This window comes from Eleutherodactylus coqui, chromosome 3, assembly GCF_035609145.1.
Source record: "Eleutherodactylus coqui strain aEleCoq1 chromosome 3, aEleCoq1.hap1, whole genome shotgun sequence".
Classification (NCBI taxonomy): Eukaryota; Metazoa; Chordata; class Amphibia; order Anura; family Eleutherodactylidae; genus Eleutherodactylus; species Eleutherodactylus coqui.
The window spans coordinates 114,489,978-114,778,335 of NC_089839.1; the positions used below are offsets into that span (position 1 = coordinate 114,489,978).

The 288,358-nt window shown below is 43.4% G+C and overlaps 2 protein-coding genes across 2 annotated transcripts; both read right to left on the reverse strand.

Annotated features, from left to right (window-relative positions):
- Nucleotides 1-40,395: 40,395 nt before the first annotated feature.
- VTA1 (vesicle trafficking 1) lies at nt 40,396-233,176 on the reverse strand. Its single transcript, XM_066595977.1, has 8 exons — nt 232,996-233,176; nt 186,868-186,962; nt 120,126-120,253; nt 103,741-103,816; nt 97,473-97,584; nt 70,800-70,964; nt 64,462-64,545; nt 40,396-41,965 (listed from the first exon to the last, which is right to left on the reverse strand). The coding sequence occupies exons 1-8, from the start codon at nt 233,099-233,101 to the stop codon at nt 41,820-41,822; spliced, it is 912 nt and encodes a 303-aa protein (XP_066452074.1). The 5' UTR covers nt 233,102-233,176; the 3' UTR covers nt 40,396-41,819.
- Nucleotides 233,177-257,125: 23,949 nt separating this feature from the next.
- On the reverse strand, nt 257,126-286,573 carry GJE1 (gap junction protein epsilon 1). The gene is made up of 3 exons (XM_066594555.1): nt 286,535-286,573; nt 285,625-285,807; nt 257,126-257,521 (listed from the first exon to the last, which is right to left on the reverse strand). Exons 1-3 carry the CDS (start codon nt 286,571-286,573, stop codon nt 257,126-257,128), a joined length of 618 nt encoding a protein of 205 aa, XP_066450652.1.
- Between the last annotated feature and the right edge of the window lie 1,785 nt (nt 286,574-288,358).

The following is a 288,358-nucleotide window of genomic DNA, read 5'->3' on the forward strand; positions in this document are numbered from 1 at the left end:
ACATGTTCATTGTAGGCACTTTCAGCAGTAAAGTATTAACTTTGTCTGCAGTTTGAGTATAGTAGCTTTTTTGTGGAATTGGAACTCTTCCTTAGGCCTTAGTCAGACTGGCATTTTTTGCCGCGATTTGCGCATGCGCATGCGTCCGGCGATTTTATAAAACCATTGCTTTGCAATGGTATCGGACACATGAGCGCTTTTTATGCGCTCGTCCGATAAATTATAGAACAGAAATCGCAGATCGTACCTATCTGCGATCTGCGATTCCTGTTCTCTTCTCTATATGCGCTCAATGGGGCCGGCGGCAGCAGCGCCGACCCCATTGAGAACACATAGAAGACAAATCATTCTTCTCTGCCACAGCTGTAACAGCTGTGACAGAGAAGAACGATGTTTGCCCATTGAATTCAATGGAGCCGGCAATACAGCCGCTCCATTGAAAGCAATGGGCTGCCGGCGTGCGCGGGGTGAATTGTCGGGAAGGGCTTAAATATATAAGCCCTTCCCTGCAATTCATCCTAAAATGTGTTAAAATAAAAAAAAATTGTATACTCACCTTTCCGCTGCAGCCGGAGTCCAGCCGCGGCCGCTGTCAGTTCTCCTGAACTGCTTCTCGGCACTATTCAGCCGGCGGGGCTTTAAAATCCCCGCCTGCTGAATGATCTGCCTCTGATTGGTCACAGCCCTGACCAATCAGAGGCAGGTTTCACTCACACACCCATTCATGAATTCATGAATGGGTGAGTGACTGCTGCCTCTCAGCGCTGAGCCAATCAGGGGCAGGTCTGACTCACATCCATTCATGAATTCATGAATGGGTGTGAGTGAGACATGCCTCTGATTGGCTCAGCGCTGAGCCAATCAGGGGGCAGGTCTGACTCACACCCCCTTCACACCCACTGCAGGACGGCCGCGTGGAGCTCCGGCTGCCGGGAGAAGGTGAGTAAATATATATTTTTTATTTTTACACATTTTAGGATGAATTGCAGGGAAGGGCTTATATATTTAAGCCCTTCCCGACAATTCATCCCGGGCTCGCCCGCAGCGCATTGCTTTAAATGGAGCTGGCTCTATTGCCGTCTCCATTGAATGCAATGCGCTGGACAGCTCCAGCCCGTTTCTAATGAAACGCGGCTAGGAGCAGATTTTCGGGCGATTTGCGGGCGACTTGCGCGCACCGGTCACACGATTTGCGGATGCGCATCCGTCATGCGATCCGCAAATCGCGTGAAAAAACGCCCGTGTGACTAAGGCCTTAACCTGTATGTCTTTGATTTCTACCTTTTGTCCTAGTACCCTACTATGACATTTTTACATAAACGATTTGTCATTTTTTCAAAAACAGCACCATAATGGTCTCTGATGTTGTAGCTCATGTTGTAGGGCACCTGTTTGTCTGGCATGCACACGGATGGATTTGAATCAGCAGCATTCCACATCCATTAGCAGGAATAGAACATTCACATATCAGCTCACACAAATGGACAGCAATTGTGATTTCCTCTCGCAGAAACAAAATTGCAGCATGTTCTATTTTTTGCGCAGATTCCGCGCAGACAGCTACCATTGAAGTCAATGGAAACCATCTGACCCGCAGCCCTTTCGCAATTGACATTGTGGAAAGGTTGTGGATTCCACATCATTGCCTAGCGACAGCGCAGGAAAAGCAGGGATTTGAAAAAAAGAAACTGTACTGTGCAGGTTCGATGGCAAGCCATCTGGACCATCAGCAATACAGAGAAATACAGTTATAAGTGGACGCCGGCTGGGCACAGGGTCCGATTCTGCTGTGGGCTCCTGCATACGGAATCCAACCCATTTGTGTGCAGCCAGCCTAATACTTCACTTCATGATGATACTGCAGGGTAATTGATCACCCGCTGCCAGATTTTCTTGCTGATCACAGCAGATTACTGCAGATAATAATAATAATAAACTTTGTATAGCGCCAATATATTCCGCAGCGCTTAGATTTCAGCAGTATGATATTCTGTGATCAGCTAGTTATCCTAAGAGATTTTCCAGAGCAGACAACCTAAAGCATATACAGGTGGTGGACAAAAATATGGAAACACTGTACGAAATGCATGCCTTAAATTACATGGGATTATAAATCATATTTCACAATACAACTTGAAAATTTCTAACTATATCAAAAGGGCAACTCAGTGCTAATGAATAAAATCTCATGTGGATCCCTCCTAATGGTCCGGGATCCATACATGTGTACTGCAGCGGAGTTAGGCCTTAGTCAGACGGGCGTTTTTTCGCGTGATTTGCGCATGCGTATGCGATTCGCGCATATATAGAACCAATGGTTCGCTATGGTATCGGTCACCTATCCGCTTTTTATGCGGATATGCGATAAATTATAGGACACGACGATTCGCAGATCGCGCCTATCTGCGTTCGGCGTTTTATGTGCGCACCAAAATCATTTTTTTCGCCGGCCAGTCTAAGTTTCATGCGCATTTTGATGCGCACGGCGATTTTTCTCCGGTCAGACGGGCGTTTTGCTGCGACGATTAACGCGGCTAGGTGCAGATTTTTCCCGCGATTTTTCGCCCCCGGTCATGCGATTTGCGCATGCGCATCCGACATGCGATCCGCAAATCGCGCGAAAAAACGCCCGTCTGACTAAGGCCTTAATAGGTGGTGCTGTAGCTGTTGCATGATACAATGATCTGTATTACAGTGCTAACACATGGTAAGCATCATTTGTCTTCGAGACAGCGTACTGCGCAGTTGTGAGGCAATCATAGCAGAGCTGACGGAATTCCAACATGGTCAAATTGTTGGGGCCCTCTGTAACAAAGAAAGAGGAAGTATTTGCTGTATCATGAGGCACAATATCCAAAGTATGACCTCATACAGTAAGACTGGAAAAGATGTATCTGACAAACACCAGTGTGGACGGAAATGTGTGTTGTGTGACAGAGATACTTGAACATTGCATAGGGTTGTGACAAAAAAGAAGTAGACTACATTTTTGGTGTTTGCTGTTTCCATATTTTTGTCCACCCCTGTACACGTAGCATGGTTTAAACTAAAGAGCAATACCATACTCTAACAAACTTCTAGTAGATTTTACAGTATGATGTCTCACTTATAGGATCACTCGGGATTAAAGTTAGTAACAAATTAAAAAAAAAATCAAACACTGATAATTTTGTGATGATGATATAGTTCTCTAGGTCGGCACAAAATACGATAGTTTTCTCTTCACCTGTTGACAAAGTGTTAATGGAAATTGCTTTCTAATAGCGATATATACTAACAATATATAATATACATAGGCATTTTCTGAGGTTGATCACAGAATGCCGAATTCTAATTTTACATGTGCTGACTGAACTATGGCTATCTTTCCATCTATTTAGCACCTTCTTTGTCTGGCTGAGCACACAATGTGCTCAATAGGTGCTGCAACACTTTAGATATCCGTGACCTACATACTTCACACTTTACAAATGTGGATATCAGTTCCCTAAATGATCAGTTCTGTCACTTTGATACATGAATGGAATGATAAAGCATACTTTACCCCGTACCAAAGTCAATGGATTCTGCACATGGCTTACAATATAGGATTTTGAATCTGGGTTTCTAAATTTAACAATGCCAATGTCAATGTTATGTTTGTGCAGGCCGTGGGAATAATGACCTATGCGGACGCAACCTAAATAGAAAGCTGGATGGAAAGGATAGAAGCTCACACAAACTGATCCCCTACACACCAAACACAGAACTGAACATGCAAACTAGAACAACATAGACAATGCCAACAGGCGGTCACCTTGACACTCACCAGGTGGCAAAATACTTACCAAATGTACCAACACAACAAGCAGATGTGAATATAAATAAGTATGAAGTACTAGTCAGTATTTTGGCCAAAGTACCTAAGCTCACAAACTCACGTTAAGAGTCCTCATTGTCTTGCGAGTCTCTATTTTAACAAGGCGACAAAGACCTCTGTCCACATGCGAATTTTCACTGCATTCCCCACAGCGATAATCTGGCCACAGGGAATGCAGTGAATGCTTTCCATAGCAGCCCCCCCTGTCCACGAGCGGAGAAGCACAGCGATTCTCCGCTCGTGGCCGGCAATTCGCAGCATGCTACGAATTGCCACGATTCTCCACAGTGAGCCTATCTCACCGCGGAGATCCATCTGCTGGCTCCTGCTCCCTGACGGAGGCTCACACGGCGGAGATTCGTTGTGGGATTTCGCAACGCCCGTGGACAGGCAGCCTAAACCACAAAAAGGGAACCCTGCTTACAAGCAGGCGATCATCCCGATAAGAATGTTCCCACACAGGAATCTAGAGAATACCTGTTTTGCCCTAGATCAGTGGTGGCGAACCCATGGCACGCGTGTCAGAGGCGGCATGCATAGCCCTCCCTAATGGCACGTGCTGCCATTGCTGCTCACCACTAGTGAGTCGTGGCTCCCCTGCCGGTATTCACTAACAGCGCTGCTAGTGGCGCTGATCCCGGAGCACACTGTGACGTCAGTCTGCAGCCGGGATCCTCCTCCTCCCTGATGTCTCCTCTTAGGTTCAGCGACAGCAGGGGGAGGAGGCATCCGGCAGCACACTGATGTTACAGTGTGTGCCAAGATCATTGCCAAGCAGAAGAAGAGCGGAGCTTCCAGGAGGAGGAGCAGGGGGTAAGTATGTGGGTCTCGGGGGGGAAGCGCTGGGGGCCGCTCTGGAGTGTCACTTATATACTGGGGGCTGCTGTGGGGTGTCACTATTATACTGGGGGCCGCTGTGGAGTGTCGCTATTATACTGGGGTTGTGTCACTATTATCGCTAGGGGCGGTGGGGGGGTCACTATTACCGCTGTGGTATGTTTTCATGTAGTGGAAATGGGCAGGACTGTTTCAAAATGTGTGACAGTGTGCAGATTTTGACTTCTTTTTAGATGTGGAAATGCTGTAGAATTTTCCACAGAAATTTCCGCTGAGGACATTCTGCAGCATTTCCGCATCCAAAAGCAGTCAAAATCTGCACGCTGTCTATTTTGAAGCATCCCTGTCCTTTTTAGAACGACTGGGGTAAAATCATATGTCGTGATAAGCCCCGCCCGCAACATGTTGGCATTTTGCAATAAATAAGTGGGTTTTGGGTTGCAGTTTGGGCACTCGGTCTCTAAAAGGTTCGCTATCACTGCAGGAACACCAGACAAGGTCATAACAGGCATCTGCTCTTCTACAGACACAGGTGAACACCAATATAGGACATAATACACAACAGGCATCTGCTCACGAACAGGCACAGGGAGCACCACATAGAAAATCAAATATTGCATACAGGGACTGAACAAGTCATTCTTCACAACAGGTGTCTGCACACCTACAGACATACACTGAACAAGACATTGTTGACACCAGGTGTCTGCACCCAAAGAGACAGCAACTGAACAAGACAAGGTTTCCACCAGACACCTGCACAGCAACAGACAGACACTAAGCAAGACAAGGCTCACACCTTGTGTCTGCACACCTACAGACACAGGGGAATCCCATACATACACCAACACAGTACATGCATGACACCAAATACAAGTGTTCTGAAAGGGAAATATAAAATGACCAGCACCCTCTAACAAGAGGTGCTGGTACTCATATACACAAAAGCATGGTGATTGGCTGGCTGGAAAAATCAACCACACCTGCAGCTAGCTGTGTGCTCCTGGAAGAAAATAGAGCTACAGGCCCCAGGAGCACAAAGTGACAGTCAAAGACTGCAAAATGTCCCTCCTCATTATACCTTATTAGCTAACTATCTGCATGTAGTACAACATGTTTTTAAGGCCCCATTCAGACGAGCGCTGTTTTAGCACTTGAGAGGTGTGCACAGAAAGTGCTTCCATAGGAACCAATGAGTTTCTATAAAACATTCACGATTGTTATGTGCACAAGGGATAAGGCCGACCATCAATATTAGATGCTCGAGATCTATGATACATCAATATATTAAAAGGAGACATGGTTCTGTAATGCAAATCACCACATGGGCTCAGGAATTCTCCAGAAATCATTGTCTGTGAACACAGTTTGTAATTCTCAAATGAAAGTAAAAACTATATTATGCAAAGAAGAAGTTGTATATCAACACAATCCAGAAATGCTTCCCTAAGCCAAAGCTAATTTAAAATAGACTGAGGCAAAATGGAAAATTGTTTTGTGGTCAGATGAATCAAAGTTTGAAATTCCTTTTGGAAATTTTGAACGTTGTGCCTGCGGACTCAAGAGAGGAGGGACCATCCAGCTTGTTATCATGAATTTCTCTTGATTCTCTGAATCTGATGATGATTTTATGTAATGTAGATGGTGGGATATTCAAAGTGTTCGCAATTTTACATTGAAGAACATTTTTCTGAAATTGTTTCACAATTTTTAGGTGCGGGTTTTCATAGATTGGTGAATCTCTGAGCATCTTTGTCTCTGGGAGACTCTGCGTCCCTAACATGTTCTTTTTATTTGCAGTCATGTGACTTAGTAGAAAATTGACCCTTCAACTGATTTTCCTTATTGTGCACTTCTTCAGCCTTTTGTTACTCCTTTCCCAACTTTTTTGAGATGTGTTGCTGCCATCAACTTCTTAATGAGGTATTTTAAATAAAATGGAAAAATGTCTCACTTTCCCCTTCTGATAATGTGTTCTATTGTGAATAAAAGATGGTTAGACGAGACTTCCAAATTATTGCATCCTTTTTTTTACATTTATTTATGTTTTACACAAAGTCTCAACTTTTTTGGAATTGGGGTTGCATAAAATTACCTTTCTCATCATCTTTGCTTCCCTCTGTCCTCCTTGGCACTGCTGCTAATCTGTGCATTTGGTAGCGGGCTCTAAGCAGAGTACCCTTCCTTTCTTCCATTTCAGTAGGTGAACAGAGGATCACTACGCAGAGACTTGAGTGTCTGGAGAGTGACTGTGCATGTATATTTAGTAGCATTCAGCTCACTAGGTGGATGTGCTCAATGCATTAAAAGCAGGAAAAATGGCCAAACAAGTCAGAACCTCACTAAAACGTCAGGTTTTATTGGATGCTCCTGCTATGCAGTGGTTGCTACCTACCAAATTGGGACAACTGGCATCCAAGGCTCATTGTTATATGTGAGGAATGAAGGCTACAACACCTGGCCCAATCCAACAGAAGAGTTACTGTAGAACAAATTGCTAAAAATGTTAATGCTGGCTATGATAGAAAGATGTCATTAATATAACAAACAACGTAATAAAGATTTTATATCACAAATTCCTGCACTTTTGCTTTTTATTATCTGCAAATAAATAAAAATAACCTAGAGACACAGGATGCAGACTGCAGATAACATTTTTGGAGCAACATGTTATTTTACATTTGCTGCTGTGAATATAATGAGTTCCCTGAGAAATAACAAGTGATGTTATGTCTCAATAGCTCAGCATACAAAGTGCGCTCTGTAGCTTGATACTTGAGCTTCAACAAATTATAAAACTGCTCAGAAGAGGAGGCCAAGCCGAGAGCTAAACTGTCTAATACTGAAAAAGAAATCTAATGGCAGAAATATGAACACAAAATATCCTTAACTTGTCACATGAAAAAAACTGCAGAAATAGTGATGATCAAATGTAGATCTTGTGAAATCAAGTCCACATGCTGTATCAAGGCTCAGTCAGATGAGTGGGTTTTTTTGTGCACCTATGTGCGCAAAAAAAAAAAGCGCTCCATGCATGTTCAAGATACACATGACTGTAGCTCCATGCCCATTGCTTTCAATGGGGCTGGCGCTACTGCTGCCAGCCCAATTGAAAGCAATGAGAAACAGGCAGCCTCCGCAGTGATTTTAGAGAAGGGCTTTAAATATAAGCCTTCCCTAAAAATCACCCCTAGCTGCTGTAAAAAAGCAAAAAAAAAAAACCTCACCTCTCCACCACTGTCTGGGCTCTGGCGCATCTTCTCACTGGCATCCTAGCACTCAGCTAAAGCACTTTCTCCTGGTCAGAGATTTAAAAATCCCTGCCTCTTGAAAGTGCTTGGTCTGTTTGGCTGAGCCCTCAGCCAATCACAGGCAGCGCTCAGCCATTCATTGAATGACAGCTGAGCACTGCCTGTGATTGGTCACAGTGCTCAGCCAATCAGAGGCAGCACTCAGCCATTCATTGAATTCAATTCAGAGAGAAGAAGCACCGGAGCGCCAACAGTGCTGCTAGGGGAGTTAATGTTTAGGTTTTTTTCTATACAGCTAGAGATAATTTTCAGAGAAGGGCTTATATTAAAAAACCCTTCCTCGAAAATCACTGGCGGGGGTTGCCTGCATCCCATTGCTATCAAAGGGGGGGGGGCGGCAGCAGCACTGGCTGCATTTAAAGCAATGGGAGAATATTGCACTCCTTTGTGACAGCTGTGGCAGGAGATTACGTCATCCTCGCAGGGAGTCCATTGTCACAGTGTTCAATGATGAGGGGACTCCCCGCAGGGAATGTTTACGTGCAGCACACACCTTCCTGGCACATGGATGTCCTATCTTTTGCAGGTGCAAGGATTTTGCGGCTGTAAAAGACGGACATATGAACACATCATAGGCAACCAATGGTTCTATCAGAAGCGCTTTTTTTTTGCGCATATAGGTGTGCGCAAAAAAACTCTAGTCTGACTTCACTCTTAGGTACAGAAATAGAGAAATAAAGGAAAAGGAACTCTAACACCTGTGAAATATTCAAACTTTATTTAGAATTCACAATAAAGTTATAGTGAATGTGCATCCATAAAACCTGCTTACGTGTTTCAGGTCTAGCAAGACCCTTATTCATACCATAGTAAGGAACATTATTGCCTAATTGATGGGATTACATAAACTGCATTTAGATTGTCCATACTTTTACATTTTAACCAGTTGGAGTCAGTGCACATGGTGTTAATAAATAAATAGGGGGAAAATACATTTCCAAGGGTATGGGATTTTCTAGCAACAAACCTAACCTCAGAATTTAATATGGTATGCTGTGATTAATCTTTGGAATGATGAATGCTTCCTTCCAATAGGTGGCGCTGTAGAGGCATTGTTCCATCTTCCAATTTGCATACTTCCCAGAGGAGCATGGATGGCCTTATCAGTCTCCTTTCAGGTGCTCTCCTTAAGGAGAAAAAATACACTTCCTGTAGAGGGATGTTTTTCTGTATAATATGAAGTATGTCAAAAAAATTAGTGCTGTGTGGAGTAGAGAAGGTAAGCATATATTCATAGGATTTATTCTTTATGACATAAGAAAGATAATGTTGCCTACAAATGTAGTGAAGTTTAAACCAATGCTAATAACTTGCAAGAAGTTATCTTATCTTAAGGGTACTTTTAAACAACACGACTATCAGGTGCTTGAGCATCCAACAGTCGTCCCAACGATTAAGTTTCTGTGCTTTTACAAAAGAATAATGATCACTCAGTAATGGAGGCGGAACACGCTGGACATCTCTTCCGACCACCCGCCTCAAGTCAGAATAAACAGGCAGTCATTCAAATAAGCAACTGCCTATTTGCTTGTTTTTTGGGAAGCTTAAAATCAAGCAACTCCAACAAATGAGCAATTCTCACTCACTTGCTGACTCAGCTCACTAGTCGTACTGTATTTACTCAGGCTGAGAGCTGCCCATAATCAATCTTTTTGTTTACTTGGGTGACTGTTGACCGATGTAAAAGTACCCTAACACAACAAAAGACACTGAAAAGCTATTGAAAATGCAAGAAATGGTTCTGTGCTACAATTTATTTAGTGCATTAAGTGTCAAGTAAAACTTTCCTACATCTGTAGGTGTTCAATCAATAATTGCTTTAGCTCTATGTATTAAATTTCTGCATAACCTCAAATGTACAATCTAGTTGTTATAATGTCATATTTATCAGAACCAAGAGAGCAGGCACACGTAGCCTGAATGAATTCCCTAATGGGGAGATTTTTGATTATATGGGTCAGATAGCAACTATTCATGTATTACCAGAAGAGGGGTTTCTGTATAATTCTGAATATATTTTACAAGTTAAGGGATTTCCAGTAAGAAATACATGCATGAAAGAAATATTAATGGAATCTTCTGCAGTAAATCAAAGATTGTCACCATTGTCAGTTATATATTTAATAAAATCACTCATATGCATGGGTGCTGCTTGTCATATGAGGAGAAGGTCATCTACGGTTCCACTTGATGTGATTATGATGTGGATTATTGGTAGTATATAGATGACATTCTTCCCACCAGGTCATAATCTGTAAATAGTTTTTATTATTGAACACAAATAAAACTTATGTGTAAGTAAAAAAGCGCCTGTTAGATATATTACTGAGGAATATTACTGCATCCACACTGAATAACATTACAAATAAGAGCTCTCGTCACCCTCAGGATATATTAAGATTCACCCACCCAATAAGAAGTGGAGGGACTTGTTATTTGTATAGCACTTTCGGGTAGTTTTTTTCTTTATTACGCCCCAGCAAGCTCATTTTACCTACCTTAGAAGGATGGAAGGCTGAGTCAACCTTGAGCTGGCTACCTGAACCATGCACGGATTGAAGTCGGAACCTTCAGGTCGTGAGCAAGAGCTTAGGGCTGAATTCTGCTGCCTTAACACTCTGTGCCACACAAGGCCCAAGTGGCGACTGGTTTTGTAAAATTCTATCAAAAGAGGCTTTTTGCATTTTAACATTTAATACCAGATCAACTGCAGGTCTTAACTATCACACAGACCTCGTGTACAATATTGCTTATATATTCATTTGATTGCGATTACCGTTTTTGAATTTGCTCTCTTTCATTTGTATAATGCAAATGCAATAAATTACATAGGAGTTAACCTCATGCCATATCCTTCCATATGATGCTGTCATTTATTTTCTCTAGTATGCCATGAATAAGGGTCTTCCTAGATTTGAAACTCATTATTGATGCACATTTATTATGGTTGGATCATGAAGTCTAAAGAAAAGTTTGAAGATTTTACAGATGTTGGAGTTCCTTTTCCTATATTTGTCTCTGGCCTTTTTTTACACAGATCGGTATCGATCAAAAAATTACTGGCTTGTGCAAATTTGAATCATTCAGTGTAAACAGGGCAATGATTGAACAACAAACGAGAATTATTTTGCTTCTCATTTGATGTTAATTTCATACAGGCATAAAAATAATAATTTGCTCGTTTGCATGTTGTTGCATATGAACAATAATCATTAAGTTGTTCATATTCACTGGTACAGCGAATATAAATGACTGTGTAATATGGAAAAACAATTGTGAACGCATTTGTGAACAATTTATCTGCCTGAATAAATAGGCTGCACGAGCATGCAAGTGAATTCTGTCATTGTTCACTTTGTGTAAAAGGACCTAGGATCCAACCTGGCATTCCTTCTCCATGTACCACACATCATTTACTGGAGGATCACCTACATGTTATCACTCTCTATGGACTTGTCAGTGAGCTGTTTCCGTTTATTCCACATTCAAGAGAAAATAGAATGGCAAGATAAATATTAAAACTTAAAGGGGTTTTCCAGGCAGCACTGGCTGTCAATGTTGGGATGCACCAAGGTCAGAGCGGAACCTGCTGCACCAACCCCCTGTGTAGTGGCCATTGCTTATAATTGCAGGTGCAATACCCACTGATTTCAGTGAGAGTTGCAACCACAATTACAAGTGCTGGCCACTACACAGGGGTCAGAGCAGCTGCTGCTGCTCAAACCCCGCTGAAATCCGGCATTGACAGCCAGCGCTGCCTGGAAAACCTCTTTAACCTATAACTGATATATGTGTTAAAAAGGAGCCCTGCAACATAGGGCTGCAAATGCATAATTTATTACTATAAGCTGGTCAACCAAGGATATTGATTAGAGATGAGCGAGCATACTCGTCCGAGCTTGATACTCGTTAGAGTATTAGGGTGTTCGAGATGCTCGTTACTCGAGACGAGTACCACGTGATGTTCGAGTCACTTTCATTTTCTTCCCTGAGAAATTTGCGCGCTTTTCTGGCCAATAGAAAGACAGGGAAGGCATTACAACTTCCCCCTGCGACGTTCAAGCCCTATACCACCCCCCTGCAGTGAGTGGCTGGCGAGATCAGGTGTCACCCGAGTATTAAAATCTGCCCGCCCGCGGCTCGCCACAGATGCATTCTGACATAGTTCAGGGAAAGTGCTGTTGATGCCGGAGCTGCTATAGGGAGAGCGTTAGGAGTGATTTTAGGCTTCAAGAACCCCAACGGTCCTTCTTAGGCCATAGAAATCGCAGATCGCACATTCCTGTTCTCTTCTCTATATGCGCTCAATGGGGCCGGCGGCAGCAGCGCCGACCCCATTGAGAACATATAGAAGACAAATCATTCTTCTCTGCCACAGCTGTAACAGCTGTGGAAGAGAAGAACGATGTTTGCCCATTGAATTCAATGGAGCCGACAATACAACAGGTTCCACTGAAAGCAATGGGCTGCCGGCGATCGCGGGATGAATTGTCGGGAAGGGCTTAAATATATAAGCCCTTCCCTGCAATTCATCCAGACATGTGTTACAATAAAAATATATACCGTATATACCGGCGTATAAGGCGACGGGGCGTATAAGACGACCCCCCAACTGTCATCTTATACGCCGGGAATACAGCGGATCAAAGAATAAAAATCATTACTCACCTCCCCCGGCGTTCTGCGGCGCTGCTGCAGGATGTCGCTCCCTCCTGGTCCCTGGCAGAGCATTGCTTTCTGGACGCAGGGCTTGAAATCCCCGCCTCCAGAAAGCTACTGTGATTAGCTAACACACGCCGTCAGCCACTCACAGCCATTCAATGACATCATTGTCATTGGCTGAAGGCACGTGTGTTTTCTGGAGGCGGGGATTTCCAGCCCTGCGTCCAGAAAGCAATGCTCTGCCGGGGACCAGGAGGGAGGGACAGCCTGCAGCAGCGCCGCAGAACGCCGGGGGAAGTGAGTAATGATTTTTATTCTTTGCTCCGCTGTATTCCCGGCGTATAAGGTGACAGTTGGGGGGTCGTCTTATACGCCCCGTCGCCTTATACGCCGGTATATACGGTATATATTTTTATTTTTACACATTTCTGGATGAATTGCAGGGAAGGGCTTATATATTTAAGCCCTTCCCGACAATTCATCCCGCGCACGCCAGCAGCCCATTGCTTTCAGTGGAACCTGCTGTATTGCCGGCTCCATTGAATTCAATGGGCTAACATCGTTCTTCTCTGCCAGAGCTGTTACAGCTATGGCAGAGGAGAACGATCTTTATGCTGACAGTGCGGGGGGGGGCCCACTCTTGCCGCTATTGTGGCTTAATAGTGGGACCTGGGAACTTGAGATGCAGCCCAACATGTAGCCCCTCGCCTGTCCTATCCGTTGCTGTGTCGTTCCCATCACTTTCTTGAATTGCCCCGATTTTCACAAATGAAAACCTTAGTGAGCATCGGCGATATACGAAAATGCTCGGGTCGCCCATTGACTTCAATGGGGTTCGTTACTCGAAACGAACCCTCGAGCATCGCGAAAATTTCGTCCCGAGTAACGAGCACCCAAGCATTTAGGTGCTCGCTCATCTCTAATATTGATTAAAGGGGTTGTCCCAGAACTAAATATTACATTTCTATGTTGGGTCACACAATAACATTTTTTTAATTGGGATCATGTAAGAGAATTTCTTCTATCTCTAGATATTGCTGTTTTATACTTGATATGGCAACCACTGGGATCTTTGGATCCCTTTCTCAGAACACCTAGCAAATGTGTTCAGTGCCAGTGAGAAGAAGTTTTGTCTAGTACACCATTTCTCATTGGTTGGCGTACACAATAGTAAGAATTACTCTACCAGCTGTGAAGAAGAATCTTCTTTGAACAATAGATGGATGATCTAAGAGGGAATCAAAGTACATTAGGGGAAGTCATCACAGGCACCTAACAGCAATATCTAGACACAGAAGCCCGAAAATGACAAGAAATTCCTCAAGTTTAGATTTCTTGCAATTATTTGGTAGCACCAACTTGCAACCACATTCACTTACTTTAGGATGCAATGTAACAGGACTATAGGGAGTTCTTTAGCCACGCAATATATTTCCCAGCCAAAGTTGTCATGTGGCCTGGCAATGTCTCTTGTCCATCACAGAGTTGCAGGTGGTAAGACACAAAAGATTGGTGATCTCTGCTCTAAGGCTGTGTTCAAAAAATGCATTCTCACATATCTTGTGCTAAAATCCACCCATAACCATTTCCCAGTGATTTCAGTGGGAAATCAGCATTGCTTCAACAGCTCAGAATTTTCCACACAAATTTGAAATCCGAGACATATAAGTTTTCATGGCACAGAAATAAGTGACAAATTACTGATTTGATGTGGATTCCAGGGGATTTCAAAAACAAGCATGTTAAAAACTGAAATCTACAGCCAAAATCCATCTGTAAACACATTTGTGAATTTTTCTTGAAATAATCATTTTTCCAAATAAAGAATCTGTTGTCGCATGGACTGAAGGACATTACATGACGGGCTATTGTGTTATTGAGAAATATATAATGCTTCATTGCCTCTCTGGTGCTGCATGAAAATGGATCACTTTCTGACAGGTTCCTGACAGCCATTTAACCCCTTGGGTGGCGGGTTTCTTACCCCCCTGTCGTGCCCACCAGGGCAGGTTTTTTAAATCGTCTAATCATGTCATTTCAACTAATTTTGCAGTCGCGTTCCAAGAGCCATAACTTTTTCATTTTTCCATTGACACGGCCATATGAGGGCTTGTTTTTTGCGGGACAAGTTGTACTTTTTGATGGCATCATTTTTGGGTATTAATAATATATTGCATAACTTTTGTAAAAGAAAATTGTAGGGAGATTGGGGGAAAAAAATTCTGCCATTTGTTTTTTGGATTTCATTTTTACGGTATTCAGCGTGCAGAATAAATAATGTGATATCATTATTCTCTGAGTCAGCATGATTCTGGCGATACCAAGTTTATACAGTTTTTTTGTGTTTTGCTATTTTTGTACATTTAAAACATTTTTTTTTCTTAAAGGTTTGCTTTTGTGTCGCCACATTCTACGAGCCGTATTAATTTTATTTTCCCATTGCCAGAGCTCTAGAAGGGCTTGTTTTTTGCAGGATGAACTCTAGTATTTATTTATCTAATTTTTTGGAACATGTAAAATTTTTATCGCTTTTTATTCCATTTTTTCTAGTGGCAAGATTAACAAAATCTGTAATTCTGGCATGTTTTTTATTTTTATTTTTCACTGCATTCTCTCAACAGTATAAATAATGTATTAAAGTAATTCTACAGGCCAGTACGATTATACCAATACCAAATTGTAATAGTTTTTTTTTCTTTTTCACGACTTTTTCACACTTTAAAAAAAAAGTAATAAGAGTTTAAATCACCCTCCTTTTGCCATATCTATAATAAAAAAATCTAAATCATAAAAGAAAAATACATATTTGGTATCGCCATGTACATAAAAGTCCGATCTATCAAAGTAGTGCATTATTAACCCTGCATGATAAACGTAGTCCGGAAAAAAAATAAAGAACCCCACAAATGCACTTTTTCAGTCACCCTGTTTCCCTGAAAAAATGCAATAAAAAACAAACAAAAAGTCGTATGTATTCTGGATTGGTACTATCGTGAACTACAGGACATCTTGCAAAAAATGAGCCCTTGCTCAAGTACGTCAATGGAAAAATAAAAAAGTTATTGCGCACAGAAGATGCATCAGAGAATAACACAGGTCTGCAAAAAAAACTTTTAAAAAAATTATTTTGATTTTGTTAAATCATCTTTATGTAGTTTTTTGCACAGATTTCAAAAATTACATGGGTTTTTTCTATCACGTAAGGCTTGCCCACAAAATAAAGTTGAAGTATTTGGAAAAAATACAAAAAACGGAAAAATTTTTATTTGTTTTTATTATTTTAACATGAAGTAAAAGCAAAAAAAACAACAATACCTAGCTAAAATAAGCATAATAGTGATACAGATGTGTTGCAAAGTTATTTATAAGTCTTTGTAAAAACGTTTTCTTTTTCCATCAAGCTTCTTTTGGTACTTTTTCGGCTGTGTTCTTGTGAATTTTCCCTTTTTAACATCCAACAGTAGTCTGCCATCATATTGACATTCCATCGACCTTGGTATCTGCGCTCCATTTCTTTTAGATCTTGATGGAAACGTTCTCCTTGTTCCTCACTTACAGCCCCAAGATTTTCTGGAAAGGAGTCCAGATATGAGTAAAGGAAATGGACTTTGACACTCATGTTGCAGCCCAAGATTTTGTAGTTTTGTAACAATTCAGCAACCAAAGTTTTGTAGTTTGGGTCTTTTTTATTTCCAAGAAAGCCTGTTACAAGAAGTTTAAATGAATTCCAGGTCTTTTTTTTCTTCCATTTCCATTTTAGTGACAAAGATTTCATCTTTTAAAAGTTTTCTTATGTCAGGCCCAACAAAGACTCCCTCTTTCAGCTTAGCATCTGATAGACCAGGAAACTGTTCAAACTCTCCTTCTTTGTGTAATGCTTTCACAAACTGTTTCATTAGTCCCAATTTGATATAAAGTGGTGGAAGTAAGATCTTTTTAGGATCCACTAAACTTTGTCTTTTTTAACATTTTTAACTCCAGGAATAAGAGCCTTTCTGATTGGCCAGGTCTGCTTGACATAGTGTTGTTTCCTGTCACGGCTATCCCATTCACAGAGGAAACATGGAAACTTTGTGTAACCACTTTGTTGACCTAGTAACATGGAAATAACTTTCAAATCCCCACAAATGGTCCATTTATGCTCAGAGTAGCTGAGCTTATTAAGAACAAACCCAAGATTTTCGTAGCATTCTTTCAAATGGACTGAGTGTCCAACAGGCACAGAAGCATATTGGTTACTATTGTGAAGAAGTACGGCTTTCAAACTCCTTTTTGACGAATCTATGAAAAGTCTCCATTCCTCTGGGTCATACGTTATGTTGAACATTTCCATGATTCCAGGTACATTATTGCAGAAAACTAGTTCACCCTCTTGTGTAAAAAAAAGGGACAAATTCCTTTTCTCTAAGTCGGTACCATGAAAATGAAACACCGGAGGCTAACATATGTCTTTCTTTAAGTCTAGACCCTAACACTTCCGCTGAATCCTTTGGTAGGCCCAGATCTCGTACTAAATCGTTCAAGTCTGATTGAGAGAAAAGTTCAGGGTCATTGGTACCTGGATCATAGCTGTCATCATTATCGCTGCTACTATGTGATATTTGGTCTAAATCGTCTAAAATATTGTCCAGGGTATCCGGAGGTGAAGGAATAGGCAAGTCAGGTCCATGAGGAACAGGGCGAATAGCCGAACGTATGTTGGTTGGGTATAAAATGTCCTTCCTGTTTTTTAAATTGAAACCTTGCACTGAACAAGAACAAAAATAACAGTCATCACTGTGATTTTTAGGCTCTCTCCAAACCATGGGTACTCCAAAACGAAATGATTTCTTACCTTGAAACCATTGTCTCAGTTCTTCAACACACACAGAACACACTATATGGGGAGCCGAAGATTTATCTTGGTCCCCTAATTTCATACCAAAGTATGCAAAATACAGCTTCTGAACAAAATTAGAAATGTTCCTTTGTTGCTTCTTGACGGTGTAAGACCCACAAATATAACAAACAGTTAGGAGAGTTGACACATCTTCTAGTAGCCATTTCTTCTAAATATCATATCACAAAACTGTTTGATGCGTACACCACAGTGGCTGGCTCCACACTGAGTCACTGACTGCAGTCAAGGTCACACCTAGCAGACAGTTTAGATTCGTTGTCGTACGCGTACCGAACCTGAAAAACCCTGAAAATAAGAAAATTTCAGGTGAAATTTGTGACTTATCTAGGGGTGATGGAATTTTTTCACTATTTTTACCGTAATCAGCACAAAAAATACCGTTAAACCCACTAATTAAATATGCTACAATTTTTTCATCGCAGACCTGTGTAATTTTTGAAAAATTAAATGTCTTTGAAAAAAAATACAAGTACTACAGCAAAAAAAAACACTATACAAGTTTGGTATCGTAGTAATCGCACTGACCCGGGGAAGTTATCATGTCATTTTTGTTGCAGTTTGTGTGCCGTAGAAACAAAATGCACTGAAAGAAGGCGGAATGTCATTTTTTTTTGCATCTTACTCCACTTAGAATTTTGTAAAAGTTTTTCAGTACATTATATGGTAAATTAAATAGCACCATTGAAAAATACAACTCATCCCACAAAAAACAAGCCCTTATACAGGAACGGCGATGGATAAATAAAGGAGTTATGATTTTTTTAAAGGAGGGGAGGAAAAAAAGATATGGGGGAAAAAAGAAAAAAAGGGGCCGTGTCATTAAGGGGTTAAATAATGTACTAAATTCCTCCTCTGGGTCATTACGACACAGGGATACCACCTGTGTAATTTTATTTCTACCTTTTTTTACAAAGTAAAGGGAGACAAGTGTTTTTATTTTTTTAATAATTTTTTAACTTTTTTTTAAACTTTTTTTTTTTGTCCCTTTAGGGGACTTTCACAGAGACCCATCAAGACCCCTGATCACATTCTGGGGGTCAGATGGTGACAGCCCTTTACATGCTGCAGTCACATAGACTGCAGCATGTAAAAGGTTAACACAGCAGAGATCAGAGGTTTTCTCTGATCTCTGCTGTAAGAGCTGATGCCTGGCTATCCTCTGACAGCCAAGCAGCAGCTCTCCCTGCCACAGAGACCATTGGCTTGCTTCTGACAAGTCGCTGGTCTCTATGGCAACCTATAAACAAAGCAGTGGAGGGACTTTTGAATTCAGAAGCGGGAAATTGCCAGCAGTATCTCCTAGCTTCAGTTTTTCAAAGTCTTGAGCTGTTTTATGAGGGACTGTGCAGGCAGAGCATACTGCCACAGCTTGTGGCATTGTGCTCTGCAGCTCCCATAGTAATACATAGCCCGGAAATCTTCCGGGCTATATCGCTATGGGCAGTGGAGCTCGTCCTGGAAAATTTCCGGGCGTGCCACTCAAGGGGTTAAAGAGAAAAGAAAGCACTTTTTGGCACCTCACATTCCTTCCTCTGGATCAACATGGGGGGTAACAGGCTGAACTGGATGGACATATGTCTTTTTTCAGCCTTATATACTATGTTACTATGTATGTTACCAACATTCTGTTTTCCATTCTTAAACTGAGAGCATAGTAATTACTTTGAGAGATGATAATCAGGCTTTCACACAATATGGCCAGTCCAGCATAGTTGATGGCGAAGGATCATCGCCTCAATGCTAGTGGTCTTTGCTTCTTCCAGGACGCTGACATTTGTCCGCCTGTCTTCCAAACAGATTTGCAGGATATTTTGAAGGCAATGCTGCAAAAATAGCAGAACTTTGGATGCACCTGGATGACATAGAAAATAGACAACAGAGAAATAATCTCACTTTTTGTTCCTAAAATGTGAGGGGACAAAATAGGCCAGCGAAAAGAAGTAAAATTCCGTACCATCTCCACAAAAAATTATGGTGGCTATGCTGCAAGAGACACACTTCAAAGTCTCATGTGTACCTAAATGTACATCAAAATATTATACGTCCTGGTACCATTGTCCACACTCTGATAAAAAAGTATCAATAGCAAAACATAAATAATTTTTTATAGCCTCTTCTGGAGTTGTTATCAATGGTACATACTCTGATTGGGTCTCCGTTATTAGTGGGATACTAGAGGAGGCAGTATTGGTCCAGTTCGCAGATGGCTCAGAAATAATCTTGGGGGTGACTTCAATCCCATTTTCGATTGAGCTGTGGACTCTTCTGCCGTAAGAGCCTCCATTTCCTTCACAGATATACGTAAACTAAGGAAAAACCTTTTGCCCAAAAATCTAATAGATTTTTGGAGGATTCCTCACCCTTACTTAAAAGATTTTAATTACCACTCTATAACTCATAACTCTTTTAACCGTTTAGATTTTTTATGGTCGGACCATTCCGCACTTTGTGGAACCATTCGAGCCTCTAGAAAAGAGAAAACGATATACTCGATGAGTGGAGACTAAATTATAATCTGTTTAATAACGCAGTTTGTATACAGACAATCTGCTCAGCCATTAAAGAATTTACAAACACCCATGAGTCTGACAATACCAGTGCTCCTATACAGTGGGAAACACTAAAATGTGTTTAATGTGGAATTTTTATATTCCATGGCACTAGAGCAAAAAAAGAAAGCCCGTACAAACTTAACGAACTGCTAGACATGCTGGAATTTTTCGATAAAGCTTCCCCTCTGATCCCCTTGGAGCAGAGATTTCCACCATACAGTCACTGGTTCTCTCCATTTTTGACTAAAGGGCCTTATGTTATCAAGACAGGTTGCGTAAGGGGTATCACGAATCTGGAGACAAACATGGCATCTTGCGGTCCAGAGCTATCAACCCCTCACTCATATCTCTTCTCCATTAACTCCCCTAAAAGAAGTATTGTCCATGCAACATCTGATATTCTAAAAGATATTAGAGGAAAAAATTCACACACTTTCCCCTGATGCAGATTACTTAGCTAACAACACTCCCTTCTCAGTACCAAGTGATGCTTCACTAGCTCTAGATCAGTATATAATGGACAATGAAATAACCAAGGTGATAAAGGATCTTAACCCTTTCCAATCCACTGTCTGAAGTCTTCCTACATTCTAATTAAAGCTTGTACAGCTCCAATGTCAGAAGACATCCGACAGGGTATTCTTATCGTCTATTGCCTGCTACTCCGCTGTCGGAGCCTCTCTGGTGCGCACACAAACTGGCTTTAGCTGGCAGATGTCACCATTGTATAACAGCAAAAAGAGAAACCTTGAATCCAAAATTGGATTGGAAACGGTTAAAGTGGGAAGAGCCCAGCGTTGGGTGGCAAGATTTTATAAGATTTGCGATGACCTATTAACTCCCCTATTGCTTCACACCCTTAACTTTATTTCTTCGAGTCGATCATCTCCATGGCAGGCTCTCCAGGCCATTGTTACAGTACTCCTCAAACCTGGGAAGGACCCTTCATCATGTGGTAACTTCAGACACATATCCCTCATTAATATAGACATGAAAGTATATGTGAAAATCCTGGCCCTGCATTTGCAGCCCAACATCCTGTTATTAATTCATAGGGAACAAGTTGGTTTTCTATCAAGGCTGCAAGGCTAGAGATAACACTATTAAAAGTCTGTCTTTCATCTCCAGGGCTCACAACACTGTGGATCATTTGTGTATCTTATCAATCGATGCTGAAAAGGTGTTTGATAGGGTTCACTGGGGGTTCCTAAAGGCGACCCTAAGGAAAATAGGATTGGGGAATAGAATGCGAAGCTGGATAATGGCTCTTTACCAATGTCAATGTCTCCCTTTCTGCCCCTTTTCAGATCCAGAAAGGAACACAACAGGGATGCTCTTTGTCTCACTTTTTTATATTGTAATTATTAACTCCTTGGCAAATGCCCTCTGACAAAACTCTACGCTGAGGGGGGTGGAGATTGGCAATGTGCAACACAAGCTCTCGCTTTTTGCAAATAAACTGTTGATTTATATGATATCACCTAGAATAAGCCTTCCAGTACATTTACAAGCCTTCAAACAATTTGGGGTGTTAGCAACTTCAAGATCAACTTGCAAAAATCAGAGATTCTTAACATAACCCTTTTTGCCACAGAGGTTCTTTATCTCAAGTCAGAGTTTCCTTCCGTTGGCAGGAGACCACAGTTGAATACTTGGGAACTCATCTCGACAGATCTCACCAACCTGTTCAATTTAAACTACAAATGTTTACTTGACAAACTTGCAGCTTACCTCCAACACTGGCTCCCTCTCTTCCCTTCTCTTGGTTTGGCAAGATAAGTGTCTTAAAAATGGACATTTTGCCAAGGCTCCTATATCTTTTTAAAACCCTGCCACTTAGGCTGCCCAGAACATATTTGTCCCATATTCATATACTAGCCTTGGTCTTTTTATGAGGGAGTTCCAGATCCCACTTGAGACATAGTTTCCTGATTCAACCTAAAAGAGAAGGAGGCACAGTGGATGGGGTGCTGCCCCTTTGGGAAATGCTAGGTGATGGACATCTGCTGGCCGGGGGATGGTTCCAATACCTACAAATTTGCAACTATATAAATTTCCTAGGACCTATTACTGAGCTTCAATCTTCACTTTCAATTTTGAATGGCTGTGTGTAGCTTCTCCAGCCCTCACTTCCCATGAGATTCTCTTAAAGGGGTTGTCTCGAGGCAAGAGTGGAATTTTTTTATTGCCCAGTCCCCCTTTTTAAGCATACATAACTATGCACACGTGTAAATGGGTTTTAAAGCTGGATTCTACTCACAGTTCTTGTCTTTCAGCAACTTATATCACGTTTCCCAAAGATGGCCGCCGGTTCTTTTCCCAAGGTGCACCGCACTTGCTGTAGCCCGACGTGCGCGCTCCCGAGACGCTACCAGCTGTGTCTCCCTGACAACCAGACGCCCCGCAGCCGCCGACCGGACCCCGGGATTGAACGCGGCTGACCACGGCACACAGTCACCCACCGCCAGGCAGCAGGTAACCAGCGCTAGGCCCCGGCTCCCCCGCGCTAGGCCCCGGCTCCCCCGCGCTAGGCCCCTGACAACAGACGAAGGCTCCGGGGCCCAGCGGCAGTCCCCTCAAGACAGGTGAAGGTCCCGGGCCACAGCGGTAGGCCCCGGAGCCCAGCGCTAGGCTCCGGGGCCCTGCGGTAGGCCCCGGGGCCCAGCGGCAGTCCCCTCAAGACAGGTGAAGGTCCCGGGCCACAGCGGTAGGCCCCGGAGCCCAGCACTAGGCTCTGGGGCCCAGCGCTAGGCTCCGGGGCCCAGCGCTAGGACACCCGGAGGGGCCCACGCCTGTTAGTGACACATCACCCCCGACCCATCACTTACCTGGGCGGCTGGGCGGCAGGGCGGCTGGGCAGCTGGGCGGCTTCTCGGGACAGCTGGGCGGATCCTCGGGACAGCTGGGCAGCTCAAGTTTCTGCACCTTTCTCTAAGAGAGGAAGGTACAGAATGGCCGCTCCAGCGCGCTCCCGAGAATTTACAGCTCGTCTGCGCATGCGCAGAAGAGCTGTAGCGGCGAGCACGCTGAAGTGGCTCGTGCTCAGAGCAGAAGAACGGACTGCGCAAGCCCGTCTAAAAAAGCAAGCCGCCGGCGAAATTAGACAGAACCATGGAGACATGGACGCTAGCAATGGAGCAGGTAAGTGAATAACTTCTGTATGGCTCATATTTAATGCACGATGTACATTACAAAGTGCATTAATATGGCCATACAGAAGTGTATAACCCCACTTGCTGCGGCGAGACAACCCCTTTAATTTACAATATGCTGCTCACAGTGGGGAAGAAAGACACTTGCTTGGGCTTCCAGAGGGGTTAGGAGAGGGAACTGGATAGAGCTCTACCCATAGAGAAATGGGCAAAATCTTTTGCACTTATTCATAGGTTATCAGTTTCATGTAGGTTACAGAAACTTTACTACGAGTTACTCAGGCAGCGGTACAAGACTCCCACACAACTAGCAAAAATGTATCGCCACCACTCAGATCTCTATTGGAGGCAAAGAGAAGTAGAGCAAGCAGCACACGGGAATCCTCCTTAATTAGGAAATTACATCCTCTGATGTGTCTTTATTATATCCATTTAAAAGAGATGTTTCGGCCCCTTAAAGGCCTTTTTCAACCTTGAAAAAGGCCTGCAAGGGGCCGAAACATCTCTTTTAAATGGATACAATAAAGACACATCAGAGGATGTAATTTCTTAATCAAGGAGGATTCCCGTGTGCTGCTTGCTCTACTTCTCTTTGCCTATGGTTACTTTGGATCCTTGTTGGAGTCAGGATTCTGATGGCAAGTGGGCACCCCAGTTCACTTCCCTGCATAGCATGATATGGTGGTTGTGCTGCTGGAACCCCTATGTTCTTGTGGCCAGATCTCTATTGGAGGTGCTCAATGGCACCAGGTATGTTCCTTCATATTTGGTGGAAATGCCCCCAACCTGACCTATTATGGAAAGACATTTCCTCCTTATATAATAGCTTAAAAGGGGGGGGGTCTACTTTAGAGATGAGCGAGCATACTCGCTAAGGACTAATACTGGAATGAGTATTGTCCTTTTCGAGTACCTGCCAGCTCGTGAGAAAAGATTCGGGTGCCGGCGGGGGTGAACGGGGGGAAGATCTTTCTCTCTCTCCCCCTCTCCCACCCTGCTCCCTCCTGCTCACTGCCACAACACACCGCTCACCCCTGCCGGCACCCAAATCTTTTCTCATGAGCGAGCAGGTACTTGAAAAGGACAATACACGCTCGAGTATTTGTCCTTAGCGAGTATGCTCGCTCATCTCTAGTCTACTTCTTTTCTTTATCTTGGCCATGCGCCAGATCATTCTGAGACTGTGGAAATCGTCCTCTTCCCCTTAACAGAGACATAGATGAAGGGCTTGAATTCCCTACAGCATTTGGAAATCAGATCATAGGACAGCTCATATGATAATTTGTATTCCATATAGAATCCATGGCTCTTGTTTCATGCCTCCACGAATGTTAATAATAATAATAATCTTTATTTGTATAGCGCCAACAAATTCCGCAGCGCTTACATAGACAGGGGGGATACAGAAAGACAATACAAACATTACAGAACCACGGTTACATAGTAATCAGTTGATGGAAACAATAGGGGTGTGGGTCCTGCTCCAACGAGCTTTCATACTATGAATAGTGGGGTGATACAGAAGGTAAAGGGGCTGGAGATGTGCACGGTATGGCGAGGTGGAGAGTGAGCGATGTTATACACATAGACAATGGTCAGACATTTAGTCGTGTGACGGCAGAAACAGTATGACTGCAGGAGCGGTTTATGATGGCTAGCAGGCATTGCAGTCAATAGGTCAGGGAGCATGTTATCAGGTGGAGTACAGAGGGGTTTGCTTAGGGAATGTGGTATGTCTCCCTGAAGAGGTGCGTTTTTAGAGCACGTCTGAAGTTCTGCAAGTCCTGGATTGCTCGGGTAGCCTTTGGTAGTGCGTTCCAGAGGACCGGTGCTGCTCTGGAGAAGTCTTGGAGGTGGGAATGAGAAGTTCGAATTAAAGGGTCGCTCAGTCTGGTTTCGTTAGCAGAGCGGAGAGCCAGGGCTGGGTGATGGATTGAGATGAGGGAGGCAATATAGGGGGGCGCTGCGCTGTGGAGGGCTTTGTGGATGAAGGTAGCGAGTTTAAATTGAATTCTGTATTTAACAGGCAGCCAGTGCAGTGAGTGGCACAGGGCAGAGGCGTCCGAGTAGCGGCTGGACAGGAAGATGAGCCTGGCTGCCGCATTCAGGATGGATTGGAGAGGGTAGAGTGTGGTGCAGGGCAGGCCAATCAGCAACAAATTGCAATAATCAAGCTGGGAGTGGATGAGGGCAACAGTAAGCGTTTTTAACGTGTCCACAGTGAGAAAAGAGCGGATTCTTGCAATGTTCTTGAGGTGCAGCTGACATGTTCGGGGAAGAGATTGGATGTAGGGGGTAAAAGAGAGATCAGAATTGAATATGACCCCAAGACAGCGGGCATGTTGTCTAGGAGTTATGGTGGCGCCACACACTGAGATGGAGATGTCAGGATGAGGTCGGTTAGTGGAGGGTGGAAATACCAGTAAGTCAGTTTTAGAGAGGTTTAGTTTTAGGTAGAGAGAGGACATGGTGTTAGAAGCGGAGGGGAGGTAGAGCCAGCAAAGGAGACACTGAAAGAGCGGTCAGATAGGTAGAAGGAGAACTAGGAGAGAACAGTGTCCTTTAGGCCAATGGAGCGTAGCATACTGAGGAGGAGTTTGTGGTCAACAGTGTCAAATGCTGCGGAAAGGTCGAGGAGGATTAGTAGGGAGTAATCGCCCCTCGATTTGGCTGTCAGTAGGTCATTGGATACCCTTGTAAGGGCAGCTTCTGTCGAGTGTTGAGGTCGGAATGTTAGTGTCTGTCTAAGCAGTGGAGCTGTGCTACACTGATTTTCAGCTCAGCCTGTGAACATACATAAACAATGTATACATGTATGTACATGCACATGGGATGCTTGTGGTCAGATAATGCTACCTCTTTTTTTCCTTCCTTTCTTTCCTCTTCCTGATCTTCTCTACTCCCCTTCTTTCTCTCTTCTTGCTCTCTTTTTTCCTCCTTATCCTTTCTACTCTTTTCCCTTCTTACATCTATAGCTTTCCTTTTTTTCTCTATGTCCCCCTCTCTCTTTTCTCTCTCTCTTTTTGTCCTTCTTTCCCTATCTCCTAACTCTTTCCTTCCTCCTCCCTCTTCTTCCCATCTCTATCTTCACCTCTTTTTTTATACCACTCCCTAATCTTCCCTCCCCTCTTTTACTCTCTTACATGCTCTATTTTGTTGTTTTGGTAATAATTCAATTTGATGTTATATTGGAAATTACATGAAAGCTAATTACTGGAAGACTTTACAAAAGGTGAATAAAGAGTGTAATTTAAACTGTCTATTGTAATTGTCACCAACTCACGAACTCAGATATTGCTATTGATTCTAATAAAAATAATTTGAACCATAAAACAGATATAAGTTACTGTCATATGAGCCCAGCTGGTGCTTGTGATTGTCCAAGAGGGCTAATTTTCAAACAAAGAAGATAAAATAGACCCATGAACTGTTTGTCGTCAACCCCCCCCCTGTTAAGAACCACAGAATTCAACTTGGTTGGGTACCGAATGAGCCTGTTCAGAGATAGATGACCTTTAATATTTCCTCTACTGCCATAAAAAATTATCTCTGATATAAATGAACCTTTACAGTCCAGAGGCAATAGTCTAGAGCACATTTGTCAAACTCAACACTTGCAGGCTGGATCCAGCCTACCACATCTTTTTATGTGGTCTGTAATGAGGTTCAGACGCAGAAGGATCAGCTCTGCACTTTCCCCGTAGGATGCGGCCAGTGCTTGGCAGGGGGGGCGGTGCCAGCACAGGGAGTGGGTATCAACTTCAATTTCTTAGCTCGACTCTGTTTAGCAACTCAAAAGTGGCCGCACAAGTCTAACAGCCCTACCAAGGCATTCTAGCCACCCTCCAAGGTATGAAGCTCAGTGCTAAAGAGGGGGAAGGGGAGATATATGATCATAGTGCGGAGAATAGTTACATTTAGGGTTCATTCACAAGGCTGTATGTAGTTTTGGTCCATGATATATACACCGCTTTTACGGACTGAAACTGAGTATTCCCTGCATACAAAGTTGCAAGAAGGTCCCATAGATTTACAATTCCATGAATACACATGTATCATGTGTATTGACTGCGTATTTACGTATTCCCGTTGACTTTAATGCGAAATTTTGGTACATAATACAGACCAAACTAGGATATGCTGTGATTTTTACACTCCTGAAAAATGCAAATCAATGGGAATTTAGCTGCCCGTTTTACACATGTAAAAATATGCACATATGAATAAGCCCTTATCAATGTATATTTGAAGGCAATCATAATGCTGATGTGGCGTTTGTTGAAAATGAGTTTGTGACGCCCCTGATCTAGAGAGTTCTCAATGAAAATCTACAATACTGTTATAGGAACCAGAAAACTATCCCGAATTGATAGGGATAATTCCAAGGTTCCAATTACATAGATACATGTTTAGTGGGTTAGAAAATGACACATGTCTATCACAGTCAACCTTTTATATTAACAGACCTCAGATGATCCAAAGGCAAAAACCACCTTTGAAAAAACAAAAGCCAATTTCCTATAAAGTGAAAAAAATATTTCTAATCCCTACTGACAATCAACAGTTCCATAGATCAGAATTATGCATTAATAATAGCAATAATGTACATTGCATTTTGTTTTTCAAGAAACATATCTAACCCTTTCAAATAGCTATCCACACTTTCAGCCATTGGCAAGACTGTAGTATGTCTCAGAACTTGAAGGGCAAAGTAACAATTCTGTATCTTATGATCAAATTTCACTTTCTTTAGAGCAGAAGATCAATGCCGTATGAAGAAAGAAAAAGTGCTTCATAGGCAGGATTGCATTTGCGAAGAAAAATACACAGAATTTCTGGTGCCAACGCACTCTCCTGATGTGGTTACGTTAGATGAAGGCACAACACTTTTCAGCATTTATCAGATGTTGGATTGCATATCTTCCCCGGTGGGCTTAAGCTGGGAGCGGTGTCAGTGAATCAGTCACACATTATAGCACATTTAATCTTTAGTGACGCTGTTATCAAAGGTTTCTTCAGAATATTTTTCTTGAAGCAAAGTTCAACTCTAATCTATTTATATACCATATCCAGAAAACTTCACGCTTTCTGAAAACTTTAAATGTATTCTACACAAAAGGGAGAGAGATAGTCAATCGGAATAATGATCCTTGCTCTATTATGCTTATAGGCACAGGGTCTGGGTACACTATATTTAAAGGGGTTGTCCCGCGAAAGCAAGTGGGGGTATACACTTCTGTATGGCCATATTAATGCACTTTGTAATATACATCGTGCATTAATTATGAGCCATACAGAAGTTATTCACTTACCTGTTCCGTTGCTAGCGTCCTCGTCTCCATGGTGCCGTCTAATTTTCAGCGTCTAATCTCCCGATTAGACGCGCTTGCGCAGTCCGGTCTTCTCTGTGTTGAATGGGGCGCTCGTGCTGGAGAGCTGCTCCTCGTAGCTCCGCCCCGTCACGTGTGCCGATTCCAGCCAATCAGGAGGCTGGAATCGGCAATGGAACGCACAGAAGACCTGCGGTCCACCGTGGGTGAAGATCCCGGCGGCCATCTTCGCAAGGTAAGTAAGAAGTCACCCGAGCGCGGAGATTCGGGTAAGTACTACCCGTTTGTTTTTTTTTTATCCCTGCATCGGGTTTGTCTCGCGCCGAACGGGGGGGCTATTGAAAAAAAAAAACCCCGTTTCGGCGCGGGACAACCCCTTTAAGGAATAGAAAGCTTATATTATAACAATACTTCTTGATTCTACAGTGTAGCATCTGCATGGTTCTTCCCACGTATTGGAGTTCACAGCTGAAACTATTTTTGACAATTTAGTAGTATTTTATTTCTAATATTTCTCCCTTTTTCTTTTGGCCTTCAATGAGGTGGCCCGGTGTTGAACCATTTGGCTGCAGAGGCATCTGGGTTGTTTACACTCAAAGTTGCCATTTGGTAGATTTTTTTTAGAATGTGTTATATTGTGTTATTTAAGAATACTTGCTGTCAAGATGTTCTTAGGCGTAGAAGCTCCACAGTACGTTATAGACAGAAGTATCCTTTTGAGTAAATGCTAGTTCTACAAGGTATTGCTTTTCTAGTATTGTGAGAAGCATTTTAAGCTGTAATAAAACAAGTCCAATGTTTATGTTGTTGCCTTTGATTCTTACAAGATGCCTTTAGGCATCTGTCTTGGCATAGATTTTTGGTGCTTTTGTAGGCATTCTTTTGGATATATTTTTCATGGAATTTATTCCTGAGAATCACCACTTGTTTTTTTATGTGATAAAAACATGGTATGCAGGGGTTTGGAATAAGAAGAAAACCTTTCCGTCCTTTTGGTAGGATCTTTTAGGTTTTATAAGCATTGTTCCATATTAGGTAATGAACCAGTATCCATACTGCAATAATAAGTGGCATTAGAAAATAAATTAAAAGCTTCCTTTTGATAGTCATCATAGTCTTGCATGACTGCTTCGCTATTCCTATCTGCTGTTTGGAAAACAGTCCTCATTTTTAAGTACCAGTTGTTCATAAAGATACTTCTTTTTCTCTTTTGTTCCTTATAAGATGTTACATTCTGCTGCCACTGATCCACAGCCCCTTGGATAAAATGTAGTTGGTGGTTTTACCTCCTTGTGTTTTGCTGTAGGAGCTGGATACATGTATAGTTTTTCTCCTTTATAGCCATAATGGAAAAGTGTCTGTGCATGTTAGTTTATGATTAAACCAATGCATATCCAGAAATAAATCATACTACTCACTCTGCTTGAGGGTCAGGATATAACCCATTTTCTGGGAACAAGACTTCATGAACCACAGTTACATTGTGAGGCACAAAGATCAGTATTACTTTGGAGGCAAACAGAGGGACTACCATTACTTTGAGGAGACACAGAGGGACCACCATTACTTGGGGGAGCAGCATTACGTTTTAAGGGGCACAAAGCAGGCTTATTACTTTGGTGAACAACATATTTATTATTATTGTGTGAGGGCACAAAGGCAGAATTTATACTGTGTATGCGCACAAAGGTGCAGCTATCACTTTGTGAGGACACAAAGAGGGCAATATTTTATTGTGAGACACAAAGATGATATTATTTTGTGCTGGGAACAATGGTGGAATTATTACTTTGTGGATATCAAAGCTGAGCTTTGGAATCTAAGCCTGTCATGTTATAACAGCTATGGTATCTTATATGGATGCTGACTACGATGTATTCAGTTTTTTAGGGCTGCCGCCGTGCACGATGAGGTGCAGTTGCAAACTTTTGCACCACGGCCCATTAGTCTTTAGCTACACCCCAGTTTTATGATACACCTATGACTATCTTATTTGCTTGTTTTCATAACCTAATACAAATTAGAAAAACAGAGAAATGGTTATGCACACAATTAAGTAAATATAAAACAAAAGGTATATATCTAGTAAAATGCTATTGGTGAAAGTACGAAGTTAGAACATATGCGCGGATCCAAGAAAGGAGTAATGAATTTCCAAAAGTAAAAGTGACAAGCCAAGGAAAACACAAGAGCAGTACACAGAATCACAACTGCTCCCTCAAGATAAGAGAACACTCTGCTCTACATAAAGTCCTCCTTGGGAGTCTCAGTGGTCACGAATATAGCGTATTTTCATAACAAATTTGAAGCGTTAAGTAATCTTTTTTTCCACTGTAAAGATTAACTCAGTTTTTACTCTTGAGAGGATTTTATCTTCTAATGAACGAATGTGAAAGAAGCATGAGTTAAAGGTAATGAGTAAGAGTTGTTCTCATCTTCCCAGGAACAACCTACATATAGTTAAAACATTTTTTCCTAAAATGTAAACTAGTTACAAAATGCATAGTTTTTGAATAAAACATATTTTCTACATTACTTGGATAATGTTTAATCAATCAGTGGTCTTACAAAAAATGGTTCTTGGGGTGTTCTAACAAATCCTTTGACTTCTCTCTCTATTCTATTTTCCTTCTGCATCCCAACTCCACCCCTCATCCTTTTCGCTCTCCCTTTTCTTCTTTTCCTCTTGTGTGTTGTTGTTCTCTGTTGTTTGGAACTCTGTGTGTATTGTTCCACTACAACTTATGTTTTCTCCACAACTCTAGTTGCTTTCCATTAAGCACATAGGTACCTTTTGTGAACATTGGCAAAATAAAGTTACTGCATATAAGTGCCAATAAGATTTGATTGAACTATAAAAGGTTACTTTGTGTACAGTGCAAGAAAAAATGTTAATCTTTTAATAAGCTTCAATTTTTATATATATATCAATCATTGTTATTTTTTGACACAATGGCATATTGTGTATGCAGGTAATTAGTTTCACAGTTATGTGAGAGGGAAATGTTAGCCCAAACACTCAATATACAAACCTATTAACTGTTTAACATGCAAGAATGACATAGCAATTAGAGATGAGCGAGCACGCAAATGCTCCAGTCTGCGTTATTCGAGTCAAGCTTTTCGTAAAATTCGAGAGCTCTACTTGAGTAACAAACCCCATTGACTACAATGGGAGACGCGAGCATTTTTGTATGTGGGACGCCGGGTGCAGAGTTGTTTTTTTTTCTCTAGGTTCGTTCATTTCTCTCTCTCTCGCCAGCCAAAAAATTTGCCAATGACGCGCGCTGTGTCACGGCAGGGAGGGGCCACAACAGGCATGTCACAGTGGGGAGGAGCCAAAAACTGGGGTGGGGTTGAACACGGCTTGATGCTCGTTCGAATAACGAGCACCATCGAGTACACTAATGCTCGAACGAGCATCAAGCTCGGCAGAGTATGTTCGCTCAACTCTAATAGCAATGCAACTAACTTTAGTGTTAAATTGGATATGGTACTTTATAACATCAAGTAATGGTGTTCAATGTTTGAATTTGGAATTTCATCATAGATCACACGTTTGTCCGGATCTTGAGAGTGTAGCAATAGCAGACAGTATGATGTAGCATTGCATGAGGAGCAATGAAGTACAGTGGTTAGTCTGTACATCTATGGTATTTTTATTAGTGACTGTTCTCTAATCTAGAAACTTTCAATTTTTTAAAAAAAAGTTAAAGTACAGTATATTTCAGTTGGCAAGGGAGATATTAGGCTGCTTCCACAGCTGCATTAGGGTCAGTTCAGAGTTTTTGTCTCTGTTTCGTTTTTGGAGGAGAGAAACCGAAATAAAACAAAACCAAAAAAAGATTCGTTTTTTCCCATTTTATTCCAGTTTCTTTCATCTAAAAACTAAGCAGAGAGATGAAAATCCTGAAGTGACCCTAACACAGATGTGAAAGCAACATGAGGTTCACATCTGCGGCGGGGGTTTTGCTTTCTTGCTCCATTTGGTGAGCAGGAAAGGGGGATCCCCTGGCTGAACAGAACCGTATTATGATGGAACTGAACAGAGCCGTACAAACCCCATTGACTTCAATGGCGTTCGTTTGGTTTACACTCAGCTGCCTGGCAGTATAGAAAGGGTGACTATCATAAGGGTCCACTTTACCTGATTGCCCATGACCTGAGTGTGTAGTTTATTCAGTTTCTGCCAGGAGGCGGCAATAATTTTGCAATCCCCCCAAATTTGTAAAAGTGTGTCAACTTCATTCCTACATCTCCTGCAGAACTTAGAACATGTGGGCTATATCACATGTAAGTGTGCTGGTGTTTGGCACCTCTGATATAATTTGTAAATCTCCCCTTAACGTCACTCAGTAGGAGGACAAACATTGTACAGATTAACCTTCTACAAAATATGTAATCTGGGCATCCATGAGCAGAGGATAACTAGTAGAGATGAGCGAACGTACTCGTCCGAGCTTGATGCTCGGGCGAATATTAGGGTGTTCGGGATGTTCGTTATTCGTAACGAACACCACACGATGTTCGGATGTTCGTCTATATGCGCTCAATGGGGCCGGCGGCAGCAGCGCCAACCCCATTGAGAACATATAGAAGACAAATCCTTCTTCTCTGCCACAGCTGGAACAGCTGTGACAGAGAAGAACGATGTTTGCCCATTGAATTCAATGGAACCGGCAATACAGCCGACTCCACTGAATGCAATGGGCTGCCGGCGATCGCGGGATGAATTGTCGGAAAGGGGTTAAATATATAAGCCCTTTCCTGCAATTCATCCAGAAATGTGTAAAAATAAAAAAAATATATATACTCACCTGGTGCCGGCAGATGGAGTTCAGCGCGGCAGGCTGCAGTTCTCCTGAACTGCTCTGAACAGCTGTGAGTAGTATTCAGCAGCCGGGGATTTAAAATCCCCGCCTGCTGAATAAGATGCCTCTGAATGGTCACAGCCTGACCAATCAGAGGCCAGCCCTCACTCACACCCATTCATGAATTCATGAATGGGTGAGTGAGGGCTGCCTCTGATTGGCTCAGGGGCAGGAGAGCTGCCCCTGAGCCAATCAGAGGCAGCCCTCACTCACCCATTCATGAATTCATGAATGGGTGTGAGTGAGGGCTGGCCTCTGATTGGTCAGGCTGTGACCATTCAGAGGCATCTTATTCAGCAGGCGGGGATTTTAAATCCCCGGCTGCTGAATACTACTCACAGCTGTTCAGAGCAGTTCAGGAGAACTGCAGCCTGCCGCGCTGAACTCCATCTGCCGGCACCAGGTGAGTATATATATATTTTTTATTTTTACACATTTCTGGATGAATTGCAGGAAAGGGCTTATATATTTAACCCCTTTCCGACAATTCATCCCGCGATCGCCGGCAGCCCATTGCATTCAGTGGAGTCGGCTGTATTGACGGCTCCATTGAATTCAATGGGCTAACATCGTTCTTCTCTGGCACAGCTGTTACAGCTGTGGCAGAGGAGAACTTGCTGTGTCGTTCCCATCATTTTCTTGAATTGCCAAGATTTTCACACATGAAAACCTTAGCGAGCATCGGCGAAATACAAAAATGTTCCGGTCGCCCATTGACTTCAATGGGGTTCGTTATTCGAAACGAACACTCGAACATCGCGGGAAGTTCGTTTCGAATAACGCGAACCCGAACATTTTGGTGTTCGCTCATCTTTAATAACTAGTAATGCCCATTTTTATAGATGGGTTGTTAAAAATAGGAGTTAAGAAGAGTAATTTGGAGAAACCTAATTTGGTTACCGGTTTATCCCAGAAGCTAAAGACCTGAAAATTGATAAATAAGGTAGACAGTATTTTAGATGTATAAGGGGGAGCAACCACAAGTTTATGCTCAAAAGGATTTTATTTACTTTCATAGAGAAATTAAAATCTGAATTGAGGTATATGACATTGAATTAAACAGTGTCAAGTAACAGAAGAACATTTTCTAGTCATATATAACATTACTGGATTCGTTGTCTTCTTCCTCTGCAGCAAATGTTTCACTTTCCTGTATATGTATATATAAAAATGAACAATAAACATTTCACCACTTCTTTATGCTGTGCCCAATGAGCAACCGCCCAGCCAGCCGTAACCACAGGTTTAAAAGGAGCCCTGAAAATTCTGCTTACATTTTCAGCTTTTCACTCCCATGGGGGAACCATTGGAGGTTAATATGAAAGACTTGCTGCATTACGATATGTAAATAAGTCGGGGAACCTTGTGCTCCCTGGAAACTCGACTTAATAACGTGTTGGTAATTCTGATCAGGCATTGAAGGTTTCCTGCCCAGACTAGATCTAACAATAGAGACTTAACGGTAACCTGTCAGGCCCTATGAGCATCATGGTCTAAGTTTATGGGCTAATAAGACAGCAGCCCCTTTTTATACTTAAAAAGATAATAATGATTCTTACAGCTTTTGCTGACAACCAATTGGCAGTATCTGTCTTTCTTATAACATGTACAATATATGTCATTTCTGTTTTAGGCCGTACTCATATGGGCGTATTGTCATTGCGCGTCACTCGTGCAATTTTTTCCCCCCACACAACACGCGATGTCAATAGCCCATTGATTTGCATTGGGCCACTCACACCAGCGTTTTTTTCACATGCGTAATACTTGCACAAAAAAAAAATCACAGCATGGTCTATATTGGCGCATATGACGCATACATACACACCAACATAGTGCATGGGGATTGACGGAACGCATCAAGTACGCATGTCAATGTGTACTTGCTGCGTGACAGTGCTCAAGACTCTGAGTCGTGTGAGCCCGGCCTTACTTGCAGTAAAAAAATGTTTTATGCAGCCTTAATATAAACAAATTGTATTGGGACTGTAAAAACCTTGAAAAATACTTTTTTTCTTCTTATGTGCATGACTCGTGGTTTTCTAGCTAGCATATAATGTGAATCAGACAACTCTAGCCAAAACAATGTAATGTTTCAAAGAAATGTGTTAATTATATCAACTTATCAATGACAGTTCTGTAACAAGCCAATAGCATATAAGGTAGTTTGTGTTATCAGTTGGCCAGAACCCTGCTTTATGACCCCCTTTCTCTTGCTACCTCTTGGCAAGCTCGTATTTTCTTACTACTTCTATTCCTCTCTAATACTGTAGTTTTAACGCTTATTCTAAAAACATTTTAGTGTCTTAATTCTTCTCCGTGAGACAAGAGCGTTTGCTAGAAGTCCTTGTGAGATTTGCTTATCAGTATTAGTCGAGAATGCAGGCTTGACTAGTGGCAACTCCTAGTCCCCTATGGAAGCAAACCTTCTCTCTGATCTCCAATCAGAGAGGGTTGTCTGAAACTTCGGGTTGGAGGCATGCTAGCAGAAGTCTTTGTTTATCTATTTGGATGCTATAACGCATAATGTAGCAGGTTTCAAAATGAAGGATGATTGATTTATATATACAATGCCAGTCAATTAAACTACTTATTGTCAATTATGTCTGACATGTCTAAAGTTTAATGGAAAAATCGAACACCCCAGAAGTATTTGTCACAAGCGCTGTGTCCATTCTGAAAGGTACAGATTTACTAATTCATTTTTCTACAACCAAGTGTGAACTGTATGAATGTGTGCATTGTGCGTGTGAACGTCTCTCCGGATGGCTAGAGCCGCAGCCAATTCCAGAGTTAACAGATCGGACACACATTTAATAACCGGACTCGTGGCAGCAGTTTTCACACAGCTTTTTTTTTTGTTTTTATATAAAATGTTTATAAATTTTCTTTTGTAAAATATAATTGCTGAGGTTTGAGGATAAATTCGGTTAACGATAGACTAAAAGTTTGAGCCTGGCACTAACATTTATGAATAAAGTACACTTCGTGAACCCCTGGACTTTTGACTACGTAGCACAGCTGCGTTATATACTAGCTGAATTGCTTGACTTCCAGGCCCGGATTCAGTATATCTACAACACTTTCTATGTGCTAGCAACTGATGTTGCAAAAATGTTCTGCCCCCTCTCTGCCTGGAAAGACTCTTATGCCATGACTAAGAGCACCTGCTCAAAACATGTAGGCATCTAAAATACCCAGACTGTTTTTTCCAGCCATGTTTTCACCAAAATATGGAAATAAATTAATCAGTCTATACTGCCCAAGTTACTGGAAAAACTTCCACTTTTTTCTTCTAGGTCTATCAGCAGTGGCTTTAAGCTTCTGTGCACTCGGTGAAGTGGAATAGCTATAGGGTAGACCTACTGGCTATGCAAGGGTGTGAATGATGTATGTGACATATTATATGTGTGTGTGTGTGTATCCCGGGTACCAGATACAGAACACGTGCAATACAAAACATGACATTTTGAGAGAGAAGAGATGATATCAGAACATATGCATAAATATGTCAGACACCTATGCTGATTAATGCTATGCTAGTGTATTAACTTAAAATAAATAGACAAATTCAATGATCCTTGCATTGATTCTCAAGTTGGACGTTTGTTTGCTCTGGCGTCTCAGCTAGTCAAGTGGCAGTTTGTCGAGTGCATTGATTCTCGAGTCGGCCGTTAGTTAACTCTGGTGCTGCAGCTACTCGAGCAGCTGCTATTTTAAGTGCAGCTGTTGTCCTTCTGCCCAAACAGGTCCTTCGCTTGCTTGACATCCAATATCTAAAACACAAAATCTGTTTGTCTCGTATATCAATCCCCAGTTCTGGTCTGATTTGAGTATAATTTGGCATTTTTTATTGCCAATAGCAACCAATCCTAGCTAAGCTTTCATCTGTTATTCTGCTGAGGTAAAATAAAAGCTGTGCTGTGATTGGTTGCTATAGGCTACAGCCTTTAATCCTCTTATTGCTGAGGTAAAATGAAACCTGTGCTGTGATTGGTTGCTATGAGCACCAAAAACTGTATTTTACTGTTTGTTGATTTCCTGTAAGACAGTTTTGATAAATTAGGGCCGGTGTTCATAAATTTGCTCCATGTATTCCTGTCTGTGAACATATCATTTTTGCAAACTGTTATCCACACGGACATCCAAAGAGGAAATAGGAAGAACAAAATGGGCAAATGATTAGCGGCTCCACCAGGGTTAGACTGGGGCTAAAAGGCAGTCCTGAAACACAAATTTTCAACGCTCAGTATGACTCTTCTAGTGGGAATTACTTGTTGGAAATAACCAGGAATACTAAAACAAGTACGTAGAAGTACGCAGAAAGCAAATTTAGGGGTTGCTGCTTAAAAATTCAAGCAAAGGCAAAAAAATGCAAATAAGGTTGCCAAGACAACAACATTTCAGAATTTTTTTTAGCCTATAACTTTCTCTGGGTCGAGATTATACTATGTAGAAATTACATGTCAATCGGTCTTACAGTTTGTGCGTGATGCACCAACAAACAAACTGACAAATATATAGAAAACATGGGCAAATCCAGCAGGGATACATGGGCCGCTGACAATGTGGGAAATTTAATCAAGTGCAGGTAGGCTCAGAGGTCCCGGGATTGGTACAACTAGTCATAAAATGATTTAAAGTGGTCTAATACAGCTACAAGGTTTGAGAGTATGGAGTTCTCATGAGAGTGAATACGCAATACTAGAGGAGGGGCAGAGCTCTGACATACCATATGTGCTAGGAGTTTAATGCACCGCTATCAAACTTAAGAAAAATCTCTGTTTAGTAAATAAAAGTTTGTACAGGTCTTTCCCTTTTAGGAATTGAAGGTATTCCATCCCTGTCATCTGGCCCTATTAGTCTCAGAAGGGTCCACAATATACAATTTCTCAAGTTCAATGCATAAGGCTTGTAATTCCCTCTCTTGAAGTCCTGTTCTGGCCAGAGGCTCTGACACAGATGTGAAACCACCCTACTATCAATACTCTCTTAATGACGCGCCCTTTTTTCCCCCCACATTTTCGTTTTTTTCTCCCCCCTTTTAAAAAAAACCTAACTCCTTTATTAATCCATCAAAGTAGCTGTATGAGGGCTCGTTTTTTGTGGGATGAGTTGTGTTCTTCAATGGTGCTATTTAAGGTACCATATAAGGCACTGAAAAATGTTTTAAAAATGCTTAGTGGAGTAAAATGGAAAAAAAAAAATGAACTTCCGCCATCTTTCGGTGCGTCTTGTTTCTACGGCGCACAAACTGCAACAGAAATTACATGATAACTTTATTCTACTATTCTATCGTAGTACGATTACTATGATACCAAACATAAGTTTTTTTTTTGCTGTACTAATTTAATTTTTCAGACATTTATTTTTTATTTTCTGCTCCCATCTACTGCACAATAACTTTATTTTTCTGTCGACATAGTTGTGCGAGGGCTCATTTTTTGCAGGATGTCCTGTAGTTTGCGTTGGTACCATTTTAGAATACATGCGACTTTTAATCGCTTTTTATTGCATTTTTTCATGGAGAAAGGGTGACCAAAATTGGCGTTTTTTTTCTGGCGACGTTTATCGTGCAGAGTAAATAATGCGTAACTTTCATAAATCGGACTTTACGGATGCAGTGATACCAGATACATATTTTTGTTTTATAATTTAGATTTGTTTTTGTAAATATGGTAAAAGGGTTTTTTTAAAAAACTTTTATTACTTTTTTCTTCAACAATCAGTAAAACTTTAATGTTTTAATTTTTACTTTTTCTTTTGTTTAGTCCCCAGGGGGAACAACAACTTACGATGCTTTGATTTAAATGGCATGTGCTGTATGAAGGGAGGTCGCCCTGCGATCTTCCTTTATATATACCCCAAACCCGCAGGATGTAACTGTATGTCCTAGAGCAGGAAGGGGTTAAGTTAAACATAGTGTACAGTATTTTGAAGAATGGGGTACTGCTAGGGAAAAGTGATATGGAGAAAGACCTGGGGGTACTAGTGGATTGTAGACTTAAGTGGAGTAACCAATGCCAGTCAGCTGCTGCAAAAGCTAATAAAGTCTTGGGGTGCATTAAAAGAGGTATAGGGGCGAAGGACGAGAACATTATTCTTCCACTATACAAGGCACTTGTCAGGCCTCACATGGAATACTGCGCACAGTTCTGGTCACCGGTGCTCAGGAAAGATGTTACAGTGCTGGAGGGGGTTCAAAGAAGGGCAACTAAACTAATACATGGAATGAAGGGACCAGAATACCCAGAGAGGCTGTCCAAACTGGGATTATTTACTCTAGAAAAACGACGGCTAAGGGGTGATCAAATAACTATGTATAAATACATGAGGGGACGATACAAGGTTCTCTCCCATGATCTGTTTATACCCAGGACTGCGACGGTAACGAGAGGGCATCAGCTACGTCTAGAGGAAAGCAGGTTTCATCACCAACACAGAAAAGGGTTCTTTACTGTAAGAGCAGTTAGACTGTGGAACTCTCTGCCTGAGGATGTGGTGATGGCAAAATCTATAGAGGAGTTTAAAAGGGGACTTGATGTCTTTCTGGAGAGGAAGGATATTACAGGATATAAATCTTAGGTTAATTGTTAATCCGGGTATACAGGCAGGTAGGAACTATTAGGGGTTGATCCAGGGATTAGTCTGATTGCCATTAGGGAGTCAGGAAGGAATTTTCCCCCCAAAAGGGCTAATTGGCTCCTGCTCTTGGGGTTTTTTGCCTTCCTCTGGATCAACAACACAGGAGGATAAACAGGCTGGACTAGACGGACATTGTCTTCATTCGTCCTTACAAACTATGTTACATGGATGAACACAAGACAATTTTTAAAAAGTCATCTGTAGTATTATGTCTACTAGCCAGGCTAATGCAGAGTCATTAAAATAGGGGGAATACAAACAGACATTAACAAGGTATTTATTTCATATCAATTTATTCTAAATCAGATCTAACAGATACATGCATTTAAAGTTCATGCACTTGTAATTTCAATTTCAGAAACCATTTGCCTCAAAAAGATTAAAATGGTACAACCACCTCTGCCGCCAAGAGAGGTATAGGAAATTTTTGTGAAGGCCTCAAATACAAAAAAGGTTCAGTTGAAGTAAAAGATAAAACATTAACACTTCCATTATATAAATTCCTGGTGTCATGTTAGAAGGAAGGACAACCAACCACCAAAAGCGATATATGCCAGCTCAACTGTTCCAGATCTTTACACCATTTCTCAAAGCATGTAATATCATACAAAGAAAACTAATAGGACCTGATATGAGAAATTTTTATGAATACTGTACTTCCCCCAAACTAATAAAGGTTTTTAACTTATTTAATGAAGCAAAAGCAAAAATCTGTTATTCTTCTCTGAAACGACCCCTTTAAATTAAACCATATTTTAAGCATACTCATTTGCTATTTAGTGCTATAGTTTCTTTTACAAGTCTTTGAAAATTGTTAGGATAAATTGGAAGTTGTCACTTAAAAGGGTCGTCCAGTTATGAGCTACTGATGGCCTATCCCTAAGGTATGACATCTTTAGCAGATACGATGGGAGTCTGTCGCTGGGAACCCCAATAAACAGCTGTTTGCTAGGCTACTGCACTTGGGCATGGAGCTAATGTTTAGCAGAAGTGGACAGCTCTGTTACCACTGCAGTGGCCCGGCTTGGTATTGCAGGTTAAGTTATTATTCAGTTTAAAAAATCAGCTCTGTTCCAAAGTGCAGTAGCCCGGCAAACAGCTGATTGCCAGGGATCCCTAATGTTGGACCACTGCCAATCTGCTATTAATAACCTATTTAGGAAAAACACAAGCAAAAAAAAGATAGTGCCCTTATAAGAGTTGAGGGGAGATCTTTCCCAAGCAAGTATACATTTTTTAGACTTTTAGAATGTCTCAGTATATCATCATAATTTAATTGAATATAGACTAGATGCTGCGTGGGTGGAAAAGACTAACATTTCTAATGTTGCCCATACTAGTATTACATCAATTTACAGTTAGCGTCTTGTTCATCTTTAGAAAGATACGAAACATCAATATTGTGTAGACGCTGTACAATGGTGTGCTTACAGGGAGTGACTTCATTATGCTTAGCAGTTGAATGAGATTCCACATTGCACCACTGAGCCTTTAAAGAAATATCAAGCTGTTATGTAAACATTTTAACACATGGGCATCAGGGTTGTGACTAAATAGAAAAAAAGAAAACATTTTAAGTAACGCTCTCAGAGATTTCAAATTGAAGTCATCATTGGTGTGTTTTCCACAAGATGAGGACATGTGGAATCACTGGATAGAGCTCCGTTCACAAGAGCCCAGGGAGGTATAACATGGCATCATCATTCTCTGCCAGTGCTCAGCAGTTTCAAGGCTTTCTGGAGGTTTTCTACGGCAGTGTTCACATCTTCATACTGTAAAGCACTGCCAGCATATTTGCAGTATTTCTGGGCCCTGGCAAAGTCTTCAGGAGTCAGTCTAGCCCCACCTAGAAGCAGATAGAACATATATTAATACAAATATTCTCATGTATGCCGTGTGACCTAGAAGTAGACAGTCAATGAAACATTCAATGTAAGGTGCATTATTATTGCTATAAGCGAATATCCACCTTTAAAATGCCATTCTGTTTTTAAATCCTAATTGGTCAATAGTTCAGACAGAGCTCCAAATTCTGTGCATAGCCATAGTGTTAAATGATGAATTGCTGCCACTATTAGAAGCCTATTCTACACTGTTTATTCAGTAAATAGGCTTAAAAAACTATTGATGACTGATCCTGATGATAGATCATCAATATCTGAACGGCGCGGATCCGGCACCTAGAAACCCCCATAGACGAGATACTATATAATGAGCTGCTGTGCACTGAAACACAGCGGCCCGGATTTGATACTGCAAAGTCAGTCCCATTCACTCGATACAAGACCAAGCTTTCAGTGCCATACCAGGCTGCTGACAAAGTCAAAATAAAAAAATGGCACACAGTGTACTTTTTGAATTTACTAGTGCTTCAATAATTACTCATGAGGTGTTTGGGCGACCACCCTACATGGGGTCCTGCCACAACACCTAAAGTTCCTCGTAGGACTTACAAAAAAAAAAAAATCACATGAGGACATCCACTTAGGAGAGGACTGATAATGCCTGCAGAACTGGGACAGTCTCCGAGAAATGAACAATAAGTGACAGCTGCTTTGAAGTAAGCGATACCTGGCTACACAGACTACAATCCCTGCTGCTGGCATTTCTTGTTTTATAACTTATTCCAGGCCACTGCAGCTAGTTCTGACACACAGCAACTTGGAAAAACAGCTGATCATTGAGGGGTGCCAAGTGTCAAACCACAGTCGATCAGATATTAATGACTTATCTTAATAGGTCATCAATAATTAAGTCCTTGAAAATCCCTTTAAATTAAACACTGTACGGCAGAAATGCATGCAGGAAATTTTGCATTCTGTATGAAAAAAATAAAGCTCTGACTGCCATACAGATATATGAAGAGAACACAAAATATAGTTACTACAATACTCTACACTAACCTCACTATAGGCGAAATTGGTACGGGCTTGCTTGTGTTATGCCAATAGATATCAGGCACAAAAAACATTATCCGCATGCTTTGCGATAATCACAAAGACATCCTGCATTTCTTTCCGCACACGGCCCACAGGACACAAAGGGAAAGACCAGAAAGTTCACTGCAGTTACTACCCTCGATAAAAATACACTTGATTAAACATTAACACCCCAAATATCAGCAGTTTCTGAAAATTACCAAAAAATGGAAAAAAAAAGTGTTTAATTACGGTAAGAGGCAATCATGCAATTAAAATGCATGATAAACAGTTAGCAAGTTTCTCCTTCTGTTAGGGTATGGTTGCACAGTGTGTCCGAAGTGCCACCCACCTGCTGCAGTCATTGGCCACGGATTTTGCCTATATTGCTGCCCTCTTATGGGCAAATCTTCCACCCATTGGCCGTCATGGGTGGACGGGACTTTGGTTACCACACTGTGGCCAATAATCCTATAACGGCCAATAATCATGCGTGTATCTTCATTAAATCTTTTGAGATTTAAATTGTTGTCACGCTATAAACGCCTTGTGATCAAGCAATGTTTCAGCCATAAAGATACTTGAATCATAAAAATCAGTGATTTTATAAAAATGTGTTTATGGTATACATGTCAGGCAGTTGTGAAGGGTGTATGGAGAGGGCTTGGGATCAGAATCTGCTTCACACCCAGCACCTATCAGCTGACTCTGACAGCCGTCAATAACTACTGCAATAAGTTAACTCTTTAGATGGCATCATCTAAACAGTCAGTGGGAGACCCCTTCCTGCACCCCATCGGTCCCCCACAATGCAACCAGGGGACACCAGTGGGCTAGCATGATAGCTCAGAACCTACTGTAGGCTCCCAGGGCTGCCATGCACAGATGCCTATCAAGCCCTGCCTCTGGGTCTCAGAATATGGTGACAAAGCAATTTTTGCTTAACAAATAATTTTATTCACTTTATAGAAAATAGAAACACATTGAAATGTAAACGCTGTAACAACTACTTTTCAGTACATTATATGGCATTATTACAAATAATACATGAAATGTAAAAAAAAAAAAAAAGCCAAGCCCTCCTGCAGCCATATCAATGGAAAGATTAAAACGTTATGGCTCTGGGAAGGCGGAGGCAAAACCCCCCCCCCCCCCCCCCCCAAAACTCTGGTCCTGAAGCGGTTAATCGTTCAGGAGATTACTGCTCATTTTTACTTTGTTTAGCAATGTATAATCATATGTTCTTCATTACCATGATGACTGCAAGTAGTTTCCTGATTTAGTCCAAAGCTGACATTTTTGCAGATCCCATTTAACCAATTTTGCAGGGTAGGTCACCGTATGGTTGAGTACTGATTAAGTGCAATAGATATTGCTTGCTTAGATCAACGTTCAATGTAGGTATGTGATCTTTGCTATCATCACCTAGGTAAGATCACTTTGTCTCGGTGCCACTCTCCAGTTACAGAATGACTTTTAACACATAGATGCTCATATTGTCTACTTTTCTTTTAAAATGAGAAAGCCAATACCTTTGAGAAAGGCTTGTCCTTCAGGTGTGACAGATGAAGGAACCTTTTATTCTCTAGTAAATGTAACAGTGCGGGAAGCTCTGCCATGAGCTCAAGACGTAAATTAGGCCCTACAGCAGGTTTCCCATACACGTTCTGTCTGGGTTTGTTCTTGTAAAGAAGTATGAATGGGATGTGAACTAAACCCAATGCAAAGTAGAATATAAACCGGATACTGTAAAATGCTCTATGCCCACAGCTACAATGTCCATGACATGCAAGGATATGATTGACTGCTTGGAATATTTGCAATGAAGAGGCCTTTGTGCATCGACGGAAAGTGCTCGAGGCTTCGTACCATTCTTGTTTTTACTAAATGGTATTCCATACAATGTACCTCCCCGTTTCCACAGCAAATCTTCAATTGCTTGTGATGTTTGTTGTGTTCTCCGATTCATCATTCTATAAATTTGACAAAGGTTACTATTAAAGAATCACTAGGGCCCCCTCACTCCCCCACCTAGTTGATTAATAGGATTATTAGCCTAAACCACAACTATTGCAAATACCTTATGAATATGTAACAGAGCGTGCAGAGCTGATTGACTGGTGCAGACTCTACCACCATCTTTTTGCACCCCTTTCTCAGGGCAGCAGAAGGTAGGAGGCAGTCACACTGAGTACAGTGATATGTCTGCTGTGTGGATCTGTGCAGTGAGATTTGGAGAAACTCACATTTCATCAGTACCACCACATGCATAGAGGACTACAGGCAGTAGTCCTGGATATTCATAAGCTGCAGGTTAGCTACACCCACCCTGCCCTTAAGACAAGGATTGACTGCTGTCTGCCTATTACTGTGCATAGAGGGAGAACTGCCAATCATTCGCTGGAGGGTGGGATGGGTGTGGCTAGGCTGCAGCTCATGAATATGCAGGACTAGTTCTGGGTCTGGGAGCTACTAATAAAATGCAAGTTTCTCCAAAACTACTGCACAGATCTACAGAGCAGACATATAACTACTTTCGGTGTGGCAGGCTCTACCTTATGGTTTTCTCAGTGAGGGCTGCAAAAACATGGTGATAGTCTCTTTAAAGTGTCTGTAGTAAACAGATTACAAAAACAGATTTATATGCAGTTTAATTATATTCATATAGTAAATCTTTACACACAGATTCTGGAAACATAGTTGGAAATGTTTTGGATGAAAGGTTTTAACAAAATACTAATAAATGCACAAATAGCATGTGTGTTATGGTCTTAGTTGAAGGGGTTATCCTCAGATTGACTTTTAGGTATCATTTGGATTGGTGATACAAGTCTGATCGATAGAGGACTGCCGAGAACCTCACTGATGCTGACAACAGGTTCTCATGTACCCCTCTCCTCCTCATTCTTGGCTCACTGCACCCCCCTGTAGTGAGGATGAGCTGATTATCTGCTCTATTCATTTTCAATGGCAACGCTGGAGACAGCCGAGTACAAGCGCTTAGCCATTTCCGTTTACACCATTGAAATTAATAGAGCAGCACGCACATGCTCGGCTGCCGATCCATCCCAGCTCTTTTGCACTATGGAGGGGGCAGTAAGTTTGCGGAGAGGAGGAGACATGGGAAGCCCATTCTTGGGTTCAGCGAGGGTCTCAGCAGTGAGACCCATATCAATCAGGCTTTTTTCTTTCCTGTAGTGGTAAAAGTCGATCCTTCTTTCAGAGAGTTGTACCAGAATTACAAGTTATCCTCCATTTAAAAGACAACTTGCTCTTGTGTGAAGCCGCCCTTACAGGAGAATTGACAATCTCAAAAAACAGACCACTAGTGCTTGGCAAGGGGTTTTATACTCTTACATTATAGTCCCCTGGAAAACATATCATGATCAAACCGTTAATTTAGGAAAAAATAGAGTTGTTTTTACTGGCTTCAGTTATGGTGCTTACATTTTACTGTTAATCATGCTAGCAATAATATAAGGAAATGTGTGCAAATGGTCTACTTTAAACAGGGAGCGCTGCATAGGCACATCTACAGATCATCACGTGCCAAGGCCTGTTCTCATATACCTTATCATAGTCTTCCAAACAAACTTTCTCGTTGACTGGAACCTAACTAGAAGTAAGAGGCATTTGTGAAAACAAAACAGCAATTCAGAGCTCGTACTGCAAAAATAAGATTAGTTGCTTCCAGTAAGAGTTGAGCTGGAACCCTGCTTGTTTTTCAGAGAATCGTTTTTTCTATTGTCCTGGCTGTTGAGCTTCCAGCAGGTAGAGGAATACAGAGGCGGCCCTGTTTTAGATGCTTAAAGGGAACCCTTCACGTCCCCTCACAGCACTATAAACCATATTATGGCGCTGTTAGGGGAGAATTCAGCTGCGTCCCTTAAAGCTATTGCGCAGCATGAAAATCTAACTTTTTTTTTAAAAGGAGTTTAATGCGCACAAGTGTTACCATGCGGCGGTTGCTGGTCCTCCAGGGGCGGTTGTGTGCGGGGTCCCGCGGTCAGGGCGCGTCCCCCCGGCTTGCTGTCTGGCTGCTGGGGGCGCGGGTGCATGGCCGGCCGGCGTGGGCGGCATGAGTGCAGCTGCCGTGCACGAGCTCCCTTTTATTATGTTCTGTTGGGAGTTGGCTGTCTCCCTCTCTCCACCGCTGGGCGGAGGCTTTTGTTTAAAGGTGGGGCAGAGAGTGACAATCACTGCCAGTTATTGGTTTCCCTCAGTGTGCAAGCTAGTTTGCCTCGGTTGATCTCCTGGTTCTGTCATCTTGTCTGCTATACTTTGCTATTATCCGCCAGGTTTTTCCATCTTCCTCAGTTCTGCTTAGTATTGTTCGTGTTGGTTATTTATATCTGCCTCTTCTGTCAGTATTCTACCCTTTCCATCCAGGTACACCAGCATCCCTTTTTCGCTCCCTAGTGAGAGTAGGGATCGCTACCCAGCTGCCCACCTTGGGTTAGCCAGGAGTGGAGGCAAGTAGGCAGGGACAGGGGTTGTGGGTGAGATCTAGGGCACCCGGGCTGGCGTATCAAGGGTAGCATACTGTAACATAATAACTGGCCCTTAAAATTGCTCTCCAATGGAGGCCATTGAGTACCCTTGCAAGTCAGTTGAAGGATTTAGTAGTTGTGATCCAAGACCTATCCGGTCATATGATGCCCCAGGAGCAGCGGGAGTTAGTGTATGTTTCTACCGCCCCTTCTATTTCTGAGCCCAAGTGTCCGCTTCCTAAAGTATTTTCAGAGGAGAGGAGCAAGTTTTTTGTTTTTGAGCAGGCATGTAGATTGTACTTTCGGATGCGGCCCCGCTCCTCCGGTACAGAATCCCAGAAAGTTCGATTGATTATGTCCTTACTTCGGGGTCCACCCCAGACATGGGCCTACTCCTTACCCGAGAGTTCGGCTTGCCTGCAGTCAGTTGATTTGTTTTTTCGGGAACTTGGAGGTATTTTTGATGAGCCAGACTGTGCGGGGTTGGCAGTATCTCATCTCATGTCTCTATGTGAGGGGCAGCAGTGGGTAGAGGACTATTGCTCTAAATTTAGACTGTATGCAGGTGAAACCTCTTGGAACGATAGCGCCCTTAAAGATGTGTTTTTGCTGGGTCTTTCTGACGCGGTTAAGGATCTACTCATTTCTCATCCTGCTCCCGATACACTCAATGATGGGATGGAATTGGCAGTCAAAGCGGACAGCAAGCCGAGATCTAGAAAAGAGGAACGTCAGGCCCGTAAGGCTGGGGAATCCGGCAGACCCGCTCCCACTTCTCCCATGCCAACTTCTGGTGTCAAGCCTATGGAAGTGGATAACCTAAGTCCCGAGGAACGGCGATGGTTCCGGATGAATCATCGCCTCTGCCTCTATTGTGGGAAAGCCGGACATCGTATAGCGACCTGTCCTCAGAAGCGTCTACAACATCAGTCTGAACCGGCGAAAAACTTCAGATCCTAGGCGATTTTTGGGAGGATCGCCTAGGATCACAGGTACTCCCTAAGTTGTTGGTGCCTTGTCAGATTGGCTTCCGGAATTTCACTCGGTCCAGTCAAGCTTTTATTGATTCAGGGGCTGCTGCCAATTTCATTAGTTTAAAGGGGTTGTCCCGCGCCGAAACGGGGTTTTTTTTTTTTCAACCCCCCCCCCCGTTCGGCGCGAGACAACCCCGATGCAGGGACGTACAGACAGCTTACCGGAGCGCTTACCTTGATCCCCGCGCTCCGGTGACTTCTATACTTACCTGTGAAGATGGCCGCCGGGAACCTCTTGCTTCGTGGACCGCAGCTCTTCTGTGCGGTCCACTGCCGATTCCAGCCTCCTGATTGGCTGGAATCGGCACGTGACGGGGCGGAGCTACACGGAGCCGCTCTCTGTCACGAGCGGCTCCATAGAAGAACACAGAAGACCCGGACTGCGCAAGCGCGGCTAATTTGGCCATCGGAGGCCAAAAATTAGTCGGCTCCATGGAGACGAGGACGCTAACAACGGAGCAGGTAAGTAAAAAACTTTTTATAACTTCTGTATGGCTCATAATTAATGCACAATGTATATTACAAAGTGCATTATTATGGCCATACAGAAGTGTATAGACCCACTTGCTGCCTCGGGACAACCCCTTTAAGTTTTGTCAGACCTCTGATGACTGAATTCTCGGCGTTAAAGATTCCCATACGCTTCACTAGTATTGATTCTACCCCTCTGTCTGCAGGGGTTATACAATGAAGGACTCCCATGTTACAGTTCACTGTGGGTGTTCTCCATTCTGAGAATCTGTCGTTCTTGGTAATGGAAAGGATGTCTGTTGATGTAGTGCTTGGTATGCCCTGGTTGGCACTGCACAATCCCCAATTTGATTGGTCCACTCGAGAACTGACACATTGGGGGTTGTCCTGTCATAGTCACTTAGCTACTATATCCATGTGTTCAGCAGATACCATACTTATTCCTGAGTATTTGTCTGATTTTCTTGATGTATTTTCTAAGAAACTGTCTGAGACTTTGCCTCCCCATAGGGAGTGGGACTGTGGTATTGATTTGATCTCCGACAGTCCCATCCCTAAGGGAGCCATTTTCAATTTGTCTGGGCATGAGCAGTCTCTGGCCAAACGACATATCAGGCCATCCAGTTCCTCTGCCGGGCAGGTCTCTTCTTTGTGGAGAAGGATGGGACATTGAAGCCTTGTGTGGATTAATTGGCCTTTGAATAAAATTACAGTGAAGAACCAGTGCTCCTTGCCCCTGATTTATTGAATCAGGTGGTAGGGGCCCACTGGTTTTCCAAATTGGACTTAGGGGGGCTTACAATTTAATTCGCAACCGAAAGGGAGATGAGTGAAAGACAGTGTTCAACACCTCATTCGGCATGAATGTCTAGTCATGCCCTTTGGACTTTGTAATGCCCCCGCTGTGTTCCAGGGATTTATGAACGCGGTGTTCCATGACTTCCTGGGGGTATTTTTGGTCATATATCTCAATGACATTGTGGAGTATTCCCCAAACTGGGATTCACATGTGCGGCACCTGAGGCTGGTTCTGACCAGTTTGCGTGAGTACCAACTTTGTCAAGTTGGAGAAATGCAGTTTTGGTACTAAACAAGTATCTTTCCTTGGTTATGTGATTTCACCCACGGAGATTCAAATTGAGTCTGATAAAGTGGCAGCAATCCCCCAATGGGTCAGACCAGATAAACTGAAAGCTCTCCAGCGGTTTTTAGGTTTTACAAATTTCTACCGTAGATTCATTAAGAATTATTCTGTTATTGCTCAACCCCTGACCGATCTTACCAAGAAGGGTGTCAACTTGGTAAGATGGTCGCCGGAGGCCCTAGAGGCTTTTAGTCGTCTCAAAAGGGCGTTTACTGCTGCCCCGATGCTAGTACAGCCTGACGCGCGGCGACTGTTCTTCATGGAGGTCAATGCATCTGAGGTGGGGACGGGGCTGTATTGTCTCAGGAAGTCAGCAGGAGACCTGGGTATAGTCCATGTGCGTTCTTCTCGCGGAAGTTCAGTTCAGCGGAATGTAACTACGACGTGGGTAATCGTGAGTTATTGGCGATTAAGTGGTCTCTAGAAGTGTGGCGTCGCCATCTTGAGGGGGTAAGGCATCCCATTACCGTATATACTGATCATAAAAACTTGGTATATCTCGCCAATGCTAAGAGACTCACAGTTCGACAGGGCAGGTGGGCGTTGTTTTTCGCCGGGTTTAACCTCCTCGTTATATATATTTCAGGGGAGAAGAACGTGAAGACAGACGCCCTCTCATGGAGTTTCGGTTCGCCGAAAAGTGAGACAGTGGCTCCCAAGAATATCTTGACACCTGGGGTGGTGATGGCAGCTGTAGAATCTGATCTCGTTCCTCATCTACAAAATTGTCAGCAGGACGCTCCCTCGGGGGCGCCGGAGGGCAGATGGTTTGTGCCAGAGACCTTGCATCTCAGAGTCATTGAAGAGTCTCACTCATCTGTTCTCGCAGGCCATCCGGGGGTTCAGGGGACTCTGGATCTTTGTACTAGACACTACTGGTGCCCAGGCATGTCTCGGGAGATCCGCGACTTTGTAAAGGTATGCTCTGTGTGTGCACGCAGTAAAAGTCGGTGGCAGCGTCCGGAGGGGCCTCTGAGACCGTTACTGGTGCTTTTTCGTCCGTGGTCGCATTTATCGGTAGATTTTATCACCGATCTACCTGAGTCTCAGAAGTTCACCACTATCCTAGTTGTTGTAGATTGTTTCTCAAAGATGGCACATTTCGTGGCGTTAAAGAAGCTACCTTCTGCAATAGAATTTTCCAAGATTTTTGTAAAAGAAATCATTTGTCTACATGGGGTTCCCGAAAACATTGTATCTGATCGCGGTGTTCGGTTTGTTGCGCAATTTTGGCGAGCCTTCTGTAGAGCCTTCTCGTCAGCATTCCACCCGCAAACTAATGGTCAGACTGAGCAGAAGAACCAGGATTTAGTGCAATATTTACAGTTGTTTGCTAGCGAAAAGGCTCATCAGTGGACAGAATTCCTGCTGTTGGCAGAGTTTGCGCTAAACAGCTGTACTTGTTCTTCCACTGGGGTATCTCCATTCTTTTGCATATATGGTCAGCATCCTTGCTCCCTTACACCTATTTCTACTCAGTCTGCCTGTCCTGCAGCTGATGTCGCCACAGATGCGCTGCAGGGGGTATGGAAAGAAGTACAGAAGAACCTGGAAGCAACGGGGGCTCGTATGCAGTTGCGTAGTGGGAGGAGTTTGTCAGTATCAGAACCTTACAGGATAGGACAGAAGGTATATTTGTCTTCTAGAAATTTCAAATTGTTGGTTCCATCTTTGAAACTGGCGCCGCGTTACGTGGGTTCCCTTGGTCATCACGCGGGTAGTAAATCCGCTTGCTTATGAACTTGATTTGCCAGCTACATGGAGGGTTCATAGGGTTTTACATAAGTCTTTATTGAAACCTTTTGTCACTTCGGTGATACATCCCTTAGTACCCAGTCACATCCGCTAAAAGTACCAGAACTTAGTTTATAAAGCTGTGGGGACGTGACCAATTCCCTTTAATTGTACAATTTCACATTTGTCAGGAAACAACTCTGGGGCAGATTTACTATTCAAAATCTAAACGTTTTCTGGCACAGAGAGAACTAGAAAACTGTCCGATATGCTTTGCTTCACATTTACTATGTGTTTTTAGACAGTTTTAGAAAGCTTTTCCGACTTGTCCGAAAAAGCAGCTTGACCTAAAATGTGTCAAAATTTTGGCATAACAGTAAGCCAACTGATAGGTGGTATAACTTTAGACTAGACAGTCCTAAACTTTGACAGACTTACCATCCAGCTGTGGTGAATATGCACATTTTAAGACTGTCTCTCTTAGTTTGCACTGTCGAACATAGAAAGTAATAGTAAATGTGCCCATTCGTCTCTAGGAACATAGTAGAACTTAGAGGTCACTTCTTGTGCTTTAGCAAGCAGTTACAAAAAGTATATACAGTAGATATATTAACCCCTCAGTGACCACCGTATGCCTTTTTGCGGTGGTCACCAACGTGCCTTATTCTGATGTATACGTGTTTTTACAGTACTGCATCAGAATACCAACATGGGCCTATAGGGCTGGTAGAAGCAGGGGCTCGGCTGTCTGATGACATCTCCATGGTAGCCGATGAGGCTCATCCTCTGGTTGCACTTCATAGACCAATATAATACACTGTAATACTGAAGTAACAAAAAAAAAGAAAAAAAAAAAAGAGCACTTCAGAATTGAAAATGGTTAAACTTGCCCCTATAAAAAAACAGGAATAAAAAGTGATTAAAATGTTAGATGTTCCCAAAAATGGGAAAAATGAATGCTAGAGCTCATCCCACAAAAAACTAGCCATCATATAGAGCTTCACCATGCAACAAAAAAATGTTGGGACTCTTGAAATGCAAAAAAAAAAAAATACAAAAAAAGCTAATCAGTACAAAGTGTTTTTAGTGTACAAAAATAGGAAAAAAATCCTTGCAAACTTTGTAACGCCAGAATTGTGCTCACCCAGAGAAAAACGATATCACTTTATTTATTCCACATTCCACTGTAAAAATGAATAAAAAAAAAAAAAAACAATGCCGACATTTTTTCCCCTAATCCCCTCTCTCATGAAAAAAAATTAATAGAGGTTACATATTATCAGTACCCAGAGTATGCTAATAAAAAATTCCATTTAACCTGCAAAAATAAAACCTCATATGGCTATGTCGATGGAAAAATGACAAGGTTATGGCTCTAGGAAAGCAGCAACGAAAAAAAAGAACAATTGCTTGGTAATTAAAGCCTAAAACAGGCCCGTCATTAAGGAGTTAACCCTGTACAGCCATACAATATATAGCATAGAAATAAAATGTTCCCCTCTTCACAATAGGCTTGTGTAGAACAAAATGATGTTCTAAACAGGATAGCTGGAATGGTCATGACTGAATGAGGAAAACTAGTAATTCCTTCAATAAATATGAACGATGCCTAATTTCAGATGACTGCAGTGAGTAGTTTTTTTTAATTAAAACTCATGTTACATTATGGTGCGGAATGGCTAGCTACACAATTCCCTATTCTCATTAATGTGGCTCCAAACCAGAACTTCACTTTTAATTTCAGAGCCTGGAAACCAGTTCAGCAGCATCTCCAGCATCTTCTAAGTGGGTAACACTTCATTTAGACGGGCATTTTTCAATGCAAAAACAGAACCTTTAAGGATAGTTTTCATATGACTTTATATATAGCTCCTAAGTTACACGATATCTGAGACTTGTGCTGCTAGACTGTAGCGCTGGTAACACTTCATCTCACAACAAGGAAGGGAAATACCTTGCATAGTGACCTGACTGCGATGAAGTAGGAACTTCGTTTTCAACTAAGTATACAAAAGCATTAGAAAAGTCACAGCTCCCGAATATAGTTGTGCTCACAGGATTCTGCACTATTCAGAAACTTTTCTCTAGCTAGTCAGTTTTATTGCGTATTTTTTTCTTTTAGAAGAGCTGTGCTAAAAATCAATTTTATTAAACCCTCATTCATCAATAAGATTAGAAAACACTATTTACAATGGCCATTTACAAAGGCCATTTATTAGTTGCCTCAGTTCACTTCAAGAATTGCACCATTATAGCACAATTTAGTTCACACCCTTTTTTTTGGATAAGTTGGAAAAACTGTCCTAAAAACACCGTAAATATAGTGCAAAACATGTAAGACAGTCGTCTGGCACAATTAACTCCAGAATACAGTATTTTAAATAGTAAGGCCGTTTTCACATCTACGTTGGAACATCCGTCCGGAGCTTCAGTCATGGATGTGGCTCAGATTATAGTCAATGGGGTCTGCCCAGCACTGTCTAGTTCTTCCAGAGACTGACTCATTCAGCCATGAGGATTCCTTTTTCATGCTTCCCGAACGGAGCAGGAAAGCGGAATCTCCAACGCAGATGTGAGACCACCCTAAGGGCTCCTTCACACTGGCGATCAGGCATTTTTTCCTGCGATTTTTTTTGTGTGATTTTGCCGTGATTTTTTTAGCGCGAATGTCAAAAAGGAGGCTCCACAGTGAAACATGGGAGATAAAAAAAACTAAACGCAGGATAGGACATGCCGCAATTTTCTTTTTTTTTCACGCAACATGGCATGAGTGAAAATATTGCAAATGTGAAGGAAACCATTGAAAATCATTGGTTTCATAATTCTGTGTTTTTACTCACGGGAAAATTGTGCACTTTTATCGCAAGTGTGAAGGCACCCTAAATCTGCCTCATTATCCTTGGAATGGCCAAACTTGAGAAGCAGGTAAACAACCTGCGAGCTCATACATCATGTGACTACACTGGTACAGACACGCCGGCCTCCCCCAGCATTTTACGAGAGGCGTTCATTAAAGATTTCCCCTGACCCACTTCCTGTGGACTGAGAGCAACAAAACTTGGCATAGTTTTTAGACCTTCCACACATAGCTGCCACCTAGGGACACACACTTCTCCCACCTCTTTATGCAACTATAAACATCTCGCTTGTAGAGGTCGACAGGTGGCTCTGAAAGCCACATTGTGACTTCAGAAATCAGAGTCTCATCATCTAGAAAATGTTTGCTCCTCAAAAGTGACTTAAATCTTGGAAAGAGGTGGAAGTGCAATGGTGCGAGGTCGGGTGAGTAAGGGGGATGCGGTAGAATTTCATACCCACAGCAGCGTGCTTCCATCTGGGCAACCTGTGAGTTGTGAACTGGGGCATTGTCTTGCAGAAGGCAGACACCTTTGGTGACAATGCCAGGTCTCTTGGTTTTGAGGGCCTCCCGCAATTTCTGCACCAGTGAAGCATAGTATGCCCCAGTAATCTTGGCAGCATTTGCTAGGAAGTCCATAGAGACTACTCTGTGCTGGTCCCAAGAGACTGAGCATGACTTGCCTGCCGAGGGTTGGGCATGTGCCTTCTTTTGGAGACCGTGAGTCCAGATGTTTCCATTACATAGACTGGACTTTAGTCTCCGAATCATAGTAATGGACCCAGCTTTTATCCCGTGTGATCATTCTGTTGAAAAAAGTCCACCTGGTTTACATGGCACATCGTCAAAAGAGCCTGGGAGAATTCAAATCGTTCCAGCTTCTGGAAAGGTGTGAGCAGCCGGGAAACCCAGCGAGTGGATACCGTATGCATACGAAGATGGTCTTGGATGATTTTTTCCACGAGCCCCACACGAATCCTGACATTTTGGGCTAGGTCGCAAATTGTTATGCGGCGATTTTCTAAAATGGCAGCCTCCACTTGCTGGATGGTGTGCATCGACAGTGGAGTGGGATCACCCTGGAATTGGAGCAGTTTCTACATTTGAATGGACAATGCCAGTTCTTGACTGCTTCATATATTGGGGAATCTTTCCCATAAACCTTTCATCTCATTGAACGTCTCCCTTGGTGTGCGGCCTTTCAAGAAAAGGAACTTGATGGCTGCTCTGTATTCCACTGGGTCCATTATCAGACCTCACACCATTTCACCACCTAAAAAAGAAACACTTACCAGTCTTACACATGTATCATTGCACATGTGCAGTTTCAGCAACCTGCGATGAATAGAAGTGGGTCAGGGGAGATCTTTAATGAATGCCCCTCGTAATGCCAAACTGCTTGCTACAAAAATTCAGATAAATTCTAATAAATATTAAGTAATGGTTAATATTTTGCCTAAAATCTGCAAGTTCACAACGCACGTCACAGGTCTTCATTATCTTGTGAGTCCCTACAGTAACCTTAAAAACAAACCACAGAAAAAGGGAGCCAGTAATATAGTACAACATTCATCCATGCGATGGATAATCTGGGGAAGCAAGCAACAACTCTGGGAGAAATAATCAATCCCATTATAAAAGATCTATTCAATGTATTATATTCACATGAAATACACATCCGATATTAAACACTTTAGGACCATCGGCAGTAAATATACGTCCAGAGCCGTGCGGCATTTGGCAGAACTGATGTACATTTACATCAATGTTTCTGCTGCTGATCGTGACCCCCACAACAACCCCAACTCCCAGACCCCAGTCTTGCCAACAACCTCCGGTTCTGGTGCCATTGTTGCGACCTCATCAGTTTGGATCTCACTACTGTGATCACCATGGTAATCAATCTTGAAATGTGCAGGAAAAGATTGTAGCCATTCATTTCATGAAATTTTAATGAAATCTATAGTTAGCCCCTTTCTGCCTGCTTTACATGAATGAATAGGCTAATGGCACAGTCCTCACTATTTTAAAGTGACCCTCCGGACCTGGAGAAACAAAGATGGCCGAACCGCATTGTGCATAGCATGCATTGGTAGTCTAAGACACTACATGCTTATTTGACTGGCCAGCACTGCTCATGTGGACTGGGGTGATAAGTCTAAGAAGGTGTGGTGTCTTACAGGCCATTTACGTGGGACGATTATCGCTCAAAATTTCTTCAAACAAATTTGTGTGATAATCGTGCAATGTAAATGCACAAAAATAGCTCACTATTTGTTCACAGGTTGCTAAGCTGAATTTTCAGTTTGTCATTCTGTCTAAACTATCCCCGTTCAGCGCTTCACTTAGTAGGTGAAGCGCTGAGTGTGTGTTTTTCGGAGGTTCTGGGATCACTTTCTTTCTAAATGATCTAGTACAGGTTTTGTATGTGTTTATCTTTTGGCTCTGGTGGGCGTGGTATTAGGTGAGACATGATTAGCCTCCCCTGTGGGTAATTGGTCAGGACTATTTAGTCTGGCCTTGTACTTGGTTTTAGTGCGGTTTAGTCTCAGTCTTCCTCTAGCTTTGAGTCTTCTCTAAGCAAATACGGCGGTTATTATCTTTTACAGCTTGTGTGCAGTGGTTTTCTCCTATCCCACGTAGGGCTAGCTAGTGGCCTGGGTACGTGGTCAGGTTTGCCCTTCTCAGGGTGGGTTAGCTGCATATAGGCAGGTCCTTTCCCTGGGTTAGGTTGCTTAGGAACACTGCTTTCCTTTGTGTTTCGGTTGTTTGTATTATTTACCACTGTTTGGTGTGCAGTTGCATTTGTACTTCAGGTTACAGATCCAGCGTGTCTGATCAGGACACGACAGTGAGAAGCCGACGAGAAGCTCACAATCTAGTGGAGAAGGCTGCCTGTGTAAACGCTCTGCACAAGCGCCGACGACCTTAGCGGCGACATTAGCACTCATGAAGTCGTTTATCTGACTCCTGGCCAGTGTAAAAGGGCCATTGCACTAATGATGTATACTCACACACAGTCTACGTCGAGCAGTCAGAGAAGCTGGTGTGGCTATTGTTGTTTCCCCAAGCCCAGAGGGGCCGCTCTAGGGACACTATTTGATAACACAACTGAGTACCATGGGCTGATTCAGGAAGTCATGGCAAACCAACCCCGTACCAACACTGTGAAGGAAAATATAAGTCTATGTTCTTGCAGCGCTATAGTGGCCTCATACATTACATAACGTACACATATTTGGGATAATAGCACACAGTAGAATTAGGAAATCCATTTTTGTAGTAAATATTATAAGCTACTACTTTAGAAATCTACATGAAAATATTGATAAAAAGTGTATTTCTGCACGCTTCTAGCCAGTTATGCAAGAGCCTTAAAAATAAAATAGATATCCACTGCAATTTGGAAGAATTAGAAGGTGCTGTGTGTCCTTCAAAAATAATATATACAAATATTTGGGCAGAATAAAACAAAATTGAAAATTCCATACAAAATTCAGCATTTCAGTATGTGAAATTCTGCCTTGGTCATCAAATCACCCCTTGGCATGAAAGAGTTAAGACCACTTCCAGACGGCAGTATTCTGGTCAGTATTTGCAGCCAAAGCCAGGAATGCAACCTACACAGAAAACTAGTTTAATGGAGAGATTTGCACCTCTTCTGAGTTTTGGACCCACTCCTGGTTTTGACTTACAAATATTGAAGCAAAATGCTGCCCAGAGTACTGGTGAGGTAACGTGGCCAAAAGTGAGCATCTTTAGATTGCTTGCTCTATTCTAATTCTATGCTTTTTAAACAATGAAACTTAAAGGCTCATTCCCATCTGCATTAGGGCTTTTCGTCTTGCTGTTCCATTTTTGGAGCAGAAAAATGTAATTACAACAAAATTAAATGTTTCCTTATTTTTCCCCATTGATTTGAATGCGTTTAAAAAAAAAAAAAAAGGATGTTTTCAGTTTATTTCCACACCGTTCTGCTCGCCTTTCACAGAACAAATAGTGCCGCAGACTGTAATGTGTGTAAATAATAAAAAAAACAGTCCTGCAGTTTGGAGTGCTTCTTTTTATTAGGGTTGTTGTACATGTTTTTAGTGACAGTTTTTTAATGTTACGCTAAACTTCCTATAGTCAAAACAGCAAAAAGGCTAAAGAAAAAACCTCCATACCATCAGCATGTTACTAATCACAAGAAAAAAACGAAATATTTTGCTATGGACTCAATGCACAACTTGGATGCAACATTTTTCTCCTGGAAACATATCTGGCATCACACATTTTACCTACTGAGAAAACATTACAGAAGATTGATAGAACCTACGTAGCTGCAGAGGAAGTAATGGAGTTAACTTTGGTATTACACAGTATATGAAGCTGCTGCTTTGTCCTTCCAAAGGGCATTTGAAAAATGAGATCTGGTGTCTTCAAGTCTACTATGTTTTATAGTCTGTGCAGAAGAAAGCCGTGACTAATTAATGCACAATTGCTGGATCATTCTACGTTTTTTGCATGTGGTTTTGATTTCTATACCAGAATACACATGTCACATCTGCTGAAATAAGTGCTTTGATGAAAGCTGAAATGGGATGAGAGAATGAAGCAATGGCGCATACAAGACGATATTTGTATTAATCGGAGTTGTGCGTCACGTTTCATCTGCACTACATGCCTAACAAAGCTTTCCGTACATATTGTAGATAGGGCCATTCCAATAACTCCTACATATTGTATAGAAAAACAATTATAATATGGTTGCTTAAAGGAGTCATCTAACTTTCGGCGGAGGGGGGGTGGGGGGATGGCACCTTGCTGTGGAAGCCCTTCTGATCAGCTTATATCAGCTCTGTAACACTGCTATCTTGGCGCTGAGCCTGATCAGACAATGCCCCTTCATTAGCTCAACATGCCCTAGCAGTTCCTTTAAGTAAACAATCCCCTTTAAATTATAAAAGCTTCACTTGAGAAATGGTTTTAGGATTTCTAGTGTTGTTGATGTCTGAACATATCTGGGGAACATCAGTGACCACTCGGCCTACTTTACAGTCAACAAGCCAACAGCTTCTACTATCTTCTTCTAGTATTTACATATAATCATCTGGACATTTGGTATCTTGACATGAGAGAGAAAAATGAATGCCAGTTTCGACCAGTTAATATTTTCAGCAGAATTCGAGAAAGGTCACTTATGTTTTGCTACTGAGAAATTGAACTAAAATGAATGAGCGAAGTGAAAAAGAAAGGTGTAGCAGATGTATTAACTACACATAGGATAGAAAGTTTCTCCTCTGAATGGCCAATCCTAGGGATCATGGCTCATGCTACACAAGGCGTTTGGACCCTTGAAAAATTAGCAGTGATGTAATTTGCACAATGCACAACATACTATGGAGCAACAGTTAAACGTTGTCCATAAATCATATGGATCTTTTGATTTTAGTAAGGTACAAGAGAAGCAAAACATAATCAATGTATGACTATTCACAGTAAAAATGCCGGATAGGTGCAGGAACCAAATTGACCCCAATATAGTTAACGGGGTCCGTTCGGCACAGTTCGCTTCCATTACGAGACAGATTTGCTCATCCAGGGATTCTGTTTTCCTGGACCAGTAACAGAGCAGGAAACCGGAATCCCTGGTGCAGATGTGAATTTAGCCTTAGAGAAATATCATCATCATCATAAAAGCAATTGGAGCTTTTTTTATAGCATGATCATCAGACCCAAACATTCTCCCAAGCAATCAATCGTCTGGACTGTGGTAAAAGGGACAATGACCAGCCAATGAAGGAGTGAGAACTAGATAGTTAGTGGATTGTGCCTTTTTAGCAAGCATACAAATGCTCGCCGGTCACCTCCACATCTTCCTGTGTGAACTGGGAGATGTACAGCTGGCTCCGTGGGTAAGTTCAGTTGTAATGGTGATTGTTCGTACCCAAATCATCGTTTTTCTGACCAAGTATAAAAATGTAAATGAGTGCCAATTGACTGCTTTGTTGATTGGCGTTAGTTATATCTGGTCAAGAATCGACTTGGGTAAAAGGTCCTTAAAGGGGTTGTCCCGCGCCGAAACGGGTTTTTTGTTTTTTTCAATAGCCCCCCCGTTCGGCGCGAGACAAACCCGATGCAGGGGTTAAAAAAGAAAACCGGAGAGTGCTTACCTGAATCCCTGCGCTCCGGTGACTTCTTACTTACCTGGTGAAGATGGCCGCCGGGATCTTCACCCTCGGTGGACCGCAGGGCTTCTGTGCGGTCCATTGCCGATTCCAGCCTCCTGATTGGCTGGAATCGGCACGTGACGGGGCGGAGCTACAAGGAGCCGCTCTCCGGCACGAGCGGCCCCATTCAGAAAAGAAGAAGACCGGACTGCGCAAGCGTGTCTAATCCGGCGATTAGACGCTGAAAATTAGACGGCACCATGGAGACGAGGACGCTAGCAACGGAACAGGTAAGTGAATAACTTCTGTATGGCTCATAATTAATGCACAATGTACATTACAAAGTGCATTAATATGGCCATACAGAAGTGTATACCCCCACTTGCTTTCGCGGGACAACCCCTTTAAGGACTGTTGGGCTTCTCCAGGCAAACAGACAATTTGAATCAAAGATTAGCAGATCACAGTCTCTCAACCTACTGTATAATGCTATACATTGTAATATAAGGGGATGGATAAAAGGTAGCTTAACAAAGTTAAAGGAACAGCACACCTAAGAAAAAATAAATCAAGAGGAAAACCTTGTCAACAGTGTTTGATTTGGAAGCTTGCAGAGATGTTGTAGAGAACATGGGTGCAAATTTCCTTCTAATCCTTTCCAATATAGTAGACATATTGAAAAACAGTTAAGTAGAAGATAATTTTTTATAGGGGAAAATTAAAAGCCTAACTAGTTTTTCTTTAAGTCTTTTTGGAGGGTTGTGCTACAATCCAGTAGTTCTATCTACATCTCTATTAGTTTAAAGCCCTGTCCATACAGACACAACTGTAGTTGGCGGCACCTCCACACGAATCTCTGGATGTAGCTCCTCATTGAGACCCTGCTTGCGGTGACAATATCTAGTCTATATAGTCTAAATAAGGAGGTTTTTCCACCTCCTTATTTACTGCAGTATGCCAATATGGCTGACAAACAGGGGAACACTGCTGGCCAATCAGAGCAATGTGTAGTGTCAACTATTGATAGACTACCAAAGCACAGCTTGCATCAGGTAGTCAGAGAGCCGATATGGCCATCTTGGTTTATCTGGGACTGGAGGGTCACTTTAAGAGCTCTGCTGGTTGAAACCTTTCTGTAGTACAGTTCGAAAAGACCAAGCAAGGATTTATGAAGTATTTGAGCTCAAAAGCCTACAACGGTAAATGCATGGGCTACATGTATTATTCTTGAGTTGTATGCAGTTTTACACAAGATAAAACAATGAATTAATAATGATATTCAAACCTTTACATTTTTTACAATTTGTAAAAGTTTGGTCAAATGTGAACCTATTCTTTAAATAAACTGAATCTTGCATAAAGGAAAATATGCTGCACATTTTTTGCAGCAACGGAGTATTTAAATACAATAGCACGTGTAAATCTTTTACCAGAGAGTTCTAAAACATCATGACAATCTGCGGTGATTTCAGAGAACACGGATTACTTCCCTCCAGAAATGGCCCAAATCCAGGATCTGAGATCATACATAGACATTGCTTCGAAGACCCTTAGTCATGGCTGGAAAATCATCCCACGAAGTTCAACGGTGAAGGTAAGTGGTTCATGTTTAGAAAGCCACCTACTACTACTACTTTTTTAATCTAATATTTATTCTATTAACACCCTAAGCGTAAAAGGATGCAGGAAATATTCATTATAATTGATTCTGGACATATTTAAATGTGGCTCACCAAACCGATATCCAGTAAAAGCAAATATGTAGTTGAGGTCCTGTAAGCTCATCTCATACAGTAATGTGAACAAATGAAAATCCATCATGCAATAACTAATAAGCAAATGTAACAGCTTGTAGGAAAAGCTCATTAAAGATTAGGGCGTCTGAAGATACAGATGCAAAACCATTCATTTTTATGTTAATTTTCACTTATGATTATGCTACCTGATGCTGAAAGAAATCAGACACAGTGGTAGATTTATTAATATTGTCTAATACCGCCTATTGTGGGTAAATATTTGAAGGGTTTCTAAGAATTTCTATCCTGGAGTACCTCAAGGTTAATAGCTGTATACCTCCGTATCAGCAGGGGTTTATGAGGGGTCACTCCTGTCAAACCAACATGATCAGCTTCTAGGAGGAGGTAAGTGCTAGACTGGACCGGGAAGAGTCACTGGATCTTGTGTATCTGGACTTTACCTAAAGCGTTTGATACTGTGCCGCATAAAAGGCTGGTATATGAAATGAGAATGCAAATGTGTGTAAGCGGGTAAGTAACGGGCTCAGTGATAGAAAGCAGAGGCTTGTTGCTAATGGTACATACTCTGATTGGTCATTGTTACTTGTGGGGTACCACAGGGGGGCAGTATTTGGCTCTATTCTTTTAAATATATTTGTTAACAACATTGTAGAAGGATTGCAAACGGATGAGGAAACGTTTGGGGGCTTGGGCAGAAAAGGACTTCTGAGAACATATAAATATTCGGCACAAAGCTTTTGAGTTGTAAGTCACAGTAGAATGGGCTTTAAACTATTCCTGTGAGTACAGTGATGCCAGGAATACAATGGGCCTGTGAGCAGAGCTCGCACAGAATTGTGCACCTACACTGCTAGCAGGCACAGTTTCTTTTTTAACCCCTTAAGGACCAGGATGTTTTGCATCCATAGGAGCCCCAGTTACAGGGGAAAACATACCCTGTGGTGATATTAGTTAGTGGCAGAGCTGGTCAGGGTCTAGTATGACCCTGCAGCTCTGCTATAGCAGGGAATCCTGGAGATCACATGACCCCCAAGCTCCCATAGTGGAAGTTACACTTCCACTTTTGGAGTACACAGTGCTCTTCGAGCACTGTGTACTCGGGGAAGGAAAAGGCAGAAAGGGTTAAAAGACCCTTCTGCCCTCTCCTCCGGGTTATCAGCTGTTACTAACAGCTGACAACCCGTCCTGCCTCGAATTGATTGGAGAGGGCAGGAGGCTTAAAGCCCCGCCGTAATTTTACATAGGCTGGGCTTTAAGCCCAGGACCAGGCGTCGTAAACTTATTGTGCCTGGTCCTAAACGGTTTAAGGCCCATTTACATGGGACGATTATCCTTCAAATTCTCGTGCTCCTGTGGGATTCTGAATGATAATCGTCTCATGTAAACGCATGCAGAAAGCTGAATGACATGCCTTTCCTTGTAAACAGCAGTGTCTACTGTGAAAGGAGGCGGGCTGGGGGAGAACACCCCCAGTCTGCTCCGCCTCCATTACGGTAGTGCTCTGAGTGATACTCGCTACCAGTGTAACAGTACAGGAGCGAGCATCACTGGGACAAGCTGCCGAATATTGCTTGCTCCACAGCTCATACCATGTAAATGGGACATTGGAGTTTTTGGCAAGACATCCAGATTGATTTGTGCATATATCAGATCTCAGCATTGGTTTATCTGACCTCTTTGTGCAACAGACGATCAGCTTTTATGCCGTATCAATTTCCTTATTGTAATACACAGATATATTTCATAACCAAAAAAATGTAAGAGTTTTTCTGTTTTGCTCCATACCTTGTGGTTGTGCGTTGTATAATGATGGGTCTACAGAGGGTATATTTTGTGGAGATGGATGAGCAACAGCGTTACTTGCTTCACCTACAAAAAAACAATAATGAAATAATTAAATGAAAAGAACCATATTCAAACTGAAAAGGTCGTTTTATGCACTGAATCCATATTAGATGTGAAGCACCCTATCAATTTGGAGACACCATAGAAGGGAGTCTGTCATCATACTTATATTGCCCTAACTGGGGAGTATAAACGAGTGACAGAGACTCAACGTATAGGAAGAAAGTAGTCAAATATCCACAAGGAGGATGGAGCAGCCCGAGCTCATGCTGCGGGACAGAAACTCTGATTTTAGGAACTGTATAACTACTACCAACAGTAGTGCCCCCTGCTGCACTCGGGACCTCATCACTAGTTTACATTGGTGCACCTCTGCTCCATGGGCAGCAAGAGATAAGGTTGCTTTATGCAAGTGGTGCACATAGGAAAGCAAACAAGTTTAAGTTATATGGCACCTACCACGATGCGCTCTACCTTGTATTATTTATACTGGTACCATCATTAGGTAAAAGGCATTCAAATTTGTTGAAAAAAAAATCTAAACTCTTATTAAATTATTATTAAAATGTAGACCTCATAATGACCCATCGCACCATTTGTCCCTGAGCTGTATAAGGGATATTATTATTGGCCACTGAGATACTACAGTCATATCAATTTTGGGTCATACATTGAAAATGGGTGTTCCAGGTCACACCTACTACCACAGCCAGGCTACACTGGGGTTGTAGTGCAAACCGCTGCTTTGACCCCTGTGTAGCGGTCAGCGCTCAGAATTGTAGGCACATCTCTCCCTTAAATAAATAGGACCCCAGCTTGAAATTACAAGTGCAGTTTCCATTGATTTCAACGAGTGCTCCACCAGCAATTACAAGTGTTGGCCACTGCACAGGGGTTGGAGCAGCTGCTTCCACTATGAACTGGGTGAATTGCGGCACTGACAGCTAGTGCTGCCTAGAAAAGCCCTTTAACACTTTTTTTCCCCAATCTAAACTATCCAGACAGAATGGGTGACATTCACAGCAAAATCTGTGGCTAAAGCCACATGCAGATTTCACGATGGATTCACTGCTTAAATTAAATAGGTTTTCTGACTCTTAGAAATGATGTGCAAATGGTTTACATGCAGCAAGATGTCACTAATATACTTCTATAAGCCTAGCTCACAGACACATGACCATGCTCCTGGGGTTCACCTCCTGCTTATGTAATGCCCGGAACACTGCAATACTCCCCCTCTTCCCTTTATAGGACATCACAGGTTAGGGTCCTTTTACATGGGGCAATCTGTTGGGCACAGATGCCCTATAGGTTGTCCCAGCGATAATTGTTCCTATGCTTTTACATAAGAAAAAGCATCACTGGTGAATGGAAGCGGAGTGGCAGGGGATTTTTCCAGCGCACCTCAATTCATAGTAAGCAGGCAGTCATTCAAATGTGACTAGTATTAGGAAATTATAGTTCCAGTATTTTTTTGGTGATGCAATGAGCTCTGCTACATGCACGTCACACATACACACCTCTGCTACGTTGCTTTCGCTTATGAGCTGCATGTGTTTTACAAACTTCAGCAGCTCACTGAGGAGATATGTTAGCTTGTAGCTTTCCCACATCTGCTGCACGAGATTTACAAACTTCAGCTGGTGGCTGAGGTGAAATCATGGCTTGTCGCTGTGTCATGTAAGCTGCATTAGCTTCACATTGGTGTTGAACCCTCTGTGCTGACATGTTTGCACGACAGCAACTGTCTGCTTGCACACTGGGCAATGGTTGATGATTAGATGAAGGCTGGACTGGTGTTGGCAGCATTAGCACTTGATAATATCACGTTCAGGAGATGTGAAGATAGTGGCAAAGGACTATGCTTCAATGTTGTTGGTTAATATGCACTGCCAGCTATGTATGTGGACATTTGTGAGGTGTCATTTATTGGAGTCTCCACACAGGTGTCCAGCTACAAACTGCCAGACTGAGTACTGCTGTATCCATAGCAACTGAGGCCATGGGGGTTTGTGGGGGATGTAGTCCGCCCATAATCCCTCACTCAGTTCAGAGACCATGTGACTGATCACATGACTGTGACATCATCACAGATCCTGTGAGCACTCGAGCTATGTACTGTATGTGTACATTTGTGAGGTGTCATTTATTGGAGTCTCCACACAGGTGTCCAGCTGTCTCACAGCAGACTACAAACTGCCAGACTGAGTACTGCTGTATCCATAGCAACTGAGGCCGCAGGGGCTTGCGGGGGATGTAGTCCGCCCATAATTCCTCATTCAGTGCACAAGGATAAAGGACCTGTGATGATGTCACAGTCATGTGATTAGAGGGGGGAGCTAAGAGCCGGTAAATTCACAGGTGTTATCAGGCTCTGCATTTAACTCACAAGCCACACATAGAAAGACGGACAAGTGGTCGTTAGCACTTTGATACTGCCTGTTTACACTGACCGATCCGTCAATTCAGATCTCTGCATGCAGGAACAGAACGATAAATGAGAAGCAAACAAAACCTTTTTTTAACAGCTCATTAAATCAATTTCACTGTGGAAAGTTTCTTCTGCATGTGACTGTAGCCTTACAATTCAGGGGGGATCGCAGGATTAAGGTTGGAGACCCCTGCTTTACAGCAACAGGTATAATGAATGGTTATCACTTAGGAAGGTCTTTGTGACAAAAAACAGGTTACATAAATCTAGTTTCTTATCTATACTACCAATTTATTGTTCTTAAAAATTACACTGAAATGAACTCGAACATGTTTGTCTACCAGCCGTGGGTCACATGGAAGCCCGGTTATAATTTACCAGTTATGTAGCCAATAAAAGTACGTGCACGATAAAAGACACCCTCGGGCGGCACCTCTAATTAACAATAGAAGTGAAATAAATATGACCTGAACTGGTACATGAAGTATTCTTTGTAGATATCAGAAGGATTTCCCTCAGATAAAGACATTTAGTATTGTAGTAGGGATCATATCAATGTGTGCAAATGATTTAAAGCATAAACACTGGACGAGAAAAGGAAACACCTTGCTCATTTATAAGCAAAATAAAACCGATCATTAAAATGAAAAAGCGACTGCCCTCCAATACATTCTGGCTTTAGTGAACGCATTCCAGGCCATTCAGCATGTAAAACTCGCCTGTTCCCTTAAAGAGGATCTGTCACCGCTCAGACGTGCCTGTTGTAGTAAATACCTGTATTCCGTATTCCCCATAAAACAGGAATTCTGAAGCATCTTTTCTGGGAACACTACATTCCTTGGTTATTACTCTTGGGGCTCCTTCACACTGGCGATCGCGACAAAATCACAATTTTGCTCATGATAGGTCTGTGCGTCAGTGATGCTTTTTCTTACCAAAACATCACTGCTGCTTGAGATTTTCTTGCGAATTTTGCTCACGATAGACAATAGGAGTTTCTAATGTTAAAAACTCATTGCATGAAAATCGCAAGTTGGTGCTTTGCGATGCACTAAAAAGGAGGCTTTATAGGGAAACATGGGAGATTTAAAAAAAAAAGCAAAATCGCAGAAAGAAAAAAAAATCGTGGCATGTTCTTCTTTAACACAACATCGCATGAGTGAAAAAATCACAAATGGGAAGAAACCATTGAAAATCATTGGTTTCATAATTCTGAATTTTTCACTGACTCTCACATCGCACAATTTTATGAATAAGCTGACAACTGGATGTCACCAACACCCGTTGACAAAGGGGTGTGTCCCTACACGGTCTGAAATGGTCTTCACTGACTGGACTGTGAGTTTACTAGGACACGCCCCCAACTGGTAACACCCTGCTGACAGTTTACTCATTCATTTCTAGGCAGATTAATGGTAGAGTTAAGTATATAGCCTATTTTGGTCATAATGATGCATATTTACTTTTCAAAAGCCATAACTATTAGAGATAAGCGTGCACGCTCGGATGAGTCAGTTACTCGAGCATTGCATCGCTCTTCTCGAGTAACTGCATTCTTGTCCGAGCAGGCTCGGGGTGGGGGGGGGGGGGGGTAGGGAGCGGGGGAGAGAGTGAGAGAGAGATCTCTCTCTCCCCTGTTACTCGAGTAACTGACTTATGTGAGCGTGCTCGCTCATCTCTAATAACTATATTTTTCTGTTGACATGCCTGTATGAGGGCTTGTTTTTTTGGCGAACTGTAGTTTTAATTTGCACCTTTGCGGAAGACATAATGTATTGTAAAACATTTTTACAGTGCTAATCATACAGCATAAATGATGGGATCATTTTTCATACATGTTGATACAATAATGATCATCCCAAAAAGTATATATATCGTTTACAGATTTTTCCACTTTTGCACACTAAATTTAATTTCTTATTTATTTTTCTTTTGCATTACTGCATTCAAAGTCTGATAACTTTTTTAGCTTTCCATCGACAGAGCTCTGGGAGGGCTTATGTTTTGCATAACAGGCTCTAGTTTTTATTGGTACCCTTTTTGAGTACGCACGGCTTTTTTGATCACTTTGATTGCACTTTTTTGAAAGATGTAATTAATTTAAAAAATGTGCATTTTTTAAAGTATTTTTCATTTTTTGGGTCTCTGTGGAGGACTTGAACCAGAAAAGTTATAACTGATATGATAATGCACTGCAGTGGTTCTCACAGTAGCGATCATAGGCCATGGCAGGCCTGGACACCATTGTCTGGTACCCGGTTGCCATGGCAGACCATAGGCCCTCCGCGGTCACATAGCGACATTACAGAAGTAGTGCACTCCCTCTGTGAACCCTTTATTTGCCATGATCTATAGTGATCGCGGCATGTAAGGGGCTAACAGCGGGGACCGTCGTCTTCATCAATCTCCGCTGTTGCGGTGGGAGGCCGTCTGTCAGTCCCAGCAGTCTCCCGTTGCGGAATGGCTCAGGCTCACTTCTGAGCCTGTGCCATCCATAGGATATAAGTTTATGTCCTGTTGCTTTAAGTTCCACCTAACCAGGACACAAACTTACATCCTGTGTTATTAGGGGGTTAAGATGCATAACTAGCTGTGGATATAGAACAGTTGTGAAAGGAAGGAGATGGCCGTTTTTCTCCATATGTGATCCATGAAGAACTACTAGACACTCTAATAGAACAGTTATTAAAATTACAGCTTTGTCAACTCCTTTCGGCCTTTATCAGATCCCAATCGTATAATGGTCTATTCATGTAGTACATATACCAGTTATTGTAAGATGCCACGAAGTCGTTAGGAATTCCGGATGACCATATGAAGAATATTGCTCTAGAATGGTCTTTTAGACTTTGTGCTTGTGATATGGCGGAATCCATTTTGTTGGCTATATTGTTTTATATTAGTAAAGGCGGTTCTCCATGTAAGCTACTACATTATCCCTACATACAGCAGAGGACAGCAGTTATTTTGTATATATATTGTTGTAGAACTAGAGCATAGCCCATAACAGAAGGAGCTGCGGACATCCAATGAGATTTTGTGAACATACTAACCACCTCCACAAAAATGACATGGATTTCAGTTTGGCTGAAAGCTTAACCCACTAAGGACGCAACACTTTTTTTTTCATTTTCCTCCCAACTCTCAAAAAATCCTAACATTTTTTTAGCCACTGGTGTAGCTGTCTGTTGATTGTTTTTGCAGGAGTTGTATTTTTAAGTGCTACTGTTTAATGTACCATATAATGTACTAAAAACCTTTACAAATTTTTAAGTGGAGTGAAATATGGATTGGGGGTGGTGGTGAAGGGGGGGGGGGGGGATTCTGCCATCTTTGGGGAGGAAGGGAGACAAAATAAATTAATTTTCTGCCGCCTGCCATCCTCTGACAGCCATAACTATCTTTCCGTCAATATATTTGTGCGAGGGCTTCTTTTTTTTGAAGGACATCCTGTAGTTTCTATTACTAGGATGTTGGAATGCATATGACTTTTTGTTAGCTTTTTATTACATTTTTTCTTGGAGGGGGAGTGACCAAAAAAACCAAAGCGCAATTTGAGCGTTTTATATTTTTTTCCAAACAACTAAAAGAAACAGTGCAAAACCAAAAAACATGGAGGGAGCTTGTCTTAAGGGGTGGCGAAGGTCATGAACAACTAACAATTTTTTTTTCAAATTAATTTTTTAGACAAATGAATACATTACAATAAAACAAACAAGGAAAATAGATCATTTTGCAGTTTCAGTTTGGCAGTAGAGAAGTAAGGATTTCACCTTTGTGTTTTGACTAAAGACTTACAACTCAATAACTGTGATTGACTACAACCGGTATATAAAAACTGTCTTACCAGTACTGTGAGGAACTTCTGCCGGTGTGTTGGCTGGAGCATGTGCCCCAGGAGGAATCTGGATACTAGTGTAGTTAGAAGTTGGCATGTTTCCTGGTTGGTATGTGGATGATGACCTTTCAGGGGGTTCAATGCTTGCACATGATGGGCCTTCATCATCTTCATCTATAGAAAGATTTACATGTCTAGTAAGTGATCAATAAAGACTAAAAATTGAAATATTACAACATTTTATGAGCACAGCATTTGGCAGAATCCAAATGTACAATCAAGAAATCAATGAGGACAGCAAAGCTATATTTCTTAGATAGAAGGGCTACCAAGGAAATATTCTTTTCCCAACCAAAAACAAATACCGGTACATAAAACTCTAGTAATACATCAACATTAAATGGGAACACGCAAATATAAAATGACCTTTTGTATAAATCAAGTGTTTATGTTAATCCTCCAGTTTTCACCCTGATTGAAACTAATAATAATAGATAAGTAATTATGGCCGCTGGCAGTGATTTTTTTAATTGATATACCCTCTTTCTGTCATTCATTTGTGTGGGCAAACAGGAGACTGGTTCTTCCATCATAACAACACACCTGCCCACACACCGCTGAGTGGGATGCAAACGTTTGAAGAAAAACAGCTTGACACCCTTTCCACCCCCTCCATATTCACCCGATCTTGGTCCATGGGACTTTTTCTTTTTTTTAATGAGTGCTTTGAGCAGTGGAAAAGGATAAAACGTTTTGAACAGAGCCTTCCCCAACAATGTTGGCTGGCGTACACCTCAAAAAAGGGTCCCGCAGACATTCACCTCGCCACAGAAGCCTTTACTAGTACATCATGCTCACCAGAAGATTCCTGTTTTTTTTGGGTAACCCCACAGTATACAAATACTTCATGTTCAGTAAAAAATAAATAAAAAAAAACCTTTTACAGCAGTCATATCATAACAGGCAGCATTACAATGAAAGGTAACAACTGTATATAGGTATATAATTTAGACATAATGACTATCACTCAATCCATTTAAACGAACAAATTTAAGCGATAATCGTGCATTGTAACAGCACAAAAATCGCTCACTTACCGTTCTAAGCTGACTTTTCTTCAGGTTAGCTTAAAAAACCTTGTTGGCTCACTGGCTTCTTGGGCTGTGTAAACGCTCCCTGCTCAGTGCTTCCCAAAGGAGGTGACACGCTGAGCGAGAAGCGGAGGAGAAGCCCACGAGCCGGCGGCAAGTCTTTCAGTTTAAATGCTCTGCAGGAGCGCCAACGACCTTAGTGGTAACGTCAGCGCTTCTGCAGTCCTTTGAACGACTGTCAGCCTGTGTAAAAGGCCCATGAGGTAGGATCCACAATTCACAATGGGTGATGATCGCAGTTTATCGACTCTCCTCCCTGCACATTGACCTGCAAAACTCTGTCATAGAAAGCAATGGGACCCCTCCTGCCCATCGTATGAGGGGCCCATGATTACTGCTGTAAAGGATCTCTCTAAAAGCTGTTAACTGCAGCAAAGGCAAGATTGCCGTCCCATAATTAGGTACACACAATCTAAAAAATCTACATTAGGAAATTAATAAATGCAAATGTGTGTAACTATCTGGTTTTAATTAGTAAACATTACAGGTGATTAACTCCCTTTAAAAGGAAAAAAAAATAAAGCATGATGTGGTTCTTTTACGTCTCCTTGTGGATAAAGCTAAACATTGACAGAGGATCTTACGTATAGCTCTAGCATCTCTGCACATAAGACTAACGAACATTTTAAAACATAATTTAGTTATACAGAAATTAACAAGTGTTTCCAAGGATATCTAGCGCTATTATGTTCTTGAAGCAATCAAGGTTAACAAATCCGAGGAGGTCAACATAACATATAGCTGAGGCAGTTCATTACTCTCAGCCCGGTTAAGTCAAGGGGAAGACAAATGTAATTATGACCTTTATGTTTTCTTTTTAGACACATCTCGGTCTGTGGCCAAAGTTTGTCCTTTTGTATTGTTCACTAAAACATTTTTTGGAGTAAGCAGAAGGAAACAAAAAAAAAAAAAATTTACAGATCTGATTTAGAGGCACAGACTTTAAAAAAAGTCCATTGGTCAGAAAGGAGCTGGAGCTGCATGGCGGTGTTTGGCAGAGCTCGGAGGATAGCGGCGTTGTAGTGTGGTATGCATCTGGCATTTCTGGAGCGATACTTTTTGCTGCCCTGGGATAATTGTGGTTTCTGGAGTGACATTTGCGCTCAACTGTGGTATCTGGCGCTGCTAGGGTGAGATTTTATGCTGATTGTGGCATTTGGCGGTGCTAGGACAATTTTGTACTGCAATATTGTATTTGTTTGGTACTGCTAGGACAATTTTGTGCCGCATTGTGGTATCGGACACAGCTAGGAGATAGTATGTGATTTGCATGGTGACACTTGTTTAGCTCTGCAAGGAATAATATGGGCACCCTATGGTGATATTTGCCACTGTATGGCAGTATGTGTTAGTTGGTGATGCCCCGTCATCACCATAAATTGGCTGGCAAGACCTACAAGGAAAAAGTTTGAGAAGCCCATATCTATGGGATTAAACCAACAGATGACAACTAATAATACTAAATAGCCTTCTGAGCTCCTAGACTAAACTCAATTTCAGAGGAGCACATTGCAGATGCATTTACGCACCCATACTATGGATGATTGTACCAGTTGGACTGCACGTCTACTGATCCATATGACGCTCTCAGTTCGGGCCAGTAGGCTTGCTGGTGGGTTGTGATACTCGTCCATATTATGAGCAACACCCTCATTTGAAACTGGATTAAGCCCAATTTGAAGCAGCACTATCATTCTGCAATATAGATAGGGCATATTGTATGTGGGCTGGTGGGCCTTGTGTGCCAGGGCTGCTTTTTAATCCCAGTCTGGCCTTGGTGGAGGGCATGGTGATGAGGTATTCTGACTTTTATATATTACTGTGTCTGTGTTATACAACCCCAATTCCAAAAAAAGTTCGTCCGTTGTGTAAAATATAAATAAATGTAAAGAATGTAATATTTTTGAAATCTCATATCACCATATTTTACTTACAGTAGAACACAGAGCACATATCAGACGTTGAAAGTTGAGAGGGTTTTCCATTGCATTTTTAAAAATCAACAAATTTAGAAATTGATGGCAGCAACACATCTCCCAAAAATTGGGACAGGGCCATGTCTACTATTGTGTAGCATCCCATCTGGGAAGTGAGGAGACCAATTGCTGGAGTTCTGGGTGAGGAATGTTGTCCCACTCTTGTCTAATGTAGCATTCTAGCTGCTCATCAGTCCTGGGTTGTCTTTGTCAAATTTTTAGTTTCATGTTGTGCCAAATGTTTTTTCTATTGGCAAATGGTCTGGACTGCAGGCGGCAAGTTCAGCACCTGGACTCTTCTTCCGAGAAGCCATGCTGTTGTGATGGATGCAGTATCTGGCTTTTTAATGGTGCTGATGGGAAGCTGGATGGTCCCTCTCCTTATCAATCCACAGGACACAGTGTCCATGCTTTCCAATGAGAGCTTCAAACTTTGATTAAACTGACGACAGAACAGTTTTCCATTTTGCCTCAGTGCATTTTAAATGTGCTTTGGCCCAGAGAAGAGGCCAGCATTACCTTGCATTTGTGGATTGCACTGCAAACTATGTTCACAATGATTTCTGGAAGTATTCCTGAGCCCATGCAGTGATTACTATTACAGAATCACTCCATTTTTTAACACAGTGCTGCCTGGGGGCCCCATAGATCTCGAGCATCTAATATTAATTGTTGGCCTTGTCTCTTGTGCACATGAATTTCTCCTGATTCTCTGAACCTTTTGATATTATGTACTGTAGATGGTGGGATATTCAAAGTGTTTGGGGTTGTATTAACAGAGTATTAGGATGTATACAGTAAAGGTACCGGTATTTTCTTTTTTTATGCCCTTAATTATGGATGCATCCTATGGTCCAAAATATACAGTATAACACAGGGTTATTCAAAAAGGAGCAGATTTGGGGATTTAGGTACAAATAAACTACAAAAGGCAGGTACAGAATCCACACATAACTAAAAGGAGGGGGGTTTGGAGGTTTTTATGAAATACCACAAACTTTTATTTTATGCCAGTTTTATGGTCCCTGAGGTGCGTGAGGTTACTTATTCAACATGGGCACAATGTGTCACATGACAAACATCAAACCGGTTGTCCATTTGCCACACATGAATCACCTGGTCCTTAGTTATTAACCCTTTCCAATCCAATTTGTATCTTGGTTTTCCTAGGGGGCTTACTCTTTTTCTGTCATTATACAACGGCGCTATATGCTGGCTAAAGCCAGTACTGCATGAGGTGACACGTTGGATAGGTTCCAACAGCAGAGAGGCTGACAATATACAGTAAGAGAACCCTGATGGATGTCTTCCAACATCAGAGCTGTACAGACTTAAATCATAATGTCTTTAGAGGTCAGACAGTGGATTGGAAAGGGTTAAATTCACAGTTTCAACAATTTGCTGTCTGCGATCTTGAAGAGTAGCAGGCATAGATGGGACAAAAACTCTATTCCTTATGTACTCCTACAGAGAAAAATCACACAGGTAAGTTTAGGTGAACTGGGAGGCTATCATTGAACAAGATAATGTTGTCCCCTTCTTCCAATCCAAGGTGTCATTCTGATAACGCTGGACCTCTAAGTGAAAATGAGGCGAGGCACCGTCCTGCATGAAAATTAGGTTTTCAGAATCTTCTTCAAGTTGGGGAAACAGCCAGTTTTTGGCCCATAAACTTGCAGAAATAGCGCAAACCACATCCACCTTTGGTGATTCTCTCGCTTTCAACCAATACACAAGAATTTTCAGTTCCCCAAATTCTAATATTGTAGCGATTTACCTTACCAGAAAGATGAAACGTTGATTCAAAAAAAAATTAAGTGGTGCATAGTAGTTGTCCTAATCCATATCCTGCAGAACTGCAGCACAAAATTCATACATTTTGTTATGGCCATCTGGATGCTATGCCTTTAATAACTGTACGTCTTAATGTGCAGACGCTTTTTCAGAACAGGCCATACAGTTGATTGAAGAATACTAAGTTCAAGGCTTACGGTTGTGTCTTGGGCTCCATTCGAAAGCATCTCTAATAGGTTCACACTTAGCACACTCAAACCGACTAAACATTTTCTCCTGTGGTGCTGCCATTAGCCTATAAACTATAAACAGCAAAAAACGGCGCTGCAGCAGGAAATGGAACTTACTTGAATCCCTTTCCTCTTTTCAGTAATGTGTGGATGGTGTACCTGTCTTTCATAGTTTGTTTGCAATTTAATACCCTGTATATACTTAATTTCTCTATACACTGTAAGACACAGTTATTAAATGCAAGCTTGCACCCCCAATTCTACAGTAAAGGCTGGACAATTATCTGTCAGGGATGATTTAGTGAATCCTGCACTGAGCAGGACATTGGACCTGATGACTCTGGAGGGCCCTTCCAACTCTACCATTCTATGATCATATGACTCTGGACTTGTTGATATATTAACTACACAATGCAATCAGAAATCTGTAGAAAAACTGTACCGCAGAAACACCTATTAATCGCTTTTGAAAAATTTCAACTATATGAGATGTGGAATTTAGTGGATACCTGTAACATGAGCAGTAACAGCTGGGACTTACAATTGTTCTGTAATGTTAAACATGCTTCTGTCATTTTTAATGGCACTAAATGGAAAAATAGGCCTGTGTTTTAATGTGAAACATTGACTCCTCAGATGGTAATATTTATTTCTAAATATTACGATCCAGAACAGAAGGGCCAAGAGCCTACAGGACTCTGTTGTGCAGGAGAGCACCCGTAAGTCAGGGATATAATGCATCCATCACAAATATATTCTTCTAAAGTGAAGTTTTTGAGGGTACATGAAAACATGGCTTTAGTCCTTTCGGGACACCCTTTTGAGCTCCTATAATTTTAATGGAAATCTAAGACAAATTAATGATTTTGTAGAATTAAACAAAACAAAAAAAACAAAACAAATTTATTTCTCACATGTGAATGGCATTTTGTGAAACCGCACTCTGAAAACTGCACTGCAATCTTATGAAATGTCAGTGCACAGTGTTCGCCAAGTCTGCTATGGCTGAACGTGGCTCCATCTGGACAGAAGAAATAAAAAGGGAAGCGGCCACTTTTTTTCCTCCCCAGACAGTTTCAAATGGCAATGTGCGGTAATTGGGTGGGATGATGAGCTTAGCTCCACTCATCTTTTGAGTAGCGGCATGAATTTATTTTAACTACAGAAATTTGATACACATCCTAAATTAGACTGGCTGAGTCATATATTTTTTGGTGGCAAAACTAAAATTATTCAGCCTGTTTTATTTTTGTTTAATAAGTAGAGATGAGCGAACCTACTCGGCCACGCCCCTTTTTCGCCCGAGCACCGTGATTTTCGAGTACTTCCGTACTCGGGCGAAAAGATTCGGGGGGCGCCGTGGGTGAGTGGGGGGTTGCAGCGCGGAGTGGGGGGGGGGAGAGAGAGAGAGAGAGGGCTCCCCCCAGTTCCCCGCTGCTACCCCCCGCTCCGCCTCCCCCCGTCCCCCCCGAAACTTTTCACCCGAGTACGGAAGTACTCGAAAATCGCGGCGCTCGATCGAGTAATTACTCGAAACGAGTACGTTCGCTCATCTCTATTAATAAGTAAACATAATATTATGTTCATTATTTCCCCATTTGTTTTTTCTATCTCCAAAACACAAATTGGTTAAAATTCATTTCTTTATTATTAACAACTCGTTAAAATTGCAGGGCACTAATAGAGTCCTCGAACCTCCTGTTTAAAGGAATGGGACCCAACACATACACTCAAGCAGTTATAGAACAGAAAAAGGAGAAAAAGCTTACTCTTATCCAAGATAAGGGTATCACCCGCATAGAGTGGCTGGTATAATTGATGATTCCTATATAGTTTAGAGTAGAATATTCCCATGATTAGGGTTTGGTTCCAAACCCTAATCATATGAATATTCTATTCTAAACTATATAGGAAACGGTGGATACCATCCACAGATACCTCACACTTCCCTATAGTTTTCAAGGAAGCAGACCTGAGGGATACTGCTACTACTGTGACATCTAAATCATCAATTATACCAGTCACTCTATCCGGGTGATTTTTCTGTTCTGTAACTGTTTGAGTCTAAGTGTATGTGTTGGGTCCCGTTGCTTTAAACAGGAGGGTCGAGGACCCTATTAGTTGTTAGTAATAAAGAAATGAATTTTAATTGATGTCTACACTGTGAAAGGGCATAATTGGAAACAGTAGATATTTTTGCCTCAGTGAAATTTTTCAAAAACACAAATTGGTCAACTAAAAAGCCTTCACAAAAAGGAATTCTCCAATTTCCATACATCTGAGTGAACTTAGACATACTTATGTTTGAATAGTAATTAATTCCGAAAGGTAATTATCCCCAAATCATTTATAGCCATCTGGGACATTTTACTGATATCCAAATGAATAATGGAAACATGCATGTGTATAGTATTACTCAGTGTCCATGTCCTTATCGAATATCCCAATACTAAAGTGCTCAAAATTACACTTAACCCATTGTCATCCACTGATCTCATCCCCGAAGTGCCTTTAGGGAGAAGGAGTGGGCCCTCTCCAAACCCTCTAGACCCTGCTGTCTGTTTGGCTGTAACAATTCTTTCAGAAGCATGACCACTTTATATATTTTTACCATTGAAATGATGTGCATGATCCATTAGGATTTAGTATTCAGTCAAACCTCTAATTTCTTTGGTAATCCGTCCGAAAACAAATCGGCCAAACCTGAAACCAACGAAACTCGAGGCAATTATTTCCATAGGAATCAATGTAAATCCAATTAATTTGGTCTAGACAAAAAACACACCAAACCATATTTAATAGAGCATAAATATGGTTTTTAATACCCAAAACAACCACATAAATATTTATTATTCATTTATATACTACTGTAAGAATTAATATATGTTCATTTATAGTACAGTAAAGAATAAATGAACATTTAACATGTTATTGAACATGTTACTGTGTTTTATCTGTGCTGTTGCGAAATTCTTGCTAGAGATATCCCATTTTGAATCATTAAAGGGGTTGTCCCGCGGCAGCAAGTGGGTCTATACACTTCTGTATGGCCATATTAATGCACTTTGTAAGGTACATTGTGCATTAATTATGAGCCATACAGAAGTTATCAGAAGTTTTTCACTTACCTGTTCCGTTGCTAGCGTCCTTGTTTCCATGGAGCCGTCTAATTTTCAGCGTCAAATCGCCGGATTAGACGCGCTTGCGCAGTCCGGTCTTCTTGTTTTCTGAATGGGGCCGCTCGTGCCTGAGACCGGCTCCTGGTAGCTCCGCCCCGTCACGTGCCGATTCCAGCCAATCAGGAGGCTGGAATCGGCAATGGACCGCACAGAAGCCCTGCGGTCCACCGAGGGAGAAGATCCCGGCGGCCATCTTCAGCAGGTAAGTAAGAAGTCACCGGAGCGCGGGGATTCAGGTAAGCGCTGTGCGGTGTTCTTTTTTAACCCCTGCATCGGGGTTGTCTCGCGCCGAACCGGGGGGGGGGGGGGGGGGTTTTGAAAAAAAAAAACCCCGTTTCGGCGCGGGACAACCCCTTTAATTACTGGTATTCTATTTATTCATTATATCTTTGAGGCGCTGTGTAAGGGTACCTTCACACTGGAAATAAAATCGCACGATTTCCCAGCGCTGCGAGAAATCGCTAAATTATAAAGCCAATGGGTCCCTTCACATGTGAGATGTTTTAAGGCTTGCGATGCAACGTGAAAACAAAATCGCAGCATGTCCTATCTTTCTGCGATTTCGCCCATTGTTTCCAATTGGGCCAGAGGCAGCAGCACCAGCTTCATTGAAAGCAATAGGAGATAATCGCGATCCTCTGCCACTGCTGTGACAATCAGAGGCCACACTCAGCCATCTTAATGAATGGCAGAGCGCTGCCTCTGATTGGTCACAATTGGTCAGCCAATAAGAGGCAGCGCTTTTAGGAGCCAGGGATTTTTCAATCCCCGGCCAGAAGAGATACTGAAAAAGAGTTCCGGAGGTGACAGCGCTTCTAAGGTGATGTACTATTAAATTTTTTTTTCCTGCAGCTAGGAATTATTCTCGGGGCAGGGCTTATATTTCAAGCCCCCCCACCCCCGAAATTCCTCACCACGGGGAGTCCGATCATCAATGAACACTGACAGTGCTGTCACAGTGTTCACTGATGAAGGGACTTCCCGCAGGGATGAAGGAATCCCCTTCCAGTGGCAGAGGATTGCGATCTTCTCCCATTGATTTCAATAGGGCCGGGGCCGAAGCTGCTGCCCCCGGCCCCATTGAGGACAATGGGGGAATATCACGATGTCACAGCTGCAGCAGGGGATTTCTTAAGCGATCTTATCCCATTGATTTTAATGTGGCTGGTGCTGCTGCCGGTGGCCCCATTGAAATCAATGGGAAATGATCGCTATCTCCTGCTGTGGCTGTGACAGCTATGGCAGGAGATTCCTTTAGCACTGCTGTGATGCAGGGTTGTTTCTCTGCGAAAACACATCGCATTCAGGGCTTTTCAGAAGGATTGGGAGAGCGATATTGGGCCATCAATATCGCTCTCGCCAGTTTGCAGGAGGCCTTAGGATCCCTGCATATTGTGTGGAAGCATTTGTTTTGTTTTTAATTCAGGTATTTTTTGGGTGTTCCTGTGCTTACTAATAAATATTTCAGAATTGTTATTTTTGGATGGGTGTACACTTTGTTTGAATATATTTCAGCTTCTCTTTTGCACTACCCTTTATTTAACCCCTTAGTGAACAAGCCTGTTTGCGCCTTAATGTACATGTCAAATTTTAGAAATCTGACCTGTCACACTTTAACATAGAATAACTCTGTAAAAGTTTTGCATATCCAAGTAATTCTGATACAGTTTCTTCGCCACATGTTGTACTTCATTTAGGTGGTAAAAATAGGCTGATATAATTTGTGCGTATTTATTAAAAACGCCAAAACTGGGAAACCATTTTTTTGCACAACGGGGCCCAAACCAAAAGGAACAGTCAGTGGCTTTCAGAACAGGCATGTTGCTTGAAGGTGTTTTAGGCCCATAGCACACTTGTAGAGCCCCATGAGCAGCGAAAATGCGGGAGAACCCCCACAAATGACCACATTTTGAAAACTAGACCCCTTAACGCATTCATGTAGGGGTGTACTGCGTATTTTGATCCCACAATTTTTGTAGGAGTCTGAGCAAAGCAGAAGGAAAAAAAATGCAATTTTTATTATTTTGGCAATTGTGTCATTTTAAAAACAGTTTTTCTTGTATAGCAGTAAGAAACGCTATCTTTCTCCTTAGGGAGAGCACCTAGACTATGGGTGGGGAGACTCAAATGGCGATGCATGCTCCTCTGGCTAATATGCAAATAAGGGAGATAGACTAAAACCTCCACAGTGTCACCTACTGGAAGGCAGCATTCCTTCAAGCCAAAGTCAGACTTTTTTTTTTTACAAGCCTCGTAACAATGACCGGGAATTAAAAGCAAAGCCAGACTCCATGTACAGACAGCTATTTCAGGGTGTTTGCCCTTCATCAGTGTACAGTAGGAGTCTGGCCTTGCTAGTGAGAGGCCTGGGATGGGGGTCAGAAACGCTATCTTTTCTCCTTAGGGAGAGCACCTAGACGGTGAGTGAGGAGACTCAAATGGCCATGCACGCTCCTCTGGGTAATTTGGAAATAAGGGAGATGGAATAAAACCTCCGCATTGCCACCTATTTGCATATTACCCAGAGAAGCGTGCATGGGGAAGATGAAACAAACTTTTTTTTTTTTTTTTAACTTTTACATGATTGCTATTATCCATTGGATAACAGCGATCATGTGACCAGGAACGGCATACAGCACTTCCTGATGACAGCTCCCTGCTCTCGGGTACTCATACTAGCTGGGATCAGAGAGCTTTTAAATTTCCCAGGCCTCCCGGCCTGATGCGTGTGGTGTATGGACCTCTGGCACACAAGCACAGACGACAACATCAGGTTATGGAGACCACAACTCCGCGGGATGGAGGACGGGGGTGAGTACACTCGGCTCCCCTCACGGATCCGATCTGTGAGGTGAGCTGAAACTTAAACTTTTTTAAACTTTGTATTCACTTTAAATCGCAGGTACCCAGGGAATACTGGCAATCACATGATCGGAGGGGGCTTCATGCGGCCCCCCATAACAGCTCAAAGTTGTCAGCGACCTCAGGTAGTCAGCAGTACGTAGCTGTTACGTTCTCAGCTCACAGGGCTTTAATCCTCAGAGGAAGCGTGTTTTTATGGCCCTGGGGATTAACCCCTTGAGTGGCGGGTTTCCTACCACCCTGTCGTGCCCACCAGGGCAGGTTTTTTAAAAATGGTCTAATCATTGAATTTCAACTAATTTTGCAGTTGCGTCTCAAGAGCCATAACTTTTTCATTTTTCCATTGACATGGCCATTAGAGATGAGCGAGCATACTCGTCCGAGCTTGATGCTCGTTCGAGTATTAGGGTGCTCGAGATGCTCGTTACTCGAGACGAGCACCACGCGGTACTTGTCTCGATTACACGAGCACTGACCATTGAATTCAATGGAGCCGGCAATACAGCCGGCTCTATTGAAAGCAATGGGCTGCCAGCGTGTGCGGGATGAATTGTCGGGAAGAGCTTAAATATATAAGCCCTTCCCTGCAATTCATCCAGAAATTTGTAAAAATAAAAAATATATATATACTTACCTGGTCCCGGCAGAACGATGTTAGCCCATTGAATTCAATGGAGCCGGCAATACAGCCGACTCCATTGAAAGCAATGGGCTGCCGGCGATCGCGGGATGAATTGTCGGGAAGGGGTTAAATATATAAGCCCTTCCCTGCAATTCATCCAGAAATGTGTAAAAATAAAAAATATATATATACTTACCTGGTCCCGGCAGAACGATGTTAGCCCATTGAATTCAATGGAGCCGGCAATACAGCCGACTCCATTGAAAGCAATGGGCTGCCGGCGATCGCGGGATGAATTGTCGGGAAGGGGTTAAATATATAAGCCCTTCCCTGCAATTCATCCAGAAATGTGTAAAAATAAAAAATATATATATACTTACCTGGTCCCGGCAGACGGAGTTCAGCGCGGCAGGCTGCAGTTCTCCTGAACTGCTCTGAACAGCTGTGAGTAGTATTCAGCAGCCGGTGATTTAAAATCCCCGCCTGCTGAATGAGAGGCCTCTGATTGGTCACAGCCTGACCAATCAGAGGCATCCCTCACTCACACCCATTCATGAATTCATGAATGGGTGAGTGAGGGCTGCCTCTGATTGGCTCAGCTGCCCCTGAGGAGAACGATCTTTACGCTGACAGTGGGGGGGGGGGGGGGGGGGTCTCACTCTTGCCGCTATTGTGGCTTAATAGTGGGACCTGGGAACTTGAGATACAGCCCAAAATGTAGCTCCTCGCCTGCCCTATTCGTTTCTGTGTCGTTTCCATCACTTTCTTGTGTTTTGCAGATTTTCACAAATGAAAACCTTAGCGAGCATCGGCGATATACAAAAATGCTCGAGTCACCCATTGACTTCAATGGGGTTCGTTACTCGAAACGAACTCTCGAGCATCACTGAAAGTTCGACTCGAGTAACGAGCACCCGAGCATTTTGGTGCTCGCTCATCTCTAATGGCCATATAAGGGCTTGTTTTTTGCGGGACAAGTTGTGATTTTTTAAACAGGGGGGAGGAAAAAAATGGGCCATGTCATTAAGGGGTTAAATAATGTATTAACTTCCTTCTCTGGGTCATTATGACGCATGGATACCACATGTGTGATTGTATTTTTGATTTTTTACAAAGTAATGGGAGACAAGTGTTTTTATAATTTTTTTACTTTTTTTTATTTTTGTCCCTTTAGGGGACTTCCACAGGGAGCCATCAGGACCCCCTGATCACATTCCGGGGGTCCGATGGTGACAGCCCTTTACATGCTGCAGTGACAGCCCTTTACATGCTGCAGTCACATAGACTGCCGCATGTAAAGGGTTAACAGCAGAGATCGGAGGTTTTCTCTGATCTCTGCTGTAAGAGCTAGTACCTAGCTGTCCTCTGACAGCCAAGCACCAAGCTCTCCCTGCCACAGAGACCATCAGCTTGCTTCTGACAAGCCGATGGGTCTCTATGGCAACCTGTAAACAAAGCGGGAGATTGCCGGCATATCGACAATATCTTCTGCTGGTTTTTCAAAGCCCTTGCTTTGTTCTCTGTGGGTCTGTGCAGGCAGAGCACACTGTCACAGCTTGTGGCATTGTGCTCTGCAGCTCCCATAGTGATACATAGCCCGGAAATCTTCCGGGCTATGTCGCTGTGAGCAGTGAAGCTCGTCCCGGAAAATTTCCGGGCGTGCCACTCAAGGGGTTAAAGCCCATCAAACCAAGACGTAAAAATACTAAGGGGTGGTCACTAGGGGGTTAATAACAACTAGGTTGATCTGAAGAGGAAAGTCCTGCACAAATTCTTGCCATCCGAAAGATTTGAAGAACCAGCGGCATGGGCTTGACGCTAGTTGAGTAGAGCCAAATGAACAGGTATAGAGCTGGTACGTGATTTTTTTTTGGATCAATGAAAGAAAAGAAGAATTGATTTTAAATTTATGCTTTACATCATTTAAGTCAGTATACAGAAAATAGAAAGTTCTATAACTTAAGCCAGTATAAAAAAAGTTATTCAACAATTATGTGTAGCAAACAACATTTATTCAAGCCAAAATGTTTGCCCCGTATTAATAGTTATAACGAGTATAGATGGAAAAAGCATATAATTCTCTTTTTTTACAAAGCAGGTAGCCAATAGCCACCTGGCAGATGTTTCAGAATGTCAACAATGGTTTACATCAAGACCAGGCAAAAAGCAAAAAAAATATTTGACCAGGACTCGGGCAGACTTTTTATGTCAGCGAGGCCATTAAAGAGGGTGTTTTTGTGCTCTTTCATTAAACAGCTTCAATTCTTCATGGAATGTTAAGAAAAAATATAAAGAAAATGTAAACTGGTTCATAAGAACAATATGTCCTCGTGCCATAAAAAAAAATCTATGTTTGTGTCATTTTACAGCAAGTACTCGGATTTGTGGAGAGCTGACCGAGGTACACCTGAAGCTGACCTCTGAGAATGATTAAGCTGTACCATTCTGTTTGGTTTTCCATGGATTAGTGGTGTTCTGACGACATGAGCCTCCTCTCTAAACCAGGGCAGGACCACGCTCACACAGAGAGCACCTTTGTAGCTATGAAAACACTGGCTGCAGCAGGAGTGTGGTTTCGAGAAGCACATGGGAAATAGTATTTTTGATGGTAAAAAAGGGAGCAGTAAGTTTAGTATATTTAAACATGGGCTCTTCATTGCTTTTCCCTGGTTTGCTTATTTTCATCCTTTGCTTACATACGGAAATAACTTGCAGATTAGGATGAATGTAGTACAATGCCAACACTGTTTCAACATAAAATAATTCTGAACGCAAGGTACCCATCATATTCTGCTACACACGGCTCCTAAAACTGCCACACAATGTAAACCGACTAAAGAGGCCACTGCATCCACCCAAGCAGCAGATGGCAATCATTTTTCCACTTGCCCCATATTCCTGCCAGTCCGTCTATCTCATTTTATTCTATTAAATATATATCCGCCCCGAGAATATCTTTATAAGATCACATCCTGTCAAACATCCTGCAACTCATATTACCTCTGAATTCTTACATTTTTCCCCCACCTCTTCTTTCTCTCTTGATTGCAGATTTTACATGAAATTCGGCCATGTTAGACACCTTCATTTATACCTTCCACTATTTTTTTCTTTATAGTGCAAACATTTTGGGTAATTTTTTTGTCTTCTTGACCTTTTTAATGCGTAATTTTATTTCTGTGGTGTTCCTTTAACACCTTCTTGTTTTATTTTATGTGGTTCTTTCTTATCTACACATCACTGCTAGTCTAATCAGCTTTATCGGATGTCATATTGCAATTTGACTTTCATACTGTCTTTGGAGACGGGTTTATAGATTGTACTGCAATTTTATCTTCTACATGCCTTTTTTTCTAGTAAACTTTTTACTATTTCCATTATTTGATTTAGCAATGGTAATTTTACATTTCTGTTTTGGTACCTCACACGTCTGTTTAATATATTTACCTTTTCTAATCCTTTTTCTTTTTTACTTTAACCTTACTCTTAACCCATTAGTGGCAGCTCTATTGCCTTTTTACGTCCTGGTTTGCTGGTCTTTAATCCTCAGGCCCGTAAAAAAAACGCTCGCTCTGAGGATGCGGACTGTGGACGTGACAGCTCCTTGCTGACAGCTATCGGCGATCGCATTAAAGTGAATTTAAAGAAAGAGAAAGTTGAAGTTTCAGCTCCGTGAAGGGAGCTGAGAGTTCCCACCCCCGTCCTACAATGGATAACAGTGATCATGTAAAGTAAAAAAAAAAAATTATTTACATTTCCTCTCCTCCCCTCATGGATCATATCCGTGAAGGGAGATGAAATTATGTACCTAAGGCCAAAATGGCATGGCGGACGCATGCGCAGAAGCCGCGGATTGCTGGAGTAATTTAAAATCTCTCTGCTCCAGGCTACAAACCGTAGCTGACAGCCAGGAGATTTCCCGAGGAGTCGCAGTACGCGGTCCTTGGTCACGTGATCACTGTTATCTAAGGTTAAGAAAAGTTTCACCTCTTGTCACTGATCTGATCCGTGAGGGGAGGTAAAATTACTTACCTAAGACCTCCAGTGATGTTCCCCGACGGGTACTCTATCCGCGGACCTTTTCCCAACTTCAGTGCATGTGTACGTCACCAAAATGGCAGACGCATGCGCAGAAGCTGGGAAGAGCCAGGGAGATTTAAAATCTCATTGCTCCTGACTACTAAAGGTAGCCAAGAGCCTGGAGCAGTGACCGAGTGTCGGGGGGAGCAGTCACCGGTCAGGTGATCACCGTTCTCCAATGGATAATGTAGATCACGTAAAAGTTAACAGTTGAACTTCAATGCTCCTTTCGGTTTGGGCCCCGTTGTGCATACGGACATAAGATTGGGGTCACAATGGGTATGTTTCTGAACACGGTACAAACAGAGGTATCCATTTTGGGGTGCAAGTCTTCATTCATATGTGTGCTGTACAAAAAAATGTTTTTAAAATGACACAATTGCCAAAAAATGAAAATCGTAATTTTTTCCTTCTGCTTCGCTTAGGTTAAGTCAAAAATTGTAGGGTCTAAATATGCAGTACACCTCTACACGAATTTGCTAAGGGGTCTAGTTTTCAAAATGGGGTCATTTGTGGGGCTTCTCTGTCTCTTAGGCCGCTCAAGGGCTCTACAAGTGTGCTATGGAGCCTGAAGCACCTTCAAGCAAAATGTCTGTTCTGAAAACCACTTGCTGCTCTTTTCCGTTTGGGCCATGTTATGCATACAGATATAATATTAGGGCCAGAATGGCTATGTTTCTGAACACAGGACAAACAGGTATCCATTCTGGCATGTAAATCCTCATTTTCATGTTCGCTATAGAAAAAAAAATATGTTCTTAAAATGCCATATTAGAAAATATCAAGTTTTTATTTTTTTCTCCTCTAAATAGCATTAACTCCTAAAAAAAACTTTGTGGTCAAATTACTAATGACCCCCATCAGTGAATACATTAAGGCGTCTAGTTTTTAAAATGGGGTCATTTGTGGGGGTATCTATCATTCTGACACCTATGAGACATTGCAATCTTGGCTTGGTGCCGGAAAAGAAAGTGTTCCTGAAAATGTTGATAAGTAATGTTAAATTTGTACGTCTCCGAAACGGGTAAACAAAAACTAAAGTTTTTCAAATGTGTGTCCAGAATAAAGTAAACAGTTGGAAATATATCTTATCGCACATTTGTACAGTATGTTTGCACATGTTTAAGATGTATTATAGTTGAAAATATGAAAAAAAGACAATTTTATTAAAACGCTCCCAACTTTGGCACTTTTAATAAATATACACAAATTCTAATTGGTCTATTTTTACCAACTAAATGAAGTACAATATGTGGCGAAGAAACAATGTCAGAATAACTTGGATATGCAAAACCTTTATGGAGTTATTTTATGTTAAAGTGACACATGGCAACTTTCCAAAATTTGTCTGTCACTAAGGCGCAAACAGGCTTAGTCACTAAGGGATTGATCTAGCATTGCCTATTTTTAGAATGTAATCCAATTGAACTGATGAAGTGATTTCACCGCAAAACATTTTCCAATGCTGTTTTGATTATAGAGAAGTTTGAACTCAATCATTCTAAGAATTTGATCGCTCATGGAACATTGCAGCAAACCACCAGTTCACCCATGCCCACTTAGGCCCCCTGCACAGGGGCGGAAATTCCGCAGCGGGATTTCCGACCGTGCCCGCTGTCATAGGATTGCATGCATGCACGCAATCCTATGCACACAGCCGCGATTTGTCCTTGTGAAAACACAGACAAATCGTAGAAGGCCCGCACAGAAATGTCAGTAGAAACTGGTCGGCTCCGCTCTGCGCATGCGCCAGCTGGGCAGCAGCCAGCACATCACAGAGAAGAGGAGATGCCAAGAGTGGGTGAGCCGCAGGTCTCTGCAGGGGCACGGCTCCGCATCCCGCTGCGAGAATTCTAGCAGCGGGATCTGACCCGGCCTTAGGTGGAGCAGTATCTGGTTAGCAGCACCTCTAGATCTTGTACACTGTTAATCCATATTCCCCTTGCCTCTTCCTTAAGCCACTTATACTACGCAGGCTTTGCTCCATCCTTTTATTCTATTCTGCATCTACATCTCTTCAGTCCCTACCTTGCTCGCAGGGTACCGGCTAGACCAAAGTTCTGGGTTGTCACTTACAGAAGGTCTATAGTGATGTTTGAGCCAATGACATGGATTAGTGCACCAATAGGATACAGAAAATAGACCATCTCCTAGACCTCTACATGAGGAGAATCTTGCATCTGACAAAGGACGTATCCAACCAACCTACTCCAGTAGCCACTGAACCCAAGGCCCTCCCCAAACTTTTTCTGGACTTTGAGAACTTACTGAAAGAGGAAGCTCAACACCATCTAGATTCCAAGTTCCTCAAAATTTACTTGGAAGAAAGTATCCTGAAAGGTTTGAGCCCCATGCCTCTTTGCCACGTTCAACGACGAATCCCTTTTCGAAAGACTTGCTTTGTCTACTCAGTAGAAAACATGAAAGTTTAAGTTGTGCCTTGAATGACTTCATAGTGCTTATCTGGGAACAGATCAGCACCTTCGAATCACACCCAAAATTTCTTTGGTACGACAGAATCCTAACATGTAGGAGGTTATCGTAAAAGAGTTCTTGAAAAGAAACTTTTATAAAAACTTCAAAAAGGGATTGTGAGTAATACAGAACTAAGTATATATATAAAAAAAAAGACAATGAACCAACATTCATCCTCCGACACAAATAAAACTGACAATAGAAATATACAGGCCTGACCGCTAAAGCCTCATAGTGAAAACCAGTTCAGCAATTCCTTGTTTAGGATATTACCTAATAGATTGCAAGAAAACTCGATCCCCCCCACTTATGGGCCTTAATGTTGCATGTCCTGAACAGGTCTATACACTCCCCTAGGAGCCCATCCGAAGGACCTTAAAAACATAACTCAGAATGACAATCCACAACTACAACCTTCCTACCCAGTAAATGTGGACATCACACTCCAGCATCTCACCCCTGATTGTGCAGATGCGTCATTCCCTAAGACCACAGATCCCATCATAGAGAAATCCACTACACCTATTTTACCTTCGACTTTGGAAGATTCGTTAGCCATACTATGACCCCACCAGGTCTGACTTCAACATAGCACAAACCACAGTAGAAAGACCAAAGTATACCTTTAGTAGTCCCTTACCCTCCATGCAACTTAATCATTCCTAGCCTTTTTATTAGACCTACCCAACTCTTTAATTTCTATTTCATCTACCATATTCGGCAGAGTCCAAAAACAACCTGAACCGCCAATTATTTCAATAACCAGTGACAGAAAAGGAAGCTAGAAGTAAAAAGAAAAGAAAAACAGAAAAGTAAAGACAGGTCCCAGTAAAACTAAACAAACCCAACTCAAAAAAGAACAATTTGCACTTTAAAAATCTATAATTTATCCCACCATACCCTCCCTCAGACAGAAGACCAACTCCTCAGCAGAGGCCTCTCTTTCTGCCCAAGTATGAAGTTCAGTAAATGTGATTTATTGATATTAACACATTCATTAGAAATCTGACCCTAACTAGACATTTTTCATCCTACATACATCTGAGAATGACCCCATTACCCATGACCCCTTAACCCTGATACAAGCCAAACAGATGTCTCTCCATTTACCTAACTGGAGCCCTTAAAAAAAAACACATCACAGAGGCAATTTTATTGACATTTTTGACTCCCGGGTATCAGAATTTAGGGACAGTAACAACACATGCACAATCAGAAACAACCTCAGTAAGGCCGCCTACAGACGGCCAGGTCGGATCCCGCTGCGAGAATTCTCGCAGCGGAACCCGACCCGAGCCCCTGCAGGGACCAGTGCGGCACTCACCTCTCCCACGGCTCTTTGATGTGCCAGCTGCCGGACAGCCGGCGCATGCACAGAGCGGAGCAGGGGCACCGGGAGAGCCATTTCTGTGCGGGCCTCTGCGAGTCTGGTTGACACAGCTTTTCTGAAAGCTATGGATCATCCACCCAACAATAATAATGGAACACGTACCAATGAGCTTATTAATTATAACCACAATTTCATTACTACTTATAACCTCTGCAACAACAGGATACAAACAACTCTAGAAAAACATTGGCCTATTCTGTTACGTCGCTTGTATCGTTTCAAAAAAAGTCAACCTAAACAACGGATGCCATTAGAAGGGCATGCACATTAAAAACCTTCTCAGCCCCGGCAATTTAAAAGCTGTCAAATCGCACCTGACACGGAACCACCAACATTTCCCAAGTTGGTTGGCTGCTTCCAACATGGAAAGAACAACTGTAAATGTTTTAGTAGCATTTGCCACAATGCACAAAATTTTTCCAACTGTATGAGTAAAGAAAACTTTCTAAATCAGATCTTTTGTGATTTGCTCCTCCATGTTTGCAATTTACTTATTAGAATGTCTCTGCATCCTCCAATATGTCTTGTGTACTGCTCAGAATTTGAGATGCTGAATTAATAAACATAAATTTCCCCCCCAATAATGGTTTCTTAAATCATAGCTTCTCTAAACATCCTTGTGTTTTTCACAATAGTGACTTCAAGGCTTTCTCTACCACTGTCTTAGAACAAATTTAAGCCCATACAGCAAATAAACTTGAATCAGTAAGAAAAAGAGAAATGTATTGGATATTCAAGCTTAACACACTAGTACCAATTGGTGCACGGGGATGGCTTGATAGGCAGTCTCCCAAGGCAGCCCTGAGGCCTTTCAGAAGGCCCCCGGCAGCCATGATACCTGCACGGCTCCCCCGAATTGGCCGATTGCGGCTATTGCCCGCGGGTGTCAGCTGTACTAAACAGCTGATACCCACGCTGTATGCAGAGAGGTCGCCCCGCGACCTCTCTGCATACATACCCCGATGCTCCAGGACGTAAATGTACGTCCTGGAGCAGGAAGGGGTTAAACTTTTATAACTTTTTTTTTTTCCATTTACACTTTTTTCTTAAGTCCCCCTGGTGGGACCACAACATGCGATGCTTTGATCGCTCCTGCAGTATGATATGATGCTATAGCATTACGCTTTACTCCATCTTGACAGGCAGTCTATCAAGCCACCTCACGGGTATGGCTTGATAGGCAGTCTGCTAAGGCAGCCCTGGGGCCTTTCAGAAGGCCCCTGGCTGCCATGACACCTGCACGGCTCCCCCGATCTCACTGCAGGGAAAGGGGGGGGGGGGGGCGTACAGGACCCCCAATATGGTTTGTGAGATTTAAATGCCACTGTCAGAATTGACAGCGGCGTTTTAAGGGTTAATAGCCGAGATCGGTCGCACGGCCAATTGCAGCTATTGCCTGCGGGTGTCAGCTGTAATAAACAACTGACGCCCGCGCTCTATGAATACATACATACCCCGACGCTCCAGGACGTACCCTCGGGTCCGTGGTCGTGAAGGGGTTAATGTAAATTGTTAAGCACGTACCATCTGATGGTATTTGGCGAAAAGTAATCTCTATCAAAATTTATGGTATTCCACTTGATTAACTATATTATTTTAATTACACAAATTACTTTGTGTGGGTTTCACAGATTTCTTTGTAAAAACCTCTGGTTGTACTTTAGTTAGTCTACATGTTTAAAACATCTGAAAAGTGGAATAAGGCTGCTTGTCCATGGGCGGGTTTTCATTGCGTTCCCCGTGGGGAGCGCAGTGAAAGCTCTCCATAGCATTGCTATGGAGAGCGCTTCCCCCCTGTCCACGAGCGGAGAATCATTGCGATTCTCCGCTCGCGGCTGGTAAATTGCAGGTAGGCTGACAGCGGAGATCCATCTGCCGACTGCTGCTCCCGCGGTGGAGATCCGCTGCAGGATACGGCAACGCTCGTAGACAGGCAGCCTTAGGCAGCCAAATGGTGCAAACACACACCCAGCAGATGTTTCACTCTGTTTAATAAATTAGCTTAATTATATTAAAAAAAAAGAAAAGAAATATGATGTGTGCATACCCAATGCCACGTTCCCAGTACTTACTACTGTAGACAAGGATAACAAAGATGTACTGTATTTGGAATTCAACACAGCTATACAGTATGTATACAATTATTGAGTATACAGCTATGTGTGTATACTCAATAACAAGCCTGTTTGCAGTGATATGAAAGATTTCTGATTCTACCTACTGCTAAAAAGATAAAATTTCAGTTCCCAATACACAAAGGGAATGAAATTTCCAAATCAACTTTTAATTAAATGAATGACTAATGCGTGCTTAAAAGTTCACTCAGTCAGTACATACAAACGGCCCGAGAAATTGGTTACATAGTATGTCTCTGTAAAAGTTGCTTTTTTTTTCTCCTTTAGAAATCGTCTAAGCCTTTTTTTAAGCTACCAACTTTTACTGCTAAGACCTGCTCCCCAAGTAGGATATTCCACAGATTTAGTAATGGTAAAGAAAGTTTTGATGCCTTTGGAGAACTTTTTTTCTTCAGATGGAGAGAGTGGACCCTTGTCTTCTGAGCGGATTTTACAAACTGTAATTTTACACAATATCCATTACACAATATCCCATAAGTGACAGGCCACTGAAATCAACAGGACTGTCGCTATTTTTATGCTGGCCTAACATGAAAGATTCCCATTCATCTACCCATTAGCTGTTCATTATGGGCTATGTAAAGTGCCGTGCAAAGCCCAAAAATACTATATCCACAGTTGCTCCACTGTCCAGACGGCTTCTGGTCTCTTAAAAAAAGAAATCAGGTTGGTTTGACAACTTCTGTCCCTAGTAAAGCCAAGCTGGCTATCATTTATATTATTTTTTATCATATACTCCTATATATATATAGCCTCTCAAAAATTTAGATGGATGTTAAGCTTACTGGTCTATAATTACCCGGGGAAGACTGTTTGAAAATGAAACGGCACATTTGCCTTGTGACCGTCCCATGGCACTTTACCAATCACTACAGAACCCCATAATGACCAGCCTGTTTGCGCCTTAATGACCAGGCCAAATTTTGAAAATAACATGTGTCACTTTAACATAGAATAACTCCATAAAGGTTTTTGCATATCCAAGTAATTGGTATTAGGCCTCCCTCACACAGGGCGTTTTCAGCCCTGTACAAGGCTCCCATTCATTTCAATAGGGCTGCTCACACAAGGCTGAAAACGCTGCGTTTTGAAAGCGCTGCATGTTCTATCTTTGGGCATTTTCAGCTGAGCCTCCCATTGAAATGAATGGGCAGCGTTTTCAGCTGTGCTGAAAAGGCAGCTGAATAGGCAGCTGAATAGACAGCTAAAAAGGCAGCTGAAAAGGCAGCGTTTTGCAAACGCCCTGTGTGAGGGAGGCCTTAGTGTATCTTGACACCACCAGGAAGTCCTGGTGGAGTCAAGATTGACAGGGGGTTGACGCCCCCTGTACCTGATTGGTTGGACAGCTGCCAAGTCAGTAGGTCCTGGAGGCCGATAAAAGTTGTGCAAAAGCCATAGAGTGGTGGACGCTGCTGGCGCTACAAAGCAGTGAGGCTACGCGGCGGCAGTAGGAGGCACTGTCAGACCCGGTCGGATGGAAGTGTGCTGCGGCAGCAAAGCAGGATCGTGGGCGACGGCACAGGCAGATTCTCCCTGTGGTTGACTTATCCTGCAGCCGAGTAGCAGAGCGCAGCATGTTAAGGAGTGATGACAGGCGCAGCACAGACGGCCCCACAGTCGTGGAAAGCCACTGTGACAGCCGGGCGCAGTGCTCCAGTACAGCGGGTATCCGAGTGCGCCAAGGTACCGCAGCAGGATGGTCAGCAATAGCCAGTAGGTCTGCGCGGGGGGAGTGGCCTTAAGGGAGCACACAGGGACCAGGATCTTGGCAAGAGCTAGCTCCCCGCCGGAAGCGAAGAAACAGCCGGCGTTAGCCAAGCAGTCCTCATTCTCCCTGCGGCCGGGAGCCATCACAGAGAAGCAGCGGTTAGTAAGACGTGCCCCTCTACACTGCTTTTTGCCAGGCCTGCTAGCTTACAGTGAGGGGAACTTTTTATTTTGCACATGCTACAGTAAGCCTACATGGAAAAGTAACCCTCACCCTAAGCCACCACTGCCGGCAAAAAGCAATGCACACTGTACTGATAAGCACCTTCGTCTCTTCACCCTATCACGAGCTAGGGGTGTGACAGGGGCGTTCCTCCTGTAAAAACCCTAGCTTGCGGTGGCGTCAAGATACACTAATACCCAAGTGATTTTGACATTGTTTTTTTGCTTTATATTGTTCTTCATTTAGGTGGTAAAAATAGTCATTTCTTCACTTTTTCAACTACAATATGTCAAATATGCGCAAACATACTGTATACATTTTTGATAAGATATATATTTCCATCTGTTTTCTCTATTCTCATGCACATTGGAAATTTTTTTTTTTAAACATTTAGAAGATTTACAAATTTTACATTGATTATTTATTTAATAGGTGGTAAAAATAGACCGATAGAATTTGTGCATATTGATTAAAAGCGCCAAAATTGGGAAAATTTAAAAAAAAACAAATATTCACATTTTCAACTGCAATCTCTCAAATATGTGCAACCATACTGTACACATTTTGATGAGGTATATATTTTCAACTGTTTACTTTACTCTGGACACACATTTGAAAAGCTTTTGTTTTTTTAACCATTTAGATTAAATTTAACATTAATCAACATTTTGAGGAACACTTTGTTTTTCTGCACCAAGCCAAGATTGCAACGGCTCATAGGTGTCAGAATGATAGATACTCCCACAAATGATCCCATTTTAAAAAATACACATTTGAATGTAATCACTGAGGGGGTGTCATTAATATCTTGACCTCACAGGTTTTTTTCAAGAATTAATGCAATTTAGAGGAGAAAAAAATCAAATTTCATATTTTTGCAAATATGTTATTAAAAAGACAGGATTTTTTTTCTGTAGTGTACATGATATTGAGGACTTGCACCCAAAATGGATACCCCTATTCGTCCTGTGTTCAGAGACATACCCATTGTGGCCCTAATCTTATGTCCGTATGCACAACGCGGCCCAAACCGAAAAGAGCAGCCAGTGGTTTTTGGAACAGACATTTTGCTCGAAGGTGATTTAGGCCCCATTGCCCACTTGTAGAGCCCTTGAGTAGCCAAAACTATGGATACCCCCACAAATGACCCCATTTTGAAAACTAGATCCCTTAACACATTCATCTAGGGGTATACTGCATATTTTTACCCCACAATTTTTTAATGAATCTGAGCAAAGCAAAAGAAATAAATGATGATTTTAATTTTTTTGGCAATTGTATCATTTTAAAAACAGTTTTTCTTGTTCAGCACACATATGAATGATTACTTCCACCCTTTGTCCCGTGTTCAGAAAAATACCCATTGTGGCCCTAATATTATGTTCGTATGCACAACGGGGCTCAAATGGGCGCATGGCGGGGGACATGGCCGTAAACCTTCAGTAAGTAATTTCACCTCTCCTCACGGATCGAATCAGTGATGGGAGGTAAAACTAACTTTTTTTTTACGTTATCGCCGTTTTCTATTGGAAAATAGCAATCACATGATTAGGGACCGCATACCACGACCCCCGTGAAATCTTGGCTACGTTTAAATTACTCTGGCAATCCGTGGCTTTTGCACATGCGTCAGCCATTTTGGCGGTGGGCGTGTGCGCAAAAGCCGTGGTGAGGCCTGTGGATAAATCTGGGGGCCTTAGGTTTGTAATTTCATCTCCTCTCATGGATATGATCCATGAGGGGAGATGAAACAAACTTTACATGATCGCTGTTCTCCTTTGGATAGTAGCGATCATGTGACCGGGAACCACATACAGCGTCTCCCGGTGACATCCCTTTGCTCTGGGCTACACAGGTTAGCTGGAAGCCAGAGAGATTTTAAATTTCCCGGGCCACGCACCCTTCTGTGCACGCGCCCAACGTATGATGCGCCATCGGGACCGGGAGAACAGAACGCCGAAGGACATCGGAGAGGACGGGGGTGACTACTTTCAGCTGTCCTGATGAATCTGATCCATCAGGGAAGCTGAATCATTAACTTTTATTTACTTTTTATGAAGTTTCATATGTTCACTGGCATTTATCAACATGTGACCGGGGGAAGGTCCTGCGGCTCGGGATGACAGCTACCTCCGGGAGTCGGCAGCATGGAACTGTCACGTCTACAGGTTGCAGGGTTTTAATCTCCGCAGGGAGCATGTTTTTACGTCTCTGGGGATTAAAGACAAAATGCTTGTCACATAGGATGAGAGGGTACGGGAATATGGTTTTCAGACGTTCATTCTTGTGTAGGGTATGGTGGAGTTGCTCTTCGATTTTCCTTAGTACCTCTAGCTGTGAATTGTAGGTCACTACTAGAGGTACACAATTGTTTCTTTCCTTTTCTGTGTATCGGAGTAGTTGATTCCTGGGTATCCTGGTGGCTCTGGTGATTTGGTCATCAACTGAGGTGGGATGGTAGCCCTGCTTTAAAAAGGTCCTTTTAAGATGGTATGGATGTTCCGCTCTGTTGGGTTGGAGCAGATCCAGATGTATCTGATGGCCTGGCTGTAGACAATGGACTTTTTGATGTTTTTAGGGTGGAAGCTAACCACTAAATTGATGACATCATAATCATCTGGACCAACATAGAACAATAATAAAATTCCATGAAAGATTCAATGCATTCCGCCCCACCATAAACCTGACATTAGGCTACTTGTATACCAAAATCCACTTGTTGGACACCACCATAAAAATTTCTAACAACTCAATGCAGACATCCCCATACTGCAAACTAATTGATCGGTCCACATACCTCAGATGGGACATAGCTGGTGGATAAATAATGGTTACTGTTAATATTAAAACTAACTTACAGTAGTCTTCGCCTTCAAATCCAACGGGCCCAGACTGAGGAGTCTCCCCATTCTTTAAACAGTTGTGGATGTATGTGGCCTTCCATCTGGCATATTTTCTGTGCTGAATGTTCTAAAAATAAAAAATAAAAAAAATTGTAAATTCAAACAAATCAGATTTTCGATAAAACAAAAAAAAGTGAAACAGCTAATTGACTATTATGTGCAGGGCTACGATTTTTCCTAATCCATTGGTTACATCAACATAACCCCTTGAGGGAGTGGCCATTTATTAAAAAAATAATAATTGTTTTCTTCTCCCCACCTTCAAAACATCTTAACTTTTAATTTTCCATTGACGTAGCTGTTTGAAGGATTGATTATTGTGGGACAAGTTGTATTTTTCAGTGAAACTATTTAAACCTGCAACTCCTAAGGTTTTTGACTCACATGGAACCATTTAAATCTTCCGTTGCTCATTATGGCACAGAAAATTGGTGGACCCTATTTTTTGCTCCACAACATACAGATATTTGAGATATTGCTTTTTGCAGTGATCAGTAGTCCAACCAAAGCTTCAATTTCTACTAAATCGCATTTTTGCCACATGAAAGATGAATTTTCTTTCTTTTCTCTCTGCTTCCAAATTGGTGTGCTCGACAAGCTTTTCATAAGCACTCACTGGACACTACAATATCTTCAAAGGTGGCAGCATTACCACGTTTGTCTGTGACCTGATAATATTGGGACTTCTCAGTTTGCATGGCGCTGGTGGATTTTCGCTCCAAACAAAGCAGTATTTCCATACATAGCAGGAAAGCAAGTGCAATCACGAACAACCTGTAAAGGGAGGATCTCAGTCTAGACCAGCCAGTTACCATCATAATTAACTATCACACTGAAAACTGGCTTTATGCTTTCCTGGTACAACCTTCAGTTTCTGTATCTATTTCTACGCTGCACAACTGTTCAACAAATTGCATGTGTTTTTGCACTGGGTGCTGCCATCTTGTTTTTCTGCCTTCAACCCTGTTTTTGGACAGAACACAGCCAGCACATTCCAATATGCTTTGCGGGAAGTTCCCCAGTAATAATAAACAGCTGGCGAACGTGCTCAAGAGATGGTCCTGGCATTGATCAAGAGCTCAAAATGTAAAAATGAATAAGCCCATTGTCATCGCATGCACAGAGGCTGATCCGATTGCTTTGGCTATCACTTGGCAGATCTCCAAGCAGCTGAGTGCAACAGGAACCTGATCTTGAGTCTGCTTTCTGCAGTACTGTATCCAAGATGAGTAAAGGACTATAGATTCATGTCCTAACTGCATGGGGCATCAGTGCCTGGTTCGTGAATCTACAGAGCGCCGGGAAAAGATTAAACCAAACGACTTCATAACAGAAATTTTTATAAGAGAATTAGATTAGATTTCTATATATAAAACTCATTTAATTAGGAAATATTTAATTTGTGGTTTAATGACATTTCAAAATGCACTATTTAACTTCATTATTTAAATAGAGACCCATGTATTCCTTCATAAAACTCAGTCTTCCCATACTTCTTTCATTTTAGTTCTCTTATTTATGTGGTAACCTTGCATTTAGATCTCCATAATATTATGCTGGGACAGCCACAAAATATTACCTAGTGTTAAAAGCTGTGGCCGGCGGTTGTAATAAGGTACAAGGGGGGGGGGGGGGGGGGGGGGAAGTCATCTGGGGTCATCGTTTCTCAGACATGTCGTAATGCTCGTTCAAGTAAAACGTCGGTTAGGTTTACATTTCACTGAATTTTCTTGCAACAACAATATATCAAAGTCTCTAGGTCTTATTAATATATATTGGATGCAACTTCATAAATAAATCATAATAATGGCCATTCATAGACCAAGACGAGAAGGTTAGTAATAAGTGTTACTGCACTGGTATGTAATTTGGTAGAGGCCAACAAAGACGCATTTGTACTTGGTTATTTTCTAACATAGAAATATGTTTAAATACTTTATTAGAAAGTTGTTTGTAATAGAACTGCAATTTGTTGAAGGTACTTTTAAAATAGTTAATACACTTCAAAAGGTTAAACATCTTATGAATAAAATAGAAACTATATAATTCTCTAGTCTAGGAAAACACCCAGTGGTTGCTGTGCTGTTAGGCTGCCTGTCAATGGCCATCATCGCTAGTGATATTCCACCGTGGGGAAGCAGTTGGGGGGAAAACTGAAAGGTTTCTGCGGTGAGCCTATCTAATAGAAAATCGCAGCGTGCAGCGATTTGAATCCCGCAAGCAAAGAATCACTATGATTCTCCGCTCGTGGACGTCAGGCTGCGCGCTTTACACAGTTCTCCTATGGAAAGTGTTCACTGCATTACCCGCGGCCAGATTATCGCCCCGGATAACGCAATGACAACTTGCCCGTGGACAGGCAGCCTTCGTGTCACAGAATAAAGGTTATTAAGCTTTTTATAGAAAAATTTCCCTAGGTTTGCCATAGATGCACAGTTGCAAAAAAAAGCCAGTGAACCCCAAGGCTGGGTTCACACACTCCAGAATCCCGGCGGAAATCTCGCGGTTTGGCTGCAGCGAAAAATCGTGAGATTTCCACCGGGAGAAGCGCTGCTTCAAAACCCGCAGCACCTAGTTGCGGGTATTGAAGCAGCCTTGCCACTCGCTCTTCCGCTGCAGCCGGCGCTCCCATGGAGGAGAGCGCGGGCGCAGCGGAAGAAAAAAGTGAACATGCTGCGGCCGGCGAATCCGCGTTGCAGCGCCGGCTTCTGGCGACTTTGCCGCGGCAGATTCGCTGTCCCGTGTGGACGAGATTTCTGAGAAATCTTGTCCACATGGCTGGCTAACCCCGGTATTAGCGGCCGCAGGTGAATTTGCCGCGGCGAAATTCCGGACGCAAATCTGCCCAGTGTGAACCCAGCCTTAGGTATTACCTAGATTTCTACATTGATTACTAATTAAATAAGCTTGGTCACCTTGATGTTGGTATCGGGCCAATGTAATTTGATCAAATTATATACCAAGAACCTTGCATTATTTAATGTGGTTAGAGTATTGATTATAGGTATGTATACCTCAGATAGTAAATTTATTTTGCGTGCGGTTGCCATTTTTGGTTTCTGTTTCTATTGTATGTTGCATGTTTAACGTGCACCTATACATTTCTATTGAGATATTTCTATTGGGTAGTGCTGACCTATTTTATTCTTTTTTGTACTAATAAAATGTAGTCTGATTGTTATTTATTCACAATTCTAGACAAATACAATCTAACTAAAAGGTACCTTTACAGGGGGGCGATTATCACTTGGCGTTTAACGCACCTATAAACCTAGCAACTGTCGGGCCATGTAAACTGTAGTCACTCAATCAACCTGGAAGTGAATAGAGGCGGGCAGGCAGGAGTGATCTCTGGCCCGCTCCACCTACATTCATAGAAGGATTATCACACCTGGGTAAAAGCACAAGAGCAAGTGTCGCTGGGACGGTGTCAGGCGCTAAAACACCCAACAGTCTTCCCTTAAACGAATAATGCACAGCCAGTTGTACTGGTCATTACTTACGGAGCACATTAAAGCATTCAACCACAGTGCAGTGAGAAAAAGTAAGTGAAGCTTTGAATTTAATAGTTATAGATGTCCCTTTAGCAGAAATCACCTCTACCAAACGTTTTCCGTAGCAGCAAGTCAGATTTGCACAACATTGACAAATTTTGGACCCTTTTGGACCATTTCTTCAAAACATAGTGTTGTACATTTGTGTTACAAAGCTCCAATTGTGTCTCATTTTTCGATGGAACATTTTCCCAGAAGCACCGTGGATCATCCAGGATAGTAGCTTCCGTTTTCATTGTGTTTGCCCATGACCACCAATCGTTAAGTGTTTTTCTAATAGTGGATACATGAACAGGGGTTTTATGCACTTTGAAGAATCCTCTTTTACAGTCACGCTTGGTTTCTTTCTCAGCTGTTTCAGGATTGCCCATTGTGCTCTTGGAGTAAGCTTAACACAATGCACACGCCGAGAGAATGTAGCAATAGTCTTGATTTTTCGCCAATTGTATATCCTCGAGTATAAGAGTTTTTCAGCACAAAAAATGTGCTGAAAAAGCCCCCCTCGGCTTATACTAGAGTGAGGTAAAAAAACAAAACAAACTGCAATGACCACTGTCATCTCCCTGGCATCAGTGATTCACTGAATGGCTGCAATTGGTTTATCAAGCGCCAGCTGTGATTGGCCAGCGCCCGATCCAACCACAGCGCTTCCTCACACAGCGCTGACGGCGGGGTATTTCAAAACCAGGCCAGGGAGATGACAGCGGGGAAAAGACTGAGGCAGCTTGCCGCACCGCCGGGGAGAGCATCGCGCTGGGGACACAGACGCCGGCTGAGAGGCGAGTATTGCGTTTATTTTTTTTTACCTACTATATACTGGAGTATAGATAGGCTTATACTCGAGTCAATAAGATTTACCATTTTTTTGTGGTAAACCGTATTGATTCGGCTTATACTTGGGTCGGCTAATACTCGAGTATATACGGTAACTATAATTTGTCTAACCATGGACTGATGTACACTGAGGTCTTTAGACATGATTTAGCATCTTTTCCAGCTTTATTTATATGTATAACATGTCTTCTGAGATATTTTGAACGTTGTTTGCATCGAGGTGTGGTTCACACTAACCAATCTTTCTTGAGAAAAACAGATTTGTCAGCAACCAGGCTTAAAGGGGTTGTCCCGCGAAAGCAAGTGGGTCTATACACTTCTGTATGGCCATATTAATGCACTTTGTAATGTACATTGTGCATTAATTATGAGCCATACAGAAGTTATAAGAAGTTATTCACTTACCTGCTCCGTTGCTAGCGTCCTCGTTTCCATGGAGCCGCCTAATTTTCAGCGTCTAATGGCCAAATTAGACGCGCTTGCGCAGTCCGGGTCTTCTTCTTTTCTCAATGGGGCCGCTCGTGCTGGATGCCGGCTCCGTGTAGCTCCGCCGCGTCACGTGCCGATTCCAGCCAATCAGGAGGCTGGAATCGGCAATGGACCGCACAGAAGAGCTGCGGTCCACCGAGGGAGAAGATCCCGGCGGCCATCTTCAACCGGTAAGTAAGAAGTCACCGGGGGGCGGGGATTCAGGTAAGCGCTGTGCGGATTTTTTTTTAGGTCCCTGCATCGGGTTTGTCTCGCGCCGAACGGGGGGGCTGTTGAAAAAAAAAAAACCCGTTTCGGCGCGGGACAACCCCTTTAATATTTTCTTTATTTAATAGGCAGAACATTTGTGAAACTAACAATCTTCTAATTAATTGAAACACCTTGTGCTTTTGAAAGAGTCATTAATACAAAACTCCGCTTACTTTTTCTCTCTGCACTGTGGATGATTACTCAATTTGCTCAAAAAGGTACAACTGTCCTCTGTGTTATTAGGTTAGATTATGTTTGTCAGTTGATAGAAATAAGACCACATTATTTATCAATGCGGACTTCCAAGTTATTCTATAAGGTTCACTAACTTTATCTTGCAACTATATATGTTCATTAACTTGCATTGTTAGAAGTACATATGCCACATGATTTTTTGGTAGCAGGAATTCGCATATCGCAAGGAATCGCATATTCCAGCTTCACTCCTGAGTATATCTGCTACTAGTCTAAAGAACCCTGTAACTTATTAGCAGATCCTGACTACAAATTCAACTTCAGTCAGCTTCTATCAAAAGAAGCTACTATTCGGATCCCCAACACACTGACTGTTCTCTCTAGTGATTGATCCTACAGCAGCTGCCTCTCTCAAATATCACACAGCAGGCTCCAGTGATTTAGAAGAACCATCTCAGGTGAGACAGGGAGAAGGCATCCTACAGCAGGTGACTTTGCAGCCCGTAGCGGTGAAAGGTGGGAGGATGCATTAGAAGGGGAGAATTATCTCATACAGCAGGGATGGGGGGGGGGTTGTAATTCGCATCATCAGAGGAAAATAACAGAGACTGGGCTTTATTTTTTTCTTATTTCATGCCACCCTTTAAAGCAAGCCATCAATGCACTGAAGCTACCAAAAGAACTTGTGCATGAACTGCTAAAATTACAAAATGGATTAGCATAAGTGGAATTCTGCACTATGGTCCATAGGCTTTAAAAGGATTATACGTATAGGTATATATTGCATCAACAGACCTTTACAGTGGAAGTTGCTGCTGGTTGTTAACATATTTTTTCCTATAAACAGAATGAGCAAAAAACATAAAAGTTGTAAGGTAAAGGACCTTGAAGTTATAGCTTACCTCCTCAGTGAGTTCACCGAATACAGTTAACGTATCAAGCAGAAGACTAGCTGTGTAGAAAGACTTTATCATGTTCCTAAAAGAAGAAAAGAACAGATAATACTTTATTTGGAATCAAACAAAATGAGATATATAGTCATTTGAAGAGACTTTTAGACCTGTCAGCTAAGCTTATGGGCTGAAAGTAGGTGACCAGTGGAGTCTGGTTATGTGTTATACTTACCTGTCCCGTTGTTTCCCCGGTGTGAGTGCTGAAAGCCACAGCAGAATGCATTGAGCAGCGCTGCAAAGTTGCTCGCCCATTATAAAATTAGAAAGAGCGGAATACTTAGCAGCGCTGCTCAATGTATTGAGTGGCGGCTTTCAGCTGTGACACCAGGAGAGGCAAGTATAACACATCCCTGGACTCAGTGGGTTATCAACTTTCAGTCCATAAGCTTAGTTTACAAGGGTAAAAGCGACAGATTCCCTTTAAATATAATCCTGTACAGCAAGTATTATATTCCAAGATGGATAATGTACTTGTGCCGTGTGCTTTATATTATGTAGCCTTCTTTTACTGTATAGAAAATAAATATTTTATGCCTGTGCCCTACTTTATTGGCAGTTTTAAAAGAAAATTACAGTGATCCTCCGGGACAGTTATGGTAAAACTTATCAGATTTATCAAGGTCTCCTGGGATAGGGGATCGGGGAAGGGATGTTTCAAGCTATCATATGCTTTTCATCAGGCTAGTAAGTGAGATTGGCAAGGTCATAAGGAACAGACAGCTGTGCAACCCGATTTGTGGGGAGAAAAAGAGCAATATGTCACTTCTGCACAATGATTCTGAGAATTTGCATCAGGATTTCTGCATGTCCATTAGCCCCATTGATCTGTGGCTTCTGCAAATATGAGTCTATGTCAGAAATCAGAGCCTCAGCTTCAGGTGGATTAGCCCGTGGGAACTGTAGAAGGAGCAACCTTTGCTATTAACTAATGTAATAATTTGATAAAACCCTGCAAAGACAAGTTGCCGACAAAGATTGTACAGATTAAATGCATCCAATTGTGAAGGTCTCATAAAGGAAAAGCCAGATGGAACACTTACGGAGCCAGTCCACAAAAACCTCCCATACACATCAATGGGAATACAAACAACAGACATTTGTGGGACTACAGTAAATTTCATGACACGTTGCCTACCCAGATTTGAAGATTTGCCCCACTGAATAATATGAAATGAATCATTTCTAAGAGCAGCTGGACAACTTTACATGGTACATTTGACAGAGTGAGGCTCTTCCAATTGTTGTTTTGTAGCTTTTTATTATTTGTACGAGCATTAAACAAAATATGCTGCCAACAATTCTAATCTCTTACAGCCTTTGGTCACATCAACTGCACTCAACTGAGGTCACTTATGAAAACTAATGCGAGGTAAGCAGCTGCGCTGTAAACAGCAACCGGAGAAGCTTCACTCAGGGGTTTTCAGATGCAGGTCACAAAACAAAAGCAAAGATGTTGAGACCCATTTGTGGATATGACAAAGCGAAACCTTTTCCATAACTATGAAAACCTAAAGGATGGCATCACAACTGCGGCTGGAGCTTCCGTCAAAGATGTGGCTGAAAATACTGGAAGAGTAAAGTTCTGCATGCAGTGCTTTTTCTTCAGTCCAAAAGCCGGGTACCTGGGTGGAAAGCGGGTGGACCCCATTATAGTCAATAGGATCTGCCCCGTGTGGTTCTATTCCGACCAGAGTCGCAGCCGTTTGGCTCCGGGGATTCCCTCCCTTTACTGCTCCCTACATGAAGCAGGAAAGTGGAATCCCCAATGCAGGTGTGAAAGAACCCCAAGCTGTTATGTTCAGCAGCAATTTATTTTTCACTAGTGGGTGCGGCTGAATCAGAGCAGGCAGGGAAAATAGAGCAATAAAAAGCAATATATCGTTTGTTTTGCAAAAAAAAAAAAGGCACAAAAGCAAAAAAACCAGCAAAACAGACTACAGCTGTTAAAAGCTGAAAGTATCCAAATTTTCTCTCTTACATATTGGAGCATTTTATACTATACAAATGTTGCACTGGTTGACTGTGTCATGTAATCCTCGGCTCAATTTCAAAAACTCAGCAATGGCTCTCCAACAGTGAGTGCTGCGTGTGCCCTGCTTTATGAAAAGAGTCCAACTGACTGACCGTGCGTTGACTGACAGGGTGTTGGCTAAGTATTAAAAGGGGAAAAAAAGCATTCCCACCTCCCTATTCCCTGTCCTATAAGCACGATTAGTTTATGGCACTGATAGGAAGTGATAGATTCCCTTTAACCCCTTTAGTGGCACGCCCAGAAAATCTTCACTAATAATAAACCTACAGAAAAAACTATAGACCTGCGCTACTTGAAATATCGAATAAATTATGCATGTCTCAATAATCAGTGTTTCCAATAGAGACAAACAAAAACACTGTTTTTATTGTAAGCAAACAAATAAAAGAAAAGAGGTAGCAACCTCTTCAATTAAATATATAAAAATACTTGCGGGATCCTTATACATGCAACGCGTTTCGGCGCAATATACGCCTTTCTCAAGCATGCTTGAGAAAGGCGTATATTGCGCCGAAACGCGTTGCATGTATAAGGATCCCGCAAGTATTTTTATATATTTAATTGAAGAGGTTGCTACCTCTTTTCTTTTATTTGTTTGCTTACAATAAAAACAGTGTTTTTGTTTGTCTCTATTGGAAACACTGATTATTGAGACATGCATAATTTATTCGATATTTCAAGTAGCGCAGGTCTATAGTTTTTTCTGTAGTTTCTTTTGACTTATCCGACCTCTTAGGAGGAACGGAGTTATACTGTGACCCGCAGCTCTCCAGAAAGTTTTGGATCGTTCTTCTTATTTAATCTGTTTTTTGGTACACCCTGGATAAAATAATTCTTACGAGCACACCAGGATGTTAGGTGCAGGCATAACCACCTGAGGGTGATATGCCTTGCACCAGGTGAGTTACCACACGAGCACCATTGTGGTATTATACATAGCTGTTGGCGCTCTCCGTGACCCCTATTCTCTTCTAATAATAAACCTGCCACTGAAGGGGTTAAAGGAGTTGCCCAAAATAGAATGTTATTTTACAAATGGGTCCACCACAGTTGAAAATAAGCCTCCACTCACATCTCTCCCGGCTCTCCGCATGTCCTGTGCCAAACGCTCCGAGTCTCCCCTGTGATGTACTGCTTACAGGCTGCAGCAGCCCGCTTATGGGATATCACTAGCTCTTGCATTCAATCACAGAGCTCAGCAATCCATCACTGAGCTCTGGGATTGGCTACAACAACCTGTAAACACAGCATAACAGGGGAGACCCAGAGCTGTCGGCATGAGACACGGGGGAGCTGGGAGAGTATGAGCTTGTTTATTCATTTCTGCCATTGGAGACAAATTTTAAACCCCTTTAGTGACAAGTTTAGGTAGTCTTCAGCACATTTCAACATTGATTTTTAAGAGATTTTCCGGGCGTGCCACTAAAGGGGTTAATGGTAGAAAGTAAATCTGTGCTTTCAACTAAGCTGAAAAAGCACTCATTATTCAGTCTACATATGCTAAAAACCTAAAAGACAGGAAAGAAAAAACCCAAACTCCCAGACAGTCAGATTTTTTCAAGGTCACTTCATATTTTAGTGTTATGTGCCTACACAAATAGGAGACCACATTGGTGTTAATAGATGGCTATTTATACAGAATGAGCTTCATACACCATTTCCTCCCCTGCTTCAATCAGCAGTTCCAGATGTGTGACCTACAAACAACATCATATGAAAGAGTGGTGCTTAATCGCAGAGACTTCATTATCCCATGCAAGACCACAAACCAGGACACAAATAGCCAGTGCTCAGGGGAGTAATAAGCAGCAACCGACAAGCTGTGTTCAAGGGATGTTGTGCCGCAGGTTTAGATACATTAATGAAAGGGGGAGTGAAAATATTTCAACTTATGTGACCATTTCCTTTTTATTTTTTATAGAAAATGTTGGAATATCCCACTTATAGATGGCTAAAAATTGAAGATGAAAAACTTCCTTCCGCGCTCGTGTTGTCGGCGTTAAACAATCTTATATTGGAGAAAATCCCATGGGATCCAAATTCCAAATAGTAGTTTATTCGATATTACTTTATATTGTCATCAATGACAAATGACATAACAAAAGCAGTCTAAAGTGCAACACGTTTCGGCGTTCAAATGACGCCCTTCTAAAGCATATATAAAACAACAATGTCCTTATATATACAGCATACCTCATGAGATACTGTGGAGCAGATGGCTGTTGGTGTGGCGCCAAGCGTCTGTTGGCAATTCGTTAATGTCAAAGTGCGGCTAATTCTGACCCCACAGTGACCTAGACCATGCAGCGCATGCGTTCCACTGGTACAGCGCACGCGCTTTCACCTCACATACTCCTGTAGTGTGGATATTGAAAATAACTCCACGAATGTGTGGTAGAATCCGAAACGCTCTGCGTTGATTCCTTATCACAGCGCATGCATGGTTATATTAAAAACGTTCCATTGAGCTCCATATCGAAGGAAGCTTCCCATATCGGGCGGCTACACTCATTATTGGTGCTTATTACAGCCACATCTCATATTAAATTTATGTATTGTTTTTTACTCCCCAAAAGAATAAAGAATATTGGATAGCAATCATGAATAAATAGTAATATATATATATATATATATATATATATATATCACATATTCAGAGAAATAGGCCATCATGGACTACAGCTTAAATATATAATACCCAATCTTTGATTTTAAAAGAAAAAAAGGCTAAGTTTGATAGCGTCAGCTTATAATAGGGCTCTTAATGAACCAAGCCATAACAGTAACGAGCCACACATGGATCATAAAAATAAATTAAAAAGCATTATTAAGAGAGATGAGCGAGCACCAAAATGCTCGGGTGCTCGTTACTCGGGATGAAATTTTCGCAATGCTCGAGGGTTCGTTTCGAGTAACGAACCCTATTGAAGTCAATGGGCAACTCGAGCATTTTTGTATATCGCCGATGCTCGCTAAGGATTCCATTTGTGAAAATCGGGGCAATTCAAGAAAGTGATAGGAACGACACAGCAACGGATAGGGCAGGCGAGGAGCTACATGTTGGGCTGCATCTCAAGTTCACAGGTCCCACTATTAAGCCACAATAGCGGCAAGAGTGCCCCCCCCCCCAACAACTTTTACTTCTGAAAAGCCCTCATTAGCAATGCATACCTTAGCTAAGCACCACACTACCTCCAACAAAGCACAATCACTGCCTGCATGACACTCCGCTGCCACTTCTTCTGGGTAACATGCTGCCCAACACCCCCCCCCCCCCCCCGCACGACGCAGTGTCCACAGCGCGCACCAAAGTGTCCCTGCGCAGCCTTCAGCTGCACTCATGCCACACGACCCTCATGTCTATTTATAAGTGCATCTGCCATGAGGAGGAATCGCAGGCACACACTGCAGAGGGTTGGCACGGCTAGGCAGCGACCCTCTATAAAAGGGGCGGGGCGATAGCCCACAATGCTGTACAGAAGCAATGAGAAATATAATCCTGTGCCACCGCCATCAGGAGCTGCACACGTGGGCATAGCAATGGGGAACCTATGTGCCACACACTATTCATTCTGTCAAGGTGTCTGCATGCCCCAGTCAGAAAGCGGTTTTTTATAAATAGTCACAGGCAGGTACAACTCCGCAATGGGAATTCCGTGTGCACCCACAGCATGGGTGGCTCCCTGGAACCCACCGGCTGTACATAAATGTATCCCATTGCAGTGCCCATCACAGCTGAGGTAACATCCGATTAAATGCAGGTGGGCTTCGGCCCACACTGCATGCCCCAGTCAGACTGGGGTTCTTTAGAAGTAGACATATGCAGTTACAACTCCCTGTGGACCCACAGCATGGGTGGGTGCCAGGAAGCCACCGGCGGTACATAAATATATCCCATTGCATATCACAGCTGATGTAACGTCAGCTTTAATGCAGGTGGGCAAAAAATTAATTGGATTACACTGTAGGCGAGGGCCCCAAAAAATTGGTGTACCAACAGTACTAATGTACGTCAGAAATATTGTCCATGCCCAACCAAGAGGGCAGGTGAAGCCCATTAATCGCTTTGGTTAATGTGGCTTAATTGGTAACTAGGCCTGGAGGCAGTCCAGTTAAAATAAAAATTGGTTCAGGTGGAAGTTTCAACACTTTAATGAGCATTGAAAGGTATAAAAATTGTTTACAAAAATTATATGACTGAGCCTTGTGGGCCTAAGAAAAATTGCCCGTTCGGCGTGATTACGTGAGGTTTCAGGAGGAGGAGCAGGAGGAGGAGGATGAATAGAATACACAGATTGATGAAGCAAAAAGGTCCCCGTTTTTGATGGTGATAGAGAACGATGCTTCCATCCGCGGGTGCAGCCTACGTATTGCTTAGGTATCGCTGCTGTCCGCTGGTGGAGAAGAGAAGTCTGGGGAAATCCAGGCTTTGTTCATCTTGATGAGTGTAAGCCTGTCGGCACTGTCGGTTGACAGGCAAGTACGCTTATCTGTGATGATTCCCCCAGCCGCACTAAACACCCTCTCTGACAAGACGCTAGCCGCAGGACAAGCAAGCACCTCCAGGGCATACAGTGCGAGTTCAGGCCACGTGTCCAGCTTCGACACCCAGTAGTTGTAGGGGGCAGAGGCATCACCGAGAACGGTCGTGCGATCGGCTACGTACTCCCTCACCATCCTTTTACAGTGCTCCCGCCAACTCAGCCTTGACTGGGGAGCGGTGACAGAGTCTTGCTGGGGAGCCATAAAGCTGGCAAAGGCCTTGGAGAATGTTCCCCTGCCTGCGCTGTACATGCTGCCTGATCTCTGCACCTCCCCTGCTACCTGGCCCTCGGAACTGCACCTTCTGCCACTAGCGCTGTCGGATGGGACTGTTACCATCAGTTTGTCCGCCAGGGTCCTGTGGTATAGCATCACTCTCGAACCCCTTTCCTCTTCGGGTATGAGAGTGGAAAGGTTCTCCTTATACCGTGGGTCGAGCAGTGTGTACACCCAGTAATCCGTAGTGGCCAGAATGCGTGTAACGCGAGGGTCTCGAGAAAGACATCCTAACATGAAGTCAGCCATGTGTGCCAGGGTACCTGTACGCAACACATGGCTGTCCTCACTAGGAAGATCACTTTCAGGATCCTCCTCCTCCTCCGGCCATACACGCTGAAAGGATGACAGGCAAGCAGCATGGGTACCCTCAGCAGTGGGCCAAGCTGTCTCTTCCCCCTCCTCCTCATGATCCTCCCCCTCCTCCTCAGCGCACTGAGATATAGACATGAGGGTGCTCTGACTATCCAGCGACATACTGTCTTCCCCCGCCTCCGTTTCCAAGCGCAAAGCGTCTGCCTTTATGCTTTGCAGGGAACTTCTCAAGAGGCATAGCAGAGGAATGGTGACGCTAATGATTGCAGCATCCCCGCTCACCATCTGGGTAGACTCCTCAAAGTTTCCAAGGACCTGGCAGATGGCTGCCAACCAGGCCCACTCTTCTGTAAAGAATTGAGGAGGCTGACTCCCACTACGCCGCCCATGTTGGAGTTGGTATTCCACTACAGCTCTACGCTGCTCATAGAGCCTGGCCAACATGTGGAGCGTAGAGTTCCACCGTGTGGGCACGCCGCACAGCAGTCGGTGCACTGGCAGATTAAACCGATGTTGCAGGGTCCGCAGGGTGGCAGCGTCCGTCTTGGACTTGCGGAAATGTGCGATGACCCGGCGCACCTTTCTGAGCAGGTATGACAAGTGTGGGTAGCTTTTCAGAAAGCGCTGAACCACCAAATTAAAGACATGGGCCAGGCATGGCACGTGCGTGAGGCTGCCGAGCTGCAGAGCCGCCACCAGGTTACGGCCGTTGTCACACACGACCATGCCCGGTTGGAGGCTCAGCGGCGAAAGCCAGCGGTCGGTCTGCTCTGTCAGACCCTGCAGCAGTTCGCGGGCCGTGTGCCTCTTCTCTCCTAAGCTGAGTAGTTTCAGCACGGCCTGCTGACGCTTGCCCACCGCTGTGCTGCCACGCCGCGCGACACCGACTGCTGGCGACGTGCTGCTGCTGACACATCTTGATTGCGAGACAGAGGTTGCGTTGGAGGAGGAGGAGGAGGAGGAGGAGGAGGAGGAGGAGGGTGGTTTAGTGGAGGAAGCATACACGGTCGCAGATACCAGCACCGAGCTGGGGCCTGCAATTCTGGGGGTGGGTAGGACGTGAGTGGTCCCAGGCTCTGACTCTGTCCCAGCCTCCACTAAATTCACCCAATGTGCCGTCAGGGAGATATAGTGGCCCTGCCCGCCTGTGCTTGTCCACGTGTCCGTTGTTAGGTGGACCTTGGCAGTAACCGCGTTGGTGAGGGCGCGTACAATGTTGCGGGAGACGTGGTCGTGCAGGGCTGGGACGGCACATCGGGAAAAGTAGTGGCAACTGGGAACCGAGTAGCGCGGGGCCGCCGCCATCATGCTTTTGAAAGCCTCCGTTTCCACAAGCCTATACGGCAGCATCTCCAGGCTGATCAATTTGGCTATGTGCACGTTTAACGCTTGAGCGTGCGGGTGTGTGGCGGCGTACTTGCGCTTGCGCTCAAACAGTTGCGCTAGTGACGTCTGGACGCTGCGCTGAGAGACATTGCTGGATGGGGCCGAGGACAGCGGAGGTGAGGGTGTGGGTGCAGGCCGGTAGGCACTCGTGCCTGTGTCCTCAGAGGGGGGTTGGATCTCAGTGGCAGGTTGGGGCACAGGGGGAGAGGCAGTGGTGCAAACCGGAGGCAGTGAACGGCCTTCGTCCCACCTTGTGGGGTGCTTGGCCATCATATGCCTGCGCATGCTGGTGGTGGTGGCTCCCCAGCTGATCTTGGCGCAAAAAAGGTTGCACACCACTGTTCGTCGGTCGTCAGGCGTCTCTGTGAAAAACTGCCACACCTTAGAGCACCTTGGCCTCTGCAGGGTGGCATGGCGCGAGGGGGCGCTTTGGGAAACAGTTAATGGATTATTCGGTCTGGCCCTGCCTCTACCCCTGGCCACCGCACTGGCTCGGCCTGTGCCCACACCCTGACTTGGGCCTCCGCGTCCTCGCCCGCGTCCATGTCCTCTAGGCCTACCCCTACCCCTCAGCATGCTGTATTACCAGTAGTGCAGAAACAGAACGCTGTAATTAAATGTGCCGCTTATTGGCCTGTGGTTGGAGACTGACTTCCCTTACGGAACGCACAGCAGAGGCAGGAAAGAATTTTGCGCAAGCCTGCTGTAACACTTAGCTGGCTGTGTATGAATTAGGACAACTACCCCCAGCAGAGACCCAGTACACTTGTGGACAGTATTACAGCGGTGATGTAAGAGGCAACACAGAGGCAGGAAAGAATTTTGCGCAAGCCTGCTGTAACACTTAGCTGGCTGCGTATGAATTAGGACAACTACCCCCAGCAGAGACCCAGTACACTTGTGGACAGGAATACAGCGGTGATGTAAGAGGCAACACAGAGGAAGGAAAGAATTTTGCGCAAGCCTGCTGTAACACTTAGCTGGCTGCGCATGAATTAGGACAACTACCCCCAGCAGAGACCCAGTACACTGAGGATGGTCACAGGCAGCCCAAATAGATTTTTTTTTCCCAAATGTTTTTGGAAAGGCCCACTGCCTATATACACTAAATATGTCTTCTGTCCCTGCCTCACCACTACTGGCCCTGGACAATGTAAAGTTACTGCAGGACGCAATGCTCTGCACGGCCGATATACAAAAAAAAAAATGTGCAACACTGCAAAAAGCAGCCTCCACACTACTGCACACGGTTAGATGTGGCCCTAAGAAGGACCGTTGGGGTTCTTGAAGCCTAAAATAACTCCTAACGCTCTCCCTATAGCAGCTCCAGCATCAGCAGCACTTTCCCTGAGCTATGTCAGATTGCATCTGTGGCGAGCCGCGGGAGGGGCCGATTTATATACTCGGGTGACACCGGATCTCACCAGCCACTCACTGCAGGGGGGTGGTATAGGGCTTGAACGTCGCAGGGGGAAGTTGTAATGCCTTCCCTGTCTTTCTATTGGCCACAAAAGCGCGCTAACGTCTCAGAGATTAAAGTGAAAGTAACTCGAACATTGCGTGGTACTCGTCTTGAGTAACGAGCATCTCGAACACGCTAATACTCGAACGAGTATCAAGCTCGGACGAGTACGTTCGCTCATCTCTAATTATTAATGATTTTAATAAAAATATCCTTTTTATTACTAAATATAACTCTCAATTCAGTCAAATTGAGAGTATTTTAAAGAATTAGGATATTCTTTAAAAAGATCCATTTTTACAAAAGGAAATTCAGGAAAAAACAAAAATTATCTATCGCCGGAATAAAACTTTACAAAATACCCTTGCCCCCTTTAACCCTATTAAAAAATTTCAAGAACCTTTGGGAAAAAAATTGACAGTGGGTGTTTATCGTTGTGGCGGAAAACACTGCAAGTGCTGCTCCGCAATCACACAGAGAAGAGAAATTTACAGCAAACAAGAATCAAAAAACAGTCAAAATCAATCAATTTTTGAATTGTAGTTCTCGATTTGTAATTTATTTGATAGAATGCCCCTGTGGGTTGCAATACATTGGGCGCACGACCAAAACCCTGAGTTCCCGCTTGAATCAACATAGATTAAACATCTCCACGGGATTTATGAAGCATACTGTCTCACGCCATTTTTCAGAGGAACACAATAGAGATTTAAAATGACCCCTTTAGAATACATTGCTTCACGTTCTCTCTCTAAATTACGTGCTAGAGAGAGGTTTTGGATCTACAGAATGAACACTTTGGTACCTTGTGGTCTCAACGAAAGTTTAGAAAAAGTATATTGAAGTGCATTTAGGAATATATTGGTATTGTCATTCAATATGGCTGATCACGTTTTATAAGGGGACTGGGTGGTTTTATAAGAGGTTTTAGACATATAATGAATTTCCATGTAAAATTCACATTACAATTTATTTTATAATTATATCTTTATATGGTGTAATATATTTACATGATACATGTGATGTATACATTTAAGCTGTAGTCCATGATAGTCTTTTTTTTTTTTTTTACATATTCAGAAAAACAAAGGATATGACAGTACTACCCAATGGAAATATATCCCAATAGAAATATATAGGTGCACATTAAACCATGGCTGCATCATACAATCGAAGCAGAAACCAATAAATGGCAACAGCACACAAAATACATTTACTATCAGAGGTATACATACCTATAATCAATACTCTAACCACATTAAATAATGCAAGATTCTTGGTATATAATTTGATCAAATTACATTAGTCCATCTACCAACATCCAGGTGACCAAACTCTCAGATGGCTCCCATCTTTCTAATATATGTGTGTATATTATATTTATATTTTCACTATCCACTCTATAGGAGTATGTGAGGTGAATGGTGCATGCGCTTTACAGGTGGAACTCACGGCTTTCCACCTGTCAGGACGCATGGGCAGCATGGTCTAGGTCCCTGCAGGGTCAGAACAAGGCTGCCTGACCACGGGCGAATGTTCATTGCATTACCCGCGGCGATAGTCTGGCTGCTGGTAACACAGTGAACGCTTTCCATAGCGCTGCTATGGAAAGCGCAGCCACGGCGTCCACGAGGGGAGACTCATAGCGATTCTCCACTCATAGGAGTTCTGTTAGATAGGCTCACCGCAGAGAACGGACAGCTTTCCCCCCTGCTCCCCCGGAGCGGAATATCGCTAGCGATATTCTACAACGGCCGTGGACAGGGTGCCTTAGCCACACTTAGATGACGTCAACGAAATGCCGACAGACACTCGGCGCCACAGCAACAGCCATCTGCTCCACAGTATCTCATGAGTTATGCTGTATATATAAGGACATTGCTGTTTTTAGATATATATGCTTGAGAAGGGCGTCATTTGAACGCCGAAACGTGTTGCACTTTAGACTGTTTTTGTTATGTCATTTGTCATTGATGACAATATAGAGTAATATCAAATAAACTACTATTTGGAATTTGGATCCCAAGAGATTTTCTCCAATAAAAGGTTGTTTAAGTTTTTCATCTTCACTTTTTGGCACATTTTCCCCAGTCATCCATTTTGGGGTACCCTTATCTGCTGGTCTCCTGCCTGTGAAGGATCTTTGGAGGACCTAAGCACATATTACAAGCTTGCTGTTCCCTGAGGGGTCCCACTTTGCACCCGGTGAGTCCATTCATTTGTGTATAGTCCATATTTGGAGGCGCAGACGGCTCTACTCTACTTAGAGATTGCTGCATTATCTTGGTCTAAAAGACGTTGGATCGCCAATTAAGACATCAAGATCAATAGTGCTTCCACCCCAGTAAAAGCATGCAGCCTGTTATGGTACTGTAGAAAGCAAACTATTTCTACAATAGACAATATAATTACCAGCAGTAAATAGTGCTGCTTCAATGGCTTCAATTTTGAACACATAACATGTATGTCGGTTGAACCCACTGATTTCCGCAGGACTAGCTGACTGTCTAATGTGTGTGTTCCAGCCTTCTCACAATGGCAGATGCCTGGTCTTTAAAGTTCCTGAGCCAGGAGAAACCAAGTGGCATAGCTGTCAGCTGAATGAGCATGTAATGGAAGGTCTAAAATACCTACAAATGTAACAAAAATGGTCAAAACAAAATCTCGCCCCTGGTAAGAGTTATCATTTTGCTACAAAACTCAGCATGCAGTTCCATCTCAGGCAGATATACAAATGATTATAGTTGTGGTGTGATTAGATGAATGGTCTTGTAAGAGTGGCTCTACCCTTGGCCTATAAAAGGCTCTCAGAGGCTCCCTGTACGTAGTGACCACCTCTTCCACTTGTGTAGAGCTTGTTGACCACTAGACGCCTCTACGACGGATAGAAGAGATATCACCCCGTTACCACAGTGTGAGGGGGAAGCGCATTATAGGGATGTGGGAAGCTGGATGGTCGTATCAACAAACTGTCAACCAGTTCTGACCAGGTGTTGTTGAGACTAGTATTCAAGAGGGTACACAACCTGTTCGGGCTTAAGACACCCTCGACAGACCACCTGTAGAGAGGATTATCTGATTATCCAACAAATGCAAGCAGCTCCAACTGTTTCTTTGTTCGTCATCTAGAGATAGGTGGCGCCATCATTACAGGCCTCGTGTCTGTCGGAACCATTTCCAGGTGCCTGCCTGAAGGACATTTGGCCTAACAGCACCCATTATGTGTATGACTTTTGACACCTACCATTTGCAGTGCTTTTGTGAACTGGAAGTTGAACACTATCGAGTAGAACAGAGCTGATTTCAAAGATGAATCCAGGTTTAATTTGGGCAGTGACCATGGCCGTGTTAGTGTCCGGATACCTCGGGGTGAGCGCCTCAATCCTGCCTTTGCTGTGAAGCGGCACACTGCTCCCCCTGTTGGTGTGATGGTCTGCGTGCCCACTGCATATGTCAGTAGGCCACCCCTTGTAGTGGTACAAGGAACAATAACAGCTCAGTGATATTTTCAGGACATCCTGCAATCACTTGTGTTCTTCTCATGGCGGTTTCAAAGAGGCATTTTCCAGCAGGATAATGTTTGGCCGCACACACAAGGATGTCACAGGAATGTCCCCACAACATTGTCACACTTCTGTGGCTGCCCGGTCACCAGGTTTATCCCTAATAGAACATGTATGGAACCCATGTGGGACATCAACTTCACAGCATACGAGTTTGCACAATCTCGAGGCCCAATTACAACAAATGTGGAATTATATGCTGCAGGATACCATACGGAACATGTATGCCTCCATGCCTGCCCGTATCCAAAGTACAGTTGGCCCACATCACATCTTGCATCCAAGTTAGAGGTGATATAACAGGGTACTAAAGCCTCTATGCTCTCCCGTATCACATCTTGTATCTAAGCTAGAGGCGGCCCAACCGGATACTAGAGCTTCTATGCTTGCCTGTATTACATCTTGTATCCAAGCTAGAGGCGGCATAACAGGGTACTAAGGCCTCTATGCTTGCCCATATTACATCTTGTATACAAGCTAGCGGCGGTACAACAGGGTACTAGGGCCTCCTATCAAATGTTAGTGCTCTACAATAAATTCTCCTTTTGCTCTAATATTATAATCACTTATATCAACATTACAATCACATACAGAAAGTTTCATTCCATCCGACGACTCATACGCTTGAATTTGTTTTTTTGACAATGAGTATTTGCTGCAGATTTTCATGCACAAAAAAAATTCACAGCAGAATCAAGTAGCAGCAAAGTGGATGCAAAAACTTTCCGTTCAAGGACTGATCTGCAGTGTTCATTTTGACATGTACAATCTTTCTGCAGATTTTTCCCCACCATTTGCAATGATTAGGGTGAAGTTGGAAACAAATCTTCCACGAAATCTGCATGCAACACATGCAAGGTTTGTGGCGAAATCTCCTGGCAATTTCGCAGCAGAAACATCCACTGTGCGTGTCAATAGTTGTCAATAGTTCTGCAATATATATATTTTTTAAATATGCAACATACTGGGACTGCTGAAAGGGGTTTTCTGCCCTTTAATAATTGATGACCTATCCTCTGAACAGGTTATCAGTAGTTGATAGACGGGGGTCCACTACTTGGGATCTCTGTCCATCATCTGATCATCCTGCCTGCTATCCAGGGCAGCGGGCTGATTGTAGCCGTCATCAGCGGACAAGGGAGGAAAGCGGGAGCGCCGGCTTCACCCTCACTGAAATCAATGGGAGCGCCATACTGCTCTTCAACTTCCTGTTCCTCTCCTAGTCAGTATGTCACATCCAGTGAAGCAGGAAGAGGAATAGCAGGACGGCGCTCCCGTTGATTTCAATGGGAGTTAAGCCAGTGCTCCCTCTTACCTTGCTGTCCACTAATGATGTCCAGCCCGATGCCCTGACAGTGGGCTGGCTGGGCAGCTGATAGATGGAGATTCCGAGTGGCAGACCCCCGTCCATCAACTACTAATGACTAGAGATGAGCGAACGTGTCCGTTACGGACACATCCGCACCCGGACACCGGCTTTAGCGAACACTGCAGTGTTCGCGCGTAAGTGTCCGGGTGCCGCCGGGGGGCGGGGAGATGCGCGGCGGCGCGGGCGGCAGTAGCGGGGAACAGGGGGGAGCCCTCTCTCTCTCCCTCTCCCCCCCACTCCCCGCCGCACCCCCCCGCGCTGCCACGGCGGCCCCCGAACTTTTTCGCCCGAACACCGAGGTGTTCGCAAAGTTCGGTGTTCGGGCGAAAAAGGGCCGGGGCCGAACGTGTTCGCTCATCTCTACTAATGACCTATCTGGAGTATAGGTCATCAATTGAAAATAGGGCAGACAACCCATTTAACATAGCTCATTTGCCAGCATGTAGTTAAAGAATTACCGTGAGCTGCAAAGCTAAACAATTTAATCAATATGCCATATTTCTAGATAAATTAAAGAATCCTAGTTTCTTTGTAATGCACTTAATATATTTTTGTTTGTAGTATAAAATTCTAAGAGAAAATCAGATTGAATAAAATGTTCTTTGTTTTCATTGTTCTCTTTATTCTACTTACAGTGTTCAGCGCTGACCTTCTCTAGTTGTTTACTTTAATTTGGTTTCACCAAGTTGTGTGGATGTGACAACTATTGGCACTTGAACCCATAGCTTCTCCTTCATTCGAATTAGAAAATAGAACTGGTGTTGTGCCGTATAAAATTGGCATGTCTTATTAAAAAAAAAAAAAATACGGAATTGGTGGACATGTGGGCACCTTTCCATTGTGAGATTTAAACTGGCATGGGTTGAGGGCACCTGCTGTATGACCCCCTGTATGGGAACCCATGGGTACGGCTGAGCTTCGCCACCAAGCTGCCCAATTCATTACAACGGCTGATGCTCTCACTCTCAGAAGACACAATGCAGATATTGTAGCGATCATCTGAGAAGTTGGCCTAAGGAGGACAGTGTGCCTAGTGAAGTATGAAGAACCACTAAAGGCTCTACATTATTTTATAGGTGGATATAAAATTCTACATCTAAATGTAAACAAACTTGATAAAATAAGTAAATTACTGCACCTATGAAAGTACTGCTGGACCTTAAAGGAGAACAGCCTGTGACTTTTATTGTGTGACAGTCCTTCGTCCATCACTCTGCACAACTTAATCCAATAATCTGTCAGATCAGTCCCTAGAATGCTGGATTATCAAATTTTACTTAGGCCTAATTACTATTATAGCCAAGAGATTACTACAGCAATAAATCCCGAAATCTGTAGTGAGTAGGTAGGATAAAGCAGTAATGGTGTATAGATATGTCTAGGTCTTACTTGTGGAATCTCCCAGCTCGGTCCTCGTTGTCCGCATACAGGAACATTTTCAGTGCATAATTCTCCACATGGGCGCTGCCAACAATCTCCTGAGTAATGGAGTCACAATCCCCGAGCTGCTTCTTTAGCTGCATGAAATTATGGAACAAAGTTGTTTTAATGGCAACCTATTAATGTTTCTATTAAACACAACAAAGCAGAAAGTAGCAAAATAGCACAGAGTAAAAGAAAAATATTTTTTACATTTTTTTTTTTTTAAAGATAAACCTATAACATCACAACACATTTGCGTTCTTAGGGCTCACTCGCACCTGCATTTGCCATTTCAATTTTAATTCCATCTGGCAGTTCTGCTTCAATTTTTCCCCTTATTGAATTAAATGGCTCTCCAAAAAAACGATACACTTTCGATTTGGTTCCATTATGATTTTGTTTTATAAATGGAACAAATAGCGCCACAGACTGTGCCATTTGTTCCATTTAAAAAAACAGAACCCTAACTAATAATAATAGTTGTGTGCAAAAGGCCCTAAGTTTTATTTAGGCTGGGGTCACATGGGACGGAATTTCAGCGGAATTCTCACGGAATAGCTACACAGAGAAACCGCGAGAATTCCACAGGTAAAGCGCAGCTTCAAAACCTTTAGCCACGGATTTTGTAGCGGTTTCGCTGTCTGCATTCCGCTGCGGCTTTCTCTCCTCATCGAGAGGAGAGAAGCCGCTGCAGAAAAGAGAAAAGAATTGACATGCTGCGGATTCCGTGCGGCAGGTCAGTTTTCATGCGGCTTGGCAGCAGCTGATTGGCTGCAGCGTGTGGACGAGATTTTTGCAAAATCTCGTCCACTTTGCTGGCTAATTTTGGGATTAGGAATTACCGTGCGGACTTTCCACGTGGAAATTCCGTGGCAATTCCGCTCCGTGTGAACCCAGCCTTAAGTAGCCTTGCACACGGTAAATATTACCCTGATTTGGCAGAGAATGATTATTTGCCACTTTGCACAAACACAGTTTTTAACCCCCTTTTTTTTCCTTTTCATTTGTCCTTCTTTGGTCAGTTTAGCAGAACATGTTGGTAGTTAGATGGTTTGCATGAACAGCCCATCAGACGATCTAAGCTTTGTGTGTACGAGTGGCTTTAGTAGTACAAATTCATGATACATTTAACCCCTTAGTGACCAAGCCTGTTTGCGCCTTAATGACCAGGCCAAATTTTGCAAATTTGACATGTGTCACTTTAACATGGAAAAACACCAGAAAGGTTTTGCATATCCAAGCGATTCTGACATTGTTTTTTCGCCACATGTTGTGCTTCATTTAGGCGGAAAAAATAGACCGATAGAAATTGTGTTTATTTATTAAAAGCGCCAAAATTGGGAAAATTTTGAAAAAAATCGTCATTTTTTCACATTTCCAACTGCAATATCTTAAATATGTGCAAACATAATATAGAAATTTTTGCTAAGATTTATATTTCCACCCGTTTACTTTATTTTGGGCGCACATTGGAAAAACTTTCGTTTTTTTTTTAACTATTTAGGAGACGTACAAATTTAACATTACTTTTTAGCATTTTGAGGAACACTTTGTTTTCCTATACCAAGCTGAGATTGGAAAGGCTCATGAGTGTCAGAATAATAGATACCCGCCCAAATGACCTCATTTTAAAAACTACACCCCTTAGTGTATTCACTGAGGGGTGTCATGAGTATTTTGACTCCACAGTTTTTTTTCAGGAATTAATTCAATTTAGAGGAGAAAAAGTAAAATTTCATATTTTTGCAAATCTGTCATTTTAAAGACATATTTTTTTCCTATAGTTTACATGAAAATCAGGATTTACACCCCAAAATGGATACCCCTATTTCTCCTGTGTTCAGAAATATACCCATTGTGGCCCTATTGTTATATCTGAGTCCACAACGGGGCCCAAAATGAAAGGAGTAGTCAGTGTCTTTCAAAACAGAAATTTTGCTTGAAGTCCTTTTAGGCCCCATAGCACACATGTAGAGTTCTTGAGCGCCCAAAACCATAGAAAACCCCCACAAATGACCCCATTTTGAAAACTAGACCCCTTAAGGAATTTATCTAGGGGTGTACTGCATATTTTGACCCCACAGTTTTTGAATGAATTCAAACCAAGCAAAAGGAAAAAATTGTGATTTTCGTTTTTTAGGCAATTCTGTCATTTTAAAAACAGCTTTTTTTGTACAGCACACATATGAAGGAAGACTTGCACCCAAAAATGGATACCCCTGTTTGTCCCGTGTTCAGAGACATACCCATTGTGGCCCTAATCTTATGTCTGGATACACAACGGAGCCCAAAATGAAAGGAGCGACCGGTGGCTTTCGGAACACAAATTTTGCTTGAAGTCCTTTTAGGCCCCATTGCCCACTTGTAGAGTTCTTGAGCGCCCAAAACCATAGACAACCCCCACAAATGACCCCATTTTGAAAACTAGACTCCTTAACGAATTTATCTAGGGGTGTACTGCGTATTTTGACCCCACAGTTTTTGAATAAATTCAAGCAAAGCAAAAGGAAAAAATTTGGATTTTTGTTTTTTTGGCAATTCTGTCATTTTAAAAACAGCTTTTTTTGTACAGCACACATATGAAGGAAGACTTACACCCCAAAATGGATACCCCTGTTTGTGCTGTTTTCAGAAATATACCCATTGTGGCCCTAATCTTATGTCCGCATGCACAACGGGGCCCAAAATAAAAGGAGTAATCGGTGGCTTTCAGAACATAGATTTTGCTTGAAGTCCTTTTAGGCCCCATTGCCCACTTGTAGAGTTCTTGAGCGCCCAAAACCATATAGAACCCCCACAAATGACCCCATTTTGAAAACTAGACCCCTTAACGAATTTATCTAGGGATGTACTGCATATTTTGACCCCACAGTTTTTGAATAAATTCAAGCAAAGCAAAAGGAAAAAAATAATATTGTGTCAATTTAAAAACAGTTTTTTTTGTACAGTGTACATAGGAATGAAGACTTTCACCCCAAAATGGATACCCCCATTTGTCCCGTGTTCAAAAACATGCCCATTGTGGCCCTAATAGACTTACAGGACCCATGGCTAGGCCTACAATGAAAGGAATACCCGTTGGATTTCAGGGTACTACTGAATAAATTTCAGGCCCCATTGCCCACTTATAGAGCCATTGAGCGGCCAAAACTATAAAGAACCCCCTCAAATGACCCCATTTTGAAAACTAGACCCCTTAACGAATTCATCTAGGGGTGTACTGCGTATTTTGACCCCACAGTATTTGAATGAATCTAAGCAAAGCAGAAGGAAAAAGTAACGATTTTCAATTTTTTTGGCAATTTTTTCAATTTAAAAACAGTTTTTTTGTACAGTGCACATAGGAATGAAGACGTTCACCCCAAAATGGATACCCCCGTTTGTCCCGAGTTTAGAAACATACCCATTGTGGCCCTAATCTACTTACAGGACGCATGGCAAGGCCTATAAAGGACGGAACACCTGTTGGATTTTAGGGCACAACTGAATAAATTCCAGGCCCCATTGCTTATTTGTACAGAATAAAGATTGACTCCCTAAAAATTCCCCCCCTCCGCGCCGTTTTTGGCGTTCGCAAATCTTAGATAAAAGTAAAAATGTGAACTGTGTAGTATTTCCGAAGACAGGGGTAATTACGGAGGCTGGTTGGAATGGGCCCATGGGGCAATAAAACCGGGTATCCCCCCTCCTCCTCTCATGCTTTTTGGGGGTATTTCATGACCTCAGTGACGGGTATGGGGTGTAAAAAGTGGGGTTCCGTGAGTCTCCGTAAGCTTGATGAGGTGCGACGGTCTCACACAGAAGGCGCTCAACAAGGTGCTCCTGGAACTGCAGGAAGGCGAGCGTTCCCGGGGCTTCTTGTAAAATACGTATCACAGGTAGCGGTCTGAATAACACCGGGCTCACGCGGGTGCAGGCGGAATCCGCTTGCGGAGGCCCACAGCGGATCCCATCTGGGATCCCGGCTGTGACCCTGCGTACGGCTGCGTAATGTACTGCGCATAACTGCCTACTCACACAGGCGGTCATGCACAGTACACCTTTGTTTGTATTTCCCGCACCATCGCTTAGCGATGACGCGGGCACCCGCAGCCCGTATACAATGTAGTTGCGTATGGGCAGCGGGTATATCCACGACCATGGAGCACAATAGGCTCTATGTTGCCGATATCCGCAGTAAAATAGAACCTGCTGCGTTCTCTTTTCTGCGAGTGGATTACGCAATTCCGACCCGCTAATGTGAGCGAATTGTGTAATCCAATGCGATTGATCTGCGTAATACCGTGGATCAGAAGCATGCAGAATCCGTAATTCCTATCCGGTCATGTGAGACCGGCCTAAGGTAGATCGCTACCTTTTTATCACGTGACCGGGGACCGCTCAACGAGGCCACCCGTCACTGCTCCAGGCTCTCTGTGACCGTTGGTCGCTGGGAGCAAGAAGATTTTAAATTTCCTGGGCTCCCTGACTCCTGCGCATGTGTCCGGCTTTTTGCCGGCAATCGCATGTGCAGAATCCTGGAAGGTCCACGGAGGAAGATCGCGTCGGGATTCAAATACGCAGGCCTCCGGTAAAAAGTTTTATCTCCTCTCACCGATCGCATCAGTGAGGGGAGATGAAACTTCAAATTTTTTTTTTTACTTTTACGTGATCGGCATTATTGGATAATGGCGAACACGTGACCAGGAACCGCTCACCGCGGACCCCCATTAAATCTCCATGCTCTTGGCTACGTTTTGTAGCCAGGAGTAGGGAGAATTTAAATTATCCTGGCAATCCACAGCTTTTGCGCATGCGCCCGCCATTTTGGCGACGGGCGCGTGTGCAGAAGCTGTGGTAAGGTCCGCGGATAAATCTGGGGGCCTTAGGTACGTACTTTCATCCTCCCTCACGGATATGATCCATGAGGGGAGATGAAACGTACGCTTTTTAAACTTTTAAAAACTTTTTTTTACTTTTTTTTTTACTTTATTACACTTTTTTTTTCACTTTACATGATCACTGTCATCCATTGGATGACAGTGATCATGTCCCCGGTATAATCTCTCTGCTCCTAGCTACACATGGCAGCCAGGAGCAGAGGGATTTTAAATTCCCCGGGGCTCGAGCCCGTCTGTGCAGGCGCCCGATGTCAATCATCGGGCGCGCATGCGCAGACGGGGATTCGGGTCCCGGGACATCGGGACACCGCTGAGGACTGGGGGTGAGTATTTTCACCTCCCCTCATGGATCCGATCCATGAGGGGAGGTGAAACTGACTTTTTAAAAACTTTTTTTTAACTTTTTCGCGATCGCCGCTAACCATTGGATAACGGCGATCGCGGTACCGGGGACCGCTCACCGCAGTCCCCGCTGACATCTCCTGCCTCCCGGCTACCTACAGGAGCCGGGAGCCAGGAGATTTTAAATCTCCCGCGCCGCCGGGCCTTCTGCGCATGCGGTGACGTAATGCCGCCTGGCGCGCATGCGCAGAAGACCGGCTTCGGGCCCCGGAGCGGCAGGAGAGCGGGGAGCAGCGTGCCGGACCTGGGTGAGTAATTTCAGCTGCTCCGATGGATCCGATCCATCAGAGCAGCTGAATCTTTAACTTTTGTGTACTTTTATTTACTTTTTTTGCGATCGGCGCTATCCATTGCATAGCGCCGATCGCAATGCCGGGGGGGTGTCCGAACAGCCCGGGATGACAGCTCCATGCTGTCAGCTACCTGCGGACACCGACAGCATGGAGCTGTCACGTCCACAGCCCGAGGGGCATTATTCTCTGCAGGAAGCATGTTTTTACGTCCTCAGAGAATAGAGCCCACTTCGGGAGGACGTAAAAACACTATGGGCTGGTCGTTAAGGGGTTAAACATCCAAATAATCTGAATAGCATACCGGTATGAATACCTAAATATATATACAAAAACGTACAACATAAAATCACAGGACAAATCCATCTACAGCAACTTGTTGATGGTTTCCAACTCCATCCTGAGTTGTTCCAACACTAGTAAAACAAAAAAGTAACAAAGGTACAAACAGCTAGACTGTAGTATTTAACTAGATAGCAAATGCAAACTGCAAGTGGAGTTTCAATTTGCCTAAAAAGTTTTGAGAACACCCAGAGGCATCAAGTCTTCTGAACTCAAGAGTTATGCAACAAGTGATGGTATAATTCCTCCGCTGGTCAACCTACTGGAAGGCAGCTTGCCTACGAGTCAGTATCTGACTTTTTAAAAGACCTTGCAACGTCACTAGCAATGTACCGTTAGGCCAGATTCACATGATCATATTCGCGCACGTATTTGCTCACCAAAAATTTGCGTAAGCAATACGCAGAAAATCGAACCAATTGATTTCAGTGGGTTCATTCACATGTGCCTATTTGGGGTGTGCAATTCTGTTGCACAAAAAAACATTGCTCTATTTTATGCTCAAAAAGTACAGTAAAAAACGAAACAAAAAAAAATGCAGTTGCATGCAGAAATTTGCGATGCCCAAATTTGCAAAAACACAGCGCAAATGCACTCGCAACTATGCACACACTCATGTGAATCAAGTCTAAGACAAACCAGAATTACTCAAGTACAGCCGTTTTGGGTGTTCTTCCCCCTTAATCAGTGTACATTAGTGTTCTGGTTGACAAGGTGAAAGGCCATCAATATGAGTCCAAGACGATAAGGCAACATTCCCCCGAACTCAAATCAGATTCCCTTTAGACCATGACGTCACCATATTTTTGCACCCCTCTCTGAGGGTACCATAAAGTAGTGCCTGTCATAAGGATTACAGTGATATTCTTGCTGTGTGGATCTGTGCAGTATTTTGGAAAAACTTACATTTTATTAGTAGGCGCCAGACCAGAACTAGTCCTGCATATTCATGAGCTGCAGCCTAGCCACACCCACCCTGCCCTCCAGCCAATGATTGGCATCTTTCTCTCTATGAACAGTAATAGGCTGGCAGCTGTCAATCATTGGCTGGAGGGCAGGGTGGGTGCAGCGCATGAATATCCAAGACTACTTTTAAGTAGTCCTCCATGTGTTGCTATTGATGCAAGTTTCTCCAAAACTTCTGCACAGATCCACACAGCAGACCTATCATGGTAATCAGTGTGACTGCCACTACCTCGTGCTGCCCTCAGAGAGGGGGGCAAAAAGAAGGTGACAGGGTCTCTTTAAACATACAACCACCAGTTAGCATTGTAGATAGCACCTTCATACATTTGTCCCCAATTGATTTAGATGAGTAGCAAGACCAGTATCACATTCACAAATTAGTACCATATAATAACATCGTGTGTTACTCAGTGTTAAACAGAAGCTTATTCCCTACAGTAGCCTTTGGGATAAAAGTGGGTGAACTGCCCTGACCGGTTTCGTAACCCAAAGATTAAATAGACTGCTGTTTCAGTAATTGAAAGACTTCTTTAGAAAGATGCGGTCTCAGAATACAAGAGGCCTTGGATTTCCTAATAAAATAAAAAAAAGGGCAAATAACAGCAGCACAGTTACAACAGGTGGACTTAGAGCTCATAAATGGCCTTACTGTTCACCGCAGAGGAAATCTCCAGTTATTCCACAGAAAACAAAAAACAGGATTATCGCACATCACACTGGCCTTCAGTTTCTACACTGCCAAAAGACTGTAAAAAGGGGCTTTCAGTAATGGACGGCTCATGTTTTTCTATTCAGTTTACATGAGCAAAAATTAATCTTGCAGACTAGACATTTACTATATTAAAACCTTTGGCACCTTTTTCTACAAAACACATAGCTGCATGGCCAAACTGATGACTACTCAGTACTTCAGAGCAAATTACCCACACAGTATGGCCACTTCCTATTTGCAATGTTTATAAGACAACCATGCGTTAAGGCCCATTTACACGCGACAATTATTGCTCAGAATTCTTTCAAGTGAACAAATTTGCACGATAATCGTTATGTGTAACGTGCTTTAAGTAGAATTCCCTCAGTCTCTGAACATATTTAGGGGAGGGGTGATTGCTTACCTTTCTAAAACACAGTGACTGCTTGTCTAATCATGAGGCTTAAAGGGGTTGTCTCGCGGCAGCAAGTGGGGTTATACACTTCTGTATGGCCATATTAATGCACTTTGTAATATACATCGTGCATTAAATATGAGCCATACAGAAGTTATTCACTTACCTGCTCCGTTGCTGGCGTCCCCGTCGCCATGCCTCCGTCTAATTTCGCTGGCTTCTTGCTTTTTTAGACGCGCTTGCGCTGTGCGGTCTTCTGCCTGGTGAATGGGGCCGCTCGTGCCGGAGAGCTGGTCACCGCGTCGTCATCGTAGCTCCGCCCCGTCACGCGTGCCGATTCCAGCCAATCAGGAGGCTGGAATCGGCAATGGAACGCAAGGAAGGAGAAGATTAAGAAGCTGCAGATGCTGATGCAGGTAAGTGCAATGTGCTTTTTAAAAACTAACAAATGCTTTCTTTTTCACAGGGCATAATGCAGGGGTCCATTAAAAAAAAAAAAAAACGCTTTCGCCGCGAGACAACCCCTTTAAGAAAACCCTGCTGGCCAAAGATTCCTCACATAAACACATGTCCACCTGAGCAAACAAAATATACAGAAATTACTTTAGCTAATGAGGGAAATGGACAGGATTTAAAACGATTATCTGAACATTTAAATGCTCAGCATTTCAATGCAAAAAAGTCATAAATTCGTTCAGTCATTCGTTCGTTCAAATGATAATCGTTGTGTGTAAATGGGGCTTTAAACATGGTTCATAGGGTGGCTAAGCAACTATACGATTGTTCAAAAAGAAGCTCTTTAACCCCTTGAGTGGCACGCCCGGAAATTTTTCGGGACGAGCTCCACTGCCCATAGCGATATAGCCCGGAAGATTTCCGGGCTATGTTTCACTATGGTAGCTGCAGAGCACAATGCCATAAGCTGTGGCAGTGTGCTCTGCCTGCACAGACCCACACAGAGCAGTTCAGGACTTTGAAAAACAGAAGCACGAAGATATTGAGGATCTGCCGGCAATCTCCGGCTTCTAAATTCAAAGTCCTGCACTGCATTGTTTACAGGTTGCCATAGAGACCTTCGGCTTGTCAGAAGCAAGCCGATGGTCTCTGTGGCAGGGAGAGCTGATGCTTGGCTGTCAGAGGACAGTCAGGTACCAGCTCTTACAGCAGAGATCAGAGAAAACCTCCGATCTCTGCTGTATTAACCCTTTAAATGCTGCAGTCTATGTGACTGCAGCATGTAAAGGGCTGTCGGCATCGGACCTCCGGAATGTAATCAGGGGGTCCTGATGGGTCTCTGTGGAAGTCCCCTAAAGGGACAAAAAATTTTTAAAAAAGTTAAAAAATTATACAAAAAATTAAAAACGCTTGTCTCCCTTTACTTTGTAAAAAATTAAAAATAAAATTACACATGTGGTATCCCTGCGTCGTAATGACCCAGAGAAGGAAGTTAGTACATTATTTAATCCCTTAATGACACGGACCCTTTTTTCTTCCCCCCCCCCCCCATTTCTTTTTTTCCTCCCTCCATTTAAAAAATCATAACTCCTTCATTTATTCATCGACGTCGCTTGTACTGGAAAACTTTTACAAAATTCTAAGTGGAGTAAAATTAAAAAAAAAAAAAAGAGATTCCTCCATCTTTCAGTGCGTTTTATTTCTACAGCGCACAAACTGCAACAAAAATGACAGATGGCAAGGGGCAGGGAGGAGGGAAGGGGGTGACAGTTTAGCAAACACGCTGCTAAATACAGTATGGGCCACCAAACAGCTGAGCTTAAAAGCTGCATCTCCTCTTCTCCCCTGTATAGTGTATCTTCAAGAGGGGCTGAGAAGACTGAGTAGTTCTTGGTCTGTGGTATATAGTAGATCACGATAGGTTGCTACTCTGGGACTACAAAGATAGTGAATGATAACACTGCAGATACCAATAGCTGTGTCTATCCACGTGAAGGACTCAAATACCAAGGTTATAATTACTCTTCATCCCAAAGATTAGCTGTCATCTCCTAAAGCCCTCCATGCAGCTTGAGAGCTCCATCCTAGAAGGCAACTAGGTTAAATACATTGCTAGTCCAGAAGAGGAAAGGGCGGAGCCTAACGCTACGCTGCTCGTTCATGATAGGCTTACTATTCAGCCTGCCAGGAACTGAAGAGGGTGGTATTAGGATCCGGCTCTCTCAACTATGCTCCCTCTGGTCCAAAAGATGCATTCCGCCCATTATAGTTACATTTTAGGATGGGTTTCTCACGCTGCATGGACAGCAGCCATGTTTCCTCAATTCCTGTACAACCTGTTTAAGATCTGTTTTCTATTACCATTACTTCTGGAAAATCAATTAAATTCAGTCTCTGTAATCAGAGAGCTCGAGTACTTGTTTCAGATGAAGAATATTACCAAGCAATTCCCTTACTATGATTTTTGCCTGATCCCTCTTTAGAAGGCAAGAGTCATCAAGCTATATAAAAGAACTGGATTTCATAAATCTTGTGCATCCCATCCAGGCAAAAATTCAAGCAGAGATTAATTAAAGCACATTTAAGACATAACTCTTTCCACTAAGCCACTCCATTTCCCTATAAGCCATACTCCCCTTGTCTAGTGCGGCGCAAAAAGTGTCTAAAAACTCAACACAGCATTTTTGTTTATTGCAAATAGAGCCAGAATACTGCTGCATTCTGCTTAATAAATCTCACTATTGTTCACATAGTAAAAGCTCTGGAGAGAAGAGATGAAGTGGAAGAGAATACTCATAATTACAGAAAAAAAATAGGATAAGGCTGACTGCACACGAACACAATTCGCTGGGTAACACCAACATGTGACAGTTGACAATTGTGTACTTGCTGTGGGCCGCCAATTGCCATGAACTATATTGGCATTTATACGCACCAAGACAGAACATGCTGAAATCTTTATTGCGTGCAATATGTGTGATTGGCAGAACAGGAGCCTATGGCAGATTGGTACAGCCACGCGTGGAAAACGCTGTAACAAAACGATCGTGTGAAGGAGCCCTAATGGAGAACATTTGTTATGCCTTTGGATTACAATACCATAATATTATAAAGGAATAAGGAGGATATCATTGGTAGATGGGGATAGTAGATTCTGCATTTGTCATATATTTAATCTTCTTTTCAGAAGAACGGGTTCATATGAGTTCAAAATGTAAAAGTACCCCTTTTTACAAATCTCTGTTCAAAATAAGGAACACACCAAATGCCCTGTGAAATGTTGGTGGTATATTACATAAAAACTGCATAAACCGTTCAGTAGCTAGTGTGACATACTAACTTCTCAGCCAAACCAATACATGATTGACAGGCTAAAAACATTATCTTGTGACAATGGCATCTGTCAAGAGGTGTGATATATATTAGGGCGTTATTACACAAGCCCTAATTTAGCATTTTCCTGACAACTGCCAGGCGTCAGCTGTGAGTGCAGGTGCTACCCAGCAATTAGCGCAATTAACCTGTACCAGCGTTAATTGCTGGGCATCACCTACGCTCACAGGTGCCACCCAGCAATTGTCGGGAAAACGTGAGGCCAAGTCTACCGCTAACACTCGTATAATTAATTGCTGAAGTTGATGTACTGGAAGCAGGAAAAATGGGCAAGTGTAGGGATCTCGGCAACTTTGACAAGGGCTAACTTGAGATGGGTAGGTGACTGGGTGAGAACATATTCAAAACTGCATGTCTTGTTGGGTGTTCCTGGAAGTCAGTAAGTAACAAATTCAGTGGAAAGAAAGTGTAATCACTGAGGAAGGTATTATGTGCTTGTTACATTAGGATACATTTATACATAAAGGACACCATGATGTTTTGAAACATTTTATAGGAACATGTTAATCCAGCCTAGTACCGTAGAACTGCAGAACTTGATTTGATTGTCATCTAGTTACAGAAAAGCTTGTCATGCATTTGTATCTTTTAAGTTAGTGTTTTCATATCAGTTGATAGATGTATTGCATCCTGGATCGCAGTGCTAAAAATTCCACCCCTAGAAGTTGTCGGCATTTTGTTAGAAAACCGGCATGCAGTTCCCGCTAAGACAGATCTGAAAATTATGAGAGTTGTGGAGTGATTAGATTAATACTCGTGTCACCTGAGGCCCTAAAAGCGGTTTCCCGCCTTGGCCTATAAAAGGCTCTAAGAGGCTCCTTGTGTGCAGTGACCTCTTCTTCCGCTTGTGTAGAGCTTGTTGACCACTAGACGCCTCTGCCATGAAATCCAAATTGCCACCCCACCTGGGCCGCTCTGACCTGACTGTTAGGAGGTGTTGGGACCAGTAGATGTGTGAGGGCACACAAGGTTACTGGGCTCAAGACACCCTCGAGAGACCACCAGTAGAGAACCATTTCCAGGAGCTTGGCTGAAGGACATTTGGTCTCATGGCAGCCATTATTTCTACTGCCTTTGACACCTACCCACCATCATTGCCTACATTTGCAATGGTGTCGTGAATGATAAAACTGAACTGGTACCGAGTGGAACTGGCTTGTCTTCAGCGATGAATCCACGTTTAGTTTGGGCACGGACGACAGCCATGTTTGTGTTTGAACAACTCGGAGTGAGCGCCTCAACCCCGCCTTTGCTGTGGAGCGGCACAATGCCCCCACTGCTGCTGTGATGGTCTGGGAGGCATCACATGACAGTCGGTCACCCCTAGTAGTCGTACAAGTGACAATGACAGCTCAGCGATATGTTCAGGACATCCGATAGTCACGTGTTCCTCTCATGGCGGCTTTCAAGAGGCATTTTCCAGCATTTTCCCGACCTCACACAGCAAGGGAATGGCTTCACAACATCGTCACACTTCCGTGGCCTGCCCAGTCCTCATATTTATCACTAATAGAACATGTATGGGATCTTCTGGGCAGCCAAATTCAACAGCGAGCGGTTTTGCACCATCTAGAGGCTCAGTTACAGCAAATGTGGAGCAATATGGTGTGGGATACAATACGGAACCTGTATGCCTCTATGCTTACCTGTATCACATCTTGTATCCAGGCTAGACAGGAGCCAGGAGCTTGACAAAGGCCAACATGGCCGAAACGTTGCCTGTTTTTCTGTGATGGGGGAATAAAATTTTGGATATCAATTTGCACCCTGGATGCTGCCAAAGTCTTTTTTTTCATTGTATCCAGGCTAGAGGTGGTAAAACAGGGTACTAGAGCCTCCATGTCCGCCTGTATCACATCTTGTATCCAGGCTAGAGGTGGTACAACAGAGTACTAAAGCCTCCATGCCCACCTGTATCGCATCTTGTATCCAGGCTGGAGGCGGTACAACAAGGTACTAGAGTCTCCATGCCAATCTGAATCACATCTTGTATCCAGGCTAGAGGCAGTACAACAGGGTACTAGAGCCTCCATGCCTATCTGCATCACATCTTTTATCCAGGCTAGAGGCGGTACAACAGGGTACTAGAGCCTCTCTTCAAGTGGTCAGTTTTCCGCAATAACTGAATCTTTTGGTCCAATATTGTAATGCATAGAAAATTTTGTTAGATTCCGACAGCTCCTTCTAGGGGAGGGATATTTTTTTGACAATAAGTCCATTTTATATATTTGCTATACATTGCCAGGCACTGATCTGTAAGACCATTTCATATGCAAAATCATCTACACCTGCATGCATGAGGAAAGGAGTGTGGCTTCCTGAAACAGCATGTGATACATGTTCTCAGAGAGAGAGGGCACGCTGTTTGTTCTCTGGCTGTGAAATGAAATTTAAATAAAGAATGCCTGATGTCCATACGAAAACTGGTAAAACAACGAGCACTTAGCATTTCTCCTTTTACTACTAAACCAGTTATTCCCTATTAAAAGTGGGCCATTACGTGTCCAGCGACAGGGTCATGGGCACTCAAGACTAAATGATGTGAATGGAGAATAGACTAGCAGGATCCCAGAGTACAAATTGCTGAAAAAGTACCAAGGCAGTGTGCATTTCCGCTTCGTAGCTGCAGACTGCTAAAAGTGACCATGCTGACCCCTGTCCATTACCAAAAGTGCCCAAAGGCATAACTGAGCTATGGAGCAGTGGAAGAAGGTGTTTAGCACCAAAGCCACTACATAATTTTATGTATAGAAGACTATAGAAAGGCGAAAGCTCTCACGGATTGACTTGCTGACTAACTGGCCACTAATTATTTAATTTCCCAGTGTCCAAGTGTGAAATTTAGCACGACCATTCTTTAAATCCTGAAGAGGAAAAGTAAAGGGGTCACAACTTGATTATTCAATGCTAATTGCAAAAGCAAGTGCAGCCCTATGTAATGCACCTAATCTAATTCTCTAAATTCCCGGTGTCGTACAAATGTAATATTTGGTACGACCATTCTTTAGGTCCTAAATAGGAAAAGTGAAGGGGTCACAACTTGATTATTCAATGGTAAGTGCAAAAGAAATTGCACCTCTGTGTAATGTACCTAATATAATTCTCCAATTTTCTAGTGTTGTACAAACATGTAATTTGGCAGGACCATTCCTTAGGTCCTAAATAGTAAACGTAAAGGGGTCACAAGCTAATTGTTCGATGCAGTGCAAAAGTGCACCCCTATGTTATGTAACTTCCCAGTGTCGTACAAACTTGAAATTTGCCTCGACCATTCTTGATATCCCAATAGGAAAAGTAAAGGGGTTGCAATTTCAATATTTAATTCTAAGCGTGAAAGACAGTGAAAATCTGCGATCCATGACATAGTTCTTTTTTCAGAAACCATAAAACCTAGGGAAATGATTTGTATACTGAGGAGAATCTACCTCACCTCTATGTGTATATACTTAGGAGAATATGTCTGACCTCTGTGCATATACTAAAAGGCTGTAAAGTACATAAGGAAGTGGCCATGGACTGCAGGGATGGAGCGTGCCTTTAAGGCTAAGAAGGGGCTGCATCCTCCAGTCTGGGATTAAATTTAAATAAAAAGGGGCGATACCTTTAAGGGTAAAAAGTGAGGATAGTGGGAGGGGTGGCACATTCTGCAGAGGGAGATCAGTGCATGCAGCCTGAGGGGAATCTAACGCTCTTTGTGTGTATACATATTTTATTCCTTGGTTCCTCTGAAGTAACCACAACGCCATAAAATTTTCCCTGTGAACAACAGGTAAACATCTGTACCAAATTACCTCAGGCGAAGCCGGGTAAATCAGCTAGTAAAACTATATAGCTAGAGTAAACAAACGAAGGCAAGCTGTGGAGAGGCCACTGCGGGGAAAGGAGGCAAGCAGTGGAGAGGCCCCTGCGGGGAAAGGAGGCACGCTGTGGAGAGGCCCCTGCGGGGAAAGGAGGCACGCTGTGGAGAGGCCCCTGCGGGGAAAGGAGGCAAGCTGTGGAGAGGCCCCTGCGGGGAAAGGAGGCAAGCTGTGGAGAGGCCCCTGCGGGGAAAGGAGGCAAGCTGTGGAGAGGCCCCTGCGGGGAAAGGAGGCAAGCTGTGGAGCGGCCACTGCGGGGAAAGGAGGCAAGCTGTGGAGCGGCCACTGCGGGGAAAGGAGGCAAGCAGTGGAGAGGCCACTGCGGGGAAAGGAGGCAAGCAGTGGAGAGGCCACTGCGGGGAAAGGAGGCAAGCAGTGGAGAGGCCACTGCGGGGAAAGGAGGCAAGCAGTGGAGAGGCCACTGCGGGGAAAGGAGGCAAGCAGTGGAGAGGCCACTGCGGGGAAAGGAGGCAAGCAGTGGAGAGGCCACTGCGGGGAAAGGAGGCAAGCAGTGGAGAGGCCACTGCGGGGAGAGGAGGCAAGCCGTGGAGAGGCCACTGCGGGGAGAGGAGGCAAGCCGTGGAGAGGCCACTGCGGGGAGAGGAGGCAAGCCGTGGAGAGGCCACTGCGGGGAGAGGAGGCAAGCCGTGGATAGGCCACTGCGGGGAGAGGAGGCAAGCCGTGGAGAGGCCACTGCGGGGAGAGGAGGCAAGCCGTGGAGAGGCCACTGCGGGGAGAGGAGGCAAGCCGTGGAGAGGCCACTGCGGGGAGAGGAGGCAAGCCGTGGAGAGGCCACTGCGGGGAGAGGAGGCAAGCCGTGGAGAGGCCACTGCGGGGAGAGGAGGCAAGCCGTGGAGAGGCCACTGCGGGGAGAGGAGGCAAGCCGTGGAGAGGCCACTGTGGGGAAAGGAGGCAAGCCGTGGAGAGGCCACTGCGGGGAAAGGAGGCAAGCCGTGGAGAGGCCACTGCGGGGAAGGCCACTGCGGGGAAAGGAGGCAAGCTGTGGAGAGGCCACTGCGGGGAAGGGAGGCAAGCTGTGGAGAGGCCACTGCGGGGAAAGGAGGCAAGCCGTGGAGAGGCCACTGCGGGGAAAGGAGGCAAGCCGTGGAGAGGCCACTGCGGGGAAAGGAGGCAAGCCGTGGAGAGGCCACTGCGGGGAAAGGAGGCAAGCCGTGGAGAGGCCACTGCGGGGAAAGGAGGCAAGCCGTGGAGAGGCCACTGCGGGGAAAGGAGGCAAGCCGTGGAGAGGCCACTGCGGGGAAAGGAGGCAAGCCGTGGAGAGGCCACTGCGGGGAAAGGAGGCAAGCCGTGGAGAGGCCACTGCGGGGAAAGGAGGCAAGCCGTGGAGAGGCCACTGCGGGGAAAGGAGGCAAGCCGTGGAGAGGCCACTGCGGGGAAAGGAGGCAAGCCGTGGAGAGGCCACTGCGGGCAAAGGAGGCAAGCCGTGGAGAGGCCACTGCGGGCAAAGGAGGCAAGCCGTGGAGAGGCCACTGCGGGGAAGGCCACTGCGGGGAAAGGAGGCAAGCTGTGGAGAGGCCACTGCGGGGAAGGGAGGCAAGCTGTGGAGAGGCCACTGCGGGGAAGGGAGGCAAGCTGTGGAGAGGCCACTGCGGGGAAGGGAGGCAAGCTGTGGAGAGGCCACTGCGGGGAAGGGAGGCAAGCTGTGGAGAGGCCACTGCGGGGAAGGGAGGCAAGCTGTGGAGAGGCCACTGCGGGGAAGGGAGGCAAGCTGTGGAGAGGCCACTGCGGGGAAGGGAGGCAAGCTGTGGAGAGGCCACTGCGGGGAAAGGAGGCAAGCTGTGGAGAGGCCACTGCGGGGAAAGGAGGCAAGCTGTGGAGAGGCCACTGCGGGGAAAGGAGGCAAGCTGTGGAGAGGCCACTGCGGGGAAAGGAGGCAAGCTGTGGAGAGGCCACTGCGGGGAGAGAAGGCAAGCTGTGGAGAGGCCACTGCGGGGAAAGGAGGCAAGCTGTGGAGAGGCCACTGCGGGGAAAGGAGGCAAGCTGTGGAGAGGCCACTGCGGGGAGAGAAGGCAAGCTGTGGAGATGCCACTGCGGGGAGAGAAGGCAAGCTGTGGAGATGCCACTCCGGGGAGAGGAGGCAAGCTGTGGAGATGCCACTCCGGGGAGAGGAGGCAAGCTGTGGAGAGGCCACTGCGGGGAAAGGAGGCAAACTGTGGAGAGGCCACTGCGGGGAAAGAAGGCAAACTGTGGAGAGGCCACTGCAGGGAAAGAAGGCAAACTGTGGAGAGGCCACTGCAGGGAAAGAAGGCAAGCTGTAGAAAGGACACTGCGGGGTTGCAAAAAAAATTGAGGCAAAGACACTACAGGAGGATGCATTATATGTAAATTAATGGAGAGGAGTCCAGGATTTCCATCTGGCAGCTTTGTATGCACATGTGCTTGATGCCTGTGGAGAGTTCTGGACTCTATGGTAACTAAGAACTCTTATTGCTAGATAATGCCAAGACGGCCACTGGTCATATCAGTTGTATCCCTTTAAAACATAACACTTATACTGTATGTTAAAAGCACCATCAGAAAATAAAGAGTATGTAAAATTACAGGACTTGTGCACAGCAAAATGAAAGAGGTGTGAAACACGGACTAATTACTGGTTATATGTCACTTGAAACCAAGTCTATTCTACAGTTCCCTTTGGTGTCAAGAATTATTTATGAGACAAGCTCATAAATCATGGAGCTTTATTGTCTATTTCAGATTTTACAATCTGTATGAAACTTGCTACTTGTATTTCCTTCTATGAATTAAAGGAGATGTCCCGAGGCAGCAAGTGGGGTTATACACTTCTGTATGGCCATAATAATGCACTTTGTAATATACATTGTGCATTAATTATGAGCCATACAGAAGTTATAAAAAGTTTTTTACTTACCTGCTCCGTTGCTAGCGTCCTGGTCTCCATGGTGCCGACTAATTTTTGGCCTCCGATGGCCAAATTAGCCGCGCTTGCGCAGTCCGGGTCTTCTGCTGTTCTCTATGGGGCTCCGTGTAGCTCCGTGTAGCTCCGCCCCGTCACGTGCCGATTCCAGCCAATCAGGAGGCTGGAATCGGCAGTGGACCGCACAGAAGAGCTGCGGTCCACGGAGGAAGAGGCCATCTTCAGCGGTGAGTAGAGAAGTCACCGGAGCGCCGGGATTCAGGTAAGCGCTGTGCGGGTGGTTTTTTTAACCCCTGCATCGGGGTTGTCTCGCGCCGAACGGGGGGGGGGTTTAAAAAAAAAAAAACCCGTTTCGGCGCGGGACATCTCCTTTAAGTAGCCATCGAAATCCATCAATTTAATGCTCATAATCTTTGTAGATCCTAACAATATAAAATTACTTACTGCATTAATATACTTCTGACAAATGATTAACAATGCAAATTCTTGCAAATGTTAGACCACAACAACATTCTTCGTGGTTTGATATCTTGTGATTTTAGGTAAAGAACACAGTGTACCATAGTTGAGGAAATGATACATGTAATTACAGTCATGATTAATAAAGCTAATTATCCTGTGTCATTTTATTCACCGATGAGTAATTTTTACTACTCACTAGAAATTACAAAAAATTTTCTACACTTTGTTTTCAGTCCATCACATATAGTTTATATATGATATATACACACAAATACACACATCCTTTGTAAAAAAAATAAATAAATTCCAGTCCCTAGAAATACTTCACGTTTTGCTGCAAAACTTGTCATGCAGTCAAATATGCAAACGATGAGAGTTGTAGCGTGATTAGATGAACGGTCTTACCACCTGAGGTCCTAAAAGTGGGATCCTCCCTTGGCCTATAAAAAAGCTCTCAGAGGCTCCTGTGTTGTGGACCTCATTTTCTTTTGTTGACCACTAGACTCCTCTATGACGCAGAGAAGAGATTTCACCCAGTTACCAGAGTTTGAGAGGGAGCAAATTAAACATTATTGGAATGCAAGAAGCTGAATGGTCGTATCAACGAATTGTCCTCCACTTGGGCCGTTTTAACCAGACTGTAAGGAGATGTTGGGACCAGTGGATGCATGAGGGCATACAATTCGACTGGGCTCATGACTCTCTCGACAGACCATGAGTAGAAAGGATCGTTTGATCATCCAACAAGTACTAGCATCTTCAACTATTTTGTTGTTTGCCAACTAGAGACAGGTGACTACATCATTACACACCACTGTGTCTGTCTGAACCATTTCCAGGTGGTTGGCTGAAGGACATCTGCCGACCCTCATTACACGTACACCATCACCTCTGTTTGCAGTGGTGTTGTGAATGACAAAACTGGACTGCTACAGACTAGAATAGGGTTGTCTTCAGGGATGAATCCAGGTTTAGTTTGAGCAGTGACAAATCTGGAGACCTTGGGGTAAACGCTGCAATCCTGCCTTTAGTGTGGACCAGCACACAGCCTCTGCTGCTGGTGTTATGGTCTGGGGGGCCATCGCATACAATAGTCAGTCACACCCAGTAGTGGTACGTGAGACAATGACAGCTCAGCTATATGTTCAGGACATCCTGCAGCCACATGTTGTCTCTCATGTCAGAGCTTCTAAGAAGCATTGTCTAGCAGGATAATATGTATGTATGGGGCCATCTGGGATGCCAACATTGATGGCCTTTTAGTTTGCATGATTTAGAGGCTTAGTTAAAGCAAATGTTGACCTAGGTGCCTCAGGATGCCAAACAGAACCTGTATGCCTCCATGCCTGCTAGCATCACATCTTGCATCGATGCTAGGGGTGGACCAACAGGGTACTAGAGCCTCCATGTCCACCTATATCACATCTTGTTTCAGAGCTAGAGGTGGTACAACAGGGTACTAGAGCCTCCATGCCCACCTGTATCACATCTTGTATAAGAGCTAGAGGCGGTACAACAGGGTACTAGAGCCTCCATGCCCACCTGTATCACATCTTGTATAAGAGCTAGAGGCGGTACAACAGGGTACTAGAGCCTCCCTTCAAGAGGTCAGTTCTCCATAATAAAAGATTATTTTGCTCTGATATTGTAATCACTAATTTATATCAATGTTACAATCACACACTCGATTCCAACAACCTCTAGGGGAGGGATTGTTTGAACAATGAGTGTGTATAAACAAAACTTACAGTCTGAAGTTAAAGATGCACTAAATTTGAGCAAACACAAAACAAATCCTCAAGAATAGACAAATATAATGAAATACTGAGCTGGTTACTAGACAGACTACTCATTAGTTTAGAACATTCATATCTCAAGGTAACTCCTCACAATTTATTTTTAGAGCAACAGCTTATAACATCTCAAGCCTACTGTAAAAGTCACAGTCCTTGCAGCGGTCGTGTTCCAGGAACAATCCTTCCAAGTTCTTATGAACTGCAACTGCAAGATCTTGCGGAACTCTTCGTGACCAAGCCAGTTTGTGCCTTAACCACCGGGCCAAATTTTGGAAATCTGACATGTGTGGAAATTACCAATAGAATAACTACGTAAAGGTTTTGCATATCCAAATAATTCTGACATTGTTTTTTTGCCACATATACTTCATTTAGGTAGTGAAAATAGAACAATAGAATGTGTGTATTAGAAGCGCCCAAATTGGGAAAATTTGAAAAAAATTGTCATTTTTCACATTTTTAACTACAATATCTCAACTATGTGCAAGCATACTGTAAATTCTTTTAATTATATATTTTTCCATCTGTTTACTTTATTCAGAAAGCATATTTGAAAAACTTTGGATTTTTTCAACCATTTAGGAGACATACAAATTTAACACTATTAAAACTTTGCAAAACATTTTCTTTTCCTACACCAAGCAAGACTGCAAAGGCTCATAGGTGTCAGAATGATAGATACTCCCACAAATGACCCCATTTAAAAAGTACACCCTTCATGTGGTCACTAAGGGGTTTTATGACCCCATAGTTTTTTTAAGGAGTTAATTAAAATTTAGAGGAGAAAAAAAATAAAATTTCAGATTTTTGAAAATATGTCATTTTAAAAGACAGGATTTTTTTTCTTTAGTGCACATGAAAATGAGGATTTGCACCCCAAAATGGATATTCTGGTTGTCCTGCATTTAGTAACATACCCATTGTAACCCTAATTATATGTCTGTACGCACAACGGCGCCAAAAATGAGAGGAGCAGCCGGTGGCTTTCGGAACGGTACTGCTTAAAGGTGTTTTAGGCCCCATTGCACACAAGTAGAGCCCTTGAGCATCGAAAATGATGGAGAACTCCCACAAGTCACCCCATTTTGTAAACTAGACCCCTTAACGAATTTATATAGGGGTGTACTGAGTATTTCGACTCCGCAGTTTTTGAATGAATCTAAGCAAAGCAGAATGCAAAAAAAATTAAGATTTTCATTTTTTTGGTAATTGTGTCATTTTAAAGTCAGTTTTTTTTTGTACAGTACACATATAAATGAAGACTTGCACCCCAAAATGGATACCTCTGTTTGTCCTGTGTTCAGAAACATACCCATTGTAACCCCAATCTGCTTGCAGGACACATGGCTAGCCCTATAATAGAGGGAACACCCTGCGGCTTTCAGGGCACAACTGAATAAATTCTAGTTCCCATTGGTCACTTATAGAGCCATCAAGCTGCCAAAACGACAAAACGTCCCCTACAAGTGACTGCATTTTGAAATCTAGACCCTGTAGTCTATTTGTCTAGGTGTGTACGAGCATTCTGACCACAAAGTTTTTTGTAAAATTATAAAGCATGTGAAAATTAAATAAAATTCTTTTTTTTTTTTTTTTTTTCATAAAGCTCAGTTTTATGAGAGTTTCCTTTGTTTGAAGCAGGGAAAACTGGGGAGACGCACCTCAAATTTTATAACACTAGTTTTGTGTTCAGCAATACCCCTAATCTACTTGCAGGACACATGGCTCGGCCTGTAATGGAGGGAACACCCAATGGATTTCAGGGCACAACTAAATTAATTCCAGGCCCCATTTGTGCAAAAAAAAAAACAATGGACTCCCTAAAAAGAATCTTACTCTCTCTCCTTTTATCATAACCTAAATCTTAGATAAAAGTAATAACGCAAAACTGTGTGGCATGTCTCAAAATAGGGGTAACTACGGAGGCTGGTTGGGATGGGCACATGGAGCAATAAAATCGGGTATCCCTTCTCCTCCCATGCTTGCTGCAAAACCAACACTTTTTGGGGGGTATTTCTTGACCTCGGTGGCAGGGATGGGGTGTAAAAAATGGCACTCTGTGAACCTTCGCACCTCCTCAGACTCAAAAGCTTGCTGCAGAGCGTCAGTCTCACACAGAAGGCGCTCAACAAGCTGCTCTAGGAACTGCAGGAAGGTGAGCGTTCCCGGAGACTTCTTGTAAAAGTATGTAGGTATTATACAGGTAGTGATCTGAATAACACCGGACTCCCATGGCCATACGTGGAATCTGCTTGTGGAGGCCCACAGTGGATCCCAGCTGTGAGCGCAGCCGTGGCCCTGCGTATGGCCGCGTACTGTACTGCACATAACTTATACTTACACAGACAGTCAGGCGCAGTACACTTTTTTTGTAGGTTTGTATTGCCGGTGCCTAGCGATACCGCAGGTACCCGCACCCCATACACAATGTAATTACGTATGGGCTGTGGGTATACCCGCGACCTTAGGGCACAGTCTGTTATATTCTCCTCAGTATTTACACAGAGAGGTGGGATAGATACTGTTCAGAGGTCCGGTAGATTCTCCACAGTATATAGAGGTACGGTAGATTCTCCTTAGTATATACACATAGAGGTCAGTTATATTCTCCTAAGCATACGCACACAGAGGTCAGTTAGATTCTCCACAGTACATAGCGGTACGGTAGATTCTCCTCAGTATATACACAGAGGTCAGTTAGATTCTCCTCAGTATACACACACACACACACACACACAGGTCCTTTCTCCACAGTATATAGAGGTTAGGTAGATTTTCCTCAGTATACAAATCATTTCCTTAGGCTTTATGGTTTCTAAAAAAATAACTTGTGTATCGTGGATTTTCACAGTTTTTCACACATAGAACTGAATATTAACTTTGTGACCCTTTTACTGATCCTATTTTGGGCACAATCATCACTTTTCTTTGCTTCCTCTTATCTCTATTATTAGATGCACTTGACAACAGGCAGGGGACAGCAAATTGGAAGGAAGGGTGACCTCTTAGTGGCCAGCTCTTTAGAGGGATTTTAAGCACAAAAATATAAAATTTAGCTTAAGCCATTTGCACTTTCGCTAGTTATCACATAAGCAAAATTTTGTTGAAAAGTGACCATTGAAGTCCAGCCCCTTTTGTTAAACGCCACTCCAGTGTTGGTCACCAGTCAAAAATTGAACATATCAGCAGATTAACTCCAGTGTTTTCTAATGGCTTCCTACATGATCGTTGAGACAGACGATCATTGCGTAGGATTGTGATGAAAGCATTGGCGTTTCCATATTTTTGTTCACCCCCTGTATACATCATGCAATATCACCAGGCTGCAAATGTATTCTGCAGCAGGACAATGACCCCAAACTTCCAGCTAATGTCATTAAGAACTATAGTGTAAAGAATAACATGGGGTCCTGGAAGTGATAATATGGCCCCCAAAGAACCCTGATCGCAACATCAAAAGATGTCAACAAGCCGACATCCACAAAAGTTCTGTGGTTACTTCTCCAAGATGTTTGGAACAACAATAAAATTGCGCGATTTTTGTATGATGCGCGTAAAGATGCAGAATTATGAAACATAGGATTTGCAATGGTTTCCTTCACATTTACGGTGCTTTCACTCATGCAATGTTGCGGCAAAGAACCACCACAGCATGCCCTATCTTTCTGCAATAGGCAAATTTTTTTTAATCGCCCAGGTTTCCCTATAGAGCCTCCTTTTATCGCATTGCAACACACAAATTAGCGTTTTTTGTGCGAAGCAATGTGTTTTTAACATTAAAAGGTCCTATTGACTTTCTCGCTAAAAAAGCATGGCAAAATTGTATGAGAAAATCGCAAGCTGAGGCAATGTTTTTGTCAGAAAAAGCAGGGCAGACGCTCAAACATTGCAGGAACAAAGACGCAATTTTGCCACGATTTTCTTGCGGCGATATCACAATTGTCTGTGTGAAACTACCCTAAGATGTCTCTTCTGCTCATTCACTTTGTATTTTCTTAGCTGACAAAAATAAACTATGAACACTGCTATTTTGGAAAGGATTCTAAGGGCCCCTGTCGGCGGCCGTGACAAAATATCGCAAGTGATATTCCGCCGCAGGGGAGGAGGAGGGGCGAGATAGGCTCCCTGTGGGGAATCACAGCATGCTGCAATTTGAATCCCGCGAGTGCTTCTCCGCTCGTAGACACATAGCAACGTTATGGAAAGCATTCAATGTGTTACCCGCGGCCGGACTATCGCTGCAGGTAACGCAATGAACTATCGCCTGTGGACAGGCAGAATTACTTTGTAGCTTTTCTTCCACACCTGCATAAAACTTTCACAGTACTGTACATATGTACACTATAGCAATACTATATGTATGCAGTGCTCTATGTTACATTTTATGGATAAAGGGGAGAATAGTAGTTTAGTTCTAGGTGTACATACGTGTGTGGGGAGACCAACACTGAATAATAGAATGATGGTGCAAACTCATCTAGACATAGACTCTTCACTCAGGCTTGCAATAACTCAAGCTCTATAGTGTAGCTTCATCTTTCCGTACGAAAGGGGGAAAAAAAACTAAATAGAAATATAGGTCGGAGGTTAAAATTCAATTGAAATGGAAAACTGTACCCTCCAAATGGAACTTTTACCCATTGGGTCAGGTTTCCTTGTTGCTATAATAATATTATGGGCAAAATCATAGGCTCGCCATTGGGATCAGCAGCCGCGTCTGAAGACAACACCGAGGTAATTGTGTGATTAGTAATTCAGCAATAAATTCCTTAATGCTGTTGGAATTCTTGGTGCTTGTGGAGGACTTGCTGCAGTCTCCAACAACGAAGAAGTCGTAAACCCACGCCATGACTGTCTCACTAAAATGACTGGCTGATGTAATAAAACACTTGACTTCTAACTGCAAATAACTTCATTGGGATCATCAGACGCTTGTGTACCTGTATTTATGGTGCAATGCTAAATGATGGCACATCAGGAAAGAACTCATGACTGCCCGTTTTCCAAATTCTGGTGGTTTGGGAGTAACAGCTCTGAATATTTAGCCCTAAATGATATAAAATAGTGAGTCCATGACCTGCTCTAGGTTTGGTCACATCTGTGTAGTGGCTTTTATTCATGAGGGAACTCATTAACTTTATAATTAGTGCCATTGTTTTGACTGGAAAAATAGCACTATTCTTCCTCTTTTCCCATTTGCATTTGAGTCTTTGTGCCAATTTTGATCAGATTTCAGAGTCTAAAGCCCCATTTAGACAGGACGACTGACAGGTAAACGATGCCCGACACTCGTCTCCGCATGTACTAGCTGAAGTGCTTTTGCACAGTAGGTTCGTTGGCTGGCAGCGGGGCCACTGCAGAAGATTTCTCTCCTCGCTCTCCCCCTTCCCTCTCCATTCACTTAACATAGCGGCTGTTCAGTACTGAACAGCTGCTATTTACACTGAACACTGATCGTCCATTGTTTAAGCTGCATAAAATCCCGAATGCTGATTGTCCAGCGTAAACAGCAGACGTTCAGTACTAAACTGCCGCTGTGTTAAGTGAATGGAGAGGGGCGGGGGAGAGCAAGGAGAGAAGTCTCCTTCAGCCGCCCTGTTGTTAGCCAATGATACTCGCTCTTGTGCTAAAATACGTGAGCTAAGGCCCTTTTAGACAATGATTTTCACTCAAAGCCATCTTTTGAGCAATAATCGTTGTGTCTAACTGCACTGACATCGTGCAGTTTTTGTTAAGCGATCACTGATCTTTCAGCATGCTAAACCATAAAACAAAAATACATATTTGGTATTGCAGTGTCTTTAAAATTCCGATCTATCAAAGTAGTGCATTATTTACCCCGCACGGTGAATGCTGTCCAAAAAAATAAAGAAAGAACGCCAAAAATGCACTTTCAGTCACCCTGTCTCCCAGAAAAAAATGCAATAAAAAGCAATCAAAAAGGTCGTATGTATTCCGAAATGGTGCCAACTTAACCTACAGGACATCCCGCAAAAAATGAGCCCTCGCACAACAACGTAGGTGGTAAAATAAAAAAAAGGGTATTGCACGCAGAAGATGGCCGCAGAAAATAATTTTAAAAATTTTAATGTCTTTGAAAAAAATAAGAAAAACAAGTTTGGCATCGTAGTAACTGTACTGACCCATAGAATAAAGTTATCATGTCATTTGTGCTGCAGTTTGTGCGTCATAGAAACAAGATGCACTGAAAGATGGCGGAATGTTTTCTTTTTTTTTTCCTTTTTACTCAACCTTGAATTTTTTAAATACTTTTCAGTACATTGTATGGTACATTAAATAGCACCATTGAAAAATACAACTCGTCACGCAAAAAACAAGCCCTTATACAGCGACGTCGATGGATAAATAAAGGAGTTATGATTTAAAAGGAAGGGGGGAATGAAAATGGGTAAAAAAAGGGCCTGGTCATTAAGGGGCTAATATTACACAGACGACCTCCTCCTTATATACCAATATATTACACGGACGACCTCCTCCTCATGAACCAATATATTACACAGACGACCTCCTCCTCCTCATCTTCGGAATTCAAGTTCATTCATAATTTCAATTTTAAATGTATTTCAGGTTTTCCGTTTACTCTTCTAAACAGAGTAAACATGCCTTCAAGGAAACGTAAGGCGATTGGCCAAGTGCAATCAAAGGCTGAAAAAAAAAATAAAACCACAATGTAGACAAGAAATTCCCAGGGAGAGGAATAGAAGACTTGCAACACTGTGCTAAAGAGCTACTGCATCTAGAGCTTCAGAGACAGAACAACAGCGTGAGGCCCGACTGCAGGAAATTAGAGCCAGCCAATTATCAGCAACATTTTGGCCTAGCATTGGAAGGATTTCACCATGATCCACATAAAGGCTACTCGTGTGTGTGCGCGTGTGCCACCATAACTCATGAACGCCTGGAGCAATTTCAACCAAACATGGTACATATATAACTCATCCCATGGGGACAAATTAGGTGGGGGGGGGGGGGGGGGGGGGGGGAGTGTGTGTGTGTGTGTGTGTGTGTGTACATACAAACCCATACATACATAAGCATGCTACACGAGTAACGCCGGGTAATCAACTAGTGTTTAAACAGAATCTCCCCGCAGACTTAAAATAAAATTAAAAAACACATAAAATTATCTGCTTCTTCGGCACACCACCCTGCTAGCCCATATAAAAACAGACACACAAAAAAACAAAGTCTGTTCAGATGGCTTGATGTGAGAAAATAGTTTATGACAATTCGTATTTAATTTTAACCGTTCCCTAATAATTCAACCTCTTCAGATTTTGGTGGGACAGTTTCTATTTGAGGGAGCAATGTTAAGTTATTGACTACCTTGGCACTCAGGTCCATTAGCACAGTGCAAGACAGCATGTTCTGCCCAAAATATACCAATACTTCATAGCTGCTGACACATTGCCAAAACGGACAGTTGATTTTAACACCTTGGACGTGTATATATTTCACAAGCTGCGCACACAGCAATGTCTGTGCCACACCGTCAAGCAAATAAAACCTGAGACACAACATAAATAGAAGATTATTTGCTCTTAATTAGCTGGCTTAGGACATGCTGCTAATAAAGATGTAATAACGTGAAATAAAGGATTATATAGAATTCTAGTAGTGAAATGGAATATATACCAGTAAAGCCGGCTGCACACAAACGGGTTGGAAATTCGGATGAGGTATCCTGCAGTGGAGTCAGACTCTGTGCCTGGCCACCGTCCGCGCGTGCCTGCCTCTTTATGTCCCTGTACTGCGGATGGTCTGCACGCCTCGCTGTCAAACATGCGCAGTACAGTTTGAGGTTTTTTTTAATCCCTGCTTTTTGTAATTGCGGTAGGGCCGTGGCTCAGATGGCTTCCACTGAGTTCAATGGAAGCTATCCACGTGGAAGCCACACAAAAATTCAGCATGCTGCGATTTTTCCTCCGCGAGCGGAAAATTGCAATTGGTTTACGCTTATGTGCACAAAAAAAGCGCTTTTGCATAGCCTGCTATGGCTGGTATTTGCTGCAGAACCCAAACGCGTACACTGGCTCTGGATTCCACAATGCAAATTCGTCCGTGTGCAGCTGGCCTTAACATGCAATGCAAAAGTTAACTTCATTAAAACTGATATGGCCAAGAGGCAACCTAGCCCCGTCAGGGGATAAGCATAGCATATAGATCTTCTAGTTCTGTGTTCACCATATTTCAAGAGCTTGACAAAATGATCTGCACCTTCTCGAACACAGCTAAGAGAAAATTAGACAAGTGACCCCAAAGGGCAGCATAAAATCAAGTGAGCAAGTTTTCTAGGACAGCCAAGATCCAAGTTCGCTCCAATCGTGGCTGCTGTGCAGTGTATGGAGCATGCTCAGCTCCGAAACTATACAAACGCCGCACACAGGTGTACATGTATGTCAGATGTTGCCAAGCGGTTAAATAATGGTTTTGCAAAATACTTGAGAGGTCAACAGTTATTTTTCCAGACTTCCTCATAAACATGCACACTCGGCCAAATATGCATGTTTATTTCAGTGGAGGGGTACGAATAAGCAGCCAGCGGCACCTCCAGCAGTGTCTAAACTAAAGATCAGACATGCTGAAATCCAACCAGCCCAATCTTTTTTCCACTCTGCTTTCGGGGGTGGGGGGGCTAGATAGTTACTCTCTTACATTAGATCTCCATCCAATCCCACCAAGATAAGAGGGTTCAGTGAGTGCTGTATAATGTGTGTGGCCACCTTTTATGTAATTCACCATAGGGAGCAGTCATCAAAATTTAGCTCTGACTGCCTGTTAACAGCCCACGTTGCACAATACATTTCAACTTATTCAAGGGTCATTTTGTTGATTTAAAGTGAGCATTATATGCTTCATAAGGCGATAATGTAATTTTGCAACATAATTGGTATAACTTGTTTTACACAGCTGCAGGTTACGGTTACCTGCGGTTTCCTCCCTTTTCAGTTCTCCATTGGTATCCAGTGGTTACATCCTGTACACTCCACTGTTTTACTGGTCAGGCATGCTCAGTGCCTTCACATTCTGTAATGACGACACATTTGCACAGCTGTCAATGCGCACTCATAAGTATCTGGCAACAGGGCATTGTGGGAGATGTAGTGTTTGCATTTTAAGTAACGTGAAAACGTGAAGCTGGCTGGAAAGCGGGTCGGCAAAAAAGGTACTGGGGTTCAGTTTGAGGAATCAGATGGCCGTTTAAAATAGTGGCAATAAGTGAAAAGTTTAGGGAAATTAGAAAAAATTTGCCCAGTCTCCAGAATACCCCTTTAAGGCGTTTTCACTACTACCTCTCGTGTATTGTTTAAAACCTGCCGTTTTCCCTGGATCTCATCTGTCGTTGCTCAGCATTTCTTTTCTATAAAATAGCGCAGAGAACAGCTGGCGAGCGTCTTTTTTTTAAAAGCAAACAGCTAAGTGGCAATTAGAAGCCTCTCGCCGTTTTCTTTCTGGTATATGAACACACAGGAGTAGTCAGTAGGTCTTCAAAGCAACCTAGACAACTGGCTTTCTAGATTTTCTTAGCACTTCTACAGGAGCAAGTAGTTTCTCTGCATCCTATGAAAATCAGTCATGCATAACTCCCAGGTACCGAATAGTTCTGGTTCAACAGGTCATGTACAACTTTATAGCAAAGTACTGTGAGGGCACTGTCACACTGGCGTTTTTCTCGTGCAGGTTTTTTTTTTTTTTTTTTCTTAACGCAAATCTCAATATAACTTTCTAATGTTAAAAACGCATTGTGATTTTTGAGCGACACGTTTTTAACATTAAAAAGTTCTATTGATTTTTGTGTTAGAAAAACGCAGCAAAATCACGTGAAAAAAAGCCCGCCAGTGTGAAGGTGCCCTAAGGCTGCCTTCACATCTGCGCTGGAACCTCCGTTTAAAGATTCTGTTGCAGTTCCGGCACAAAATACTAGAAGGAATAGTGTTTCTTCTGGCAAAATGAAGGAAATACAAGGAAAGACTAGAAGCAATGGGATGAAACTGAAAGGGAGGAGACACAGATTACATATTAGACAGGGAGGGGGATCAATGAGTGCAACAGGTTACCATGGGAGGTGGTGAGTTCTCCTTCAGTGGAAGTCTTCAAACATAGGCTGGACAGACATCTGTCTGTGATAATTAAGTGCACTGAGCAGGGGGTTGGACCCGATGCACCTGGAGGTCCCTTCCAACTCTACCATTCTTTGATTCTACCTCCTATGGGAAGCACTGAGCAGGGAGCATTTACACAAGACGAGAAGCCAGCAAGCTAACGAGGTTTTTAAGCTGACTGAAAAGTCAGCTTAACCAACTGCGGACGGCAAGTGAGCGATTTTATCACATTCACATGAACAAATTTTGAGTAATTATCATTACGTGTAAATGGGCCTTTAGGCTCTCTGCAATATAGATGGAAAAAGAAAAGGCAAAGATATACTCAGAGCAGATTTCAAATGTCTTAATTATTTTAAGGGTGACATAAAATCTGCTCTATGAGTTTTAATGTCCCCTCTCTTTCTGTAGCATTGACAGAACCATTCATGCCCTTTTCCCACTTGTGGGGTCTAAACGAAATATTTTTCTAATTAATAAGATATGATGAAGAGCAAGCGAACAGGACGTGCTGTACAGTTTGTTTAGACATTAAGTAACATTAATTTTACTGCAATGACTAAAAAGTTGAAGAACAGAGGATAGTTTTTTTTTCCATAGAGATATTCCAGTGACCACACTGGAGTCGCGGGGAAAAGCTTGGGTGTCGTTAATAATGTCCAAGTGGTAAATAGAATCTGTCTGCTCTACGGGCTTTCAGAATTCTGTTACCGTTATTTATGGGCTGTTGAATAGTTTATAATCTCAACAGTTACCAGCTTCATTGTGTAAAATACTGAAATGTCATTATGTCCCATAGATGTCATACAGTAACTCAAGCAAGACACCGATTTATTGCAGTAATAACAACTTACGAAATGCCGGCAGTCTGTGGACACGAAATAGAAAATGCCTTGTTCTGCAAACACAGCTTCCACCAAATGCACCATTTCAGTTTTTGTTAGATGTTCATATATTTGGCTCCCATGCAGGTTATTCTATCATTTACGTTCTGATCTTCCTTATTAATGTATTCCACTGACCTCCCTCATCCAGAGGGTAGGGGGCCAGCAAATGACAACAGTGACAATAGTGGCTAGACCACAAGAATGTCAATCCTAGAACAACCCAAGAAGTTAGGTACTGGCTGCACAGTTCTAGGCACACCGGCTCCCGGTAATTGTTCAGCCATGTGGTAGCGTACCAGAAAACCAGAACAAAATATAACTAGCACTTCAAAAATAAAAAACACAGTTTCAAAGCATTAGAGTGTCGTTTCAACAAACTTTAAATAAATCAATAGTACAAGTACGGCCTCAGTACCGCCATGTGCAATGTGTTGTGAATGGACAGCGTTGGCATATACAATGTATATGCAAAAGTATAAGGCTCACGCTGCGTAGGACGATGAGAAATAGAGCATGCTACAATGTATTTTTCGCACATATCTACACGCTCATGGGCATGGATTAATGAAAGTCCATTGGCTTTCAATGACTCCAATCTAAAACCATCAGCAGACATGAGCCCTAAGGGTGGTTTCACATCTGCGTTAGAACCTCCGGCCGGATGTTCCGTCACAGATCCAACTGAAAATACCAGAAGACAAAAGCTCTTCATGCAGCACTATTCTTCTGTCCAAAATTCAGGCAGCTGAGTAGAAACCGAGCGGCCCCAATTATAGTCATTATAGTCCAGAGACGAAACCGTTCGGTCACAGGGATTCCCCTTTCCTGCTCTCTGAACGGAGCAGAATAGCAAAATCCCCAGCGCAAGTGTGAGAGCACCGTACATGCAGGAAACCTTGTAATATATCTTATTAGATAAACAAAGATCCTGTCTCCCCTTATCAGCCACCTTTACTCCTTCCCTTGCACCAATCATTCACTCTAAGGCCAGGTTCATAGGAGCGTAGTCACAATTGCGCGTATCTTAGCGCAACTTTTTGCGCTATGAATGAGGCTGTGTGTGTGCACTTTCTCTATACACAGGTGTTTTTTGCACACAAGACAAATACCGATTGAAATGGCTAATTCATCGAATGAGTTCCAGATGTGTTTTTTCTCCAGCAGAACGACACAATATTTCACGCATGTGCATTTGTGCACCCTTCCCATTGACTTCTATGGGGACCTTTGATATGCAAATCCATAGAGAGAGAGAACATGGTTTTTATCTTTTTTAGTGCCAAAATATGGAAATGTGAACAAATTCAATAACACCAACAGGTTCTATTCTCTGCGTATTGTGCGCACAAGTATGTCCGTGTGAAGCCGGCCTTAAAACACTACCCGATTGACCTCACGGACTTAAATTAGGGTCCGTCAATTCTATTATGGTGTGACTTTTTACAGAGAAATATTTGTATTTGGCAGACCCGATGGCTCATGTATGCTGCGATCCTGTGAATAGCTTTTTATAGTTGAAGGGATGCTGGGGAGCAACACGTAGAATGGTGGGGATTTCATTCCAAGTAATGGGAACACCCATGCACTAAAACTAGGCTAATGTGAGCAGCAGAGAACAGAGCAACAGTAATCTGCAGACTGGTAAGCTTGGGGGACTTTCAAATGAGATGGAATTAGCCCGCGAGGACATTTCGGAGTCACAATATTATCCCTATGGAGTTTGAAATCCACGCGTCTTTACTTCAAAACCGCAAGATTAAATCCAGCAACAGAAACGTTTTCCGCTGTGGAATTAAGTACGCCTTGCGGAATTATTGTTGCCTATTTCTAAACATACAGGTGATGTAATTCTGCAATTAAAGTCTGCGGGAAAAAAGCAAGAAATTCCACAGAACACATTCACAGTTATGAATGCAACAAAATCTGCATTTGCACAGCGTCCTGCGGCTCATTCCATCCCGTGTGAATGCATGCTTCCCCTGTGGGACTCACTCAAATAGACTGGGCAAGAGGTCTAAAAGGAAACCCATTCCAATCAGTATGAGGGTCCATTTATTTTTCAGGGTTTGAGGAATACTATGCTTAGAATAGTTTAGCATTTTTGACTGGATGTTGAATTGAACAATCATTTTTGCGCCCCTTTACAGAAGGCTGTACGACTATCTACCTGTTCCTTTCATATGCCTGAGTCTTGCCGTCCCATTCTGTCTGCATGCTCAAGGAAAAAAATATCACTCATGTTGGTTTCTCCAACAGTTTTTTTTTTGGCTCTTTTAACCATTAAATTTGATCTAAAATTAATCCAGAAGCAAGAACCCAATTTCACAGTTAGAATAAATAAATAGAGGCAACATTTTAGAACGGCCGGCTATTAACGGAGCCTCCCTCCTCCACGGCCGCTGCACAAAGGGCTACTCAGAAGGCTAACAATTCTCTATATGTTCCTATACCTCAAAAGCATTAAAGCTCTAAACATAACCAACTATTTCTGGATCATGTAGAAGGTTCTACCAGGTCAAAAAAACATCCTCATTTTTTTTTCTTAAAAAAAATAAATAAATAAAAAGGTCAAAAATATATATTTGTATAAAAAAAATATTCTAAGCTTAAAGGTACGTGAACACCTTTTTTTCAAGGAGTTTCTGGTTTGGCTGACATGAGCTATTCGTCAGCTACTATGTACCGTGTGGTTATAAAAGTATTGTTTATATATGAGGGAACGCAGATAAGAGAATTTCCTACTATAACTCCTCTGTTATCAGAACTGCCAGCTTTACTAACGGGAATGTTCTGGTAATGCAGCAAAGAAAATCTAATTTCCATCAATAAAGCAGATACAAGTTGATGTAGGAAATCTAATTTCCAGCTGTCTTGTCAAGTCATTGTCACTCATAAAAGTGCTAGACTGGAGGACCTGCTATCCATCCCAGATGTCCGCCTGCAGGTATTAATGTCATTTACCTGGTCTGCTTCAAGGGCATAAGAAGCATTTTCCCGTTATGATCACACACTTGACAGCTCCTTAAAGAAGTGCTTCAGAAATGTTTTTGCCTATATAGCACACTGAAGGTCACATCAGCATTCTGGTTGCCTTCACAGGGCGGTTGATAAGGGCTCATTCACATGGGTGTATTTGCACTCAGTATTACAGCATAATACAGCTTTAATAATGTTCATTTGCATCGGGATATTCAGGCGGACATGTTTTATGTGTGTATTTTACCTGTGTGAAAAAAACCCGTAGAATGTCCTATTTCTGTCCATACTACGAACCGAAATTCCCCTTTTAAATCAATGGGATTGCATAGATATGCATGAAACGTGTATTCACTGCGTATTTATACATGAAAGCATGAGAAATCTGTATGACCTTCTTGCGTTTTTTTGCATATTTAAAAAACGCAGTGAATATGCGTGCAAAATACACATTGAACACGCATTTCGCAAGCAGAAACTGCACACACATGTGAAGGAGTCCTACATGTAACTACTCCATAACACCGCTATGGAGCTCAATGCACTATGATGGGGTTTCTCCCCTTCCACCTCTTTAGCACCGAGCTTCCTACCTTGGAGGGTGGCTAGGGTGCCCGGGTAGTGCTGTCAGAGCTGTGCCACCACCTGTTTACTGCTGGACATAGGGATGTGAAGGTGCGAGCCAAGGCTCAAAATCCAAGATGGCACCCGTTCCCTGTGCTGGTACTGCTCCCTCTGCCAAGTGTTGGCCACATTCTCGGAGGAAAGTTGAGAGTCGGTCCTTCTATGTCCAGAACTGGTTGCGGGCCATATAAAATGACATGGTGGGTCGGATTCGTTCCGTGGCCCTTGAGTTTGACATATGTGATCTAGAGGATCTTGTGTATGATTGTGTATTCATGTTTTATGGAATGGCTTCTCTGCCACCTTTGATTCCTTCTGCCCTCTGAATGTTTCCTCTTACATAACCTACATTTCTCATCTTGCCTCCATTTTTTCAGAGACAGAGGTGGGTAGAGTCATCACACCGCACTTGCTCTGCGTCTATCCAAGTGCAGCAAGTGACAGCTCAGTGCATGGAGCTTCTGTCCTATACCTCACACAGCGGAGCCCCAGTGTATTCCTATGCGATGCGGCTTCACCCTGCTCCTCAGGTTCCTTCCAGGGAGAGCAGTGTGAAGCTGACACTTATAGGAATACCCTGTAGATTATGCATATGTAAACTGTAGACAGAGCCAGCTTAACCCAGGCTTGGAAAAAATAGCTTAGTTTAAAAAAGCCGTGTTAACACATTTCTGCATCCTTACTTGTAACAGAGGGCTGAGGACATCACACCATATTTAAAAGGGAACAACATGTCTAACTCATGTGATATAACAACAAATACGTCTCCATGCAATCAAGGATTTCAACAGAAGAAAATGGTCAATCATAATGCCAAATAGCAACAACAAACAACAAATGTCGCCACATATTGATACGTATAATTAGACAAGATAGAACGTTATCCCCTATCTACAGGATAACCACTGATCCCAGGTGCAGGGGTCCCAAAATGTTCCCACATCAATAGAGTGATGATCACACATGCTTGCTCCATTTCAATGCCAGCGGCAGACATTGCTGAAAACACTTGTACTCTGCTTGCTCCGGCCCTCCCACTGAAATGAATGGAGCTGCAGTGTACACATATGGCTGCTGCTCCATTCATGCTGGGGCCTTTGGAACCCCTGTTCCTGGAATTGGTGGAGTTCCCAGCTCTTAGACCCCCACCGATCAGAAAATTGTCGGTCTTGCTCTCCATCTTGGCACAATGCCTTTAACGATCGATAAAATTACTCCTCCTGTAAATTTATAGTTTCTAATAATTTTTCTAACTTTGCCCCTTTTACAGCTTTTTCCCTGTGTTTTAATTCCAACAATTTCTTTGTAACAAATATTTTTTCTCTACATTTCTTCACTGAACAGTAAGCAGAATTTCATAAATCCATAATCTGATTGCAATTAGCAGTGCTGCAAAAACTATATATCATAGTCTTCCCCCCTTCTCCTTGCACTTTGTAAATAAATTTGCTGCGTGGTCCTTGGCGATGTATGCAATTTTATTAATTATATTTCCATTAATCCAAAAATTTCACAACAGCCTTTTTGTAATCTTCTACCAATTCCACCACGTGTACTGCGTCTGCTTCTTCTTGTCGACATCCCTTACAACTGACCCTCCCATTTTTTTCTGGAGATTAGTATAGACTGTATACAGGAAAGAGCCGTGTAACCTTATGTGGAGAAAACCCTCCTGCATTCAAAAAGTCTTCCATGATTCAATCACCCTTTCCCATCTTGTGGGTTATTAAAGCGGATTTTTCAGACTAAGCTATTGATGAGCTATCCTTAGGATAGGTCATCAGTATCAGATCTTTGGGGGTCTACCGCTCGTGACCCTCACTGATCAACTGATTGAGGTGGCTTTTCCGCTGGGCGAGTGCAGCCTTCACTGTATGCCAGGCACTGTGCTGTACATTTCAAGCTGATGGTGTCACAATTTTTCCCCCCCTCCTAGTGGCATAGCAACCAGCATAAAAACATAGTATTACGCGTGCAATTGTGCATTTACTGCGTTTATTTATATGCACACCGTTCATTTCAATGGACGATTTATGTACGAAATACGCACTAAAACGGCCAAAATGTCACATGCTATGTGTAATTTTGTGCGCGTATAATATGCAGCGCAGAAACCCTGACATGAGTGTCCTAACAGGTGTGAGGGGGCTGTCAGAGTAATTTAATCTACTTCATGGTGTACTTTGCATATATCATATTATAATGTAATCTGTGTGATTAAAGAGTCATTTTAAAAAGTTGTAAATGAGCTGGCAGCCCTTACGTAATGAATCTTATGGAGCTGCATGAGCTCTTCTAGAAAACCGATATTTTACTTAAAGATACGCAGTTATTAAGCAGATATTTCTTTCAAATGCAATTGCTAAACAAAACATACAGCAAACATCTAAGGCCTCATGTCCACGGGGAAAATCAGGCCCGCTACGGATTCTCCATGGAGAATCTGCAGCGGGTCCCTCCTGCCCCGCGGACATGAGCGCTGAAAAAATGGATTATACCCACCTGATAATCAGGTTTCCAGTAGTCTCCACGACAGCACCAATGAGATCGCCTCCTCCTGGTAGGACAGGAACATACTGAGAGGTTAAAAGCTCCCCCCCTTCCCCACTTTCCTCAGTGGATTCTAACGAATTGCCGGGGCAGGAGCTAAACTTAAATTTCTTCCCCTAACCGGGGTTTTGTTGTTTTTTTTTGAATTTATATATTATATTACTTTCTTAGGGGGGGGAAGGTACGGGTGCTGTCGTGGAGACTACTGGAAACCTGATTATCAGGTGGGTATAATCCATTTTTTCCCCCAGTCGTCTCCACGACAGCACCAATGAGACGTACCAACTAAAGTTTATTAGGGTGGGATTGCTGCCGAGAGGACTTTGCGGCCGAAGGCCATGTCCTCGTCCTGCTGCACTTTTACCCTATAGTGTTTAGTGAACGTGTGGGGTTTTTTCCAGACTGCGGCCTTGCAAATCTGCTCGACCGAGGCTGAGCTGTGTTCGGCCCATGAGGACGCTACTGCCCTTGTGGAATGGGCTTTAAGAGCTAACGGGATCTCCTTCCCGAGGGCCTTATAGGATTCTATGATGGCCAGGCGGATCCACCTGGCTATGGACCTTTTTGCTGCTTTGTTACCCTTATTTGGGCCACTGAACTGGACGAACAAGTTGTCGTCCCGCCTCCAGTGGCTCGTTGTATCTATGTAGGCTAGGACTGCTCTCCTAACGTCCAGACAGCTTAGGGTTCTTTCCTCCTCGTTTTTTGGGTTACTGAAAAATGAGGGGATTATTATATCCTGGGACCTATGAAAATCTGACACTACTTTTGGCATAAAGGCCGGGTCTGTTTTAAATATTAGTTTGGTGTCTGCGATTTTCATGAACGGGTGGCGGATGGACAAGGCCTGTAGCTCGCTAACCCGTCTTGCGGAGGTGATGGCTACTAAGAAGATGGTCTTGATTGTAAGCATTCTTATAGGTAGCGCCTCGATTGGTTCGAATGGTACCGCTGTCATGGCCCCTAGAACCCAATTAAGGTTCCAGTCTGGAAACAGGTTTATGGGCCTAGGGCGTAGTCTAGCTGCCGCTGTTAGGAACCTGTGGACCCATCTGTCGTCTGCGAATTTTGTGTCGCAAATGGCGCTAAGGGCTGAAACTTGGACCTTTAGGGTGCTTGGGGAGAGGCCCATCTCTAAGCCCTCCTGCAGGAATTCTAAGATTAGCGGAGTGTCGGGGATAGAATCCCCGCGATCCCTTCCCTGTCTCCATGAGGAAAACCTTCTCCAGACCTTCTGGTAGATCAGGTGGGTCGTCTTTTTCCTACTGGACATTAGGGTTTCTACTACTTTCTCTGAGAATCCTTTCTTTCTTAGTGAGGATTCCTCAAGAGCCATGCCGTTAAATGGAGTTTGTCTAGGCCGGGGTGGTTCAGTGGCCCCTGCGATAGAAGATCTGTCCAGGTAGGGAAGGTGACTGGGTCCTGGACGCTCAGTGTTGCCAGAAGACCGAACCAGCTTCTTTTCGGCCAGAAGGGGGTCACCAGGATTAGCGTGCATCCCTGGGTTCTGAAGTGCTGTAAGACCCTGGGGATTAGTGGTATGGGAGGAAAGGCGTAAGCCAACCCTTGTCCCCAGTCCTGGCCTAGGGCGTCTACTGCTATCGGACGATCTCCTGGCCGGAGGGAGAAAAAGTTGCCTACTTTTGTGTTCTCCCTGGTTGCGAAGAGGTCCAACTGTGGGGTCCCCCACCGGTTGGTTAGGATTCTGAATGCCTCTGGGGAGAGGGACCACTCTCCTGGGTCTATTTGCTTCCTGCTGAGGAAGTCTGCTTTTCCGTTTAGTGTCCCCTTCAAGTGGGTTGCCGTGATCGAGAGGATCCGGCCCTCCGCCCAGTGAAAGATTTTCTGTGTGATGCTTTGCAGTGCGGGAGATCTTGTGCCCCCTTGGTGTCGTATATGGGCGACCGCGGTGACATTGTCTGACAGTATCTTTATGTGTTGGTTCTGTAGCGAGTTGCCCAACTGCTGTAGAACCTGCCAAACTGCCTGTAGTTCTCTGTAATTTGAGGACTGTTCTTTTATCCTCTGAGGCCAGGGACCCTGAAAGAACTGGTTCCCCACATGCGCTCCCCATCCACAGGCGCTTGCGTCTGTTGTGATGTGGATGGCTGGGTTTTGTAGCCAGTGAACCCCTCTCCGCAGGTTCTCTGGGGATGTCCACCAACGCAGGGATGTTTTCGCCCTGTTTGGGATGTACATCCTTGCTCCTAACGAGGACTGCCTTTTGTCCCATGAGGATAGGACTACGGCCTGCAGGGCTCTGGTGTGGGCCTGGGCCCATGCTACTCCTGGAATGCATGATGTCAAGCTCCCCAGGAGAGACATTGCCTCCCGAATTGTGCAGAATCGTCTTCGTAGGAAAGTTTTGACTATTCTGCGGATTTTTTGTATTCTCTCCTCGGGTAGGTAGGAGCATTGCGATTCTGAGTCGAGAGTTATTCCCAGAAACGTCTTCTGCTTGTCGGGATCTAGGCTGGATTTTTCCCAGTTTATGATCCATCCTAACGATTGGAGAAGTTCTAGCACTGTCTCCAGGTGTTTTGTTAGGAGTTTTTTGGACTCTGCTATTAATAGAACATCGTCCAGGTAGGGTACCACTAGGATCGATTTTTCTCTCAGGTGGGCGGCCACCTCCGCCATAATCTTGGTAAAGATTCTGGGGGCTGAGGATATCCCGAAGGGCAGGCATCTGAATTGGTGGTGCTCTATTCTTCTGCCCATGTCCACTGCGAACCGCAGGTATTTCTGAGACTCTTTGTGGATCGGAATGTGAAAATAAGCGTCCTTTAGGTCGATGGACGCCATGTAGGCTCCTCTGGGGATCAACTTTATTGTCGAGGAGATGGTTTCCATTTTGAATCTCCTGTATCGGACGCAGGTGTTCAGGTCTTTCAGATTTATTATCGTCCGGTGTTTCCCGCCGGGTTTTTTTACTAGAAAGAGCCTGGAATAATAGCCCTGGGTTTCCTCGTTTCGCGGTACGGGAGATATTGCGTTTAATAGTTGCAAGTCGCGCACGCTTTGCCTTAGTAGATGTAACTGTTTTTTTGAGGCTTCCGTTGTAATAAATTTCCTTCTGGGGACGGACACTAGCTCTATCTGGTATCCGTACTGTAGGATCTTTGGGATCCATGGGCCCCCGCAGATTGCGGCCCATTGATCCACAAAGCTCCCCAGCCTTGCCCCTACGGGGATGGCGTCAGGGTCTCTGCTTCGGCTCCCCCTGGCGGCGGTTGAAGAGGATATTCCTTCCTCTGCCCCCCTTGGGGTAACTCCAGCGGCCTGTCTTGCCCTTGCCTCGGTAGGCCCCGGGCTGCTGCATTTGAGCCCGGGAAGAGGTCTTCCCTCTCTGCGGCTTTTCTTCAGGGAACCCTTTTTTTCTGTCGGCCGCTTTTTCTAGAATTTTGTCTAGGTCCGGTCCGAATAGAAATTGGCCGTAGAATGGAAGGGCACATAATTTATTTTTTGAGGCCAGGTCGCCTGACCATGATCTCAGCCATAACACCCTTCTGGCTGAGTTAGAGCGGGCTGTGGCCTTTGCTGAAAGTTTGACGGTCTCGGCCGCGGCGTCCGCTAGGAAGTTAGTTGCCATGCGCAAGATGGGAAGGGAGTTAAGGATCTGATCCCTCGGTGTTTTGTTGGTCAGGTGTAGTTCCAGCTGCTCTAACCATACCCCCAGGGTCCGCGCCACGCAAGTGGCTGCAATCCCTGGCCTAAGGATGTTTGCCGCTGCCTCCCATGATTTCTTTAGGAGTCCCTCTGCCTTGCGATCCATGGGGTCTTTTAGCTGTGCGGCGTCCTCAAAGGGAAGAGTCGTCCTCTTGGCTACCTTGGCCACCGGGACGTCTACTTTAGGTATTTCCTCCCAGCTTGCGCAAACTTCCTCTTCCAAGGGGTATCTCCTTTTTACGCCTCGAGCGGAGAAGGAACCTGCGTCTGGTTTACTCCACTCTTTCTGAATTATTTTAGTAATATTTTTGTGGACCGGGAAGGTATGTTTACGCCTCTCCCCAAGTCCACCGAATATTTCGTCCTGTAGAGTCCGCGGCTCTCTGGGCTGTTCCATTTTTAGCGTAGCCCTGACTGATTTAATTAATTCCGTCAAATCGTCTTGATGGAATAAATATTTCCTGTAGTCCTCCTCCTCTGAGGACTCCTCGGCCGCCTGTTCCTCTTGCTCTGATCCGATGGAATTCTCGGAATCAGAAGGCTCCTCGGGAACATACGCCTTTTTCTGGCGTTTTGCTGGCGGTGCCGGCTGTGACGTTAGAGCTGATCGAACCTCCTCCTTCACCAGCTTCCTAACGTCATCCAGGAATCCCCCCGATTCCTCTCTGACTAGCCTAGCCACGCATGCCTTGCATAGAGGCCTCTGGTACATGGCTGGCAGTCTCGTCCCGCATTCCACGCATTTTCGCAGTTTTGTTCTGGGGGGGATGTCTTTTTTATCCCCCTGACAAACAAAGCATTTTTGCGGGTAAACATGCAATTTTTCCATATACAGCATACTGGATATTTGCATTGTATTTTTGCCGCACTGGCTACTTACGGCCGCTGAGGCTGAGGTTTCAGCTATCTCTGGGGCTGGAGCACTCATTTCTATACCGGTGCTGCAGACACCCTGCGACCTGTAGTGCTGGTGTTCTGGCTTCTCTCAGGTTCCTATTTGAATTTTCGCGCTCCTGCGCTAAGCCCCGCCCCCTCCGCTCCTGATGCAGACGCGATGACGTCATCGCGCTGGACCCGTGACGCGGCGCCCGCCCCCTGCCGTCAAAGGGCTTCCTGGAGCGCCGCGCTGTAATTTCTGCCGGAGGACGAGGGGGACTGAGGCTCCCGCTTTGTACCCCCCATGGGCCGCCGCGGGAGGAACCTGGCCCGGGGGTTACCACCCCATGTGGCGTCCCGGGAGTCGTCTGGCTGAGAAGGGAGGACAGGGTGAGCCACTGCCTTCCGATCCGCCTGTATGTATAATTTCGCTGGCTTCTCCACCAGCTCCTCTCAGCGATCCTGCCTCCTGGCAGGACAGGAAGACACTGAGGAAAGTGGGGAAGGGGGGGAGCTTTTAACCTCTCAGTATGTTCCTGTCCTACCAGGAGGAGGCGATCTCATTGGTGCTGTCGTGGAGACGACTGGGGGAAAATAAGAATAAATCAGAATAAACCTACCTCTCGCACGCTCCGGATACTTCCTTCGCTGCCGCGTCATCTTCTCAGCGTCGCGGCCGGATCTTCTTTCTTCGGCCCGGTGGATGCGCAGGATGACGTCGGTGACGTGTCCCGCGCAAGCGCCGTCCCGAAGCAAAATGATCCGGCCACGACTGAGAGAAGATGACGCGGCGGCGAAGAGAAGAACCAGAGCGGGTGAGTAAAATCTGATTTTTGTCTCCCGCGGATCCGGACGGCTTCCATAGGCTTCAATAGAAGCCCGCGGGAGCCGTCCCCGCGGGAGACCCGCATGAAAATGGAGCATGGTCCAGATTTTTTCATGCTCCATTTTTTTTAAAATCCCTTTTATTGACCATCCGCGGGTATTTATCTACCCCGCGGGTGGTCAATGCATCACTATGGGGTGCGGATCCGCGGGCAGGAGAAGAGTTAAAATCTGCTGCGGATTTTAATTCTTCTTTTGCCCGTGGACATGAGCCCTAAGGATCCACAAAAAGAAAAATCTGGAAAGGAAATAAGTTTCTCAGAGATAAAAATCAGCTACTTGTATTTAAAAAAAATGAATGGTCATTCTATGTTTCCAACAATGATTCCACATTTCTCTAGATGTCACTAAACCCTGGAGGAGGCTAAATGCAAACAATTCGCCATTTATCAGTAGCTGCTCCAAGACTGCGGCTCAATATGTTTTGCCTCATGGGAAAATAATTACAGAATATAAAAGCGGGAGACCTTCTTAATACTTCCTCACGGACTGAATGCTGACCTTGCAGAGTCTCTGCTTCTTATTTCATTTTTCTCTTCCTTAACAACTTTGAAAATGACCTTCAGGGCTCATTCACATCAGCATCAGAGCGGCTGCCAATGTCCGGGGAAATCCTGAACAAAATAAAGCTGCGTGCGGCACTGCTTTGTGCAGGGAAACGCCGGAGTGTATAACGGAAGTGGTGAATCTTTCATGGCCACCAAAGCCTCTGATTGGCTGAGGGGTCATGTGCACAACGAACGGCACATGACAGCCAGTCTGCTTCTTCTGGGTTCAGCCAGGTGGCACCAGCGCTGCAGGGTGAGCCACTGGAGTAGGTAGGTAGGTCTTTATTATCTTTTACAAAAAAAGATGACTTGAGTAATAAAAAAAAAAACAAAACAGGGTAAACTGGGGTCAAAAGACAAAAGGAAAACGGGAAAGGGGGTGGGTAGGAGATGGGCGACTTCCTGAAAAGTAGAATTCTTTCAGACTCATGGTTTCACTTGGCCTACTAACCCTTAAATAGGGGCCGTAGAAGAGACACTAACAGACAGACTGGGATTGCTGGGGAGGGTTTGGTTTAAGACCCTGGGGTTTCAGATCCACATAGTTAGGCCGCCTGCAGACGAGCGGAAATCCCGCGGCGGTATTTCCCGCGGGATTTCCGCCGCTGAAAGTCTGCATAGGAGTGCATTACAATACGCACTCCTATGCAGACGGCGGCGGTTTGGCCGCGCGAAATCTCGCGCGGCAAACAAACCGCGGCATGTTCTAATTTTCTGCGGGGCACGCACTCACCTGGCCGCCGGCTCCGGTCTGCGCATGCGCCGGCTGCGCGGCAGCCGGCACATCAAAGAGCCGGGGCCGCCAGGCGCGGGTGAGTACGCGCTCGTCCCTGCAGGCTCTGGGGTCGGATCGCACGGCGAGATTTCTCGCTGCCGGATCCGACCCGCTCGTCTGCAGGCGGCCTTAGGGAGTATTCATACCAGGGAGCCCAGGTATGTTCATTAAGTTCCTCCTGGTCCATTGGGAGGGAGGCCAATTTCTCGTTAATCATTATCCACGACAGTTTAACCTTAACAAGATGTTAACCGATGCCTTCCTTCAGGAGCGCGCGATAGCCACGGGAGCAGATAAAAAGCATAGGGAGACCCATCGGGACATATGTTTGGGAATATCCAGAATCCTCCTGCCCAGAAGTGCCTCCCAAGGGGACTTGTGCAAATTTAAATTTGTGATGGAAAATACCAAGTTATAAACTTGTATCCAAAATCGTCAGAATTTGGGGCAATTCCACCAAACGTGCAAGAACGTGCCCTGCCCACCACAACCTCGAAAGCATAAACCCGATGGCCCTGGGAACATTTTAGAGAGCCTCTGGGGGGTCAGGTACCATTGCATAAGAAGTGTATAACCAGCCTCTGTGATTGATACATTGATTGACAGCTTTGCAGTAACTTTAGCTATTTTGTGCCATCTCCTCTCCTAACTCCTCCTCCCATTTGGTCATGTAAAAGAGTTTGCCTCGCGGTGTCGTAAAATTAGAGTACAACCTAAAAATTGAGTTGGATCCATTGAGTGACCTGCAGGCCAGGTCAATATTCCTATGTTAAGTCTAGCGGAGCTCGTGCTTCAGCCAACAGCGCCGCTAGGGAAAGTCAAGTGTGTCTAAGCGACCTTCATATCAAGTGCTGAGCAGTTTGACTGTTGCCATGTTCCCAAAATGTGGAAGACCCAAATCGTGGACAGCGAACAGTTCAAGCCGAATCCTCGGCCAGACAGTTCTTAAAACATTTACAACCATTTTTCCAAACATTTTATGTTTGCATAGCGGACATCGGGTCAATCTAGTATACATAAAGTGTAATATACATATATAATAACTAGCTGATATACCCGGCTTCGCTCGAGTTAATTTGGTACTGGTGTTTATCTGGCGTTCACATGGAAAATCTTATGAAGTCGTGGTTACTTTAGAGATACCGGGAAAAAAATATGGGGAGGTAACCATGCGACGTTTCCTTCATATAAAATGACATCGGGAAGTGGGAGAATAAGATTCCGTACGTAAAATTTGGACGCTAATTCTTTTGCGCTTAGAATTGAATAATCGAGTTGGGACCCATTAGCTTTTCCTATTTATGACATAATCAATGCTCGTGCCAAATTTCAAGTTTCTGACATCGGAAAGTGAGAGAATTAGATTATGTACGTAAAATTTGGACGCTAATTCTTTTGCGCTAGAATTGAATAATCGAGTTGGGACCTCTTTACTTTTCCTATTTATGACAATCTATGATTGTGCCAAATTTCATGTTTCTACGACATCCGGAACTTAAAGGAGATGTCCCGCGCCGAAACGGGTTTTTTTTTTTTTTAAACCCCCCCCCCCGTTCGGCGCGAGACAACCCCGATGCAGGGGTTAAAAAAACCACCCGCACAGCGCTTACCTGAATCCCGGCGGTCCGGCGTCTTCATACTCACCTGCTGAAGATGGCCGCCGGGATCCTCTGTCTTCATGGACCGCAGGGCTTCTGTGCGGTCCATTGCCGATTCCAGCCTCCTAATTGGCTGGAATCGGCACGTGACGGGGCGGAGCTACATGGAGCTACACGGAGCCCCATAGAGAAGAGGAGAAGACCCGGACTGCGCAAGCGCGGCTAATTTGGCCATCGGAGGGCAAAAATTAGTCGGCACCATGGAGACGAGGACGCCAGCAACGGAGCAGGTAAGTATAAAACTTTTTATAACTTCTGTATGGCTCATAATTAATGCACGATGTACATTACAAAGTGCATTATTATGGCCATGCAGAAGTGTATAGACCCACTTGCTGCCTCGGGACAACCCCTTTAAAGAGTGAGTGAGTCAGTGAGTGAGTCAGTGAGGGCTTTCGTTTTTTTATTTATATTTTATATATATATATATATATATATATATATATATATATATATATATATATATATATATATATATATATATATATAACACATATATACATATACACACACACACAAACAAACACACACACACACACACACACACTTTCAAGTATATTATACATACAGTGCAACATACATATTAACTCGCCTTTCATTTTAGAAAACTGCTAATAAAGTCATCATGGCGGAGCACTTTTATGTGCGTTTCTGTTGAGTCATTCCAAGAAATCCCCAACACGGTTTCTGTGGCAAATTTCCCTTGTAGTTCGTTATCAAATTTGTTATGCAAACTTTGTTATAAAACTAGAATGAAGGCAGCACAGTACGGGGCTTAGCAAACTGTCTGCTATAAAACACTTACCAGCTAAATTACAATCACATGGCAGGCGTCCCAAAACTGCACGACAAACACCTGGCTTTGCCAATGTTTACTCATGCATAATAATTAAAATGAAGAAGGTCTTCCCCAGTTGCCCTTGATCCTTTTTGATTATTACATTGTTTATGGATGGAAAGACTACATATGGGAGATAAATATAAATAACGCACAGCTGTTGGATGCCTGGCCGACGGGCATGTCACGCAAGAGAGCAGCACATCACTATTGTTAGATGGATAATTAGGGCACTGCTTTTATCAGAAGACCTCAAAAGAACACCACGTAAAAACTGTTAATGATTTAAGTTATACTGGAACACCACTAAAACCAAATAACACAATAATTAAAGTGATGACAGAAAAAATACAATGACAAACACAATCTGTCATCAAAAGGTCCATGTACATTGGGTGATCTACACAAAATCCTATCAAAGCTATACAAGTGGTACCAACTGCCCCTGCTAAATGACTCCCAGGCGGAGAGATGGGAAACTCCTCACCTTCCCCGGCTGATGTTTTTTGGGTTTTAAAGAGTGAAGGACCTTTCACACAGGACGGAATTACTCCGCAGTACGCAGCCAAATCCGCAGCTACAGAGTTCCACACCAAGATCCACAGGTCTGATTGCGGATTTTGATGCAGAATTGCAGTCAGTGTTTAAGCCATTTTTAATTCCAGTAGCCTGTGATTTTGGTGTGCAATTTACCACGGTTTGTTGTGCATTGTGCGGCCCATTGTATGCCGTGTGAAAGGCCCCTAAGGACTGCAGAAAAGCAGATCAAAGTCCTCTTGGTTCTTAAGCCCTATTTACACAGGACGAGCGTTGGGCAAACGATGCCCGGCACTTGTCCCAGTGTTTCCTCGCTCTTGTGCTCCTGCACGGGAGCTAGCAGACCAGGATTGTTCACAGAGCGGCCAGCAGGGGGGGCGGGGCAGTGCAGGAGATTTCTCTCCTCTCGCTCCCCCGCCCCCCTCCATTCACATAACACAGCTGAAGTTTACTACTGAATGGTGGCTGTTTAAACTGCACTATGAGCTTCATCGCTGATCTTTTATGCTGCATAAACGATGAGCCGCGAAGCTTATTACTCATCGTGCAGTTTAAACAGCCACCATTTTGTAGTAAACGGCGGCTGTGTTATGGGAATGGAGGGGGGCGGGGGAGTGAGTGGAGAGAAATCTCCTGCACTGCCCCTGCCCCCCTCTGCTAGCTCCCGTGCAGGAGCACGGGAGCGCGGAGACACATGGACAAGTGTCGGGTATCGTTTGCCCGATACTTGTCCTGTGTAAATGGGAATTTATTTGCATAAATGCTTCAAGAGAGGGGTAGGGCATCTGAGGTAAATGATTTCTAAGTTCTTTGATTGGCAACTAGATAGCCTATAGAATTGCATACTTAAGTTTACCATTATTAGAACACTTTTATTAATTGAAGTTGGACTTGTCTTAATAGAAAGCTGACTTTAATTCCAACTTCTTGAGGTCGTGAAAAAACCAGTGCGGATACTTGGATCGTTTCCTGCAAACAGAAAGTATACTTCACATTTCCAGGAAGCTCCAAAGTTACAAAAGCAAATAGATACATGTACTGCGCACAATGACATGTTTGTTTACAATCTGCCACGATTGGGTGTGATATGCTAAAGAGGATATAGAGCCAGTTACAATTGGTACTTGGTAAGTTCGTATGTAACTGGTAGTGTGCTTTAGTTTTGTACTAACACAAAACTAGTGTTAAATAGTGACGAGCGATTAGTGGAATAATCCGAGCGAGATCAGGACGATTTCACAAAAGTCATTGCGAATTGGGACAACCGATTCAAACTCCCATATAGGTCAATGGGAGGAAAAATCTGATTCACTAATTTGCCCCTCAGAAGGTCCCGAATGCAGGCAAAGCCTGCCAAACTGCATGGGAATACATACATACAACTGGAGAACACTGTGCTCCTCCCAAAAATTGGTAGAAATAGAGTACAGTTGTGTGGTCACTCCTAGCACAGGGGTATAGAATGTAGATCAGCACTCAGGAACTCAATGTATCATTGTTGATAGAAAATCATATCCTTTATTTCTCCAGAGATTCTTTATTGGAGTGTCCCAGCACAGGGGTGTCACTGAAAACAAAGGTGGCCCACAAAGGGTTTCCTAGTTCAAAAAATTAAGCCATGAAAGACAGCAGGTGTGGTTCTCATTTCAAAAGCAATGTCATAAATTTTACAAAGGACAAATTCTTCCAGAATAGAACAGCCAAGCACGGGCCTGCTCCAAGGAAGAAATACAGAGCCACAGCTGTTCTTGGTGCTTTCGAAAAGGTCTTTTTTTTGGGGGGGGGGGGGGGGGGCGACAAAACAACGTGGAAGCAGGAGAACAGCAACAGCACCTTAAGGAGCTATAGCTCTATATTTCAGTCTTGACATTTTTAATTTGGGAGGCAGGGGGGAGGAAACATGGCGGACGCTGGAACATCATAGATAAGTGCTGCCTGTGACTTCTACCCTGTGTTATTGCTGCAGGCTATGTCTGAGTGAAAAAATTATGCCGTATCTCTATTACTGCCACCAGTGGCGGTGCTGCGGCGGCGGCCTCCTACTTGTCTGCCAAGAGCCACAAAGCTGAACTCCATTCTGCCTGTATCCCCACTGCCATGGAAAAATGCTCTGCTCAAGCTAATTGACAGTCTGTTCTGATGCTGCAGCATTTTGAGATCGGTCTGCACTGCTGGAATGAGATTTGTCCTTTTATCCACCCTGTAATAATCTCATATATTGATATGGACTATGTGACAGTCCCTCTGCAAGCACTGCAGCAAAAAATAAAACACTTGCATATATACCTTAAATTCCCTAAGGGCGATGGTGCACATTCCACAGAGTCAGGAATGAGCTTGTCCTCAGTCTTGTCCCACCATCCAAGTAGAATAACTGGGGTTACTGTTGGAAAGAAGATAGAAGAAACATAGCATAAAGCCCTCCCCTGCCTCTGGACCTATATAATCTACCTCCTCTTCCTTCTCTATACGTCTCCAATGGGTGTAAAAATGTGTTCAAGAGGACGACCCTTTTTCTTCTCATCGCTGTCCCTGTGGCTCTGTAGCATCTATCCCAGCTCTCTGATCCTGCAACACGGAATTCCAACGTATAGGCACACGCAGAAATAAATGCAAAAAATCCCTGCGCTTTTGGTGGGTTAATAATGCCTGACTGCCACTGCATATAGGAAACATGAGACGAAAAGAAGAGAAGAGATTTTCCACTGACTTCGCAGAGGAATCCGCTAGGATGGCAAGACTTCTCTAATATCGGGGCAGGCTCATAGTAACCCCAACAGCCTAGTATGAAGGTCCACATGTTTTTTTTTAAATAAAACAGGAGCAAAAGGGCAATACAGAAATAAAAACTATCAGAGTACATGCATGTCAAGTGGTATAGTATGTGCAACGCGTTTCAGAGGCAATGGTCTTCTTTCTCTTAATCTGAGTAGAAGGGTGTTTTTTATATTTATCCCTTGTATTGAGAGAACGAGGAGGGGCATGACAAACCGGCCAAAAACAGTGTCATTGTCACCAAAATGGGGTGGGTGTTACTTTCAACGCTATACTATGTAGTTTCAGCTGGTGCAAGCAACCAGTCGCAGATTGGTAGTAGGCTATGCCGCAGGAAAGAAACTGTTGGCCAGAAGCAAGGTGATCGCGGACCAGAAGTGCTTCAATCCATGGGAGGGTGGCTCTTTACTCTCATCGTGCTGGCTTTACCACAAGTAAAGAGTCAGACGAAAATACAACCGTGAAAGCCTGCCTCCAATACATAAAATACTTTCGTTGAGGAAAAATCAGAAGCGACATCAGGAATTTGTTTTTTAATGAAAAAGTAGTAAATGCTTGGAAAACAATAAATGAATTCAAGCTCCTGGGGATCAGCATAGATCTGTCCTAAGAGAGAAGTAAAAAGGAAATAATCTAAGAGCAGAGTAGATGGACCATGTGGTCTTTTTCTGCCGTCAGTTTTCTATGTTTCTAAGCGTTGTATCCTATTACTTCCTGAGCAGACATGATGGCTGGATATTTGATAGCAGAAAAGATAAAGCTTTTAGCAGGCTCCAGATGTTTTCCACTGATACGGTCAGCAGCGCAAGTGTAAAAATACAGACCCAGCAGGACAGTTACACCTCAGCAGGCATTTCAGATTTATGAGCACACAAGGAACTAGACTATTATAACATAAGCGGAAAAGCAAACACGCCTGTCAGGAGGGATAACATATCTGTTAAGGAAGGCAATAAACCAATGCAAAAGGAGCACAAAACAAGAAAAGTAGAAGTGTGCGATGCCTGATTTTCGTCTGAAATTGATATTATTGTAATAATATAAAAACCACCATCGGGTGACCGTGATTCTTGAGAGAAGTATTCCACTGAAAAGTAAAAAGGTCAGTTTTTGCACCGATGTGTGGTTATGTGCTTATTTCCTCCCTATTATTGGATTTGCTCGCTTCCAATAAATTCCTACAGGGCTGTAAGGAATTTCACATTCCCAACCACTACATAACAGAGGATGCATTTATCAGTACAAATCTCTCAAAAACATTTACTTCCGCTTTCTGCAACAGTAACGAGAGGACATCCGCTACGTTTAGAGAAAAGCAGGTTTCATCACCAACACAGAAAAGGGTTCTTTACTGTAAGAGCAGTTAGACTGTGGAACTCTCTGCCTGAGGATGTGGTGATGGCAAAATCCATAGAGGAGTTTAAAAGGAGACTTCATGTCTTTCTGGAGCAGAAGGATATTACAGGATATAAATCTTAGGTTAATTGTTAATCCAGGTATACAGGCAGGTAGGAACTATTAGGGGTTGATCCAGGGATTAGTCTGATTGCCATTAGGGAGTCGGGAAGGAATTTTTCCCCCAAAAGGGCTAATTGGCTTCTGCTCTTTGGGTTTTTTGCCTTCCTTTAGATCAACAACACAGGAGGATAGACAGGCTGGACTAGATGGACATTGTCTTCATTCGGCCTTACATACTATGTTACTATGTCCACCAGAATGACAGGCCACTTCATTAAGGGGGTAAAGATAAATGTCTGCCAGACACCTGCCATTGTCATCATCATCCAGGGAAACAAATATCACACATTTATATATAGCATTGGATCTGTCCATCAGATGATAAATCAGGACACCCTGTAGTGGTCATCCACACGGTAAAGTGACCCGCGAGTGAAATGTCAGCCACTGAAACTGGACAACTTCTTGGACAAAAGTTGTTTTTTTATGGCTTGACAAGACAAGTGTGTTAGGGATTTTGGCATGCTAATGAATGTGGAGCACTAGTCCTAAGCAGATGGAAGTGAAGGAGGAGTTGTGCAGCTAAATAAACTCCATCCTAACGGGGACATTTCAGGCTGCAGATAGCCTGAAAAAAAATCTCTCAAACTATATCCACTTTTATCCACTGAATATCAATTAATATTCTTGATGGTTTTACAAATCAAGTCGTGTAGTATTAAACTAGAGAGGCGTTTGAACAGAGTGCAGGTATATGCTGTATCCACACATACAACTAATCAGAAATCAGTTTAGCATCTTTTTATTTCTTCTTTTGGGGTTTAGCTGCCTCTATTTTTAAGTTTAGTATTTACAGCTCTATCAGACCTTGTTTTTTTTAGGATGAGCTCTAATCTTCATTAATTCCATTTTTGGAAACGTAACAAAACATTTTGATCCCTTTTTATTTCCAAGATTTCCAAAATCTACTATTTTTCTATTTTACTACTTTCATCATGCAGAGAAGAATGCTAAATTAATTATGCAGGTCAGTACAATTGTATCAATACCAAATGTATATAGTTTTAGGTTTTGTTAACTTTATACTTTAAAAACAACCTTTCTTTCCCCCTACCTAGTCAATGGTGCTGTGTGAGGGTTTTTTTGTTTTGCTTTCTTTGCAGCTTTTGATCGCTTTGTATTCTGTTTTTTGAGAAGTGAGTTATGCAAAATTAGTCATTTTGTGTCTTAATATTTTTTTGTTCACAGCGCTGACTGTGTGGGTTAAAGCTGTCAGCTTTTTTATCCGAGTCATTATGAATGCAAATGGGAAGATGGAACAATACCTCTGCACTGCCACCTATTGGAAGTCAACATTCCTGCAAGTCAATGTTAGACTTTTTAGGCAAGCCTAAGGCCTCATGTCCACGGGCAAAAGAAGAATTAAAATCCGCAGCGGATTTTAACTCTTCTCCTGCACACGGATCCGCATCCCATAGGAATGCATTGACCACCCGCGGGTAGATAAATACCCGCAGATGGTCAATAAAAGTGATTTTTTTTAAAAATGGAGCATGAAAAAAATCTGGACCATGCTCCATTTTCATGCGGGTCTCCCGCGGGGACGGCTCCCGCGGGCTTCAATTGAAGCCTATGGAAACCGTCCGGATCCGCGGGAGACCTAAAATAGTAATTTACTCACCCGCTCCGGTTCTTCCCTTCGCCGAGGCTCCATCTTCTCTCCGTCGCGGCCGGATCTTTTTTCTTCGGGCCAGCGCATGCGCGGGGCACGTCACCGACGTCATCCTCTGCATCCGCCGGACCGAAGAAAGAAGATCCGGCCGCGGCGAAGGGAAGATCCGGAGCGGGCGAGAGGTAAGTTTATTCTTATTTTTATGCCTCATGTCCACGGGGCAGGAGGGACCCGCTACGGATTCTCCATGGAGAATCCGGAGCGGGCCTGATTTTCCCCGTGGACATGAGGCCTTATAACAATGACCGGGAATTGTAAGCCAAAGCCAGAAAAACCATCCACAGACAGCTGTTTCAAGGTTTTTGTCCTTTATCATTGTGCAGTAGGTTTCTGGCTTGGCTAGTGTCAGGCCTATAGATGTGGGTCAGGAAGGGGTCTAGATTCTCCTTAAGGAGAGCACCTAGAAGGCCTATGAGGAGACTTATAAGGTCATCTATGCTCCTCTGTGAAATATGCAAATGGGAAGATGGAACAATAGCTCTGCAGCACCACCTATTGCAAGGCTGCAATCCTGCAACTCAATGTTTGACTTTTTAGAATAGTCTTATAACAATGACCGGATATTACAAACAAAATTTGTAATGCAATATATTTATATATATATATATATATATATATATATATTTTTTTTTTATTTTTTTTTGTCTACTTTACATTGTAAGGGAAGAAAGTGGGGATCTTGACTTTTTCTTATAAATAAAAAAAATAATAAAAAATTATATATTTATTTTTTTTTAATTTTTATTTTTACACACATTCCAATCTTTTGATGTGCTGTAAAAAGGTGCGTGCATTAGAATAAGGCCCCTTAGGCCTCATGTCCACGGGGAAAATCAGGCCCGCTACGGATTCTACATGGAGAATCTGCAGCGGGTCCCTCCTGCCCCGCGGACATGAGCGCTGAAAATAGGAATTTAAAAGAATTTACCCATCCGGAGTGGTTCGGGAAAGTCTTCTCTTCCTCACGGCCGGATCTTCTTTTTCGGCCGGCGGATGAACTCGTCACGCCGGCAGCACGTCGCCGACGTGCCGCGCGCATGCGCCGGGCACATCCGCCAAGCCGAAGCAAGAAAGATCCGGCCGTGAGGAAGAGAAGACCTTCCCGGTCCGCTCCGGATGGGTAAATTCTTTTAAATTCCTATTTTAGGTCTCCCGCGGATCCAAACGGCTTCCATAGGCTTCAATAGAAGCCCGCGGGAGACCCGCACGAAAATGGAGCATGGTCCAGATTTTTTCATGCTTCATTTTTTTAAAAATCTCTTTTATTGACCATCCGCGGGTATTTATCTACCCGCGGGTGGTCAATGCATCCCTAGGGGGTGAGGATCCACGGGCGGGAGAAGAGTTAAAATCCGCTGCGGATTTTAATTCTTCTTTTGCCCGTGGACATGAGGCCTTAGTGACTGCCTTTAAAAATCATATTGGCGGTCACTAAGGAGGTTAAGATTGTGTTTGTGTAGGCCACTATATAATCATTACCAGTACCAACAGGTTGGGGCACTATGGCTTAAGGCCCATTTACACCAGCAGATGATCTCTCAAAGCTCGCTCAAACGACTGTTTGAGTGACAGCTTTGAGCGATCATTTTGTATAAAGTATTAAGTAGCTACTCAGCTACTTAAGTACCAATTAAGTGTGCAAATGAAGCCTTTCGTGAATGCAGTTAAAGGAGATGTCCCGAGGCAGCAAGTGGGGTTATACACTTCTGTATGGCCATAATAATGCACTTTGTAATGTACATTGTGCATTAATTATGAGCCATACAGAAGTTATAAAAAGTTTTTTACTTACCTGCTCCGTTGCTAGCGTCCTGGTCTCCATGGTGCCGACTAATTTTTGGCCTCCGATGGCCAAATTAGCCGCGCTTGCGCAGTCCGGGTCTTCTGCTGTTCTCTATGGGGCTCCGTGTAGCTCCGTGTAGCTCCGCCCCGTCACGTGCCGATTCCAGCCAATCAGGAGGCTGGAATCGGCAGTGGACCGCACAGAAGAGCTGCGGTCCACGGAGGAAGAGGCCATCTTCAGCGGTGAGTAGAGAAGTCACCGGAGCGCCGGGATTCAGGTAAGCGCTGTGCGGGTGGTTTTTTTAACCCCTGCATCGGGGTTGTCTCGCGCCGAACGGGGGGGGGGTTTAAAAAAAAAAAAACCCGTTTCGGCGCGGGACATCTCCTTTAATGTCTCATCTGCGCTCAGATCCTTTGTTCTCCAAAACGGGAAACAGTGCCATCAGCAATCCCCATGGAGAACTTCTGATAAGGCTGAATGACGATTTTTAGGTTAGCTTGAATTTAACGATCAGCTAACAGTGCCCGAAAAGCGCGCGATGGGCGCACATTTACACGCACTGATTATCACTAAAACGATCGCCGATTAGCGATTTTTTAGCGGTCATCGGCTAGTGTAAATGGGCCATTAAATATACACTACCGTTCAAAAGTTTGGGGTCACATTGAAATGTCCTTATTTTTGAAGGAAAAGCACTGTACTTTTCAATTAAGATAACTTTAAACTAGTCCTAACTTTAAACAAATGCACTCTATACATTGCTAATGTGGTAAATGACTATTCTAGCTGCAAATGCCTGTTTTTTTGTGCAAAATCTACAAAGGTGAATAGAGGCCCATTTCCAGCAACTATCACTCCAGTGTTCTAATGGTACAATGTGTTTGCTCATTGGCTCAGAAGGCTAATTGATGATTAGAAAACCCTTGTGCAATCATGTTCACACATCTGAAAACAGTCTAGCTCGTTACAGAAGCTACAAAACTGACCTTCCTGTGAGCAGATTGAGTTTCTGGAGCATCACATTTGTGGGGTCAATTAAACGCTCAAAATGGCCAGAAAAAGAGAACTTTCATCTGAAACTCGACAGTCTATTCTTGTTCTTAGAAATGAAGGCTATTCCATGCGAGAAATTGCTAAGAAATTGAAGATTTCCTACAACGGTGTGTACTACTCCCTTCAGAGGACAGCACAAACAGGCTCTAACCAGAGTAGAAAAAGAAGTGGGAGGCCGCGTTGTACAACTAAGCAAGAAGATAAGCACATTAGAGTCTCTAGTTTGAGAAACCGACGCCTCACAGGTACCCAACTGGCATCTTCATTAAATAGTACCCGCAAAACACCAGTGTCAACATCTACAGTGAAGAGGCGGCTGCGGGATTTTGGGCTTCAGGGCAGAGTGGCAAAGAAAAAGCCATATCTGAGACTGGCCAATAAAAGAAAAATATTAAGATGGGCAAAAGAACACAGACATTGGACAGAGGAAGACTGGAAAAAAGTGTTGTGGACGGATGAATCCAAGTTTGAGGTGTTTGGATCACAAAGAAGAACGTTTGTGAGACGCAGAACAAATGAAAAGATGCTGGAAGAATGCCTGACGCCATCTGTTAAGCATGGTGGAGGTAATGTGATGGTCTGGGGTTGCTTTGGTGCTGGTAAGGTGGGAGATTTGTACAGGGTAAAAGGGATTCTGAATAAGGAAGGCTATCACTCCATTTTGCAATGCCATGCCATACCCAGTGGACAGCGCTTGATTGGAACCAATTTCATCCTACAACAGGACAATGACCCTAAACACACCTCCAAATTGTGCAAGAACTATTTACAGCAGAAGCAGGCAGCTGGTATTCTATCGGTAATGGAGTGGCCAGCGCAGTCACCAGATCTGAACCCCATTGAGCTGTTGTGGGAGCAGCTTGACCGTATGGTACGCCAGAAGTGCCCATCCAACCAATCCAACTTGTGGGAGATGCTTCTAGAATTGCGTGGGGTGCAATTTCACAAGCTTACCTCAACAAATTAACAGCTAGAATGTCAAAGGTGTGCAATGCTGTAATTGCTGCAAAAGGAGGATTCTTTGACGAAAGCAAAGTTTGATGTAAAAACAATGTTATTTCAAATACAAATCATTATTTCTAACCTTGTCAATGTCTTGACTCTATTTTCTATTCATTTCACAACGCATGGTGGTGAATAAGTGTGACTTTTCATGGAAAACACAAAATTGTTTGGGTGACCCCAAACTTTTGAACGGTAGTGTATGTGCTGTGGAATGTGTTGCATATTTTATATATATGTAAGTGCAACCTGAATGCACTTTACATAATTCTACATGAGGTTTTTCAGGTGATTTTTAGCTAAATGAATAATTCTGAATTTGACTTTTTTTAAATTATTGAATGGTGGACCTTTTCCTTATTCGTTACGTTATTCCTTATTTAAAATATGTAAGTTTTCCAGCAAGTGACAAACAAGGTAAGGAGGTGCAGCAGCTGTATGGCATGCCTTGACTACAACAGTGTTGTGCAAAAATGAGCAACAAGAAGCTTCTATGTATTTTTGTGGGTGAACTTTATAATTAACAGTTATAGAAAATCCAGCCTCAGTGAATTCTACTGAAATAATAAACCGAACTGTAATCAGTCCAGTGTTTATCACACTTCTGCATAAGAGAAAAATACCACAGCCCCACCTTGAGAAATATGCTTGTCCCTAACCCCAGTGATGAGGACTGATTGATTCCTGGCCGACTTATGGTTGTTATGAAGTGATCTAGCACCCACCCCGTCTCAGCAGAATCATCTACCGGAATGAAGATAGAGGAGTCTGCATACTTGGGTTACAGCAATGAAGAGGACATTGACCTCATAAAAAATAGGCACAAAAGGAACAAAAAAACTGTTTAAAATTTCACAAGAACCCAGCCTGAACAGCTCATGGCAATTATGAAGGCCAAAAAGTGGGAATAGCCACTAAATTACACTGGGTGAAACCAGTATACAATAATTACCATACTGAACAACAAAACTAAAGGCGCGATGGCAAAAGAAGCTATATGCGTTTGGATTAGAGTGGGAAAAAAAGCGGCCAGAAATCAGGTGAGCAACAGCTATAAAAAGGTAAGTTTTTGGAGGACACGACACGTCCTCTTTAAGGGTACGTTTACATGTAGCGGAAATGCTGCGAAACCTCCGCAGCGGAAAATTCCACAACAAATTCCGCAGCATTTCTGCATCCAAATCAGAGTCAAAGTTCGCATTCTTGCGGATTTCAACTCAAAATCTAACGTTTATTCACAGCTGATTTTAGCAGATACAACGTTCCCCTAACCTTCAAATTCTTCACATTTCCAGCGCAGCCTTTCACCTGGTAGAGAGCGCAGCGCTGGCCAGGTGATGCAGGAGTGGCATAACCTGACCAGTGGCGCTCACTACAGGCCATTGAGGGGCGATGGGGAGCGCTCACAGCACAAAGACTTCGTAAGTAAGGGGAGCACTAGATCTTCTGAAATCAGCTGTGGATACTCAGTTAATTTCAAGGCACCAAAAATGTGAATTTTGACCCTGTTTTGGATGTGGAAATGGAGTTTTATGCTGTGGATATTCCGCATCATTTCCACTAAGTGTAAAAGTGAACCTAGAAAATGAACTGTCGCAATGAAGAAAAGGTAAGTTGGCACTGAACTGCGGGCACTTTCACTGGACACAGATGACCTGCCTCAGGTGTAAAGTGGCGCTCACCAAATCTAAACTGCCAGTCAAACAAAAAATTTTCATTTATTTTGTTTTCATTTTGGATCTAGCATGCGCCGTTAGCTATTTAGCTGTACTAGAAGTTATTATCCAGTTTGGGTTATATCTAGTTTCTGGCTGAGCTTTATTTCAGTGACCAGCTGGCATCATACTTACTCCAGATATCTTAGTGGAGGGTTCAGTTTGGATCACATGCATTAGAATATAACGGCATGACTGAGATTAGGACTTCTTATTCTATTATACTAGCCCTTATCAACGAGGGGGATTGATTGCCTATCCTCTACTCCTTTCAGCGTTTAGCTGCACGAAATTGCGGTCAGTTTTAGGATCTACCAACTGATATATATATATATCTTCAACCATCGTCCAGTTCATCTGCACTTATATCTTTTGGATTGCCATTATCCTCTTACTCAGATATGCAACTTTTTTAGCCACTATCTGGTCTAACTAAAGCTAATCTCTCTATATATTAATCTTCTAAGCCCCTATCCGGTTCATTACGACTGGAATCATCCAATTTTTCTTGTCCCTGAGTAACCCTTTAATGGGGGAAACGCGTAGGGATAAACTTACAGTCCAGGTCTCTTTGTAGTAGTCACCCAGCTATCGGGTAGACACCTGCGCTGTAATCACTGTAAACAACCAAGATATCTGTTACGTTCTGGACTAATTAAACTAGTTGGTTGAGCGCCCACCGTTGGAACTTAACCAAATCAGTCGTTATCTTAGTGCTTTAGTGGCTCTAAACGGATTATTTTCAACAATCCTTTCTCTTTTTGTAAATACATGTATATGTTTGTCCTTCTATACCTTTTTAATTAATTAGAATAAAAGTTATATTTTAATTCACAGAGGCAGAGGGATATAGAAGAAAGGCTTTCTCAAAATATTCACTGGGTATATCCCTTAAAATATAACTTTTATTAATCAATAAATATAAAATGATTGGGCCCCACAAAAAACAGACAAACTGGAACTAACAAACACAGAGCAAGAATTTTAAACCCTGGAAAAGGACCAGAGAAAATACATGCAATTGACACCTCTATTACAATGCAGAAGTATCCTGCAACGTGAGACACTCTAATGCACTCTTTTTCAGTCACCATTGGGGATGGATGTCCCCCAATAAAGATTAGAGGACCATATTAGGATGCGTCCTTCACAAAAAGATGAAAGGAGGATGATCGTTCCATCAAGGTAAGTGGTTTACGGAACACCTCCAATGGTGACGTACATTCGGGCTCCTATTGTGTCTCATCAACAAGGATCAGAATTATTAGAGGTGAAATGACAAGAGGCCACCAGGCCTATGTCTTCTTAGTACACAAACCCTCTTAAATAAGAGATAAAATCTGGTTCTTGACCAGGTAACTGCCCTATCTGGATAATAGCACCGGGCTAAAGATGCTGAAACAGTAGGACACCAGCAGCAGCCTATGATAGGTCCTTGTCCGTGATGAAAAAAGAACTGTATATAGTTTCGTTTAGAATGGACAAACCACAAGCAAAGCTTCTGCTGATGCCCCCCGAGAAAAAATACACAAGTGGCTGATTGATAACCTGTGGTTGATAATCTATCAATGAAGAATCAAATTCTGCTAGAAATAACCAGAGAACCACCATTAAGGTACTGATGCGTTCTCATGCAGAATATAGCTTCAATAACCATTCAGGACGAGATTCAGAAAAACTTTCTGAGAGAATTATTAATGCAGAAATGGTTCGTACTGGTTCAACGCGTTTCTGTCATACACAGACTCATCAGGAACCGTAATCTATGATGGTGTCATCAAACACGAAATTGTCCTTGGTAGTTATAACGTTTCTCTAATCTATGATACAAAGGTGCCATACACTGAAAATAATGCTGTTATCAGGCAATGAATATGAAACCCTGAACTTCCCTAAGTAGTTAAGTCCTCCTAGATGAGAAAAGGAGGAATTCGCTCCTCTAGATAAACCTAACCAGATTAAAACGGGACACTAAAATAGAAGATAACGCGTCCCAAATAACCCAAAAATTGATTAAACCCCTAAAAAAGGGGAGTTTTGGGATAGAAATGACAAACTGGGAACAATATCCACAGAAAACCAGCAACCCCACGATATGTTTTTTTCATCACGGACAAGGACCTATCATAGGCTGCTGCTGGTGTCCTACTGTTTCAGCATCTTTAGCCCGGTGCTATTATCCAGATAGGGCAGTTACCTGGTCAAGAACCAGATTTTATCTCTTATTTAAGAGGGTTTGTGTACTAAGAAGACATAGGCCTGGTGGCCTCTTGTCATTTCACCTCTAATAATTCTGATCCTTGTTGATGAGACACAATAGGAGCCCGAATGTACGTCACCATTGGAGGTGTTCCGTAAACCACTTACCTTGATGGAACGATCATCCTCCTTTCATCTTTTTGTGAAGGACGCATCCTAATATGGTCCTCTAATCTTTATTGGGTGACATCCATCCCCAATGGTGACTGAAAAAGAGTGCATTAGAGTGTCTCACGATGCAGGATACTTCTGCATTGTAATAGAGGTGTCAATTGCATATATTTTCTCTGGTCCTTTTCCAGGGTTTAAAATTCTTGCTCTGTGTTTGTTAGTTCCAGTTTGTCTGTTTTTTGTGAGGCCCAATCATTTTATATTTATTGATTAATAAAAGTTATATTTTAAGGGATATACCCAGTGAAAAGTTATATTTTAGGATTCTTTAAGGTCCAACCAAGTAAGCTTCTCGATATATACAATTCTTGGACTCACACTGCCGCTGTGAAATGCCAGTCAAACAAACAGTTCAAAATGTCTCTCTCACTGGACCCTTTAGGCCTCATGTCCACGGGGAAAATCAGATCCGCTGCAGATTCTCCATGTAGAATCTGCAGCGGGTCCCTCCTGCCCCGCGGACATGAGCGCCGAAAATAAGAATTTAAAAGTATTTACCATCCGGCGCGGGCGGAGAAGATCAGCTGTTCCTCACGGCCGGATCTTCATTTTCGGCCGGCGGATGAATTCCTGACGCCGGCGGCACGTCGCCAGCACGTCGCCGACGTGCCGCGCGCATGCGCCGGGCACATCCGCCGAGCCGAAGCAAGGAAGATGCGGCCGTGAGGAACAGCTGACCTTCCCCGCCCGCGCCGGATGGTAAATACTTTAAATTCCTATTTTAGGTCTCCCGCGGATCCGGACGGCTTCCATAGGCTTCAATAGAAGCCCGCGGGAGCCGTCCCCGCGGGAGACCCGCACGAAAATGGAGCATGGTCCGGATTTTTCCATGCTCCATTTTTTTTTAAATCCCTTTTATTGACGATCCGCGGGTATTTATCTACCCGCGGGTGGTCAATGCATCGATATGGGATGCGGATCCGCATGCGGGAGATCCGCTGCGGATCTTAAATCATATTTTGCCCGTGGACATGAGCCCTTAATGCTGTGTTCATACTTGGTATGTTTTGTTCTGGTTTTGAACCACAAATGAAAAGTGCATAAAAAACGCATGCAATTTTAAAAAAAACAAACTGCATGTATTGTTAAAAACGTATGCAGTTTTTAATAATACACACGTACAAAAAAGAACACAGGATGGTCTATTTTGCCGCATATTGTTCTCTACGGGGTCATAATCAACGCTGTCCATATGCTATTACATTGTGTGTGAGCGGCATGGATACGCGCCGTTGCAAAGTGCCAGAGCAGGAAATTTAATCATTTAAAAAAAAAAAAAACAGAGGAAGACTGCGCATGACAGTGTGTGTGAGATACACTGTGATAGGCGAGCTTACCGTGACTCACACAGGGTTTAACGCAAACGGTCGTGTGAGCCCAGCCTAAGGCTAATTTCATATGGGCGAGTGCGAAATCAGGCTGTGAAACTCGGCATGTTATCGTGCCCACCAACATGCGATTTTGCCGCGGATGCGAGGCTTTTTTTGCATCGAAACCGCCTTTCATCACTTCGCAGAAGTAGTGATCCTCCGCCACGGAAAACCTCGCACGGCATTCACCTAGCATGTGGTGCAATGCTGCCACCGGCCCCATTAAAAACAATGGGCGATACAAGGGCATGGCCAAAGATAGGACATGCTGCTTGTGTGTATGACCCCATAACTGAGTGTTATATATTGAAGTTTATATTGCTACTAGCTGATATACCCGGCCTCGGCCGAGTTAATTTGATACAGGTGTTTACGTCTTTTTTGCATGGAAAATTTTATGAAGTCAAGGTTACTTTGACTTTAGCGGTATAAAATATAACAACCAATCACAGCGCAGCTTTCATGTTACCTCAGCGGTATAATATATAACAACCAATCACATCAAAGCTTTCATGCTTGTATGACATTGGGAAGTTATAGAATAAGATTTCGTACATTACACAGGGCCGCAAATAGCATTAAATTTTCGAATTGTGACCCCTTTATTTTTCCTATTTAGGACTTAAAGAATGCTCTTGCCAAATTTCATGTTTGTATGACACCGGGAAGTTAGAGAATTAGTGGCGAGCCAGTCAGTCAGTAAGGGCTTTTGTGTGTGTGTGTGTGTATTATATATATATATATATATATATATATATATATAAATTTTTTAATTCTTTTTAATACTGAGATATTAATACTCATGGAAGCCAAGAGACAAAATAATTGTGAAAAAAAAGGTAAATAGGAAATAATGCAAATCCAATAATACTTGGAGAAATGTCTGTGTTTTTTTATATTAGTAGATGTATTGGCTCCTTTCAAAAAGAAATACTCAGCTAGGTACGACACGGAGATCATGAACCTTTACTACCTGGGATTTAGACAGCACTTGTTAAACCCTTGCCTATGGCATGCAGTCAAAAGTGGGTTTAGAAATCAGTCAGTTTAGTAAGTAGCAAAATAAATACTGTGCAATAATTTGTGAACATATTTTACTTTGTTGCATGGCAACACAGCATCATAATAATAATAATGGCACAATAACCTTTAATGAAAAGCGCTCATGTGCCCAAAATACAGCTGAATAGTCAACAGAATGGTTTTATTAAAGAAACTAATGGCAACGGGATGTGTGTGCAGATGGGCAGCGATAACATAAATTGTCAGGAATGGACAGGATAAGCACTTCTACGCTTTTGATGTCATGTCAAGAAGAGCTCTTTTCAACACATTTCATTATACAAAAGCATTTCAACAAAGGCCAAATTGAAGAGAAATGAGTAAGAAGGTGTAACTGTGAAATACTGAAGCAACTAGTCCACGGTAACTCCTATATACAGCTCGTGTTTGGTTGTGGGACAACTTGTAGTTTTGAGGTGTACACAAATTTTTTACCTTTTTTTTTTAAATTCTCTTTCTGTTTGGGAAAGCGAGATGCTATTTTTTTTACAGAATTTATTATGCTGGATAACTATAATATTTTACAGCACATGATATTACGCATGTGGCAACACAAATTATGTGCAAATTTATTTTTTCACTAATGTAATACCTGTGTTTTTTACATTTTTTTCCGTAATAGTATTTAAGATTCCACAGTCCGTAGCCGCGATCCCCAAGCACTGTGAAGGGACGCTGGTCTATTCTACAAGCTGCATTTTTCCGCACAGTGCACTTGCTACCTGAACCAATGCACCGAGAGTCCCTGTCAGCACATTGGATCAGGCAGCAACAGCGCTTTGAAGGAAGAAGCCATCAGTAGAATAGAACGGCGTTGCTTCACAGCAACCAGGGATGGCAACTACATATGGGCAGTACAATACAGAGGGAGTGGTGGGATAGAGTTATTGAATATAAGATATAGAGACCCTTCATACACACATCTGTTCTGTAGAAAACAGGTGCAGACACATCTGTTATACAGCTAGAAGAAAAAAGACTTCTCTGGACTCCTTTGGAGTCGAAACGTTGCATGTAAACTATGGAGGAATAAAGAAACGTTTTATTTGCAGCTTCTATGCTGTCACCGCTGCCTATTTTCTGTGGATGAAGTGGACCCTGGGATCAGATCCTCTGGTGACTGGGCATCATAAACCTGTCCTACCATATTATGGTGAGGAAGCTGTGCTGCTAGCAAACTTCTGTTTATACAGCAAGAGGAAGACTGATTTCTCAGCCCCGTCTGCACCTAGCTGCATAGCAGAAGGTGTTTTTTTGTTTTTTTTTAAATATGCTGATTAGGCTGATAAAACCTGCTGCAAAAATGCTTACAATCACTTATTCAGTACATTATTTTATTTATTTATTTTTATTTTTTTTTTAAAACAGTGCAGGTATTTTTTTTTCATCAATAGTGAGAAATTTTTACTGGACCAGTTCTATTTTTTTTTAAATAGTACCATTTGGTGAGTCACACGACTGATTGTTTTCTATTTTTTGTCAGTACGGATATGCAAAATTAGCTATTTTCGCCATGTTTTTAATGTTTTTTTTCACGGCGTTCTATACACAGGTTAAATAATGTAATAACTTTTTTTTTTACATCGGTCATTACAAACACAGTAAGAAGGAAATGATGGGGTTTTGACAATTTTTATTCTTTGTTTTTGTTTCTTTTGTTGTTTTTTTTTTACACTTTTTATTTTTACCCCACTACAGGGTAATGAAACTTGAATTTCATTTACAATTGCTGCTCTTATAATACACTGCAATACTTCGGTATTCCGGTGTATTATACAAGTCTATGAGACCCTGCTGTGATCGCATAGAGCATAGCACATAAAAGGGTTCAACGGCTGGGATCGATGGTTTCACTGCTCTTAGGCAGTACAGCCGGAGCCCAGCTGTCATCACACAGCCGAAGCCCAGCTGTCATCACACAGCTGTGCACAAGCTCCAACCAGCACAGAAGACCTCTGTCAGCCTAATTCTGATGCAAATTAAAAAAACAAAAAACACACATCTATTGGAATAAGGTGTCTTAGTAACCACCAAAAAAGGCATTTTGGTGGTCACTAAGGGGTTAGCCATGCTTCTAAAATACTTAACCCATCTAGTTTGATCCAGCGGTGCAGGTACTGCCACTGGCGGCCTGGTCCCGACACATTAAAACTTTGCCTGTAATAGTAAGCTGGCCCACTGCAGTACATTTGCTGCATACATCAGGCTCCAACGGGAATTCCTGCCAATCTACTATTGATCACTGGTTTAAAGCTGGATAACCCCTTTAATAAATATGGCATTCTTGACAAACACCATTTTTGAGTTTTTGAAGCAAAGAGATAGAAATAAATGGATCAGTTGTTTTCACTATTGATTTCAAAGGTTTTTTTTTTAAAAACAGAAGCCAAATGATTAGCTTTCAGTTTGCTATAGTACAGTTAAGTGTCCATTTTTTTTTTTAGTAAAACAAATACCTCATGTCAGACAGCAAGCAGGTAACAGAATTAATCCTCTTGATTGCAAAGCTTAAAGGGGTTGTCCCGCGCCGAAACGTTTTTTTTTTTTTTTTCAACAGCCCCCCCGTTCGGCGCGAGACAACCCCGATGCAGGGGTTAAACAAGAACACCGGACAGCGCTTACCTGAATCCCCGCGCTCCGGTGACTTCTTACTTACCTGCTGAAGATGGCCGCCGGGATCTTCTCCCTCGGTGGACCGCAGGACTTCTGTGCGGTCCATTGCCGATTCCAGCCTCCTGATTGGCTGGAATCAGCACGTGACGGGGCGGAGCTACACGGAGCCCCATTGAGAAAAGAAGAAGACCCGGACTGCGCAAGCGCGTCTAATTTGGCGATTAGACGCTGAAAATTAGACGGCTCCATGGAAACGAGGACGCTAGCAACGGAACAGTGAAAAATTTCTTATAACTTCTGTATGGCTCTTAATTAATGCACAATGTACATTACAAAGTGCATTAATATGGCCATACAGTAGTGTATAGACCCACTTTGTTTCGCGGGACAACCCCTTTAAGTATAACAAAATATTACTTACAGTTTCTAACTGATCCATGAGTTTTGAGAGGAATTTACGACATTCTGGACTCTTGCTATCAATCTTCATCCCATTCTGCATAGCATATAACCGGCCTACAAGCAAAGAAGAATCCACCTGTTAATACCGTGTACTTTCTTTCTCCGACCTTCTCCGTTTGCCCCCCTCTTCCTCCCACACAACGGGGACCACAGAGCTATCAGTAGGATTCAGATAATAGTGTCTAAAAGCATCCAAAGTTATACCCCAAGCAGTCAGGCCCTCCTAGGAAAGGGAGTGAAAATGTACATATCGATAGTCTGTAAACTGCCGTGTGCAGAGTACGATTTACATTGTGGTACCGTCTGAGCACTATACAGGGCACTATTTAGGAACTGTCAGGTGGTTAGATTTGGACACAGTATGGTGCTATCAACTGCACGGTAGTGTCATTTCAGCTCTGACCAGTACTGTTATGTGGGCCTTGTAAAATAAAACTCTTTGGGCCCAGTATGAGCAATTATTTGGGTACCGTAAGCTGTATTAGACACTGCATACAGTATTATCTGGGCACGACCACACGTGACGCCAGATTGTCGCCTTTTCAATGAAACGTACACCTAGGTAACAATGTTTCTCTCAACAGCGCATGTAAGTTGACAGACAATTACGGCCATCCTCTATCCCTTTTCCATATATCACCTTCTAGACACGGTAATCATTTTTTTGAAGGAGAACTATACTCTGAAATGCGTTGCACGGTCCTACTTGTCCGTTTTTTGTTTTGCATTAAATAATGGCTTCTAAACACAAGTGGACATGATCATATGATTTCAGAAAAATCAACCAAGAGTTGAATACACCGCATTCTTGGATTACAAGGAGAGTCCGGGCGTCCATCAGACCCCCCTCTCTCAAGTAAGAGCTTGTTCTTTGCTTTGAGAACAGGAGTTTTGTGTTTTTCTTGTATACATTTCTGCATTACAGAGTTCTCTGGAAGTTTCTTGGACCCTCCCAGTTTGCGCTCTCCTGTCTAGTTGACGGATTGTCTGGTCCATTTTTGTCATGGCTGCGGTGACCATGGCCAGGCCGCCCACACCAGGTGAATCCTCTCTTATTAATCTCCTAGCCTCTACTGAATCTTCCCAACCCCTTGAAATTGAATGGAATATTACTATGAGCGCAGTGTGACTTTTTAGGCACTGTAAACCAGATTATTTGGGATCTGTTTTATTATTCAGGTTTTGCAAATCATTTGGGCACCCCACAGCATTTTTATATGAGCGCCATATGATGGTATATTTAGGCACTGCGGTATTGAATGATGGTTTTACACACAAGGACTAACTTAATAATTTCCATCTTACTTTGTTTTACTCAGTGTAGTTTTTTGCAACAAGGTTCCAGAAGCTAAATGTTACATATACAGTTTGTAATCAGCTGCAAGGTTTTCTTTTTCCTTTGACTTAGGCCAAATGCATACGGCCGGGTAGGATACCAACTGCGAAATCTTGCAGCGGAATCAGACCCTCTGCCCCAGCAGTGACCCCCGCGTACCTGTCTTGAGGGCCCTAAATCTCCTACACTGTTTTACTTGGGGGTGGGGGATGCAATACAATATAGCTCTACACAGGGAGCTATATAACCTACGGCCAGCCCATGCGCATGTATTTCATACACAGTTTAACTTTGAAAGCTTAAAAAATATTGAAAATATGTAAAGGGGCTCTAAGGGCTCATGTCCACGGGCAAAATGAGATTTAAAATCCGCAGGGGATCTCCCGCGCGCGGATCCGCACCCCATAGGGATGCATTGACCACCCGCGGGTAGATAAATACCCGCGGATCGTCAATAAAAGTGATTTTAAAAAAAATGGAGCATGAAAAAATCTGGACCATGCTCCATTTTCATGCGGGTCTCCCGCGGGCTTCTATTGAAGCCTATGGAAGCCGTCCGGATCCGCGGGAGACCTAAAATAGGAATTTAAAGCATTTACTCACCCGCAGCGGGCCGCGAAGCTCTGCTCTTCCTCACGGCCGCATCTCCCTTGCTTCGGCTCGGCGGATGTGCCCGGCGCATGCGCGCGGCACGTCGACGACGAGCGTGCCGGCGACGTGCCGCCGGCGTCAGGAATTCATCCGCCGGCCGAAAATGAAGATCCGGCCGTGAGGAAGAGCAGAGCTTCGCCGCCCGCTACGGATAGGTAAATGCTTTTAAATTGCTATTTTCAGCGCTCATGTCCGCGGGGCAGGAGGGACCCGCTGCAGATTCTACATGTAGAATCTGCAGCGGATCTGATTTTCCCCGTGGACATGAGGCCTAAAGGTTTCAAAAACATTTTTTTAATCTGGTAATTTACAAAATAAAGTGGTCTGACCTTGCAGTAAATGTGCAGGGATGTCCGCAGAACAGGAAGACTCTCAGCGGTCTTGAAATTATTCACAACTGCAAAACATTTTCTCACTGTAGTATGATGGACTTCCAATTGTTTAAAAATGGCCTTATAACCTCGAACGCACCGCTTTCCAGCGACACAATTTTCAAGCAGTGTCTGTTCTATTTTTGCCTGTTTAGCGCACCTCAATGATTAGGCATGCTAAACTCTACTGTTGGCCACAGCCCTCTGCGGCTGACAGTGAAGGTAGAATTGCGGCAAAGCGCTGCGATTTAAATTGCGGCACTTACCGCAATGCATGTGTGAGGGAGGTCTAAGATCATTGCGGCTGTCTTTCCTCCTTGGCACTGTGTGAACATGCCTGAATGCTCCTGATCAGCAAAGTGCCAAAAATTCAGCTTTTACAGAGGTCGTCACATTTGCTGATGATCAATTAATCAAGGGCATAACTTCTGGCTACTACTTACCCTCTTTAATCTCTAAGTAGTAACGGTCTATTTATTATTGTATACATTGTTAAAGAACAAAATAGGCCAAAATGCTGAAACAATGATGCAGCGTAATTGGTCATGTGTTGCTGTACATCTGAAGTTGCATTTACCCAATTTTAAGACCTTCTAAAAAGGACCAGGTTTTAGGGCTCATGTCCACGGGGAAAATCAGATCCGCTGCAGATTCTACATGTAGAATCTGCAGCGGGTCCCTCCTGCCCCGCGGACATGAGCGCTGAAAATAAGAATTTAAAAGTATTTACCATCCGGCGCGGGCGGAGAACATCAGCTGTTCCTCACGGCCGGATCTTCATTTTCGGCCGGCGGATGAATTCCTGACGCCGGCGGCACGTCGCCGGCACGTCGCCGACGTGCCGCGCGCATGCGCCGGGCACATCCGCCGAGCCGAAGCAAGGAAGATGCGGCCGTGAGGAACAGCTGACCTTCCCCGCCCGCGCCGGATGGTAAATACTTTAAATTCCTATTTTAGGTCTCCCGCGGATCCGGACGGCTTCCATAGGCTTCAATAGAAGCCCGCGGGAGCCGTCCCCGCGGGAGACCCGCACGAAAATGGAGCATGGTCCGGATTTTTCCATGCTCCATTTTTTTTTAAATGCCTTTTATTGACGATCCGCGGGTATTTATCTACCCGCGGGTGGTCAATGCATCCCTATGGGATGCGGATCCGCACGCGGGAGATCCGCTGCGGATCCTAAATCATATTTTGCCCGTGGACATGAGCCCTTAGGGTTTTTTTATGTCCCGATGCATAAAACCATAGAATTCAAAAGGTAGTGTACTTTGTCTTCTCATCACTGTATATATACACATATAAAAATGAATTTGGCAGTTACGTTAGGCTAAAATCTGATAGCTAAAACCAAAACAACCGCTGACAGAATATAGATGAAAGAGATCCAACCGTCAGGAAGCAGTGAGGAAGCTGCGCTTAATAAATAAGTCAAATTGAGGTAACATTAGTCATAACGTGGAAGGTAATGAGCAAACACAACAGTAACTGCAGGAAAACAGAAAACAGTCACTTTCCCACTAGACACATTACCCAAACAACCAAGCCAAAAAGCTACCCCCCCCCCCCTTCCCACACCCCCCACATAAAAAGGAAATCCATCAGCGGTCATTGTACAAGCCGTACATTTTAAGATTAGAACATTATCACATGTAAACACAGCAATAAAGAAAATATGACCAACAAACAACAACAGCCATTAGGAATATTGAAAATATATGTTACAGCGGGGGGCAAGATCAGTAATGCACAACGTAATAGCTGCTAGCTTACACTCAGTGCAGCTATAGGTCTAAGAGAAAATAATACAAGAGATTCCATCAGTTCGAAAACTCCGGGGGCTCATTTATCAAGACGATCTTTGTTGTGCACAACAACCAATCACAGCGCAGCTTTCATTTCTAAAACCGCTCTGGCAATATAAAACGCAAAGAAGTCGTGTACTGAGTGCTTGCTATGGGCAACAAAGACAGTTTTTTATTTTAGGATGTGTTCACAAGTGTTGGCTTTGGTGCAGATTTTTCACAGCACAAAATCGGCATCACATTCTGCATCACCGAAGTGCATTTTGGTGCTCTTCACCCCTTCAATTGATCTATGTCAAAATCTACACCGAGTGGTATGTATGCATGTACAGTACTGTGCAAAAGTTTTAAGCCTCAAGCCTGTGGCCATGATGGACTCTGCCAGCGGCATATCGCAGCAGAGTACGTCACGGCGCCCCCCCAAAGACCCCATACTCACCTTTTCGGATCCGCCGTGCGCGTCCCGCCTGCCGACCTAGCGCATATGCACAGTTCAGTGCGTGTTGCTCCGGCAGTGCAGGATGACGCGGCCGGCAGTGGCCGGGGACGTGTAATTACGTGACTTCCGCTGTACTCACAGCAGAAGTATAGCATGACGGCCGGCTTCTATTTACTACAATGGAAGCCGGTCATGCGCTTTTCCACGGCAAATAGAGCATGCCGCGGTTTCTTTCACGCTGAGGAATTCCGCGGTAGAATTCCACAGTGTGAACATTGAGCTATTAGGTTCAATTGAACTTAATAGCTGCGGCAGAACGTCGCGTGAAACGCGTCAGAAATCCGGACGTGGGCATTATCACTTAGGCCGCTTGCAGCCCCGCACAGAAATAAAGCATGCCGCGATTTGTTTTCCGTGCGTGATTTTATGCGGACAAATCGCGGCCGTATGCCTAGGATTGCATTTGCTAATGCAATGCTATGGCAGCGGCCACGGGCAGAAATTCTGCGGGAAATCCCACCGAGGAATTTCTGCCCGTGTGCAGGGGGCCTTAGGCAGGTGTGGAAGAAATGCTGCACAGTAAAAATGGTTTCAAAAATAGAAGTGTTTATTTTTGTCATTTTAAAAATATAAACTATTAAGTGAATGAACAAAAGAGAAATAAAAAACAAAAATCAGTAATTAAAGTGGCTCATTCCGCGCGGAATCTGAAGCCGCAGCATGTCAATTTTATCACCATTTTCTATGGGGAGAGATGGTCACAGCGGAATAAACTGCTGAAATTTTGCTGAATTTCTTTGCGGTCCCGCTGCGGACATTCCGCGAGATTTCCGCAGGATTTATGCCCAGTGTGAACTCAGCGTTAACATTTCTACCGCTGAAAGCATTCTCACTTTGCAGCATTTTTTTCCACATCTGCCTAAAAGTTTTGCAGAGAACGGTACGCAAGTACATTTTATCAAAGGTAATCACATTCTTGCAGCATCATGTGGATGTGAAGTCCCCATGCGCATCATCTTTAGCTTCATCCCTGATGCTTAAAGCGAATGTATTACAGTTTTTACTAGCTAAATAATGACACGTTCCCTTTTCTATTTTTATTTTTTGATTGATTCCCTTTTCTGTTGTGCTTCCATATTCCCTGAACTGCATTTAGAGAAGCTTTACAGATGAAATCATGGGCCATTCTCAAAATAGACAGGAGCCTATTATCAGATTTATCGTCAAGTGTGAAAATGCAAGATTTTAGAAAATATTTTTTTAATACAAATTTAAAAAACTGAAAACCCACCAAAAATCCTTTGGGACCACCGATGGTAAATTTACATCGCTGCTGCCTGCACTCTGAGCAGCAGTGACGTAAACTTATGTCAGCCACTCCGCCGGCGATCTTGGCCGCCCCACAGCAAGTAAAACAACAACTTCTTTGGATGCTGTCCTTGGGACGTCATTGGTTCAGGTTCAGATTACATCATCAGTAACAGCCAATGAGCGCTCTGGGCAGAAAAGTCTGTATACAGCGTTTCTCTTTCTCTCCTCCGCTATCCTGCCGCATATTTTGTGCTGTTGATTTTGATGCGGATCCACAGCCGATTTCACCCTTTCAAGCATAGTCTGTTGTGGATCCACAAGTTTGTTGTGGATCCAGGGTAAAATCTGTGTAAAAATCTAATCCAGTGGCGTAATGTGGAATTTGACAGATTTTTTGCGGCATAAAATCTGTTTCATGTGAACATACCCTTAGGCTGGGGTCACACGGGGTTGTATTCCCAGCGGAAATCTCGCGGTTTTGCCACATGCTTTTCCGTTTTGGGGGACTCTCCCAGAGAGAGCAGTGAGGCCACAACGTTAACAAAAAACCAAACAAAAAACGACATATTGCGGCCCAGGAATCCATCGCAACATGAGTGCAGATAATAGCCCGAGGCTATTATCTGCACTCAGATCCTTTGTTCTCCACGGGGAAACAATGCTATCAGCACTCCCTGTGGAGAACTACTGATAGGAGTGAAGGACGATTTTTAGGTTGGACTGAACTTAACGATCAGGTAGCAGTGCCCGAAAAGCGGACGATGGGCGCACATTTACACGCACCGATTATCGGTAAAACAATCGCCGATTAGCGTTTTTTAGCGATCATCGGCTGGTGTAAATGGGTTTTTAGTTGTATTCCCATTTTGTTATTTTTGTCTTCCCCTTCCAAGAGCCCTAACTGTGTTGTTCTTCTGTCAGGCAGGCTCAGTGTTAGATATGTTGTAGGACCTGTGATGACATCACAAGGGGCAGAGCATGAGAAGCACCCACACAGATACATATACTGGACAAGTGGTCGTTAGTAGTTTGATTGGGAATAGGAAACCAAGCCAGAAAACCACACACATACAGCTGTTTCTAGGGTTTTACCCCTCATCAGTGCACAACACAGAAGAGGAGATCCTGATCCCCTCTCTCTTCACAGAACGCCCACAGAACAACTAAAACATGAAGAAAAATATAAAGCAGAACTGAGCAGTGTATATCCAATTCTAGTAATTGAGACTTGAGGGGAAACTGATCAAATCTGCAGACACAAAACTAGGAAGGACAGCTAACACTAGAGAAGAAAATCCCTATTTACACAGGACGACTGTCGGGCAAACAATGCCCGCGACTCGTCTCCGCATGTACTCGCTGCCGTGGTGTTGCACAGGAGCGAATATCATTGGCTCGCAGCAGGGCGGCTGGAGATTTTTCTCCTTGCTCTTCCCGCCCCTCTCCATACACTTAACACAGCGGCCGTTCAGTACTGAATGGCTGCTGTTTACACTGAACAATCATCGTTCAGGATTGTATGCAGCCTAAGGAATGGACGATGATCGTTCAGTGTAAACAGAAGCCCTTCAGTATTGAACGGCCGCTGTGTTAAGTGAATGGAGAGAGGGGCGGGGGAGAGCGAGGAGTGAAATATCTAGCTGTCCCAGCCCCCTGATGGCCGCTCTGTCAGAGAGCCAGCGATACTAGCTCCTGTGCAGCAGTGCGGGAGCGAGTACATACGGGGATGAGGGTTGGGCATCGTTTGCCCAACAGTCGTCCTGCGTAAATGAAGCTAAAAAGAGAGAGTATTCAAAAAGATCTAGACAATCTTGAACAGTGGGCAGCGAATAACAGAATAGTATTTAACAGGAAGATATGCAGGGTCTTAAATCTGGGCAAGAAAATGAAAAAAGCACACACAGAATGGGAGGAATTAAGCAGCAGCACATGTGAAAAAGACTTGGGTATACTAATATATCACAGACTGAACATGAGTCAACAGTGTGATGCAGCAGCAAAAGAAGGCAAACAATTCTGAGATGTATGAAGCGAAGCATAGAGTCTAGGTCATGTGAGTTAATTATTCCCCTCTACTCTCAGGCAGTTTTCACACGGCTGGGAAAATCGCGCAAGAGTTGAGCACTGAGAGACAAACAAATCCCACATGGATCTGAACCTCATTCTTTTGAATGGGATCATACATATGAGTGATTTGTTCCTGCATCGCATCACACCGCACATCTTTGGGAGTGTCCTCGCATTGCCCTCTGTTTTTAATGGGGCCGTTGGCAGCATCGCACCACGCACAATGAAAACAATGGGAAAAACTCAGCAGTATTTATCAGCAGATGATCTCTACTTCCCTGTAGTGATGGGAGGTCGTTTGGATATAAAAACACCTTGCGTCTTCGTGGAAATTGCATCTTGACGAGTGTAATATCGGGCTGTGATATCGCACTCACCAGTGTGAAGTTAGCCTATGTCAGACCTCATATGGAATACTGTGTCTAGTTCTGGGTACGTACTTTAAAAAATCATAGACAAACTTAAGCATGTTCAGAGATGAGCTACCAAGACGGTGAGCAAATGTCCTATGAGGAATGATTAAAGAATCTGGGAATGTTTAGCTTGCAAAAAAAAGAAGGCAGAGAGGAGACTAAGGCCTCATGTCCACTAGAAAAATACAATCCGCGCGGATTTGCTTTAAATGGTATTTTTTTTGCATCCAGATATCTGCCGACATTGCTATCAATGTGATAGCAATGTTGCCGATCCGCGCGGAATCTGCGGCAGAATGGAGCATGCTGCGTTTTTTCTCCCGCGCGTGAAAAACGCAATTCTTTTAAAATGCCATCCGCGGGTGCAAAAATCTATTTAATGGACCGCGGATGGCCAATGATTCCCTATGGGCAAAATCCGCTGCGGATTCCGTGGCGGAAATCCGCTGTGGAATCCACAATTCCATTTAGCTAGTGGACACATGAGGCCTTAGGCCTCTCTCACATGGGCGTTTGCAAAAACTCTGCGTTTACTGCGGTTTCAGCAGTGTTAGCATGCATTTTGCCAGCATTTTAGCAGCGTTTTCAGCACAGGTGGTTGGCTCTCGACCGCTGGCTCAGCCAATCAGAGCAATCTCTTGCTGGAGGCGGGGTTTTCAATCCCCGTTACCAGCAAGAGATGCTCTGTCTGCACTGACAACTGCACAGAAGCCTGCAGGAACACTGGATAGCAGCGGGAGGGACCCAGACAGCGCCTGCTAAGTGAGGATTGCTTTTATTTTTCAGGTAGTGTAGCTAGGGCGTTAAGCGGCATAAAAAACGTGGTACCAAGCTGTGCTGCATTTTCATCAGCGCTGAAAACTCTGCCCATTCATTTCAAAGGGCGAGATACAGCGTTTAAAAACGTTGAAACGCCCCAAAACAGGACATACACCGCTCAAAAAAAAAATCGCTGCGATCAATCGTCTGTTTGCGCCTGTGTGAGCAGTCCCATTGAAAACAGTGGGAGCGTTGTACCGCAATATAAAGCGCCTGTGTGAGGGGGGCCATAATAGTTGTTTACAAATATCTGAAGGGCTGTAACAGTGACCTAAGGACCAGCCCTATTCTCTCAAGAAAAGAATAGAAACATTGGGATGAAACTGAGGAGACACAAATTAGATATTAGACAGTGAGGGGGATCAATTAGTGGAACACGTTGCCAAGGGATGTGGTGAGTTCTCCTTCAATGGAAGTCTTCAGAGGCTGGACAGACATCTGTCTGGGGTGATTTAGTGATCCTATACTGAGCAAGGGGTTGGACCCGATGACCCTGGAGGTCCCTTCCAAATCTACCATTCTATGATTGTATGAGACAGTAACACACATACTTTGTTCACATTTGTGTCTGACACAAATCCAAAAAAAATGCTGGCAGCCATGGGATCCATCAACTGCCATTGCTTTCATTGAAGTGCTGCATCCTGAACTTCCATTATTTACAGTGTCCCTCCTACAATTAAAGTCTCATTCACACGGGACGAATGTCGGGCAAACGATGCCTGACACTCGTCCCCACACATACTTGCTCTTGTGCTGTTGCACAGGAGCGAGTATCGTTGGCTCGCAGCAGGGTGGCTGGAGGAGATTTCACTCCTCGCTCTCCCCCCACCCCTTTCCCTTCACTTAACATAGTGGCCGTGCAGTACTGAATGGCTGCTGTTTATACTGACCGATCATCGTTCAGCTCATCTTTTATCGTTTAGGCTGCATAAACAATGGACGATGAGCTGAACGATTAGTGTAACGTTTAATGTAAACAGCAGCCATTCAGTACTGAATGGCCACTATGTTAAGTGAATGGAGAGGGGCAGAGGAGAGCAAGGAGAGAAATCTCCTCCAACTATCGGCCTCCCCGCTAGCCGCTCAGAGCCAGCGATACTCGCTCCTGTGCACAGACATCAGTATTGCAGTATATCATAGAAGTATTGCAGTATATAGTAATTTTCAATATTGCATCCATGCAGGACTGCTCTGAGAGCCCTCACTAGGCTTCAGATTGTCATGCTGGCCCCTTGGCACCCCGTCGTGATTGCATCCCAGGGGGAGCTGATGTAGCGCCAGTGGGGGAAACCTGCCACCCCCCTTGTTGACAGTTTAGACATGTGGTCAGCTTTGATTTGTGTCTAAGTCTGATTTATCTGTATGTATTGCAAGTGACCACAAAATATCTATGTGCCCAAAACGGTGATAAAACCTAAAAATCTGAACATTTAAACATTACCAGCAGTAGTAGAATGACAAAAAGAAAACTATTTTGTGACAATAATTAATGCTCAAGTGTACATAAGAGATTTGATTAATATAATGTGGAATTTTGCCCAAGGGCACGCTTAGCTCTGGGGCAACAGTATAAGCTGGTGCCAGGAATGATCTTATCTCAGAAAGAAAACAGATTACTTTAATTTCTAATTTATTATAATTAAAATATGAATCATAAACAAAACTTCCAAAATAATCCATGGAGTTATTTAATAAAGCTAAGAAAAACCATGACGCAATAAACCAGGTTCTATTCTTCAAAAATAATCCATAAGGATGCCTTGCCTTTATTCCATAATTATTACTGTTGGTAGCTTCAAAAATCGCAGACACAGGACAAAAATGTTCTGACAGACCGTCACTCCCACACTGTTTTATAGCGCCTGGCATAAAGCCTGGGACATATAGAGAACTGTGCAGATGTTTTAGGCAGGTATGGAAAAAATGCTGCAAAGTAAGAATGCTTTCAAAAATAGAAGTGTTAAATAGTTTAATTTTGTCAAATAAAATTTGAAATGAACGAACAAAGCAGAAAACTACATCAATATTTTTTCTAGTTACGCTTGCACAGTCAGGGATTATAGTCAGGTGTATGATTAGCTAGACATTATATCAAATGGGGAAGTTGGCTCAGAAGTGGTCTTCATGGTAGAATTGTGGCTAAAAAGCCATAACATTCATGTAGGAACAAGGCCAAGTGATTCAACTATTCACAAAAACTGGGGTGCAGAAAAATGGCAGCAGGTGCTCTGGACTGAGGAGTCAAAATTGGAAAAATGTGTCTGCAACAGAGGGCAGATTCCCTGCCAAAGGGCTGGAGAGAGAAACAATGAGTGTCTGCAGGCAGCAGTGAAGCATGGTTTCAGAGTGGTACAATAATGAGTGTCTGCAGGCAGCAGTGAAGCATAGTGGAAAACAGTACAATAATGAGTGTCTGCAGGCAGCAGCGAAGCATAGTGGAAAACAGTACAATAATGAGTGTCTGCAGGCAGCAGCGAAGCATGGTGGAAAACAGTACAATGAGTGTCTGCAGGCAGCAATGAAGCATGGTGGAAAACAGTACAATAATGAGTGTCTGCAAGCAGCAATGAAGCATGGTGCAAAACAGACAATGAGTGAGTGAAGGCAGCAATGAAGCATGGTGCAAAACAGTACAATAATGAGTGTCTGCAGGCAGCAGTCAAGAATTGTGGAGAGCAGTACAATAATGAGTGTATGGAGGCAGCAGTAAAGCATGGGGGGAGAGCAGTACAATGATGACTGTCTGCAGGCAGCAGTGAAGCTTGGAGGAGGTTTTTTGCAAGTTTGTGGCTGTTTTTTTAGTAAATGGAGTTGCAGATTTGGTCAGGATTAATGGTGTTCTCAATTCAGAGAAATACAGGCAGATACATATCAATCATGTAATATCATCAGGGAGGCATCTGACTCCAAATGGATTCTGCAGCAGAACAACAACCCCAAACATCCAGACAACGTAAAGAAGAACAAGGAGTCCTGGAAGTAATGATATGGCCCTCATAGAGCCCGGATCTCACATAATTCAGTCTGTCAGATTACATAAAGAGACAGAAGTATTTGAGCAAGCAGACATCCACAGAAAATCTGTGCTTAGTTCTGCAAGATGTCTGGAACAACCTCCCAGCAGAGTTCCTTCAAAAACTGTGTACAAGTTTACCTTGAAGAATTGATGGTGTTTTGAACGCAAAGAGTGTTCACATGAAATATTGACTTGATTTTTATTTTTTGTTCAGTCCCTTTGCATTTTGTTACAGGGCCACTCTGACACAAAACACATTTTTTTCCATCCTTGCCCCACTTCACCAGATTGCCTATCATACTCTGGAGGTCTCCTCTGTATATTCCAGTAACTTCCATGAAGTGCAGGTCATGTTTGATGCTTATCAGGCATCATGTTGAGAGTAAATAGATATCCTCTATTATAATTGTGTGATTATCATCAGTAACTGTGACAGGAGTGCCTGTTGTCCCCCTGTAGGCAGTTTTTGTAGTAGATCCATGTAAAACTATTACACAAACTACAAATCTCACTAGAAACTGAATACATAACCCCAAGTAGAGCTAGTCAGATTTGGGATCACCTGACCATCTTGAGGAAAGAGAGGCTGGAAATTTCAAACTGATAGAATAACTGCCCTTTAACTGACAAAAAAAAACAACTATTAACACTTCTATTTGTGAAAGTATTCTGACTTTGGAGCATTTTTTTCTACACCTGCCTGAAACTTAGGCACAGTGCTGTATCTGAACTACATTCTTTGACATAAGGTTAAAATCTGTAACGATTACAACCCGTGTGAACTTACCTTAAAAGGTGTCCAGTCAGATCCGCCAACCTATGCTTATCATGACATCCAACTAATTGTATTTTCCACGACAGAAAATCCACAGCAGCAAAACCTGCACCTAAAGCCGGTCTACACAAGTGTATGCACATTGACATGTGCATTTGCACACAAAAATGCGTTTTTTAGTGTAAAAACACACAATGATGCTCCCAGCCATTAAAATGACCAATCAGTGTAATGAGTTCAATATGGGCTCATTTCCTATGCAAATGCACAGGAAAATAGAGCCTGCTGCATATTTTTTTGCCAAGATCAAAATGCATGCGCAAAATACGTGCATGTGAACAGAACTCAATGAAATCAATGGGTTCTATTTTCTATGTAATCCGCAATTTCCTGTGTGCGCAAATACGTTCGTGTGCATCTGGCATAATGGTGCGGATCTGGCCTTGGATTTTGGTGTGGATTTACTGTAGATTTCACCCTTTTCATTACAAAGGCTGAAGTTTTCCACACTATATGGACAAAATGTGTATTTGTTAAATCTCACTCACATGGCCTATAATGTTAACGCTAAGGACAATCAGCAGCATTTACACCACGTTCGAACACAGTATCTTGAAAGTATATATTCATACATAATAAACTCAGGGTGTCTGTCTTTGGCCTTTAAAACATAAGAAATGTGCAGGGGCATTTCTTGGACCCTATAGTGCAGGGGCATTTCTTGGAAGCCAGCAGGCGACCATGTTCACTGTACATGTCACAGACTTTAGCAGTGAGTCTTCCCTTCCATGACTGCTGAAGCCTGTGATTGGTTGAGTGGTTATACGTGACTGCCTATTGGCTTCTTCCGGTTCCGAGCTGCTAGGACCGGGGCGCCGCTGCTGGACAGGGGGAACTGCTGGATTAGGTGAGTACACTTTTTTCCCCCTTCATTTACCACCATTTTAAGCCTTTTTTTTTTTTTTTAAAGCCTCAGAAAAGCTGCTTTAATTACGATGCCAGCAATAAACATGTTTTCACCCTGCATTAAATGATACTTGGAAAGGTCTTATTTGTTTCAGGCAACAAAGCATGAGAAAACACACAATGAAATGCACGTTTTGTTTAGCCATTACATCACATTGGAAATTCAGAGTATAAAGATGCCAATTTGCATTAGCAACAGGGGACATGGCAGATTAGTGCATTAATATGCTCCAGTCATCTGTTTAAGCAGAATAATCCACTAAAGATAGAGAAGGATAACAGTTCCAGTCTTATTGCAGCAGAGCACAATGTCTGGAGTCGGGTAAAGCCTTTTCTATCCTGTAAGGCAATGATGAGAAGAAAGACTTGCATTAGACTCGGAGCCCAGCTGGTATGCTACAATGGAACCAACAGCGTCTGTTAGGGACATTAATTAATGCCCTGTGCTGATTATTTGTAAGCCTATTCGCAAGTAGCCATAAGAGTGCAGGACAAAGTATACTTTTTCAAGGTCCGCTGCCTTTCTCCTCATAGACCTTTTGGGATAAAAGCAAAAAAAAACATGTGAAATGTTAAGGCCCTTTTACAAGCAACGATTATCACTCAAAATTCGTTCAAACAACCAAGGTATAAGTGAGTGATAATCGTGCAGTTTTTGTAAGAATGATGATTTTAAGGTTAACGTAAAATCCATCGTTCGGCCACTGAGAGATAAAGCAAACACATTTATCTCTCAATAGACCGCACACTGTTCTCTCCATGACATGTTTACACTAACCACGAGGAGAACTATGGAGTCTGCTGGAAACCACAAGGAAAACAAAGGAATGTGCTAGCAGCTGTTTGCGCAGCTGGGAGTGTTTAAACATATAAGCTGGATTCTGCAAACAGCTCCTTTTACATGCAAATGATGATGATAAAGTATTAATGGCCATTAACACTTTATGCATATAGATCACTAAATCTTTCAATCATTTTAAAGTTTATCTTTGCATGTAAAAGGGCTTTAAGTTGTTTGGTGGGGTCTTTACACTTAACAGTGATCACAGAATCCGCAATCAAAATAAACCGTGAGAGCCCGGCCTAAGGACGCGCTCACACATGAATGCGGCATTTTCTCTGCGCTTTACGCTGCATTTTCAGCACAGTGCTAAACACTGTAAAATGCTACCATTGATTTTAATAAGGCTTCTCAGACAAGCGTTAAAATGCAGCGTTTTTTACACTGTGTTATTCAAGTCTTGTCTGTTCTATTTTCATGCGTTTCTGCATTTTAAAACGTGATACTTTGCACACTGAAATGAATGGGGTGCGGTTTCGGCACTGCTGAAAACACGGTAGATTGTGGTAACCACATTTTCAGCAGCGTTTTTGACTGCGTTTTTTCAGTTCTGGCATTACCAGCTTGTTTGGCTGAATCTATAACTGTGCTGAAAACGCTGCATTTAAAAACGCAGCGTTTTTACAAGCACCTGTGTGAGAGTGGCCTTAAACCGCTCTCACACATGATCGCAGCAAAGCACCGCGATTTAAAATGCGGCGCTTAGCCATGATTTTACTTTGCTTTCAGCCGACAGCATGCTTTAGCGCACCCCATCATTGTGATGGGTAATGAGGTGCGCTAAACGGACAAATATAGAACAGACTCCGCTCGAAAATCGCGTCTACGAGGCCCCATTGATTTAAATGGGAGTGTTACACCACAATTAACGCAGCGTTCAAAACTCAGCAATAATTACGGTAAAAAGTGCCCAGGTAAGAGAGGCCTTAGAGTTGACTGTCTTTGTTTGCCCACTTGAGAAATGAGGGAGAGGGGGCTGTAGCCACCACAGATTTTCTTTTCTTGGCTAACATAATAGTAGCTCTTAGATTTTTGACTTTTTAACCTGCTATACTGTTAGGAAAAGAAAGTCCCGGTTACCAACAGTACATGCTGGTGAAGCTCAGCGTCACATACAGCAGCAGCTCCCATGTGGAAAGACTAACCCAACCAGTTCCTACAGTCCAGTTTCACCAGAGGGTTACATGGGAAGGACACAGCGTAACATTTCGATTCTAAGCAGAAGTTGTATGGTAAGGGTTAATGCTACTCTTCCACAGCCATTACAATCTAAAATGGAGCACAGGAAGCAGAAAGAAATGCCTTTGCAAAGAATTCCAGCCTGCATACGCTGCCTACTGAAAGTACAAGGACGTCATTATGTGCAAACATTTTAATTGGAAGATTGGATTCAGTCCAGAGCTGCAGAAAACTTCAAGGTTCATCGGCGATTTTTTCCATGACTAAATGTTAAGCTTGCAGTTTCACAAAAGTCTAAAGATATATTGAAGACCTAAATGCAGAGATAGTACTGGAGATTTCTTAAAGTAGCAGCAAAAGAAAAAAAAAAGTAACTATAAAGAAGCTTTTGGAACACTGAAGTCATTGTCCTCGTTAATGCATGGAGCCCAGACAAATGTCTCATTGTTGGCATGTTAATGCCTCTCCTCCACTGTTACCTGCGCATACAGGCAGATGAAGCCACTTCCACTGTCCAGATCACTCATAAAAGACAGCATTAAAAGGTTCTTATTCAAAAGGCTTTACGGTTCATCCAAGTCCAAAAGAAATCACAAATCTATTTCATGACCGCACTTCTCTCATGCGTCAACTAAAACCAATCAGTTAATAACATTCTCAATTCAACCATCTTCTTAGGGTACTAATGTTTATAATGTTTTGTCAGTCATGTGTATATAGTGCAGGTACAGATGACCTAGACAGTAGATATCAGTCTACCTCACTGATCATCGGTATTATTGTATCTTGACACCACCGGAAGCTAGGGGTTTGACAGGGGGAACGCCCCTAGCTCCTGATTGGCTCAAGGTCCGAATTACCTTAACTGCATGGAAAGTGAGTGAGGAGGGCTCGGTGTCCGTTAGCCGGTGCTGACCTGCAGCACTGTTTACAGCAGCTTCACGGCCGTCTCCCGTCCTCCTCGTTCTGCGGGCTAAATCGCTGAATCCCCCACCGCTGTTGCCTGGCTGGTCTCCTAATGCAGTGGTGCGGGGGGCGCATGTCTGAAAGTCTCGCCCTCCGCTGCTGCCTCTCTGCTGTACTGCTGCTGTGGGTGGAAGGGCCGCCGCTGTGTCCTGGCTGTTGCCGACCGTGGGAAAGTGAGGGAACTCCTTCAGCACTGCCTGCAGCAAAGGCAGTTTATTGGCCTGTGGGTTCCCTCATGGCCACCCCGCTCAGCGCTGTCACACACTGCGGGGTACATTGTTCTGGCCTGCCGCCAAAGAGGGGTTTTCCGCTACGGCAATGTGCGCCTCCTGCAGGGGCCGGCAAGAAAGGGAGGTGCAGCCCTCTATGGATTGCAGCGGAGTTCCTTCTTCTGGCCGGCCGTCAGGGAGGGGGTTTCAGCTACTCTGCATAGCAGCGGGGTACCTTCTTCTGCCCGAGCGAAAGGGTTTAGTCTGGCCGAATGCGTGGCTCGGAAAGGATTGCAGGTAAAGGGCTCCCAAAATTGCAGCTGCAGCGTCAGCTTACTAGGCTGCCAATACCTGCAGCACAGCCAGCTCTTCCAGCCAATCAGGCACAGGGGGCGTCACCCCCCTGTCAATCTTGACTCCATCAGTTCTTCCTGGTGGTGTCAAGATACAATAATACCCTGATCATCTAAGGTGTATGGGGGGGGGGGGGGGAGGGGGGAGTCTCCTCTACTCCAACAACAAATATGGAGATAAGAATCTGGCAGTAGGATTCTAGCAGCTCAATCGTCTTGTTCTCAGGGAGATAAGCTTTCTTCCCTCTCTACATTCAGAACATGTATTAAGTATATGGGGGTTGGGGGAGTGCCTTATCTCTTGTAATGGTCCATTTACATGGGACGATTATTGCTCAGTTTAAACGATAGTTGTCCCGTGTAAATGCATACAGAAACCTGAACATCTACCGACTTCCAGTGAATAGAGGCAGATGGGGGGAGAGCCTCCATGTCAGCAGGGCTTTCAGCGATACTTGCTCCTGTGTAACACCATCAGATGAGCATCACTGGGACGCACTGTCGACCATCGTTTGCCAGACAGCTCGTCCTGTGTAAATGGGGCTCAAGGATCAAGCATGTTGAAATCCACCATCCTTTTCCTCCAACATCAGCAATGCAAAGAGCGGAATTCTCAGCAATTCCACAGTAAATAGCATGCAAAACGAGAATTTATATATGACTAGCTGATATACCCGGCTTCGCCCGAGTTAATTTGGTACTGGTGTTTATCTGGTGTTCACACGGAAAATCTTATGAAGTCGTGGTTACTTTAAAGATACCGAGGAAAAAAATATGTTCACCATTTTGCATGGTTCTTTGCGTTACCCAGGAAAAACACGTGGAGGTAACGATGCGACGTTTCCTTTATATAAAAGGACATCAGGAAGTGAGAGAATTAGATTCCGTGCGTAAAATTTGGACTCTAATTCTTTTGCGCTTAGAATTGAATAATCGAGTTGGGACCCCTTTACTTTTCCTATTTTGGACATAATCTATGCTTGTGCCAAATTTCATGTTTCTACGACATCGGGAAGTTGGAGAATTAGTGGTCGGTCGGTCAGGGCTTTCGTCTTTATATACGATTGTAAATTTACCCCATGCACAAATCCACCCTAGGATTCTACAAGTTAAACCCTTCATGGGTATAATATAGAGAGAAAAGTGCTCCAAATTTATCTTATATATTACCACAATTTGCCTATTTACAAATAGACATCCACAGAAATCTAATTGCAGGTTCTACATGGTAAAAAAATAAACCAACGACCACTGTCACACGTGCCTTTTACAGCAATAAGCGCAGATTCTTTGAGTCCCAACTCGATTATTCAATTCTAAGCGCAGAAGAATTAGCGTCCAAATTTTCCGTGCGTAATCTAATTCTCTCACTTTCCGATGTCATAGAAACTTGAAATTTGGCATAAGCATTGATTATGTCATAAATAGGAAAAGCTAATGGGTCCCAACTCGATTATTCAATTCTAAGCGCAAAAGAATCGTGGTACAACACTCCCATTGATTTTAATGAGGCCTTACAGACCTGCAGTCGAATGTGTCTTTTTGTAACACTGCCTGCCTGTGGTGTTTTTGTGCGCTGCCTGTTCTATCCTGGCGCATTTCCACGCTTTTTATGCCCTTTACGGCCACCATTGCTGCGTTTTACTGACGCCATGTGCGAGAGTGGCCTAAGGGTACTTTTATACAGGCTAACTGTCAGGAGCGCCTGTGCTTTCACAAAGGAGCAAGAGTCATACAGTGAATGGGGGCGGAGCGTACCGGAGATACCTTCTGTTTAGGGCTCCTTCACACTGGCAATCACGATTTTGCAGCGAGAAAATCATGGCAGAAATAAAAAAAATTAAAAAATTTAAAAAAAAATTTCACAATTTACCTCATGACATATATGAGCATTAGCAATGCTCTTTCTTGCAAAAACATCGCTGCTACTTGCAATTTTATAATGCACTACTGTGATAGACAATAGGAGTTTCTAATGTTAAAAAATGCATCGCATGAAAATCACAAGTTCATGCCACAAGTTCACAATGTTCATTCTGTCTGGGATGATTTAGTGATCCTGCACTGAACAGGGGGTTGGACCTGAGGACCTTTCAACTCTACCATTCTAGGATTCTAACTATTGCTTAAAACCGCATGTGAGTAATTTTTTAGCCGATAGTTGGTAGGTGTAAGAGTACCCTAATGCTCCGCTGTACAAAATAAACGCTGTGTCCAGCATCGCCACTGCGGATCTCCTCTCTGACATGCCTAACCCGAATTCTTCTTGACGTACAGTTATGTTATGGAGGTTCAGGGTTTTTATGAAGGGGGATTGGGAGACGACCCCGCTCCATGCAATGCGGGTGCCAGCTGTTTCTTACAGCTGACACCTGTCCACAACAGCTGATCATGGCTGTTAACCCTTTAAACACTGTCAGTTCTGACAGCGTAATTTAAATGTCATAAACAGCCCCCCCTCGATGAGATTGCAAGGTGCTGTTCAGTTGGCATGGGAGTCAGGGCCTTCTGAAAGCCTCTAGGGTTGCCATTACAGATTGCCTATTAATCCATGCCTGTGGCGTTGCTCGACAGATTGCCTGTTATACTGCAGTAGTGATCAAACCATCACAAGTTCATGTCCCCTACATTACATAGTACTATTGAAAAGCTCATCCTGGAAAAATCAAGCCCTTAGAAGGCTACGTGCACGGATAAATAAGAGTTATGATTTCTTTTTTTTTTTTAAAGAAAAACAAAGGGCTATCACAGACTGCTGCAGCCAATGACAGAGCTCAATGATTGATCGCTAAGCCCCCTTACGGGCTGCAGCAGCCTGCGATGTCCTGCAAACACTCTGCTGCATTCTGTACACATTTAGGCTGCCTTTCCACGGGCGTTTTGGCATTGCGTTACCCAGCCACGGGGAACACAGCGCAAGCTTTCCATTTCGTTGCTATGAAAGCGCAGCCCCCCCCCCCCCCCCCCCGTCCACGAGTGGAGAATCATAGCGATTCTCCTCTCACGGCCAGCAAATCGCAGCATGCTGCGAATTGCCACGATATTCTGCTATGAGCCTATCTGTCAGATAGGCTCACTGCGGAGATCCGTCTACTGGCTCCTGCTCTCGGGCGACGGCTCCAGAGGTGGATCTCCGCCACGGGATATCACAACGCCCGTGGACAGGCACCCTAACTCAGAGGGTTAACCAGGAGCAGCGGTGCTGAACAGCAGACAGCCGAAAGGGATATTAGCTTGGTTATTTTTCAGCATTGTTGACCTGTTTAACCACAATTTAAATAGACTTCTGAATTCTCTCCCAACATTTCCTGCTGGGTTACTGTCTGTATTTTTGGATGTTTCTTTTTTCACATCCTATAACAGAGTAAAATTAACGGTCCCAGAATATAACAGAACGCAGAGCATGTAATTACAGGGCTCAGCTAAGGCTACGATCGCTCGAAATTTAGTGGGTACTTTCACATTTGGTGCATATTTCTCTAAGCACATCTTGAATGTCCTTTTGGCATGTGCCGTGCAGATATATATCCATAGACCATTTGTTTTTGTGGCGCTTTCATGCACAGTTGGCCACTACACAGAATGGGTAATTCACAGTATGCGTTTTTTGTGTTTGGAGGGGACCATATGGTTGACATGAACAACTTTATGGCATACAGTTACTCAGGGTACCTTTTACACAGGATGACATAGGCATCCAACAGCCATGCCACAGACTACCGCCCAACTGTCACTCCTGTGAACAGGAGCGATGGTCTTTCTGTGTATGGAGACAGATTGTTTTGGTCCGCCTCTATTCACAGTAAACAGTCATTTATAGTTGAATAACTGCCTGTTTACACGGTGCAACAGTTGCTAGGTTTTCAGTTCTGTTAAAAACCAAGCAACTCCGACGAGTGAGCATTTTCATGCACAGTGCCTGTCAGCACCACATGTACACGGAATGATCAGCACCTGATTCACCGTTTCCATTGATAAATCGGAGGATAATGGCCCCTTGTAAGAGTACAGTTACCTCAGGAGTTTATGTTCAGAGAAAACATTTCCTGTAGATCTAACCTGTGGAACTTTCCATTTTATTATTGAGGTAAATTAGTGACATACTGCAAGCAGAAGGGGCTTCCATCTCTCTGCATCAGTTACACACGGTGGTACAGTTTGTAATATAAAATAACACTTTATACAGAAGTGAATGGCCCTTTTACATGAAACGATAGTCATTAAAAAAGCGTTGGATTGTGCAAATTTGAAAGATAAATCATTCAATGATTTTTTGTTGCTTATTTTATGCAGACATAATTCAGTCCTTCACAAGTCATTAAATGTAAAATCAATCGTTCACATTCACTGGTACGGTGCCCTGAAAAGCGATTGACAAAAAAAGCCCTAAACTATTACCTACATGTGTAACTGACAGCGTTTCAAAGCAAACAACTATCATTGTTCACTCATTCACTCAACTTCTCTTGCCATGTAAAAGGACCCTAATGTTGGCCTGAATTATTTTCTGAGTGCAGGACAGAAATGGTAGGCTTTACATTACAATACATAAGAGCGCTCCAGGCCTCCTTAATGCTATGAGAAAACAGTCCTCCCGTTAGAGGACACAATCATGGCCTCTTCCAGCAGAACAGATAGACTTTACAAGGTAGACAAAGCTGCTACCTTAAACGCACAAAGCAGATTCCCCCAGGCCTACGGAAAAGTGAGTGCATTAAATAAGATAACATCTTCTAGTCATTTGAAACTTTGACAATCTGGATCATGAAGGAACCAAAGTAGTTGTTACACTTAGGAGACAAAGTCACAAAACCCACATGATATACATTACAGTGTGTATAATACGCATAACATATACACAGTACATACATGCACAGTCTGAAAGGATTCATACTACTTTCACTCAAGGTTCCATCAATGAGCAGAAATTCCCACCAATATAGTGACAATTACTGTACATATCTAGTGTTTTACTCAACATAATTCTTCTTGTGCTTTGTAGACATCTGGCAAGTCAGTAATAGCAAACATCTTCTACCGTACTGTATATCATTTAGGTCAGTGGTTTCATATCTTCATTGGGAATTCTGCTTTCCTGCTCCGTTTGGGAAGCAAGAAAGGGGAATCCCCGCGGTGGAATGGCTCTGTCTCTGGTTGGAACCAAACAGCATTGGACGGACACCATTGACTATAAGGTACTGTTGTAACTGGTCGACACCGGAAGCTAGGGGTGTGACAGCACTTAGCAGGAGGGAATGCCCCTGTCACGCCCCTAGCTTCCGATTGGGTAGTACTGCAGCAGGGAGGACACTGCAGCCTGCGGGCGCTGCTGAAGCCGGGACCGCTGTCACTGAGCTCCCCATTGCTCTCCTCAGCCGACTACTCCCTCCGCTCTCGTCCTCCCCGGCCGGCCGCTGCCAGGGACCTCTGTTAATATGCTCCAGACTCCTCTCAACGCGGCACTGCCAATGTGAGCTCCTGTTCCCCCTGCGCCTGCTGCGCCAGGAGTGCCGTCACTGGGGTCCCAACTGCTCTCCCCACCATACTGTTATGTACGCTACTGGTCCCCCTGCGCCGGGGACCGCTGTAAGTATGCTTCACGATCCTCTCCCCGCCACACAGGCACGGACAACAGCTGTCACCTGACATGATGATAGCCTGCCGGGGATGGATCGCCTTTTATGGAGAGTTATGGTTAGTTTCAGTGTAAGGCTTACATTATTAGGTGTAAAGAGCTAATAATTAGAGATGAGCGAACGTGTTCTAAACGAACACTTACGCACCCAGACACCGGCTTTACCGAGGACTTCAGTGTCCGCGCGTAAAGATTCGGCCGGCGCCGGGGGGCGGGGAGAGGCGCGGCGGCGCGGGCGGCAGCAGCGGGGAACAGGGGGGAGCCCTCTCTCTCTCCCTCTCCCCCCCACTCCCCGCCGCACCCCCCCGCGCTGCCACGGCGACCCCCGAACTTTTTTCGCCCGAGCACGGAATTGCTCGCAAAGTTCGGTGCTCGGGCGAAAAGGGGCGGAGCCGAACACGTTCGCTCATCTCTACTAATAATGGAAGCCTAACACTTAAACTAACACTAACCCTCCATACAAGGCAAACCTCAGTCCCAGGCAGCCAATCACTAACATCTGGGTGTACAGTGGGCGGGTACAGCCCAGCACTTGCTCTCCACCCAGTACGTGGTGGAGACAAGACACACCAGTAATTGACTATAATAGGGTCCATGCACTATCTGCCCAGCTGTCTGGCTTTTGGATAGAAGAAAAAGTGCTGCATGCTGCGTTTTTTCTTCCACTATTTTCAGCTGGATCAGTGACGAAAGCTGCATTAATCGTGGTAAAAAGCAGTATGAGTGAGAAAGATGGTAAGGGGGGCATGGGGTACAGCTCATGTGTTTAACCCCATTCAAAAGAATAGGGTTCATAATTGTTCGAGATTTGTGTCGCTCTCAAACCTCACCAGCGTGAAGCCGGCACTGCAATGCTGGGGGGGAAAATGGGGCATGTCCTATCTTTGGCAGTGCCCTCGCATCGCTCATTGTTTTCAATAGGGCTGACGATAGCATCGCACCTTGTTCTAGGTGCATGCAAGTGCAAATAAATGCATGGTCTCCCAATTGAAAACAATGAGAGGCACTCCACGATCCTCCGCCACAGCTGACAGCCATGGCGAAGGAGCCCTACCTTCACCAAAGTGATGCTAGTAGATTTTGATATTAAAAAGTCTTGCATCCGCGGGGAAAATTGCATGTTGACGTGCTTAATATTGGGCAGTGATTCACGGCTAGATTTCTCACTCGCCCGTGTAAAGTTAGCCAACGCTCTATGAAGTAGAGCAAATTCAAGTGGGGATTTACTGGTATTGCCAGAATGGACTCCTGGAAATACATTTCCAGTAAGACTAATTCTTACTTTCCAGGTCATAGCTCATGACAGCACACAGGAACAGTACCAAGTAAGTAAAGCTCAAGGAGGGACAAAGACTGTTCTAATGAAGCATCAACTTTCTCCTTCCAGGACGTTCATATTGTCCTTGCTGAATTCGCTTTGATATGTAAGGGCAATTGAAAGTTTTGTACTTTGTAAGCCTATTGGATAGCAATTTTCACTCATTTTCCAACAGTGTTCTTTGACGCCTTCCTTGGTTTTCCCCTCCAAACTGAATAAACAGGTTCAAATCCTGTCAGGAGGCAGTAATATTTAGGTCCGTAGGACCTGCCCTTCTCATATCTAATGTGTGATACATTTCTTCTATACTCTAACATCCCACACAAAGATGGACTGACCGCCTGCCAGGCATACCTTGAGGAAATGGGGTTGACTCTGAATCAGTGTTACAACTCACAAGATTCTTCCTCACACACAACTATTTCTCCTTTGGCAAAGAGATATTTCTGCAACTTACCGGAAACGCCATGGGCAGTAAGATGGCATCGCAATATGCCAACCTTTTCATGGCAAAACTGGAGTGTGACTTTTTGGCCTACTGCTCCAGGAAAACTATTGGCCTACTTCTGCTACATTGAGGTCATCATAATCATTTGGAGCAACACCGAACAAAAGCTAATAAAATTCCATGAGAGATTCAATGCATTCCACCCCACCGCAAACCTGATATAACCTTGTATACAGAAATCAACTTTTTGGACACCACCATAAAAATTACAAAACAACTCAATACAGACATCCCTACACCAAAAACCGATTGATCAGCCTACATACCTTAGATGGGACAGATTCCACCCTAAACACATCAAAAAGTCCATTGTCTATAGCCAGGCCATCAGATATAACTGGATCTGCTCCAATCCAACAGACAGAGAGGAACATTTACACAATCTCAAAAAGACATTTTTAAATCAGGGCTATCATCCCACCTCAATTGATAACCAAATCACCAGAACCACCAGGATACCCAGGAATCAACTACTTCAATACACGGAGAAAGAAAAAAATGGACGTGTACCTCTAGTAGTGACCTACAATTCACAGCTAAAGGTACTAAGGAAGACTGCAAAAAAACTCTATCATACCCTACACAAGGATGACCACCTGAAAACCATATTCCCAGACCCTCCCCTTCTGTGTTACAGGAAACCTCCTAGTTTGAGGAACTGTATAATCAGGAGTGCATTGCCCTCTGACACACAAAAAGGAACTTATCCCTGTAATGTAAGGAGCTGTAAGACCTGCTCACATATACTGACCACAGGCAGGATACGGATCCCCAACACACAGCAGGACTATAAGATGCATGGGACATTCACATGTTCTACGTCCAATATTGTGTACCTGATCCGATGCAGTAAGAGTCCTGTTAGGGGGCTTTATATCGGGGAAACAGGACACAAACTGAGGACCAGGATGAGCTCTCATCGCCACACAATTAGAGAGGGAAAGGCGGAATTACCTGCGGGCAAGACATTTTTGTGGTGACAGGTTTCTAACTTCTTAACAAGATGGAAACTATCATCAGATAAACGGCTCTTTTTTAGGATCTCCATTCTAAAATTCAAGCCGAATGCTTTACATTTTCCACCTTCTGAAAGAGGAGAGGGCCCTAGTATAGGAGATCCTCCCTTACTGGCAGAAGTAGAAGGTCCTCTAGTACCAGATGTTTTGGGGGAAGGGAACCCGTTCCTTTTTGGCCAAAATTGAACCACAGGGATCACTTTTGCTTGAGATTCCTGGATCATCTTTAGGACTCAAAGAGATTAGCGAAAAGGCATATGCTTGGGTCATCCTCCTCTATGAATGGGAAAGGGCATCCACTGCCATTAGAATGCCCTTGGGGTTTAAGGGAGAAGAATTGTTCCAGTTTTGCATTGTCTTGTGGCGAATACTTGCCAAGGACCCAATTCCCTGCAAAATTGAAGAAACACTTCTTGACTTAAACACCATTCCACCTGATGGAGTTTTCTGCAACTCAGATAATCTGCTGTTTGATCGTTCTTTGCTTTTGTATGTTCTGCTGAAAGGGAGAGAACTACACTTTCTACCCACTAAAACATTTTGGCATCTGGAGCCAGAAGCAATGGATACCTCCTACCTCCCTGGTCCCAGAGAAAGGATGGGAGAGCACACACGAGACTTTGAGAAGAGTCAGATTGTCATGCACCTCCGAGACTTCAGAGGGGGACACTGCTGGATCCAGGGAGTAGACAAGTATAAATAATACCTCACCCACCTCCCTGTCACGTCCCCCAACAGTGCCATAAGATATTTTATAGTGCAGTGGGGACATGACTGGTTCGCTTTAATATATATTTCTACATCAGAGTCCATGACTTTCTGCACAAAACCACCAGTGTGCCAGGTTCATCCATGTGATCTGGCGCATTCAACTTTACTGAACTGCACATAGTCTGTGGCTCAATATAGACAGCAAGTAGGAAGTTTATAGAAACTTGCCTATAAACGCCAACCTCGCTTTGAAAAGTCAACTAAAAAAGCACAGCAACTAATGTTTAGACAATGCACTTAAATGAGCAACTTTCCTGCAAATTTGGGCTTACATGATAGGCAATATGATCGATAACGAGCAAAAGTGCAAATCACTTTACCTAAAATAAGTTTGTGTTGATAAATTAGTCTAAGGAAGTGCTGACCACTAGGGTCTTGCTTCCTTCTAATTTGTTATCCACTGCCTGTTATCAAGTGAATCCCATCTCTAATAACAATGAAACCAAGGCAGAATACAGGAAGTGAGGGGGGGGTGGAGTCTCATGCTGGCCACAGAAGTCTATGGAGACAGAGCAGAGGAGGAAGATGCTGCTAACAGTAAGGCCACTCTTACACATGCTTTTCTTCCAGCGTTTGAGCCCTGCGTTTTCAGCGCAGAGCTAAACACTGTCAAACGCTACCATTGATTTCCATGGGGCTTCTTAAACATGCGCTAAGGCCAAATGTCCACGTGCAGATTTTAATTATAAAATCCGCGCGCGGCTATCCGCACCTCTTGCCACCCATAGGGATGCATTAGCATCCGCATGGCAAGTAAAAGTATGCAGATGAGATTTTTTTTCCCGACATGCGGGTTCTCTTGCCACCCATAGGGATGCATTAGCATCCGCATGGCAAGTAAAAGTATGCAGATGAGATTTTTTTTCCCGACATGCGGGTTGCACACATAGGAAGAAAATCGTAGCATACTCCATTTTCCTGCAGGTTCTGCAGTGATGGCTTCCATTGAGGTCAATGGAAGCCGTCCCAACAACGGCACACTCGTAGCGGTCACTGTAGAGGTGCTGCAAATCTGCGGGAAAGCAGGGGATTAAAAAACAAAAAAGTGAGCACTGCACATGCGTGACGCCGGACGCTCCCAGACGCATCAGTCATGCTGAAGAAACAAGATCTGTCCGGCTCCAAGGAGATCCGCGCTGGACCCGGAGAGGTAAGAAACATTCTTTTCATCTCCATGGCCGCAGCACACACGGATACAACTGCAGGATTCAGCAGTGGTATCCGTGCGTGCAAGTGGACATAAGGCCTAAATCGCAGCTGTTCCATCATGTGTTTCTGCATTTTAAAACCTGATGCTTTGCCCATTGAAATGAATGGAGTGCGGTTTCAACGCGGCTGAAAACGTGGTAGAATGTGGTTACCGCGTTTTTGACTGAATGTCAGTTCTTTCACTATCAGCTTGCTAGGCTGTGTTTATAACGGTTTTGAAAACACTGTCAAACACTGTCAAAAGCGCATGTCAACACTGCTGAAAATGCACCGTTTTTACAAGCACATGTGTGAGAGTGGCCTAAGTGATTTACTGTCTCATAGCTACTGAAATCACATTTACACTGCTCTGTACTGCTGTATAAGTTCTCCATGATGTTGTTACTCGAGAGTGTGCTACAGAGATACAGAGAAGATATCCTGCCTTCTTGGGTGTACAGTGTATGGTTACCATTATAGCAACTAGTCTCTATGCACCACCTCAAGGAAAACTTGAGAAGAGATAAAGCCTATATAGAAAGTAACTGATGAAAAATATAGGATTCAAGTCATACAATGGCCAGAAAGAGTGTTACTATTCATGTACACACGAGAGCTTATTCTGAAAAGTCAGACATGCTTCAAAGGGGTTTTCCAGGATGATGCAAATACCATTTATTGATGCAAATTCCTAATACATGTAAAGCAACTTAATAATATACTTGTTCTGTAAATTTTTCAATTCCATTCTTGCTATGGGCTAGGTTACCACAGCAAATATTGTGCCACAGCTACTACAGTACAGTTAGGACAAAACTAAACAGATGGAAACTGTCCGCTGACAACCACTCTATGCTCCCTGGAAGTCATTACAATACTCTCTGAGGCACAAATACCACAGCTATAACGAGATACCAGCCATACCCCTCAACCTGGCTGGGTATAATACTGGCACATGCAGTAATAGATACCCGATGCGCTGAGATACCTGGTAACTAGGGGAGCAGGCGTACGAAAGCTGCTCGTTAGCGAGGATGGATACAGTACCTCTTCTCAGTCTCTAGACCAGAAACACGAATATAACAGTGAAGTGTGATAAAGTTAGTGGTTTTGGATCAATTACTCCTTTTATACTCCCCCCAGATCTGTGCCAGGAATAAATCTGGAAGTTTGCAGGCGCGATGAAGAGCAGCCATCCTCGTCATCAGTAACCCTATTCATCTGTACAGCTGAAGGCAGATTTTGCAGAATTAGCTTTGACGATCACGTGAATAATGAATGGCATTGAAAAGATAAGTAATGTTCTTTTTTATTTTATACACTTATCTGCATTCTGGCCACTTTTTAAAAAACTCAGATAATCCCGATGAATTCACTAAAATCACTTTACATAAGCGACAATGTAGAACACATAACCATGGCAATATTCGAGGACCAGATAGCTTGGCTGTCCATACAGTAAAGCGTGTAAATGGACCTTAACGATCAGTCTGAAGTGTTCCTGTATGTAAAGAATATGACTAGGGATCTAGGGAGGGCCGAAATGCTCAACAGTACTCTGCTGCCATCTACTGTGCACATACTATAAGCACATGCTTTAAATCAGTGCTAGGAAATCAGAAACGAGAGCAGCAGCCAGTAAGTCACGATGCTGTTTTGTTGAAACATTCTTTAACCATTTTAACCAGGGCAACTTCTATTTTTTATTATATTTCTCCCCCTCCCCTATCCCTTTCTTTTTGCCATTTGCAGTCCCTCTTTTTCTGTGCACAACACTTACGGTTTAAGCATATCCATGTTACATATTCGTATGTGATTGTTCTCAGTGAGAGAAACCAAGTAATCTTGTAGATATGATACCTTTTAATGGTTAACAAAAATTCACGATGTTACAGCAAGCTTTCGGGGATATCACGCCTGACAAAGCTGGCGAGACATCCCCGAAAGCTCGCTGTAACATCATGTATTTTTGTTAACCATTAAAGGGGTTGTCCCGCGGCAGCAAGTGGGGTTATACACTTCTGCATGGCCATAATAATGCACTTTGTAATGTACATTGTGCATTAATTATGAGCCATACAGAAGTTATCAAAAGTTATTCACTTACCTGTTCCGTTGCTGGCGTCCTCGTCTCCATGGTTGCCGTCTAATTTTCGCCGTCTAATGGCCAAATTAGACGCGCTTGCGCAGTCCGGGTCTTCTCCTTTTCTCAATGGGGCTCCGTGTAGCTCCGTGTAGCTCCGCCCCGTCACGTGCCGATTCCAGCCAATCAGGAGGCTGGAATCGGCAATGGACCGCACAGAAGCCCTGGGGTCCGCCGAGGGAGAAGATGCCGGCGGCCATCTTCAGCAGGTAAGTAAGAAGTCACCGGAGCGCGGGGATTCAGGTAAGCGCTGTCCGGTGTTCTTTTTTAACCCCTGCATCGGGGTTGTCAAGCCCTGCGTCCAGAAAGCAATGCTCTGCCGGGGACCAGGAGGGAGCGACAGCCTGCAGCAGCGCCGCAGAACGCCGGGGGAGGTGAGTAATGATTTTTTATTTTTTTGACACTTTCTTTTTTTTGTATTACCGGCGTATAAGACGACCCCCGACTTCAGAGCAGATTTTTCGTGGTTCAAAAGTCGACTTATACGCCAGTATGTACGGTAATCCACTTCTATCAGCATTTGATAATAGAGATCTGCTGACCTCATTCCCCAGTAACACGCCGTCACCATGATGGAACCGTAATGGTATGCCTGACACTCCCTATAGGGAAACCACTGCCCGACTAATCTAACATTGTTTTCGCAAATGCCAAGCTTCCCCTGCACGGATCAAGAAAAACATGTGACAAAGTTTAAGTGACTAATATATGAAGGAAAGAGCCACCCAACAAGCAGGACGCTAATTAAAGGGCCACTCCGATGTTTTTTTTATATTCATTTATTATGTATTCCCCCAGGACATATACAAATGTTATCTTGGTTAGTTATTTCTGTCTGAAATTATCAGCCTTTTTTACCTCCAATGGTCATGTGATCTCAAATCTAAACAGCTCAGATCTGCTTGGGTTTATGTTTTCATTACCTAGTCACATGTGATGCTGTTACATAAACCTACCATAGAAACTGTCTACAGGGGGGACAGGAATTCTTGTCACAGTTACTGATGATGATCACACAGTTATGATAGAGGAGATCACAGCTAATCCTCCTGACTATATATTTACGGCCTGCAACCTATTTAGGTGAATATAGAAAGTAATAATTAACCCTTTCCAAACCAGTGTCAGACCTCATCTGACATTCAGATTTCCCTGCATAGCTCAGATGTCGGTTAAGGTCCACGTTTCTAACACTATGCAGGACAGCACAGCTCCGATGTCGGAGGCTGTTCTGCATATCTATATTACCCTATGCAGGACAGAGCTGCGGAGCTGTGCTGTCCTGCATAGTGTAATATGCATATGCAGAACAGCCTCAGGTATTGGTGCCTGCTGGGCACATAGCAGAGCGGGGTGGATCGCTGGAGCAGGTGAGCTGCAGTGGTCACTGCAGGGGCACGGGTCGGATCCCGCTGCCAGAATTCGACCCGGCCGTCTGCAGGAGGCCTTAACTGGAGCAATCAATGCCAGTCAGCTACTGCAAAGGCTAATAAAGTCTTGGGGTGCATTAACCCCTTGAGTGGCACGCCCGGAAAAGTTCCGGGGCCGAGCTCCACTGCTCATAGCAACATAGCCCGGAAGATTTCCGGGCTATGTATCACTATGGGAGCTGCAGAGCACAATGCCACAAGCTGTGACATTGTGCTCTGCCTGCACAGACCCACACAGAGCAGTGCAAGGGCTTTGAAAAACCAGCAGAAGATATTGCCGGCATGTCGGCAATGTCCTGCTTTGTTTACAGGTTGCCATAGAGACCATCGGCTTGTCAGAAGCAAGCCGATGGTCTCTGTGGCAGGGAGAGCTGGTTGTTAGCTGTCAGAGGACAGCTAGGTACTAGCTCTTACAGCAGAGATCAGAGAAAACCTCCGATCTCTGCTGTGTTAACCCTTTACATGCTGCAGTCTATGTGACTGCAGCATGTAAAGGGCTGTCACTGCAGCATGTAAAGGGCTGTCACCATCGGACCCCCGGAATGTGATCAGGGGTCCTGATGGGTCCCTGTGGAAGTCCCCTAAAGGGACAAAAAAAAAAAAAATTTTTAAAAAATAAAAAAAAAAAAAATTAAAAAAATTAAAAAAAACACTTGTCTCCCTTTACTTTGTAAAAAATCAAAAATACAATCACACATGTGGTATCCATGTGCGTCGTAATGACCCAGAGAAGGAAGTTAATACATTATTTAACCCCTTAATGACATGGCCCCTTTTTTCTTTTTTCCCCATTTCTTTTTTTCCTCCCCCCTGTTTAAAAAATCACAACTTGTCCCGCAAAAAACAAGCCCTTATATGGCCATGTCGATGGAAAAATGAAAAAGTTATGGCTCTTGAGACGCAACTGCAAAACTAGTTGAAATTCAATGATTAGACCATTTTAAAAAACCTGCCCTGGTGGGCACGACAGGGTGGTAGGAAACCTGCCACTCAAGGGGTTAAAAGAGGTATAGAGACGAGAACATTATCCTTCCACTATACAAGGCACTTGTCAGGCCCACATGGAATACGGTGTACAGTTCTGGTCACTGGTGCTCAGGAAAGATGTTGCAGTGCTTGAGGGGGTTCAAAGAAGGGCAACTAAATTAATAAATGGAATGGAAGGACTAGAATATCCAGAGAGGCTATCAAAATTGGGATTATTCACCCTAAAAAAAAGACGGTTAAGGGACATCCAAATAAGTATGTATAAATACATGAGGGGACACAATACAAGGATCTCTCCCATGATCTGTTTATACCCAAGACTGTGACGGAAATAAGAGGGCATCCTCTACTGTTAAAGAAAGGTTTCATCACTGACACAAAAGGGGGTTCTTTACCGTAAGAGCAGTTAAACTGGGGAACTCTCTGCCTGAGGATGTGGTGATGGCAAAATCCTCTTATGAATGTGCATAGAGAGATAGCTGTGAATCACTGTGTAGGACTGCCCACTGGACTCTTAGGCCCAGAATAAGCAGAGAAATTACTTAGGCCCAATGTCCATGTGCAGATTTGATTTATTAAATACGTGTGGATGTCCCTCGCGGGAGATCCGCAGCTCTAGCCGCCCATAGGCAACAATGGGGCGTCCGCAACTAAAATAAACCCTGTGATTTTTAGGTGCTTTTCGGATTCCCCACGCGGATCTAAAATCGCAGCATGCTCCATTTTATCGCAGATGTGGCTACATTCATCTCTATGGGAGATGAAAACACACAATCCGCGATCACCCGTAAGCCGTTAAAAAAAATCATTTTCAAAATGATCCGCAGTGCATCTGCTGCGGATATCCGCATTGAAAATCTGTGTGTGCCGTGGACATTGGGCCTTAGTGCCAGGGAATCTTATCCCACAAAATAGCATATCAATCTGCCCAGCTCCTCATCCATAACTTGCTGTCCGCAGCTTGGACTGCATTTTCAACATGTTCCCTTTAACAGTAAGCTCGGCACTGATTCCTGAGGTGAATCAGTTAGATTCGTGATGGGCACACACTGTTAAAGGTTTTCAATTTGTTAGATTTAATCATATTGTGGGAACTAACAATTTTTTCATTAAAAACCATGATGTCCAGCTGATGGGTCCTCTTTGTCCAATGACTCCTTGCCTCTACATGTATACTCGAAATACGGTTCTTGCACAAATTTTTCTTGCACCTATATATTAGATTGTTTTTTTAGCCCTAATATCTAAGCACAGGCTAAACCGGTCATACAGACTTTCCTCCAGTTCATGTAGTCTGCATCTTCACACATAAGCATCATACTTCTAAGTAACAGTCATACATGACCTTAGCTGTACTTTCCAAATGCTCTATGTATTGTGACTGTCACTTCTGGGAACTGCAGTCTGTAAATTGTACATATGGAATAATGGTTACCTCAATGGAGCTGAGCTCCAACGCCATATACAAACTGTAGAAAGTTGTAATACCATGTAAGCCCTTTAATTCCCAGTAAGTTAAAGTGTAACTGCACTTGCTAAAAAGTTTTGACATGTCATAGGGATATGTCAAAGCGTTTGAGTACTGAGGAAACAGGCGCCGAAACCCACAGCAGCCAACAGAGCGGGTCAGCTGAAGCGCTTGTCTGTGCAGGTCACTGCTCGCTAGCTGAAGACGGACTCAATCGAAAGTCTACAGGCCGATCCTCAGCGACCGAGCAGCAACAGCACTTAGATAAGTGCTTTAACTGGCTCATTCCAGCCATCGGATCGGAAGGTCTCATGCAAAAGGCCTCAACCAAAACTGCAACAGCAAAATGTCTGGAAGATCATGGAAGACAATGAAAAGTAGATGATTGCAGAATTCTTTCCTTGGCAAAGAATCCTCCACAATATCTAGCCAAGTTCGGAACCCTCGCAAGCAGGTAGGCATATATATCGTCAAAGTTTACGATCAAGAAACGTCTTCATAAACGTACATACGGAAGGTTTACCTCAAGATGGAAACTTCTGGTAAAGCTTAAGAACAGAAAGGCTAAAAAAAAATGGTTGGTAGAAAACATCTAACAGCCACCCACTGCTGGAACACGATTCAGTTGTACCAGAGTGATGAGAAGAGAGTAGCATGAAGGAAAGGAAGAGCTCATGATCCGAAGCACCGCATCACCTGTCACACATGAAAGCAGTTTATAGCGTGGCCATGTATGACTGCCAATGGAACTGGCTGACCGGTGTTTACTGATGATACGATTGTGGACAGAAGTAGCATGCTGAATTATGAAGTGTAAAAAGCTATGCTTTATGCTGCAAGACTGATAGGGTGGCCCTTCATGGTCCGGATGGATAACGCCTGATCCGACATCAGCCACAAATGCACTCTAAGCAGTCAGACCGTTAGGTTAACTGTCCGACACTTATCAAGTATCACAGTGGGTCCCTTTAATTAGAATTGGACCTATTTACAATACTTGCTGGGCATCAGACAGTTGCTGGTCCCCCAGTGTGCAGATGTAAGACTTGAAGTGACAGTCTGCCTGGAGAACCCCTTTAAAGCAAAGAAATATTCTTTACTGCGTGGGATTTGTGCATTGCGAGACACGCAAATATGAACCCCATTCTTTTGAATGGGGTTATATACATGAGCGATTTTTGCAGCATGTCCTACCTTTGGGTGTTCCCTTGGAACGTCTCGCCCATTGTTTTTAGTGGGGCTGGAAAAAAAACATAGCGCGGCACTGCGAGGTGCACGCGAGTACGAAGCAAAGTTTCCTATTTAAAACACTTACTGAACCGCCGTCGCAGCTGAAAACTGTGCCCGAGGATCGTTACTTCCCTGAAGTGATTGGAAGCGTCTTTGACACAAAAACGGCTTACATCTGCAGGGACATAGCACGTTCCCAAGCGCGAGATCAGGCAGAGTTTCACGGTGCAATACCTCGCTTCCCTGTGTGAAATTAGCCTCCGTTACCCACCCAATTCAGCACACTTTTTTTTTTTTTTTACTTTGGAGCTACTGACCAGTATTCTGGTCAGTATTTTCCATCAGTATTTGTAAGTCAAAACCAGGAATAAAACCTACAGAGGAAAAAATAAAAGTTTAAAGAATTGCCATCTCTCCCACATTTTGATCCCACTCCTGGTTTTGGCCTCCAGATACTGAATACACAAAAGTATTGCCATGTGAATGAAGCCTTACCGAAGACAAAACAGAAAGCAGAAAAACCCACAAAGAAGCAGCAACTGAAGGCGACTGCTATAAAGGCCCGGCAAAGTATCCAACGGTGATGTCGTCCATACATAACAGACCTTTGCTTGTTATTGACAAAGCATTTGCATCCAGGTATTAAAAAGACTAGAATTAGGTTTACCGTTAATTCCTTTTCCATGAGTCCATCATGACAGCACACATGGAGGTTCACCACCTGTGCTTCATGGGACAGGAAGAAGGAGAGTTCTTAAGGCCACCTCCCACCATCCATCTCCAGTGACTTCAAATCACCACAACGGATACGTGGCACCATTCTTTTATTGCTGAAAAATATCAATAACATGTTACATTCACATGTACAACACAAATAATTCAAGGGTGGGAAAGTATGTGCTGTCATGATGGACTCATGGAAAAGGAATTAACGGTAAACATAATTCCAGTCTTTCCATAGGGTCCACCCTGACAGCACACATGGAGGTATACCAAATCATTTTTTAAAGGGAAGGGGGGGGGGCACTGCCTGGAGGACCTTTTGTCCGAAGGCCAGATCCCTACCCGCATAAAGGTCTAACCTATAATGCTTTGAAAACGTATGGATATTTGACCAAGTTGCAGCCCGGCAAATTTGTTCTGCCAACGCACCCCCACGTTCTGCCCAAGAAGAAGCAAGAGCCCTGGTGGAATGGGCTCTTATCCCTTCTGGCACCACTAAATCTTTGATTTTATAGCAATCTTGGATTGCCATCTTAATCCATCTTGCTATTGTATCTTTTGATACCGATTTGCCTTTGTTGCGTCCCTGAAACTGAAGGAAAAACTTTTACGATCGTCAAAAGCTCCGAGAGGCCTGTAGGTAAGCTAGGACTGCCCAACACATCCAAATTGTGCAGTTGCTGTATTTTTATGTTTTTAAAATTTTGGCAGAATGAGGGCAAAATTATCTCCTGTTCTCTATGAAAAGAGTACACTACTTTTCGAAAAAATTCCAGGCTTGTTTTTAATACTACCCGATCTAGTATTTTTAGGAAAGGCTCTTTACAGGATAGGGCCTGAATTTACCCCACTCTTCTAGCTGATGTTATAGCTATTAAGAATGCAACTTTGATGGATACGTTTTTTAAAGAGATATCATGAATCGTCTTAAAATGTGAATCACATAAACCCTCTAGAACAATATTAAGGTCCCATGTGGCCACAGGTCTCCTTATAAAGGGTTTAAACCTATCTGTCCCTTTTAAGAATCTCTTGATCCACCTATTCTCAATAAGGTGAACGTCAAACAAAGAACTAAGAGCCACCGTGTGAACCCACAAGGTCCTAGGGCTAAGGCTTCAGGGACAGTGCGTCTAGCACCACACGATGATCTGCGGGGTTAAGGGAGAAGAAGTCTTGGCATTTTGAATTCTTCCTCATCGCAAACAAATCCACCTGAGGTTGGCCCCACTGGGTCGTAAGGTGTTGGTATACTGTCATGTTCACCGCCCAATTTCCCGGATCTAGTTTTTCTCTGCTTAGAAAGTCTGCTACGCAGTTTAAGGACCCTTTCAGATGAACTGCTGATAACTCCACGTTCTTTTCTGCCCATGACAGAATCCTTTGCGCCATATGTTGCAAGTCAGGATGGCGCGTGCCTCTCTGGTGGCAAATAAAAGAGTCAGCAGTTACATTATTGGATAAAACTTTTACGTGTTTTCCATGTAACTTGCCCTCAGCTCGGATTAAAGCTTCTCAGACTGCCCTGAGCTCTTTATAATTAGATGACTGGGTACTGGTGTAGCTTGACCAGGAGCCTTGTAGCGCTCTACCTACTACCTGGGCTCCCCAACCAGATCCACTGGCATCCGTATTGATGGTAATGGAAGGAGAAAAAGACCACTTTACTCCTTTCCTGAGCATGAAGGAGACAGGCACCAATTTAACTTCAATTTTTTATCCAGAGAGCATTGACTTCGATCCCAAGTTAACAGCAATATTTGCTGCAGGGATCTACAATGAAATTGTGCCCATGGCACAGTAGGAAGGCATGCTGTCATCTGACCCAACACCCGCATTGCTTCTCTAATGGATACATAATTTTCTTTTTGAATTTGATGATTGAAAAAGGATAATATCTGAGACCTTCACTTCCGTAAGAAAGGAGTATCCTCTTTCTGAATCTAAGAGGATCCCGAAAAAAATCTTCCTGGTATCAGGAGTGAGACTGGATTTTTTTCAAAATTAACAATCCAACCTAAATATGTGAGGAGGTTGAGTGTCTGCTCTATGTAGGACCGCACTGTGTCCACGTGTTTTGCAATTAACAGAAAGTCATCCAAATATGGGATAACATTGATGCCACTCTAACACAAAAAACTGATCGGTTCGATCATGACTTTTGGAAATATCCTAGGGGCCGAGGAAAGGCCGAAAGGTAGACAGATAAACTCAAAATGATAAATAACCCCCTTTATCTGAACCGCAAACCTAAGATATCACTGGGATGCTGTATAAACAGGTATGTGATAATAGGCGTCCCTCGGGTCTACCGTACACATCACATAAAAGGGTCCTATCAACAGAACTGATTGTTTCTATTTTAAATGTAGAATTCTTAACATACTTGTGAAGTGCTTTTAAATTAATAATCACCCTAAATGATCCTTTAGGTTTTGGAACTACAAATAAGGATGAATAGAGCCCCTGACCCTGTTCATCCACAGGGTCAGGTGAAATGGCCCCTAAATTTATTAAATTATAAATCCCCTCCTCCAAATTATTTTGAAGGAAAGGAGTTTATGTCGGAGTAATTAGGTATCTTGTAGGGGTATGACCACCTACCCGACTTGCCTTTACTTCTCCCTCTAGGTGGCAATGACTCTTTCCAGGAAGATGAAGTACTTCCGTATAGATAATCCGTTGAAAAACCTTTTTTCCTATTGTCCGCTTTCTCCAAGATCTTATCTAAGCTTGGCCAAATTAGGTATTCTCCTTGAAAAGGGACTGCGCATAACTTATTCTTAGACACAGTGTCCCCCGACCAAGCTGTAAGCCACAATGTTTGCCTGGCTGAATTTCCTAGCGCGGCATTTCTTGCTGAGAACCTCATTGATTCAGTTGAGGCGTCTGCCAGAAAAGCTATAGCTTTCTTATTTAGCGGAATGCACTCCAGGATTTCCTCTCTTGAGGTTTTTTGTTGAAGATGGGATTCCAGTTGTTCGAGCCAGATACACATAGATCTTGCCACAGACGTAGCCGCCATATTGGCGTCAATTACAGTGCGCAGATTTCCAAACGCCTTTTAAGAAACCTTCAATTGGAAGCTATCCTTGTAGGGTAACAAGGTCTTCTTAATTAGTTTAGCCACCTGAACGTCAACTTTGGGAATCTTATGCCATAGCGCAGTGTCATCGGGAGCGAACAGTAGCCTTCGCCTAAATTCTTTAGGAATAGCAAGCCCCTGCATCAATTTATACCATTCATCTGTAATGATCTTTTTCAAGTTATCATTAAGGCCACCTGCAGACGGGCAGAAATTCTGCGGCGGGATTTCCAGCAGAATTTCCGCCCTTGGAAGCTGCCATGGGATTGCGTTAGCCAACGCAATCCTATGCAGACGGCCGCGGTTTGGCCGCGCGAAATCTCGCGCGGCAAACAAACCGCAGCATGTTTTATTTCTGTGCGGGGCTCGCAGGCGCTCGGGTCGGCTTCCGCGGTGAGAATTCTCGCTGCCGGATCCGACCCGGCCATCTGCAGGCGGCCTAACTAGGAAACATTTTCTGCGCCTGGTCCTGAGCCCCTCAAACATTTCGTCTTGAACAGACCTAGTTTGAGGATCATCAATGACCTCCATGGTGTTTTGTACCGCAGTGATTAGCTCATCTAAATTTTGATTTGAAAGATATTTATTTTCTCTGTCATCTATGAGGACAGGCACCAAAAATTCTGATGATTCATCATCTGACTCATCCACTTCCAAATGTTCTGAAGATGAGACTTTGTAAACCGATGGGAGAGCTCTCTTCCTAGATGGCCCCGCTTGAGGATCTGGGCACTGTTCTGCCTGAAATACTTGCACTTCCTCACGGACCATGGCACAAATTCCCTGCCACAAATTCTGCTGTTCTTCCTTAAAAATTTTTGCAGTGCACTCAGGACAAATTGTCCTTTTGATGCTGTCGTCCAGACTTTTTGGACATAAAATCATTTAATCCGCTTCGTATCACTTTTGGTTTTTAATGCTTCCTCCTGCAAACAAGAGAAGCTATTACCCCAATATCTAGCATAAGCTTGTGCAGTTTTTTGTCCAAGTGGACTACTCACGCTTGGCACAATCCCCTGCACTATCCATGGTGTCTCAGAGGTGAAGAAAGAGCCTAGCAGAGCAGACGGCGTTTGAATCTGCCACCATTTTCAACGGGGAAGCGTCTGACATAATCACACCGGCACCGCGTATTCACTGGGAGATGGCCGCCACTAGACGTCAGGGCCTAGGCATGAGATGCAGCTGCATCTGCCGCGGATTCCGTGGTCTCCAGACCGCTCTCTATCTGCCGATGAAGTGGAAGCCCAATGCCAGATGCTGAAGACCCTCCCGCCGCCTGTCAACCCCAAAGATTCTGGCTGTCGCTTGGTCGAGTTGCAGTCTTCATAGCGTCCACCCGGCACAGAGAACTCCCCTCTGTGTCCCTTGGAACAGGAAGAAATACGGAGATGGATGGTGAGAGGTGGCCTTAAGAACTCTCCTTCTTGCTGTCCCAAGGAGCAGAGGCGGGGCAACCTCCATGTGTGCTGTCATGATGGACGCTATGAAAATATTTTTTATATTTAAAATAACTTTTTTCCAATTATTGTTAAGTCAGTGAAAATGTAAAGACTATATAAAAATTGGAATGCAATTCCTAAATGGTTAATGCAAAATTTCTGTTAAAGGGGTTGCCCGGCCACACAGGGTAAAAATTTTTATAATGCTGCTGCTTTCCTTTCAGTAAGGATAGTAACACACAGCATACAGGGCTCAAACCGGCCGGCAGATCAGCTGCAATGTCAGTTTGTTACCTTAGAATCTGATCTTCACTGCAGCTTTCAAAGATGGCGCCTCTGTGCTGCCTTCTCACATGCTCTGCGCTCTCCCTCCTCTGTGTGCGCGCTCCCGATGGTAGTAAGAGACATGAAAAGGCAGGATTTCATGGCCTCCCTCAGCTCACGTCCTAGCCCCGCCCACGACATGCCCACCTCTATTGAACTGCTCTACAGTCTCTCCCCGCCCAGGCCCCGCCCCCTGCTGCATACTATAATCAGAGGGGGTGTGGCCAGGGGAGACTGCGTTATACACTCATGTCAGGATAAAATCCTGGCATGAGTGTAAACAGCAGCACAGTGTATAGTGAATGGAGAGGGGCTGGGGAGAGCTGAGAGAGAACTCTCCTGCAGCCCCCCACTGCAAGGCTACCTGCAGCCCTCCCACCCTGCTAAAGTGAAACAAAACATTTCCCCACACACACATGCCCTCATAGTGCCCCCCTCACAATGACCCCCCCCACTGCACTCTCCCACAGTGCCCCCCTAATGATCCCCCACAGTGCCACAAACAGTGCCCTCTACAGTACCCCCTACACATGCCCCCCAGTGTCACCCCTACAGTGCCCTCCAAAGTAGCCCCCCTCATTCCCCCCAACCACAGCATTCTCCACAGTCCCCCCCCCCAGTATTCCCCCCCCCCACCGTGCCCTCCGCAGTACCCCCCCCTACACATGCCCCCCATACAGTGCCCCCCCTGTGACCTCCCCCACAGAGTCCCCCTTTACAGTGCCCACACACAAGTACACTAACAGCACCCCCCCCTCCCCCCGGGACTTCTGACAGCTGGGTCTCCTGACATTGCACACACACACACACACACACACACACACACACACACACACCACTGCACCCCTCCCCCCGGGACTTCTGACAGCCGGGTCTCCTGACATTGCACACACACACATCACTGCACCCCCCCCCCTCCCCCCCCTCCCCCTCCCTCCCCCTCCCTCCGGGACTTCTGACAGCCGGGTCTCCTGACATTGCTTGCGCACACGCACACGCGCGCGCGCACACGCACGCACACCACTGCACCCCCCCCCTCCCCCCGGGACTTCTGACAGCCGGGTCTCCTGACACATCACTTCTGTTTGCCTAATTTACAATGCACAATGTATATTACAAAGTGCATTGTATTGGGCAAACAGAAGTAATGAGACCTAATGTTTATGGCCGGACAACCCCTTTAAGTCCCTTGAACTGACAACTAAGCGAACTTATTTTTTCCCTTATATATCAATAGCATAAGCAAAATAATATATTGTATTATAGAAAAAGGCCTCCCTCTCTCCACTTATGAGGCTCCTTTCCTACTCATCGTGCAGGGATCACTCCTTCTGAATGTACTGATAAAATCAAGAGAGAGTGTTTAGTTGCTAGCTGCAGCCATAGAAGTCTGTAGAAAGTAGAAAAGAGGGGTGAGCTACTGGAGAAAGACAGAGAGGAAATCACAGGGATGCTGATGCAGCATTTAATAAGTGTTTTATCACTTCATTCATGTATTCATGTCTTCACTGCTCAGTACTACTGCACAATGTCCTCCGTGATGCTGTTATTTATGAGGGTCTGATAAAGAGAGACTGGAATTTCAAGATCTGCTGTTCAAGCTCTTTTGAAGAAAGACAGAGTAATGGTCAACGCTGAGGACCGTAGACGAAGTGTTTGGTCATGGAAACAGTGCAGCAGATGAAAGACACATCATGCTCACTTCCCTTGGAAATCAGATGTCCAGTAGTGTCATTAGTTCAAAAACATTGTAATACAGGCACACGTCTATTGTTCAGAGAAATCTGTCCAGAAATGGTCTTCACAGAAAAACTATGTCCAAAAAGCCATTCCTTCAACATGAAAACAAGGCCAAGTGACACAGCTATGAACAAGAACATGGGAACTGAGTGCAGAAAAATAACAGCAGCTGCTCTGGGCAGATGAGTCAAAATTTGAAATATCTGACTAACAAAAGGCAGTTCATTTGCCGAAAGGCTGGAGAGTGGTATAATAATGTGTCTGAAGGCAGCAGTGAAATATGGTGAAGGTCCCTTCCAAGTTGGGGTAACCTTTCATCAAATAGAGTTGGGGAATTGATTAAGATTAACCCCTTAACGCTACAGGACATACTGTACTGTTATGTCCTGCAGGTTCGGGGTTTCTTACAGCCGACACCTGCCCGCAACAGCTGATTTACCTTTTAAATGCCGCAATCGAAGTTCAGGGGCCCGCACTGCCCCTGGCAAGCTCATGATATTACATCATACTGCAGGAGTGATCAAACCAATCACAAGTTCTTGTCCCTTATGGAGACTATGAAAAATGTAAACATTAGTTTTAAAAAGTTTATTAAATTATTAAAAAGAAAAGGTAATTAAAGTTTTAAAAAAAAACCTTTTGCCATATTTATTATAAAACTAACTAAATATTAAAACAGAAAACCATATTTGGTATCGCTGCATCCGTAAATGTGGACACAGCGCCGGGGGTCCCGTAAGTTACAGACGATGCCCACACACAGAGCACCACAGCAGCAGGGAGCCGGCAGCAGCGGCGTCTCCCCGCGCACTGCATGAGGAGAGCAGGCCACAGCGCTGGAGTCGGGGGATAGGTGGTTAGCTGCAGACAGCTGTTCAGTCACATAGCACATAGTACACCTCAAATAACAACAGTTTAGCAGCTTCCAGGGCCTTCGCCTATTGACCCAATCGGGAGCGGTATTATTGTATCTTGACGCCACCAGAAGTTAGGGGTTTGACAGGGCTTGGATGCAGGAACGCTCCTTTCACACCTCTAGCTTCCGATTGGGAGCCCTCACACAGGCGTTTGCAGAAACGTAGCATTTACTGCAGAAGCCGCCCGGTTTCAGCAGCGCTGGCATTCTTTATGCCAGCGTTTTGGCATGCTAAAAAAAAAAAAAGTCAATACAGATAGTCCCCGACTTGCGAACATTCGACTTACGAATTTCGCTAAATACGAACTATCTGTACAGCACAGTATGATGTAATGCTATGGCATTACATCATACTGTGCAGGGACCGGACAGGCTTCTATCAAGCCTGATAGAAGCCTGTCCGGTCACATCGCGGTTGCTGGGCAGCCGGGGGCCTTCTGAAAGGCCCTAGGGCTGTCTATGCAGAGCGCCTATCAAGCCGTGCGCTTGATAGGCACTCTGCATAGGCAGCCCTGGGGCCTTTCAGGAGGTCCCCGGCTGCCTAGCAACCACACAGCGTCCCGCGATCTCATCATGGGACGCTGTACGGGCCCCCTGAACGTCGGGTGCAGGCTGTTTCTTACAGCGGGCACCCGGCGGGAGCAGCAGTTCCGACGAGCCGCGCCACTCGTCAGAACTGTTAACACTTTAAATACCGCTGTCAGAGCGGTATTTAAAGTGTTAACAGTTCCGACAAGCGCCACGGCTCGTCGGAACTGCTGCCGCCGGGTGCCCGCTGTAAGAACAGCCGGCACCCGACGTTGTATGGAGCAGGATCCACCCGCGATCCCCTCCATACAACCATTTGTTCGACTTGCGAACAAAACAGAATTGCGAACGGGCTCCCGGAACGGAACCTGTTCGCAAGTCGGGGACTAACTGTACTCACCTAGCAGCTGCCGTCTGCTGCTGCTACGGGCTTCCCCTGCACTGACAGATGATCTATTGCTGTAAGGTTTGAGAACCTTGCCTCCAGCAATAGATTGCTGTGATTGGTTCTCAGCGCTGGCTCGATGCCCAATCACAGCCATTCACAGCCAGCAAGCTCTGATTGTCTGAGACAGTCAATGAATGGCTGTGACTGGGTATCGAGCCAGCGCTGAGAATCAATCACAGCAATCTATTGCTACAGATGGGGTTCTCAAACCTGGCCTACAGCAATAGATATGTCAGTTCAGGGGAAGCTCAGAGCAGCTGCAGAGATCAGCGGCCAAGACCCGGACGGCAGCTGCTAGGTGAGTATTGCTTTTATTTATTTTTTTTTCAGTCCTAGCTACACTATATGGATTTTTGGGGTAGGGCTTATATTGCAAGCCCTCCCCCTGAAAATTGGTTTGTGGTTAATGCTGCCAAAAAACGCAGCACGAAGTAGTGCTGAAACCGCTGCCCATTTATTTCAATAGGCAACACAGGGCTGAAAACATCCAAAAATAGAAGACGCAACGCTGTCAAAGTGCAGCGTTGAAGACTGCGTTTTCAGCCTTGTGTGAGCAGGCCCACTGCAATGAATGGGAACGTTGTGCAGCGTTTAACGCAGCGCTAATCGCTGTACAAAAACACCTGTGTGAGGGAGGCCTAAGGGACTCCCTTTACTCAGCTGAGTCCCACAGAGATAGAGCTGTGTTCACACAACTGCTTTATTCACCCGGGGACTCGGCTGCTCCGTCTCGTGATCCCTCAGGGTCCCAGCAGCCGGACCCCAAGTGATCAAACCTGTAATAGCTATGGATTGGTGATAAATGTTTTTCACGGGGATAACCCCTGTAAAGCTGTGTTAGGGTCACTTTAGCATTTCCAGCTCTCTAGTCTGTTTTTGGAAAAGGCAAACAAATAAAACGAAGCTTCTGTTCCATCAGGTGTCCATTTTTTGAGGCAAAAATATAACGTTGCAGAGTGCGCTACTTTCCTGTTAAAAAATATGGGTTTTTTGGTCCAATAAAAACGCCAGCCAGATGGAGGAACCGAACCGCTCTGTTATAGCCCGCTCGCGTCCCCCCCCCTCCCCCCTCCCCGACAGTCAGCGCGGGCGCTCGCGTCCCCCCCCCCCACAGTCAGCGCGGGCATTCGCGCCCCCCCACAGTCAGCGCGGGCGCTCGCGTCCCCTCCCCCCCACAGTCAGCGCGGGCGCTCGCGTCCCCTCCCCCCCACAGTCAGCGCGGGCGCACGCGTCCCCTCCCCCCCACAGTCAGCGCGGGCGCACGCGTCCCCTCCCCCCCACAGTCAGCGCGGGCACGCTCGCGTCCCCTCACAGTCAGCGCAGGCACGCTCGCGTCCCCTCACAGTCAGCGCAGGCACGCTCGCGTCCCCTCACAGTCAGCGCAGGCACTCAGCACGCTCGGGTTCTGTTACGAGACGGATCCATTCATTCAGGGGATTCTATAATGTACTAGGAAAGCGCAATGGACGGCGCAGACGTGGCTTCACTGGGACGCCGCAGCAGATATAACGTTAGAAACCAGCAATCACACGTCCCTTATATCACACACGTTCTACATGGGCAGTGCACGCCGTATACAGTATGTAGCCCAGAAGGACATGCCTTGCCCCAGCAGCACCCGGCTGCCACCTCTCCATGCACTACTACAGGGGGTGATAACTACTACTCACAGTAATAAGCCACCACCGGGTCCCTCTTGTCATGTTCCTGCGCCGTCCTCAGGTGGTGCTGCAGGGACTTGAACTGGGGAGGGATAGGGGGCAGCTGAGAAGCCATGTCCGGCAACTACACAGCGAGCAGATACACAGCGGCACACGGGGCTCTTCCGCTTCCGGCTGTCGGTGGGAGGGGCGGGAGGCGGAAGCGGGAAGTTTTGTCGGCAGCTCGCGGCTCGGTGTGACAGGACGGAGAGCCCGGCTGCCCTCAGTGTGCTGTGCCACCCCCACCAGTCACTGGCCATGCCCCGGTGTAGAAGGTGGCAGGCTTACAACAAGCGGGTTTTAGAAGTAATGGCGGAGCTGTATGGAGCTTCCCGCACTTCTCAGGACCCACCAACTGTCACTTCTGTGTGAGGTGCTGCATACAGACCACTGATAGCAGTGGATCCAGTCACAGCTGTGTATTCATGTGACGATCAGGGCAGCTTCACACGAGCGCATGCGCAAGTACTCTCACCCCTACGGGACGTAATAGCCAAAACCGAAGTTTTTTGGAACAATTAAAACTCTGCGCAAGTTTGAAAATGTGTGGGTAACAAAAAGCAGGACATGCTGTATCCTGGTGCGTAATCCGTGCCAAGTTAGTGTATGTGGATTTGTCCGCATGTATCAGTACACGCAGCACTTCTGCGCGCTCCCCGTGGCACGGGCCAACACACGCTAGTGAGAGAAACAAACGTGCCTATCCTATCCAGGCACTAAAGTGAGTTTTTCTGCATGTTTTTTCACTCTTTAAAAAAAAAATGCCACTAGACAAAAACGCTGAGGGAATCGTCGTATTCTGGTTTGTGGATATGTTGTGTATTACGGACCGAAGTACGCAGTGTGGCCATGTGACTGAGCGCTGGTTCACACGGGCGTAAGCACACTTCTGTCATGTAAATACACTGCGTATGTGCGCTCGCAGAAGCATACTCGGGAGGGCCCATGCAGTTGCTGCACAAATGCGCAGTGAATAAACAGGCTTCCTGCCTATTTGTGCCGACCCATTCTCTTCAGTGGGTTATTGCAGTGCGTAATATGCGCCCAAATAGGACATATCATGTTTGTTTTTTTTCAAGCGATTAAACATTGCGTGAAAATATAGGCGTATGTGAATGAACCCATTTAAATGAATGGATTCTATTGGCTACATACTAGGCACACAAAGAATGCGTGCGTAATACACTGCGCAAATACGCCAGAGTGAACGCGCCTTAAGGGTTGATTCACATGAACAGATGCTATTTTGGGCTGCGCATGTTTTTTTTTATGCGTATTCACTGCATTTTTCACATGCGCAAAACAAAATTTAAGAAAGCCCATCTGATGTTACCTTTTTTCACACTGTCTTTTGGCAACATGAGTGAACAAACGCAGCGAATACGTGTGACATCCATTCATTGCTCTTTTTTTGTGTTGGAAATCGGAGTAAAACGCCGCTGTTTCTGAACGCATTCTACAGCATTTTTAATGCCTCCCATTATTATCATGAGGTGCATTAAAAGGCGCTAGAACACCTGAAAATAAGGCAGACAGCGCTCGATAATCAGTGTTAGAAACACCATGGTTGGTGTTTGAATCGCTGCGCTAATCACGATAAAAATGGGGCGGTGTGACAGCGGCCTTAGGGTGGGACGATCTCACTCCACACAACGGGGCTGGTGTCTGTTTCTTACAGCCGAAACCCGCCCACACAGCTCCCATAAGCCACGCCGCTCATTGAAGCTCTTAACACTTTAAATGCTGCCGTCATTTCTGACAGCATTTAAATCACCCGACCAATGATCCGGGATCCCATACGGCCCCCCGCGATGAGATTGCGGGTTGCCGTGCAGGTGTCATAGCAGTTGGGAGCCTTCTGAAGGGCCCCAGGGCTGTCATAGCAGAATACCTATCAAGCCATGCTTATGCCCGTCAAGATAGTGGTATAATGTAATACTATGGTTTTACATCATACTACAGGAGCGATCAAACTATCGCAAGTTCTTGTCCCCTATGGGGACTTAAAAAAAAAGTAAATATAAGTTTTAAAAAGTTTTACTAATTATTAAATAAAGTGAAAAGTAATAAAAGTTTTTAAAAAGTTTGCCATATTTACAATAAAAGAATCTAAAAAATAAAACAAAAACACATACATGGTATCGCTTCGTCCGTACAAGTCCGATATATCAAAATAATGCATTATTTAGCCTGCACAGTAAACATCAGGAAAAAGAAAAAACGCCAGAATTGCGTTTTTTTGGGGGGGTTAAAAAAATTACGTCTTTGGAAAAAAATAAATAAATTTGGTATCGTACTGACCCATAGAATAAAGTTATCAGGTCATTTTTGTTGCAGTGTGTACGTCATAGAAACAAGACGCATCTAAAGATGATAACATTTCATTTTTTTCCATTTCACTCCACTTAGAATTTCTAAAAAGTTTTTCTGTACATTATATGGTATATTACATAGTACCATTGGAAAATACAACTCGTCCTGCAAACAAAGGGCTCTCATACAGCTATGTCGATAGATGAGTAAAAGAGTTACGATTTTTTTTAAAAAGGGGAAGGAAAATCTGAAAAGGGGTTAAAGGGGTTGTCTCGCGAAAGCAAGTTGGGGTTATACACTTCTGTATGGCCATATTAATGCACTTTGTAATATACATCGTGCATTAAATATGAGCCATACAGAAGTTATTCACTTACCTGCTCCGTTGCTAGCATCCACGTCTCCATGGCTCCGTCTAATTTCGCTGTCTGCTTGCTTTTTTAGACGCGCTTGTGCAGAAGGGTCTTCTTCTTCTGGTTCATCCGGGCACGAGCGGCGTTTTGGCTCCGCCCCTTCTATGCATCATTGTGTAGCTCCGCCCCCATCACGTGTGCCGATTCCAGCCAATCAGGAGGCTGGAATCGGCAATGGAACGCACAGAGCCCATGGTGCACCATGGGAGAAGACCCGCGGTGCACTATGGGAGAAAACCGCAGTGCATCCTTGAGAAAAGAACCGGCGGCCATCTTTGGGAAACGTTTTATAAGTTGATGAAACACAAGAACTGGGAGTAGAAACCTGCTTTAAAAGCCATTTACACTGGTGCATAGTAATGTATGCTTAAGAAGGGGGACTGGGCAAAACAAAAAAATCACTGTTGCCTCAAGACAACCCCTTTAAGGACATGGCCTACTGTTGCCATGAGGACGCAACGATTTTTGAGGAATTTTCATCTCCACATTTCAAAAGCCATAAGTTTTTTATTTGTCCGTTGACATGGCCGTATGAGGGCTTGTTTCTTGAGTGGCAAACTATAGCTTTTATTGGTACCATTTATTTAGGTGCATAGTATTGTAAAACTGTGGTTATTTTCTTTTTTGAGAGCAGGGAGAGAAAGCATCAATTCTGCCAGTGTCTTTTAATTTTTTTTTTTTACAATGTCACTACAGCATAAATTACACAATACATTTTTTTCTGCTGATCAGTAGGATTATAATGATACCAAAAATATAATTTTTTAGGTTTTTCAACTTTTGCACAATGAAAACTCTTTTTTGGGAGGAAATTATAATTATTTTTACATCGCTGCATTCAAAGTCCCATAACTTTTTCATTTTTCTATGGACGGAGTTCTGTGAGGGCGATTTTGTGTGTCACGAGCTGTACCGTTTATTTGTACCATTTTGGGGTCCCTATGGCTTTTTCGATCACTTTTATTGCGCTTTTTGTAAGGTAAAACAAACACAATAAGCATTTTGCCTCCGTTTTTTTATGGTTCTTGCTGAACAGGATTAATAGTGTGCTCATATTATAGTACAGGTCATTATGGACATGATGATACCAAATATGGGGTGTTTTTTTTTTAATTTTTAAAAAAATGTATAAAATATGGGAAAATGATCAAAAGTTTTTGGGGGGCTTTTTTGCCATTTTTTTGTTTGTTTGTTTTTGTTTTCTTACACTCTTTATATCCCTGAAGGGGGCTTATACCATACCAGGTATGATAAGGCATTGCAGGGCTTCCTGTTGCAATTACATCCCGGGGGTCCGATGACATCACAGAGGGAACACCCTCCCTCTGTAAACCCTTTACATGCTGCGATCTACATAGATCACGGCATGTTAGGAATTAGCAGCGGGGGTCACTATCCTTGTGTACCTCCGCTGTTACACTGGGAGGCCAGCTATTTGTTAAGGCCCATTTACACACACAGATAATCTTTCAAAACATTGAAAGATCAGGAATCGTTTTGCATAAAGTACTAATAGGCAGTAATTGCTATTAGTACTTTACCACCTTCATTTGCATGCAAAAGAGCTTCTGGGAGCTGTTGCAGAAGTCAACAGGTGGTCTAAACTCTGTAATTAGCTCCATTGTTCAGCCATGGGCTTCTAATAGAAAACAATGTAATCTCTAGCTCCCTGTGGAGAATTCAGCACCATGGACAGCAGACACAGAGTGCCGTCCTGCTTAGCTGTTCTGCTGAACAATGTTTTTCAAGCAGAACTGAAAACTGTCATTTGGCAGAAAACTGAAAGATGGGCACATTTAGACACAATGATTATCACTCAAAAGATGGTTTTTGAACGATAATCATTATGTCTAAATGGGCCTTAACAGCGGGATCAGAAGTGAGCGTTAAGTACCATCTGCCATGAAGTAACCTTACATCCTGTGGCATTAAGGGGTTAATAATTGAACCGCCTATTGACTTTCGCACAAGAAAATTGCGGCAGCAGCGATGCATGATTTTTCACAAGAAAAAGCATCGTTGATGCTCAGAAATTGCTAGAACAAAACTTCAATTTTGCGGCGATTTTCTCGCACCGATGTCGTGATCGCTAGTGTGAAAACGTAATGTATTCAGTCTGTTTGTGTGTGCATTTTTGGTGCCTATTCACCGCATTTTTTTACATATACAAAAAAAAAATGTAAAAGGCCCAAATGATGCCACCTTTTTTTCCACACTGTCTTTTGGCAACATGCATAAACAAATACAGTGAATAGACATGTAACATCCATATTCACTGTTGTTTTAATACACTCCAAAAGATTTTAATGGACTTGTTACCATGCGTCGGTTGCTGGTCCTCGTGGGGTCTCGCGGTTGGGGCGCGCCCCCCGGCTTGTGATCCAGATGCCGGGGGTGCGGGTGTCTGGGCGGCGTGATGCTGGTGCTGTGCGCGCGCGCACCTGTGAGTGCAGCTGTTGTGCACAAGCTCCCTTTTATTATGTTCTGTTGGGAGTTGGCTGTCTCCCTCTATCTGCCCCTGGGCGGAGGCTTTTGTTTAAAGGTCGGGCAGAGACTGGCAATCACTGCCAGTTATTGGTTTCCCTCAGTGTGCTAGCTAGTCTGCCTCTGTTGATCTCCTGCTTCTGTCATCTTGTCTGCTATACTTTGCTATTATCCGCCAGGTTTTTCCATCTGCCTCAGTTCTACTTAGCATTGTTCGTGTTGCGTATTTACATCTGCCTTTCCTGTCAGTATTCTACCCTTTCCATCCAGGTACGCCAGCGTCCCTTTTTCGCTCCCTAGTGAGAGTAGGGACCACCGCCCAGTTGCCCGCCTGGGGTTAGCAATGAGTGGAGGCAAATAGGCAGGGACAGGGGTTGTGGGTGAGATCTAGGGCACCCGGGCTGGCGTATCAAGGGTAGTATACCATAACATAATAACTGGACCTTAAAATTGCTCTCCAATGGAGGCCATGAGTGCCCTCGCAAGTCAGTTGCAGGATTTAGTGGTCGTGATCCAAGACCTGTCTGGTCGAATGGTGGCCCAGGAGCAGCGGGAGTTAGTGCATGTTTCTACCGCCCCTTCTATTCCTGAACCCAAGTGTCCGCTTCCTGAGGTATTTTCAGGGGAGAGGAGCAAGTTTTTTGTTTTTCAACAGGCATGTAGATTGTATTTTCAGATGCGGCCCCACTCCTCCGGCTCAGAATCCCAGAAAGTTGGATTGATTATGTCCTTACTTCGGGCCCCCCCCCCCCCCAGACATGGTGGCCAGGCATGTCTCGGGAGATCCACGACTTTGTTAAGGGATGCTCTGTCTGTGCACGCAGTAAAAGTCGGCGTCCGGAAGGGCCTCTGAGACCGTTACCGGTGCCTTTTCATCCGTGGTCGCATTTATCGGTAGATTTTATCACTGATCTACCTGAGTCTCAGAATTTCACCACCATCCTAGTTGTTGCAGACCGTTTCTCAAAGATGGCACATTTCGTGGCGTTAAAGAAGCTACCTTCTGCGATAGAATTTTCCAAGCTTTTTGTAAAAGAAATCATTTGTCTACATGGGGTTCCCGAGAGCATTGTATCTGATCGCGGTGTTCAGTTTGTTGCGTAATTTTTGCGAGCCTTCTGTAGAAACCTGGGAACGTCGCTTTCCTTATCGTCAGCATTCCACCCGCAGACTAATGGTCAGACTGAAAGGAAGAACCAGGATTTAGTGCAATATTTACGGTTGTTTGCTAGCAAAAAGGCTCATCAGTGGGCAGAATTCCTGCCGTTGGCAGAGTTTGCGCTAAACGACCGTACTTGTGTCAGGGAAATTTTGTGTACAGCACCTATCAGGCCCCATCCAATGTCCTGTTGCCGTCGGTAAAGAAGAAACACCACACACGGAGGTCTGGTATAGTTCCTCACACGGGGAAATAACTGCTCACTCTATTACAAATTGCATGGGGCTTTATACCCATTATCATGTCATTAGAAGTGTGTCTTATTGGCTCAAATCCACTGCATAACCATATATGTGATGTCCACAGTTCCACCTGAGGCAGTGTTAGTCATATACGTAGTTAAACAGTTTTTATCTAGATACTGAGAAAATAGCCAAGCACGCGGCCTTCATATCCGGTTCTTCCTTGCGGTTTTCAAGTTACATTTGTCTCCGCCTTGCAAAGCCTTATCATATGATTATCTGATATGATTTTTAAGGCTACATATTAAGTTTTTTGCATTTTAGCATTGCATAGAACTTGCATACAGGTATAAAAGCAGAAAAAAACATATGGCAATATATACATATACCTTCACAAACCCCCCTAAAAACTTAATATGGAGATCACGCACCAGGCCACGCACTCTCCCTCGACCACCTCTCCCTTGCGTCAGGGTTTCCCCACTGCCCGTAAGGCCCTACTCCTAGGAGGGGGGATCCCTACCTCACCTCAGAAGGAGGCCATGGATTCCCTGGGCTCATCTTCCGGGCATCCATACCCTCGATCTGTACAAGTTAACACCCCGCAGAGTGCACCCTCGCTGGAACCTATGGTCTCCTACACTATCCCTAGGAAAATGGGAATTCCACTGACAATCCAACTTAGGGGACGGAGGCAGGTGTAGTACTAGTCCATCTCTCCATTCTTTGGTAACGTACGGTGGTTGGCATTATCAGAACTGGCTCTTCATCTCCTTCAAACAAAGGGAATGTTGGTGTCACATTGCCCAGTCCCTTACTCATACTCTTTTTGATCAAAGGGATAATATATGTACAGGAAATCAGCAGAACTAACAAAACAATGCCTAGGATTATACCCACTTGAATCAGAACTTTCTGCCATCCTTTAACCAAGAAAAATACTGGTTCCAGGGATCTGTAATTCCTGAATTCCTTTTAAGTTCTTCTGACAGACTGGTTAATTTTTTAATAGCGACAGTCACTTTACCTGTAGGTCCGGTGTTATCAGGAATGTAGGTGCAACAAGTTTTACCAATAATCTTACATACTCCACCTTTTTCTGCTAAAATCATATCCAGGGCCATTCTATTTTGGAACGCCATGGATGCAGTGGCCCCTAACTGGTCAGCTAACCCTTGTAAAGCATCCCTGGTGTAATTTACAAACCTCTGCTGATTATAATAGATGTAATTTATCCAATCTACATTTTTAGTTGACAGTGACAATAGCAAATAAGGACTCAAAACCTGCTTTAACCTGATCTCTGGCCTTAAATTCATCTGGCACCCCCCTTGGCACTCCTATTGCATCTATGTATACATGTGAATCAAAGCTACCACCTGGAGCGTCAACTTCTCTCTTAGCATGATGCGGTGTTGGATTGTCACCATCAGTGTAGTCTTTATATTGCACATTTGACTGTATTAATTTGTTCTAATCCCTGAAACAGGGGGCTAGTGTACAGTAGTCAAAGGTGTGTGTGGCTATGTGTGTGTTAGAGGAATTGTACCACAATGTCACTTCCCATTCGTATTCTCCGGACCTGGGGTTCCAGTTTCCCTCCTTTCCTGCCCCTGAACGTGTGATGGCCACCTCCACCCAGGTCCCCCACCCTGCCCATAGCATGTAAAGGATATGCAGGATCATAAGTTCTGTGCTCCATGACCCAGGGCCTTTTTCCAGTGTGAAATGTGGATCCAAGTGGGCTTTCCTTCAAGCTTGACTGCAGTCGGGTTGGTGAGCAACACCTAGTAGCGACCTTCAAACCGGGTTTCTAGTCCTTCTCTCTCAAACTTTTCACATAGACCCTGTCGCCTGGTTTCAGATCCTGACACTCGTCTGTAGGACCTGGGAGAGAAGCAGAGATTGCAAAATGCATTACTGACAATTCCTTGCAGAGGCCTATGACAAAATTAACAAGTGAATCATTCCCCAAGCTCAGCTACTGTGGTATGTACCCTCCTGAGAAAAACTAATGGAAGGCACTCAGTCCAAGATTTGCCCATTTCCTCCTTTGCCTTTTGTATCTTAAATTTCAGGGTACTGTTCATCCTTTCTACTCTCTCACTAATTTCTGGATGGTAGGGTGTGTGAAGGGCCTGGGATATACCCAAAGCAGACATGATGTGTTGCATTATTTCACCTGTGAAGTGTGTACCTTTGTTTGACTCAATCACTTCTGGTACCCCGTACCTGCAGATTACCTCATTTATGAGCTTCTGTGTGGTTACCTGCTCCTTTATCTTGGTAACAGGGTAGGCCTCCATCCTGAAAAGACATCAACAACAACAAGCACATATTCATATTTCCCAACAAGTGGGAGCTGAATGTAGTCAATTTGCAATCCCTGAAATGGGTAGAGTGGCCCCAGCAAGTGTTATGTGGCAAATTTACTTCTGCCCTGTTGCCTACAGCATAGCTCATGCAAGATTGGACAAATGATGCAGCAGCTACAGAGAACCCAGGAGCCACCCGTCCTCATTAAAGCGCCAACATCATTGCTGCTTTGATAGGTGCATCTTTCCGTGCATCAGCTGGGCCATCATGGGGCACAGGGACCGTGGTAGGCAAGTTCTGTTGACTGTTCGCCATATGCCGTCCTGTTCTGTTGCTGCCATTTTTAGTCCATTTTTTTCCTTTTCTTCCTTGCTGGCTTGTAACTGTAAAGTCCTTAGCATATCAATGTCCAAGTTTTAGTAAATGTCCAAAGTTTAGTCAACGTCCAAAGTTTTTGGCAATGTCCAAAGTTTGTCAATGTTTTCTTTTCTTTCACGGCTTGAGGGCCGCTGCCTTTGCTGTGTGGTCTGCGAGGGTGTTGCCTCTTGCTTCTCCAGTGTAGGAATTGGTGTGAGCTCTCTACTTTGTCAGGTAGAAGTAGCGCCCCCATGAGACTGCACCGCTGCACCATTCTTAATTGGCTGTCCTGCTGAGGTAAGAAACTGTCTGGCCTTCCATATTGGGCCGTAATCATGAGCTATGCCAAATGCATACCGGGAATCAGTGTAAATGTTTGCCGTCTTACCTTCTGCCACTCTACACGCCTCGGGGAGGGACTTCAGTTCCGTTTCTTGTGCTGAGACATGCGGAGGCATTCTGTTTTTAGGACATCTTGTTGTGTGACCACTGCATATCTGGTATGGAGTCGTCAATCCTCACCCTGGTACCATCTACAAAAAGCTCAAAATATGCATTGTTAATAGGTGGTTCCAGTAACTTTTTAAAACTTAAATTTTCTTGTTGCATCAATGCTAGATAATCATGCTGATATTCTATTTCACATAGATCAGAATCTTGTTGCAAAAAATTTAAAAATAGCTGATCTGCAATACCAAGATCACCTATGCCTTCCCCTCCCCCTTTGAACCAGGATACTCAATTGGAAGAAGAGTAGCTAGGTTCAAAGTAGTACAACATTGGAAAAAAATGCTATGAGGCATGGAGAGGGCTGCATCTGACAGATCAGAGATTAAGTGCTTGGGTTGCACTTGTGTGCATATGCTCTGGATGTCATGAGGGATAAGGACCACTAGGGGGTAGTCCAGAACCGTTACCTTGTTCCCCTCGCAGAAGTCATGGACCATGCGGTAGGTGTCCACATGGATACCTCATTGTGTTTTTTCTTGACTGGAAAAGAAAGGTGTTTTCTGGAGGACATATCTTGCGCTAAACCCCCATTGGAACCAAGTCTCCAACTTGTCCCACATCAACATTTCTTGTGGGAAACTAAAGGGATACTGTTTGACCCAGGGGTGTGTACCCTGGTTTCAAACACATCATCATAGGGGGTACATTCAATTTCCCTATGCAGGTCTTGGAGGTGGCCAACAATTTGTCAAGACCTGTGGAAAACTGATTTTCTGCAGCGGCTGTCAGGACAAACACATGAGCCGGATCCACCAAGAGAGCATTTAGTTTACAAAATTCTTCTGAACTGGCATCTGAGGTCTCAACCCGTACCGATGCATCCGGTGAGAATTTGATGGATGCAGATAAGGCCTGTAAGACATGAGTTACATCAGGGCAGAATAATCTACAAACATCTATCCATATTTGAAATGTGATATCCTTTAAGCAAATTCATCATTAATCTGATCCTGCCTGCAATGTCTCATCAAATTTGAGACAAAAAAAACTTTTACTGGCTGCCCAAGATTCTCACCCTCCCTTTGTGGATAAGAGAGGGATGACCCATTACGTACTTTTACATCATCTGGCTCCACCCCTTCGATTCTGGCTATCTGCGTGTTTCTTCATACTTTCATTTAAACTGTACAATCTGCCTATCCACATCACAAACAAGTAAAGTCTTATGCAGGTGGGGGGGGGACTTTTATCCCCAGTCGATACCTGCATCACACATTTTACATTCATCCCAGCCTGAACACGGGTCATTAACTCTCATCCATCCATGCGGTCGAGTCTGCCCCGTCACCCCCCCATTTGAAAATATACCAGGACATACAGATACACAGAAAAAAGTGTGACAAACATATATTAGTTGAAAAACATTGAGGTGAGTGTTATAAAGTACATGATTCTATTAAGAGTGCTATTTTTGACAAATTATGTGAAAAAGTTTGCTGAGTGACTGAGACATTCTATCTTTCTTACTTATTGAAGCTATTATATGCTATATTAAACGCTGATGTATTTTTGAATGCGTGGGTATCTTTCAAAATAACTGTTATCTCTCTGTGAATATGAAACACAGACTGAACAAAGTTGTTTTAGTTTAACTATTCCCTACATTTAAACTCATAAATAATACATATGCTGGGACCTTCTGACAACGCAACATGTTCTGCATTCTCAACCCCTGTATTCTTAAAAGCTCCCACAGAATGTGAGTGGGATATAACTTTCTTACACCTGTATGAAAGAGACCAAGACATGTCCATTTGTGACCTCAGACTCCAGCAAGAATGTACCTTAAAATTCCTATCTTTCCTGCCTTCTAAGACAGTATAATTCATTAGATTCATTACAAGCTTCTATTCCATTAAAGCAAACAAAGCTACTTTCCAAGGTTAGTATAACATTCTCTCCGCTGTTATCTCTTGGCCCTTGGCCTTGAGAGGTTAGACAGACACTGCAGCTTCAACTAAACAATATATCTCTCACTAAAAGCAAGCTCAGTTAACCATTTGTGTGTGTATGTATATATATATATATATATATATATATATATATATTGTGAGACGGTGACCGGCAAGGTGCTGGAGGGCAGGTATGTGTCGCCTAGGATGCTCTCCTATGCTGCCTTGGGGAGCGCTTGGGCAGATACGTGCCACCGAGCAGCCTGGGCTCGGTGGAGGAAGCCGGCAGTATAGTGTTAGTAGCATTAAGCTACTAACACACTGTAGCAGTAAGTGGCTCCAAGCCGCATAATCCGGGCCGGCTTTTCCTGGATTGACCAAAGCGAAGGGTGGGATGGTCACTCCCACGTACCAGGTGGGGCTGGTACCAGGCCATATAAAGCCTGGACCTACAGGGCCTAAGAGAGAGCTGAGACCTTTGCAGGTCTGAGAGTCCTGGCTGGCTGTGTGCAGGAGCCATTTGTTTACCAGTACGTAGACAGGGACACTACATGTATAGTAAGTGCTCGGACGAGCAGGATTTACTTTATGTTTGCCTGATGTTAAGGCCTGTATTTTGCTTTGTTTTGCTTGGAAATAAACCCAGGCAAAGCCTGGACTAAAGACTTTACCGCAAGTGTCACTGTCTCTGACTGCTTATGCCCAGGTTGCTACCGATCCTAAAAGCTAATCCCTCACATATGGTGTTTGGATGCGGGCAGCGGTCTTAAAGAGACATACACCAATTAATGGACATTTTGCTGCAGCAGCTGGAGAACCGTTGCTAAGGGCAACCGCCCAACAGAGATTGACGGGAGAGTGCTGTGACCCCCATGTCCTGGGTGAAAGCTGCAATGGCGCAGAAATCAGACACTGCCAAGATGGAAGAACTGATAAAGCAGCTGGTGCAAATGAACGTGCAGCAGCAACAAACGTTGGCTCAGAGGGGGATCATGTGGGACAGAAGAGGAGTCCCAACTGGACAGTCCTGTCCCGGGTAGAACCCCAAGGGGACCGGGGCCCCATACTATGTTGGCGCTGTCGTGAGCCCGGGCATATTGCCACCAACTGTGCACTTACCGTGGAACCAATGGACTGTGACTCTGCCCGGCGGAAGTCGATGTTCGCACGGCCAGTGTGTTCTGCAGAGACTGTGTCAGAGACTGATCGACCATTATGTCACCTAAAGGTGAATGACTTTGCGTTGAGAAGCTCTACTGGACTCAGGGAGCTTGGTTACGCTGGTGCACTCCAGCCTGGTCGATCCCACAACCGTCACCGGCCGTCGCATGAGGGTTGTTTGTGTGCATGGGGACACCAAGGAGTATCCTATTGCCCTTGTAAGACTTGAGACTCCGTGTGGACTTGCCACCCATGAGGTGGGCGTCGTAAAATCACTAATGCACACCATGATCCTCGGAAGAGACTTTCCCCTATTTTGGGACTTGTGGCGACACCGAGGGTCGTCTGCAAATAAGGTTCATGATAATGCAAATGTGTGTGATGTGTGTCCAGAACCGTTTGACCCTGAGGGTACGGTTCCGGCAGTAGGGGTGACCCAAGAAGATGGGGATAACTTTCCCTTAACAGTACTGGCGGGTGAGACGGAGGTACAGGACGAAGTGGTTGCTATGCCTGACTTAGAGGTCTCACGTGCCAATTTCGGAACTGAGCAGCTCCGAGACCCCACCTTAGTAAAGGCCAGGTAAAATGTTAAAGTACTGAATGGGGAGCCTCAATTTCCAGGGGCTGATACTGTGTTTCCACACCTTGCAGTCAACCAAGAATTGTTGTATCAGGTTGACAAGGTCCGTGGGGAGGTGGTGGAACAGCTGGTGGTACCTCAGTCTTATCGCAGGATGGTCTTAGACCTGGCGCACAAGCATGTGCTGGGAGGTCATCTCGGGAGCGAAAAGACTAGGGAACGCATCCTTCAGCGGTTTTTCTGGCCGGGGGTACATGGTGATGTAAAACGGTATTGTGAGTCGTGCCCGGAGTGTGAAATAACAGCTCCTATGCCCCATTACCGGAACCCCTTAGTGCCCTTGCCCATCATAGAGGTGCCGTTCGAGCGGATCGCTATGGACCTAGTTGGGCCCTTGGTAAAGTCTGCCCGGGGTCACCAACATATATTAGTGGTTGTAGACTATGCCACCTGTTACCCCGAACCTGTTCCTTTACGCAATACGTCATCCAAGGGTATTGCAAAGGAACTACTTCACAAGTTCTCCCGCACGGGCATACCAAAAGAGATCCTGATGGACCAAGAAACCCCCTTTATGTCAAAGGTCATGAAGGAATTGTGTAAACTGCTGAATATTAAGCACTTACGGACGTCTGTGTACCACCCACAGACGGATGGTCTGGTTGAGAGATTTAATAAGACCCTAAAAAGCATGCTAAAAAGGGTAGTCAATAAGGATGGGAAGGACTGGGACTGTCTGCTGCCATATTTAATGTTCTCAATCCGTGAAGTCCCACAATCCTCCACTGGGTTCTCTCCCTTTGAATTAGTTTATGGTAGACATCCCAGAGGGCTCCTTGATGTAGCTAAGGAGACCTGGGAGCATGAGTCCACCCCCTACAGGAGTGTTATTGAACACATCTCCCTCATGCAAGATCGAATTGCGGCGGTCATGCCCATTGTTAGAGAACATTTACAGCAGGCTCAAGAAGCCCAAAGCCGGGTATATAACCGGTCCACCAAGGTGAGAACCTTCAACCCTGGGGATCAGGTACTAGTGTTGGTGCCCACCCTAGAAAGTAAATTCCTAGCAAAATGGCAAGGGCCCTATGAAATAATTGAGAAAGTCGGAGAGGTAAATTATAAGGTATACCAGCCAGGTAGGCGGAAACCAGAACAGTTGTACCATGTAAACCTAATTAAGCCATGGAAGGACAGAGAAGCCCTGACTGCAGTGAGCACCCCCCATGGGGCGGTCCCAGAGGTGTGTGTATCAGGGTCCCTGTCCAAATCCCAACAACAAGAGTCGAGGGAATTTATACAACGTAATTCAGATGTGTTCTCCGATATACCAGGACGTACTGGTGTCATAAAACACGACATTATAACTGAACCAGGGGTAAAGGTTCAGTTGAAACCGTACAGGGTTCCAGAAGCCCGCAGACGAGCCATCTCAGAGGAGGTCAAGAAAATGCTAGACCTCGGAGTAATTGAGGAGTCGAAAAGCGAATGGTCCAGCCCTATCGTGCTGATACCAAAACCTGATGGCTCTCTGCGCTTCTGTAACGACTTCTGGAAGCTAAATGACGTGTCAAAATTTGACGCATACCCAATGCCGAGAGTGGACAAATTAATTGAGAGACTGGGTCATGCCAGGTACTTTTCCACTCTCGACCTTACTAAAGGCTACTGGCAGGTTCCCCTTACAGAGAGCGCGAAAGAAAAGACTGCGTTTGCCACACCAGAAGGGTTGTTTCAGTACATCTGCCTACCCTTTGGTTTGCATGGAGCCCCAGCAACCTTCCAAAGATTGATGGATATAATACTCAAACCCCATCGTCAATATGCCTCAGCATATTTAGATGATATCATCATCTTTAGCGAAGACTGGGACAGCCATCTACCCAAGGTACAGGCAGTACTGAACTCCCTTAGAAAAGCAGGGCTCACAGCAAACCCAAAGAAGTGCGCCCTGGGTCTTGAAGAAGCACGATACCTGGGGTATATAATAGGTAGGGGTATTGTAAAACCCCAGGTCAATAAAGTTGAAGCCGTTCAGGACTGGCCAGAACCAGATACGTGCCACCGAGCAGCCTGGGCTCGGTGGAGGAAGCCGGCAGTATAGTGTTAGTAGCATTAAGCTACTAACACGCTGTAGCAGTAAGTGGCTCCAAGCCGCATAATCCGGGCCGGCTTTTCCTGGAGTGACCAAAGCGAAGGGTGGGATGGTCACTCCCACGTACCAGGTGGGGCTGGTACCAGGCCATATAAAGCCTGGACCTACAGGGCCTAAGAGAGAGCTGAGACCTTTGCAGGTCTGAGAGTCCTGGCTGGCTGTGTGCAGGAGCCATTTGTTTACCAGTACATAGACAGGGACGCTACATGTATAGTAAGTGCTCGGACGAGCAGGATTTACTTTATGTTTGCCTGATGTTAAGGCCTGTATTTTGCATTGTTTTGCTTGGAAATAAACCCAGGCAAAGCCTGGACTAAAGACTTTACCGCAAGTGTCACTGTCTCTGACTGCTTATGCCCAGGTTGCTACCGATCCTAAACGCTAATCCCTCACAATATAAATATATATATATATATATGTATATATATATATATATATATATATATATATATATATATACACACACACACATACTTCTATATCTATCTACCTAATATTATACACCTTTTCCTATATATCTAAAGGTGACACAGTCACATATTGATCCTCTCTCTCTCTCTCTGCCACCAAATCACATGTCCTGTAACCTTTCTCTCCACTATGCTTGTTCCCCATATTTCTCTCCCTATCTGACCACCAATGTAACATTCAGTAGACACTCTTCCGATGCCGGGCACAATATATCACATACTGTACTTTCAAACATTTCACTTACAGATACCTTCCTAGGCAAATAATACATGTACATACTTAACTTTCCCTGACTGTCCACCTGCTCCTCATTTCAGCACTTTCTAGTAAACCTTTGTCTTTCAAGGCCCCCTTCTTGGTCCTAAAGACCTCCTCCCAGTCACCATACTGTAATCTACCGTGCAGGTCCATGTCACATATTTTCATAAGGGTTTTCTTACATTTTACAAACTGGAACCCTTGTCTCTCCGCCACCAATTGATCCGCTCGGCGGTGGCCCTTAAGGGGCTCAGCCTTCTTTAATAAGGTCTTAAGCATATTAAAACAACAACAACACGTTCCACAGAGTGTATCCTTCTAATCCAAATTGTCAGCCCCTTACGTATGACAAAACAACCAATGTTCTCTTCTTCTATGGAACCAGTCTCACAGAGTGCATTCCCCTAATCCAAATTGTCAGCCCCTTTTGTATGGCAAAACAACCGGGGGTCCCTTCTCCTTAGAGACAAAAACATCTGCAGATACAACAAACAACCCCCACTACTGCTAAAACGCTATGGACTTCAGAGTACAAATAGACTGTAAACTAGTCTCTGGGTGGGCGATTGGTGCGCTTATCACGGTCAGTGGTCCGTGACGGCAAACCCGAAGCCCACGAGTTACCGTGTAGAACTCTTAACCCAACCTGTCCGGTCACAAAACACAGATAGTCCCTCCTGCTGCAAAACTCCAAGCGTAAAACGCAACATAAATATATGCTGGTCTTACCTTGAGGTCAGTGATTTGATTAGGCTCGGTTACAGCAGGACGGCTTCTCCGTGGCATGGATTCGCACGGTCCAGGTTGTACGGCTCCGGTTTTGCCACCCCACATTGGGCGCCAACTGTCAGTTAAATTTTGTGTACAGCTCCAATCAGGCCCACCCCAATGCCCCGTTGCCGGCGGTAAAGAAGAAACACCACACACGGAGGTCTGGTATAGTCCCTCACACGGGGAAATAACTGCGCACTTTATTACAGATTGCATGGGGCTTTATACCCCTTATCACGTCATTAGAAGTGTGTCTTATTGGCTCTAATCCACTGCATAACCATATATGTGATGTCTGCAGTTCCTCGTAAGGCAGTGTTAGTCATACGTAGTTAAACAGTTTTTATCTAGATACTGGGAAAATAGCCAAGCATGCGGCCTTCGTATCCAGTTCTTCCTTGCGGTTTTCAATATACATTTGTCTTCGCCTTGCAAAGCCTTGGCATATCTGATATGATTTTTATGGCTACATATTAAATTTTTTGCATTTTAGCATTGCATAGAACTTGCATATAGGTATAAAAGCATAAAAAACATATGGCAATATATACATATACCTTCACACTTGTTCTTCCGCTGGGGTATCTCCATTCCTTTGCATATATGGTCAGCATCCTCGCTTCCTTACAGCTATTTCTACTCCGTCTGCCTGTCCTGCAGGTGATGTCACCACAGATGCGCTGCAGGGGGTATGGAAAGCAGTACAGAAGAACCTGGAAGCAACGGGGGCTCGTATGCAGTTGCGTAGTAGGAGGAGTCTGTCAGTATCTGAACCTTACAGGATGGGACAGAAGGTATATTTGTCTTCTAGAAATCTCAAATTGAAGGTTCCATCTTTGAAACTGGTGCCGCGTTACGGGGTTCCCTTTGTCATCACACATGTAGTAAATCCGCTTGCTTATGAACTTGATTTGCCAGCTACATGGAGGGTTCATAGGCTTTTTCATAAGTTGTTACTGAAACCGTTTGTCCCTTCGGTGAGGCTTTTGTTTAAAGGTCGGGCAGAGACTGGCGATCACTGCCAGTTATTGTTTTCCCTCAGTGTGCTAGCTAGTCTGCCTCTGTTGGTCTCCTGCTTCTATCATCTTGTCTGCTATACTTTGCTATTATCCACCAGGTTTTTCCATCTGCCTCAGTTCTGCTTAGTATTGTTCGTGTTGCGTATTTACATCTGCCTTTCCTGTCAGTATTCTACCCTTTCCATCCAGGTATGCTAGCGTCCCTTTTTCGGTCCCTAGTCAGAGTAGGGACTGCCGCCTAGTTGCGCGCCTGGGGTTAGCCAGGAGTGGAGGCAAGTAGGCAGGGACAGGGGTTGTGGGTGAGATCTAGGGCACCCGGGCTGGCGTATCAAGGGTAGTATACCATAACAGGACTATTTTGCTCCGTGAATTCGAACCAAAATAGGACATTGCGACATTCTTTTTTTCTACACTAATGAAAAATGCATGAAATGTCTGATTACAACAATTTATTTATTGTATACCGTCTATAAAACCCCATGTAGTTTGATTAGAATAAAGAAGTTTCATTTAGCTGAACAGCAGGTTTCAGTGTGATCCTTCTGTGAATGCACAGGCCTCAGACCTTAGACCTACTAATCAGGAAGGGGGCAGATATTCATCATCCATATCAGCCCCACCCCAAAAATAAGCCCTAGGTGCAGTAAAAAAAAAAAAAAATTATATATTACTTAAGAATACTGTAATCTCCATCACACGTCTCCTCTTCACCTCCAGCACTTGTCTTTAGTCTTTTGCCAGCCTTTCCTGAATTGGAGGATCAAAATCCTTGCCTCCAAGAAGGGCTGGCTGTTATTAGTTCTCGAGCACCGTAGCTCAGCCAATCAGAGCCAGCACTCAATGAACCAATCACGGCCATTCTTTCATTCATTCGGCAGATGGACAATATACAAGTTGGGTTTCCTGCTCAGTAGACCCTCTGAACCTGAATAGAGATCCACTTTGAATGGCCACTATGTAATGCTGCATTTGCTAACAAATATCTGGCCAGATTTGGCATTACCCCTGTGATAGGAGCTGATCACCTGCTGATTGCTTTGCCATTTTTTTTTTCATTTTTCTTTTAGCCCCTCCCCATTCCGTTGCAGTGGCTTTGATTACTGAGGCTGACAGTAGTCTACTGTCCAGTGTGAGGTCTCCCGTGCCAACAGCTGACATGATTGACACCAGGCAGGGGTGACAGCCAACTTGATAGCTGATTAGTGATGTGCTCTGGCAATAACAGGGATCCACTAAATGTGATCAAAATAAGGAAAAAAACTTTTGCGCTCCGTTAATCTGTATCGATGTACATCAGGATCTTACTTGTTAGGGGGTGCCCGATCTCCTGGCACCCCTCACATCCAGAGAAGCAGAAAAGCAGAGCTGAGAAGAACGAGTTCTTATAGATGAAATTTAATATGTTTAAAACGAATTAACAATGCTGCGACGTGTTTCGGCTTCAGTTGCGGTGAGTCCCCCTGTATACTAGTTCCTTGTCTACTTTTCCTACGCACCATTGGAGCGCCGCTTCTGACCCATATTGTTAGGGATCCACTAAAGCCAAAATAAAAATGCTGATAGAATCAGCAGGGACATGGCTGTAAAGGTAAACAGCCCATCCCCCTTGTAGAGGATTTGACAAGTTCTTTTCAACGTTTATATATATAAGTTAAAAAAATATTCAAAATTATAAATATTTGTTTTTATTTTTGCATACAATATTTGACATTTAAATTAAAAATATAACCAAGACGTGTGAATAAAACATAACAATTTTACATTACACAAAATATTCACATATAAAGACTGTTCCTGAGATTACAACTTGAAACAGCAGTTTTAAAAACTAGCTTGAAAGAAGAGATGTTCTTTCTTTTTAAACAAGTTGGATGGATATTTGATAAGAGTCCTGAAGGTCACAGAACTAAACATTAAAATCTATTCATAGAAAATGTGAAACATCCCAGAACAATTCTTAAAGGCAAAGTGTCTGTTGGGAAGCTGGTTTTCAAGATTAACTGAGCTAAAACATGGCAAATTAAAACAGGATTTAACCTCCACCACATAAACAAGATGGTCTCCATTATTTGGCCACATAAGCAAGTCGATATGGTAATTTTCCAACCACAGTTATGATGTGTTTTTTGTTTAATTGTGTCTGAAAGCCTTTTAAAAAATTGTATCTGTTGTATCTAGTTTTTATTGTAGCATTAATTAAATTACATTAAAAGAATTTCAAGGATTAAAACAAGTCATACAATATAGGCTGGTAAGGTCTGACCTCATGAACCCCCACCAATAACCTTAAGTTATTTGGCTGTACCCGGTACAGTTCAGCCGAATTTGCTGATCAATGGGGGTCCCGGGAATCGAACGTCCAGGGTTTACACATTGATGACCTATCAATGGTAAATCAAGGTTAAAACTCTTTAACATAAGCTGGTCATACATTAGGGTTTTTAAATGGCAGTGTTTTCAACAATGTATCGTTAATGGTTGGTCTCCGAACGTTATCATTTTAGATGTCACTGCTAGAAGTTAAGATGACAAATTAATCGATCTTCACCTTGATCCTTAGCGTGGTCTGGGGTGCAGATCTGTCATTTGGCATCAATGACTTTCCAACTATAGTACCCAAAAGCAACCAAAAAAACCAAATCCAACATGGCAGATAAACTTTACCACGGATATCTGCCTTCAGTCAGCATCTGTCACGCTCATTTGTGTCATGAAAAGGCATCAGCTGGTAATGCTCCAAAAAGGCCTTTTGGCTGTCCAGAATCTCTAGATTGCTTCTTTCCACTTTTTATTGGCTTACTAACAGAAGTCTATTAAAGCAATCTGTAGACATTGGGTTTAATCAGCTTATACCTGCAGTTTATCTGCATGTTTAACTTCTGTGGATGAGTGACTACAGCTTAGCATTTTTACTCATTTGCTGATATAAGAACCAGGAATACAATAAAAAATCTAACACAGCATTTCAGTGACAATACAATTCAGATGTCGGTTATTACAAATAGAAAAAAACATACTATATAATTCTTGTTAATCTAAAAAGATCATTCATTCATTCTTACAAAATCACAATGCTTGGCTTTCTGACTCTCATAATTTCACTGCAAAAATTGCATTTTATCTTGAATATTCCAGTATCAATTGTTATCATGCTTTCAGACATTACTGGCTATAGTGTTATAAACTGAATGAAATCTATCAGGCTATGATCCTACATACTTGTGAGTGAATGTGTCATTGACTTGGATGACATATACAGTTAGGGCCAGAAATATTTGGACAGTAACACAATTTTCGCGAGTTGGGCTCTGCATGCCACCGCATTGGATTTGAAATGAAGCCTCTACAGCAGAATTCAAGTGCAGATTGTAACGTTTAATTTAAAGGGTTGAACAAAAATATCTGATAGAAAATGTAGGAATTGTACACATTTCTTTACAAACACTCCACATTTTAGGAGCTCAAAAGTAATTGGACAAATAAACATAACCCAAACAAAATATTTTTTTTTCAATATTTTGTTGCGAATCCTTTGGAGGCAATCACTGCCTTAAGTCTGGAACCCATGGACATCACCAAACGCTGGGTTTCCTCCTTCTTAATGCTTTGCCAGGCCTTTACAGCCGCAGCCTTCAGGTCTTGCTTGTTTGTGGGTCTTTCCGTCTGAAGTCTGGATTTGAGCAAGTGAAATGCATGCTCAATTGGGTTAGGATCTGGTGATTGACTTGGCCATTGCAGAATGTTCCACTTTTTTGCACTCATGAACTCCTGGGTAGCTTTGGCTGTATGCTTGGGGTCATTGTCCATCTGTACTGTGAAGCGCCGTCCGATCAACTTTGCAGCATTTGGCTGAATCTGGGCTGAAAGTATATCCCGGTACACTTCAGAATTCATCCGGCTACTCTTGTCTGCTGTTATGTCATCAATAAACACAAGTGACCCAGTGCCATTGAAAGCCATGCATGCCCATGCCATCACGTTGCCTCCACCATGTTTTACAGAGGATGTGGTGTGCCTTGGATCATGTGCCGTTCCCTTTCTTCTCCAAACTTTTTTCTTCCCATCATTCTGGTACAGGTTGATGTTTGTCTCATCTGTCCATAGAATACTTTTCCAGAACTGGGCTGGCTTCTTGAGGTGTTTTTCGGCAAATTTAACTCTGGCCTGTCTATTTTTGGAATTGATTAATGGTTTGCATCTAGATGTGAACCCTTTGTATTTACTTTCATGGAGTCTTCTCTTTACTGTTGACTTAGAGACAGATACACCTACTTCCCTGAGAGTGTTCTGGACTTCAGTTGATGTTGTGAACGGGTTCTTCTTCACCAAAGAAAGTATGCGGCGATCATCCACCACCGTTGTCTTCCGTGGACGCCCAGGCCTTTTTGAGTTCCCAAGCTCACCAGTGAATTCCTTTTTTCTCAGAATGTACCCGACTGTTGATTTTGCTACTCCAAGCATGTCTGCTATCTCTCTGATGGACTTTTTCTTTTTTTTCAGCCTCAGGATGTTCTGCTTCACCTCAATTGAGAGTTCCTTTGACCGCATGTTGTCTGGTCACAGCAACAGCTTCCAAATCCAAAACCACACACCTGGAATCAACCCCAGACCTTTTAACTACTTAATTGATTACAGGTTAACGAGGGAGACGCCTTCTGAGTTAATTGCAGCCCTTAGAGTCCATTGTCCAATTACTTTTGGTCCCTTGAAAAAGAGGAGGCTATGCATTACAGAGCTATGATTCCTAAACCCTTTCTCCGATTTGGATGTGGAAACTCTCATATTGCAGCTGGGAGTGTGCACTTTCAGCCCATATTATATATATAATTGTATTTCTGAACATGTTTTTGTAAACAGCTAAAATAACAAAACTTGTGTCACTGTCACTGTCACAAATATTTCTGGCCCTAACTGTAGTTGTGTAAACAGGCTTGCAGTTTATAATTGAGCAAGTGGATAAGAAAATAAACAGTTTACAATGAAATGTATATGGAGAAACTTTAAATTTGTTTTTTCTCTACTATGTGCTCAAATATATCACAGAATCGTAGAGTTAGAAGGGACCTCAAGGGTCATCTGGTCCAACTCCCTGCTCAATGTTAAATGCACAGTCTTTGGCTTATTATTCATTGCAATTATGTGTAATAAATCTAAATATGTTATGTATTAAAAGAAGGATATTTACTGAGTGGTAGGAATTGTTGTTTAAAGCAGCTTTTTCCTAGAAGGAAGGAAGGAAGCCATTTTTGCTGGTTTCCCCTAATGGTAAACAAAAGAAATTGAACTCTATTTGATCACAGCAATAAACCTTTGTTTTCTACATGTCACGTAAGTATGTCTACTACTTTATCATCAAGTGAAAATATACCTTGCTATTCAATGTTGGTACTTTTCCTCCAACTTTTCAGCCACAATCATTCAATGGTTATTAATTGATATTAGCTCAATATGTACATATTTACAAATACATGATATCAGTGCTGCCAATACAGCGCACATAAAATCCTGCAGTAAAATTGCAGATATGTCATCTATTGCTGCATTTAAAGAGACGCTCCTGACACGTCTGTTCTAATAAATACTTCTATGCTCCATGAAATAACAATTTCTTGAGTATATTTTCTTAGAACTGTGCGTTGTGCCGTTCTTCTGTCATTCCACATGGAAATTTAGGAGTATATTGCCAGTTGGTTTTTATAATTCCTCTTCTCAAAAGGGAGTGTCCCTACGCAGACCAGTAATGTCAGCACTGATTGGGCAGTGTGAGATTGATCAAGAACACACCCCCAACTGGGAACACCCAGTTGTCAATTTTTTTAAAATAAATATATTTAGTTAGAATAGCCGAGGAACAGCACAATACAGAGTTCTGTAGATTCTTATTAGAAATACAAGTAGTTACTAAAACAGACATGTCAGAATTGCTCACAGGTCCTCTTTAATGCATCGTTACATATTTAAGCACCAGAAACACGATAAGTTGCACGTACTGTAGGTTACTGATTGTTTAGGAATCCCAGCCGCCTACATAGGATCTCAAAAATCTCAGCTACACACAATACCATTGTAATTACTGTAAATGTATACATAGCAATTAGAAAAATTGTTTTCTCAAAGTGTTCTGGCACCATGCATCTGGTAAAGTTATATTTTTTATCTAGGCTTCCTGCATCACATTTAAATATTGGATTTACTTGAAAGCCAAAAAGATGACTCTGTAACCAGAAGGCTACTACTTCCAAAGTAATCCTTAACAGTACAGAGATGATATAAAAAACAGTGTAAACAGGCTTCTGGAGAATATCTTCTTGATCAATACTCTTACAGGCTGCGTAGAGATGGAAAACTGCTCCCGGAACTAACACAGTAACAAGCTGTAGAGCCCAAAATACCTGCAGAGAGAAAGAAAATGTCTTACTACCACATACACAGTAAACATTTAGAAAATGAACATATTATTAAATAGCAGTGTTGTCCTTCTTTATATCCAAATAAAAGGCTTTTATGCGTATTCAAGAGATGTTCACAAATCCCTTGATTTTTGGGGGGAATGGCTTTATAAAGGATGGCGATCGTCCGAATAATTGTAAACAACAGTTGTTCAATGTTAGCACAGTCGCCAAACAGGGGGGTGAGCAGTAATTCACTCACTTTACTTTTCAGCTCAACTAAAAAATAGTCGCTGGTTGATCAAAAGTTGCCTGGTGTAAAATTGCAGTTCACATTAAATGACTTGTGAATGAATTTGCATGCGGATAGCCCCTACAAACAATATCTCAACAAATAATGAACAATAAGTTAAAGCTTTCAAAAACCCTGTACGCTATAGAGACTTTTCTGAGTGCCTATCTGGATGATAGTTGTTCGATGTGAAGGTTAAACAGCCATTCCAGGACATTTTTGTTTCCTTGCTTCCATGTAATGCCCTCTGTGACAAGCCGGATACTACAGTCTTTGCTGTTTGAACCGGAAGTCACTTCCTCTACTCATTCCTATGAAAGTTCCACTGTTTACACATTTTGATTTGGTTATCCATTATCCCACCTGACCTGTAACGAGCCAAACTGGTAGACTGGAAGTCACTGTCTATTCAATGGGTATTATAAAAAAAGCAGACAATAAGTATATTAAGTGCCTTAGTACTCTGGGAAAACAATAAAAAGTTTCCCTATAGTGGTCCTTTAAGGGTATGTGCACACATTGCAAAGAAAATCCATACCAAAATCTGTGTGTGGATTTTAGTATAGAACTTGCAGTAAGTGAATTCCGCAGTGCAAATCTGTGCAATTTTTGCAGAAATACATTATACTGCAGATATCAAAATCCATAGCATTACTGTATTTCGCAACAGACTTTTTCTGTTGTAAATGAACAGGGTTTGTTAAAAGGTCTCCAATAACCCAAGATACAAAACAATACATTCTTGTACAATTCAGTAAAATATACACTACCAGTCAAAAGTTTTAGAATACCTAAATTTTCTTAGTTATTTTTTACATTAACACACTTCAAGTCCAGCAAATAATATGAAATGGTTCAAAAATAAATTTAAAAATATGAAATATTAACCTGAAATGCAACAGTAGTCTGAATTTAGGATTTTAACTAAAGGGCTTTTTCAGGGAACACATCAAGGGCAGCTGATCTGCAGCGCAGAAAGCTAAATATGTTTTAAATTGGATGCAAACTATTCCTACAGGTGTCTCAAGTTTCTAGTTTACTTTAACCCTCTGATTCCATATAACTGGTGTTGGTACAGACTGCATTACAATACCCTCTAAGGCAGGATTTCAATAGCAATGTGCTCTGTCCTGAAGAGCAAAACTATCATAATGGCAAGAAAAAGGCAATTAACCAAAAAGACAGACAATTATAACCCTTAGAAGTCTAGGCCTGTCCTACAGAGAAATTGCCAAGAAAACCAAGGTGGCAGTCTGTACAGTTTCCTATACCATTAAAAGGCACTTGGAAACTGGAGAAAACTCTTGGTAGGAAGAGGTCTGGCAGACCAAAGGCCACTATAAATCAGATAACTTTTTGAAAATCAACAGTTTGCGTGATCGGCGCCTCAAGACACAAAATGGTACAGCACAGCTTAATGCAGCTAAAAGTAAACAAGTTTCCATTTAATCTGTGAAGAGAAGATTTCTATCTGCATGTTTGACAGGTAGCATATCAGTATGAAAGATTGCAAAATAAAAAACACAAACTTGCCTGGGCCAAGCAGCACCTCCAGTGGACTACTGAAGAGTGGAAGAAAGTCTTATGGGCAGACGAATCAAAATTTGACATATGTGGTATATCATGCAGGGTTTTTATACACAGTTTTTAGTAGATGAAAGGATGGTTCCTCAATGTGTGACCCCAACTGTCAAACATGGAAGACGAAGCTTGATGTATTGGGCATTTTTGCTGGATCCAAAGTTGGCAACTTGAACATGGTAACTGGCACACTAGACAAAAAAGGCTATCACAGCATTTTCATACGCCATACAATACCCTCTAGTGTATGCCTAATTGGTCAGGGGTTCATATTATAGCAAGACAATGATCTAAAACCTACGTCTAGGTTATGTCAGAAGTACCTAAGAAGACAAGAAAAAGCCCATAGGATTCAAAGAATGGAATGGCCTGCATAGTCTCCAGATTTAAACCCCAATAACCCTGTTTTGGGATGAACTGGACAGAAGAGTTAAAGCAAAGCAATCTACAAGTGCGGCACATTTGTGGGAAATTTTGCAACAATGTTGAAAAGAAATTTCTGAGCAATATCTTAACGCAGTTGTAGAAAGAATGCCTCGATTGTGTAACACTGTTATATCAGCTAGAGGTGACTACTTTGAAGGTTCAAAAATCTAGATTTATTTTGGTGAAACAAAGTTAATCCATTATTTTTATTGTTTATTTGTTCAACGATTTATTTTCAAAGTACATTTGAAACATTAAACTGTGCAAATATCAATGAAAACTGGAAAAATTGAGGTGTTCTAAACTTTTGACCGATAGTATATACATATATATATGTTAAATATACACGTTTTTTTAAAAACCATTGTTCTGCAGAAACTTGCAACGTATTACCAGTTTTCCGTCATGCTAACACATTTATGAAATTGTGGATGGATGGGTTACCCAGGGCCCAACAGAATTGTTAAAACTTTCACCACACAAATTATAACCCAAAACTATGCCATCAAGGAGCTGAGCTGAAGCTATCCTGCACTTTTTACTTTTACAGGATCCAAACATGTATTTGGCAAAACAAATTGCAACCTTGACACAATACATGATGCTGTAATACATTCATGTAAAAACCAAAATTGGCAGACCAACAAATTTTCATTACTAAGGGTTAGTCCTTACAAAAAATGTTTTTCATGTTAGAGTAGATGAGTAGAAAAAAAAACCTATACCTCCCTTTTTTTTTCTTTTAAGTATTTGCAAAGAAAAATCATATTCTAGTAGAGATGTAGAATATTAAGAGAAATGCACAAATTTCATATATGTTACACAATATGTGGATGAATTTTAATTCCAATTTCAGGGTGTGTTCACATGTAGCTGATTTTCTGCAGATTTTTTTTTGTAGATGTTGGTACTGATCTGCAGCATATTTCACCCTTCCAATTGAATTCAATATTCTGGTCAGTATTTTGCATTAGAATTTGAAAGCCAAAACCAGGACCAGAGCATAGAGAAAATCCATAAGGGCCCATGTACACAGCCGTAGACGTTTTACGTGTGCCCTGCGGCACTGTAAAAATCCCTAAACGGCAAAGGGCCCGGCGCATATATGCCAAGGCCGCAATGCCGTGGGTCCTGGGGAGACATTACCCCTTCCCTCCCCCTCGCTGTCTCTCCTCCCCTCTGTCCGTTTACAATGGGAGGGGACGAAGCTAAGCTCCTTACCTGCCCCTTGTCCACAGCTTAGCCCTGTCCCGTCCCCTCCCATTGCAAACAGAGGCAAGGGGTGAGTGGAGAAGGAAGTCTAGCAGTCAGGAGTCTATGGAGCTGCCGCCGCCGGCATGGAGGCGCTCGGTCGGGCGCTTTCACACCGCAGAAATACGTCCCTGTGCACTGATGCATTGTAAGCCAATGCATCACAGGGGCAATGTATATCGGCCGGGCGTGAAAACCCGGTCAATATATGCTCATGTGAATAAGCCCACATGATGTTTAGTCTTTTTTTTCACTAAGACATTTAGTGTTTTTCACTTAGGGCGCCTACTCACTTGCGATATGTTTTCTTGCGATGCAAAAGTGAGGGAAAACGCATGATTATGAAACCAATGATTTTCAATAGTTTCATACTAATTTGCGATTTTTACACTCAAACCTTGCAGCGCAAAAAAAATGTTGCGATATCACTCATTGTTTTAAATGGGGCCAGCGGCAGCAGCCCCAGGCCCATTGAAAACATAGGGAGTATATCGCAGACTTCTGCCACAGCTGTGACAGCTATGGCAGGGGATTCCGTCATCCCCGCGGGGATCGCGGAGATGAAGGAATCCCCTGCCATAGCTGTCACAGCTGTGGCAGAAGTCAGCAATGCTATCCCATTGCTTTCCATGGGGCCGGTGCTGCTGCGGCCTAGTTGATAACAGTGGGTTGCAGGCAACCCCCGCAGCAATGATTTTTGGGGAAGGGCTTGAAATATAAACCCTTCCCTGAAAATCATCCCTAGCTGAAAACAAAAAATTCTTCTCTCCGGCCCTGGCAGTCATCTTCTGTCTTCTGGAGGCAGGGGATTGAAAAATCCCCACCCCCTGAAAGCGCTGGTCTGATTGGCGGAGCACTCAGTCAATCACAGGCAGCGCTTTGCCATTGAATGACAGCTGAGCGCTGCCTGTGATTGGTCAAAACGCTCAGCTAGGTGTGATTTTCAGTACCTGTTCTGTCTGATATCTTCAGACACAGCATTTTGACATGTATTGGCATGGTCTATTCCTCATCCGTGAAACGGCCAGTTATAGAACATGCTTTGTGTTTTTTCGTCCATGTAAAATAGTGTAATGGGGCTGTGTGCTGTTCATGGAAAAAAACTAGCAAACCGTCAAAGCAACTCTCTGATCCCAAAGAAACAATTCTGTCCTGGGACCAGAGGGGGGAGTTATTTCAATTACCATTCTCCTCTTCATCATTATTCCTTAGATCCACTGGTTCCCTTGCCTTCCTTTTAGTCTTTCAAGAGGGCCACTGCATGTTTCTAACTATCTAATGCAAACTGTACATTGGTTAGACCACCGTTGCACTACACCTGCTCTCTGATTAGCCAGCACAGCACATGTGATCAGTGCTCGCTAATCAGAGAAGTGCAAAGTGTTTTGGATTACTGATGCACAGCGTACATTGGGTAGTTAGAAGACTGTGGCAACCGTATCAGAAGACAGAAAACGTCATAAAAACCAGTCCCTGCGCAACATTTTGTCTTGGGTCCAGAGGGTAGCTTTAAAGATCACACTAAAATTACAAAACTTTGAACTTTCAGAGCAGCTTTTTTTGTTTTGTTTTAGTTTTTTAATCACTCTAGCATTTAACCCCTTGGAGACACAGCTTTTTTTTTTTTTCTGCTTTCAAAAAAAATAATGTATTTGTAATTTTATTGACATAGCCTAATGAGGACTAGTTTTTTGCAGAAGGAGTTGTATTTTTCAGCTATACCATTACTTTTATCATATAATGTACTGAAACACTTTTTAAAAAATCATAAAAGAGAACAGTGCGCAAAAAAACTCTATTGGTAAAACTGCGCACAACAGAACAAATGGAAGCTATGTTGTTGAGCGTAAGGTAAAAAACACACCACCTCAACTAGTAATCACAAAGTGTCCCAATTTTATGCATTAAACAAAGCTATATATATATATATATATATATATATATATCAGCAACTGGTGGACTGCAGGCACTCACCATGAATAAAAGAAAGCCTGTTAGTCAACAAGGGGAAGCCGTCCATAGAAGTCCTGTATAGTGGTGTTGTTCCTATTTGCACACCCTGAAGAGAGGAGAGGTCTGGTGTGAGCTGATTTGCGAGTTAAGGTCCATTGAGACACAACGATTATCGCTGAAAATTTATTCCAAAGCCATCTTTTGAGCGATAATCGTTGTGTCTAAACCCGCTGCCATCAAGCACTGTTCGTTCACTATTCATTCATCACTGATTTCTAGCAAGCTAGAAATCACCGATGACTGTTATCAGCGCCGTGTGCTGATTTTCTCAGCGGGCGGCGCTGATAGCAGTCTTTCAGCTGGTATCCTGCTGGGACTTCCCAGCAGGATACCAGCCATAAGCTCCGAGAACAAAAAAGCTCTCAGCATTTCTGCTGTTCTCAGAGCTATCAACTTAGCGGGATACCAGCTGAAAGCTCTAAGAACAAAGCAGCTGTTTGCATATACAAAACAGCTGCTGTTCTCGGAGTTATCAGCGGTGTCTCGCTCCACCTGCATTTAACTCTTTGAGTAGCTAATTAGCTACTTAAGAGTTATGCAAAGATGATCGCTCAAAACTGTCACTCAAACTATCTTTCATCTTTCAGTGTAAATGTACCTTTAGTGTCAGCGTGCATTCTTTTAGTTCTGCACTTAGCATGCAGCGATAACCACCCCCAATGAAGATTGTGAGGATCAGCTCACACCAGACCTCTCCTATGGATTTGCCTAATGGTAAATTGGACTGCCTTGGCCAACAGGATGGTGACCCCTCTGGCATAATTAGAATAAGTGGCATGATAAGCAGAGCCAACAAAGGCCCATTTAGGCTCCAATATTCAAAATCTTGCAAGAGTGTGTCCTGAAATAACAAAACATTGGTGGAATACGTTCTCAGAAAATTTAATTCCAAGGCTTCTTAAAATTTAGAATTCAGGCCTCTGACATTCCAGGAGAGCAGTTTGCATTGAATATCAGCCATTGCCCCAAATAAAAATATAAGCAGTGTAAGAGACCCGCATAACACCAGAAAAGTAGTCGCGCTGAGGAGAAAAAAGACAAACTTAAACAATTTGACAGATAAGTACACACAACAACCTTAGCCATCCAGTCCAACATAGGACAGATATGAATCCCATAACCATTGTAACAATGAAGCTCGTTGCAAGGCCCGCTAACAAAAAAACAGAAAGTGAAACATCGAAAGAAAACCACAAAATGCAAACCTTCCCTGTGAGAAGACAAAAACTGGTACCATAGAGGTATAGATAGTGACATCAGGACAATATACATCCAACAGTGTTGCTAGTAGCCATCAGTAGAAGAGGCAGTTCATTCAGAAGAACCTCAATACGGTTTAAAACACACCCAAAAAGCCCATCGAGGGAAGTCACAAAAATACAACACAACATGTCATGAAACATGAATAAATGCAGCACCTGTGGCCAACCCGAGCTAGGACTGTTCCTCTCTACGGTAGGTCTATAAGCATTAAATTGCATCTGTGCAGGCAGTTCTCTAGGTCAGTGATTCTCAACTCCAGTCCTCAGGGACCCCCAACAGGTCATGTTTTCAGGATTTCCTCAGTATTGCACAGATGATGAAATTATTGTTGGTGCCTCAGACATTGTCACAGGTGTTCTTACTATAGGATATGCTGAAAACATGACCTGTTGGGGGTCCCTGAGGACAGGAGTTGAGAAACACTGATCTAGGTCATCTAGTTTATTCTTTTGTGCAGCAGAGTGCAGAGTCTGCACCCGGGCCCTAAGTCAAGTGGTAGCACCTTTCAGGTCCGAGACACAGGTCTCTCCCTCAGTAGTGCGCTCCCACAGAGACTGGTCATCCTCATGCACCAGACTGAAGTCCAAGTGAAAGGCATTGATCTTTTCAGTAAGTACAGAGTGGCACTCCACTATTTCATTAATGACACCCAAAAAAGTCGGGCTAGCCACAGAGGGTGTGGATGGAGCAACAAACTGAGCAGAAGAGTTCTGAGGGTCAGTAGATACAGTAGCCTGGGTGTCCTCCATGGTGCCAGATCGTGCAAATTGTTATAGTTTATTAGTAATCTTGATCAATTTACCTGGGGTCATAAAGAAGGTACAGAGGCAAATAGAAGGGTGATAATAGTAAGCCGGAACTCATCTATATATATAAAATTGAATGTATGTCTGTCTGTTTGTCCTTTATGCGCTACTACACCATTCATCCGATCGCCATGAAACTTTGGCAAGTTGTTGAGTACACTCCTGGGAAGATTATAGGCATAGTTCAACTATCCTATGATAAATGGCGCGTGTGCGAGCGTCGTCGACATTTACGCCCCCCCCGACACAGATCGTTTGATTTCCATCATTGCCACTAATTCTCTCACTTCGCGATGTCGTAGAAACATGAAATTTGGCACAGGCATTGATTATGTCATAAGTAGGAAAAGCTAATAGGTCCCAACTCGATAACTCAATTCTAAGCGCAAAAGAATTAGCGTCCAAATTTTACGTACGGAATCTAATTTTCTCACTTCCCAATGTCATAGAAACTTGAAATTTGGCACGAGCATTGATTATGTCATAAATAGGAAAAGCTAATAGGTCCCAACTCGATTACTCAATTCTAAGCGCAAAAGAATTAGCGTCCAAATTTTACGTACGGAATCTAATTTTCTCACTTCCCAATGTCATAGAAACTTGAAATTTGGTACGAGCATTGATTATGTCATAAATAGGAAAAGTTAATAGGTCCCAACTCCATTATTCAATTCTAAGCGCCAAAGAAGTAGCATCCAAATTTTACGTACGGAATTTAATTTTCTCACTTCCCAATGTCATAGAAACTTGAAATTTGGCACGAGCATTGATTATGTCATAAATAGGAAAAGTTAATAGGTCTCAACTCGATTATTCAATTCTAAGCGCCAAAGAATTAGCATCCAAATTTTACGTACGGAATCTAATTTTTTCACTTCCCAATGTCATAGAAACTTGAAATTTGGCACGAGCATTGATTATGTCAAAAATAGAAAAAGTTAATGGGTCCCAACTCGATTATTCAATTCTAAGCGCAAATGAATTAGCGTCCAAATTTTGCGTACAGAATCTATTTCTCTCACTTCCTGATGTCATCTATACATATAAAAAGGAATGTCTGTCGGTCTCTCTGTCCTTTTTGCACTACTACACCATTCATCTAATCGCCATGAAACTTTGGGAAGTTGTTGAGTACACTCCTGGGAAGATTACTGGCATAGCACATCTATCCTATGATAGGTGGCGCACGTGCGAGCATCGTCGACAGTTATGCCCCTCAGACAAAGATCGTTTGATTTCCATCTCAAGCACAAAAGCAAAAGGCATTACGAGTAACGGGATGCGTGTTCAACTACAAAATGATGCATCCGCCGAACGTTTCGCAAGACAATTGCTGGATATTGAGAATGCTGAGGTAAAATGAAAGCTGTGCTGTGATTGGTTGCAATTTCTTATACTGCTGAGGTAAAATGAAAGCTGTGCTGTGATTGGTTGCTATTTCTTATACTGCTGAGGCAACATGAAAGCTGTGCTGTGATTGGTTGCTATATATTATACTGCTGAGGCAACATGAAACCTGTGCTGTGATTGGTTGCTTTATATTATACCGCTGAGGTAACATGAAAGTTGTGCTGTGATTGGTTGCTATATATTATACTGCTGAGGTAACATGAAAGCTGCTGTGCTGTGATTGGTTGTTATATATTATACCTCTGAGGTAACTTGAAAGCTGCCCTGTGATTGGTTGTTATCTAGATATATAAAAACGAATGAATGTATGTATGTCTGTCTTCGCAGCAACGCGCGACGGGTAAGCTAGTATATTATAAATAAGATCACTGAGAAAGTTCAGTGGTTTACACATTACTAAAAGAGTAAATGAGGTAAACGAACTGAAGGAAAGTTGAGGATGTGTGTATTCCTGCAGTACCTGCTGTGATATCAAAGTAGTCCACTAGATGGAGACAGAGCATAATAGTTCCTTCATAGCTTTAACCCCCTAAGGACATGGGCTAGTTTGGGTTTAAGGACGCAAGGATTTTTGGTGGATTTTAATCTCCATTTTTCAAAAGCCATAACTTTTTTATTTTTCCGTCCACACGGCCGTATAAGAGCTTGTTTTTTGCGTGGCGAACTGTAGTTTTTAGCGGTGCCATTTTTGGGTACATAGACTATATTGTAAAACTTTTATTATTTTTTTATGATAGCAGGGAGAAAAAACATATCAATTCTGCCATAGATCTTTGGGTTTTTTTTAAGGCGCTAATTATGCAGCATAAATGACATAATCCATTTGTTTCACCGGGCCGGTACGATTACAAGCATACCAAAATTTTAATTTTTTTTTTAGGTTTTTCCATTTTTCTGCAATAAAAATCCTTTTTTTGGAAATCTTTTTTTTTAATATAAATTGCTGCATTTAAAGTCCTATAACTTTTTTATTTTTCAATGGATGGAGCTCTGTGAGGGCTTATTTTTTGCTAGACAAGCTGTAGTTTTTATTGGTACCATTTTGGGATACATACGGCTGTTTTGATCACTTTTATTGCGTTTTTGGGAGGCAAAACTTATGTACAACTTATTGTACGTGTCGTTACAGACACGACGATACCAAATATGTGGGATTTTCTTCATATGCTAATATGAGAAAAAGCCCAAAAAAGGGGTTTTTTAAACTTTTTTTTTTAACTTTTTTATTTTTTGTACATTATTTTGATTTTTTTTTTACATGATTTGTGTCCCTCTGAGGGACTTACACCATACCAGCTTTGATCGCTATGATAAGGCATTGCATGACCTCTCTCCTGTAATGCCTTATCGCTTATCATAGGCAATGGCAATACAGGACACCGCTATCTGGCATCCTGTTGCCATGGCAACCAGCCAGGCTCTCTGCGATTATATCGCAAGAGCCCTATAACATCATAAAGGGAGCGCGCTCCCTCTGAACCCTTCCCATGCCGCGATCTACATGCACCCCCGCTGTTGCAGCAGGAGGCTGCCTATCAGTGACAGACGGCTCCCACTGCTGGATAGCGCGAGATCGCTTCTGATCTCGCGCTATCCATATGACGTAAGGGTACGTACAGTTGCGGGAAGTACCTCGCTGCCATAACGTACCCTTACGTCATATGGAGGGAAGGGGTTAAAGTGATATAGTCCAGGCTAATATTGAGGTGGAGGCTTTGCAGTATAACCTAAAGGTGGCATTCTCTTACTGCTCTGTAGCCCTGTGGAAGGCAGTAGTGGTACAAATAATCACTCACAAGCACTAGTAGGACAATGGTGGTATTCCTCAGTGAGAAGCAAGACAATGGTCATGTATAAAGCAGAGTCCCTAGTTGTGTGGCGTGACCTAGTGCAAGTTATGCAATGCATTTACCACTTGCTTCAAAAAGTCCCCTTTCTTGAAATTAGTAAGTAGGACCAGAGGTATGCGGATGCACGTCTGTTCGGCTTGGCTGTCAGCCTCTCACCTGTGTGTCAGATTTTTAGTCCAAATTGAGCCCCAATTTTTTCTCACTTGGCTTAGTAAATCCTTAGTAAGTCTAAAGAATGATGTCTATAGACTTTGTTCATTCTTCCACAAATCCCCTACAATCTTGCTGTGCAGCAAATAGTAACTGCAAGGTTACACCAATCATCCATAGCTTTACTGCCACCTGTCTAATATTGTGTTGGTCCACCTTGTGCTTTGATATTTCAGACATGGACTCCAAAAGACCTCTGAATGTGACTTGGGGTACCTGGCACCAAGATCTTAGCAGCAGATCCTTGAAATTCTGTAAGCTCCGAGATGGAGCCTCCAAGAATCAGACTTGCTTTCCCAGCACACCCCACAGATGCTCAACTAGTTTGAATCCTTGAAATTTTTGTCATCTTCCTCCAATTCATGAAAGTTTTTCAGTGTGAAAGAGTACATAATCCTACTGAAAGAGACCACTGCCATTAAGGAATACCCTTGCTATGAAGGAATAGATTTGGTCTACAACAATGTTTAGGCCATTGGTTTTTATGTCAAAGTAACATCCACATGAATGCCAAGATCGAAGGTTTCCCAGCAGAATATTGCCAAGAGCATCACATTGCCTGTGTCGACTTGCCTTCCTCCCATAGTGCATCCTGGTGCTATCTCTTCTCAGGTTAGCAACACACCCAGCCATCCACATGATATAAAAGAAAACATGATTAATCCAACCAGTCATCTTCTTTCATTGCCCCATGGTCCAGTCCCTAATCTTCACATGTTAATTGTCAGTGCTTTGAGAAGTGGATAGGTGTCAGCATGGGCAATATAGAGCAAGCTGTGATTCACTGTGGTTTATGCCACTTTTAGCCATCATTGAATTTTTCAGTAATTAGGATCAGGCTAGAAGAGCTAGCCTTTGCTCACCATGCGCAGAAAAGAGTGTCCACAACCCTATCGGTGGTTCGCTCGTTTAACCACTTTTGGTAGATATTAACCATTGCATACCTGGAATATCCCACAAGACCAATCATTTGCTTTAACCCAGTTGTATAGCCTAATCACAATTTGACCTGAGCGAAAATCACCCAGATCCCGTTTCTCTAGCTTCCAACACATCAAGTTCACGAACTGACTTTATCCCGCCCTTTGTTATATGCCATTGTAAAGAGTTAAACAATGTTATTCCATTGACATGCCAGTGTCGTTATAGCTAATCCATGTATACAGCCGAATGACTATCTGGATGGACGGAGAAGAGATGTCTGTCTATAGACACTACCAGCCTGGATTAGAGCTTTCCAAGGAGATAATCTTGTAGATTATGAAGATTATACTATCATCCATTAGAGAATTTATAACCCCTGCTATATGTAATGTGAACAGGTAGTTTTCCGCCACTTAAACCTAATTTCCTTTTTCCATCTGAAGGAAACTTTGAGATTTATTGTTGGCATTTACACATCCTCTGTTTTTTCTCCTGCTTTCTTTCTTCCATGCTGTAAAACTGACATTGAGGACTCTTGAATAACATTCAAAACAGTTGCATGAAAGAATCTATGATCCACTTTATGTGGTGGCTTCTGTATTCATATCTGCTCTTGAAGTAATAATTGGTACTGCAATGTGTAGTCTACTAATTTCCTAAAGAGAACCTGTCACTTTAAAAAGTGTATCAAATCTGATGGTGGCAATTTATTAAAACTGGAGAAACTGAGCAAATTGCTGACTGTTTTTTATGGTATATTCAGAATAACTTGTATTTTTTAACCCTTTGGCAACATGCATCGTATCTATATGGCTCAGCAGCCAAGTACTTAGCACAACACACCATGCATGAACGGCACTGCTAAGTAGATCCAGAATCGACAATAACTCTGATTTATACTGTAAATGATGTAAGGAAATTATTATTATTTTTAAAGCCAAAATTGGGGGTATTTTGTTCATTCCACCTCCTAAAAAAAATAAAAACAAGCAATCAAAAAGTTGTCTGTACTCTAAAATTGTGACAATGAAAATGTCAGCTCATCCAGTGAAAAACAAGCCCACACACCGATGGAAAAATTAAAAACTTATGGCTCTCAGTAAATGGCAATAAAGGATTTTTAAAAAGTGATTATGTGTTTTTTTCTGTGCAAAGTCTGTAAAACAATTAAAAAAACTATATAAATTTGGTATTTCCGTAATTGTATTGACCCATAAAATAAAATTAACATGTGCTTTATACCGCAGAGTAAGGGTGGATTCAGATGATATACAATATACCATTGTGCGCACAAAACCACACATGTATTAGAACCATTGGTTCCCTATGGTGTGTTCACATGTCCGTGTTTTACAGTCGTGCAAACGCGCGCACCTGTAAAACATAGAACATGCGTGCAGCATAGGTCCGTTGGTGCGTGTAAATATTACCCGCGGAGAGTCCCCTTGTCACTGAACACTGTGACAGCACTATCACAGTGTTCAATGACAAGGGGACTCCCCACGGCGAGTAAAGAATCCCCTGCCACAGCTGTCACAGCTGTGGCAAAGGATCTCAATGTTCTTCCATTGCTTTCTATGGGACCAGCGCTTCTGCAATCCCATTGAAAGCAATGGGCTGCCGGCAAGCCCTGCAGGGATTTTCAGGGAAGGGCTTTAAATATAAGCCCTTACCTGAAAATCATCCATAGAATGTGTTAAAAATAAAAAAAATACATACTCACCTCTCCTCAGCAGCCGGAGCTCAGGTGCGTCCAGCCTGTTTTCTCCCTGCACTGCTATGAATCTGTTTCAGCAGGCGGGGATTTAAAATCCCCGCCTACTTACAGGGCTGTATCTGATTGGCTGAGTGCTCAGCCAATCACAGGCAGCACTCAGTCATTCATTGAATGACAGCTGAGAGCTGCCTGTGATTGGCTAAGTGCTGTAACCAATCAAAGGCAGAACACAGCACTCAGCTGTCAGTGCTGTCACAGTCTTCAGTGACAAGGGGACTCCCCGTGGGAAATATTTACATGGCTTTGGCGGAGAGGTGTATATATATATATATATATATATATATATATATATATATATATATATAAAATTGAATGTATGTCTGTCTGTGTGTCTGTCTGTTTGTCCTTTATGCGCTACTACACCATTCATCCGATCGCCATGAAACTTTGGCAAGTTGTTGAGTACACTCCTGGGAAGATTATAGGCATAGTACAACTATCCTATGATAAATGGGGCGTGTGTGAGCGTCGTCGACATTTACGCCCCCCCCGACACAGATCATTTGATTTCCATCATTGCCACTAATTCTCTCACTTCCCGATGTCGTAGAAACATGAAATTTGGCACAGGCATTGATTATGTCATAAGTAGGAAAAGCTAATAGGTCCCAACTCGATAACTCAATTCTAAGCGCAAAATAATTAGCGTCCAAATTTTACATACGGAATCTAATTTTCTCACTTCCCAATGTCATAGAAATTTGAAATTTGGCACGAGCATTGATTATGTCATAAATAGGAAAAGCTAATAGGTCCCAACTCGATTACTCAATTCTAAGCGCAAAAGAATTAGCGTCCAAATTTTACGTACGGAATCTAATTTTCTCACTTCCCAATGTCATAGAAACTTGAAATTTGGTACGAGCATTGATTATGTCATAAATAGGAAAGTTAATAGGTCCCAACTCGATTATTCAATTCTAAGCGCCAAAGAATTAGCATCCAAATTTTACGTACGGAATCTAATTTTCTCACTTCCCAATGTCATAGAAACTTGAAATTTGGCACGAGCATTGATTATGTAAAAAATAGAAAAAGTTAATGGGTCCCAACTCGATTATTCAATTCTAAGCGCAAAGGAATTAGCGTCCAAATTTTGCGTACAGAATCTATTTCTCTCACTTCCTGATGTCATCTATACATATAAAAAGGAATGTCTGTCGGTCTGTCTGTCCTTTTTGCGCTACTATACCATTCATCTAATCGCCATGAAACTTTGGGAAGTTGTTGAGTACACTCCTGGGAAGATTACTGGCATAGCACATCTATCCTACGATAGGTGGCGCACGTGCGAGCATCGTCGACAGTTATGCCCCCCAGACAAAGATCGTTTGATTTCCATCTCAAGCACAAAAGCAAAAGGCATTACGAGTAACGGGATGCGTGTTCAACTACAAAATGATGCATCCGCCGAACGTTTCGCAAGACAATTGCTGGATATTGAGAATGCTGAGGTAAAATGAAAGCTGTGCTGTGATTGGTTGCAATTTCTTATACTGCTGAGGTAAAATGAAAGCTGTGCTGTGATTGGTTGCTATTTCTTATACTGCTGAGGCAACATGAAAGCTGTGCTGTGATTGGTTGCTATATATTATACTGCTGAGGCAACATGAAACCTGTGCTGTGATTGGTTGCTTTATATTATACCGCTGAGGTAACATGAAAGTTGTGCTGTGATTGGTTGCTATATATTATACTGCTGAGGTAACATGAAAGCTGCTGTGCTGTGATTGGTTGTTATATATTATACCGCTGAGGTAACTTGAAAGCTGCCCTGTGATTGGTTGTTATCTAGATATATAAAAACGAATGAATGTATGTATGTCTGTCTTCGCAGCAACGCGCGACGGGTAAGCTAGTATATTATATATATATATATATACTAGCAATATACATTGCTTTTTTTGAAAGCAATGCTGTACGGACCTACATTTATGCGTGTTTGTGCAAATACGTGAGTGCACGGTTTTCCCTCATCTGAATGCACCCTAAATGCCATAAAAAAACTGCTGTTATCCCTACCAAAAAATGGAAGAAAAAGTTATCAAAAACTCACATGTACCCAAAATGGTACCAGGGAAAATTACAGCTCATCCTGCAAAAAAACAAGCTCGACTCTGACTTCCGAAAAATAAAAAATATATTGCTTTCAGAATAGGGTGACCTAACAAAGTGCTTTGTATAAAAGTAGCAACACAGAAGAATAAATAATATACTGCAAATTTGGTATCACTGTAATCATACTGATCCACAGAATAAAGTTAACATGTCATTTATACTACACGGTAAATGCCGGGAAACTGAGACACATACAACAATGGTGGAATTGCTGGGTTTCCCGCCCCATCTCTCCCAAAAAAGAACTATCTTGCCCTGATGTACCCTATACAACCTACATATACACCATTCTTATAAATGCCAGTAAAACCCTAAACAAAGCTACTACTTCTTATACCCCCAGATGAATATGCTAAGACAGACATCCCCAACATTTTGTAACTTGTGAGTCACATTCAATTTTTAGTGATGCGTGGGAGCCACATTCCAAAAATGGAGGAGAGAAATCTTTAGGCTAGGACTATATGACAAATTTTTCCATGAAACGCATTGCACGGCCAAGGATCACACACTAACCCTGCTATATTACATCTTAGTGTAACTGAAGGAAATTCTGTAGCAACCCAAAAGTTGCCATGACCCAACAATCAGGAGAAATCAAAACCTCATGGATTCTTGGGTTGCAGTAAGTTCATATTCATATCAACAATCATATTCACTTATATTAGGGTGCAATATAGTGTGATGCTTAACCACATGACATGTGTCGTGCCCAGAATTTCTGTGTGTTCGTAGCCTTAGGCCGGCTGCACGCGACTGGGTCGGATTCTGTATGCAGGAGCCCGCAATGGAATCCGAGCCTGTGCCTGCCCGGCATCTGCTCATACCTGTCACTTTTCTTCTCTTCAGTTCTGTGGATGGTCCACATGGCTCCCAGTCGGACATGCGCAGTACAGATTTTTTTTAACTCCTGCTTTTCCCGCATTATCGCCTAGCAATGCAGCGAAATCTGCGACCTTTCCGCAATGTCAGACAGCAATGGAAGCCATCCACAGGGAATCCATGCAAAAATAGAGTATGCTGCAATTTTTCCTCCGTGAGTGGACAATCGCAATTGATTTCCACTCGTGTGCCGGAAAAAGCGCTTTTTCATAACATACTATGGAAGATATTTGATGTGAAATTTGGAGGCAAGCGCCCACTCCGGATTCCGCAATGCAAATCCAGTCGTGTGCAGCCAGCCTTAATGTGGAGAAGCATAATATTGTGTAATTGCTAACATTTGCCGATTAAGTTTTTATGTTGTGCGAATTGACACTGTTTAGTGGTTAAGATATTGCTGCCATAATGTCAATTGCCTATATAGAAGTTCATAGCTCACAAGTCCCACGATAAGCCACAAGTGGCTCCTGAGACACTATTCTAATGGGTGTAGTTGCTAAAATTAAGTTACATCTCGATGGTTTCCACTGAATTGGTACCTTAGAGGTTCTGGAAATGTGACATGATGCCAAAAAGGAATCCAGTAAAATCTGCACTCCTAAAGTCAAATGGTGTTTGTCCTCTTCTGAATACTACTTCTCTACTTTCCTCAACAAAGCACAGCTCCCATGCACTTTCCACCTTCCTCAGACACCTCTATTCTGCCACACCGCCAAGAAACACCTTAGCCACCTTAACAAATCCCCCAATCACCTGCTCACCCTCACTACCCCACTACTTTTAGCCACAGGAGACATATCCCCCAGCCCTGGGCCACCCTGTGCTGCTCTCTACCAAAATTCCCTCCCAGTCATACCAAGCCACCCTGTTAGCCCATCCACTAGCCCATGGGCCCCCACTCCTGCCTCATGCAAATGCGCCCTATGGAACTCGCAATCCACGTGCACCAAACTTCGAACTTTCCACGACCTCTTCTCCACCAAACACCTCAACCTGCTTGCCCTCACTGAAAAATGGATACAGCAGTCCAATTCCACCTCCCCGTTGCATTAGCCTTTCATGGCCTGCAGTTCTCCCACACCCCGAGATCGGACGACAGGCGCGGTGGAGGACTAGGCATCCTCCTCTCGCCAAACTGTACCTTCCAGGTCATTCCCCTGCTTCCCTCGATCACCTTTCAGTCATTCGACGTCCACACACTACGACTCTTCTGCCCATTGTCCCTGTGCATTGCAGTCAGGTCCCACCCGACTGTTCCTAGACCACGTCGCTGCCTGGCTCCCCCACTTCCTATCCTGTGAAATCCCTAATCTCATCCTTGTGATTACAATATACCTATTAATGGCTGCAGCTCCTCATCTGCCTCTCAGTTCTTTTTTAACTCTTTTTTGTCATTTTCAAACTACCAAAACAAAAATATATCATAGCAATGTAACATATTACTACTCAGAGGCATTCACATATATAAGATTTATGTCTTTGGTTCATTTCAAAAGCATTAACCCTTTCCAATCCATTGTTTGACATCTGAAGACATTATGATTTAAGGCTGTAAAGCTCCGATGTTGGAAGACGTCCGTTGGGGTTCTCTTACTGTATATCGCCAGCCTCTCTGCTGTCGGAGCCTACCAAACCTGTCACCTCATGCAGTACTGGCTTTAGCCAGAAGATAACACCATTGTATAATGGCAGAAAAAGAGTAAGCCCCCTAGGAAAACCAGGATACAAATTGGATTGGAAAGGGTTAATGACCAATTCCAGATTCTCATAAAGCATTTTCGTGTTTGTTCGTCAAATTAGCAATATTCCTACGTTTAGTACCAGCACTGTATTTATTGCTGGCAAACATAAATAGAAAGGAAGGAGTGATACGATACAACAGACACCACATTTACTAGGCATTTGATCATCCTGTCTATTAACTATATATATTTATGCATATATGTGTTAAAAAACAAAGAAAGGGGGGGAAAAAAGGACAAACCTTATAAACCTCTGAACTGAAACACACAACTGAGTAAGGGTGGAAGGTGGAAAATTACTAATGTATAATCTTGTGCCTTCCTAGTCTAATCCTTAGTTAAATTAGGGTTGCATTGATTTGGGTTTCAGGGTTTTGATGTCTCCCAGAGAGAAATTCTCCTATACAGTGAAATTACATTAATTATGTTATTTTTAATTTCCCCAGGCGATCCGCACCATCTTGGATATAATCCCAGGTTGTGTTGCCTTTATGGCCTCATACATTCAATGATTTCGTTTGGGGATAGGAACCTTTCTATAAAAATCCACCATTTTTTAAAAAAACTTTGTGGCTTGAGATTCTGCACATCTCTCAATCTCCAATCTTTCCATTCTTAAAAGATATTTTAACTGTTGCAGGATATCCGACACTGCCGGGGGTTTGGCTTGCAGCCAGTTTGCCAACAAGCATCTTTTACCTATTAAAAGAATAGTGTGTGTCATATTAGAACTTCTTGTCTGGTCACAAAGAGAGTGAAATACACAAACTTGTGGTGTTAACTGTATTATCTGCCCCCCAATCTCGCGCACAAGTTCTCGAGTATCTGCCCAAAACGTTTTTATTTTGGGGCAGTGCCAGATACCGTGCAAAAAGTCAGAATCAGCCTCGGAGCATCGAGGGCATGCATGCAATCTTGTCGGGCCTCTGGGATGTGGAGGGATGTTGAATCCATATATTGCTCCATGTATAATTTTAAAGTATGTTTCTCGCCATCTTTCATTTGTAATAGCTTTTCTTACAGAGGCCCACCCTTCAACTATGCCCTGGGGTATTTCTGGGTCCCGTAGCTCTCGTACCCATTTCCTGAACAGCAGAGAATTGTCCTGTACCTCCCATCCGTCCCTAAATCTAGGGTATAGATCAGAGATTGAATGCCTTCGTGAAGTATCTCTGATAAGTATATCAATGGGGTTAAGTATCGCCTCCGTGGAGATGTCAGCCAGTCTAGCACGTAGGAAGTTTTGTATTTGTGCATAAGGTAGAAAGTGAGATGCAGGTAGATCATATGTATCGCACAGCTCCTAAGAGTTCTGTATCTAGGTTCTTCTTGATGAAGAAGGTATTGTACCATCACTATCCCTCTGCTATGCCAGAGCGCGAACATTGTGTTAACCTGCAGCCAGTCTAAGGAGTGTCGCATAAGACTCGCCACATTGTATGTGCGTATATCCGGGAAATTGAGCCCCCCCCCCTCCCTGTTTTTGGAACGCACAAGCTTTTTCAAAGCGATACGGGGGTGCTTGTGGGACCAAATAAATGCTTAGAATGCGGAGTATAACTTTCCCAAATCTTGTCCTTGAAACAAGAGTGGGATAGTTTGTAAAGGATAGAGAAGCTTTAGGAAACTGATAACTCCCCGCTTTTAACGCTCACCTCCTCCCTCAGCCTAACACAACTCACAGAGACGGCAACACTCTCGATTTAATTTTCCTCTGCCTCTGCTCGGCCTCCGGCTTTACTAACACCTCCTTTCCACTCTCAGATCCCAACCTCCTCTCTTTCTCCATCAGGCAACCTAGCACCTCCCCAAACCCTCCTGTTTATCACACCTCTAGGAACCTCCAGACCGTCTGCACCCATCATTTCGCTGAGACCATTCAGTCCTTCCTGTACCCTAGCTCTCTCCTCTCCTGTCCTAATCTGGCTGCCAAACACTACAACACCACCCTCAGGCACGCCTTGGAGGAAGTGGCACCCCCAATGACCCAAGCCGTCCACCGCAGACCATGGTAAGCCTGGCTCACGCCCAAAACATGCTTGATCTGGCGGTGCTCTAGGTGCGCTGAAGGGCTGTGGAGAAAATCAAAGCAGCCCTCAGACTTTCTCCACTTCAAATTCATGCTTAAAACTTATAACCTCACCCTCCACCACGCTAAACAAGTTTATTTCACCTTCCTCATCTCCTCCCTATCCCACAACCCAACACCTTCAACTCCCTCCTCAGCCCCAAAGATTAGGCCCCCGTGATGGATCTCAGTGCAGGAGAACTAGCCGCCAATTTTAAAGAAAAAATCAACAACATCCGAAAAGAAATCTCCGAAAACTGCATGGTTAGCCCCAATCCTGGTCTCTTCAGCACTGCATCCATCAACCAATCACTCTCTACATTAGAAGCGACGACAGAGGAAGAAGTTTCCAGATTGCTTTTCGATGCTCGCCCCACCACATGCGCTAGCGACCCTCTCACCTCCTCCAGTCCCTTTCTTCAGCTGTCATTATCCACCTCACCACCATCTTCAACCTCTCCCTGACCTTTGGTATTTTCCCCTCCTCATTCAAACATTCCATTATATTCCCTCGGCTAAAGAAACCGACCCTTGACCCAACAGATGCTGCCAACTACCGATCCATCTCAAGCCTCCCCTTCATCTCCAAATTATTAGAATGCCTATTCTATTCCCACCTCACACGCTTTCTCTCTAACAACTCTCTCCTCGACCCCCTCCAGTCCAGTTTCCCCCCATACACTTGACCGAAACCGCCCTCACGATAGTATCAAATGACCTGATGACAACAAAGTCGAGAGGTGACTACTCTATACTAATTTTCCTTGACCTCTCCACTGCCCTGGTTGACCAGGACCTCCTTCTCACTATGCTCCACTCTATCGGCCTAAAGGAAACTTCTCTCTCCTGGTTCTCCTCGTACCTCTCTAACTGCTCTTTCAGTGTCTCCTTCACTGGCTGTATCTCCTCTTCACTTCCTCTTGCTGTTGGGGTCCCCCAGGGCTTGGTCCTTGATCTCCTCCTCTTCTTCCCCAATTGGACAAACCATTTACAAATTCGACCTCCAATACCATCTCTACGCTGATGACATCCAGCTATACACCTATACACATCTCTGCACCCTTCCTTCAAAACATCACTAACTGTCTGTCTGCTGTCTCTAACCCCATGTCCTCCCTCTTACTCCAACTTAAGCTCTCAAAAACTGACCTCCTTGTCTTTTCGCCCTCAACCAGCTGACTTCTGCCCAATATCTCCATATCAGTATCTGGCACCACCATAACCCCCAGACAGCATGCCCACTGCCTTGGGGTCACACTGGACTCTGACCTCTCCTTTACCCCGCACATCCAATCTATGGCCCAAACATGCCACCTGCACCTCAGAAAAATTACTAAATACTAAATGCGGCAGCTAGACTCATTTTTCTATCCAGCCATTTCTCAGATGCCTCTGCACTATGCCAGTCACTGCATTGGCTGCCCATCCACTGCAGAACGAAATTTCAACTCCTCACCCTCATCCACAAAGCTCTCCATGGCGTCGCACCACTGTACATCGCTTCCCTCCTGTCCATACACCACCCAGCCCGCACACTCTGATCCGCTAACACACTCAGAATAAATACCCCTATAATACGAACCTCACATGCTTGCCTCCAGGACTTCCCCAGAGCAACACCAATCCTCTGGAACGCACTACCCTAAGGCATCTGGATGATCCACGATGTACGAAATTTCAGATGTAAAAACACACCTCTTCACAGAGGCATACCAAATCTCCTGACCTAGTCCCCCTACCCCTCCTTGTTCCCCTGTACCTCCTTACTGCCACCACCCCGTTTTCTTCCTAATTGATTTCCACATGTACTTCCTGTACTGCTTGTGTTCCCCCATGCCTTATCTCCCCCCCTCCACTCCTGTACCCCCTGTATCACCCCCACCCCTTCTTTTCAAACTGATTGTATACCACATGTAATCTGTTGTATTTGTCTGTGTTCTCCTGTGCTTGAAAGCGCTGCGCAATAAGTTTGCGCTATACAAATGAAGATTATAATTATTATTATTACTACACTGTGCCCAAAACGGAGGTTTACATCCACATATATGACATTAATGTTTCTGGGAGAACCTGTTTAACTCCTTAAGGAGTCTGTGTCTTTAGTGGGACAAGTTAAGCAGGACATATTGGGCACTCAAGTGGAAAATTTGTGGTAAAATTACAATTTTCACTTTGCACTGATGCCCATCCATCTCTGAAAACACCTTAAGTGTCAAAATGCTCACTACACCCTTTGATAAATTCTTTGAAGGTGTAGTTTACAAATAGGGGTGACTTCTTGGGGGGGGGGGTTTCTTAATCTCATTGGTTGGCTGTGTAAATCCTCGAATTAGGCTCACATGTGCAGGATGCGCTTTCTCTCTTGAGCCCAATTGAATTTCTAGGCAACGACTATGGCCATGTATAGGGTGTTTCTAACATTAGGAAACACAGAACAATAATGAGAGAACTGACTTCTACAGTGGCACAAGCTGGGCACAACATACTGGACACTGAAATTGAGTATCTGTGGGAAGAAATTCAATTTTCACTTTGCACCATCCGCTGTATGTGAAGTCAAAATGCTCACTACACCCCTAGTTGAATTTTTTGAGTGGTGTAGTTTCCAAAATGGGATCACTTCTCAGCGGTTTTCACTGCACTGGTACCTCATGGGCACAGCAAATGCAACATCATGTCTGCACACCATATCAGCAAAATCTGCACTCTAAAAGCCAAGTAGTGCTCCTCCTCTTTTGGACTTGTTTGCAGAAACGGCAGTATACGACCATATGCAGTATGGAATATTTCCTCACTCAAGATAAGTTTTGTGGTGTTTTTTCTCCTTTTACCTCTTGTGAAAAATAAAAAATTTGGGGCTACAACTATATATTGCTAATAAAATATTATTGTTCAACCTCATGCCTCAATGTTACAAAAATAATATGAAACACCTGTGGGGTCAAAAAGTTCATTGAACCCTTTGATAAATTCCCTAAGGATGTTGTTTCCAAAATGGGGTCACTTCTCAAAGGTCTGTACATTACTGGCAGCTCAGGAGCTCTGAAAATGTGACAATGGACCCAAAAACCATTCCAGCAAAATCTGTGCTCCAAAAACTTCTAGCATTCTGAGCCCTGCCTGTGCGTAAAAAGCAACCACATATGGGGTATTTCAGCACTTGGAAGAAATTGTGTAACAAATAGTGAAGTGCTCTTCCTCCTTTTACCTCTTTTGAAAATTGATAATTTAGGGCTAGAAATTGTATGAAACACCTGTGGAGTCCAAATGGTCACAACACCCTACCCTAGGTGAATTCTTTGATGGGCATAGTTCCAAAATTAAGTCTTTTGATCTAGGTTTCCCTTATGGCTTCTGCAAATCTGTAATGGTGCCTGGAATAGATGATAGCTGAAAATGGCTGGGTCATTAAAGCACAAAACAGGTGGGCTAATGAGGGGTTAAAAATGTATATCATGTTTACTTAGGTTTTCTTTTATATTCAATAAACATACAAACACAGAAATAACAAAGAAATACAAGGAAAATATATTTAGGGTTTATTCCCCCTTCTGTCCCCCAGTGTCATGAGCACTACATCTCCCACCCAAGTACCTAATACACATCTAATTAAACTATGGAAACAAGCCAGTGTCAATCTTCTTCTGATCTGATCTGTTTTCTTTGTCTTAAAGGGGATGTGTCGCCTAGAATTGTTTTTACTAAGTAAGACCAGATACTGATATATTCTTTCTTATGCTTTATTTTCTGTAACATGTTTTTTTGGAATCTGGAAAATCGGAGTAGTCCTGTCGCGACCAGCGGGGCCCAGGCTGAGTCAGGTATGGCAGTTGGGCCCCTTGAGTTTAATTTTTTTACTGTATTAATAAATTAAAAAGCAAGCCATACTCACCTGTCTATGTCACTACCTGGAGCCTCTAGTGGGCGATGATACATTCAGTTCTCCCTATGACTTCTGAGTTCTGCTATCATGTGACAAACACGCATGATTGCTATAGGCATTCCCTGGCCTCAGCGTTAGTGTAGCCTGTTTTTTATTTTCTTATATAAGAGGGCATTATTACTGACTTGGGAAAAAGAGGCCATTATTACTGACTAGCCATTACTACTGATAATAGGCCATTACTACTGATGAGGGCAAAATGAACAATTATTACCAAATGGGGCATAAGGGGCCATTATCATTGAATGGGTAAAAGGGGCCATTATTACTGAGTGGGGCACAAAAGGGTATTATTACTGACCGGGGGCAATAAAGGCCATTATTACTAAATGATTGCAAAATAGGCCTTTATTGCTTTTGGGGGGCAAAAGAGGCCATTATTACCAACTGGAGGAAAAGGAGCTGTTATTACCAACTGGGTGCAAAAGGGGGCATTATTACTTACTGGGGGAAAAAGAGTCCATTATTCATGAATTGGGACAAAAGGGATCATTATCATTGAATGGGGCAAAAGATGTCATTATTATGGAATGCAGACAAAAGAGATCATTATCATTGAGTTGGGCAAAAAAAGCCATTATTAGTGAATGGGAGTAAAAAAGAGACAATTATTACTGACTGGGGCAAAATAGGCCATTATTACTGAATGAGGACGAAATGGGCCAATATTACTGAATGGGGGCAACATAATTGCTGAATGGGGCAAAGTGAGGCATTATTACTGACTAGGTGTAAAAGGGACAATTATTACTGAATGTGGGTAGAAGGAGGTATTACTGCCTGGGGGCAAAAGAGTCTGTTATTACTCAGCAGGAGCAAAAGGAGGTATTATTACTGAATGGTGACAAACGGAGCATTATTACTGACTGGAGGCAAAAGGGGGTATTATTACTGAGTGGAAATACAAAGAAGACATTATTACTGGGTGGGGACACTTTTACTGTGCGAGGTTCACCATAAGCAGCACTTACTGTTATACTTACTGGGATACTATTGCTGTGTGGGGCACCATAGGTGGTATTATTACTATCTGGGACACTATAGAAAGGGCAATTGTGTAGAGGTGTAGATAACATAGGGAGGGTGCTGAGAAAGCAAGGAGCAAAAGATGTGTGTGTGTGTGTCACATTCTGCAGAGACAAGTTGCATCCAGGACATGTTTCCAATAAAAAAATCCCTTTAAAAAGTTTATTGAGACTGTAATTTGATGATCTATGCTTATGATTATCAAAACACCGCCTTTTGGGCGAGGCTGTACATAATACCGCAGGTTTACCCATTCAAGTGCATGCAAAAATAAAATAAATCAGTAAGGGTGCTAATTCTTTACACCTCAGTATGGCCAGTTTATTTCTTTTACCTTGCTTTCATTTATTTTAATGTTTGTAATAATACCAAATTTCAAAAATGTTCTTGCAAGCCTTATTCACACAACCATATATACGCTGCTATTTAGCAGCACCAAATGGGAGAATATTGCGATCTCCTGATCTAGAGATGAAGGGAACCCCCGCAGTGATACGAGGCGGTATCCTTGTGAAAACACCTCGCATCCAGGGGTTTTCAGAAGGACTGCGAGGTGATATTGGGCCTGATATCGCCGTCGCCAGTGTGCAGGAACCTTAAGGGTAAGGTCCCACTGATAAGTTTGCAGTGACCTCAGTGCATCCAAAAACCATGCTGGACAGCATGTCGGCACAGTTTACTAATAATAATCAGTGGACATGTATTCATTCATCAATGGGTGTATTCCCTATCCATGTGCTGTCCGTGTGTTGCTAGATTAATGGCATGTAGATGGTGCACACGTCAATGTAAACAATGAAGTGGCAGCAGTGTCCACCTTAGGGCTAATGCCCATGACCGGATTTTTACCGCGGTTCCTGCGGCATAAATCCGTGGTGGAATTCCGCAGTAATTAGGTTCTATTGAACCTAACCTGCCAATGCCGACACGCGGAATTTTACAGCGAATTTCCGCCACGGGAAACAAATCGTGGCATGTTCTATTTCCCTTGGATTTACGCCACAGGAGGTTTTGATTAACATAGTGTTAATTGAGACCGTGGAAAAACATGCGTTCTTCCGTGATCGCCAGCGGGCGCATTTTGTTTACAACCGCAGTACTCCCGTGGCAGAAATCCGCAACAGCCATGGGTATGAATCATGTGATTTCCCTTAGATCAAACCTGCTTCGCATCACTTCAGGGAAGTGGCAACTACAGTGGGGGATCGCAAAGTTTCTCCTATTTTTTTAATGGGGAGACCTCACATGCACCAGGCTTGAGGTGAAAACAATGGGCAATATGAGGGCACACCCAAAGATAGGACATGCCGCAATTTGTTTGCTGCCTCACGGTGCAATGCAATGTGTAAAAACATCTAATGTGTGTAACCCCATTCAAAAAAATGGAGTTCATATTCGTGTGAGATTTGTGCATCCTGCAACGCTCAAATCTTGCGTGAGAGTCTCGCCCATGTGAAGACAGTCTAAGAGCTCCGTCAGACGACTGTGTTTGAACAGGTGTTTGCGCGCACTAAACACATTGTATAAAACCCATCAATTTTAATCTGCTCGTTCTCATAAGCATGTTTTGTGAGTGCATTTTGTGTGTACACAAAACCATCAGTCCTGCCCTATTTTCCTGTGCTTTGTGCAGCAAAGTGCCACAGAAGTCTTTGGGAGGTGTGAAAATACACAAGGTGAAGGGTGTGACACTACATAAACACTGGGAAAAGAAGACAGCTGGTTCTTATTAGGCTTTAATTAGGCAAGAAATCCACTGAAAGGGTGTGCCTAGCCATTTTATTTATGGAAAGGGTGTGTCACACATGTGTGCAAAAATTACAGACACTTGCGAAACATGCACATTATGTACCTCTTCAAACCTCGTACATGTGCAGATACTGCAGCAAGCGTTTTTGCACATAGACTCATGTGACTCTGCCCTTAGGATATGTTCTCACAGGGCGGACATGCAGTGGATTTTCCGCATAGATTTGCATTGCAAGCTATATAGACGAGATTTAAAAATTCTCGTCCACATAATATGAAAAAATGCAGCACAAAATCCACAGCGGCATGCACATACAATGCAGATCTTAAATCAGTAGTCATTTATGCTGTGTATTTTCAGTGCAGATTCCACCTTTTCAAATGAGAAGCTGAAATCTGTACCCAAATCCATATTACAATTAGCACCATATTATGGATTTTCCTCTGTAGTAAATCCACAGCATTAATGTCCCATGGGCACATAACTATAATGCACTCAATTTTAGGGGATTGCCATGAGCTGCATCCCCACCAATCTGATATTAATGGCCTGTCTTAAAGTTAGGCCAACAATATTTTACCCCTTCAAGTGATTTTAAGTTTTAGTTCATTGAAATGTTAAGGGTTATTAAATATAGTAGGAGTTATATATATGGGGCTTTATGGATATATCAAAGCACAATTTTTCATTTTAGATACATTTCACGTCAGTTTTCAGCCATTACTATAAATTAATGACTATGATGTTTCACATGTGCTAAGAATGTTGCCTCACCTGCGGCGTTATCGGTCGAAACTGGTTGTAGCAGAAGAGGTTTACTTCTCTCTTGTCAGGATCACAGCTGAAATGCAATGCCTCATTTCCATACACAGCAAATCCCAGGACACCGAGGAAAAACATTCGCACAGATCCAAAAAATAGAGTGTGGAACTGACCGATCACAGTTGGAGGTCTGAGCTTAAAAAAATAGTAATATTAGTTTTAAAAAGTTGTCATAATATTAAAAATACATAGCGGTCCTGTATTTTTCCTATTACAGTTTAATTAAGAATTCAAAAAACATTTCTTAAAGTTAATAGAACTTACATACATTCTTCAATGGTCACATATTTTTTTTTTCTTGTGCAATAATGACATGTACAAGACAGTTAGACTAGATCTATCATAGTAATTGTGCTAGAAAAGAAAGTCCACAGTATGCTGCTGTCCCGAGCGGAGATCTGGAGGCCTCCATTGCTTATTGTATTATATCAAAGAGGAGTCAGCAATGTAGAAAAACAGAGCACCACATTTATCCATTGTTGTCCAACACACAGATGATAGAAATCTCCAGCTACTCCCTAGCAAATAAATAACTGCAGGCTGGTTCACATTATTTTGAAATGTCACATCAAGCTTTACCTTCTAGAAAACAAATATCTTGTTAGTTAAAACTTTTGTACGGATCCAAAAGTCCAAACCATATACTCTCACCACAATGCATGGACCGAACGCTAATAGTGTTGTCATTATCTTATTCTCATGATTACATTTTACAAAAATCGAATTTATTTTTTAGGAGACCATGTAGCTGAAACTAGTCTATATTGGTGGCAACTGCGAAAGTATTGGACGAAAAGAATCCTCCATTGTATGTAGCCAATATTATCTCCACCAGAATGCTATGCTGTCACTTAATACTCACACATCCTTCATAGAAGTTCTTGATGTAATTTAAAGACATCTCTTGTAAAATGTTATCTCGGTGTAAATCTGAAGTAATTCATGTCTCTCATTGCCAATTTGCTGTCACCGGAACCCAGTTCACTGTTATTGCTCTCTCATGACCCTTGCTGTAGAAAACTCTTGCAACTGCACATTTCTCTTTTTATCTCTAGGCCCCAATCAATTTACTCTCTCAGGACAAAAAGAGCAAAACAAAGCATAGTACATGTGGTCAGCTCTATGTTGCCCAACAAACTCTGTCAGCAGAAACCTCAACACAATTATAAGGTAAGAGTACAACAGTTATATGTAGATCTTTGACAATGACAGATCTTCTGTCCAACTTTTAGTTCTTAGAAAGCAATTTAAAAATTATGATAATTAGAAATAAAAACTGGAGATGATTTTTGGAGAGTAGATAGATAGATAGATAGAATAGACAGATAGCTAGAGTAGATAGATAGATTCAAATTATATCATTCCATGATTTGTACACCTGTAGGCAAAGTAATAAAACAACCCTGGGTTGGCACTTCAGAGAGAAACACACACAAGATCATTTGCATTCTCATTATATTTAGAACACAAAAACATCTTGCGTATCACATTGCTACATTACATAAATAATTAATATATTAACGTTAATAACTCCTCCACAGTAGTGTAATTTGCTAAAGTGGTTGTGGCCCAATGCCCACTGACAGAGTATCACTGCAGCTAGATGCCTGTCGCGAATTCCACAGCAATGTCTGTCCATAGACATGCTATGTTAAAAGATTCTTCCCTCCCCATGAGTCGAAATCAACTGTGATTTTCCGCTTGCGGGGAAGAATTGCAGTATGTTCTATTTGGTGCAGAAAATCGCATGGACGGCTTCCATTGCAGTCAATAGAAGCCGTCCAAACCGCGGCAATTCCAAAATGTCAATTTTGAAATTGGAGTGAATTCGTGTCATCGCCGTCGAGATGGCAATGCCATGCCCTGCACTGTGCATGTGCGCCGATGCACTGGCCAAGACACTCGCCACGGATCCGGACAGGTGAGTATAGGGTCTCTGGCCGGCACCAGGTCTGATTCAGCGATAAGATTTCGCAAGTGGAATCCGACCCGGCTGTGGGCATGAGATCAATCTCTTCAAAAGCATTTATCATCCAAACAGAGCATAGATGATAAACACACAATTAATGGGAGTCCAACTAGTGGAACCCCCAGGGGTGATGATAACGGTGCACCCCAAGCCCCCCTAGTAGATGGAGTGTAGGACTACAAGTGTGACCAATGCTTCATTCACTGTTGATGGAGATATCTGAGCAATACACTTCCCTATCTACCTTAGTTCCATAGACGATGGTCATACATGTGCTTTGCTACTCCATTCACTAGGGAGACACAGAGGAGGGGGGTGCACTGATCTCCTGATCACTGATGGTTCCAACGACTGGACTCGCAGAGATCACACATTCATTACCTATCTTGTGGTGATACATGTTTTTAACTCCTTTTAAAAAAAAGTGTTTTTGAAATTGCTTGCTCCAAATAGTATTAATTCTGGACAAATTAACCTTATTATATATAGATAACCTTATATCTATCTATATATAATACTGTAACTACAGTGAGTTGTAAATTACTCTATTAAACTGACATGAAATTATATAGTGGCCATAAAATATAAGTTACTCACCAACCTCAGCCCAGGTGTTGTGTTGTTTGGACGACCCATTTATTCCTTGTTTGGAGTCAGTTTCATCCTTTTGCTTAGAATTCGCAGTCTGATCTGGAGTAACAGAGCCAGAAAGAGCCA

Bases quoted from the DNA above. Each gene is read 5' to 3' on its own strand.
- GJE1 (XM_066594555.1), bottom strand. From the start codon at position 286,573: ATGTCTTTAAATTACATCAAGAACTTCTATGAAGGATGT. The intron at 285,808-286,534 runs GTGAGTATTAAG...TATTTTTTTAAG, and splicing joins AGAACTTCTATGAAGGATGT to CTCAGACCTCCAACTGTGAT. The intron at 257,522-285,624 runs GTGAGGCAACAT...TTCTCTCTGCAG, and splicing joins TTCGACCGATAACGCCGCAG to GTATTTTGGGCTCTACAGCT.
- VTA1 (XM_066595977.1), bottom strand. From the start codon at position 233,101: ATGGCTTCTCAGCTGCCCCCTATCCCTCCCCAGTTCAAGTCCCTGCAG. The intron at 103,817-120,125 runs GTAAGACCTAGA...TTCTTCTTTTAG, and splicing joins CGAGCTGGGAGATTCCACAA to GAACATGATAAAGTCTTTCT. The intron at 97,585-103,740 runs GTAAGCTATAAC...TTTTATTTTTAG, and splicing joins TCGGTGAACTCACTGAGGAG to AACATTCAGCACAGAAAATA.